Source organism: Streptopelia decaocto, assembly GCF_964273445.1.
Source record: "Streptopelia decaocto genome assembly, chromosome: 14".
NCBI lineage: Eukaryota > Metazoa > Chordata > Aves > Columbiformes > Columbidae > Streptopelia > Streptopelia decaocto.
Genome location: NC_138669.1, coordinates 13,387,190 through 13,645,079, shown reverse-complemented (window position 1 = coordinate 13,645,079; position 257,890 = coordinate 13,387,190). Strand labels below are relative to the sequence as shown.

The following is a 257,890-nucleotide window of genomic DNA, read 5'->3' as shown; positions in this document are numbered from 1 at the left end:
GGCGGTGCGGCCACTGCGGGCGGTGCAGCCATTGCGGGCGGTGCAGCCACTGCGGGCGGTGCAGCCACTGCGGGCGGTGCAGCCATTGCCCGTCACCAGCGCTGGGGGTGGCTCTGCAGCTCCAGTTTGTGTCTTGTTGTCCTCTCTTGACTGTTACGGCTCTCTAGATAATCATCTCCAGTACAGTGAAGGCCTAAATATAATTGAGGTGGATTCAGCTCCATGTGTTTTAATATAGGTGAAGCAACCTTAGAAATCTGGGCAAAACTAAAAATATTCAGAACTGGGGGTAGCGTCTTGTGAATAACTTATTGCAAGAAAGGATTTCGGGGATGAGCTCTGAAAACCTGCTTTACACGAAGCAGCTGGGGGAGTTCTAGCTTATTGATCAGAAGATGAAGGGAGAGGTTAATTTAAAGCTATATATTCCTGTCAAATTAGACAAATATAGAGATGAAATCAAATCTCAGCTAGACAGGTTCAATCCATAAATGTGATGCCCTCCATATACAAGCGGTGCTGCTGGGTGAGTGGATCACTTCACGCTGTCTCGACTTTTCATTTCATCCTGAACTTAAGTGCTGCTCTGCAAGAGCTCAGAGCCTCTGCGGGCGTCTGAGCACCATGTCACTCTGTCTCCAAAGGGACTCGCTGTCAGAGCCACAGCAAGCAGCTGGATGGCTCCAACCATGCGCTGTGGCGTCCTCTGACAGATGAAGCAGGTGATCTGAGCTTTCCCCAAGAAGGAGCTGCTGCTGCTGCTGCTGCTGCAGCACCAGGTAGGACTTACCTTGCCAGAGCTGAGCAGCAGTGCTGCATCCAAATGACAAACATCTACAGGTAGCAACATGATCCTCAGGTGTGCGCTTCAGGAAGCACATCAGGTGTTAGTGTGGGCTGTGCCCAAGCATTAAAGAATATCGACAGAAGCCGGCATCCTGGGAGGGCCCCATGCACCGTGGCTCCGGGGTCTGACTCATCACATGGAAATATGGTGACCTGGGCAGGACCTCAAGGGGTTAGCAACTTTTTCAACACTGCGAAAGGTTCCTTTGGCTCCCCAGAGTCACGGAATCCCAGAATGTCAGAGGTTGGAAGGGCCCTGGAAAGCTCATCCAGTGCAATCCCCCCATGGAGCAGGAACACCCAGGTGAGGTTACACAGGAAGGTGTCCAGGCGGGTTGGAATGTCTGCACAGAAGGAGACTCCACAACCCCCCTGGGCAGCCTGGGCCAGGCTCTGCCACCCTCACCGGGAAGAAGTTTCTTCTCAAATTTAAGTGGAACCTCCTGTGTTCCAGTTTGCACCCATTGCCCCTTGTCCTGTCACTGGTTGTCACCAGAAGAGCCTGGCTCCATCCTCCTGACACTCCCCCTTTCCATATTGATCCCCAGGAATGAGTCCCCCCTCAGTCTCCTCTTGTCCAGCTCCAGAGCCCCAGCTCCCTCAGCCTTTCCTCACACGGGAGATGCTCCACTCCCTTCAGCATCTTGGTGGCTGCGCTGGACTCTCTCCAGCAGTTCCCTGGATGTCCAGAGGGACTCACCGAAATTGTCTGCTTGAGAAGGTGGCACAGCTCATGTAGACATAAAGTTAGGCTCTGGAGAACAGAAGACAATGCACTTTCACAGAGCAGGGACCCAGTTAGTCCTCCCTTTGCGAATCCCCACGCACACTGTGTAAGGAGCTGCCTGTGCAGAATGGGCCAAGAAGGACGAGTGGGCTGTGGTACCAGCCTCTCCGCTGGTACACGTAAGCTTGGCCAGTGGTGAGAAAAGGCCTTGACCATCTCTTCTGCTCTGTCCTACTTAGATGTAAAGCCTGCACCAGACTGGGGGTTTCCATGTGCATATTGAAGATACCAGTTGAGTTCGAGCTCAGCCAGCTGGAATAACTGCACATTCATGTAGGGCCACAACAGGACACCCTCATCCGTGGGGCTTATTCAGGGTCAAAATTGCTCTCTGGGGCCATGAGGCTCAGAGCGCCCTGCACAGCGACCGCGCTCCCGTGGTTCCTACATGGAGAGTCCCTCAGGAAGCCTCTTTTAAAGAGACAATAGTGCACACAGCTCTCTTTGCTTGGCTTTGGTCTTTTTTTTTTCTGTCTTGGCCTGTCCAGCCCACTAAGATGTATTAATCTCAGACATGTAGTGTTTGAACACACAATTGTTTGTGCTTGTAATCTGATTTACTAAGAGACAAGGCCCATGTAATCACATTGTCTTACCTCCTGCTCTTTCATGTCCATCTCTCAAACAATTTGTAAATCTGTTTGCAAATCTCAGCCAAGTCTGATAGAGCAATAGAACTCTTAAAGATATTAAGTTCTTACAAGTGCTGTGAAAACTGGAAGCTGGACAGATTAGAAGTGGGAACTCAACATTTAACTGGTTTTTTTTTTGGCCCACTGGCAAGCTAGTCAATGGCTCATAACACAGAAGCAGACGCGGCACGCCATGTCCTGCCCAGCAGGAAGGTGGCCAGTGTGGGAAGGATAAAAGGACGGTGTGGTTGGGAAGGACAGAAGGACGGTGAGGTTGGGAAGGACAGAAGGACGGTGAGGTTGGGAAGGACAGAAGGATGGTGAGGTTGGGAAGGACAGAAGGACGGTGAGGTTGGGAAGGATAGAAGGACGGTGAGGTTGGGAAGGATAGAAGGACGGTGAGGTTGGGAAGGACAGAAGGACGGTGAGGTTGGGAAGGACAGAAGGATGGTGAGGTTGGGAAGGACAGAAGGACGGTGAGGTTGGGAAGGACAGAAGGACGGTGAGGTTGGGAAGGATAGAAGGACGGTGAGGTTGGGAAGGATAGAAGGACGGTGAGGTTGGGAAGGACAGAAGGACGGTGAGGTTGGGAAGGACAGAAGGATGGTGAGGTTGGGAAGGACAGAAGGACGGTGAGGTTGGGAAGGACAGAAGGACGGTGAGGTTGGGAAGGATAGAAGGACGGTGAGGTTGGGAAGGCCATGGGCACGGCAGCGACTGACTGCAGGGGAATGGTTTTGTCAGAAGAAACTCGGTGAAAAGCTGCTTTAGTTTTATGAGGAATATCAAAGCTACAACTGATATCAGATGAAGGGCCATTAGGTCAAAGTCAGGAGGGTGGGTTTTTGCATCCACCTTGTTTGTGACGTCTGTGAAATCACTGAACTCTTCTGTTCCTCCATCAAAACAAGGTATAGAATACAGGGCTCCTCATCTAGAAAGGTTGTTATTTATGAAAGTGGTTTGGTGTTTCTGATATTAATACTAGTCAGGGTGGAAAATGTTACAGCATGCACAAATCAGGCTAAAAAGTGGTGTATCTTTTCCCTTTCTTCTTCCCCCAGAAATGAAAACAATGAGGAAGGCAGGCTGGGTTTAGCGTCAGTGCAAGATGAGAGAAGGGTCCCATTAATCCCCGTTGAATCCAGCCCAGTGCCTCATTTCCCGAAGGCTCCTTTAGAACAACAACAGTTCCGTTTTTGCAGCTTGCGAAGGCCACGCTTGCTCCACACTCTCCTTTGTGTGGCTGAGAGCAGCAGGGTAGCCCTGACGCGTGAGTAACGCTGCCTTCTAACCACCAGCCTTCTTGCAGCAGTGGGGTAGGCGGCTCTTGAGAGTTTTGCGTCTGGTTTTAAGGGAAAGGCCGGCGTTGCGGGTTTTGGGGCGCAGGCTGCCTGCAGGGTGCAGTGCTGCCCCGCGCTCCGGGCACCCCGCGGGGCTGCCGCGCCACTATTGCTGCAAAGCACAGCAATAAATACACCCAAGCACACCGACCGCGGGCACGGCCGCGCTGCTTTGTGAAAAATCAAACTTCACCTCTGTTAAGCGTCTGCGCTACCAGCTTAGCCCTTCAGTCACCCAGGGACAAAGTGAAGCCGCTGTCACAGTCCTCTGGAAAAAGCGCTAAAGAATTATACTGAGTTATTTTAATGTATGTGCCCAGCGGACTGTGTGACAGGTCTCAGTTGTTGATGTTGCAGTTTGTCTCGCTCAGCCGTGCCGTTTGTCGAAGGCTGAGGTAGAGGTCGTATTGCCACTTGAAAAGGCATCCTCTGGAGTTTTGAGCCCGTGGAGCTGTTTCACATGAGGCAGAGTATGACTCATGCTAATGAAAAGGGTAAAGAAGATTTTTTTAAAGAAATATATCGCAGTTAAATTAGTTTAGACAGCATGACATCAGAGAGTAATTAAATAGGTTTGTTGGAATTCCGTTTCCAATTCCTGAGTTCAGGTTTGTAAAAGATTTCTGAGCACCTGCAGGTCTCTGTGTGTGAAATATTTTCACTGGAAAGGATTCAAAACTTTAAAAAAACCTTTTAACACAGAGGCAGCATTACGCCATTCTTCCTTCTTGGAAAAAAAAAAGCCCTTGGATTTAAACAGGACTCCTTCAAGTTTTCAGTCAGTTTTACAGAAGAAAACGAGGTGGTAAACTTTCTCTTTTCAAGAACAAGTTCTTTATAGCTGCTGACTGAAGCCAGGGGAGACCGTATCTGAGTACATGAGCGTTTCCACTATGGGACTGGATACAAGTATTGAACAACAAGATTTGAAATGGTTTAATCTCCAACGAAAAGCATTTTTGCTGACTTTGGTTTTTAATTTCTTTCATGTTTTCTTCTGCCAAACTGGAGGAACCTTTTCTGATTTTTTCTTTAGTGGCATTCAGAGGAAGACCAGAGGATGAAAATCCTGCATTTTCTCACTTTACTGCTTTGGCATTTGACTTGGCTGCCTCTGGATCTAGTTCCTGGAGCGCTGAGTAATCCTGAAGCAGGCCAGAGTAACCCAGGATCTAAACTGGGTTTTTTGAAAGCAGAAGGAAAGGAGAGGAGTCCCTCAGCACGGGCAGGTACACTGAGGACTGCAAGCCATGGATATAGTACTGGGACCTCAAAGGCCAGGACTAAAAGCAGTTCTGTGCAGGCTGGAGCTCTGCTGGCCAAGAGCGATGAATCAAAGAAGGTTCTCCCGAGAACAGCAGCCGCGGAGGGCAAGGTAGGACAGCCCAGCAGAGCTTCTGCGGTGAGGACAGTGACTCCAAAGCTTCAGAATCTTAGCAGCAAGGTGGCTTTGAAAAAAACTGGCACAAGCGGCACTGACGCTGATTCTTTCAAAACCAAAAAGACTAAAGAGCCTGTAACGCAGAGGGAAACTAAGGAAACTTTCCGACACCCCCCTATAACGCCACATGAATACATGCTCTCTTTGTACAGGACGCTCTCAGATGCAGAAAGAAAAGGTGTTAATGGAAGTGTAAAACTGGAGGCTGGACTTGCCAATACAATAACCAGCTTTATAGACAAAGGACAAGGTAAGAAAGGAGCTCATGGTGGAGTGTGTGTGGACAGAGAGAGATGTCTGAGTGTGTTTGTACATGTAGAGACTCTTAGAAAATAATCCTACTTCATTAAAGTCAAATAGATCATTTTAATGTAAATGAAATCTTACAACTTTGCTGCAGATTTTGTCCTCCTGCCTTATCTTGGAAAAATCCTTCAGAGGCAGAATGAGATGGTTGTGTGGCAGCCAAACAAAACATTTAGAAAATATTTTAGATGCATATTGTTGAAAATGAATCAGTCTTTGCATGCTTAGGTGTTTAAAAACCTCTTCAATTCTTGCATTGTTTCCTTTCCATAACGAGCTCCTGGAAACAGCTAACATTAGATTTTGTTGTCAAGTATGTCTAAAAATGCATGAGATGCTAAGAACAGGACTATTCCATTAAACACCCACCAGTTTCAGTATCAAAGGGTCAGCCTGATGTGCTCAAGGCAGAGCTGTGAGGAGCTACAGTGTGCACCCAGGAGTCATTGTAGCGTAGGGCGGGTGTATCGGTACCAGGTCCGAGCTCTCGCTTTCAGGTACCACCAACCTTCTATCCACAGAAGCCACAGCTAAGCGCAGACTAACCAGAGCAAATAACTTCTGGGACTCCAGAACTGGCAGTTTCACCATTCTGCTTCCAAACCTTTTTGGAAATTTGAACCAGTGTCTGCTTTCACACAAGAACTAGCCAGGCTCCCAAAGAATGGTGTTCACGTTACTGCTCTGGCGGGGGAGCCCCGTGTTGCTTCCAGTGACGTTAGTATAAGTTTTGCCCTGTGCTCAAGGAAGCGACACAGGCTACAGCTGATAAAGTGATGGAAGACTCAGGCAGGACTGGGTTTGTTTGTCATTTAATAGTGTGGCTCCTGGGAAGGGCCGGTGCAGTGCTCACAAGTGCTGTGTTCAGGTCCTCAGCTCGCCAATGGAAGGTGTTGTTGATGTAACGAACCTTGGCTCAGCCATATTCCTTCATAGTGCTGCTCATGAGCTTAACCACGCACACGGAACGTCAGGTTAAAGAGAGGTGTGTTTTTCTGCCCAATTTGAAAAAGCTGTGAATCATGCGGAGTTAAGTTAATAAGGCAATTATCCTTGTGTCTGGCAGTTCCTGGGGGATGTGGTTTTAAAGGACTAATTCACTATTGTATCGTCTAAGGGCAGGTTTGCTCATGTTTGGAGCCAGCGTGAGGCCTGGGCACCACTGCCGCTCTGTTTCAGTAATTGAAGTAGGATGTAAGTGGTGAATAGGCCCTGTGAGTGCTCAGCCCTGGAAAAGGACTAGTTCTCAATTGGCTAATTGCTACTTTGAAGCTAGAAAATCCTCACCAGTGAAAGAAATGAGATTTCTACAGGGCAAACTCAGAAACTCATTTCCCCGTTGAGTCACTGAGTTCTTCTGGGTCCCTGAACAGAGCTGATCCCTTTCTGTTTGCTGGGCTAATTAAGGAAACTTCTAGGCTTAAGAGGAACCTTAGGGAAACCATTAAGAACTGAATAACTGATATTGATCTGTGCTTGATACACATTTGAAAACACGTGTGCTTTTTTTTAGATGAGAGAGCCCCAACTGTAAGAAAACAAAAATATATTTTTGACATCAGCGCATTAGAAAAAGACGGTTTGCTGGGAGCAGAGCTTCGAATATTGAGGAAGAAGCCTTCGGATACCTGGAAGTCTCATTCTTCTGGAAAAACGTCCCAAGTGAAATTATTTAGTTGCTCTACAAGCAGACAAGCAGCAACGCTCCTGGACTCTCGTACTGTCACTATCACAGATACACCAAAGTGGGAAGTGTTTGACATCTGGAAGCTTTTCAGGAACTTTAAAAACTTGGTTAACTTGTGCTTTGAACTGGAAACTTTCGACAGGGGGAGAGCTGTGGATCTCAGGAGTGTGGGATTTAACCGAACGGGCAGACAGGTCAATGAAAAGGCTCTCTTCTTGGTATTCGGGAGAACGAAAAAGAGAGACTTATTCTTCAATGAGATCAAAGCTAGGTCTGGCCAAGACGACAAAACTGTTTATGAGTACTTATTCAATCAGAGGCGGAAGAGAAGAGCTCCTCTAGCAACACGGCAAGGGAAGAGGCCCACTAAGAACCTGAAGGCGAGGTGTAGCAGAAAAGCCCTCCATGTGAATTTTAAGGATATGGGCTGGGATGACTGGATAATAGCCCCTCTGGAGTACGAAGCGTATCACTGCGAAGGGCTTTGTGAATTCCCGCTTCGATCCCACCTGGAGCCCACCAATCACGCAGTTATCCAGACTTTAATGAACTCGATGGACCCAGAATCGACACCCCCGACTTGCTGTGTCCCAACCAGGCTGAGTCCGATCAGCATTCTTTTCATTGACTCTGCAAACAACGTGGTCTACAAGCAGTACGAGGACATGGTGGTGGAGTCGTGTGGTTGTAGGTAGCAGAACACTTGCCCACATGAATATGTTATGAAAGGTAATATGACACATTGAGCATGAGCTCTCCTCAAACCAGCTTAACCAGATTTCTTACCTGTAGGGTGCACATGTTTACAAGGATGCAGCGATAAATCCCGTGCTTCTGGTTGTCTCTCCACCATGGGCGTATTTCCGTAGTGTTTGGATGCTGTCATGCAGTCTGATACAAGGCCCTGCGTGGGCGACACGAGACTGCCTCTGACTAAAGTTCATGACGGAGAAGGTCACACTTCCATACCTCTGTTTTTAGCCTCAAGGCAGCGGGTAAAGATGGGATCAGTGAGCCGTGAACATGACCCATCTCATCCTTTGAATGATATTCTTGAGACCGAACTTATGTCAGAGTCCCATGTGCTGTGTTCATTGAGAAATGTAAGAAAAGACTCCTGATGTCCACGAGAGAAGGTTGTGTTCTGGTGTGCTCCCACCTGGGTGTAAATAGTTACACTGTCATATGATTTCTTTCTGATTAGCTCTTGAAACTATGCATATATATATATATATATATATATAAAGAGTCATGAAATATAATATGTTGATTTAGTTTTAAGTTTTATGTGGAGATAGGTGATGCAGGAGGTATTTGCTTCCATGTATGTTTTCCTCCAAGCTACATATCTTTCTTAAGTACCCACCTTTCCATTATTATGTAGCAAGATATATTACTCTGTATAAGGTCCAAGTTGTTCTCAAATGCTCATAGTAAAAGTGTTCAATTAAGGCATAAGATGTAATAAATTATTGACACAGTGCTACATTGTGTCTAGCTCTGCATAATTATAATGCTATTAAGAAATTGTTTTAGTGTTTTTGTACAATAAATACAAGTGAAAGGGACTTTTCAGTGCAGCAGAATACCGGTAGTATGCAAAACATGTCCCCATATTTTGCTTGCTTCTAACTCTGCTGCCAGAGAAACTGGGAACATTGGAAGAAAGCTCTGAAGTATGATGTGTTTTGGGCTGGTGGGGAATGCCACTGTCACTTGATGTGTCTGGTGTCAAAATGAGTTATGCAGATGATCACAAAAGAGCTCGTATTTTGCCCTCCGAGGGCTGTGTGTTTGCATATCCCCTTTACCTGTTCTAGGCACGGATTATACATTTATTGTGGCATTACTCTGTGTATGTTCCCACCTGCAAAACTAGGTACCAGATGTTCAACCGTAGATGGATAGAAATGCCATAAGGACCATCAGAAATTATTGAGGTAGCTATCAATAGTATAGAATATAAATGCTAAGGTTTGATATTGTTTCATCACAGTTCAAGCCATCAGGTCGTGTGGTTTCCTGGGTCTGAGCTCTGCTCTGCACCGCGTCACTGGCGGGGCAGCGGCAGGGACCCGAGGTCCTCCCAGCCGGTACCCCACGCTGGACCTGCTCTAGTTCACACCGGCCACAAGACACCCAAAATTCTTGGTCGATCGCCATAAACAGTGACAAAAAGCTCTGTCCTCCCTCCCGCAGTGTACACGGCTGAGCTTTAACCAGCCTAAAATACACGGCTAAGCAGCCTTGCGGCCAGACATGCAGGCTTGCCCTGTGCAGGCAGAGCCGTCCTGTGCCGTAACCTACAGCATGGTGACATAGAGAATGCGCCGCAGGGACCTTCCATTCGTGTGATGTCTTTGTAAAAGCTCGGCACCGTGATTCCTACCTGCTGGAATTTACATTGCTTGGTGCAGGCCATGCGCTGACACAGAACGATGTGGGTCAGAATGCTGGACTTGGCAGGAGGGTGAATCACTAATTAGCAGGTTAACAAGCATGTAGAATGGATGGCGAGCACTTGAAGCTGTTTCATAATGTGCATGAGAAATTCTGGCATGTTCTGGACCTATGTTGCGGGTCAGGGCTGTCCCAGGGCTCCTCCGCCTCCCTCTGCACCCCTGGTGTGCGCTGCCCAGGTCCTGCTCCTCCTCATCCTCATGGAGCTGCAGCCCAGGACCAACAGATACTGTCCCATCACCAGCCACTCTCATATGACTTTCAAACCTATACGAAGTTTATAATTCTAAGCTTTACTACAAGTTTATTTAGACATGATTTACTGTTGCTACAGGCCAGAAAACATCCTCCTGCCAAGCCCACAGCCAAGAAGGCATCTCAGACTTTTTTTTCCCCATTCTATTCAAGCACTTATTTTCTTGCTCACAGCTGTTTTCTCAGTCGTTGGGCTGCAGCTTTGAAGGATCCTTTCTCTAGCACCGAGCACAGCTCTGGTACCTTCTGGAGAGGCTGCGTGACCATGAGAAAGCGCTGTCTCCTTTCTTCCTCGCGGCGACAGTGCTGCTCCCCACGCACCTTCCTGCTGAAACCCCCATTCTCATGCAGGACATACCCAGCTAGGCCACCCCGTCTGTTAACCACGCAGGCACATTCCTCAGGGGGACGAGTTTAAAACAGCAAGTGCTGCCTATTTAAACTCGATTTGAAGTTGTCTGGACAGACAAGTTACCTCCTGGGCTCACAACTGCCTGCAAAGGGTGGTTTGCTGCAGTTCCAGCTGCATTCGGGAGATGCTGCGACAGCTTTGGAGGAAGGTAGAGCTGGTGTTCCACACAATGCGTGGGAGCTGGGAACCTGAGGAGCAACAGGGGAGGCTGTGCTCGTACCGCCCAGCTGCCCATCGGCCCCAGGGCCTGGTGAGGCTGGTGCAGAGAAAAGGTTTTAAAGCCTCGTAGGTATCTCTCTGAGGTTCTTGTTTCCAGCCCTTGTATGAATTTCTCAATACATCAATAAAACAAGACAAAATTTCAGGTAAATAGTGATTGAATGGAGTATGTGTAATCATCTAAATGGGGAAAAACAAAATGGGAAAGAAAAAAAAAGCTAAGATTTTGCAATTATCCGAAGTGACCAGTATGAACTGAGGACAACAGAGAAGAAATACTGCAGTACTAAAGTCTTCAAACACACTCTTTGGTAATGGTTCAAACCCCAAAATTCTGATAGGTGGTAGTTATACCTTGAAGGGAAAAAACCAAAACCAAACCCCCAAGCAAACAAACAAAAACCCAAACCACTAGTAGGTCTTGAATATAAGTTTAAGCAAATTTGAAACTACAGGCACTAAAATGCTAGAATTATAATGGATTATTACCACATCAGAAATGCCAGATATTTGGTTTGGCCTAAACAGAAGCAGTTTCAGCCCAAGTGTCCAGGTTAAGAGATAACGTGACGTTCCTGTGTGTAGCTGGTGGCTCAAACGTGGTGCCACCCAGACAGGACGGTCCTCGCACCGCTCGGGCTGGTCCGGCTAAAGTGGGGAGTTTATCACGGTGGGCACAGTAGATGGCAGGATTAGGGTAGGTTTTTCGCTTTAAACTCTCAAATTTCATATCCTTGGGTTATAACACTGGTCACAAACCAGTGCTGGGATGTCCAGAGTGTTCTTTTGCATTTCTGTTCCTGAATTTGTTTGATAACTCTGAGAATTCCAGTTCAATGCTATTTTATTCTGGAGTGGCCTACCGACTTTCCCCATGGAGTGCAGGTATAGACACTATATGTGCCTATAGATGCTATAGGTGTGTTGCTTGAGCCTCTGGGAGCAGCTGACACAGACTTCTTTCTTTGTAATTAATGGTAAGATGCTTACTGCATGTTTACAATCACTGCAATCTGCGGCGCTGGAGTGACCTCTTCCACTGCTCTTCTCAAAGCAGTTTCTGTTATTCACCTAAAATCTCAATAGCAACAAAAAGACGCTGCCACGGTGAGCCGTCATTCTTTATTTCTGAATTCCACATAACCATTCAATTTCTACTCACAAACCGTTGCAAATCTCGTCAAGACTTCACGTGGAAATGCACAGCGTGAGAAGAGAAACACGTATCAAAACTTATATGCGAGCGGTGGCCTTTACGATGATAAGAACAACCCAGGGGGACTCGACTCACCCCTCGTTCCTCTCCTAAAGCAGGTTTACGGACAGGGCACAGCGAAGGAGCTGGAAAGGAGCAGAGGAGCTTGAAACTGCAGAGGTTTGGCAGGACTTGCCTTGGCCTGGTCATTGTATAACGTGCAAAGATAGACACCCTCAATTATTGCTCCGGCTTTCTTCCCATGGGTGACTTGGTGTTAGCGACTGGATGGTAGAATTGCACAGAAACCTGAGCTGTAAAGCACCACGGGTTAAAAGTTCAGCTTTCCACCTTTATGATGGCAGGTTTCGCTCTCTCACTGAGAATGCCTCATTTGTATTTACTTTCTAGGGTCGTTATCTGTCCCACGAGAGTCTTTGTGAAGGTCCAAATTTCAAATAAACAGTATACTATAAGACAGGTATGTGTGGATAATTTTTGTTGTATTTGGCTAAAATATGGGTACTAAGCTCAAGAGGTAAACATAAAAGTATGCCATTTAAAACAATGCATTCCCATTAGTGTTTGAATATGTGCCTAAACTCCATGTACACTTTTACATGGTTATGTCATTTCCTGTGTAAAATGTGCTTGTTTATACAGCAGCCATATGAAAGATGCAGTAACCCGCTATGTGGGCTATTTGAAGCTTTCTTTAAGAAACATAAAAACCCCTTGACCCTTGTATAATAAAAGGTGTTAAAAGACACTGCTTTTATAACATCTTAGCCAAGACTAATAAGAATGTACAAAGCAAACAATTTTTTTTGCTCCATAGTCCTGGTCAATCACGTGTTATTTTATGAGTTTACTGTTGCTGTTGGGTAGTAAAACGATATTTTAAAATAAAATTGCATGAGGTTTCATTGCTTCTCAACAAATTTAATAAATAAGGAAATCTTAACGTTTTTTGAAAAACAGTAAATACAGGGCAGTAAATACACTCAGAATAACCCGTTGATTCTGTCATTCCGAGTTCACCGATGTCCCTGTTTTGCTGGGGTTTTTTTCAGGACTAGTTTCGTCTTTCTGCAATGATTTGGCTCGAATGGATTCGGTTTTCCCCAATGTCATTTTGAAGGGCATAGTTGTGAAGAAAAGAATTGCTCCATTAGTAATAATAGTGATGAATTGGCTGAGCCTCTGCAGGGGGACAGAAAACGCTCTTTTCACTGGTGTTTTCTCTAGGAGTCTCTTGAGTTTGTCACCCTGTGCCAGGCTGTGCCAGCCAGGAGCCCGGGCCGAGCAGACTCTGCCCATTGGGCTGCCAGAGAAATGCCATGAAAATGAAGGTATTGCTTCTGCACGCTTGGTTTTGTACAAGATGCCATTGATCATGGCATTAAGTCAGAAATAAGCCTTTTAGTGATAAAAGCAGGCACGTCTCATTTTGCTCATGCAAATGGCTTCAAAATACATTAATCTTTCTCCAGAAATGTTGAAAGAGAAAGACCCTTCGGGTGCTCCATGGCTGTATGTCTGCACGGCAGCGCTCTGTTCTGCAAAGGTGCAATAAGACTCTTTAGATGGCAAAGAAGTCATTAACTCATACGGTTAGTGATCAGATTACAGGAACCCAGCTAGAAAGGCTCATGGTAGGATGGGGAGAAGCAGACGGCGTGGGAGCAGGAGCTCTATAGAAACCCGGAGGGAATGTGGCTGGGGAGAAGGTATCGACACAGGCTGGGGCTGCAGGGATGGAGAACAGCCCTGAGGAGAAGGACTTGGGCACACTGGGGGATGAAATGCTGGACGTGACCCGTCATTGTGCATTTGCAGCCCACAAAGCCAACCGTATCCTGAGCAGCATCCCCAGTCCCGTGGGCAGCAGGTTTGGGGGGATCCTGCCCCTCTGCCCCGCTCTGGTGAGACCCCCCTGCAGTGCTGGTCCAGCTCTGGTCCTCAGCACAGGACACACATGGACCTGCTGGAGAGGGGCCAGAGGAGCCACAGGAATGATCCGAGGCTGGAACAGCTCTGCTGGGGACAGGCTGGGAGAGTTGGGCTGTTCAGCTGGAGAAGAGAAGCTCCGGGGAGACCTTATTGAGGCCTTTTGGTACTTAAAAGGACCCTGTAAGAAAGATGGGGACAGGCTTTTGAGCAGGGCCTGTTTTGATAGGACAAGGGGTGATGGTTTTAATCTAAAGGAGGGAGATTCAGGCCAGACATGAGGAAGAAATTGTTGCCCCTGAGGGTGGTGAGAGCCTGGCCCAGGTACCCAGAGAGGTGGTGGCTGAACCATCCCTGGAGACATCCCAGGCCAGGCTGGACGGGGCTCTGAGCACCCTGAGCTGGTGAAGATGTCCCTGTCATGGCAGGGGGGGCATTGGGGAGCTGGGAAGGTCCCTTCAACACAAACCATTCTGTGATTCTATGATAAGGGATTCGGCGAGAAGTGGCTGTCAGGGGGTGGCAGTCGGGACAGCAGGAGTTGAGGTCTGGGCGAAGGACTGAATAAGACGGACTGAACGCAGGAGCCACTGCAGAGTGAATGTAAACCCAGGTGGAACAAGAGATGGGTTGGGTGGCAGTGCTGCTGGTCCGAATAGACGTGTCCACGTGCCTATCATGAAAAGAACGGTGTAAGCAATTCTTTCTTTCCACTTGCCTGTCCTTCTCATGCCAGTGGCTTTCAGGCTTTATTCAGACCTTTGGCCCAGAAGCTGCTGAAGGCTCAGAGCAAGAGCCGGCTGCTGAAGCCCAGCAAAGGCAATAACTTGTGCCAGCGGCAGCTGTAGCACGATGCTGAGTGCGGCCGTGTGTGCTGTCGTGGGAGGTCCAAGGCAACAGAGCCGAGAAACCCGAGCCTGGATGATGAGGCACTTTCATTTATGAGATTTTCAGATGGATCACGAGTTTCACTGCTGGGCCACAGGCAGATAAGCTGTCTGCCCTCCCCAAGGCATCTGTAGCCTGAGGCTGAAAAGGCCAATCCTGCAGCTCTGAGAGCCAGGTCCTGGAGGGCGAACTGAAGCATCTGGGAGCTGAGCTGGGAGCTGATGGGCAACAAGGGCCCCAAAGGAGTCTGGGGACAGGTACCTGTGGGTTGGGTCCCTCTGTCCTTTGGGGATTCAGCTGCAGGCATGAGAGGGATTCACTGTCTAGGGAAAAAAAAACAGTGCAGAGGCTCCTTTAAACATCCTATTCCCTGCCTTTTTTGTGTGTTTTGTTTGTTTGTTTGGGGTTTTGTCTGTTTGTTGTTTTGTTTTGTTGTGGGGTTTTTTTACTTGCCCAGGGTGTGGAGGGCTGGGGCCTGGTTCCTTCTCCCTGCTGCACTGCTACCGGGCTGGAGGCACCAGGAGGGCAGGACTCTCGTGTCTCCCACAAAGTCACAGAATCCCAGAATGTCAGGGGTTGGAAGGGCCCTGGAAAGCTCATCCAGTGCAATCCCCCCATGGAGCAGGAACACCCAGATGAGGTTACACAGGAAGGTGTCCAGGCGGGTTGGAATGTCTGCACAGAAGGAGACTCCACAACCTCCCTGGGCAGCCTGGGCCAGGCTCTGCCACCCTCACCGGGAAGAAGTTGCTTCTCAAATTTAAGCGGAACCTCTTGTATTCCAGTTTGCACCCATTGCCCCTTGTCCTGTCACTGGTTGTCACCAGAAGAGCCTGGCTCCATCCTCCTGACACTCCCCCTTTCCATATTGATCCCCAGGAATGAGTCCCCCCTCAGTCTCCTCTTGTCCAGCTCCAGAGCCCCAGCTCCCTCAGCCTTTCCTCACACGGGAGATGCTCCACTCCCTTCAGCATCTTGGTGGCTGCGCTGGACTCTCTCCAGCAGTTCCCTGTCCTGCTGGAACTGAGGGGCCACAACTGGACACAATATTCCAGGTGTGGTCTCTCCAGGGCAGAGCAGAGGGGCAGGAGAACCTCTCTGACCTACTGACCACCCCCTTCTCATCCACCCCAGGTACCATTGGCTTCCTGGCCACAAGGGCCCAGTGCTGGCTCATGGTCACCCTGCTGTCCCCAGGACCCCCAGGTCCCTTTCCCCTACACTGCTCTCTAATAGGTCATTCCCCAACTTATACTGCTTATACTTATACTCCCACTGCACAGCTGGATTCCAGCTGCTCCACAGGGCCATTGCGGTGCTGCCTGCACCCTGCGGTGTGGGGCTGGCACAGGACACCCACCCCGCACCCCTGCAGGAACTGGGGATCCAACCTGCATTTCCGATATAAATCACACAGAGGAAGGACTTGTACTAAATGCTTCCACGTTCAACTGATCCCTTTTACTGCTGGGTCCTTAAATAAACAGCTGTGTTACAGACAGCCTGATATTTGAGGGATATTGTGAGAACAGCTGCTGGATGAGTCCTGCAGGCAAGAAATACCGAGTGTGAGGAGGGAGAGAGGAGAGAAGGACTTGAGCGATTGGCAGCAGCACAGCTGATCCTGGGCTCTGCGCCTGCACCCAAACAGGGACTCGAGCACACGAACACGGTTGCAAGAAGGTGTCAGTGACACCCGTGGTGACACATGTCACCGCATTTATACAGATCCCTGAGCTATAGCCTGGTGCCCAGGCTGAGATGTTTAAACATCGAGCGCCTGCAGCCCACACATCTTCACTTCATAGCATCTATAATGGAATTTAAACCCACCTGGCATGGGTTGGTGACGGAAGACGAATCTCAGATGTATGAAGAAATATTACAGGCATGGAACAAGTGTATTGATTACTTCTTCTTTTTTTTTTTTTTTTCCTGTGGAATAATGTTGTGTGAATAATATTCGATCAATAAGCTCCAGAAAATGTAAGCTGGAATCTTTCTGAGGCATGGAAACTTTCGAAACAGATTGATTCTTTGGAGTTCTGAGCAAAATGACCTGCCGTTTGTCTCAAAACGTAAAGACGGTGTAGCTATTTGTCTCCCAAAACATTATAATGTTTTTGGTAAGAGAAAAAGCCATAAGAAATAATTCACTTCTTGCAACAGTAATGAAATATCCCCCATGCCAGTAAGATAAGAAAGTGATGAGGAGCATGTGCTGGCGTTGTCAGGGTTTTAAAACATTTAACCTGCACCAATAAGCCTACTGATTTTTAATAAATCTTGGAATTCTGGGGAAATTCCAGAGGTTTGGGAGACTCAGGAGAAAAGGAATTTAATTCAGTACTATAAAGGGTCACTGTGCTGACCTGGCAATTATAAGCAAATTATGGGACTGACTGAATCTTATAATGTGATTGAAGAATGATAGTTTAATTCATAGGCAATGAGGGCAGGAAGAACAATTAGGATCATTTAGGCTGGTGAGCCCTGTGTACCTCCAAGTCCCTGAAATGTCAGCTCCGTTTTTACAGCAATTGAGGCAGCAAATGCAACTTTAGGAATGACTGGAAGAGAAATAGAGAACAAATGAGAAAACAATACGCGGGGGCTGCAGGGGTTCCCAGGGCCGGTGAACACTGTGGGGCAGCACAGCTGGAGAGGGGCAGTAAGAACCACTGGAAGCATGAAACAGCTTCTGGGACAGTAGTAATTGGGCAGACGGGAGCGTCTGGGGGAGACGGAAAGCTGGTGTGGGCCAGGAATGTGAACTGGGGGCAAGTTTTCTCCCAAACAAGAACCACAAGGTACCCAGTTAAACTGGTTCAGGACAAGTTTGAAACCAGCACAAAGATACAGATTCCTATAGTGCAGCCCAGCTGCAGAGCTCCTGACCGCACCCTGGTTTGGATGCTAAAAGTCTACATATGTTTAAAAAACCTGAATAAGTTCATGGAAGAAAAACCCGTGAAAAGCTGCTGGATGTGAGTCCATGGGACTTTCTGAGCCCCTGGGAGCTGAGAAGCTGTGCCAGGGAAACCTCACTGCACATTTGTCCTCTCCTTATTTTCTTTTCAGGTTCTGTTGCCTGCAGGAAATGGACTTGATGGATCCACAGGCCGACTTGGCAAAACCGCTCTGTTCTGTATGTTCTGTAGGGCTTGCAGTGAGCGGGTACAGTGATTTAACAGGGCTTTGACCACTGTCCTGTTAGAGAAATATGGTATTCTGATGTGGTCTCTGTTTTCCCACCATTTATTTTTTTAAAGGAAGCCTATTTTTAAAGTTCCTTGGCATTAAATGACACTACATAATAGCCGGGTAATATGTATTTGGAAAGAGAGATCCAGGATTGATTTAAAGACCGAAAGTTTTAAAAAGCTCACCACATTCAGCTTGAAGCTAATTCTGTGAATATTAGCACTTCATTTTTTCATAAGCAGCTATTTCTACCTACTGTCCAGTTTCCACTTTGAATCAGTGAATTGACTTCTTTGTCTGCTACATTAAAAGCTGGCTCCCATGGGCATTGTTCTGCCTATGCAGACTGTGATGAATTTTTTCCTTTATTTTCTATGAAAGGGGTAGATCAGCTTGGTTTTGCTTTTGCTGTGCACCTTCCTTACCAGATTTTTCTTCTTTTTCTTGTGTATTTTCTTTAGACTCACTTCTCCAAATACTTTTTGCAGTGTGAACACCAAAACTCATGTAGTGTTGCAGTAACAACCTCATCAATGACACAGAGACACTACTAACTCCCTGCTTTGAGTGGATTTTGTCTTTCACTATAGTCCAGTGTTCAGCTTTCCCTCTCAGCTACAGCATCACATTGGGAGATCAAACTCAACCTTCTATTACAGCCAACACCGCTTCGGCATAATCACTGCTTTAGAAGGAAAAACTTTCTGTTTTGTAAGTTCTTGCCTCACAGCTGAGTTAAAAAGCAGCTTAGTCCCACTAAGAAGTTCCTGCTTGACAAGATTTATATAATTCCTTCTACTCTTTATGAAGTAAAAGTTACTTTGCTTTTTAGGGTGAGGCATTGAGACAATTAGGAGACTGAGGGGTGACTCATGGGGATCAATATGGAAAGGGGGAGTGTCAGGAGGATGGAGCCAGGCTCTTCTGGGTGACAACCAGTGACAGGACAAGGGGCAATGGGTTCAAACTGGAACACAGGAGGTTCCACTTAAATATGAGAAGTGAATTCTTCTCAGTGAGGGTGGCAGAGCCTGGCCCAGGCTGCCCAGGGGGGTTGTGGAGTCTCCTTCTGTGCAGACATTCCAACCCACCTGGACACCTTCCTGTGTAACCTCATCTGGGTGTTCCTGCTCCATGGGGGGATTGCACTGGATGAGCTTTCCAGGGCCCTTCCAGTCCTTGACATTCTGGGATTCTGTGAAGTGAAGGTGCAGCCTCAGGAGCCCTCTCAGCAGAGCCCCATGTCCCAGGCTGGAGCCATCACCAGCTCCCTGTGCCTCGGGAGCAGTGAGCTCTTTGGGAAGGAGCAGGGGGGGGATGCCTGCAGTGATCTGCGCTTCTGGAATGTCGAAGTGCTGGGCTTCAAGAACCAGGCAGAGCGCTGACAGAGCCCCCGCTGCTCACACTTCTTCACTAAAACCCTCGCTCTCAGGACATTCTGCAGACATCCCGAGAATGTGAAGATTGAGCTGTGCTCTCTTTGGCACAGATTTAAAGGTTACCTGAATGCTGCTCTGGAGCAGAGGACTGTTTCATACAGATCTTGTTCTGCTCTCAGCCCCGATTGCTGCGGGAGGTTTGAAAATCTTGCTGCGAGTCCACGGGGCATCTCTGAACCCTCTTGTAACCACCGGTTCCTGGCAGGCGAAGCTCTCACCAGTGTCCTGCTCTCCCTGCGCGGTGCCGCTGCCTCGGGGAGGTTTTACCTCCGGCCATCGGGCTGTTTTTCCCCAGTGGTCTCCAGCGCAGCCTGTACCGAGCTCCCAGCCGTGCTGGCCGGGTGAGCTCAGCGAGGGCTGCGGGGCTGCTCCTGCTCCCGGCCTCCCCGCAGCGTGGGACGTCCCTGCCGGACACAGCCCCGCCAAGGCCGGGCCTTCCGCTCGGCTTTTCGGGATATGAGCCAGACCATTGCTCAGTCCCTCAGGGACTCGTGGCAGCAGCAGGAGCCTCTTGCAGTGACTGGGGAGGGTGTCCTGGTTTTGTTAAACCTTGATGCTTCTGCTGTCCCCACAGCACGGGGCCAACTCCTGCAGGCCGTGTCTGGAGCCGCATGGAGGGAGGGAAGAGGGAGTGACTGCTGGAAGGTGGTGGGGACATTTCTGAGTGAAAATTGCTCAGACTTCGCTGGGAGGGACTGACAGCATGAGGCTGACAGATTATCCTGGATAGCCAAACCTTGCCCCATATTATATGGTTTTGATCACAAACATAAATGTACTTGGTATAAAACAGAAGGTCAGGAGGGTTTAAGACACGGTATATGAGAAAACATTTTCCAGATTTCAGCTTCCTCCGAGGTAATATGCAAGTGTAATTAAAACAGAACCTGGAAATATAGAGTACAGTACCCTATTGAAAGTGTGTTGTATGAGCTGAACTCCCTTCATTGATAGCTTTCCAAAACACACAGCTGCAATAATCTCTATCCAGGAGAAGGGAATAAATTAAGTCTGAACACCTCTGCTTATAGTACAGTACAGTGTATAGCCCTGCACCCCATATAACCTCTGAGCGGTAATGGAAAGCTGAAGGAGGCGCAAGTGGAAAACCTCTCTGACCAGCAAACACTTTCTTCTCCAGAAAGCACACAGATGGGAAGAAAAGCTCCTGAAGCAGAGGTGGCTTAAGCACTGGGATGGCTTGTTTCTGCAGCGGTCTGCTCAAGTCGTCGAGCCTCGGCAGTGGCCGGGTGCCAAAGCACACTCCGGGCTTGACAGGTGGGGAGGGAAACGTCCTGGGCTTGCCCCAGCAAACAGTGAGCACTGACGGCAGCGAACACACAGGAGTTTATCACAGCGAACAGTAGCAGCAGCCACGAGGATATAGAAGCTCGGAAAAAGTAATCAGGTCTTATTGCTACTTCCCCTGAACAGTTCAGCCATGGAGCTGAGGATTTGCTTGCGAGGCTTCCCCAAAGGCAGGCGGAGCGGCACCGAGGAGCCTGTTCCGCTCCACATCCGCTGCTCCTGCAGCGCTGGGGCGGGAGAGGAAACCTCCTGCAGACCAGAGCAAGGACCACTTTGCACCCCCGGCCAAAGAATTCCAGGTTAGGGAGCTGATCTCCACACTTGCCAAACTTTTCAAGGTCCATAATGCATTGTGAGGATTGTACTTTTATTGAAATATTTTTTTATTTTCATATTTTTAAATTGCATTTTTCCTGGAAAACAGCAGTAGCAAATGTGTGCACAATTACACTCTTAACTGAGTACTCAGTCTTACGGAGAGGACTAAGCATCTTTAAGTTGCTAAAAATATAATTGGTTTCCATTAAAACTCAGTTTCTAATGTCATCCTAAGGGTGGACTTGGTCTTAAAGTGTCCAGATTTACTCTCTGTGCAAAGGAGAACGTTTTTGTGAAAGCGAAGTATGACAAATTCATTATAAACTACCAGTTCAACCTTAGAAATGCCATTTTCCCTCAGCGCACAGCCGGAGCTAGAAACTCAGCAGACCGTGCGTTTCCCCAGATGGCCCCTTGCTGCATTTCTGTTACTGGGAGCTCTGCTCAGGGTGGTGCAGACACCCAGGGAAGCTCTGTGAGAACTCACACCACACTCCCAGGGCTCCAGGGGCTGTTATCACTGATCAGCGCTTCACGTCCTAAAGGCTCCATCGGCCAGGCCACGGTGCCAGAGCTGCCCGGGCTTCCCTGCTTCGTATGAGGCCCCTTCAGCCCCCGGAGCACCAGGAAGGTGCAAAGACTCTCGAGGTGCAAAGACACTCGAGGTGCTGCCAGGCCAGCTGGCAACCCCACAAATGCACCAACCCAGGGTTACTGAGACCTGCTGGGTCTGAGCAGAGGTTTTGCAATGGAGTTTCTCTTTATCATCATCTGCAGAGTGTCCTGGAACACCCACTGTCGCGGTTTAACCCCAGCAGTATAACCATGAGAGCCACTCGCTCGCTGCCCCCGCAAACAAGGGAGAGAATCGAAAGGGGAGGGAGGAACTTGGATTGTGATAAACACAGGTTAATAAATATCAAAATACTAATACACTACTAGTAAATATATATATATATTTATTTTAAAATAGAATATAAAAGAAAAGATACTCAATGCAATTCCTCACGACTCTGTCCGCGCCGAGCAGCCAGTCCCAGGCAGCAGCACCTGGTCCTGAACAGCTGATCCCAAAGAGAGAAAGAAGGAAAAAGGCAGAAAGGCCCTGAGGCCTTTGCAAAACGGCACGATGGTGAAAGGCTGAACTAAAGAAAGACCTGACCAGAACTCCCCAAACAGGTCTCCATCCTGGCTCCAACCAAAAGAGACAGTGCGAGAGTAAGAGAAAGAGAAAACCAGAAGATCCTGACCCTCCTTAAATACAAAGCCTGACGTCAACGGGCTGGAACACTCTGATTGCTCAGTGTGGGTGTCAGTCCAGCTCTGTCCATCCATCCATCCATCCATCCCCTTCCTCGCTGCCTCACACCTGTGGGCAGAGCTCAGAGTGCCCTTGGCTCTCGGACCAGAGCAATTAAAAACATTAACTCTGTTCTGGGTGCTATCTCTTGTTCTCAAACTAAATTCACACAACGACTGTGCTCGCTACAAAACAAAAGAGAGGTTTCTAATGCATGAAGAAAATTTGCTCATTTTCAGTCAAAGCAGCACACCCTGATGTTTTCTGGAGTGTCCCAGCCCTGCCTGCCCCAGGTAACAGGGGGAGACCCTGTTTCCCCATGTGATTGTGAGATTTTCTTTGATTCTTTTCTTATGCAGGAGCAGGTGGTTAAGAAGGAAAATTAATACCATTTAAAATCTGAACTTAGTTGGGAATTCAGACTGAGCAGAGCAAAGACAGAAGGTGGAAGATCTGTACTTCTGCCCTGCTCTGAAGTACGTTTGTTTTCCAGAAGGAGGGAGGGCTAACAATTGCCTTACCAAGTTCTTTATGTGACTGAGAAAAATAAAGAAGTAGTTATGGGACCTTATATATTTAGAATATTTCAAAATGGTTGATTAACCTGCGTAGTTACATTTTAAAATAGAAAACTGCAGGCTTACGTAAAAATGATCGGTCTGCTTTTCCATGCGAAAACAGAAAAAGGATGTTCTATGATAACATTTGAAATGAAATTATATATTTTAAAATGCCTTTGTTTAAAAGTTAGTTATCATTCCTTGTTAATTAAGTCAAAAAAATAAATAGAATTGTAGTAATGACCACTGAACCAGCTTGGGAGAGGTTACACGTACAGGTAACCTCAGGAGCACAACAGCGCAAGGGCCACTGTGCAGTGTGTGGAGAGTCTTTCAAAAGTGGACAGAAATACAGAGTAAAAAACCACGCAGAAAAATCTGTTTTGTGATGAGTTAAACCCAGAAAGTCTGACTGCAGAGTGGTCTGCATAGAACATCGTCACTGCTGGAGAGGAGACGTGGCAAAGCAGCCCCAACACAGTGTCTGTTCTTGCACAGCTCCAGGAAAGTGTTGGTCGTTCTCCATGTCTGGGCTAGAATCTTCACAAAGGGGCTGGGAGGGCACCCTGGGCTGCCTGATCCTGCTCTGAAATGCCAGCGCAGGATCTCGTTGGGAGCAGTTCAGGTGTCTTCATGTCTCAGAATGGCCACCTGGGGGAAAAGGTTTTTCCCTGTGCTTGCCTGTTTGGGGACAGGGCTTCAGGGTGATTGTCACTAGTTCTCCCCTTTCCCCCTTCTGTTCCCTGCAGGACAGGAATCCCCTTAGAGTTCAAACTGAAACCCAGATCTGATGTTAAGAATGGTATTTAATAATGCTTTGAGTCTAACACACGGAGGACAGGTAAGCAAATAGAAAGGATCAGAGGTAGCTTTAACCTTCCTTGCTAGAATTGGCCACAGACACATGAATGAAATGAAGCGTAGCATATTCCTGACAGAGATCTCCAGTTCCCTGCGTGTTCAACATCCAGCTCCAAGTCAGACCCACTCATTCACTAGACGCGTTGTCAGATGCAGTTAACCCATTTCAGCAATAGCGGTGGTGTCAGAACATCTCGAAGAGGCCGACTGCAGGCCCAGGGATCCAGGACGCCTCTGGAAGTCCAAGCAGGTGATTCCATTGGCCCCCTGAGGCCCGACATTTAAGAACATATGAAAATTTCTAAGGACTACTGTGGAGTTTCAGGGCTATTAAAGCAGCTGCTACTGCCCTCTTGAGAAGCTGACATCCCAGTAAATATGCTGAGAAAGAGGGGAGTAGAATATTATAGCTCCCCAAGCCCTTTGAGCCAGCACTGCTGCTGACAGAGCAGCCTCGCTCTCTTCCCCAGCTGCTCTTGCTCACATCTGCACCAGCACTAACATTTGTGAGGTGATGTGGATGTGATCCAGATTAAGACCAGCCTGGCAAAACAAGGCAGCTCATTCCAACCCGTGGGGTTGCTGCTCAGGTTTACTCTGTGGCCTCATGAAAGCCGGTGCCGGCAGCAGGAGCGGGGCGGGTGGATGGCCCTGTGCTGGCTGCAGGGACACCAGGGGCTGTGCCGTGTCCGGTGCCTCCGCCGACACCCGTGCTGGCCCCGGACAGGGTCACACAGACATGGACAGCCACAACGGCCACATCTACCTCAGCCAGGGGAAACTCGCTGCCCCTGTGCTGCTCTTAATAGAGACAAGTTCTCCTGCCCCTCTACTCTGCCCTGGTGAGACCACACCTGGAATATTGTGTCCAGTTGTGGCCCCTCAGTTCCAGCAGGACAGGGAACTGCTGGAGAGAGTCCAGCGCAGCCACCAAGATGCTGGAGGGAGTGGAGCATCTCCCGTGTGAGGAAAGGCTGAGGGAGCTGGGGCTCTGGAGCTGGACAAGAGGACACTGAGGGGGGACTCATTCATGGGGATCAAGATGGAAAGGGGGAGTGTCAGGAGGATGGAGCCAGGCTCTTCTGGTGACAACCAGTGATAGGACAAGGGGCAATGGGTGCAAACTGGAACACAGGAGGTTCCACTTGAATATGAGAAGAAACTTGTTCCTGGTGAGGGTGTCAGAGCCTGGCCCAGGCTGCCCAGGGGGGTTGTGGAGTCTCCTTCTGTGCAGACATTCCAACCCGCCTGGACACCTTCCTGTGTAACCTCATCTGGGTGTTCCTGCTCCATGGGGGGATTGCACTGGATGAGCTTTCCAGGTCCCTTCAACCCCTGACATGCTGGGATTTCTCTCAGCTGCCGAGCAGCAGCGCCAGTGCAGCCCCGCGGCCCCGGGGGTCGGCCCTTGAGCAGAGAGCCCCGCAGTGCCGGGCAGGCCCAGCTCTGCCGCCTCCTCCCCTTCCCAGCCAGACCCCAACCCAGGCCTGGGGCTCCCTCCTTTTGACACCTCCCGCCTCACCACCCCGCTCTTCCCAGCCTGTCAGCCGCTCCCCAGCCGCGCAGCGCGGGCAGCACAAGCGGAACATCCCCCCATCATGGCCACGCGCGAGGGGTGAGCGTTGTTGCTGACATTATTGGTAGTGTTGGAGGTTGTGTGGGGACTGTCTCGGGGGGCAATTCGGGCAGCGTGTGTCGGGGCGGGGGTGTCAGAAGACAGTTTAATGTAGAATACCAGCTTTGGGAGCTGGAGGTGAGGGTTTAATTCCCTCTTTTCTGATGATGAGAGAGTGTGGGGGAACTCTCAGAAGGGGTATAACCTTCATTCTTCGGTTTACAAGACTGATGTTTTTATAAACTAGTATTACAGTGTTTTAGTAATTGAGTATTTTATTTTCTAGGACTCCGACAAGAGGAAGAGCATGAGGAGGATGCTGAAGCGGGCGAAAGAGGCTGGTTGGCCGGTGATAATGAGCCTGTTGCTCTGATTGACTCATGCCCATGCCAGCACACGGCGTTTGGCGACCGGGACTCAGCGCCCGTGCCTCGGCCCCGCCCGCTCCGAGCCCGCGCACGCGCGGTGGCGGCCGGAAGGGGCGGGGCCGAGCCCGCCGCGCCGCCGGAAGCCGTGCGGAGGAGCCATGGCGGCGCTGGCGCGGGCCGCGGTGAGTGTCCGCCCGGGGCGAGCGGCGGTGCGGCAGCGCAGCCCCGTGCGGCCGGGCCTGCCCGCGGGCTGTGTCCGGCGGGGCCTCTCAGCAGACAGCGTGCGTGAGGCACAGCCCGGCCCGCGGGGCTGCGGGGGGAGCGGCGCCCAGCGCCTCCTCCTGCCCCCCTGCCCCCCTGCCCATGGCCCCTTCCCCATGGCCCCCAGCGCCTCCCCAAGGCCCCGCGGCCCCTGCCCGGCTGTGCCTCCGCTGGGCGAGCGGCGTTTCCTTCATAGCTTGTCTTTACATAAGATCTAGGCCAGGCTTTAGCATTCCTGCTTGGGCTTGAGAAACTTTTTCTTTTTTTTTTCTTTTTTTCATTCTGGTGCCTCTGCCGTCGCTTTGGGCCCCGTGGGGTGGGGATTGCTACTGTGGGAGATTCCCTTCTCGCTTCAGAGGTGCTTGATTGAAAGGATAATGTGAAGATTCCGCTTTCTCTGTTACAGGGAAGAGATCAGGTTCTTATGAATGAGAGTGGATTACTAGTCACACAACTGCCTTCTCATGCATTAGTGGTGTTTTGTTTTGAATGAGCTTTCAAAGTCTTTGCAGCAGAATGCTGCTTTTAGCATAAACTTTAGAGAAGGGAACTCTGCCTGGGTCTGGTATTCAGTCACAACACAAATACAGGGATGGCCGGTGCTCTAAGCTGGAGGCAGATTCTCATCAGGAAGATGAACGGCCTTTAGTCTGAGGGCAACACCAACTTACAAGAAATAAATTGTTGGCCCTGAGGGTGGTGAGAGCCTGGCCCGGGTACCCAGAGAGGTGGTGATGAACCATCCCTGCAGACATCCCAGGCCAGGCTGGACGGGGTTCTGAGCAACCTGAGCTGGTGAAGATGTCCCTGCTCATGGCAGGGGGGGCACTGGGGAGCTGGGAAGGTCCCTTCAACACAAACTGTTCTGTGGTTCTGTGAAGTTAATCCACTATATTCCTGGAACTGGTGTCTCAGGTGTGGTTTTTACAGGTGTGGCCAGCCCTGCCCTTTTGGCTCTCAAGCTGAAAGCAACCGGGAGCAAGCCTGCCCTTCAGCAACTGCAATGAGCTGGAGTTCCTGCTGCCTCTTCCTATTCCTGCTCATTCTTGCTCATGTCTTTGCACTGCTGGCCTACCATCGCCTCCTCCTGCAGTTTTTTGTGCCCCTGAGCTGTAAATGCTGGAGCAGCAGGACTGTGGTAACAGAAAAATAGTATTCTGCAGTTTTAGTATGTTAAGCAATCATAGCAAAAAGGGAGGGGGAAGCCAGGCAGGAGGGGAGCAGGGAGGGTGGTAGAGAGTCACCAGATGGGTCCAGCTCTGTGGAGCTGTACCCCCAGGGGTTGGTGTGCAATGAAAACCTTGCAGAAGGTAAAGGACTTGTCTCCTGGGCTTACCTGTCCATGGACAACTCATTTCCTGGCTGTTTCTGGCATTTATATGCAAAGTAAGCTGATTCAACTTTTCAGCCTAGTCACGAAAAATTCTCTTTGGATGGGAGGAGATGTAGTTGTTGGCTGTTTTTGTGATCTGAAGTGCCTTACTTTGTGATCAGAGAAGCACCTGAGCTGTAGAAAGTGGAGGGAATATGCAGTTGGGTAATGGGACATCTGAGAGCAGCAGCGTGCTTCAGCTCGAGCTTTGCTGATTCTTGGCATTTCCAAGCATCTGCTTTTGTATTAGAATTTAACAGCTGCCTAATCATATGAAAATAAATCTTCAGACTTCCAGCGTCTCTTCTTCCGACTGGAAATAAGGACGGATTTTCTTTTCTTCTGTCTTCAAGCCTTCTCAGGATCTCACAGCGTATGGTACAGTCCTGATTATCGTCCAGACATTTTGGCCCTACCAGTTAGTAGTGCTGTTAATAAAACTGTTCTTTACCTCAGAAGAGATCTTGCTGATTAGTTTGTCTGCTATGTGAGTCTTTCCTAATGGTTTCCAGGAGGATTTAGAAGACCACAGTGATATTCCTTCGTCTTGACAAAGCAGCTGTCGGCAGGAGGTGCTTGCGCTGTCTGCAGACTATTCCCGAGTAATCCTGTGCACTTTGTGCTTGGTACATTTTCTTGCAGCCAAATGGAGATGTAAAAGTAGCACTTGTGATTTGAAAGGAGAGTTGTGTTCTGCGAGCGGTGGTGCTGGCTTTGGGAAGATTCCTTGGCTCATTGCGTTCACTTTCGGCTTCTCTGCTGCTTTCTGCTTTTGCTGTTTTCTTTATTAGTTGATTATTTATCACATCTCACCTTTGAAATGTGGGTATGCTCATTGTTTGTTTTTGTATGTCTCTGTCTGGTTGTGTTGCAGCAGTGCTTTTCCACAGCTATAAACCCCAGTATATTCCAGCTCTAAGACATATTGCAGCCTAGGCGTGCTTTCCTTTTTGCCTCAGAGATAAAGCCTCAGAAGAATTCTGTCAGTGCTTTGGAATCTTGTAGTAATTAGTTATAAAAAAAGGTGATTTTTCTCTCTCACGTCGCTGTTTGTTAAACTATTTATCTCAGAGCACTGGAAGTACATTGTGGTACTCAGCTGAAATGTCTTTTTGGATAGAAATCTATCATTTTCATAATTGTACTTGCTGGACAGTGATGTTAAGGAGAAAGAGCTGGAACTATGTAGCCTTGCTGCAGTAGCGAAGACTGATCCCATTTGTTGTGGCAGTGCGTCTGTCCCCTCGCAGCTTTTAAAAACCCAGATGCATTCCCTAACGGATCAGAAGTGCAGCTGTGTGAGGAGCCGAGGGGGCACAGCAGGGACCGCAGGGACAGGAGCTCCAGCCGGTTTGTCTCTGCTCCCCCAGCCCTGGGCAGACGTGCGGGTCTCCCGCTGTCCTGTCACTGGGCTGCCCACCCCATCGGGGATTTATACAAACCATTAACATTCCCCTGGAGCCTTCTCAAATCTAAATGTCTCCTTATATATTGGATGCTTCAATCTCTTAGTCATCCTTGTAGCCAATTGAAAACGAAGCCATTTTTATTATTCTGACGATATGTACATTATTTACAGTATTAATGTAGAACATGTATGGAGGTGGCAAATATTGTACTAACTTGAATATTGCAGCAAATGAAAGGTGCAAAGGAAGGGCAGGCAAAGAGAACTCTGCCTTTTTTCCATGTTACCTGGCATTTTCATTACAGAAAATAATTATTTTCACTTAAATTTATTGGGACAATACACGTTTTTGAAATACTGAAATTCTGAGCTGCGCCTGAGTAGAGTTAAGAGAAAGATGTGTAAAAGCTGAGAGTTGGATGTGGGCTTTTTAGAGCTCGCTTGCTCAATCGCGGAATGCTTCTTAAGCATTTGAATTTATTGTATAGATATAAACATTGTGGTATAGTTTTACGATGTAGACAGCCGGCCATTTCCTTTGCCCGGTCTGTTTCTGCCATCACACCTGGGTTGCACGCTTGTACTGGAAGGCAAGACTTTTTTAAAATCAAAATTTATACTTCTGTCAAGCACAAGTTGGGAGTTTAATCTGAGGATTGTTGTATAAATGAATAAAACTCGTGGCAGCAGGAGGACAGTTAAACCGTTTCTGAGCATTAGGGTCCTTTTCTTCATTGCTGCTCTCTCTGTTCCAGAGCTGCCAGACTGGAGTCGCTCACTGGATCGCAGCCTGCGGTGGATTGTTACACACAACCGCAACCCCAGGCCAGCGCAGACGGACGCTCTGTGCTGTTTCCCAGGTAGATATCAGTATATTAAAGTGTGTAAAAAGTTTAAATTGGGATGAAAAAGTCATGCTTATTAAATAGCGGTTTCCAAAAGTGATATCTGCGCTGTCTGTGTGTTCCTGAAATATCAAGGCAACTGGAAAGCCTTCTGCTGCTAAAAGAGTGAGCTCAGTTGTCTTCATTCCAGCTGGGTAGTCTTTTAATGGATCCAAATGATCCCGTTGCAAGTAGATGAAATGCAGAAGTCCAAATGGAGGTGTCATTTTTTCCAAAGCTAATAATGATTGCATGTAATTTCCAGCACTTTATTTCATAGAAAGTCTCCACTGTACAATAACCTTGGACTTTCTAGTACTCTGGGTATGTTACCTAGCAGGGCAGAACATGAAGTCGTGTCGTTTCAGTGGCAAATGCAGCTTTGCAGTTGTGCTTTCAGTTCTGCAACAGCATGCACAGTGTCAGATTGTGTCTATCCGTAGTAAATTAACTAGAATATCGTGTAATAGCAGTTGATGATAAAGAGGTGAAAAATGTGTAGAAAATGGCAATAGGTGCAGGCTGTCTGGACAGAATTAGAGTATATCTCTTGGTGTTTCCTTGTTGCATAAAATGAGAGGACATGAAGGCTCTTCTTTGTCTTCCTGTATCTTAAAACTCATATCAAGAGCCATGACTTACAGAATTAACTTACCTGTAGATTCTTTGGCTTGAATGTCTTTTCTCAGATAAGACCTTCCAGTCCTGGGAAAATTGTCTGTACTTTTGTTGCACAACCATACTGTTAAAACATCATCCATATGGAGTAGGATACCATGTAGGGACCTGGACAAGCTTGAGAAGTGGGCCCATGTGAGCCTCATGAGGTTCAACAAGGCCAACTGCAAGGTCCTGCAACCACCAGTATCAGTCCAGGCTGGGGCTGCAGGGATGGAGAGCAGCCCTGAGGAGAAGGACTTGGGCACACTGGGGGATGAAATGTTAGACGTGACCCGTCATTGTGCATTTGCAGCCCAGAAAGCCAACCGTATCCTGAGCAGCATCCCCAGCCCCATGGGCAGCAGGTTTGGGGGGATCCTGCCCCTCTGCCCCGCTCTGGTGAGACCCCCCTGCAGTGCTGGTCCAGCTCTGGTCCTCAGCACAGGACACACATGGAGCTGCTGGAGAGGGGCCAGAGGAGCCACAGGAATGATCCGAGGCTGGAACAGCTCTGCTGGGGGACAGGCTGGGAGCATTGGGCTGTTCAGCTGGAGAAGAGAAGCTCTGGGGAGACCTTATTGTGGCCTTTTGGTACTTAAAAGGAGACTGTAAGAAAGATGGGGACAGGCTTTTGAGCAGGGCCTGTTGGGACAGGACAAGGGGTGATGGTTTTAAACTAAAGGAGGGAGATTCAGGCCGGACATGAGGAAGAAATTATAGCCCCTGAGGGTGGTGAGAGCCTGGCCCAGGTTGGCCAGAGAGGTGGTGGCTGAACCATCCCTGGAGACATCCCAGGCCAGGCTGGACGGGGCTCTGAGCACCCTGAGCTGGTGAAGATGTCCCTGTCATGGCAGGGGGGGCACTGGGGAGCTGGGAAGGTCCTTTCAACCCAAACTGTTCTGTGATTGTATAATGTTTGGAGTAGAGAGGGATATGAGCGGTTGTGAAGGTGATTGATAGAGCTGATCTTACTCCGAGCCGCCAGTAGATTCACGAAATACTGGGGGTGACTGCTCTTAAAAAAGCAGTATATTTCCTATGTCTGAATTTATGAATAAATAAGGCACTGGTGATGTGGGTGTGCTGGGAGGCTATGGGAGGTGCTCTAGTCAGTGTGCAGCTTCTTCCCTGGAGATCCCACTCACTCCTACTCAATAGTTTTCTTTATTTTGCGGTAGCTCTGTGATCCGGATCATGTGCTGTGAAACTATTGCAGTTACAGTGGTGGTTTTTACCTTGTTATTTGTTTTGCTCAAGTCTTGGCACAAAGGCAATTGAATGAACTATAAAGTCGTAGATAAGAGTAGCATAAACTGTTTCTCTGCAAGGACAGGAAAAAGAATTATTCTTCATTAAGAGCAAAACCCATAATGAGAAGTACTGGCTGAGAAAATGAAAGTGGATAGCCCATGGTTTTTGAGAGTGAAGTGTTCTGCCAGTCTATTCCAACAGTACACATGCAGAGCACTAGAAAACGTGTGGAGTGCAGCATGAACCATGGCCAACCACTTCGTGTTATTATCATAACTTTGTGCTGTTTGTGATATGAAGTTTTTCAGGATTAGACAGAACCGTAATTGATGTGGAAGCAAACTAAGGGTAGTTGGTGTGAAGCTAAGTGTTTACTTGTTAATGTTTCTTTCATTTTTTACTTTTCTTTTATAATTTTTACTAGAGACGCCAGGCTGACCAGTTCCGACTGTCGAAATCCTGTGGTGGATTGATTCCAGCCAACGGAGCCATTACACAGCCAAACAGATCATTTTACAACACAAATAAGGTTAGAAGAGTTTGATGGTTTTATCGTCGGGGGGCACATTGTGCCAGGGATTATACAGATAGAGGTAACAAAGCTCATTTCAAAACACGTAAGACATGATTGATCCTTTATATAAAATGTTTAAATATAGCATGAACAATGGGTATGATAATTTGAGAAGTGTGTCCTGTTTCTTTCCAGCAAATGAAGCACTGGCATGGGAAATGCAGTTGCTGTCGGGTTATCTGGGGTGTAGGTTCCAAGGAGAAGCCTGGGGGCTTCTTTCCAGTGAGGAAAGAAACTAAGTGAAGGAGAATAATTATTGAGGTGGGGGGCAGATGTTCCTTTATTACCATTAAAAAGGGTAACACAGAAGTTGTCCGTACATGTTAGAAGCGACATGTACCTTGGGAATAATGTGTAACGACAGCTTTGCTGTTTGCTAAACACTGAAAATTGTCATGCAGTCTACTAATAATGACTAATTTTTGTGTAATTATTTACTGTTCATCTGTACTATTTTGTTAATTTGTGGTCTCTGTTACCTTTATCGTCTTTTGTCTTGCGATGGAAGTTTTCTGGAGCATGAATCATCTCCGTAAGATTAGTTTAGCCCTTAATCCAAGGGCGTCAGCATCTCTCAACTTAAACATTTCCTGATCCTGCTCTTGTTAACTCAGTGTGAAGAAAATGCAAAATGGAATGTGTGTATGAGAAATGAGAGGACAGAAGGAAGAAGACAGTTAGGGATTCGTGGGTGAAACTTGCAATCCCAGTTTGCTGTCAATCTCGTCTATTTTACTCGTGCAGGTGAATAATAGATGTATTTTAAATCAGCTATTTTGACGTGGATAGACAAAACAAAGGAAAACGAGGAGATGTGTGGAAGGAAAAAAAACCCAGCTGCTGTTTGCATCTACTTCTTAACCAAAGGTTTTCCTCTTTTTAGTCCATTTTTTGGTGTTTTTCAGCTGGTGAGGTAAACCAAACATTTTGCAGGCAAGGAGACTGAAGTGTACAAAGTGGCTTGTACAGTTTACCATGGCCAGAGCCAAGAACAGTACCCAGGCTCTCAAAGGTGGCGTGTACCCCTTGTTCCTACGCCTGCCTGCACCCCCCTCTTGTACCTGCGCAAGGATCACTGGGAGAGCAACGGGTGACAAGCCAGGGGGTGGCGGGACGATCCGCAAGGCAGGGGTCAGACTTGCTTTTGCTGCATTAGAAGGGGCCTGGCGGGGGGCTGCAAAGCTTGAAGGATGAATTTGTAAACTTCCTTCTTAAAAAAACCGTGGTGTAAGTAGCCAGGCAGGATTTACGACCAGAGAGGAAGCAGTTTACAGCAGCGTAGGTAAGGTTTGAGGTAGGTTTTTGGACTGCAACCTCGTTATTTCAAGTAGGAAAATACTTACTTGTCTTTGAAATACGAACTTGACTATGCACTCCTGATAGGAAAATGGTTTAGAATTAATGGTGAGCTCCAGTTGTTTCATTTTTGTATTTGGTGTCAAAATTAAGAGTATTGTTCAGCTTGAGCGCTACATTTCAGGTATTGAGCAGGAAAGTCAGCCTGAGGTGGCTTTAGGTCCCTTTCAGTGTCCCGATGAGCTTGTTTTGAGTGCGTTATAAAACACATTTTTGAAGTTTTTTTCTGGATCTTGTCTAGATGTAATTTTCTACACACTTGTAGGACTGTTTAGTTGATTTGGCTGCAGTCCTGGCGCTGGCGGGATGAACTGCATACCTGTGCCCATAGGCTGAACCACACACTCGCTGCTTCAGTCCCCCCTCCATCTCCTGAGCCAGTCCAGGCAGACTTGCAGAAGAATGAAGAATCACGGCATTTCTTACCAAAAGTCTGTTTTACACTCAGTCATTTTTGGTGATGAGCTAACAACAGTTGAATCAATGCAATTTTGGTTTGCAACTTCTGCGTAATGAAAAATCTGTACTGAGAGAGACTTCATAATGCATTTGTAGATAACAGACATTTAGTAAAATTAAGCTGCCTAGATTCACTGTGGTTTAGGATGATTTTAATTCCTATGGAGAATATGAGTGGTTATTGGGGCATGAGTTCTGCATTGAGCAAATCCTGTCCCTGCCTGGCTGGAGCGGGGCTGTGGAGTTACCGTGAGGTGTCATTGTTAGTCCAGAGTATTGCATGGGATAATCTTGAAGAGAAAATACCAAAAATTGGTTTAAATATTCAAATACATGTTGGTAGACTCACTGGGTCCATTGCTTGTGACAGAGGGAGGAAAGGTGCCTGTGCAGATGCTCCCGTTCTGGATGAGAACAGGGGACTTGGCAAACAGTGTCAATGGCCAGTGTTCCAATCTGAGGATTAAAGAAGGTCCTGGACAGCGTCACAGCGTCTCATGAGGTGACTGGTAGATAGTGAAATGGCACTGGGCATGTTCGTTCCTGTTTACCTGGGCACGATGGGATTCCAGACAGCAACAGCTGTCTCTGGATAGTACCCAAGTGCAAAGGATTTTCACTCATATGCATGGATATACATAGGGATTGATTATGTCTCAAAGCTACAGTTTTTATCATGTTTACAGTTAGTTTCTAATTAATGATAGCAACTTGTGCAGGATGTATATCTGTATTTTAATGTGTATTTATTTATCATTCATGCCATTTCAAAAATGACTATATTATGCGAGGAAAGCAGCAGAGAAAACAGCCAGAATGCTCAGAAATGTGAAAAGGTGTCAGTATGAGAAGAAGCTATTTTAGAACCCTTCTAAACTAAGAAGAGATAACTGATGGGAATATATATGATACTGGCCTAGAAAAGTCATACGAATACTGAAAACGGGAAGAGGAAATGGTTGGTTGTGGCTTCTTACAGGACAACGGGGAGCATCCAGTGACCTGACAAGGTTGGATTTAAAACGGGCACGTAACTGTGAAACTCAGGTACCACGACTCTGCATTATGGAGGTTAAATAATTTCAAACACGTGGCTGCTGAAGGTGCATCCAGTTGTAGCTGCCAAAAGGGAGTGTGTGGACCCCTGTGGTGGTGCAGGCCGGGCTGTGAGCAGCCGGGCAGGTCACCCCAGGCTGTGCCCCCATTGCTCCTGGGCATGGCTGGAGATGGTGTCCTGGGATGAGTGTTTGTTCTGGCTATGTGCAGCACTCCTTACATCATGAAATTGCTTCTCTACTAAGAAAATTATTTTTTTAGTATTCGCATGTCTTAGGAGGAAGTGTTTAGGGTAAAATTCCAGCAGCTTAAAGAAATTTAACATTTCTTTGGTCAGGGAACTTTGTCAGATCAAAGAATCATTTTGGTTGGAAGAGACCCTTAAGATCATAGAGTCCAACCACTACCCCATGTCCCTGAGAACCTCATCTCCGTGTCTGTCCAACCCTCCAGGGCTGGTGACTCCAGCACTGCCCTGGGCAGCCTGTTCCAATGCCCCACAGCCCTTTGGGGAAGAAATTGTTCCCCAGATCCAACCTCAACCTCCCCCGGTGCAACTTGAGGCCGTTTCCTCTGCTCCTGGTGCTTGTTCCTGGGGAGCAGAGCCCGACCCCCCTGGCTCCAAGCTCCTTTCAGGCAGTTCAGAGATCAGAAGGTCTCCCCTCAGCTCCTGTTCTCCAGCTGAACCCCCCAGGTCCCTCAGCCGCTCCATCACACTTGTGCTCCAGCCCCTCACCAGCTCCGTTCCCTTCTCCCAACTCACTCCAGCACCTCAAGGCCTTTCTTGGTGTGAGGGGCCCAGAACGACCTTCCTATAGGGAGTGCCCATTGTAACGCCTCTCAGCTGTGTTCCTCCATATATGTAGGAAATTCACATGCATTAGATTTTGCTTAGATGGGTTAAAAGTACAGTAATTTGTTGATAACAAAATGTTTACACTGCGTACTTAATTCATTAGCAATGATTTGCTGGAGTAGGAGTGGTAAGTACTGTGGGCTGATTGCTGCTGCCAGAAAGGCAGAACGCCACAGGGGTTCAGCCAGTCCCGTGGGGTTGAAGGTGTGCAGTTAATCTGGAAGAGAACGTTTCTCTTCATATTTGCAGACACTGCAAATCATTAAGGGCTAAATACTTTCCTGATCTAGATTTTCTGCAGGTACCATTTAGATTAACTGTGAGGGGAATAACAATCTGGGGGAGGTTTTCAGTAAGAACAATGGGTTCATGGAGCTTCATGAGTTTTAAGACGGAGCTGATTGGTTTCTATAATTACTCTAGAATATGACGTGCCTGTGAGAGCAAGAGAGGGAACATGAAATGTTAGCTTTATTTGCTCCGTTTCTGTGATTTGTTTGCTCGTTTTATCTGTAAAAGATTTAAGCCCAAGTAAAGACATACATTTAGAAAGAATATTGGAATCTAGACTGGTGGCTGTATTTTGCAAAGGAGGTTTCTGTACAGACTGTTTGAGTCTCAGCTTGCAGTGGGATGCTTTCGGCAAAACGGTTATGCAGTGTTTGATTCATAAACAGGATAATGTCACATAGGAAAAACAGTGTCATATTTTGCAGAGAGGACCTAAATATGTATTTGTTTTGTCGAACAACGAAATTAAACAAAACCCCTCAAATTGTCTGTTAAATGTGTAGCTTTTCTAACTGAAATGATTTGTCGGATTTTATTGCTCAGACTGAAGTGTGTGATATTTCAATCTTACAGCATCTTTCTGCAAAAGATTCCTTGCAGCCATCTGAAGAGAAAGTGGGTCCTTTCACAAGGTTGATAGAAGCACTGGGTTTCACGGGACCGCTGAAGTACAGCAGATGGGTAAGGCATTCATTTCATAGTTCTTTTGCTTCTTTGATACTTTCAGAGTTCTAAAAAGCAAACAAAAGCCCCTCACTTTTTATCCGATGATAGGAGGAGTACTTGATGGAAAAGTTCTAATTATTACCTATGTAAATTCCTGGCTAGTGATGTGAGGAATAATAATCCATAGCTTAAACCTCCCTTGATCTATGTGTTGCCATCATTGACATAAGTAGGAAAATCAGTTTGTAGAGTCTTAACCTTCTGGTGTCTTATTTTTCACTTACTTTGTGCACCGAGGATGCAATAACAGCCTTACTATCCAAGTGGAACACCCACATTGACCATCGTCTTGTCTCTAACAATGACCGATTGCAGTTATCTTAAGATAATTTAATTACAGGAAAGCACAATATGGAACTTGTCTTGTGTGCTCCTCCAGCTACAACAGTTGTCTGTTCCAGGACTTCCTGCATGACATTGGGCATTTTTTCTTTAATATCTAGTGATGGATTGTTTTCTATAACTTTGTCCAGTTGCACTTTAAGTTAATAGGATCCATCACATCCATAGCATTCAGTGTCAGGAGTTCCATAGCTTCAGTACCCACCGGGGGAAGAAGTGTTGTTGTTTTCAATTGGTGCCTTTTGATTTTGTACTTAAATAAATGGTGATTATTCTTTTCTTGGAGTGTATGTTCACATTCTCCCTTTCACTGATTTTATAGACTCATATATTCCACAGTAACTGTGTCTTTCTCTGAACCGAGGAGACTTGTTGCTGTCATTAAGGCTCTTTCGTGTTTTGATTCTCTGCACCTCTTTGTGTTCGATATTTCTGTGACAGGAGGGTCTCCCAAGCAGCGAGATATGATCCAATTGCTGTTTGAGTTGCTGTTCAGTAATAGCTGGCTAGGGCAAGGTGTGCTTTTGTGGTTTTTAAGTAGTTCTTTCGTAAAGCCGTTGTTAACATTGACTAAGTGAGAGCAGTTCTGTCAGAGACACCTTCAGTTCCTTATGCAGAAGGAAAAAGAGACGGAATTCAGAATTTCTTTGCTCTGAACTAGGACACGGTATTAAGGAGTGGGGGGGAAAAGGCAGCTTGAAGCACGGAATTAAAACCCACAAGGTGTTTCTGGATATCTGCAAGGCAGAGTGGGCCTCGAGACTGATCTGCAACTGCTGCTGATTGCATCTCAGTCCTCAGGAAGAAAATACCCAGAAAAGATAACTGACACTTAAGGGAGTTTGGTATTTTGGGTAATATCAGTTGTGTTTAATCAGGTGATGCTAAACCTCATGAGGGAGTAGTTTCTCTCCCATGTGTACATATTGTTGTAATAAAGCTTTTCATTAGCGCTAAGTGTTGACTCAGAGTTCTTACCTGCTCCTCTTCACTGCCTGCTCGTGGCTGGGGAGCTGGGTTTGGAGAGGTTATTTTGTGGGCAGGGCGCAAGAGAGCCGAGTTTTGTCCTTGCCAGTGCTCTCTATGAGGTCTTAGCGAAGTTTCTTAATATTTCTTTGCTTTTTTCCATTTTCTTCTCCCTTCCCCACACCTATTTTTACACCCTAAAACTTCCATGTTTAAATGTCACGGGTTTCTCCTGCGTTACCTGCCTTATTTCAGGGCTGGACTGCAGGGGCTGTTCTTTACATGTTTGTAATGTCTGGTAAGGCCTGGCCTGGGGCAATGTCTTTCACCAGGGACATCTCTATTCCCAGGCCAGGCAGCATTTCCTTTAAAAAGGAAGCCTTAGAACTCCAATAATTATTTTACTGCAAGAAGTTTAGATGTATATTGATTTTTGACAGAAGCCTGAGATTATCAAATAAGAAAAAAACAATGTCTCCTGTGTTTCCACAGCGGATCAGTTGCAACTTCCTTACTTTCCTTTTGGTTAGAGGAGACACGAATCCTTACTTTGGTGACCGCAGGTGCTGTTGGACAGGCAGAGTGCTCATGTCTGTACTGTAGCGAGCGCTGAGATGCTACCTGGTGTATGTCACTAAAATGAAAAACAGAACCAAGCCAAACAACCAAAAAAACAGCAACAAAAACCACAGCAGAACACACACAAAAAAAGCAAACCAACAAACAAAAAATCCCTGCAAACAAGAAATCTCCATGAACAAGCAAAACCCAACAACCAAGCCAAAACCAAACCCCCAAGCCCGGTGCTGCTTCCACGCTTAGTTGGGGAGTAGACTCTGGAGTTGTCATATGTTTTTAATTTTTCTCCCCTTGACATTAATGAGCAGGAGTGACTGATGGCTCTTTAAAATGTTTGTTGTCAGTTATTGTGCTGTTTGAAGCTTCAATAGGTGTCTCTTTGTTACAGATGCAAACAACATGTGTCTGGTGCAATGACAGAACAAAACCACAAGTGCCAAAGCACCTGAATGTACCTCATGTCACTCATTGTTTGGGATTCCTTCCTCACTTGAGAAGCTTAGTTGGTCAATTTGCATTTTTTTAGGAAAAAAATATGTTTTTAGGACATGTCTCGTATGTCAACTTCTTTAATATTTAAAACTTAACTTTTACAGACCACTTTGAGTGATATGCATCAAAGTTATTGGAGGAAACCAGGATCTATGGATTGGGATATTTGGAGTCCCTGGAAGGAAAGCCATTTCATTTCTTTTTCTGTGATGACAGGATTATATTAAGCTAGATTTGGAAGAGTATTCAAGAAGCCATGTATACTCGTGTAATTCCTGGGAGATATAATAGTTTAATGTGCTCCTGAAAATCTCAAGTGATTGTGACTCCCAAAAGGAGTCTTCTCAGAAAGTGGTAGTGTATGCATTTAACAAGCAGTGGTGTTCACTGGCTCTCATGAACAATGCTTTAAGTATTGTCTTTTCTTTTTCTTTAGAAAGTTAAAGTAGCAGCTTTGCGCATGTACACGTGCTGCGTGGAGAAAACTGACTACGAGGAATTTTTTAACAGTAAGTAATGGACTTGATGATATTTGAAGGGGGGTGATCAGTAGGTCAGAGAGGTTCTCCTGCCCCTCTGCTCTGCCCTGGGGAGACCACACCTGGAATCTTGTGTCCAGTTGTGGCCCCTCAGTTCCAGCAGGACAGGGAACTGCTGGAGAGAGTCCAGCGCAGCCACCAAGATGCTGCAGGGAGTGGAGCATCTCCCGTGTGAGGAAAGGCTGAGGGAGCTGGGGCTCTGGAGCTGGAGAAGAGGACACTGAGGGGTGACTCATTCCTGGGGATCAATATGGAAAGGGTGAGTGTCAGGAGGATGGAGCCAGGCTCTTCTCGGTGACAACCAGTGACAGGACAAGGGGCAACGGGTTCAAACTGGAACACAGGAGGTTCCACTTAAAGATGAGAAGAAACTTCTTCCTGGTGAGGGTGGCAGAGCCTGGCCCAGGCTGCCCAGGGGGGTTGTGGAGTCTCCTTCTGTGCAGACATTCCAACCCGCCTGGACACCTTCCTGTGTAACCTCATCTGGGTGTTCCTGCTCCATGGGGGGATTGCACTGGATGAGCTTTCCAGGGCCCTCCAACCCCTGACATTCTGGGATTCTGTGATATTTGGACTACTGCCCGGGTGAGAGAACTTTGAATGAAAATTCATTAGATATATTTATGGCAATAACTATGACAGCAAGAAGACTTGTCAGCGCCGAGCAGTGTGGTCGGCTGGGAGCTGCGGGTGCTGCCATGTTCCCTTCAGCTTTGAAGGGGCTCAAGGGCAGACCCGGAGTCTGGGGCTGTGACGTTTTGCCCACTGCAGTGGCGAACAAGGTGGGACAGGTAAAACCCCAAATATCCTGCACTTGGCAGAATGTTGCCTTTTTATTAACAGGGCTGGGATAAAATAAGATTCCAGATCTCTCTCCCCTTTTTACTGTGGTGAGATGGTCTCTGTGTCCTACGCTGTCCCATGAGCAATTGTGAGAAGGTCCAGGATAACTGGGATGCAGGTATGAGACCCATCCCTGTGCAGTGATGCACAGCTGTGTTTATGATACAGGATCAGTCAGATCACAGGGTCCTACCTGGCTCTCTTCCTCATGGCTGGGGCACGTTTGGCCAGAACTTAGAGACTTTCTACATTTTTACTGACCATGACAGCGTTAAAGCAGGACACATCTCTTGACTGGATAGAGACTGTGGCTAGAACAGAGACACAAATCCCTCCTCTAAGTACATGGGAATAATATTGGCTCGAATTGGGATGGCTTTTCCATGTTGCACACAGGTTTTTAGATATTAGCTTGAAAGTCTTTTCCTGCTTTTATTAGTATTAAATCTGGCTGTTGAGTGGACAAGACGTGGTTTCGAGACTTACTTAAGCTCCAATAATATTTTATTCTGCTGTGAATTATTTCCTGTGTCAGTGTGATTTAGCTGGTAGTAAACCCGTTGCCTGGATCTGGCCTGTCAGATGAATTCCTGAGCTACCAAACGCTTTCTTACGGCTTCACGACGCACCGCACAGGTTGGGGCTGCCGCTGCCGCCTCTTGAGAGACCAGCTGAAGGGACATCTTTGTGTGTTCATCCAGTGCTGAGCTTAGCGAGGGTGGGTTGGTACGTGGTGTTTGCTGCTGCAAGATTTTCCAATGGTTTTCAGAAGGTTTTCCAAAACTGTGATGTGGTTTCAGCGGTTGCAGGAGTGCGAGGACGCTCTGAGCGGCAGGATTCATCGTTAGTGATCAAAAAATTAGAACCTCATTTTTCCTGCGTGCACACCTCTCCCCAGCTGCCTGCCCGCTCAGATAAGTTCTCTTCTGTTTGTCATATTTGCCTCTCAAATAGAGGTTTTGCTGGTTTTAACTGGTGTTTCACTATCTCTGCTTAACAGGTTAGTTCTACAAAGATGGATAAATATTACCCTAGATTAAAATGTAAAGGAATTTCAGGACACGTCTGTGAAAAAGATACCAGCACAGATTTTTAGGTTCAATATAGAGTAAAATTACATCAGTTTTATTCTTGCTATTGTCTTACTATTTTAAGCAGTTTAAACGTATCAGGAACAGCCCGCAGCCTTGCCTTCAAGTGTCACCGTGTTCTCCACAATGTCCTGTTGTTCCCTTTTCGCTCTGTAGTACACGTTGCAGCCAGTCCACCTCCGAACTTACACCAGGGAAACCTGGGTTTGCATTGACTCAAAACTTCCCTAAGGAACAAGGTAGCTTGTTTTGCCAAGATTGCCGGAGTGCGGGATGTACCTGGTGGTGTTATAAGAACAGCTGTGGTGTTGGGGTCTATGCTTGTGGTTCCAAAGAAATCATTGCTTTATATAAAGAGATGTGAGAAGTGTCTGTTACTTCTGTCTGCTTACAGCTGCAGCAGTTTGGGGGATTGGCTCTGAAATTTAACAGGTGTGTGATCCATGCTTAAAAAGTAGCTCCCCTAAAACAGATTGTGTGGGGTGGGCAGGAACCTTTTAATTGATTTTGCCAATGAAGCAGCTTTGGGCTGTGGCTCCATGGGCAACTGTGTCCAAGCAGTGGCCAGAGGGACAGGCTCAATTCTGCATCTCCCGCCTGTGGCCTGGACAGTTACCATGTCCTCTGGCGAGCTGTTCAGGTCACTGAAAGAAAAGGGGCCAGTTTTTTACTGATTTACTGTTTTAGTGAACTAAAGTGGCACATGGAAGGGTCTGATGGGCAGCAGCTGTGGCGTAACATAGGTGGTGAGCAGTACCCTGTGAGAGGGGAACATGGCATGAAGCAAGACATCCAACTTTTCAGTTCAATTCTTCATCAAAGGAGGTCAGGAGCTGTTTGTTTCTGTTCGGAATTGCTCCTTTTTCCACTAAAGATGGGCAGCCCTTAAGCCAGGACTGCAGCTCAGTCCCAGAGGAGCAGCTTGGGGGACGAGCAGGAACCAGCAGCCACTGACTCTTGGCCCTGTCCCATGGAGCTGCAGCGAGTGCACGTGTGTGCGGGCTGCACTGCTGCGGGTGCTGCACACCCACCGATCCGCTGTGCCCTGGAGGAACCCCAGGAGAGGTCCTGGTGCCGCATGGGACCCAGCCCACGTCGGCCTGAGCCAGAGCTGGCTGTATGTAGACCTGGGGTGTATTTATTTATCCTGTGCTTTACTTGCATGGGGGTGAGATATCCCGGTGAACTGCATCGCCTCAGCTCTGCTCTCTGGAGAGCTTATTAGCTTTTTCTCTGCCATTTGTAAGAGTTGTGAACCTACTGAGCTTGCCTCGGAAACCGTTCACCCACACGTGCATAAAACCATTTGTGGTCTCATTAACCCTGTGTGATCGGAACCGGTTCTTACAGAGCCTCCTTCGGTGTTTCTGGAGGCGTTCTAGTGACGCGGTCACGTTGTGACCAACAACTGCGATGTGACCTTGTGGAACTTGGATTGGTATGTGCATTTTGTCAGGTAATTCTCTGACAGAGGTGACATAGAGTGTAAAGACTGGATAGTGTGGTGCTGGGGACTAGGACAGCAATAGCATTTCATGTCTTACTGGCTGTCTTGCCATCCCGGTGTGTTGCTGCTGATACCTGGTGAAATTACCGGGACTTTGTGTTACGCAGCGTGAGCCCTGGGATCTGCCTTTCTCTGTGCTGTGCCACAGAACAGCAGTTCCCAAAATACAAACTGTGGATATGCAAGTCATGAGCCTGCTGTAGAATATAAAGGAGGTGTTTTAATTGAGACTCTCTTGTATTATACTGCAGATAATTTTGTTATACCTGCCATTCTGTTCTCTCTGTTTTGTGATCAGCCATGGGCAAAACCTGGGGGACTCTGCCTCAGAGCCTACATCCCAAGTGTCTGTATTTTGCTGCTGATGTGGGAAGTGGAGCTGGTTTAGATCTTCAGCCGTTTCTCATTTAAAGGTGAACAGACAAGTAGCAGGGGTAAGGGCCAGATTGCAGTGCCGGGCTTTCTGTGCACAGCGCCTGCTGAGCAAAGTGCAGGAGGGAGCTGCCTCTGAGGAGGGTGTTTCATGCGTAACCTTGCAAAAGAGCTTTTAGGATCAGGGAGGTGATCCTGAGAGCCGAGCTGAAGTTTGGGTGATGAACACGGAGTGTACGGTTAGCTTGAATTCGTCATGAACTGTTAGTGCTGGTGTTAGTCCACTGTCATGCAGCTGCAGCAGTAAAGAGCTGGTCTCACCAGAACAGCCTTTCAGGTGGCTCCTGGTGGGGCTACAAAGCAGCTAGAAAGGGCTGGAGTTTCCTGACAGGACTCGGGATTCTTCTATCTCCCTTAGCCCATGAGGAAGCCCTTGCTGTGCCTTTCGTGCTCAGGGAACACTGATGTGGTGCCCCTGTTTTTTACAGGCTGGGGGGATTATTAGCCCATTGCCTCCTTCCTAAAATTGGGGTAGTGGTAAAGATGAGCTGTCATGAAAGCAAGTCCACGTTCAAGTTTTGCATCCCATACCCGATGAGTGCAAAATATGACAGGAGGAAGAGGTTATGTCCTCACAGTCCTGAGCATTCATGTCTCTCATTGTGCACGGACATGTGAACGGGATGTGTTCTACGGGCAGAATAGATTTATTCCACAGCTGATAATGATCACAGTAATTTCATAGGTAGCTTTACCATCAGACATTTTTTCTGTATCTAACTGTATTCTGAAGGGAATCATTTTCTGTTTAATAATATGATGGATTTTTCTCCCCAGTTAGTTTCCCAGAATAAGATGTTCCAAACCTCCAAATTTTAGAATTGCATTGTTTTTAAAAAGCTGATATCTGAGGACGAGCCTATTGCTTTAAATGAGCCATCTCTCCTTTAAATTCACAATATAGACAGTCCTAACATAGAACTTAAAAAAATTATAAAAATAGAAGTGCAACACTTGGAAAGTTAGTGAAGAAATTCTTCCCTCCTGGGTACTGAATAGGCCTTTAAAAACTTTCCGTATTTCCAATAGAAGAGGTGTGAGCTTTGCTTTCCACTGCAGAGTGATTTCTGTCGTGGGAGACTGATGCGTGGTAACTTCTGCTTCAGAAACCTGCAACATCCGCTGAACCAAGTGTTTTACTCTACATCTTGCCTGTGGAACCTTCATTTAATGACACGGTTTGATTAGCGCAAGCGTTGCGTACTGTTGCCCTGGCTGGAGATGCTTGGGCATGTCAGAGTAGTCATTTCCAGGCACGTGAACTATTTTAATATGAGCGAGAGAGCCAAAGGGGTGAGAAGGTGGGGGAAACTTGTGTTCCATCTCCAAACATAGACTGTTAGTGTCTTTATACTGCTTTAGAGGTGGCACAGGTGATATACAGGCAGTGATGCTGAAGCTCCCGGGCACTGGTGGAGGGAGGAATATTGGTGATTGCCTTGGTTCTTGTGGTGGTTGCCCGACCAAAGTTGGCATGTAAAAAGAAAGAGGCTGTGAAAAGTGTTGCTTCATGATCCAGGTGAATCTCCTTGATAGCACTTGAGAACCAAGAAGTGTAGGAGTTGGGAAGGAATAAATTCAGCACAGAAGAGATGAGGTTGACTTCCTTGGGACACACAGACTGGAGAGTCCATTTCTGAATAATCCCTGGCCTTCTTGCAGTGGGTTTGAACGGCCTGAAGGACAAGGCCAAGGTGATGGTGTCAGATCCTTCTCATAAGGTCCCCTCTTAAAAACTCCCCCAGGAAACAGATGGAGAGGTGACTTTCTAGGAGGAAGGTTTGAGAGGAACTGGAGGACTTGGTGTGCACATAACCTACAGGTCCCTGCTTTTGAAGCAAATCTCTAGCCTCACATCCGAATGGCACATGCAGGTCCATAGTGTGAGCTTGGATACAGACAAACCATCTCTGGGAAGCCCAGGGGCTGTCAGGTGCATTAGGGCTGGAGGTGTGGAACGCCGAGGATGCTGCAGGTTGTCTGGCTGGGGAAGAAACCAGAGCCCAGAGCAGCAGAGTTTTCTGTCCTGGCAGGAGGCACCAGAACCTTGAGGGCAGAGTGTAGGGTGAGTGTAGAGTCTTACAAATGGACAGGAACAACCCCAGGTTCCAGTATAAGTTGGGGAATGACATGTTGGAGAGCAGTGTAGGGGAAAGGGACCTGGGGGTCCTGGGGACAGCAGGGTGACCATGAGCCAGCACTGGGCCCTTGTGGCCAGGAAGCCAATGGTACCTGGGGTGGATTAGAAGGGGTGGTCAGTAGGTCAGAGAGGTTCTCCTGCCCCTCTGCTCTGCCCTGGGGAGACCACACCTGGAATCTTTTGTCCAGTTGTGGCCCCTCAGTTCCAGCAGGACAGGGAACTGCTGGAGAGAGTCCAGCGCAGCCACCAAGATGCTGAAGGGAGTGGAGCATCTCCCGTGTGAGGAAAGGCTGAGGGAGCTGGGGCTCTGGAGCTGGACAAGAGGAGACTGAGGGGGGACTCATTCATGGGGATCAAGATGGAAAGGGGGAGTGTCAGGAGGATGGAGCCAGGCTCTTCTGGGTGACAACCAGTGACAGGACAAGGGGCAATGGGTTCAAACTGGAACACAGGAGGTTCCACTTAAATATGAGAAGTGAATTCTTCTCAGTGAGGGTGGCAGAGCCTGGCCCAGGCTGCCCAGGGGGGTTGTGGAGTCTCCTTCTGTGCAGACATTCCAACCCGCCTGGACACCTTCCTGTGTAACCTCACCTGGGTGTTCCTGCTCCATCGGGGGATTGCACTGGATGAGCTTTCCAGGGCCCTTCAACCCCTGACATTCTGGGATTCCGTGTGTGCGAAGGGAGCAAAGCGTCTGTTGATGCTTCCCTGGTATTCTCTGCTGCTTTGGGACTTCTGAGCTAGAAGCCACATGCTTCTCTAATTCTCCGCTTTGTAAATGTTTCAGAATCTACAGCGTCCTGTGACTGCATGTTCTAGAGCTTAAACACGGGTGTGACAGTAAATGCTCTTTGCTTCTGATGTGTGTTCTGTTTAGGGCCAGAAATTGAGTTATTAAAATGTAGATGTTGGCGTAGTGCATTTCTGCTAGGCGCAAAATGTGATGAAATCCATATTAATATTTAGTTTTGTTTTTGTGTTTTTCCCCTTCCCATCAAGGGTGTCAAATGCCTGATACTTTGAATTCGTGGTTTCTAGTAGCCCAGCTTCACGTCTGGTAAGTGAAAAGTTAAATAGTTCAATAACTGTTTTCAGGAAACAGTGCTATGTGTCTCAATGTGAGAAAAAGTAGGCTCCATGCTTATTGATAATAGTGCTTATACTGATTTTACTGATTTCTGCATTTTAACAGTTTTCTACTAAGGAACAAAAAGCCCCTTAGAGAAGCCAATGTCTTCTACATCTCTGAATTCCTCAGTAGCGGAATGATGTTTCCCATGGGTTTTCTAAAAGCCTCGCTCAGCCTATGTGGAAAAATCTTACCTGGGTGTTTTAGGAAAAGTTGAAATTTATGTAGAAGTGGTTTAAATTGGGAGAATTTGTGGTGACTGAAGTCGCTGCTCGTCAGAAGCATTTAACAAATTATAGCATTGGCATTTATTCTTGCACCTCTAAAAGGTACGTGCAGGTCGGTGAATGCCAGCTTGGCTACATGTAAAAATATTTAACACCTTACGCATTAAGTTTTCCCTTTTTCTTTTTCATTTGTGAAAATAGTAGCCAAAAAAATCAGTTTTTCATCTGGCATGACATACTTGTAAAGGTCAGGGGGATCAGAAGGGAGTACAGGCGTTTTTGTGGAGTGCCAGATCTTTCAGGAAACCGAAGCCCATGGACGTACGCTCAGGTATCCAGAGCCTGAAAGGAAGTTTGTACCGAAATAGCTGCACTTAAGCATAGGCCCCTTATTTCCTTGCCTCCTTTTTTTCCCCTTCCCTCCTTTTAATTTCCTGTCTCGTCAGTGCATTGAAAGATGGGGCAGCTCGTTTCACAAAAGAATGAATAAATTAGCAGAACCATTGAAATTATAATCACTTAATGAAATCAGTGGAATCAAGTAGGGAAGACCCTGGAGATTTGCAGTTTATTTATGTCTTACTGTTCCCTGTGGGAAAAAAGGCTTTAAAAAGTCAGTTGATAAGCTAATAATTCATATTGGTATTTGGAAAAGTACTGCAAGAAATGTTGCAAAAAGAAGTGTAAATATCTAGGGAAAAACAAAGAGGAGTAATATAAGTCTGCAAAAAACACAGCTTTTGTCACATCATCTTGGCTTGTGTACCCTGTGATATACAGCATCAAATTCAAGATGCATAATCTTTCATGACAGGCATAAAATTAAACAAGGGGACTGTGATAGAGATGAAACTACTATGGGATAGACACAAAAATCCTAAGATCAAAGCTCCGTTGGAGAAGGCCAAGAGTTGCCACACTTTGAGCTGGGGATGTTAAGGAGACATTTAATGAGGGAAATTGAAGGAGTCTCATGCTTAGGATATGAGGGACAGTTGACAGGGATGTCCCACGCAAGCGGGAAGGAACCAAATCCCTCTGCTTCATACGACAGCAATGAAAATCCGAGTGCGGAGGTTAATTCTGCGGGGTGTCTGTGCCTGGCCGCTCCGCGTTCCGGCACGCTGCCCTCAGGAACGCCGGTGTTCTGGCCCACAGGTGAGAGGTGCAGGTGGATGTTCCGGGAGGCAGAGGAGCCGCTGCCAGGGCCGGGCGGTGCTGCAGGCTTCGCTTGGGATCCGCTCGGTGACCAGGGGAGTGCACAAACGCAGGCACGTCGCAGGAAGAGCCAGAGGCCACGAATGCATTGCAAAGAGCAAGTTTATTTTAGCTACCTCTCTACCGGGGGATCTCCGAAGTCGCCCCTGAGCTCCCAGGCAGAGGTGACACCAGCGGGGACGCAGGCGCTGGTCAGTTCAGCCCTGGTAGGAGAGCGCTGGGCCTGCTGAGCTCGCCTGTATTTCAAGGCTTCAGGCAGGCGCAGCCTCTCGCTCTTTCTCACAACAAAGCAGGGATCTCAGACACAGTGATAAGTTGTCTGGAGTTCCTCACAGGCCTATGTTATCTAACACAGAGGTTCTGCTCATCAAGCACACAAGGTCAGTAAAACAATTAGTGTGATGTATGTGCTTTTTCTACAGACAGCTGCAAGTCACTTGGGTGTATTTACATTTAACCAACCTCCTCGCCAATCTTCCGCTATACTCCCATACACCAGGATTTTGCCATGGCATCATTTTGCTTTCCCAGTCAGCTTTATTTCTGTGTTCTCTGGTTCTCTTTCTTTAATCAGTTTGACCTCAGTGACGCGGGAGCAGAACATGGTTGGCTCTGGCGAGGCCAAGGACACCCTGCCACGCTCTGAAGGCTCCGGTACCTCTGTCTTTCCTGCTGGACCTTTTACCTCAGAGGCTGGAAACCTTCCTGAGCTGGTGGCCAACGACCTGACCATGTAGATTCTGATCACCAGCTGTTAAACCGTTCCTGTTTCCGCTTGCAGTGTGGTCTAGATCACAATCTGCTTTACCTCCTTCTCCCCAATTCTACAGAGTTTTAGATTCAGCTCATGTAGAGTGTCTTCTGGAGCTGAAAAAGATGAGAATTTTTCCTAGTTTGGTTAAGCCCACCTTCTTTCTTGCTGTTGCCATTGCCCACTCTGTTCTAGTCAGCTGTGTTTCTGGGCTTTTTGTATCCCACTTTTTATAGACTTCAGGTGCTTGTGAAAGCCTGTGTTCTGTTACAGATTCTGGTGGGTCCTCTGAATCTCTGGCTCTTATTTCTTCTTGTCTATGAATAGAGTTTTCCTACTTACCTTCAGTGAGAAAGGAGGGACATTCAGGGTCTCATGTTTAGCCTCTGCTTTTGCCCATTTCTTTCAAGACAATGTTCCTTTTGAGACACTCCAGTGCTAAAGTTATACTTTAGAAAATCAACCCATTCTTTCCTGAACGTCTTGTCTTTATAGGCCATTTTTGTTACTTCACACCTTTGATGTCAGGAGGACTGTTTCTTTACGTTTAGAAGTCCAGACCTTTTAGAAAATCTCAAGCAGTTCACCTCCACTGCTGGGTTTGCTGTTTCCCATCCGGTGACAATCTCCGTGGGGTATTGACCATGGCCAGAGCTGTTACCAACCTGCCGAAGAGATGACTTTGGTGACAGTGATGACACGCTAAGAAGTGTCTCGGTGCAGGATGTATCACGTAGATACCTAGAGCTTCCTTCATATTTCCATCACACCAAATGTGGTGACATCTCTAAGGAATTTAGGATCAAAACAGAGTGGTGCTATGATTCTTGTTCTGAAAGACTCAAAGACCTGTTGCAAGACTTCACCTGAGCATTGTTTTTCATAAGGAAATCTGCACCTGAGAAAGTGTTGATCAGTCTGATAGAGTTCAAGAGCCACCAAGTACGTAGAAAACAGTTCCTGCAGGGAAAGGTGTCTCGGATTTGCATGGAGGAGACTGAGGATACCATATCAGTTGGAAATGTGCTGCCTCAGAAGAAAGGGAATAAACTATTTCAAGGTAGAGAGGACAGGGAGAAAGGGATTTCAGTTACATCAGAGAGTCTTGCCTGAGAGAGGTTTTAAGAACAAGTTTATCTGGAGTGTCTTAGGCATTTAGCTGATCCTGGCTTAACATTTGGGGAACAGCCACGCTCGCTTTGGTGAGGTCTGCCCAGCAAAGACCTGGACACAGCTGTAAGCACAATAGCTGGTGAACTTGCTAGGCTGGGCCACAGGATAATGTGTGATCGTAACTAGGAAGAGTTCAGAATTCTGATTGTTGCCATTATTCATAGAAGTGTGTGGCACAACATACAGCTGAAGGCAAAGTTGATTCAGGAGCTTCCTCCTCCTGCCCCCCGGGTTGCTGGTCATTTGTGAATGGGTTAAACGGAATAAAACCTTCCAAAATTGCTGTTGGTACTTGTGTTGTTAAGGCAGAGTAATTTCTCTGAACAAGTATAACATTGCCCCAGAAACAGTTGCCCTGGAGCAACCAAGGAAGCAGGAGTGAGTGTCCAGGAGCCCAACGGGGAGCTCAGGGGGGGCTTTGGATGTGTAAAGCAGCGTGACACCAGGTGGCACTGGGGCCACCACACAGCTGGACAGGCCGATGGCCACTGCTGCCCCTGGGCTTGGCACTACGGGAGTTACTGACACAGCAGTTGCAGTGGAGGGTGTTGTGGGGAACTGCGACATCTCGCCTAACACGGTTGAGTTACAGGTGCTCCTGCATTTCAGGCATCCTTTCATATAATTTTCTTTTAATATAATCTCCTTGCATAACTTAAATACAGCACAAATTATCCAACCCAGCCAGCTTTCTAAAGATAGTCTGGAATAATTTTGCTTTCATGGTTTGATGAAGATGAGTCAGTATTTGACTAAACTACAGAAAAGATTCTGTAGGGAGCTCTAAAATGTTTCACACTGTGTTGATCTGCTTAGAAGGTTTATAGTCTTTAAAGAGCCTGTGTCTTTCAAACCTCAGATGGCAGGTGTAGTAACAAACTACCAAATTCTCAAATAAACTGCCAAATTCCATGATCTCAGCCGTGGTGCAGCCGAGCAGCCCCGTGACAGCGCCGGGCGGCCCAACAGAGCTGCCTTTGGGCTTCGCGGGCAGCAGGTTGGACTCGGGACACCCTCAGGTCCTGCTGCTCAGTGCCGCGTTGTTTCTGCTGCTCCCGTTCCCCGCCCCAGCCTGGATGGGACCCAGGAGTGATGCTCAGGACGAGATTTTCATGCCAAGCCACTTTTTTTTTTAGCCCCACCGAGCTTGCGTATTCATCAAGAGAAGTATAAAAATGCTTTTCTTAGGCACAATTAGCCTTTTAAACTGAGTCTTTTTCTTTTTGACTTGTTAAGAGTGGATAAAAATTTGGGATACAGTAACTCTTCCTGATTAACTTTTTCATACCGCTCAATTATGTAAATGCGCAAGAGGAACAAAGGTTTTGAAAGCGGTGCAAGCAAGACACAGAAGTTTTAGGTTCTTTATGCGTTTGTTCTGTGGAAGAATCTCTCTCTGGGTTCTAGACCACTGTTTTAGCAGAAAGCTTTGTCATCCTTCTGTGAGCAAGATGAGGATTCACTTGTTAATGCTCTCTTAATTGCATTTGTTTGCTGGGACAGCAGTGCTGTGGGACAGATACCGAGCTGTCACTGCCACAATGTGACCCTTGGGAATCCTTGCACAGCTGTTTCCTGAGACAGAAGTTGTCACGATCATCCCAATGTTCCCATCACTGGCTCCTGCCCTCGCCCTTCTCCACACACCTTCCTTTGCAGGTTGGAAAATGTTTCCTTTGGCGATCAGTAGACAGGATAGAATCCATCATAAAGATTGGCAGCTGTCCTTCTACAGCTCAGCTCAAGTGTTTATGATTTGTAGATTACCAAATATTTTTAATACCTATAGGGAGGCACAGATCTCATGTCCACTGAAGAAATGAGCAGCCAAAAAAGCCACAAAATCATCATTTTACTCTTGTTGCACATTCACTTTTGTTGTTAGCATGTGAGTGCTTCCAAGTGGCCTCCAGCGGCTCCGCTCTGTTGCTTTTCCATCAGCTGTGAGAAGAGTTTGCAGTGAGCAGTTTCCCACCTGGAATGTGTCTCTTGTGCAAAGCGGTTCTGAGCATCACCCCGTCCGCAGGAGCCGGGCCAGTCCCGCTCAGGCACTGTGAGCGTAACACAGGGCAGGGAAGCGGGGACGGTGACAGGGCTGGTCGCTCAGTGAGGAACTAGCCTGTATTTCAGTCTTGTAAAAGAGGCAAAATACATTTTTCAATGATTTATTTTTTAGACAGAACAGCAGCAATGAAGTTTGAGGGGCTTTAATGCTAAAAAAAAAAGTAAACCAACTCAACCTGGTATTCTCATTAAGATCCCACAATGCACCTATGAACTTGGAAATTCTTCTAGCATGTACTGCTTGTGGGGGTTTTGCCAAGTGGTTGGACACGTATCCGAAGACCCCCATGGTTGAAATAATTTAGGATGTTGCTAATGTGAATTTGGGAGAAGTCTGTAACTTGCTTAAGCTCTCAGAGCTTGGCTGGTCTGGACTCTCACAGCACTCCAGCGTTGCAGCTGAATCCCAGCTGGCTCTGGCTGGGGTTGGACAGGGCATGGGCTCCAGAGGGTGGGACCTTCTTAACGCTGAGGAGTTCAGGTGTTGAAGTGGATTACAGTGCTGTCAGCCAGAATGAGTCCACTGTCACTCTTCTGTAGCTGGATTGGCCCAAATCCAGCAGATGCAGTTCTTCAGTGCAGAAGTTTATTTAAAAGTGAGAGTTTATTTAAAATTAAAAAAAAAATCTTTGTATGTGATGTTTTCCCTGATCACAAAAGCACATACTGAAAGGAGAATCGTGAGCCGAAATGTCTTTACTTCTTACGTTTGAAGAGAAACTAGAAGCTATGAATTTGGTGTTTATGTTCTTGCAGGATGTGTCTGGTTCGAATGAAGCAGGAGGGTCGCACAGGGAAATACATGTGTCGCTATATCGTTCACTGCATGTGGGAGGATGTCGAGCAGCGCGGGAAGGTGATGGGGGTAAGTCACCTGTGGTGTTGGTCACCTTGATGATTCACATCTGTAAAGTGATAAAAGCACTGATGTGTTAGGAGAATGCACAAAAATCAGCTTGCAGCTGCACGTTTCTTTCTGTATTAGCTGAAGCTGATGTACGTAGCCCTCACTCCTGACCCCTCATTCCTGAGCCTGTTGTATTCAGCCACTGACCTTGGTTGTGAAACTGCACCATGGCCTGGATGAAGACATTGATTTGTCTGACAGTAATTAATTTTCTCTCTGGTGTGCCATGTGATTGCAGCAGTGGATGCTGCTCGTGGACAGGAATAAGCAGCTGGGGTAGGGAGAAGCGTGACTGGTGCTAAATGTATAACCGTGACTTAGGTAATTCCTACAGAGCTTTGAGTTTTCTCTGTATCTAGGATGGTGGGTAAAAGGAAAGGGACAAGGTTTTTATGTTAAGTACCTGTACATGGCTATAACTAGTCATTAGTTTATTTTTAATTTTGGTTTCTTAGTACGCCTCGTCCCTATCACAAAAGAAACATGGTAAGGAGAGAGTAGCTCCAAGGAAGGTTCATTCGCAAGGTTGAAGGAAGAACAAGGTTGGATCTTTCTGACCTGTGCTGAGGAGGTTATGCTGGTTCACTGTAATGGGCATTTCTCTCCTCAAAGCCTCTGAGTGCGTTTGTCCAGCCCTGCGTTTGATGGGCTCCAGGGAAGGCCGTGCAGAGCAGTGGAGCAGGAGATGAATTTCATAACCCCAGTGTCACAGTGGTGACAGGAGACCTGACACAGGTGAGGGTGTCCACGTTCAGGGCATTTCTAGTGGGAGAACAGGGCTGGGAACGGCCTCCTGTGCTGCGGAGAAAGAAAAGAATTGCGCCATGATTAAACAGACGTTTGTCTGTGATTAAAATAAATTAGACTGATAAAGAAGTGACAGCTTTTGTACAGCGATAATGTCATAGTGTCAGGTCTTCATTGTCAGCCACATCCCCAAGGGAGAGGCTGCTGGGCTATTGCTGTTGGTGACAGACGGGAGTGAACCAGCGCGGTAGGGTTTGCTATGTGGTCACATTAGGAGTTCAAGAAGTTTCTCTCTGATCTTTTATTTTTATGTGGTTTTGGAAAATGTTGATTCTGCTGCAACTAAAGTTTTTCTGTCAGCAATGGCTTTTTTTTTTCCTTAGTTATTAGGAATTATGTAGCTTCACTCCGTTCTAGCTTGCTTTTAAAGACAAGTCATCCTCTTCATCTTCTTTTGGATTAAATCTAAATTCAGGCATCATAGGATTTCTTGCTACAATAAAAGGCTTACATGAATTCCAGTATGGGAATCTCCACGACCCTGGTTAGATGCCACAGGCAGCGTGAACGAGCCTGGGCAAATCAGCTGATAGTACCAAAGACTAAATGAAGTAGCTTATGCGTTTTTGTCCTGCGATCAGCGCAGGGAAGCACCGCGGGCTGTTTGCTCCCCGTACGAGCAGGTAGAGCTGAGAAGTGAAGCACGGTCTAAGTTAGACCTGTATTGAGATTTTTCTCAGTAGATGTGAAGGCTAAACGAAGCCAGTGCTTACAGGCAGTTCAGGGAAGCACAGGGTTTCCATTTCTGCAAATTAAACTATCCCGTTGCACCTCAAAGTTCCCCAAAGTCTAGAAAAACACACTAGTGTCCTCGTTCTCATCTGATCTGGGTCCTCCAGTGTTAATTCTTGCATGTTATAATGGTGTGGTTGCCGTGTGGTGCAACTGTGAGGACATCTTAAGTTGTTTGAATGCCATTAATTCTCTGCCTTGGCAAGTTAGGCATCTTTTCAGTTTATCCTTGACTTTAGATTTTGCAATCTTTGTTGGTAATAACAATCATGCAATGTAATAATGAGCATGCTTAGTTTGCAATAATATAATTCCTATAATATCCTTTTGACTGTAACCTAGTGTTAGTGTAGCTTTTATGTGGCAATAGCTGATGCTTAAATGAAGTATGTACACATTGAAGGGCTTGATCTCCAAACCAGTTACATCTGTGTGGGTATTTAATGCAGTTTAGCTGCACTGAGACCCCCTGATTTTAATGAGACTCTTGTGGGAGGACGTGAACTGGAGGTAACAGCTCAGCAGAGGCGCAGGGGCTGCGGAAGGAAGCGCACGGAGCTCCCCTGCATTGTAAACCTGGGCATCAGGACTGTTCTTTTCCCCCTGAGGTGTTTGGAAGGTGTAGGGCTTTCCTAGTATTTTACTGATTTTTATTTTCTCTTTCATCTTTTAGTTATTCCTAATATTCCAGTCATTATTTTGTCAAGGTGAAAGAATTTTTTAGTCTCTTCTGGTAGTATTTATCGTGCATTAGATGAAAATAATGTATGCCTTGCTGTTTGAAGAGGTTAGCTGTTCCATTGCTCCTTACTGCTGCTTTCTTGTCCTTCCCCTTCGCTGGTTATCCCGGTGTAACCAGCGCTCCGCCGTGCTCCTGTTCCTCCCGCGCTTCTTCCCGTGCTTTCCTGCCCCTCGCGCGGGGAGCCCGGCTGCACCCCTCACCTCTCAGCTTTAGCAATCGCCTGCAGTTTAAGTGATGGGTAAAGGGCGGTTAGCACAGCTGTTAGGTTCTGCTTATTAATCTTGATGTATTTATCCCCAATGGTTCTTTTAAAATGAAGCTGAGGTAACGACAGAGGGTTTGTGAGCTCATTGACGAATAACGTGTGACAGCTATTTATTTTCAAGTAATTTAGTCCTGCGATCAGTATATATTCTACCTCCAAAGGAAGGTAGTTAAGTATATCAAGATAAGAATAGTGGTTAAAAAGAAGATGACATTAATGTTCCTCCGTTGATGTCTTCAAATTTCAGAATCTGAGCCTTTCTCAGAATGAAAAGAAACTTTACTGAATACATTTACGGCACTAAGTTATCATCTGCATAGCTCCTGGAGGGCAGGAAATGCCATTCCCTGCTTTTTCTGTCATGCAGGGTATCAAAGGTCGGTATTTCATTCCGATGGGTACATTCCTGGATTGTGGTATACGTGACAGAGCACCTGTATGAAATTGGATGCAATTAGTTTAACTTGTTGACAGACAAAGCTGCAATTCTTCATCTCGTTTCCATATCTAGCAGCAATTCCAACACTTGATGCAGAAGATGGATACTATACTCCTGAATCGATATTGATGGTTTATTAAAATATGCCATCTGCTCTCAAATACACAAGTTCATTGGAGCCGAAAGTGATAGAATGTAAGGCATTTTAACTGCTAATTTACATCAGCTCCAGCTCCAAATGGAGTTTGTATTATTTCAAAACCTGGTTGTTAAAATTGCTGAAATCTAAATCTCAGCTACAAAGTTGTGGGACCTGTTAGCCTGAGCTCCTTCAGCACTCCTGGACGGCGGCGAGAGTCAGAAACCCAAACTTGACACAGCTGTGAAAACACAGGGAGAGCCTGTGGCCTCAGCAAATTCTACTGGTGCAGGCATATTTCAGATATAAATTTTACTCCGCTGTCCCTAGGACTAATGAACTCCGTTTCTTTTGGTGGGTTTGCAGCCAGGTGTGTCCAGCTCTGTGGCTAACCAGTGCTCTTTACTTAATTTTTCCACTAGTGACATTTCTATCAAACTTTAAAAACAAACAGAAAAATTGGCTTGATGCAATGACTCCAAGTGTTAATAGTAACATTAGGCCGGGTAAAAGGCTTCCTTTGGCTCCTGCTTTGCCAGAGATCTCCACCTCGCGGCTGCAGGGAACACGTTTATACGATGCAAACTGGCAGCCGCCTCATCGGGTCGTAAGGGGAGTTGAGCCAGGATCAGAAATTGCTGCTATTTGTCTTCTTAACAGAGTTCTGTAGTGCCCTGAGCATTAACCTTTCTGGCCTGAGCATTGTGCGTTAGTCACTGTGCGTGTAGCAAAGCAGTTATAAGGTTATGTGTGTTTGAATACCTGTAGGTGTAGAGTTGATCAGAAAGACTTAGAGATGCTGGAGTTCCCTGGAATGGGGTTTCAGCTCATAATCAGGCAGGAGATCCGAGGTCAGAAAAAAGAACCTAAACCCCAAAAAACCAACACCCCTTCCCACCCCTTCCTCCCAGAACCCAACACTAACGCTTCTGGGTGCAAATCACAGCCTGTCCTAGAAAGGTCCATGAGGCTTTATCCAAATACTTGTAAATTGTCATAGGTGCTTTTGAGCAGTGTTAGTCTTGAGTGTTGAGCTGTCATTCTGCTTCTGAAGTTAGTAAGGTTTTTTGGGTGCAAAATAACAATTTTATAACCACACGTGTTCTAAAAGCTGCAAAAGAGATAAGAGTAGGAGGGGCTGTCAAGCCCAGCATGCCAAACCTGGTTTAATTTATCTTAATCTCACTTTCCTGTTTTCCCACCAGACCACTTAGACCCCTGCCCCCTTTTTTTCCAGGAACACATCTACGTGTCTTTTGAATTGGTTTATTGGCTCTGCTGTGCACAGCACAATACAGCCTTTGTTATACGTTCAGCTAGAGCCGTTCCTGCCCAGTGACCCATAATTTGCTCTCGGTTACACTCGTGTACATCTGAGGCGGCGCCATCAGAACCAATAACGGGGTGCACGTCAGTGGGACGTGCTCTGTGAACTTGAACACCACTTTCACTCTTTTCACAATTAGATGACTTCAGATGATTAAAAATGCTGGTTTACCTTATACAAAACTTCCTAAACATGGTACAATTCAGTTTGTTATTCTTACTGTGGAGAACAAAAAGTCTGATGCTTATTAGGACTCAGAAATCGTGGTCAGAGTGAGATGAGTGAGATTCTGGAATGGCTTTAGAAGGGTGTAAAAATGATAGAATTTTGAAACGGAGCCTGATCGTTGTAGGAATCGCGCTGTCGCCGTTGATTCCCCTGCTGGCTGGAATATCAGGGGTGGTTTCCAGCCTGTCCCCAAAATCTGACGGGAGGTCCCGGGGTCACGTTGGGATGCGCAGAACAAACCAAGCGCATTATCCCAGAGAAGGGGCAGAGCCCGGGGGGCGTCCGGAGCCAAACAGTGCGGAGAAGGGAGGGAATGGACTGGGATATGAGGTAGAGGATAGTGCTTAGTAGAGTTGAAAAAGACTTCTAAAAACCTATAAAACTAAAGAGGAGAAGTTTTACTTTCAAACAGTCTATGTATATTTTGAAATGTGTAACTTTACTTGGACGTTTTAAGGAGAAAAATGAAAAATGTTATGAATTTTTAATGACTATTTAGAAAACATAAGATATAAAATCTTACCAGTTTCTGTTGTTCCCTTTAATAAAAACCTAACCCCAAAACAACAAAAAAACAAACATCAAAAAAAACCCACAACAAACCAAAAAAACCCCAAACCAAAGCAAACAACACAAACCAAGAACAAATGAAACCACTTGCCAAATCAGTGAGATATAAAAGTGCTGTGTGTGGTTTTTGTGCTTTCTTTGCTTAATAGGCCACTAGGAGTTGTATGATATGTTTTAGCTGAACTTAGCGTCGTGAAAGAAATAGTTCATCAATCCTTGATTGTTTCTCAAAGAGCTCAAAAGTTTACGACAATATTCCAGTGTTTTGTCATTTTGTAAAAGAATAATAGTGTCAGGTACCACTTCCCAAGTAAGTTCACTAAATTTGATTCTGGGGATCTTATTAACCTAAATATGCAGGAAAATGCATGTGTATGGAATGGTACCTTGCTGAGGTCTGGCACAAACAGGATGCACAGCAAGGCAAATGTAGCTTTACCAGCCTATGGAGTTTTGAAATAAGTGTCTCTTTCTCACGTTGTTTTTAGTGTAGTGGTTGTAGAACCAACGCCTGTGGAACTAACACAACGGGCTGTCTGAAACACAGGCACGTTGGAGGCACACCGAGGAGCCCTGGTGTTGAAATCAAGGTATAATATATGCTTGGGTTCTTTTCTGGCCTGCCCCAATTTTTCTGGCGCAAAAGAAAAATCAATTTAAACTTCCCAGATGCGTTGGATCCTGTTACTGTAAGGTAGTGTCCTTGGCCTGCAAGAAGCAAAGCTGGAAGCACCTTTTCCAGAAATACCTTTCTCGTTATTCCCCACGTTCTGCACCGGTGGGACCCGCATGGCACGTGCCAGAATGGGTTTCCCCATGCCGTGCTTGTGGGTGGTAAGTGCTGCCCCGTGTTCCTCGGACTCTCCAGAACACAGTGGAGTTGCCAAAATTCAAACGTTGCACAATGAAGTGATTGCTCACCGCAGCTGCGCCACTTTGACTTGGGCAGCGTGGCGACGAGGTGGAAGCAGAGTGGGAATCCCGACGGATCCTGCCCCGGCTCCAGGCCGAGCACAACAGCGGCACTGCCCGGCTCCTGCCGGGGCTCCGTGTGTGCGCACAAACCAGGCACGTCACAACAAGAGCCAGAGGCCACGAATGCATTGCAAAGAGCAAGTTTATTTTAGTCACCTCTCTACCGGGGGATCTCCGAAGTCGCCCCTGAGCTCCCAGGCAGAGGTGACACCAGCGGGGACGCAGGCGCTGGTCAGTTCAGCCCTGGTAGGAGAGCGCTGGGCCTGCTGAGCTCGCCTGTATTTCAAGGCTTCAGGCAGGCGCAGCCTCTCGCTCTTTCTCACAGCAAAGCAGGGATCTCAGACACAGTGATAAGTTGTCTGGGGTTCCTCACAGGCCTATGTTATCTAACACAGAGGTTCTGCTCATCAAGCACACAAGGTCAGCAAAACAATTAGTGTGATGTATGTGCTTTTTCTACAGACAGCTGCAAGTCACTTGGGTGTATTTACATTTAACCAACCTCCTCGCCAATCTTCCACTGTATTCCCATACAGTGTGTCACTCACCATCTCGTTTATGATTTGCCTGTGGTCAGTGCAGGGTTAAGTAACATGTTACACCACGTGTTTTGGACATGTACATTATCAGCTTGCTATGCTTTTGAACTTTTCTCCATAATTCCTCAGCTGAGATCAGCAGGTCTGCTTGGCTGAACCTTTGGGACTCTTGAGACCAAGGTGACTCGTGTTGTGGTTGTCATTATTTTTTAACAACTCTACGTTGCTGCAGTGAAGATGTGAATGCACTTTAAAGCTCCTTCATAAATACAGAAAAATACCGGGACCAATGTCTTTTCGAAATCTGAGTAGTCAAACAAATCACTGAGAGGATCTCTATTGTTCCCCATACATTTTAAACATATTGCTGCTTGTGCTTTTTGCTGCTGGTAGAATGTCACTGATATCTTCTGCTTCCCCTTCAGGAATGAATAACTTAATTTTTCCTTATGTTTTTGGTGCCGGCCTGTCTTGAAAGACGGTACCATGAGCAGCAGTGTGGGTTCTGGTGTGGCGCAGGGTTCAGAGGATGCTCCTGCCCGTCCCTCACACAGCGTCTCTGGGTGTCCTGGGCTTTGGCTGAAGCAGCGTGTCCCTGGCTTGGGTCTCTTCTGGGTGCCACAGGATAACAGGAGATAAAGCTACTGGAGAGTGCCCAGAAGAGGCCGTGAAGTTGGTGAAAGTTTGGAGTGAAGCCGTGTGAGGAGCGGCTGGAGTCCCTGGGTTTGTTCAGCTGGAGCAGAGCAGACTGAGGGCAGAGCTCATGGGCTGCAGGTTCCTCAGCAGGAGCAGGAGGGGCAGGGTGAGCTCTGCTCTGTGACAGTGACAGAACCCAGGGAATGGCAGAAGATGAGCCAGGGAGGGTCAGTGGGACATGAGGAAAAGGTTCTTCCCCCAGAGGTGCTGGACACTGAACAGGCTCCCAGGGAGGAGTCACGGCCCCAACCTGACAGTGCTCAAGAAGAGACTGGACAACGTCCTGAGACACACGGGGTGACCTGTGGGGTGTCCTGTGCAGGGACAGGAGTTGGACTCCGTGAGCCTTGTGGATCCCTTCCAACTCGGGACATTCTGTGATTCCCGGGTCACAGCTGCCACCTCTGTGGTGTGTCTGGCTGTTCCTCCTGTGTCAGGAGGCTCTGAGTGCAGGTACCGGATGGTGTTTGGTACCTACTCCTGCCAGGAGCTTGGTTGGGTTTGTGTCCTCATCCATCTGCCACTGAACGCTCCTGCGTGCTCCTGGTGCCTCAGCCGAGGGGTGGCTGAAGTGCCGTGTTCTGCACAGATCTGGACTTGTCTCCGCAGGGCACAGAGGTCTGTTTGGTACTTGGGATCTCTTCTGGAGATAAAGGTTAGAACCTTTATTTTGGGGAAGGATTAGTATCTGTTTCATTGCTTTGTTTCTGAGAGCAAATCGCAAGCGCAGCTTTATGGACTACAGCGATGGTTTCCAGGAGACAAAGAGGCTCAGTGTGCAAGAGAAATCCGTCTCCGATTTCTCTGTGACACCCAGTGCATTCAGGCTGACATGATCTTCATCAAGGTTATATCTGTACAACTGTGGTAATCACTCTTGTTCTGTCCTTGCTCTTGTCCTGCTGTCCTGTTCTCGGGGTTGCCTTCCTTACCTGACTTCGACTTTTCAGGTGCAAAAAGGTTGATTCCACGTTGGTTGCTTTGCTCTGTGGTACTGCTGTGTTATTGCTTTCAGGTCTGCCTAATTTTGGCATTTACTTGCAGTACATAAGCAATTACTTAAGGTCTTAATTCATCACACCCATTCTAAATGTTTTTTTCCCCTCCTTGTCCTTGGGCATTGTTGTGTTACCCTAACGCCTGAATTTGCTGGAGCTTGTATCTGATGGCACCTGCTTTCACATTTCTCCTCTGTCAGCGTGTCACATACTTCTCCCTTTCTACATGAGATACTGGTTTATCTCTTTACCTTTTCTTACGTCTCTTGTTAATTCTCTTTGTTTCCTTGCAGGACCCCTGCACACTGTCACACTGGATGTCACACTGGATGTCACACTGGCCCCACCACCACTCTCTCTTCCCTCGTGTTTCCTCTTGTTCAGCTAATCCTTTCAGAACCGTCGTGCCCGCTGTGCCTCTCGCCATCCCTGGCGTGTTTCATCGTTCCCAGTGGTCACGTCCTGCCTCTATTCAACGTGCTCGTCCCACAGCCTCCTGGTGCAAGGGGAGCTCAGAACCCGTCCTCTGGTCTGCTGGCTTCAAACCCACCCTTGCACGTTGAATCATCTTCGTGAATTTGCTTCTTTCAAGTCCACATCTTTCTTTGCTTCTTCAATGCCTTTATTTCTTTATCCGCACACTTTCCCATCCTAAATCCCGGTTGCGTATTTGCCATTGTCAGTGCCTTCCTCCGCTGTTAGGATCCTCGTGCCTCACCTTTTTCTCTCTCTGACGTAGGCATCACTCGTCTGTCTTCCGAAAGCTGCCGCAAGGACCATCTCTCTGGCTGGTTGCTCGCTGCGGCGTTGCAGCTCCTGTCTCCACTCGTGGCTGTTTTGCCCCGGGATGTGCGGGATGTCCTGGGCTGTGCTGCCCGCAGCTCTTGTGCCACTGTCATTGTCACACTCCCCCCAGCCCGCTGGGTTCTGCTGCAGACACAGCGATCACAAGCGCAGCGCCTTGCAGCCCAGCCAGGTCAATGGGTTGCAAATGGTTGTGTTTTCCTGTTAGAACTCAGTTTGTTTTGTTACTTCATTTCCTGACTTCTCTGGCCCATTTTTTCCATTTATAAAGCCTGCAGCTCTATGAAGCCCTTATTTGTGACTGTTTTTGCAAACAGCTCCCAGAGTAGAATAAATCATAATGATCGGGAAGTGCAAATCCAATCCATTCAATAATTCCAATGCTCGCTTCCGCGCTTGCTTGCTTCTCTGATTTCTGTTGCTACTTTGGTACGAGCAATGGTGTATGATGCTTTTGTGCACGTCTGGGCAAACCGATGGGTTTTTCCGTTTTCCATTCTGGTTTGGGAATCTCAATAGATACTTTCTGTTCCCTTCTCTTCCTCTTCTGTTTCTGGTCAGACCCAGCACTTGCTGAATCTCTGTTGACGTTAACTAGTTAATTGTCATTAACTTCTGTAAAAACTTCAGTGCTGTTTTTTCCATATTCAGAGAGCAGGAAATAAAGCAAAAGGTCAAAAGATTTGCCCAAAATACCAGCATATCTGATCTTGGAGAGCTCTTATTTGTTTCTAGCAAAGCACACATGATGTTGCTGTTCGGGTGTCCCAAGGAGCTCGAAAATCATGTATCTCGCTGAGAGCATCTGACATGTGCCCTTTTGTGTTTCCTGGTTTGTCCTGTACTTGCGAGAGGGATGATGGCCCATATGTAGGTTTAATCTGTGTTGTTCAGCGCATAAGGAAATGTTTGGCTTCTCAAAATCCTCGCCCATGCTTTTAGGATCTTCTGGAAGTTTATTTATTCACAGCAGCATCAAGTCAGAGTGAAATACAGAAGATGGAAAACTCACAGCATCTCACCGTGCAGCTTTTTCATGGTTCGCTTTCCTCCTTTGCCTTTTACTTGAGGGCAGGACTAGGGTAGAGAAATAATTTCTGTTCGCTTCTGAAAGGTTACAGTAATAAAGAAACTCTTGTTAACATCAGCGTATATGGCAGGCAGGAGTTTTCACAGTCTGGCATTGTTTATTTTACCAGCAATTTGGAACCTTCTGCACTCTTAAAATATTGGCAAGAAAATATTTAACTGTTAACTATTCTGTGGCATGCGTGTGTTTGAAGCCCTGGGGAGGAGGAGTGCTTGGGGAAATCAGGTTTTTCTCAGCTTATGATTGAAACCAGAAGGTGCAGAATATTGGTAGAAGGTGAAGGCAATGTGACTTCAAATGAGAATTTTACTCAAATGTGGAACTGATGGGAGAATGTCAAACAGGTCACGTATGAACAGGGCTGTGCTAGGAAACAGTGGGAAGCCTGATGGGGCAAACACAAATTAGCCAGAAATGAATTGGAAAGGGAGATAGTGAGAAAAAGCATTTGCGTTTGTCCTGTTCTCAGCCACGGGGTGAAGGCTGCACTGGTGCTGGTTGTTAGCATCAGGGATTAGATCTGTTAATTGCTCACTAATTGTGTGGACTGTAGCAATCACCACTCCAGACTGAGGGGTGACCTCATTGATGTTTACAGATATATAAAGGGTAAGTGTCAAGAGGATGGAGCCAGGCTCTTCTCGGTGACAACCAGTGACAGGACAAGGGGCAATGGGTGCAAACTGGAACACAGGAGGTTCCGCTTGAATATGAGAAGAAACTTGTTCCTGGTGAGGGTGGCAGAGCCTGGCCCAGGCTGCCCAGGGGGGTTGTGGAGTCTCCTTCTGTGCAGACATTCCAACCCGCCTGGACACCTTCCTGTGTAACCTCATCTGGGTGTTCCTGCTCCGTGGGGGGATTGCACTGGATGAGCTTTCCAGGGCCCTTCCGACCCCTGGCATGCTGGGATTCTGAGATTTTGAAATCCACTTTTTTTCATGGAGAGTTTTTGAGGAGAGATGTGACTTGCTTTTTTGGAGAGGAGACAGGTGACTTGCCGTTCTTACCCAATAGAATCTTGTTCTGATCCCAAATTGTTGGAGGAAGAATGTGGTTTTTTTCATTAGTTTTTCCCCTAGGGAAGGATAATCCGTTTGGTCTGAGTAGAATCATTCTTGCTCTTACCCCTACATAAAAAGCAGCCTCTACCCACGAGGTTACTAAAAGCTATAGGGAAGGTAACAAGTTTTTTAATTGCCCCGGGGTATTTCAGGTGAAATCCATCCCGGGTCAGCAGGGTGAGTGCGGCCGGTGTCCGGGGTCACGGCACACGCAGCGGAGACGCCGCTGAGGCACCCACCACAGATACCTGGGGAAAGGTATAAGAAGTGGAACTGTGTACCAGGATTTCTCACGGCGTGTGCGCTGGGTGTTCACTAACACTAATACAGAGCTGCGTGGGGACCGTTGTATTGAGTGTCTACTCACACAAATCCTCCAGGAACGTTCAGCGCCTTTTTTATCTCTTTGGTATTTGTTACTCGTTAATGTCCTGTGGCAGTGACTTCTACCACTTGATTGTGTTGCGTGAGGAAGTACTTTTATGTTCTCTTAAAGTGTTATTTGGTTGTTTTGTCAGCTTTTTTTACATATTTTTAATGAGAAACAGTGAACAGTAGTCCCTTGTTTACCTGCTCAGTGATTTCACCTCTCCATCATCATCTTCCTCATTTCTTCCTGAACATAACTACTGTTTTCTCATATGTCTAATCACCTTGGTCTTTTCACTGTGGTTTCTATTTCTTTTAGATCTGTTCTGAGACGAAAAGGTAATTAATATATGCAGCATTTTATATGTGGACACATTATGGGTTTATGGCAGAATAGGGTTCCTCATAATAGCTCCTAAAATTTATCTTTTTCTTCATTGAACTGAAGTTTTTTTAGATTTCTCCACAAAATATCTTCACGATCCATTTCCAGAATTGTAGGTGCTAAATATGTGCACATTGTTGGATACATTTTATTATTTATTTCTTTTTACACCTACTACTAGCACCTTTATCAGTACTGAATATTACTGGTCACAATTATCTGTGATTGTTATTTTAATTAATTATTGCATTTTCTACTAATTTGTACTTACCTGCTTCTGCTGAAATACTTCAGCAAATACAGATGCCACCTTTCATGGCTCTGCAGCCCTACTAAATGTTATCTAATATGTTTCGTTTGGTTGAGTACTTTATGACCCCAGGGACTGTGTTGCTCTTGACTTTTATTCACAGAATCATAGAATGTCCCGAGTTGGAAGGGACCCACAAGGCTCATGGAGTCCAACTCCTGTCCCTGCACAGGACACCCCACAGGTCACCCCGTGTGTCTGAGGACATTGTCCAGTCTCTTCTTGAGCACTTTCAGGTTGGGGCCGTGACACCTCCCTGGGGAGCCTGTTCAGTGTCCAGCACCTCTGGGTGAGGAACCTTTTCCTCATGTCCCACTGACCCTCCCTGGCTCATCTTCTGCCATTCCCTGGATTCTGTCTCTGTCACAGAGCAGAGCTCACCCTGCCCCTCCTGCTCCTGCTGAGGAACCTGCAGCCCATGAGCTCTGCCCTCAGTCTGCTCTGCTCCAGCTGAACAAACCCAGGGACTCCAGCCGCTCCTCACACGGCTTCACTCCAAACCCTTCACTAACTTCGTGGCCTCTTGTGAACACTCTCGAGTAGCTTTATCTCCTTTCCTCCCATGTCCCCCGCCCTGCACACAGTGAATGCTCCAGGTGAGGCCGCCCCAGCCCAGAGCAGAGCGGGACAATCCCCCCTGCCCGGCTGGCCGTGCTGTGCTGGGTGCACCAGGACACGGGGCCCTCCTGGCTCCAGGGACACTGGTGGCTCATGCTCAACTTTCCGTTGAACAGAACCCCCAGATCCCTCTCTGTGGAGCTGCTCTCCAGCGTCTGGTCCCCCAGTCTGTCTGTACAGCCAGGGTTGCTGTGTCCCAGGTGCAAAATCCGGCACTTGCCTTTGTTGAACTTCATGTGGTTGGTGATTGCCCAGTTCTCCAGTTTGTGCAGATCCCTCTGCAGGGCCTCTCTGCCCTCCAGAGTGTTAGGGCTTACTAAACCCTAACCCTTGAGAGTGTATTAAGTTATCTTAAGGCTTTTTCTGTGGGCGGATCATATCACATGGGATACGATGGCCTTGCAGAATCCTGAGTGCCACGAGAAGGTGATGGAGCGATGTTAGGCACCTGGTGCCAAAAGGGGGGCAGCAGATGAACCAGGAGCTGGTTCCAGCGGCAGCGTGTGGTGGTTCTCAGGGGCAGCAGAGCAGGGCACCCCTTGCTGAAGCATGCGGTGGATGCAGAAGGTTTACTGCATGCAGACACCTTTTGAAGGCTACTATATAGACAAATATCAAGAGCTGAGGATTGTCCCGAGCTGAAATTGTTTGGGAGAATACACGGAGGAAAGGATATATCAGCTTGTAGTCTTGGTGCTGGTTTCAGTGGATCTGGGCACTGCGCAGGGCGAGATACCATGTTAGGTGCAGACTTGGTCTGATCTGGAACATATCTGTGACAGTTACTACGGTTTGTCTCCATAAAGAGATGGAGTTTTATGGGAGCTCTGTAAGTGCTCATGGGGAATATCTTCCTTAATAATTTATTTACCTTTGCTACTGTCTTCTCCAATTGCCTCTTTTAAACTTGGCTATGTAAATTCCTTTCAGTTTATCAGACTGGATTCTTGATTCTGGTGCGTTCAGAAACACGTTCACGATCAGTTTTAGGCTTTTAGCAAGTAGTTTTTTAAAAGAGGCATTACAGGAAAACCCCTCTACAACTGCTCGCCCTTACAGGGTGAACACAACCGAGCGCAGCGATGTCACCTCTTGTCCCTGCTCTGTCCTTGAGAGGTTGTCAATGAGCTCTGCCGGCCACGTGCTACAGAGAAAAGGAATTCGGAATAACCCCCTGTATACTGAGAACAGCTCGGATTGTACTGCGATCGTCTTTCACTGTTACCGTGGTAGTTTCCAAATTAATAGACTGGAAGACAGAAACATTCCTCATTTTCCTGATAGCGGCCAGCTGGGGTGACCACCTGCTTTTGCTGGAACCTGGAGGTGATGTTGTATTCACCCATTTTTCTCTGTCTGCTTGAAAGGAACATGCTCTGAGAAGCATTCCTGATGATTATACACTTGTTGCGAAGGGAGCAGAGCATGCAAATGCCTTTTCCCATTGACATACTGTTGTTATGGATTGAAGATTTTGGCAGGAGCTGGTTGTGATGCAGTCTGACTTTTAGCTTTTGTCTACATTAATATTGGGATATAGGACTAGGTTGTCACTGAACGTTGAAGGAGGCTTTAAAGCCTATTCTCTGAAGTTACTTACCTGCTGAGGTGCATTGCAAAATTTTATTTAGAAAATCCGAGGATTTATCAGAAAAGTTAATATTTAAAAGTATGTGGGGACTCGCAGCTGTAGCTAATTACAGCCCAGCAAGCTTGTTTGCAGACAAAATAACAGGGTGGTTAATAAAAGACACAAAAAATGAAGATTGGAAAAATAATTTCTGCAATATCTTTGTCATTTCACAACTATGTGAGATTGCCTGAAGGAACTGGCCTTTTTGGCCCCTTGCTACACAGATATTTTTAATCGCTTTTATTAATTTAATTTTTCTGATCCTAGCGACAGTCTCAGCCATTTTCAAAATTACTGTCCTACAAGTAATAGTTATGTTATTGGAGGAAATAAAAGGGTCGTATGCAACTTTTCCCATTTAATGTCACGTGCCTTTATTAAAAGGGCAGCAAACACTTAAAAAGCCCATATATAACTATATGTGGTCATATATTATTTATAACTGATGTAAACTATATATTATAAGTCATTCTTTCCAAATGCAACTTGAGAGAAAGTCCATTAAAAAGCCTCAGTGTTTGAGGAGTGACATTTTTTATCACATAGGGTTTGTCCTGTGTCTCCTCTGCTGGTCCCGACTGCAGCGGGAGCCGAGGACATTTGGTGGACGTTTGGTGGGTGTTCGGTGGACGTTTGGTGGGTGTTCGGTGGACGTTTGGTGGGTGTTCGGTGGACGTTTGGTGGGTGTTCGGTGGACGTTTGGTGGGTGTTCGGTGGACGTTTGGTGGGTGTTCGGTGGACGTTTGGTGGGTGTTCGGTGGACGTTTGGTGGGTGTTTGGTGGGTGTTCAGTGGACGTTTGGTGGGTGTTCGGTGGACGTTCGATGGGTGTTCGATGGACGTTTGATGGACGTTCGGACGTTCGACGGGTGTTCGGTGGACGTTCAATGGGTGTCCAGAGGATGTTCGGTGGACATTCAGTGGACGTTCAGTGGACATTCGATGGACGTTTGATGGACGTTCGGACGTTCAACAGGTGTTCGTTGGATGTTCGATGGACGTTTGATGGACGTTCGGACGTTCAGCAGGTGTTCGTTGGATGTTTGATGGATGTTCGATGGACGTTCGGTGGACGTTTGTGCCATGGCTCACGAGAGTCCCCAAGTAGACTCAGTCCTAAGGACAAACACGTGCTCGTACCTGCCTGACTTGTTTTGCACAAGAGATGGATTAATTCTTACTGTATCAGCATAAACTACTACTTTGCTATTACAGCTTTAATCACTCCGGGAGCACATTGATGATGGAGTGTATCAGCCTAAATGTTACCTTTAAAGGGCCTAATCTTTGTTTGAAAAGACGACTGTGCCGACACATCTGTGTACAGGTACAGGAGCAAATACATTGTACAGAAGAGGCTTTTTATTTGAGCAGGAACGGTATAATGAGAATGAGGGGGTGGAAACCGAAGCCAGAAAATTCAAATATGAAATGAGATACACATGTTCAGCTGTGAGGGTGATATGCTTTAGCCAAACACAACTTACTGAGCTTAGTACAGAGGGAGCTCGGTGAAATGTAATGGTCTGTGATATGCAGAGGGTCAGGTTCTATGATCTAATCATTTCTTCTGGCTGAAATCTCTCCATAAAAAAATCTAGTTCAACCATAACTTACGGCCTAAAGAGAGGAATTGCTGTATGAAATTCAATGACTAGTCCCTCTACAAGGTGCAGGTAGAAGTGTCCCTTCTGGCTTTATAGTCTATAGATGGATTCATGTGTTAAAGTAGCTTAAGGGTGCAACACACACTGGTGAAACCACAACAGAAAAACTCCTGTTATTGTGCTTTCGGACAGTGGAGCCCGTGGACAGCCCAGCTGTGTCTGCAGTGGTCTGACGGGAGCAGTTGCGGAGCGGAGCGTCCATGGCCCCGTGTCCCCGCACACGGGGTGACCGGCACCGTGCGGCTGGGCCCCGGGGCCGGGCGAGCACATCATGTTCCCAGTTCGCACACACCCGGAGCTCTGCGGTGTAAACCACAGCGTGGGAATGGCGGTGAGGAGGAGAGGGATTACAAAGGAACACTCCCCATCCATCCAAAACACTAATAGGGACTAATACTATAGCAGCTTTCATTTTAAAGACTGTGCCCATACGTGAGGTATTTTCATTCATGTCCAGCATACACAATAAAGCAGCATGCTCTTACTGTCCTAGAGAGTTTGTTAGGATACAAAACCTTAACCGAGCGTTGATAAGGTGAATTGTCTGATAGAGCAGTAAGCCTCACCGGTTGGCTGTCGAATGACGCGTATTGAGGCTGCAGGTGAGGTTTCTCATTGCAATATAACAAAGAAAATGCAGTAGCGTTACGTTGGAGTCGTCTTGCAGGCAGAATGTGGGATCGTGGCATCTTTCAGTAAAAAGTTCTGACCTGATACGTTAGCCGTACATTTCTTTTTTTTTTATAAAGGACTTGTAAATGTGAGAGATGTACCGAGAATGTATTCCCTGTTTTGAACTAAGATAGTTCTTTGTGTCAGTTGAGGCGATGGTAGATGGATTTATTGTGGTGACAGCCCTGCCGTGGCTTGTTCCAAAGGAGGCAAAGGGGCTGAGTCCCTAGAAGAGCTCCAGATGTTCCTGATTTTTTTCTTGTTATTAGCAATTACTCACTTGGAAGGGTCCAGCAGCTTTTCTTCTCAATAACAAACTGTGGAAGAGTCAGCAGAATCATGACCAACCAGCTCATGAAAGTTGCCAGTGGGAAGAACATGTACAAACTGAGAAAGAGGAAGCGTGTCCAACAGATGCTGATTTGGATTTACTCAGCTTTCTTGTTTTATGAAGCAGGATTTCTTTCTTACCATGTTACTATTTAACCAGTGCCAGCTGGATTCTTCAGAAACTGCAATATTCCTTTAAATGTCATTTTATTGCCCAAGATACGGTGCCATCCCCAAAGTCGTATTTTATATTTTAAACTGTTTGCCTTTTAAGATGTATTTATTGCCATGTTTGTTTAATGTGGTTATCTCCTTTGTCAATCTATTCCTTGCTAACTTAAAGCTGCTGCTCTTTGGTTTTCGTACTGAAAGCTGCTTCCCTGGGGATGTATAGTCCAGGACTTGTCTCTGTAATGGGACTATTTGTTTTCTTTGCCCCTTGCAGTTGCCTGCTGTAACATTTGTAGTATGTGTTAAGTAATCCTTGAGGTAACATTTTTATTATGTCATAAAAAGTGCGTGGCAAATATATAATAACTCACGGAATTTGTTTGTTTAAAATGGAAGGATAATTTATTGAGTGTGTTACATGAGACCTGCTCCCCCTTATTAGAGCTGTAGAAGTGCAGCTTATTTAGAAGTACGTTCTATTGAGAAAAACCACGGTCTCTGACATGCATAGAAAGTTTGAGCATGGTTGGGTAGAAATGACATCATAGTTTATGTACTCAATAAAAATTTAATTAAGTCATTACAGAAGTTGCAGTCATCATTTAACCCTCTGATTTCTTATGTTTAGTTCTTTTTTTAAACATTCAGTAATAACCAGTCTCCAAATCTTGAGAGCCTATAAAATATCTGCATGAATTTTAATAGTTTCTACTAATGGAAAAATATGAGTAACTGACATAAAAGGCATTTTCCTTGTGTTTGCGCTATATGCATTTCTATAAAAATCAACAGATGAAAAAGATAGTGGTTTAATGGAAGAATATTTGGAGGTTTGCTAGCATGGCAAAAACTAATTCATATTTTGATAGAAAAGCTATTGCATAATTACCAAGGTCGGGATACTAAGAAGGTATTTGGGACGTGTGGTTCCCAGTGTCCTAAGTGTGAAGATTGCAGATCTGCGAGTGTTCCCAGGTGTTGTGCACATCGCAGCCAGCTCTGCCCGGCCCTCGGCACATCTGCTGTCCTGCCCGCGCCCCCGTGGCAGTTCGCGTGTCACACCTGTCCCCGCACGCAGCCTCACACGCACGTGTTCTGCTGTGCGAAGGGAACGACCCTGGGGATTTACACTCACGCTGCATGCGACATCTATAGAAAAGAAGTTAGATCTCTCCTGAGAGTCAATACAAAGCAGCAGCTTTTCCAATGGACGTGCAGCTTCGCCCTCAGGAGAGGAACTGTTGGTTAAATGATTTAGTTGACGGATGCCATAAGTACAGGCAGGAGGAACGGCCGGGGTGTGTGAGGGATGTGCCGTGAGGTGTTTCAGCAGCTCTTCTCTGTTGGTTCCATCTTAAGCTCACATGGGGTCAGTGGGTGGCTTAGGCCAAACCAGCAAATATTTAAGCAACTGCTAAATTTAGTTAAAAGTCAGTGTGGGACTTGGCCTGAGTCACACTTGCAGTATAGGGGGAGGTAGCTGGATAATCACAAACTCTGAAAGAAATTTAGTCATAGTCAAAAAAAGGTTGTGTCAAAAGAGGGGTTGTTGAACCTGGAGAAGAGAAGCTCCGGGGAGACCTTATTGCAGCCTTTCAGTGCTTAAAGGCGGCTTATAAGAAAGATGGGGGCAGAGTTTTTAGCAGGGCCTGTTGGGACAGGACAAGGGGTGGTGGTTTTAATCTAAAGGAGGGAGATTCAGGCTGGACATGAGGAAGGAATTGTTGCCCCTGAGGGTGGTGAGAGCCTGGCCCAGGTTGGCCAGAGAGGTGGTGGATGAACCATCCCTGCAGACATCCCAGGCCAGGCTGGACGGGGCTCTGAGCACCCTGAGCTGGTGCAGATGTCCCTGTCATGGCAGGGGGGGCACTGGGGAGCTTTAACAGTCCCTTCAACTCAAACTGTTCTGTGGTTCTATGAAAAACTAGTAAGTGTGTGCTTCTAGTGAGATGCCGGAGAAACAGAATTCGTGATTCCTGAATGAGAAGGTTGGTATTGACGAGTACGGAGCTGTGGTGGGGATGGTGCCTCTTCAGTGTTACAGAACTTTTACTGTAATGACATGTCCAGCTCTAAAGAAAAAAAGCTGAAAATCCTCCGAGTTTCTAAAAGACCTGTGTGATTGAAACAAGAAAACCTGCTTAATAGTTAAAACACAGAGCACCCTTCGTTATGCGGGTGTGCGCTGCCCCGAAACGACGGCCTGGCCTGCGCTCCTGCCGCGCTGCGCTGTTCTCCGCCCGTGTCGCTGCGTGTCAGCGTGTTGGCCGGCGAGTTCTCTGCCATTCATGTATTCTGAGTGACACTGCCCTTCATTTGTGTACAGAATTACAGGGGCTGTGTTGTGTGCTGTTCTCAAGGGTTTGCCGGCACCACCATGGCTGCCGGCGGCAGATCCCGGCCTGTGGGCCCAGGCGCTGTTTCTTCTTTGCCTGCTCAGAGTGAACCTGATAATGTTTTCTCGTCACCTCCTCTTTTTGGTTTATTTTTCAGATTAACTCTGTTGTTCTAAAGGAAGATATGAGAAGTATGGTGGAAAATTTCTACGCGGCTCTATTTGGATATGATGAGGTAAGAACGATGTTTTCAGAGGACGTGCAAGAACAAGCAGACCTTCGAATTAATGAACAGAGGGTCCTCCACATGGGTAAAACATTTGCCCTACATATCTTTGGAGAAATGTTATGTTATGGAAGCAGACTATTTAGCTTTTTGGGTCATGTCATGCATTAAATTAAAGTGCTTTTAAGAAAAAAGCAAGCACACAGCATATTGATTAAAAACCAGGGATGTGGAAGGAGGGATGTTCTTTGTCACCGCTTGACCACCAATAAATCATTTCCTCCCTCTGAATCCCATAGTACTCAACTATACTTTGAAACCGAAGAGAGTATTTATATGGAGTGTGTGTGAGAGGGTATTTATAAGAGGTGCAAGTGTCTGCAGGCCTTTCGAGAAGAAAACACGGTTACATCATCTCTTTTAGTAGTTATTTTTTTGCTCCAGTGGGTGTTGCTTTTCAGGTGCTCCTATTGACACAGTGATGCTATTTTTTGCATGGTGATTTGCTTTATTAATATCTTGCAAATGCGAACATGTTAGAGTTGTGGACAGTGTCAGGCATGCAGGTTTTTAATCTAGTTTTAAGTATAGCCAGGACACGTCTGCCCGTGTCTGTCTGTCTTTTTTTCTTTTCTCTTTTTGTTGACACTCTTTTTGGAAACAAAATGTCTGTTTAAATTAAAAACAAATGTTGACCTTTTATTATTTTTAACTGAAGGTTTTAAAATCCTCTCTTGCCTTTGGCGAATGTGTCGGCAGAAGACAGGAGTTATGAGACCATGGTGGTAACAGCACATAATCTAAAAAGACAATAAAAGTGGGAGAGAATTTAGACAAGAAGTGCTCATTGTTGTGATTCTTGCATAAGCCAAATTTAATATTAGATTTAACTGGAAAGATCTAGATAGTTCTTGACGATTCTGAGCTCGCTCTCATTTGGAATGAAAAATAGAGAAGCAAAGCAAAATAGCGAAGTCCTAACAGCATTTCTGCAACGTTGTATGTAATATCCTTTGATTTTTCTTTTCCAAGTGTCATGGGCTTTACCCCATTCTGTGGGGTGGTGCTGTCTTCTCTGTAAGGCCAGAATTTTTATGGTAAAGATTTCATAGCATAGAAATGCAGTTATTTGCTCCTGCATTAGGAATACACTGATGCGGGGTTTTTTTGCCAAATTAACTTGCCAGAATACTTGTTGCAGGCTGCTCTGTAAAGTGATTTAAGGCCATTTGTATTCTGGGGAAGAGACGTTGATGCCTTTCCATACGTATAGTCCGTGGCAGCCGTGGGCTTTGAGACAGGCAATACTGGCAGCCGCCAAGTGAAGAATCGTGTTCAGGCCCTTTTCACCTGCACTGTTTAATTCCCCTCTGTATTTCCTTTAGGGAATCTTGTCTGATGATCATGTTCTGGCAGCAGCTCTTTGGAGAAACCTTTTCAACAGGAACTGTGAGGACCCTCGGCATCTGGAGTTACTCGTAGAATATGTGCGCAAACAGGTACCCTACAGCTCATAGCGCAGCTTCCTTCTCTTCTTTAGAATATTCAATATGTGTTTTTATTGTGTGCATACTGTGTAGCTCAGTTCCCCTCATAAATAGAACTGATACTTTTATTCAGTGATTATTTTTAAGGAGAAAAAGGTAAAAAAAATATAAAAAACGGCTGATATTTATTGCAGTTTGATGAAGAACGACTGCAGAGAAATTCACAGAATATTGAAAGCAATCCTGCTCCTCTTGTTCTGCACCTGTGCTGTGGAGGGGCTTGTCAAAATGTGTCATGAATGGGCTGCAACTGGTTGTAGAATTACAATTGATGTTGCGGATTTGAGATTCCCTTCATAATGAAATAGCGCACAGAGCTTGCAAGTCTCCTGACGATCTTTGTGGAAAAGAAGTAAAAGGATTTGTTTTCCAGAATTACTTGTTTCTTTCAGTTATTACCTGGAAGAAACAATATTATGTAGTGTTAGTCCTCTCAACCCTTGGGAGGTTTGTGAACCAGGTTTCTGGGAAATGTTGGTAGGATATAGTCCAGGTGGGCACCGAAAACAGAAAAGGGGTGAGAGAGGTTCTGGAGTTGGATGGGGAACTGAAGACCAGAACCTCCACAACATCGTTCTCTAGAATGTTTCCAATACTATATTCAGGAGCAGATAGAGATTTGGAGAGACAGAATTTCAGCATGTGCCTGAGAAAACGGTGCAGGAAGCAAAGGGCTGAACTTTGTAAGAGACTGAGGGCACTTCTGCAATGCTTGAGGGCTTCTCAGGAGGGACAGGCTTGCTGATCCTTAACATCAGGGAGGCTGTAGGAAAGTTTAAAACTGAAGACTGGCAGGGAGCGAACACATATAAAAAGTATGGAATTCGGGACAATTTGCTGCCAAGTGGGGAATTTGTTGTACATCTGTATATCCAAGTGAAGGATGGGACAGGAGCCATCAGCAGTTGAATAGGAAATAGTGATCACACAGATCCACGTGGCACGTTGAGGAAGAATCAGCAGCTCGTGTAGAGACATGTCACCCTGCAGACACCTCTCAAGCGTCCCGGCTTTACATACGTCTGGGTGAGCCCTAAACTGCCTGTGCCGCACAGGAAGGACTCCTTGACACTGCAATTGGATTATCAAAATCTCAGCTCAGCACTCAGTAGGGTTTAAAAAAGGCAAAACAAATGCTCACAATTACTAAGGAATAGAGAATAAAATAGTGTTGTCATGCCACTTTGAAAATCTATGGTCACCTTGTGATCGGGAATAATGTGTATGGTTTGGGTTCTGACCATCGAGAAAGATTAAAGCCCAACTTGAAAAAGGCTCAGAGAAGAGGGTAAGGATGGCATGGAACAGCTCCTTTATTAGCAACGAGTAGGATCCCCTGCCTGAAAAACAGCTGAGAAGGAAATGAGACAGCTCTGTGAAATCTCGAAGGTGTATAAAGGTGGGCAAGGAAAGGCTGTTCACAAGAACGTGGGACGTAACGTTGCCACGGGTTGTGTGGGATGTGACAATCGCAAAGCTGCTGGCAAGGTTTATGGAAGAGAAGTCTGTCCAAGGCTATTAAATCCACAACATCCACTTCATGCTCAAAATACCCAAACTAACACATTTTGAGAGGGAGGGAAAATAAACAAGGAAAATAACATTGTATGTATGTGTTGTGCTGAACTCCTCCTGGGGAATTGGCCGTGGGTGACTGTCAGAAACAGGAGGTGGTGCTTGGCTGGCTTGTGGGTCTGACCCTCTGTGGCCACTGCTGTATTTTTTCCTCTGTTGAGAAACTTCTTGTCAAGTTATCTTTTGGTTCCAGTACGCACTGCTATGAGGTCTTTCCCACCGTTTCTTGCTGATCCTGTCTCTAACAGTGGCTATTAGTGGATTCCAGAGAAGAGCACAGTAACCGGGCAGGCATGTGTGCTATTTCCCTGCTCCTCTCTCCCAGCAACCTGCCTCACAGGCTTCCTGAGCCAGGGGTGGTTTTCCTTGTCCCCTTCCCCTCCCCCATGTTTACAGAGTCCCGTGGCAGCAAGTTAACCCTATGTTGTGTCACAAAAGGGTTGGGTATTGTAAATCTCAGGTGTTCTGTGCTGGTCAGGCTTTTTTTCTATAGTGATAAACCTTGTTCTGTGTGAAACCACTTTTATGAGACCGCTCCATTTAGGTGATGGCACCACAGTGTGTGTCACCTGAATTAACTGCTGGGAAGATGAAGTGACTCATGTTAGCTTTGCGTGGCTCTTCTTTGTCCTGCTGCCAGACTCTGCGAAGAAGCATTAGCTCAGGTGTCGGTAGAAGACCTTACGCAGTTAAGTCCGGTGGATCTGCAGATACTTATCTCCTGGTCTTTCCCTGACGCTTCAGCAGTCGTAAATTATCTTTTTAGCTCCTGCCTCATTTTGCAAATGGCAGAGGGTGCTAAAAGCTCCCTGTTCTGCTCTCTGTCGGGAAAGCCCCGTGTTTGCGTGGCCCTGGAGGAGCCCAAAGCGCGGCGGAGATGGGTTGTGTTGCACTAACGTCCTGTCCTTGCAGGTGCAGCACCTGGACGCGCTGAGCGGGGACGACCTGCTGCTGACGGGCGAGGTGAGCTGGCGCCCGCTCGTGGAGAGCAACGCCCGCAGCATCCTCAAGCCCCTTGGCCCCGTTTACAATGACGAAGGACTCTGAGACGCCGGCGCCTGACGTTTCTATCAGCGCGTCAGATCGGCCGGGGCCGCGGGCCTGACGTGGAGCTGGGCTGAGGCTGTGGGCTCAGGAAGGAAAATCTGCTGTTGGAGAGAAAAGATTTAATTAGTTGTCCTTTCCGTGGTGACTCAGCAGCACATGGGACAGGCAGACTCTTCCGAATACGCACCTGCAAATAAATGCTAGTTGGTCTGAGAACCTCTGTCCTTGTCACGGTGCTGAGTGGCCCTTGCTGACAAAGGGAAAGACCTGCCTTCTGTCTTTAGGAAACCAGATCTTTTACCATGACTTAGAGTTGTCTCATGAAGACATTTCTGTCCTTTGCCTTGTTTAGAACTGCTACATAGACCCAGTGGTGTTCCTCTGCTCGCTGAATGGTTGTGAATGCAAATCCGAGCTTTGCATATTAGATGTTAATATATTTTAAAAGCCTGATATCAAGATGGAATGGCCCATTTTTTGCTTTAGTGGAGTTAAGAATTGCTTTAACAGACTCTGAAGGGTTTTCTGTGAAAATCCTCTTTAGGAACTCTCTGCTCTGTTGCACAGGGATAGGAGGATGCAGAGAATAAAGCACAGCCCCAGTAATCCTGTGTGACTGTCAGGGAGCTGAGCGGCTCCAACAGCGACTCTGGCCATCTTAATGAGCATGAAGTCCGAAACATGACAGGGCCGTCGCTAAAAGCTGCCTCAGAGTACTTGATATTTCAGTCTGCCTTGATGATATTTCCGTATTGTTTTTAGAGTTGTGGTCTAAGAATGTCTTTGTGAACAGAACGTCCCTTTAGCTGTGCGGGGCTCACAGCGCTGTGCTGGCTCCATCCCCAAACTGTGCTCCAGGGCTTCTAACACGACCCATCCAGCCCAGGGAAAACTTCATATGGCTGCGCAGGCAAATTATGCCAACGTAGTAATTACGGGAGCAAGAGCTCCACTGATGGGACAAGCAGAGGTCGGGATGGTTCACCGGGCTGTTTCCAGGTCAGTGGCAAGAACGGTTTAACTTCTCTCCTGTCTAAAATCCTACTCAATAATAAAAGTGTGTCTGGATAAAATCGATGTGTATGTGTTTTCTGTGCTGTGTGTACTTTTGATAAGAATAAGACCTGTAATATCAGGACTTGTTCCTAATAAAACTATTTTTAAAAAGTCGAAGGTTAATTTGCGAAATTAATCCTTAATTTGTGAATCCTTAATCTGGTGCAAGTGTGACTGTACCTGGCTGTGACTGTTCTTTCTGAAGTTGCTTTCTTCATATTGTGTGTTTTGGGGGATGTTTGCGATCCCTTCTCTGTGTAAAGAGCAGTGGGATGCAGAATATAGGCTCCCAAACACTTCTTCTCTTAGGGAGCCTTCTGTGTATAAAAAAGGCATTTTGTTCTTTTTTTTCCAAGGCGAACTTCCTCAGTTTAACTTGTTATAAAATGAGTCATGTAAAGAAACCCTCTATGTGTGAGGTGTATCCCTTCTCTGTGAAAACATTACAGACCAAACAACTTGCTTGCAGTTTATTTAAGATGCTTTTGTTGAAAGCTGAGCTAAGCAGAGAAACCTCTTATGTGTGAAGTATTATACAGTGTGTGTGAGATAATAACACCTTGTAATTCATTACAGCTGGGTTGTATTTACATAAAAGAAGGCTGAGCTGTGTAGGAATTTGCTGATTAATTTATTTTTAATGAGAGTGAAGTATACCAAGTACCAAAATAAACTTTACTTTGTGTATCTTACTGCTCCTGAAATAGGTGGAAAAATTAATGGTAGATATTTTGGCTCAAAGCTACATACATTAATTCATATACAAAACAGTCATTTAAACTTTAACCCCTTTCCTGCTCTGTAATTCAAGCCTGGGCTCACGTCAGCCGTGCGGCGGGAGCGCGGGGCGGAGATCGCGCCGTGGCTGTGGGGCCGATGCCCCGAAGCCCCTGAGCTGCCCCCGTTGGTGGGAGCTGCTCTGGAGGTGCCGGTGCCTTTTGTACTCCGAGCGTGGGGCAGCCGGGGGTCAGAACCGAAGCCTTTCCTGTGTTGATGGGCAGCAGGTTCCAGAAGTCACGGTGCCGGACTGTGGTCATTGGCATCTGCCTTTGCACCTTTGAGTCATGTGAAAATAAAGACCTATAATCGTGGCTCTTTGTATGTTCCATAAAGCCCCTTGAGCCGCGCCGCTGTCCCAACAGGCAGCCTGTGTTTTGGTGGGTTGGGAGAGTAAGGCAGAAGCTGAGAATTAACAGGCTAATCTGTTAGAGGGTGAAAATACACTGGAGGCTACAGAGGACAAGAGAAGACTTTGCATCCCAGCCGTTAGTTACCTGGAGACGGGATCTGGATTCAGAATATGACCCCTCTTAACTCGAGAGGCGTATGCCAACAGGCTAGAAATGTGCCATTGCCGGTGTCTTATATAAAAGACATCTTTCCTACCAGAGTTTAGAGGCCTTGAGAGAGAATACATTTCCAAGTAGCACAATGTGCACCTTGCAGGCGTTACCACAGCAATGACTGGACAAGGTGATTCCGGTGCAGCAGATCGCAGCAGGGTTTTAACCAAATGTTGTAACCTCATATTTTCCCTTTTTTGAGGTTTTGCAGAGGGAATGATTAAGGTATTTTTCTTAAGGACAGTTTTTTATGCTGCTGAGTTTTTTTAAGGTGGTTTCAGAGCATTGGCTTGGGGACGCTTACTGTATTTTAAGTGAATATATGCAAACGTGTCTCTTCTGGAAGGAGCCGCGTTGAGCACTTTATCATCCAGCCTGATCTCCTATCTCCTGTACAGAACTTGGATGTTATTCCAAAGGACTTATTCCCCCACCTTTCCCAGGAGAGCGGAGCCCCTAGGAAGCGCTCACCAGTCCAGCCGGGTCTTGTCTTGTTTCTGGGAGCAGAGAAGGGCCCCGTGCTCAGTGTCGTCCCTCCCTCTGGCCCGTTCTGCACCAGTGCCAGGGTAGGTGCGTGTTTTGCCCACAGGGTCCAACTTGGGAAGCCTCTTGCTTCAAACCAATATTCTGAGACATTTTGGAGCCCGGGGGAGTCATCTGATACCATTTGATGCCTACTCTGTATTTTAGGTGAAGTGTTTGTCATCTTGACTGCTGTGTTCACACCGCCTTTTGGTTTTTATACCTAACGGGTTTCTCCTGCTTCTTCAAACAGCTGAAGTGCTGAGAGCATCAGCGTCCTTGGTGATCTCCACATTGCCTGTAGTGTCCCGAGCCCTGTTAAAATGCAGTTACCGCTTCCCAGCTCTCTGACTTCCACAAAGTGACGTTTTCAGTTGTGCTTCTGCCACAGCAAACCCTCCGGTGAGAGCCGCTGCTCCGGACACAGCCGCTGGACTGAGCACCGACCGGTCTCGCTTGTCCTGCCTTCGGCTTGGCAAACAAGGTGAGCAGAAACTGGAGGCTGAGTAGGAGTGAATTTTTCCACCAGAGCTTTAAATTAGATGAATGTAGAGCAGATGAAGAACAGCGAAGCCGTGGGAGAGTAATCGTCAGCTGGAGGGGGCGGCAGCTGGTTCTGCCGGCATGGTCGCTGTGGGCTCTGCTGTCAGGTCAGTGCTTTAGGGTCCTGCTTGCCCCAGAGCAGCGTTTAGATCACTTAAAGTGCAACTTAACAGAGTTCGATGGCGAGGGTCACTCTGTTACTTGCTGCATGGGGGAAATACATCAAGCAGAATGGGGTGAGAGTTGTTTCAGAGCGATTTCTGTGGGGACAAGAGATGTGAAAGGGCAGAGCGAGGCTCTCCTGTTGAGTCTGGAGGTTCGGAAGCGACCTCTTGCTCTCTAAGCTCCTTTTCAGAGAGGAGTCTGGGTGTGGCTGGGTCCAAACTTACCCCAGACTTGGTCAATGGGTTGTGTCTAAGAGACACAGAGGGTAAGGGAAAACAGGTAAGGGGACTGTATGTATTCATGGCCCAAGGAATATATGTAGACACCTGATTCTTTATATTGCTTGGCTGGGATTTCAGAATTTCGTCATTCTGCATCTCACCCTGCTCACCTCCCCTCCAGGGGATGGTGCCAGCTTGCTTCGAAGTCTGGATCCCAGGTCTCTCGAAGCAAACTCTGGGGCATTGAAGTTCATAGGAATAAATAATTTAATGGAGTAGTACACCAGCAGGGTCGGCTCGAGCTGGTGCCTCTGCAGAAGTCCAGCCCAGCATAGAGATCCCTGGGTTTTATACCCTTACAGATCATTAACCTGCCCCTCACACCATGGTTCAGTCTGACAGCAATATTTGACTCTGGGGTCTTCTTGCTTCTTTTTGTTTCCTCTCCGTGACCTCGGGCCTTTGTTTTGTTCAGCTGCAGACATGGCTGATAGTTCACAGCCGCTTGGTGCCAGCCTTGAAAGTGATATCCTGTCCGAATGGATCCTGTTTGTTCAACAGAGTGCAAAACAGGCCTTATCGTGCAGGTGCTGTTGATGGTTTGTACCTGCTTCTTTTTCTCATTTAGATACAAGTTTGGGGAATATGAGCAGAACTTTACAACACACAGTCTAAGATGTCAGCAAATTTAGCTTAGTAAGTAATGTGAAGCAGATAGTATATTAAAAAGCACACACCTTATAATTCTAAGTGATTCGTTCTATTTGAAACACACTTAATGATCAATATAAAACGTAAGTTGGGCTCATCCAGTGATCTGTGGGTAGTAAGCGATCATGACCATATAGCCAGCTTGTCTAGCAGAGCGTGCTCACTGTAGCTCTCCCAGCCTGTCATATTTATGGAATAGTGTGGTTGGCTCGTGGTCAGATTGCCCACAGTGGGAAAGGTCTGCACGAGGCTCCTGCACCCACACCTTACGGGGATTCAGTTGTTCTGCTTCCCTGGGGGTTTCCTAAAGGAACGTTCTTGGCCCAGCTGCAGCTCAGGCCTTTCCCTCCTTTGGATCCTGGACCAAACTGGGGCTGGTTTGGCTGGGGGAGGCTGGGGGCATCTGTCTTGTGTAATCAATCAAGACTTTTTGCTCTTTTTTTGTGCTAAAGCTGTGCCCCGTTCTCTCTGCTGAACAGTGCTGCGTCGGGCTTGACTGGGCCTTTGGTGTCCTAAGGCTGGATTAGCATCTCTTCGGGCAGCCTGGGTGCTGAAACTTGTACTGCTCTGTGGCCTTAGGGAGCAATATCTCCATCTTTTGGGCATATTGTGTCTTCACAGCTGGGTCCCCAGCGCTGTTTGTCTTATCCTGGAGGTCAAGAAGAGAGCAGAAGCTTACACAGGAGCCTGGGGAAGTTGGTTGGCAAGGACAGAGGGACAGCCCTGCGGCCCAGCAGGAGTGAGCGGCAGGTTCTGCTGCCTGGGCAGCTGTGCTGTGCTTGTGAAGAACCCACCTCTGCCTGCAAGGGGCTGTCGCCACCGTGCTGTGCGCTGCTGACCCCTGTGCTATGAGGGGGCAGTTGCATATTAGTAGTTGCAGGATCCTCCCCAGACTCCTCTGGTGAGCTTATTTTACCACTGCTCCTTTGTCAGGTGTTTAGGCCTGTCCTATGCATCCTGCATACTCTGGTTTCTCTTCAGATGGTATAAATCTTTCACCTCTTACTAAAATTTCTGTGAAGAGGAACAGTCATAAGTGTCAATGAATTTTTTGAAGCTTCTTTTTTTTATTTAGGGCTATGAAGTTAGTGAAGGGTTTGGAGTGAAGCCGTGTGAGGAGCGGCTGGAGTCCCTGGGTTTGTTCAGCTGGAGCAGAGCAGACTGAGGGCAGAGCTCATGGGCTGCAGGTTCCTCAGCAGGAGCAGGAGGGGCAGGGTGAGCTCTGCTCTGTGACAGTGACAGAGCCCAGGGAACGGCAGAAGATGAGCCAGGAGGGTCAGTGGGACATGAGGAAAAGGTTCTTCACCCAGAGGTGCTGGACACTGAACAGGCTCCCAGGGAGGTGTCACGGCCCCAGCCTGACAGTGTTCAAGAAGAGACTGGACAACGTCCTCAGACACACGGGGTGACCTGTGGGGTGTCCTGTGCAGGGACAGGAGCTGGACTCCATGAGCCTTGGGGGTCCCTTCCAACTCGGGACATTCTGTGATTCTGTGATTCTACATGTGCTCTTCCTGAAGCTGCTGAACATGTTGAGGGAGTACTTGTTTTGCTTGCAGTCATTCAACCTGCTTAGCAGCTTGCCCTGCTCGTTTGTAGGACAGAAGAGATGTTTGGGCCTTGTCCTTGCACAGAGCTCACCCGAGCACAATTCCACCTGCTGCTGTTGGGTTTCGGTGGCTGCTCCAGATGTGATGTGCTGGGAGCAGCCAGGGAGTTTAGGGCAAGTGACAATAGATCTGCTGCAGGGACCTGGGGCAGAGTTGTGTAAACGATTTCCTGCGTGCAAGTGCAGGAACCAGAAATATCCGCTGTCCTGTTCTTACTGTCTTGTGCAGGTATGTTCATGTAGGAGGACCCTGCAACGTGTGGCTGAGGCTGGATCCTGTTGGTGTGCTGCTGCAGCTCTCCCAGGAGGTGAGAGCTCCTTCGTGCTTGTTTAGGAAACAAGGAGCCTTGCCCATGAAAGCCTTCATTACCGGTTACGTCACTGACTAAAGGAGTGAGCTGGGCTCGTTCATTCCTCATCTCCCCTGCGCCTCCCGGGCTGCTCCACATCCTGTCCCAGCCAGGCATCTCGTGAGGATTTGCTCATTGTCCCACATCCTTCCCTTCGTACCCTCTTCCTGCTGCTCTCTGGTCCTGTTGACATTACAATGCCCAGTTCTCTTGCTGTGCGTTTCCTTTGGAAGGAGAGAGGGAAGGGGTGTCTGAAAGTGCGTTTTCACGTGCACAGCCCAGGGCAGCAGCCTGGGGAAGAGGAACCCTGTGGTCCTTCTCAGGATGGCTGTGAATCGGCACCCTGAGCAGCTCAGGGCTGGACCTCGAAGGGCCACCGGAGTGACTCCGTGGCCACACGTTGGCTTCTCTTTGTGGCACGTGGGTGGTGGGGACCTCAGAGCAGCAATTGGAAAGCACCTGTGCGCTGGGCTCCCCCTGTGCGGGGACCCATTGGAGGCTGGGTTCTCTGCCTTCCCTGCCACCACCACCAGTTGGATCGTTTGGCCTGGAGCTGGCAACTGGTGCCCAGCGCTCTCCTTCAGCTGAGTGGGTGCAAAGCCGTCTGTCCTCTGACTTGACTTGAAAGAGGCTTGACATGAGAATGAAATAAATGAAATGAGGAATTTATGTACTGCTGCTGTGCTTAGAAGAATGATTCTGTAATGCCGCGGTCAGGAAGCTGGGACAAAAAACTCAGAGACTTGACTCTGCACTGTTCTCTCTGTGAGTTCACACGGATCTCAGCACAGTAACTCAAATTTGGACTTTTCTCATCTAGTTGTGCTTGCTGATTACGTCTGGCCAGTGAATTCTGCACCATGGAACTTCGCTATGCAGATGGCTGCCAGAAATGCCTATAGATAGATGGATGTGTTTGAACACCATGATGCTTTGTGGTAGAAGATGCGGATTTCAGTCTGACATGAAGAGGAGGGATAAAATGCAATCTGGCTCTGGGCAGCTGCTCTGCAGGAGCTGTGCTATCAGGAACAAGCAGGCGGGCTCTCTTCCATTTGTGCTTGAAGAGGAAGCAGCACGTATTGTGTGGCAAGCCCAGGCAAGGTGGTTGTGTTCGGTGAGCTCCAAGAGCATCTGTGGTGGGACACGAGAACGAAGCGTTGCCTGATGCCTGGATCCTGCCTGAGCTCGACTATCACCCAGAGACATGGACTTGGAACTGGGACTTGGTGTGTGTGTGTTCAGCCAGAAGGAATTTTCCCCTTGTCTTTTACGGTTGATTGCAGAAGGTGTGTAGACAACACTTCCAAATAATTTCCTTGCTTTCAGCTGGCAAAAACTGGCTGATGAAATTCCCGCATCCTGTGTTGGCCAATCAGTCTGTAGAGTCCCAGTTATGCACATTTATCTCTTTGCCACCCAGCAGGGACAGGACACCTCTCATCATTTGAGATGTGCGCATGGTAAAGCTCTGTCAGTGCCTTCGGCAGCCTGAGCTCTCTTGCTCCGTGAATAGAGAGAAGCGGTTTCATGGCACGTTCCAGCTGCCCTGTCTCGGATGTTGGCTACAGGGGAAGGGAACTGACTCCCTAGAAATCTCTGCCTCTCCCACCAACACTGAAGAGCCCAACCAGACCAGCTCAGCTGGGGACGTTTGCATCGATTGTGCTTTCATGTGCTGAGGTCCAGGAGAAATCCCTGGAGGGGGTGTAGGTTGTGGAGACAGCGGAAATCCCTTTACAGAATCAGCAGCAGTTGTTTTTCTGGCAGAAGACACACATTTGATGAGTTTTAAAAAGATCACACTCTTTTCAGCTCTTCAGGAAGCCAAAAGTAGGTTGATGTTACCCTTTGATGTTATCACCAAGGTGATGCTGTCACCCTGGCAAGGCAGCTCTAGAAAAAGGCCCGTCACATTATAGCCTTTGTTTTTCCCCAGACTTCCTGACATTGTGTTCAGCTGTTCACCTTATGTTTTCAGTTAATGTTTAAGCTGCTCTAACACTTATTTACATCTTTAACACTTGTATGCCGACAGCTTTATAATGATTTTGTCCCGTATCTATTATCCACAGCTGCAAACCCCGCGCCTACTTGCTGTGCTGCAGCACAGCTCTGGCAGGCAACTCACATTATTTTAATAAATGTACCTGTTCTTGCAGTTCGCACAGTCCTGGTAAGAGTTCGTTCTGACTCGAGTGATCTAAAGACGAGACAGCTAATTTAAACTAATCATCCCACTCCGTCCATGGAGAGTGATAGTCCCTTGGGGACATGACTCATCCCAGCTGACTTAGAACCTGCTGTCTGAATGTGCTGGTTCACACTTAGGCATGGCTGTCTCTCTCCCGTTGACTATAGCACAGCGATCGCTAGAGAGCAGACATTTAGCTTTTAGATGACTTATTTAGCCTGGATGAATTTAATTTACAGGGGGTTTGTAACTTGTAGATAAAAGGGCAGCTGATTAGCCCAGTAATCCAGTGGTTCTCTGGTTAGCCTCTGTGGAGTTCAGTAGCTCCGGGGTAGGTGGTGGGGAGGTCCATCCGCAGTCTGGGGACTCCTGTGTGCCTCCTGTGCACAGTTTCTCATGTACTGCCTTGTGTTCTAGGTGATGCGTTCCTAACGCAGCGTCTTGAATCACATATTAATGCCTGCCTGTATTGTTTTTCCAACAATAGCTCCATCCTGCTTTGGGGAAGCTGGAGTTAACTAATCCCAAAATACGCAGCATGTCGACAGTTTGGTCATTCACGTAGCACCAGACTCCTGAGACTGCATGTCCTTTCCTTGAAGGATTTCCAAGGAGAGGCTAAAAGACCACACAAGCTATTGCTCCTGTCACCCGTGGTATCTAACGACATGAGCTGTGCTAAGATTCCTGCTGTGCTTCGAACAACTACTGAGAGCCCATGATACCAAAAAACATGATGTTTGGGCTTCTCTGCTGAGTGCCAGTCTTTGCAGATCCCGGGCTCCCAAGAAATGCCAAGAGGAGCGTTAACTATGGTTCAGGGATGAATAAGTTTCTTGGCTGGGTCTGATTAGCCACTTGTGATATTTGTATGTCATTATAACTGACACGGAGAAGCATGTTTGATTTGGAACTAATTTCAAGCAGGAACAAGTTTCAGCATCTGCATTTCCACTGAGAGCACAATGAGGGACAGAACAGGTCGGAGCCTGCTTGGCCGAGGGTGGGGACCGCTCGGTAGGGAAGGGGAGGGCAGCAGGGATGAATCAGTTACAGGGAAAGGGAAGGAGCAGCCTGAAGAGCTGCTCGTCCTCCCCTTGCAAAAGGGACACTAAGCGCCAGGTACCAGTTGCGTGTCTGAGGAAGCCGAGGGCGGGAGCTGGGGAAGGCAGCTCCTCCCCCAGCGTGGAGGCCGCACCTGGTGATTAACTCCCCATGAGGAGCGGAGCTCATGCTGAGTCCTGAGGGAACCTGTTGGGAGGAGCTCAGGAGTCCAAGAGGGCCAGGAGACCTGGACTCGCTCAGAGGACTAATGCAGCTGGACAGGCACTTCTTAGCCCCAGCCGCTCCGGTCATGTTCAACTACCTGTCAGGAGAGGCGAGGCCGCAGTTCCAGCGCAGCTATGGGGGCCAGCAAGCGCTGTCCGGGCCGCTGAAGAGCCGCCTGGAGCAGCTGAAGAAGCCGTGTTGGTGGGAGCCCACCCCGCTGGTGCTCCAGCACAGCGAGACAGCCAGGCTTGCCATAGACGCCTTCCTTGAGCAGGGGGAGCGGGGATACCTGAGCGCCATCGCGGAGGAGCGGGAGCTGCCCCTTCTTTCCAGCCTGGATATGGAATATATAAGCCATCAGAGAAACCAAAGCTTTCCAGATCCCAGTGCGACGAAAGACCAAGAGGCTGACCCTGGCAATGGGGACAGTGGAGACAGGTCTTCCCTCAACTCTGAACTAACATCTGGCACCTACTTTCCACTCATGTCGGACGTGCACCCTCCAGAGCTGGAGCTGGGGTGGCCAGTGGCGCCGCTCCGCACGGTGTCTGGGCAGACTCAAGCCACTGTGATTTTCCAGAGAAACAAAGTGAACAGCATTAAGGATTTGCTCCGGTCTCTGATCAGCCGGGCACGGACGGTACGTATAGAGCTGCGTCCCTTGAGCCGGGTCTCGTGCCACCGCGCCCGAGCCCTGGTGGCTGGTCCCACGTCCGTGCACCACACGCTCCAAGCTGGTGCTGCTCTCTGGATGCCTGGTGTGATGTGATTGCTTTTTCTCTAGCAGATCTCTAACTGTTCCTGCTCCTTTCCTTCCTGTAATTTCTTTCTGCCCGGGATTTTGTGTCATGCAGGCAGTGCCCTTTCAGGCACGCTGGGTCTGTATTTGGGGGCGTGCAGAGCACGGTACCCAAAGGAGCAGCAGGATGTGCAGGATTAGCGCTGTCCTGAGCCGCAGGGCGCACCCGCCAGCCCCTCCGCCCGGGGTCTGCACGGCCAGGGCTTTCCTGGAGCCCCGGACGTGGTGTTAAGCAGGACAAGAGGATATCGCTGTGAGTTGCTGTGGGAGAACATAAGATCTGAGTAAACGTGGGAGACTGAAAATCCCCACCTGTGGATTGAACTGAGTTAGAGTACATCATCGTACCTTCTAGACTTGACATCTGTGCCTCTCTGAAGATGAGTCATATCAGCCCGTTTTGCCCCGTTGCAGTTTCTGCTGGGTAGAAATTGCCAGCCCTCGGATGTAGTAAAAACTGGATAAGTGTAATGCTTGCCTACCAAGCACAAACCCAGCGTGAATTTACTCACTAAATTGTGTTCCTTCTTGTTTCTTTTTACTCTGTCACTATACTGTGCTCTAAAGGAGCAGCTCAGACAATTGTACCTCGGGCACGTTTTCAGCTTTTATTGTCTTCGTCCTCTTTATGGTTCTTTTCATCTGTTCCATGTATTTCATTTCAACAGCTGGGTGATATTGAGTAAACTTTTAGTGCGAAGTTCACTTTTAACCAGCTGGCTTCGAGGCAATTTCTCTTATCACTCCAGTTGTTTCTTGTTTAACTTTACAGTCACTCCTTAAATTCATTACTGCCTAGTGCAGAGAGCAGAAGATAAAGAATTGTTAAGCCTGGACTTAGCTGTGTCAAGCAAATGAGCTGGTTCCAGGCAGACTGAGCTAAAGCGTTGTCTTCAGTCATTGTCTGCAAAGTTGAGCAAACCAAGTTATGTTGTCCCAGCAGATGAAACTGGGCCATGCGCAGCATCAGAGCTTCACCAAAGAACCACGTATCACTGCCATTTGGGCATGATACGAGGTAAATGGAGATGTTGTTTCTTTTGTCCAAAAGAAGACTCTTTTCTCACATAAGCTACCGCTCAGTTGTAACAGCCGTTGCTTAATGCCTGAACGCCTACTGCACCTTTGTAGGCAAATATGGGAAGTTCTGTCCAGGAAGTAAGTGACAAAAAGCTTTGTTTGTCCTTGCAGGAAGCTGATTTATCGTATCTTAAATGATCTGAAAAGTCCTGTGACACTTACTGCATCTTTTTGAGCAGTTGGGTCACAGACACAGTCACAGCAGAGTGCACAAAGTAAATGACTACCAAGAAATGTCCCCTTGTCGCTTAGCACGTGTCCCGGATCTCTGACGGTATTATGATCCTCCAAACCACAGGAAAAACACCTTGTTGTTTTCTCAGTTCACAGGAACTTCTCTACTGCTCCAGGGGAGTTGCCCAGGCAGTAGGTGCTTTATTGTACTGCTTGGCTTCAAAAAGCACTGACGATCTTCAGCCCTTTATGTTCAAGCTGGGGATTTTCATGCAGTGGTTTTGACTGTTGCATGAAACGTGAGAACGAGTTTTAAACCATCTTATTGTTTTATTACTGATGTTTTACTGGCTTCTAGGTCAGCAGCTCTGACTAGGTTAGCAGCTCTGTCCAGCGCTTCCCAGGATTAACTCGTGATTTACAGCACTTCCAGATCACTCACAACCCCAGTTACACATCTTTGAGTATTTACTGAGTCATTTTGCTCATCAAACCAACCCAAAGGATATTACCTGTATGTCTTTTAATGACAAAAGAGCAACCGGAGGTAAAAACGTCTTTTACTTGATGTGCCAGTAGCAACTGTGCAGAGAACCGCTTCCTTTTTTGCTTTTCAGCTGCTGGTTTGGCATTTCAAGTATTTCCTCCACTAGACTTTAAGCTCTCATCATATATCCCTCCTCCAGAGTGTCTCTGCTGCTGTGTGCTTACAGCTGACGTAGGAGGGGATCCAGTGAGAACCCCGAATGCTTTTCCTGGGCCGTGTAGACAGGCAGGCGTGTGTCTTGAAAGGTTGTTTGCTGTTTTCTCCTGTACAGTCATACAGATCAACATCGGCTGACTTATTTTGCAACAGTACTGACAAATCAGCAAAAAGGCCGTTGGTTCTACTGGTACCTTCTGCTGGCGCAGTTTGTCTTTCTCCTTTGCTGCATTTAACCAGCTGTCTTTGAAGATGTATTTTCAGATTTGAGCTTTTCTCTTTGCAGACATAAGAAGATGCAGCACAGCCACACCTTAGCCTTCATTTGATAATACTATTACTATTTTACTTTTGTTGAATGAGCTCCGATCTATTTTGAACTGTCCATGCTGCTTCTTTCACCCCTCCTGTACAACTCTGGCACTGACGGTGTGTCTGCATTTGCCTGCGATGGTAGAAGGGTCCCTGATGGTCCCCTAGAGAAGCAATGTCTTGCTTCAAGTGGCAACACTACGGTAATGACCAAAGCCACACTGCTATTGGCAAATACCAGTAAAACCAGCTGTGCTGGTTAGAAACCAGACAGATGGCAACCCCAGTGGGGTGCTGCTAAGTGCTGTAGTTCCCAAAGTGATGACAGAAGTAATTGCTGAATTGTGAATTTCCAGAGGTGGATGTAGAAATGTTGTGATTTAACCCTACAATGGCAAGGTGTGAATTGTCTGGAGCCTGCGGGGCAGCTGTGTCTGCAGTGTCCTGATCCACCACGGCTGACCCGTGGGCTTCAAGGCTGTGATCAGCGTGGTCAGGAGCAGCGATGCTTGGAGGCAGCTCCAGCCTTGCAGCCTCCACCGCTGAAACCGAGGGCCTGGAGGCACTGGACACACATTGCTTGGGTTTGTAGGGCCAGATTGACTTAAATGCCCAAGGCTTTCAATGTGAGACATGAGTTGGCGGGAGTCTGAATTGGAGATGATACTTAGGCACCTAAATTCCACTGTTTTGTAGTGCTGTTGGAAATTATCTTCGAGGCTTTAGACCTCACTTCTGTGACAGTAAGTTCTTAGGAGGCTTCCAGAGGAAGACTTCCAGGCTCTTCTTTCCCCAAAACTTCTTGGCTTTGGGGGTTGAGCTGGTGTAATTATAAGAGCTGCCTGCTTTGTTTACCGAGGGGATATGGTGATCTGAGCGGTCCTTACAGTTGTCGTGTGGCACCCAAGCTTAGAATGAGCAGCCCCGCCACGGGCACCTGCATCTCCACCATGTGAGGCTGTGCCGGGGCACAACCTCCCCTCTCTCTGCACCGCCGTGCTCCTGCAAACAGCCCTCCTGCCTGACATGGGCGCTGCCAGCACCCCCCCAGCAACTCTGCCCAAACCCCTCCTGTGAGAGGATCACATGTGAGGATGCCAAGTGAAGACCCACTTTGGAAAACATGAGTCTGACTATCACAGGGCTCCACCCAGCTTGCACAAGCTGGTGTCCCGCTGCCTGGGGCGTCTGCTGCCACACCGACGCCAGAAACCTGCCGGGAGGCTGCCAGGAGATGCGGGTCTACCTGGCATCCAGCTGTATCCAGCCCAGGACACGGGTGCCCCGCGGTGGCTCTGGGCCGTGTGCTGCCGTGCACAGCCCCGCTGCTGCCCGCTCAGCCCCGCGGGCCGGCAGTGCTGGCTTTGGGCAAGAAACAGCCCTGAACGCTGCCAAAGCCTGTGAGCACTGGTAGAGAAAAGCAAGATGATGTGGACCTTCTGTGCACACCAGGCAGCAGCACTGCCTCTGAGCATGTGGGGTCTGGGGACAAAGGAGCATTGGTCTCTCTTGACTCCAACATATTGACTTCCCAAGCCAAGTTTAGACTGTCTCCAGGGCCAAACCTGCCTCCGGCCTATGTTTGAGATGAGCTGGAATATTGTGAGGCAAGTTTAGCAGAGAGGGACTTGCCCGAGGCCTCACACAAAGTTTGGACTATACTTTTTCTTGGTGCTTCATCCTTAGAGGATGGGTGGCCCATCAAAGTAATGTGGCTGAATTGTCTTTGGTCTTTACCTGAAGGCCAGTGTAGTCAAGTCCTGGTTTTTCTGTGTGGATTTCTGCAGTACCTAATGCTGATAGCCCAGCAGCAACCTTGATTTGGGAAGCTGAAGATGCTTCTTACCATTTTCATAGCTCTTCCAGTGCTGACTCTGCTATCCGTGCCAGATGGGCACATTTTGGGGAGGAAGCAGAGTCTGCCAGAGCCTCATGAGGCTTCTGGGAAGACAACAACACTGATGAGGGCTACAGAAGAGGTGCCCTTTGGAGCCAGGCTCTGAACCTGTATCTCCCAGGGTGAGATGGTGGAGATGTGTTTGTGGCTTGGACAGTAGCAATGATTTTTAGCTCTTGATAACAGCTGCTCTATGTCCAACATGGATGGCTGGGATCACACCAGCCTCCAGGAAGGTTCTTCCCTAGATCCTTCTGGGCTGGGCCTGGAGTCTTCTGCAAGATGTTGAGGACCAATGCCTATGTTGAAGACATCATCACTGGGGACAAATCAGATAGAGCCAAGAGATCTTGTCCATGTGAAAAAGGGAGCAGGAAGCAACCTTTTGGCATTGCTGCCCTTCTCTGCCATGGCTCTGGGGCAGAGGTCTCTCCATGGTGTGTGCAGCAGAGCGGGGCTGAGAGGAGCCAGCTTGCCAAGCAGAAGCCTGGGCAGGAGAGCATGGGGAAGCCATGGAGCCCTGCTCTGCCCATGGCCGCTGCCTCCACTCAGCACAGAGGCTGTGAGTGTGGACCTGGAAAGAGTCAGTTTGTTAATGAAAACAGAGCAGAAGAGCTACACTGGGCAGTGGGCAATCTGGGGCGTGACGGTCTGGAGCAGAGACGTGAGCCTGTCCCCACATCCAAGGGCAGCGACACTTGGAGGTCCTCTGCTCCCTTCTGAAGCTATTCCAGGTCAGACCTGTGAACGTGATTCAGCCTGTTCTTATTTGAAGCTTGAACCGCTACAGAAGTCAACCTCACTGCTGTCCTCTGCATTAACTCTTTGTTTGAAGAGGAGCAGCCAAGCAGAGGTGGCAGAGGAAACCTCACCCTACATGGTCTGCTCCATCGGGTGATTTGCACTATGGAGAATTGCATTTATGGCCGTGCTCTGACATAGGCAGGGGAGGTGTTTGAAAACAGGATTCCTCCATCCTCATGGGGTACGTGATGAGCAGCAGAACAAACTCAGGCATTTTGTGTGCAAGGTGCAGTGCAGGGCAGGATATTGAGTAGCAGGGTAGAGTAGGCCACTGGAGCTTCGCTTCTTTTTAAAACTCAGTGCTTTTTGGGTCATCTTTATTTGGGCATGCTCTACTAGCTGCAGAAACTCCAAATCAGAGTTATGCATATAATTTACAAGTACCAAACAGTTACGTTATTTACTGCTAAGATATGCTAAAGACTGGCACTAAAGTACTTGGTCAGTAGTTCCATTATTTTTTTCAGCTTTTGAAATGACGCTGGCCTGTCAGAAAAGCTTTCACCACCTCACCTTTTTCAGTCCTGCAGTGTATTGCCACCTTCCGTGAGTTCTCAGTGTTAATGGTTCAAGGTCTAAGTCACCGGGTTGCTCTGCACGCAGCCTCGGGTGAAGTGTGTCAGGCCTGACAAAGCGTCCAGCTCAGCAAATGCTCTCCTGCCTGGTCCTTCCCTCTCCAGGATGTGTCCCCCTGATTCCTGCCACTAGTGGTGATGGCCAACAGGTGGATCCCAGCGAGTCTTTTCCTGATCCAAACAACAGCTGCCTTGATGTTGTCTGCTGGCAGCCTCACTCCGTGAGGAACATTGCAACAGCTTCTCCAGCCATATCTTAATGTATTTATGGTTGATTTCCCTTGATCCATGGTTCTGGTTGCAGTCATACTGTACTTCGAATTTTCTAGTTCTGGATCAGCCCATAGTAGGTACTTGTCATGACCTAGTTTTCATTTTCTGTATTTTCCTTCCAGTTTTTGGAGAATTCATTTAGCCGAGATGGTCTGCTGCCCCCCATCCCATCTCCACAGTGGGAGATGGGTTGCATCTTCCTGGCCCTGGCTGGCGGTTGGCATGGCCTTCTTCAATCTCATTTTTTAAAGAACTGGCAGTTCTCTTTAAAATGATTTTGCTTTTTAAAACCCCTTCCTTGGAGACCTTATATTACAAGTCTTGAGTTTACTACAACAAAGCTGTCAGGTTTCACAACCATCGCCTGCACCCTGGGCTGCGTTTCAGGAGTGCTGCCAGCAGGGAAGGGATCCTTCCCACACACATTATTCTACAATTTTGTCTGGTCACCCCTAGGATGTAATATTGGAACAAAGGCATGTACATACTTGGTCAAAATACCTTCTCCCTTACCTGGCAGTGTGTCCTTCCTGAAGAAAATAATATGTCTTTGTATTAATATGCTAGTTATTTGTGGAGTCACTCATGTTGATTGAATAATGATTTTGGTCAGTCTTAGCTCTTCTGTTCATATGCTATATTCCTGGCATAGTTGCTTAAGGCAACACATATTTGATGCATTAAGGATAAGCAGAGTTTGTGCACATGCATTACCCTCTCAGCTATTTCTTTCTGTGAATGACAGATGAGACAGGAGGTAGCTGGATGGGGAGCGTCTTCATAGATTTTTAGTGATTTTGGCTGCCGTGGTGGGGTAAGGGCTTTTAAACACAAAGGTCCAGGAGCAATGTCCACTCACAGATGCTCACCAACTCAGGAGGTCTGAACGCTTAATTCACAGTTTAAAGCGCAGTTCTCTTGGGTGTGAGATTTTAACAGTCCCTTGGTGTTCCACCCACCCCTCTTTTCTCCTGGCTAGGTGATAGCAATTGTGATGGATCTGTTTACAGACATGGAAATACTGTGTGACCTGCTGGAGGCCTCAAGCAGACGGCACGTCCCCGTTTACCTGATCCTGGATGAAGAGTACTTGAAGCATTTTGTGGAAATGTGCAATAAAATGGCTCTTACTCAGGACAACTTCCCAGTAAGTTTTCAGTCACACACTGGATATGATAAACATGTCGTGGCGTTGATAAAAACCTTGTACCCTTTGTTGTGGTCTCTAGGACCTATCCCTTGTCCCACTGTCCCAGGCTAAGAGACCACGGCTGTTTGGTCTAGGAAACAGAGATCTGTCCAGAAGCTCAGGAGAAGGAGGGGAGGAGCTGTTCTAGTCCCATGTCTCCGTGTTTTGTGGCCCTCGTTTCAGTTTGACATGCAAGAAGTGTGAAGCCAAGGCCAATGAGATGCAATAGAGTACTGAATGCTTTGCTGAGCTGGTGCAGATGGGCAGACAGGGGCAGACCAGAAAACATGTGTTCATATGGACCTGTATCATCTCCTTTCCTTGCCCCCTCTCAGGACACAGAATTGCAAGACTTAAATTGCTCATGGGTCAGATCCCTCAGCTCAGTTCAGATTCTGACCAGAGCTGCTGGAGTGCGGTAAGTAGGTGGGGAAGGGAAGCAATGAGTCCCTTCAGATGTCCTGATGCAAAACCTCCCATTTCCTCCTCAGCCTGCCGCACCGCCTTGCTGTAAAACCACGTGTTAAAAATCTCATGTTAAGATCTGGTTTTAGGCTTTGTGATTCAGTTGTGGGTTCCTGAGGGATTTGTTCCCCCCTCAGTGGGGAGCCCAGCGGCAATGGTGTGTGGTGCCCAGACCAGGCAAACAATAAAAACATCAGTGTATCAGTGTGGCAAGCTCTCTTGGGAACTCACAGACTCAGAAATGCAACCCAGTGTCTTCCTGCTCCCCATGTCACCTTTCTGGCTACCGCCTATCAATGGAAGTCTTTTTTTGTTGTCATTTGTTAGCCCTGCGAGGCCAGCAGTCCCGGCTGTGCTCCTTCAGGGGCTGGGGGCTCCTTCTCTTCCAGCCACCGCATTCATAGTTCTTCCCTTCGTTTTGGCGGGGGACACTTGAGAGTCATCCAGTTACCTCAGAACAATGTTTAACTAAAAAAGAGGCCATGGAAAATGCAAAAATCATGTTTTACAGCATTCAAAATAGATGCAGTTACAAAGGTCTTAATTTCCCCTCATTTTTAACCTGTCTACACAAAGATTCATTTAGAGAGGCACCCTATGCTGGTGATGCCCTGTCTTTTCTTGCCTCTCACAAGGCAGACCCGTTTCATCCTGCCTCTTGAGATGGCAGCTGTTGGGGAGAACCGCTTCGTGCTGGAGCATGTTTTCTTCCATGAACAACTGCATCATCGAAGTCACCTGGTAGATCCAGATGAATTCCATCTCTCCAAAATTTATTTTATTTGCTTCTTATCCAAGAGCCGAGCCATTGTTTTTAATTAAAATTAGAATGAGTTTAAATCCATGGGGATGTCTGTCTCTTTGTTAGGCCTGATGTCACGTCTTGTGCTTGAATGGCTAATTAGCACTTCCCTCCCCCATGCAGTGACTCACCCGCAGGTCTCAATGTGCAGTGACTGATGCATCTCAAGCAGTACATTAATATACGTGCTTGATAGTCACATCTAAGTGGAATGAGTGTACATATCTTATTCCTGGCTCTGAGTTGAGGCAGGATGTGATGGTAAATCTCCATTTGGAATAATTGGTGGCAGTTTGGGTTAAATGGGGAATTTGGGGCAATTGCCCCTCCAGCACCTTCTGAGAACATTGTGTGAGACCACTGGTGTCAAATCCCGGTGCTGAACATCACCAGATCCCACACTGGCACATTGAGCATTGGCAGCGGTCACAGCAGAAGAATTAACCATTGGATTTTTTCAAATGGCCATCTGCCGAACCTAAAACTACTGTCTAAATCAGGCTCCTAGCAGCCTGGCTTTCCTGCAAGACTGCAGGATTCTTGTCTTGTTTGGACAATTCAGGGCCTGGATTGCCAAGAGGAAGAAGATGATGGAAAAAATGAGGCAGATATCAGAAACTCATCCAGCCTTGGAAAGGATAGAGGGAGTGAAGAAATACTGTGGTGACAAATCTATGGGATATCCCTTGCTTGAAGTGGTTTTAGCTTCTCTGGGGATGAGAGGAAGCTCCTCCCAGTAAGAACTAGTATTACCAAAACCTCAGCGCTGGAAAAAAAAATGCCTGTGTTGATTTGCAACAGGATTAGGTGAACATCTCCCCAAGCATCCAGCATATCTTGCTCTATATCAGCAACTTGTGGTGGCATTTCAGGGTATCACAGGTTAATCCAAGTTGGCAGGGACTTCAGGAAGTCACTGAGTCCAACCTCCTGCTCAAAGCAGCATCTCCTGTGAGGTCAGACTTTGTTGCTCAGGACCTCACCTGGTCTAGTCTTGAAAATCTCCAAGCATGGAGACTGCACAGCCTCTCTGGGTAACTTGTTCCAATGCATAGCTGTCCTTATGGGGAAAAAGTTTCTCCCTTCTCACAGGTGACAGATGAGGACATGTTCTGGGTCACAAGAAGGCAAACAGTGGGAGCTGCAGTGCAATGACTGTGAAGCTTCAGCTTTGTCCCTGCTAAAAGTTTCCATGAACTCAAGAGAAGACTGGACAAGCACTTGGAAAAGAGATCTGGGGGGGGTCCCACTAAGACAAACCACCAGAGGCTCAGGAAATGCCCTGAGCAGAAAACAGAGTCAGCAGCAATGTGAGGGGGCAGAACCATAAACGATGCTTCTGCACGTCTCCAGCTGCCATTGCCCCCTGCGAGAGATGGACTGTTGGGTCAGATGGGCCCCGATCCTGAGGAGATTTGCAGCTGTTTTGAAGCCCTGAAGGCCATGGTGCTCCTTGGGCGGGCAGGGACTTCCTCAGCGTGAGGTGAGAGCCAAAGCTTCCCCACCCTGCTGTGGTGAGAGGACGTTTTGGGAAGCCCAGCTCCGAGCCAGGGACTGTGACAGAAGAGGAGAGTGTCAGGAGTGGAGTCACCTGCCACAGGGTGGCCGCCTCCGCTCCTCAGCCCCAAGGCACAACTTCTGCGTCATGAGCCCCACGTGAGCCCAGAGACTGGGCGAGCCGGTCCCGGGCTGTGCGGGCGGCCTGGGGGGCCCATGGGGGCTGAGGACGGGGAGAAGGGGCTGCAGCTGTGCCCACAGCACGGAGGGGCGGCAGGGACGTGGGTCTGTGCCCTGCAGAGAACATCTGTAGGTAAATCACAGCTCTTCGTGCTTGTCCTGTGCCTGCGGTACCGGCTGTTACAAACTGCTGTGTCGGCCAGCCCGACACGGGCTGTGAGGGGAGGCTGCCCCGGCCCCTGGAGCAGCTGCCGGCCATGGGCAGCACCCACCTCTGCCCAGAGCAAGAATGACCCCGGTGGCGCCTGCAGCCCCTTCCAACCCCTGCCCTGGGCCTTTGTGTTCTGCAGGGCCGGTGCCACAGAGGGACCTGCTGGCCCAAACGCAGGTGGGGACAGTTGTGACAGCTCCCGGTGCCCAAGGCACGGCAGGGAGCTGGACCGGCCTGGCGGGCAGCCCAGCTGCAGCCTCAGGGACGTTCCTTCACACACGAGATGTTGTGTTCGGCACTACCTCAGACAGACCAGACCACTGACCCTTTTCAGTGACTCTTCTCCGCTTCTGCCTTCCCCAGCTGAGGTGCAAATAACTTCTTTTATGGGCACAAATGTCACATTGGACAAAAGGCTCCTGATGGATACTGAGAGATTTATTTCCCTTTTTATACTGGCCAGTCAGTTTTACAGGCCAATGTTGTATCAGAGAAGTTCTTTGCAGTCTTTAAAACCAATGAGGATCAGGTCTGTTACACTTGAGTAGAGCAGCTCAAAAACTTAATGTAATTTTTAGATATACTGATAAAAGGCGATTCATAAAATGTAGACGTACCTTTCTGTAATTTATTTTTATTGAGTGATATTTTGGTTTTAAGAAGCCTGTCACTGTGTAAAATCAGAACAGCACATTCAATTTATTAGAAACTATCTAGTTGTTATGGGTTGAAATTCAGTTTAAATGCAGAGCCATCAGCTAGTGGGGTTAGTTGAATATTATCAATGATGTGGAAGAAATCGTATAGTCTTACATCAGAAATTATCTGTAAGGTCATAGGATTCTTCATTTTTTTTTCAAGCCAACATTTGTACCTAAGCACAACTTGTTAATATGTATTGGTATTTTTATCTTATAGAAACAGACAGTGTGACAAAATATGTATGTAGAAGCCAAGAAATACTTAAGTATTATCATACTTAAGTATGATGGAGTCCATCAGTGATGCACTGGGAACATTTCAGTTCAGTTCAACCTACCAACTCTGCTTGCTTTGTTTCCAGAACATGCGCATAAGATGTCTGAGTGGAGACACCTACTACAGCAAAGCAGGCAAGAAGTTTACAGGCCAGGTTCTGGAGAAGTTTATCCTGATTGATTGTGACCAAGTTCTTGCTGGTACATACAGGTAAGAAAAAGCAGCGACTACTGTGTCTCTTCTCATGTGGCAGGTCCTGCATCCCTTAGTCATTTTAACCACACCATCGCTAACCTCACTATGTCCTTCTTGAGATACAGAGATCAGAACTGCACGCAGCCCCCAAGATATGGCTGCACTGACGTGCTATAGAGGGTCAAAATGATGCTCTCTGCTTCATTATTGTCATTGCTATTACCCTTGCTGGCAGTGGCTGACATTAATTGAATTTTTTAGCTGCCATTGCACACTGAGCTGATGATTTCAGAGAACTGCTGATGGTAATTCTGAGCTCCATCGTGAGTTGTTCCAGGTTCAGCACCATGCAGACCTGGTACAGATCATTTTTTCCTATGGATACACCACATTCTCCTACACTGAAGCTCATCTGCCACATATTTGTCCACTTGCTCAGTTCTTTGAGGTCCTTCTGGATTCCCTCGCTTCCAATGGGACATTCAGGAGTTGAGGATCCTCTGCAAACCCAGGGATTTCACTGCACCCCCTGTGCCCGAGGTCACCGATCAGATGAATCCAGTCCCAGCACAAGTTTGCGGGGCCTCGCTGCCGACTATTACCTGAACAACGACCACTAAACCCGACCCTTTGCATCCCGTGCTTCCGCCAGCTCTTGGTCCAGAACAAGACCTTGCCTTCATGCCCATGGTGACTTAGTTTCTTAAAAGCCTTTGGTGGAGAACCTTGCCAAAGATTGTTTGAAAACCCAAAAATATGTAGTTGACTGGTGCTGACTGGCTCCCGCCCCGAACCGCAGCAGGACTGTGAGGCAGGGCTTGCCTCTACAGGAGCCCTGTTGACCTTTTTCCAAGAGGCTGAGCTTCCCCGTGCCATCAGGAATCTTGTTCTTCCCACCCACTCTGCCGTGTCCCAGGGGGAGCTCAGCTCAGTGTGTGGGTCTCGAGATCACATCCAGAGCCCTCTCTGCACATGGGATCATACGGGAAGCCTCCCAGTCCTCGGCAAAGCAGCCTTTGCAGTGGCTCAGTACACAGGAGTGAGACACATCTCAGTGTCACCAGCATTAGCGATGGGTGCAAAAAATTCATTGGGGTTCTCTGCTGTGGTCCTGCCGTCACTGAATCCCCGTTTGACCCATAGGTCTCAGACGAGCCCACTGATTTCTTAACCACCAGTACCACGTTTCTGAACAACCTACAAGCTGTAGTCATCCCGGGTTTTTTGGACTGCTCCTTTTCAGCTGGTTTTGACTAATTGCTGCAGTTTTACATAGTTACCTTTATTGAAATTGGATATCCACTTGCTGAATTTATTCAGATTGCCCTCTCCCGCTACAAAGTTAAAATTGTGTTGTAGGCATTACTATAAATGGGCTCTATCCAGTTCTGCCTCTGGAACAGAGTCTTATGCATCATTCCAGACCACATCCTGAACAGCATCTCTTCTTGTGGGTCAAACAATTTAGACCAGTTAATTCTGGGAAGTAATCAATTATTGCTTCCACAAAGTTTTTCTCCACAGCTCATCCCAGTGAAGCATTAACCTACTATGTATATGAGTGGCTGAAATCTCCCAATGTTACTACCTGTCCTAATTTTGCAGTGTCTGTAACCACAGTTAGCATTGTCTGATCACCATCACTGTTCTGATCAGAGGGTTGGGACTACAGTTCTTGTACTATATTTTCATTACTAGACCCAGAGTTTTCCACCCACAGATCTTTCCCACAGTATTTTTGTGCTGTTGCACACCACATTATCCTTCACAAAGAGTGCAGAGAACAGACTATTGTGATATTTCTGTGAACTGGGTGCCCTGGCAATATTTCATTCTCCCTCCACCAGGTCTCCTTGTACACTGCTCTCCCTCCCCGTTTCTCTCTCCTTTCCACCTCCCACCGAGCACCTGCTGGACCCTCAGTCTACCAGTGTCCTCACCAGTGCTGTAGCTCCAAGCTGCACCTTCTCCTCTGCTCTTGGCTTCATCACCTCTGAGTGTGGAGGTCTCTTCTTATCAAGCACTGGCAGTGAAAATTGGAAGTACCTGGCTCTTTATATACAATATAGTCTCTATATAAACAATATGTAGAGCAGCGTCTGGTGGCATTTTGTCCATCCTAAGATGTGTATCTGTGCTGGTTTGACTGAAAATGGGTTAATTTTCTTCATGCAGTTAGAAACCTTTCTTTTCCATAGCTCATTATTTGCGCTTAGTTTGAGAACAAGAGATAACACCCAGCACAGAGTTATTGTTTTTAATTGCCCTGGTCCAAAAACCAAGGACACTCTGAGCTCTGCCCACAGGTGTGAGGCAGCGAGGGAGGGGATGGATGGATGGATGGACAGAGCTGGACTGACACCCACACGGAGCAATCAGAGTGTTCCAGCCCATTAGTGTCAGGCTTTGTATTTAAGAAGTCAGGGCCTTCTGGCTGGCCCTTCTGCTGCTATCTTTCTCAGGGCTGCAGCCAGGGGGGTTCAGTCGGGACATTCAGCCCGGCCTTTTGACATTTTGCAGAGACCTCTGGGCTTTTCTGCCTTTTTCCTCTCTTTTCTCCCTCTGGGATCGGCCTTAGGACCAGGCGTGGTTTGCTGGGAATGGCTGCTCAGTCATGGACAGCTCGTGAGGAATTGCCTTGAGTATCTTTAATTTCTCTTTCATATATACATATATTTATTTACTAGTAGTGTATTAGTTATTTTATTAAACTGTTTATCTCAGTCCAAGTTTCTCCCTTCCCTTTTGGTTCTCTCCCCTGTTGGGGGGTGTTGGGAAGGGGTGAGTGAGCAGCTACCATGGTTGTATTGCCAACCCAGGTTAAACCACGACAGTATCTGAGAGCAATGCAGTGAATCACTGTCTGGAAACATCTGTCCATACCCACTGAGTGCAGGGGGTGGGGATTAGATAACTGAGAACACTCATTCTTCAATGGCTAAAACAGCGCCTGTGTCAGCTGGACTGAACCCTATGGCTGCAGGAACACCTTGTTTCCCTGGGGCCCAGAGTCCGCGTGTTGCTCAAAATGCGGATTCAGTTCTCGGGGTGGGTTCCTCCCTCTGCTGCTCTGGGGCTGGGATTTGGGTCTGTGATGTACATCTCTGTATAGCTGCAACTTCCTGAGCTCTGGAAGATAATTATTCAGTTGCGTAGGGTCTTATATCTGATTCTCTGCTGTCCCAGGAAGCACACGATGTTCTAGACTAAAAGAAACAGTCTCTCTCTATGGACTTTGTTTAACAGTGGTCAGAAAAACTGTCACAGGAGAAACTCTGGAAGCCTGCTCCTGGCTATACTGCAGCCTGGTACTAAACGTAGCACAGCAGATATTTAGATTACTCTCCCTGCAGATGGAAAAGCCATCAGACATCTGAAAGGGTGAGAATAGTTACTGAGTGAAACCAAAGATCCAGGTGGATCCAGGGCGGGCTCAGGATGCCACAGGAAAGCGGGTAAGAATGTTCTTACCCACTGGCAGGTTTTACAGTTCAACAGTCTTGTGTGCAAGGATCGGAGGTTTCAGAACCTCCAGGGTTGCAAGTTGTTCAGCTTCTTTATGTTTGATTTGTCACAGGAGGCTTCTTCCCACCATGGCTGGCCTCACGATATTCTCCGGCTCATGCAGTTTAATTTATGTTTGGTGTGAATAAGTGATCCGTTGTTTCTACATTAGGCCTACTGCTGGGTAATTATATTTGATGCCCCCAAATTCCCATAACCTGGGCACAGTCAATCACTCTTCCCTATTGACTTTCTTGACTGCATCCATGACTTCATCCTCCTTCGTTATAATGCCTCATGTGAATTATCTCGTCTCCAGCTGAAGTATCGTCAGCTGTTCAGTTGTTTCTCATGCAGAACTTCCAGGCCTTTAATCACAAAGTCTGTCTGCTGTGAGATGAACTGACAACGGCATGAAGAGGTCAGGATATCCCCACCCACTCCAGTTTAGCACCACAGTGTAATGGTGACTTCTGTCTTTTCCCCTGTCCCCGTTCTGGCGGTTCCTGGTCTGCTGTTTCCCTTTTGGACTAATGCTAAACATTGTAGTGATCATTTTTTGAACCATCCATAGGCAACTAGATCTCTTTCCTAAGTGTTAATATCTGAGAGCTCATCAATATACAGATATTGTCAGGGTTTTTGCGACTGCTTGAATTTATTGACATTGAATTTTGCCTGTCATTTTGTCACTTATTCACCTTATTCTTGCAGCTTCTGATTATCCAGTTTTCTTTTGACCACCCATGACAATTTTGCCATGAGCTCTGACGCAGACTCTTTCAACCACTTTTCAGGACTTTTCTGAGCATGTTGAACAGCACTGATCCCATCACAAAACTTGAGTGATCCTGTGGGTAATTTAAAATTATTACTAGCATTTACATCCCATCTTTAATCAACTGTTAGTCCTTGGGAAGACCTTCTTTGTACTCCATGATCACTCAGTTTTCCTAAGAGTCCTTGCTGAATGACCGTGTCAAAATCTCTTTGAAAATTCAAGTATCCAACAGCAAGCAGATCAAATGCATCTGTGTGCTTGCTGCCTCCTTCAAAGACCGGCGAGAGGCTTTTGAGGCATGGCTTCCTTCCACGAAAACATGCTGAGTCTTCAGCGTTATGATTATAGTTATTTATGTGTCTAATCATTTTACTCTCTATTTGCTTCTACCAGTTTGTTCAGTATGGAAATAAGACTGGCTCGTTTGGAGTTTTCCAGGAGCCCTTTAAAAGGTTCACATTTACTACTTTCCATTCCTCTGCTACTATGTTCAATTTTAAATGATAGGTTATTTGCCGGTTAATAATTGGAAAATTGCTGACTTCCAGTTTTTTGAGGCTGTTTAATATTTTCCTTTAATGCTCCTTTTAACTATGGTGACTCTTTGGATGTTTTAAAATGTCTTTATTTTGATAGGTACATTTTCTCTGAGACTCTAATATAGCATCTTTAAACAATCTTCACGCTGCCTCAAGCATTTAACCTTTTTGGTTACTCTTTTAAATTTCTTTTTAAGAGCATTCCTCACTTTCTCTTTTAAGTTAAGTATTACTGTTGTGGATAATTTTGGTCCTGAAAGAATATTTGATATGGGCACGTCATGGGTTTTTTTTGCTGAGTGGCCTTTCCAAAGACACTTTCTGAACTGGTAATGTTATTTCTCCTTTTGCTGGTTTTCTGGTTAGTTTCTCAAAAAAGCAGTCATTGACAGTGTCTAAAATGCAGTTGCTGCAGCTCTCCTAGTAATGGCCCCTGTTCAACACGGCTATAATTGAATCTCCCTTTATTCCTCTGCTTTCTGCTGTCTTTGTCTCCCAGCACTTCCTTAGCCTGCACAACATTCCACAACATCTATCTGCTTTGTTAACTCATAAAATGTATGTGTGCATGTAAACATTTGTATCTGATCTGGTTGTTCACCACTATGTGCTTTTCTAAACCCAGTTTTATTTGTTCAGGTGTTCTTCATTGATTCTAATTTCTTACCTAAGTGTCATTGATTTCGATCCTGCGCTTATATTAGAATGCAGTTCTCTTTTATTCCAAAGGTCAAGTGCGCAATCTCAAACTGCGTGGCCTCCTACACCTCGCAGCTCTGCTCCAGATTCTGGTTTCAAGCCTCCCTAGATCGTGTGTGTTCCATTGTGCAGCAGCCAGGTTTCGTTTAAGTTAAGATGGAATCCAGCTTTCTTTATAGGGTCACTATGTTCCTACAGTTTTCCATTTCCCTATGATTCTACCATCCTTTCCCTAACATAATTTCCATAACCATGTCCTGAAATGCTCTTTTACTTCTCTGTCCCATTCTAATAATGGAAGAGGGAGCATTTTATAAGGCTACCGATAAAATTGTGAACTTTTTAGCTCCCTAGTTAGATGCTTCATTTTAATCCCAAGACTCATCCTGTCTTTTCATGTTAGTGAGACCTATTCAGACATTGACCAGTGGCTTCTCTGTAGTGCTCCATAACTTAGATCCAAATGTCTCTACTGTCCTTCATCCCAGTGAGCAACTCCCTCTTCATTCTCTGCTGTGACCCCCCTGAGCACTGAGTCACGGGGGATTATTATACATCCATGTGCTCTCTGTCTCCTACAAACACCAACACAATCTAGTACCTTCCATATAGCTGGTTTGTACAGCCTGGGGACGGTGACCGTGCTGACCGTCCGTTGTCTCCTTTTCAGACCCAACACCTCCTGTTCCTCAAAGGATTCAAGTTGAGAGAAGGGATTACACGTCTTGTAGGCGGCAATGCAGTTCGTGCACCCCCAGGATGTTTGGTTGTTTCCCAACGCTGTGACACTACAGACATGTTTTCCTTAGGACATACTCCAGTCCCTGCTTGTTCTCCAGCCTGTGTTCGTGCACCTGATCACGACTGCCTGGAATGCATTTTCCTTTAATATTTTCCTGTAGAACTGCATGACTTTTTTTCAGAACTTTTTTCCAACTCGTATCTGTGCAGTCCCTCTGCATCGTATATGATTTGTGAACTTAATGAGCGCACACTCTTCCGTCATTCAGGCTGCCTGTGAAGATATTGGATAACACCAGAGCCAAGATGCCAGACCCCTCTAGAGTTCCAATACATCTTTCTATGTTGACAGTGAATCCAGATGTCTAATCGCTCTGCACCTTCCCTTGCAGAGGGGTATTTTCCTACTCCATCCTTGACTGTTCAGGTATTCAGTGTCTTTTAATACTTCAGCTGTAAGAAGAGACACTTTTCTCCTCAAATGCATGCGCAAATCATGCCTGAAATCCATTTCCAGTCTCTAGTTACCTCTCCAGCCATCAGATTCTCTCCTCTATGAGCCCCATATGCAGTGTTACATGCATGTGGCAAGAGCAGTGCACATATTGATGTTTTCATGTTGAACCTGCTATGTTGACACTGTTGTTCTCTATGCTGACATTTTCCTTGACAGTTTTGTAAAAGCCCTTCTTACTTTCCAAAGTACTCTTGGCAAGCTGAACTCATTCTGGTATATTAGTGCCTATTGTATCAATCAGACACCTTTTTGGAAAGCTTTCTAAATACGGGAACCAAGCTCACTGCTGTTATCTTAAACAGCTGTAGGCAAATTAGCTTGGACCCCCCAGCTCTTACAAGTTTATTGATTAAAAATTTCCCTGTGTTTTCTGTCTTTAACATTTTATTTCCTTTAAATGAAGACAAGGTAAAAACAGGGTTCATTTAGATATCTAGGAAAAGCGATAATCTAAAATCCTGAATATTGTGTATCTACTTATTTAGTGTCATTCTGGGCACCAGAAGAAAAAATGTGTTTCTTTGAGCACTTATTTAACATAACAGAGTGAAGGAGATGAAGACATTTCCTAATGCAGCAGATGGGAGGAACCTAAAGGCAAATGGGGCTAGAGCTAAACAGGATCTTGAACAGGAAAACTAGAGTAACCATCTGCCAGGTTAGGACTGAAGAGATGGAACCAGCCTGAACCGGAGTTGTGTGGCTGTGTGAGCTGCCTTAGAGGAGATTAAATTTCTCAGCTCCAAGTGGAAGGTGGTCAAAGTATCGGTCCATGTCCTGCCGTCGGCACAGGGAGAATGGAGCTCATTGTTTGCTATATTGGAGTGAAAGAAACTCAAGATTTGGGGTTGAAGCTGACAGGACAGCTGAAATTGGAAAACGAGAGGAGAACGTTGGGAGGATCACAAAAGCTCTGCACCGGGCTGCAGTATGGAGGAAGGAAAACAACGTACGTGTTTGGCACGGACAGGTACGGCTCCATGGGTTTGAACCTGGAGGAGACTTGGAATTTCTTCACAAGGAAGATGCTCCTGCTCTCAGGTGTCCATGTCCCAAGCAAGAGCAAAGAGCTGTTAAGAGCAAGTTCTAGATCTAACTTGGTGATCTAACTCCAGAAAGAAATTGTAGTTCAGCAGAAAGTGAGTGCATGAGGAACGAAAAGTGTATCAGCGCAGAAACCCCAGGCTGATACGCACAGCAATAAAGTGACACTGCCAGAAGATAAGTGCTATATAACCTTGTGGAGCACAGCAAAGCAAAGAGGATTATAAAGAAAAAGTGAATCCAGAAGAAAGAGCCAAGGCATGCTGCTGTAAGGGTGAATGAGAGAGAAGGATAACTGAGATGGGGTGGCCAAATTAAATTAATACATTGCATTGTTTTTAATCAAAATTAAGATGAAATATGAGGAGTGGAAAATATATCAAGTGCATTGGAAGCAATCTTAAAGAGCTTACTACAATAATATCAGATTATTGTCATCTTATCAAAGAAAATGTCACGTGAAATGAAATGTCTAGTAATGAGTTTTATGTAGTATCTACATTTAGCAAGGAACAAAAATTATACACAGGAGTTTGTGTTGGCATACAGAAAGAAAATAACCCTTTTGACAGCTAAAGTGGCAGAAAAGCAATAATGATAAGAGAAACTACTGAAAGCAAAAAACCTGCTGCTGCAGACTGGCATCTCATCGGTCGGAAAGAGCTGAAGCAGAGCAGGCAAGTGTGGGACTGAGGCTGAAACCCGCCGGGGCTCTGGGCACTGCCTGGGCAGAGCTGGGGACAGGGACAGGGACAGGGACAGGGACAGGGACAGGGACAGGGACAGGGACAGGGACAGGGACAGGACAGGAGGGCGCTGCCACCCTGCGGGTGATGCTGCAGCTCCATCTCCTGGCCAGAGCCCGAGCTGCAGGGACTCCTGGCGGGGTCCTGCTCCGGGGGGCTCTGGAAGCAAAGCAGGGATGGGATCCCGTCCTACAGCCCCCCATCTTGCAGCCCTCCCCTGTCCGGCAGCCTCCCTGGCCTACAGCCCCCTGTGCTACAGCCCCCTGTGCTACAGCCATCCTGTCCTACAGCCATCCCGTCCTACAGCCATCCCATCCTACAGCCATCCCATCCTACAGCCATCCTGTCCTACAGCCATCCCGTCCTACAGCCATCCCATCCCACAGCCATCCTGTCCTACAGCCATCCCGTCCTACAGCCATCCCATCCCACAGCCATCCTGTCCTACAGCCATCCCGTCCTACAGCCATCCTATCCTACAGCCATCCTGTCCTACAGCCGTCCTGTACAGCCACCCTGTCCTGCAGCCATGCTGTCCTAAAGCCATCCTGTCCTACAGTCGTCCCATCCTACAGCCCCCTGTCCTGCAGCCCCCCTGAGTCGTACAGCCCCCTGTCCTGCAGCCGTCCTCTCCCAGACTTTGTGCCCCAGGGGGATTCACAGCTGGACACGGGATCTCTGTATGCAGTAGTTTGATAGGAAAAGGTAACAAAAGGAAATCCCAGCCACTTTTAGAGATGCACATGAAGTCTAAGCATCCCCACTGGCCTGCAGCGAGGAGATCCACAGCTTGTCTGTGTGTTTTGTTGTGTGAGGAAGTGCCTCCTCTTCTCTGCATTGAACTCGGAACCTGTCAGCTTCGTTCGATGCCTCATGTTTATGCCAGAATAGATCAAGAATGATCATTCCCTGCTATTTCTTCCATGCCATTCATGGAGGAAAAGACCTTTTTCAGTTTGTAGTGATGGGAATAGCCATGGCTGGCAAAGCCACATTGTTCTGTCATGGAAACCTGCACTATGGCAAAAGGGCTGTGCCACTGAGGGGACTTGGGTGATTCCTTCCAGGTCCTCTTGCGACACAGAGTGGGCAGACCCCAGTGGATCAGCGTGGGAAACTGGGACACAGTGATGCCTGAAAGTGCTGTAAGAGGCATCAGTGGCAGGAACAGTCGTAAGGCCAGGGGACCGTACCGCTGGATGTGAGGCTGCTCCCCTGGCAGGGGCAAGGACCATTCCTGTGGATGAGAGGAGATCGCCGGGTGTCCCCATCTCCTGTGTTTCTGTAGGGAGGCAGCTATTGGGTCAGAGTGTGCGGGAAGAAGGCAGAAGGTGGAAGTCACTTCATCTTTGGGGAAGGAAAACCCAAGCAAGACCTGTTGTCTACATCCTGCTGTGGTGTGGCCAGAGGCTGTTGTGGTGTTGTGATGTTTCTGGTAAACCGTCTGAGACATGAGACCTCCCAGCCAGGAGGAGGAGGGCAAGCGTGACCACTTGCACAGTCCTGTTTCCAGCTCTGCTGGCCACAGGGGAGCCAGGCTGGGGGACGGGCTGGCACTGTTCTCCCCCCTTGGGAGGTTGTTCCTCCTCCTCTGCTCTGCTCTGCTCTGGTGACGCCACATCTGCAGCACTGTGTCCAGTTCTGGGCTCCCCCGTTTAAAAAGGACAAGAAATTACTAAAGAGAGTTCAGCGGGGGGCTATAAAGATGATGAGGGCTCTGGAGCATCTTTCTGATGAGGAGAGACAGAGAGAACTGGGGCTGTTCAGCTGGAGAAGAGACACTGAGAGGGGTCTTACCAATGCTTACAAGTATCTGAAGGGTGGGTGTCAAGAAGATGGACCAGACTCTTTTCAGTGATGTCCAACGATAGGATGAGGGGCAATGGGCACAGGCTGAAGCACAGGAGGTTCCATCTGAATGTGAGGAGAAACCTTTGAGGTTTCTTTGAGGTGCCAGAGCCTGGCCCAGGCTGCCCAGAGCGGGTGTGGAGTCTCCTTCTCTGAGACATTCAAACCCACCTGGATGTGACCCTGTGTGATCTGCTCTGTGACCCTGCATGAGTAGGGGTTGGACTGGATCATCTCCAGAGGTCCCTTCAGCCCCAACCAGCCTGGGATTCTGTGGTTCTGTGACTCTGTCCTGCCCTGGCTGACCAGGGTCTTCCCACTGACAGGACAATCCGCACCGTGCCAGGGGTGCAGACCTGCCCCTCCAGAGGAGAGGGTGCTCAGCCCTCTGAGCGCATCGGTGGTTTTGAGGACTTCAAGTGAACACAAGTGAATGTGTGAGCTGGGACACGTCTAGAAGGGAAACAGCTGTCAGGAACGTGGACGGGAAGAGCAGCACCCTGGGAGCCAGGCCGTGACCCGGCCAGACGCCTGTCACAGTGTTGGTGCGAGGTCTCCTGTCTGGACTCTGATTTCTTCAAAGAACTCTCACAGCTTTGTGAGAGATAACTTTCCTTTCTTATTATATCGCATTTGCCTATATGGCCATTAATTGTATTCTTTAGAAGAGTTTCTACTAATTTGTGCTGTGCAGTTTATGACACTTAATGGTCTGGAACATTAAAAAAATTACATCACATTAGCAACCTTCCACTCTTCTGATACCCAAGGCGTTTTCAAGGGACAGATAACACGTGCTGGGTAGAGGCTGAGCTATTTCATCCTTGCATTCCTTTGGTGCTCTTGATTTAATGTTACCTGGTCCTGCCAATTTGTTACTATCTGCTTTGTTGATATGTTTTCTAATCTCTTCTGCAAAGATTTCAGCTTGCGACTGGTCCTCCCCTGTGTTCTGTGTAAAGGTGCATTCAGGACAGGGATCATCCTGAGCTCCCGTATGATGAACACCGACGCGGAGGGATTATCTGAGCGCTCCTCCTACACACGGACCATGTGCTGGCCCCACAGAGCTGAGGGGTATTTCTCGTGCCTTTGGCAATGTATGACCCAGCCTTTTTGAAAGATGGGTTCTCCGGTCTTAATAGCTTCTCTTCTCTTATTTAGCCATCCCAGCTATTTTCTGGGTTTGTTTTGTTTTCCCTCGTGTCTCTGTGAAGCTGTATGCATTTGCTTTGAGCTTCCAATACGGTATTTCTGAATACTCTTTGTGGCACTTGCAAAGGTTTTTCACTCCTTTACTACTTCTTCATTCTTAAGTAATTTAACTGGTTTGATATTAAGCAGAAGAGTTTTGATCTCTCCATTTCATGTTGCTCTTTGGGAGGTGTGTATGCTGAGTGCAGTACACTACTTTCTTCAAAACAACATGATGAACCATAACATCCTTCTCAGGAAGAAGCCAAGAGCTGGTTTTCCTACTAAAAGTTCCCAAATAGCTGTCCTGTGAGGTAAACATTGATGAGGTCCCAAAACATAGTGTCAGTATCTTGTCCTGAAATGACATTTACCTGAGAATAATTGGAATCTCCCATTGCAATTGCTCTCCTGCAGTTTCAGTGATTTCATCCTGCTCTTGTCAGTCAGTATCTTGCTTCAGCAGCTGATAACGCAGCCCTAAGCTGGTTCTTCTGTCAAGGGTCTGGTTTATTTCACACAATTAGTCTGCTAATCTGGTTTGACTCTAGTAAGAATAAAAGAAGCAGCTGATGACTGGGGTGACCAGGAGCCTACTCTGTAACAGGAGCTTCCCTGTTTAACCCAGGAAAATGAAGACTGGGAGAAGAGATGTGGTTACTATGTGTAGATAAGTGAGGGGAGAGCTAACTAAGTTACAGTTTTGGCACAAACAACAGGTGAGTTTAAACACATAAGGAAAATATGCAGAGTGGCAATTAGTGGAAGTTTTTCTCCAACTGGGGCAAAACCTAATTCATTTTAACATAACAGTCTCGCAGAAAATATCCCAGGACATTGTACTATGAGAGCAGGGACTGGACTTGCTGAGCAAAGGACTCGTGAACTTCTAACACTGTTCATCTCTTAACTGCACGGCAAGGAAAAGTCCGGGGAGTTTCACAAGCAATACTTATGGAAAACATCACCAGCCTTCCTGTCCTGAGGAATTCCTGAGGGGCTCTGGAGACCTCTGCTCCTCAAGGCATCTCCCATTCCACACCCTCCCACCTGCCAGAGTGGCTCCTTTCAAGTCCATCATGTGTCACGGATGGTAAGGACATGAGAACGTGTCTCCTGCCTCCTTGCCAGCTCGATACACATCACACACCCCGCAGAACCCGCCTGCACGGGCTGACAAACCTGCCCACAAAGGGTTCGCCAGGACTGACGGGATGGGGAATGGGAAACGATGGCTCTTGCTGGCACGAGGAAGCTGGAGAAGAAAAGGCCTGGATTGTGCTGCTGTGCTTTTTAGGCAGGGACCAGCTGCTGCTCTACATCCCTCATCAGGCTGAGGAAAACCAGCTGATATCACTGAGATGAAAGTAAATGACCATTTTGGGGTTGTGTTTTCGTAATTGTGTAATGAGTACACTCTACAAGTTTACTTACTCTACAAGTAACCTCAGACTTGCATTCTTCAGAGAAAGTTTTAAACACATGTTGAAATCTTTGTAGAAGAGATTAGAAAACATACCAGTAAAGCAGATAATAACAAATTGGCAGGACCAGGTAACATTAAATCAAGAGCACCAAAGGAATGCAAGGATGAAATAGCTCAACTACTACCCAGCATGTGTTATCCATCACTTGAAAATGCCTTGGGTATCAGAAGGGCGGAAAGTTGCAATACATCACTCCAATGTTAAAATCAATCCTAAGCATCTTAGCACTCTGTGAACTGAAGTTACATGTGTTTTTTTTTCCTTTTTTTCACAGTTTCACCTGGCTTTGCAGCCAAGTCCACACCTGCCTGGTGACCCATTTCCGTGGCCAAATTGTTGCAGAGTTTGACAAGGAATTCCAGTACTTGTATGCGGAGTCCAGAGCAGTGACCAGCTTCTGTCTGCCGGATCCCGCAACCTGCCTCTCTTCTCAGGACTCTTCAAAAGCTGCCAACTCCCTTTTAAAACCCGCACAGGCGAATGATGCTGGAACCTCAACCCCCTCCAGCAGCCTGTCCAATGTGAGCATCAGAAGCATCAAAATGTCTCCCTTTCTGAAAAGCTCCAGCTGCAATGCGCACCAGGAAAAGCAAGATTCAAGCTCTAATTCTGGTAATAAGAAGGAAGACACATCTCTGAAGGCCACTTGCCCTAAGCAGCAAGGAGAACCACCAGACTCACCGAACAATCCTCCAAACAAATCCAATCTCACCGCAGCAAGGACATTCTTGCAGCCAGAGCCTTCCCCTGCCCTGAGCTCCAATAAACCGAGTTACGAAGGGGACAGTAAAGCTACCAGCAGCCACTGCTCCCCACTAGGACAGGAGGAGGCATTGCAGTCCCTTTCGGAGGGTGCCACTAGCAACGGGACGAGTGTGAAGCAGAAAGGGCCGTCTGCTGCCCCCAGGGAACCGACACCCGAAAATGACGCTTTTTGTGGGATGGAAAAAAGACAGAGTCCCAGACAAGGGAAACTGGACCTGTTGTCCCCATACAACCAGCCGAAACGAGATAAAAAGCCTGTAGTTCCTTGCTATGATAAACTCACTGAGGACATGCTGGTGGAAAAGAACAGTGCGTATGGGGCTGAGAAAAGACTGACTCTCGGGCACAGTAAGCTGGATCTGATCACCAAGTACAACAAGTTGAAATCTAAACATATACACAGTCGGTTTGAACTCTGACCTGGGCCGCAAGATGTCCTCTGGTCTTATTTTCAAGTGGCTGCTTTTCCCCACCAATCATCATACCTGGGGCTTGAAATCAAAACACGGGTGGCAAATTGCTCTTGTTCCTATTAAAAGGTGTCTGTTCTGTTTCTAATATATGCAAATGACTGATTCAGATTAAATTAGCAAGTACAGTTCAGTTTTTCAATTACAGGAGAGAGAAAATGATATAAACATAATCCATACTTCCTTGTTCTTTTTGCCCTTTTTGCCCAAAACTTAGAGCAAAACTCTTGCTACAGCTGCAAGTGGCTCGGCCAATGCGGTCAGCAGCGATTCCTCTCCCTGTAGCCATGTGCTGAAAATGAAATGGTCAAATGCAGGCTAACACTGCTCAAAATAAAGTAGCTGTTCTGCTGGAAAGAGCTGTGTTGGGTCCCTCATGGGGGTGAGCACCTTACGCTCGGCTGGGGCCCCCGTGCTGAGCTGCGCCGTGCCGGGGTATGGGTGGCACGCCTGGGGACAGCGTCAGCATCTGCACAGGATGACGCTGGCACGTAAGTCATGTCTGCACATGAGGGTAGGAAACCTCTAGAGTGGGATCTGGACCGGCTGGATCGATGGGCTGAGGCCAATTGTCTGAGGTTCAACAAGGCCAAGTGCTGGGTCCTGCACTTGGGTCACAACAACCCCATGAACGCTGCAGCTGGGGAGGAGCGGCTGGAAAAGGACCTGGGGGTGTTGGTGACAGCGGCTGAACATGAGCCAGCGTGTGCCCAGGTGGCCAAAAAGGCCACCAGCATCCTGGCTTGTATGAGGAAGTGTGGCCAGCAGGACCAGAGAAGTGATTGTGCCACTGTCCTGGGCACTGGGGAGGCCAAACCTTGAATCCTGGGGTCGGTTTTGGGCCCCTCATCATAAGGAGAACATTGAAATACTAGAGAGAGTGCAGAGAAGGGAACGGAGCTGGGGAGGGGCTGGAGCACAAGTGTGATGGGAGCGGCTGAGGGACCTGGGGGGTTCAGCTGGAGAACAGGAGCTGAGGGGAGACCTTCTGAGCTCTGAACTGCCTGAAAGGAGCTTGGAGCCAGGGGGGTCGGGCTCTGCTCCCCAGGAACAAGCGCCAGGAGCAGAGGAAACGGCCTCAAGTTGCGCCAGGGGAGGTTGAGGTTGGATGTGGGGAACAATTTCTTCCCCAAAGGGCTGTGGGGCATTGAACAGGCTGCCCAGGGCAGTGCTGGAGTCACTGGAGGGCTGGACAGACACGGAGATGAGGTTCTCAGGACATGGGGCAGTGCCAGATTTAGGTTATGGTTGGACTCGATCTTAAGGGTCTCTTCCAACCAAAATGATTCTGTCATTCTATGGATGGTGTGCACACAGGTGGCAGCTGACACAGGTCACACCTGGACACGGGTGTCCCCTGTATATGACTGACATGCTGAGGCACTCGGGTAGCATCTGGATAGTGGATGACACATCTGCACAAAGGTGACAGATGACACATCTGCACACAGGTGACATGTTTGCACACAGGTGGCACGTCTGCCCCTGGGTGCTGTTGTGCACAGAGGTGGTGCTGGGACACAGCCCTGCGGTGACAGGGATGCTGTGGCTGCTCAGGGGTGGCAGCTGGACAGGGGCTGTGCCCGCGGGGCCATGTGCAGGGACAGCCAGGGGACACCTGCGCCTGTGGTGGCCTCAGCCTGTGTGCTGTGTCTGGGCACACGGGGGCCATGCGGTCCCTCTGTCCCCCTGTTCCATTGTCCCTCTATCCCATCGTCCCGCTGTCCCATTGTCCCTCTGTCCCGCTGTCCCATTGTCCCTCTATGTCCCGCTGTCCCTTTGTCCTGCTGTCCCTCTGTCCCATTGTCCCTCTGTCCCATTGTCCCTCTGTCCCACTGTCCCATTGTCCCTCTATGTCTCGCTGTCCCTTTGTCCTGCTGTCCCTCTGTCCCACTGTCCCTCTGTCCCATTGTCCCATTGTCCCTCTGTCCCGCTGTCCCATTGTCCCTCTATGTCTCGCTGTCCCTTTGTCCTGCTGTCCCTCTGTCCCACTGTCCCTCTGTCCCATTGTCCCATTGTCCCTCTGTCCCGCTGTCCCATTGTCCCTCTATGTCCCGCTGTCCCTTTGTCCTGCTGTCCCTCTGTCCCATTGTCCCACTGTCCCATTGTCGCTCCGTGTCCCGCTGTCCCTTTGTCCTGCTGTCCCTCTGTCCCGCTGCCCCTCTGTCCCTCTGTCCCATTGTCCCTCTGTCCCGCTGTCCCCACTGTCCCTCTGTCCCATTGTCCCTCTGTCCCTGTCCCACTGTCCCTCTGTCCCATTGTCCCTCTGTCCCGCTGTCCCCACTGTCCCGCTGTCCCATTGTCCCTCTGTCCCTCTGTCCCTGTCCCACTGTCCCTCTGTCCCATTGTCCCTCTGTCCCGCTGTCCCTCCGTCCCCGCGCTCCTCGTGGCGGCTGCAGCCGGTGTGACCGCACCTCCCGGCCGGTGGGGGCGCTGTTCCCGCCAGGCGCGGCCGGGGCCGCTCTGCCCCGCGCTCTCCTCCGCCGGAAGCGGAAGCGGTGCCACCGCGTGCGTCCGGCAGCGGCCAGGCCTACCCGTCCGGTCCGGTCCGTTCCCGCCCGGTCCCGCCATGGCGGTGCGCGCCAGCTTCGAGAACAACAACGAGCTGGGCTGCTTCGCCAAGCTCACCAACGCCTACTGCCTCGTGGCCATCGGCGGCTCCGAGAACTTCTACAGGTGAGGGAGCCCCGAGCCCCGGCCCGGCGCGGCCGTTCCCCGGCGGCACTAACGGCGCTTTGTCCTTGCAGCGTGTTCGAGGGGGAGCTGTTCGGCACCATCCCGGTGGTCCACGCGTCCATCGCCGGCTGCCGCATCATCGGCAGGATGTGTGTGGGTAGGTCTGGGGGGGCAGAGCGGGGTCTGACCGGGGTCCCCCGCTGTCGGGGTCTGGCGGGGCGGGGGCAGCGCCCGCGTCCCCAGCGTTGGTTCCAACGCTTGTGTGGGCAGGGGGAGTCAGACCCGCCGGCAGAGCCGGAGCAGCGGGGTGCGCCCCTCAGGGCTGCGCTGGGGACTCGGCTCAGGCTGCTTTGGGTGATTGAGAAGTTTAATTGGTGTTAATAATAACGGTTCAGTGCCCGAGACCGGGAGGCGTCAACAGCTGTGGAAGCCACAGGCGTGTCTGTCCCCTGTCTGTGGTTATGAGACCCTGCTCCGCCAGACAAACTGCTTGCTTTTGTTCCTGTGAAAAGAACGTGTTTGTCCACCCTGTGTTACAGTAAAATAATACAAACAAGCAGCATCTGCATGTTTGGGGCAACTGGCAACTAGAGGGGAAATTCCTGGTCAGGGTGTTTCATTGAGAACCTCGGGCCGCATTTGGTTCTGTTGGAAAAGAGAAGTGATGAAAGATGGTGCCGTTCACCCACTTCTCCTCTGAGATAAGTCTGTGCTTCATCCTGGCTATTCCTTACCTGTGGTGCTGCTGGTTTTAAATGGCGATGTTATTTCTCCTGGGCTGAATTCTGGGCTTGGGAGCGGCAGACAGGGCAAGGGCCATTGTGGCCCATTCAAGCCATTGTGTGGACATCAGAGAAGTAGGAGGCCCTGTGGAAACATTTTTTACTTTCTCTCTCTCTCTCTTTTATTTTTTAATTATTTTTTCTGGTCATTTTAGGAAACAGACATGGACTGTTGGTCCCAAGCAGTACGACAGACCAAGAGCTTCAGCATATCCGCAATAGTCTTCCAGATTCTGTACGAATTCAGCGAGTAGAAGAGCGTCTCTCGGCGCTGGGCAACGTCACTACCTGCAATGACTACGTAGCCCTCGTTCACCCGGATCTGGACAGGGTCCGTGGCTCGGTGGCGCTTTGCGGTTCGCGGTGGTTGCCCAGCGGCCGTTTGGGTGTGCGGTTGTTTGGGTTGCTGTTCGTAGCACGGGGATCGGAAGACCTGTGGTAACAGCTCAGCTAAAGCCACGCAGGTGGCTGCGCTGCCTCCCAGCTCCTTTCTTAAGAGAGAAGTCTGGAAAGTGGATTCTGGACGCCTGACTTGGTTTCAGTTGATCTGCCTCCTGTCCTACGTGTGTCTTTGTGGCTGTGGGCGCTGCCCCACGTGCGCCCTCGTGTTCCGTGGGCTGCCCTGACTGCACTTTGTGGGATACAGAAGTGTGTTGTTGCGTGTGATTTGCTTTGTGTACGTAAAATGGAATGAATAAAAGAGGGTGTGTGTGTAGTGCAGAGAGCGTGAAGGGGAGCTCAGTCAGGACTACGGCGGTGGTTACGAGCTGCTGCTGAGCTGACTGAAACTTGTGGTAGTTGTGAGAGTCCGTGGATGTTTACAAAGGAGTGAAAGGCAAATAGAAGGGCCTTGGGTGAACGTTTAAAATAAGGGCAGAGGACACAAAGTTGCTGCTACTTTGTGTTTGAGAACTGATATCACAACGGCATCAGAGAGAGGTGTGTGCGGCTGCAGGTAGCGAGGGTCTCACAGCGCTGGCGTCACCTTGTGCTAAAGGTGATGAGGCAGGACATGGTGTTAGGAGTGCAAAGGCAAAAAACAAGGGAGCTCCAGGAAAGGTAGCACTCTTTGCAGCATATTATGTTTTAAATAAGCGTAAAAAGTAAGGCAAGGTGGCCAGAGAGGGCAAAATCAAAACAAATCACAGTGAAAACCTGGAGGGGGTGGGAAGTTCTTAGGGTTATATGGAGGAGAAGACAATTTTGCTTCAGTGGGACAGAAGAGGGTTGGTTCCCAGGGACTGCCCGAGAGCTGGTGCAGCTGCCAGGCCCGGCAGAGAGTGGGACACGCGCGTTCCTCGGTGAAGACTCGGTGCTGTGTTTGGTGACAGCGGCTCAGCTGGGTGTGCACGGGGAGCTGGGAACACAGGGGTTGAGTGACATTTGGTAATAGTTGGGCTGCGATGGGTTGTGCAAGTGCGGGCGGGTCTCAGAGGGAGGATCCCTCTGGTGTTGCGTGCAGGAGCAGATTCACTTCAAATTCCTGGATACTGTTTTGCTGAGGACTTTATTCTCCTTCTCTTTGCAGGAGACAGAAGAGATCTTGGCAGATGTACTGAAGGTTGAGGTTTTCAGACAAACGGTTGCAGATCAGGTGCTGGTAGGAAGTTACTGTGTTTTTAGTAACCAAGGAGGAATTGTGCACCCCAAAACTTCAATTGATGATCAAGATGAACTGTCTTCGTTGCTCCAGGTCCCCCTCGTGGTAAGGCATTTGGGCGTTTGTGCTTTCCCTTGCCGCTCCCTTCCAACCCAGTTCTAGTTTTAATGTTTCTCCATCTCCTGGGCTCCTAGACACTGTTTTCTCTGCAGAGCTGTTCCAAGCAGGAGATGAGGAGAACACTTGAATGCGCCAATTCCTCTGACACATTTTCCCTGTCTTTTCTGAGCCTGAATAAGCTGCTTAACACCTTCAGTTTGCTTCTGAAACGTTACTCTGCTGGGATTATGCAAGTTGTGGTGATGGATTCATACAGAATGCGAGACTGGCCATGTTTTGGCCAAAAGTAGCGTTTAAAAAACAATTGCTCAATTGGGTTTGTGAGTTTCAGGATTGCTGTGCCTTTGTGCATCTTATTTGTTAGATCTTATTTCACTGAACGCACAGTTTTCTCTCCAGAGATTAAAGGTCGTTCATTTATCTTTTTGACTGAAATCTTTATAGCTTTGTTCACGGCAGAAGCTTTTCAGGAGGGTGAGTTGAGTCCCTCCACTAAAGACTCAAAACAAGGACACACAATGAACCGCGTTGCCCTCAGCGTAGCCTGTACCTCTCTCCGCTTTGTTGTTGCCAGGCCGGGACGGTGAACCGCGGCAGCGAGGTCATCGCGGCAGGAATGGTTGTCAACGACTGGTGCGCGTTCTGCGGGCTGGACACCACCAGCACCGAGCTCTCCGTCATCGAGAGCATCTTCCGGCTCAACGAAGCTCAGCCGAGTACAATTGCTACCAACATGAGAGATTCCTTGATTGACAGGTGAGGAGGATCAGGGTCTGTGTATTATCCTGATCAAAACAGGCACCATTTTCCTTTAAAACTTGCTGTTTTCACAATTGATTTATTTTATATTTTACTTCCTCTTCTGTTGGGTTACTGACAACAATAACCTCATTGCAGGAGGGTTTGTTTCCTTGTAGCCAATGAGCCTGTTCAGTCCTGTTTGGAAAGTGTCAGGGTTTTTATAATACTTTTTGTGAGAAACAGTAATCATTTCAACACTGAGATACTTTTTCTAGGTGTTCAGTGCTTATCTATGGCATTAATGGATTTTTTTAAACAAACCTTGTTTTAAAAGTGAAAATGCCATTGACTTTGTTTGGTATCTTGGCTTTTGATTGTAACCCATAAGATTATTATTTCAAGTACCTGCTACAACCATTTCTCCAGCCAAAAAAGACTTTGGAGTTTTGCTGCTGGCTTAAATATTTCTAATTTAAGGCTGCTACCTTAAAATTTGTTAAGCCTTTTTGTCAAAGGCTTTGTCTATGTTACCTTCTAATGGGAGGCAGTTTCTCTTGTTTCTGCCTGGACTGGTAGCAGTGAGGGACCTTCCCCAGTCGGTCATGAGTGCAAGTTTGTTTTGTGAGGTTTAGGCATACGTGTAGGTGTCTGTCCTGTGCAAACTTCACTTGGGCGGTCATTTGATGACAACTCTTGGGATCGTTGCTGTGGTTCTTGAGCCACCTCAGCCATTGTAACGTAGTGGCCGAGTTCTCAGTCATCGTAAGAACGGCTGGGAGTGGTTTATGGCATCAGGAGAGAGTAAATGGATTCTTCTCGAATGAAGAACCCTTTGGAAGAGCTCTGCTGCCCCTCGCAGTTCCTGTAGCAAGGCTTGATGTCTCTGAGCAAAACAGAGCCGTGATTAAACTTGCTCTGAGGTTTTGATAACGACCCGGGCCAGGCTGAGCGTACGTTTTGCAGGACGCATCTGTCCTTGGTGCGGCTGGCCCTGCTGCCCTCTGTTCGCAGACCCTCGTGTTCCGGGAAGGGACATTTCTGCTGGGCCTGTGTGACTGGAGGGTGAGAACCGACGGTGCTGCTGTTTTGAAACGCCTTGTGCGCTCTCTGGCACTCACCTGCTAAATCTCCTTTCTCTCTTGTGTTTTTAGCTTGACATGAGCAGTGTTGGTGCCTGCTTTCCAGAAAGCTCCTGAGGAGCGAAGTGTCGAGCTGCACTTTGGATCGCAGACACCTGGACCTTCTGAAGTTGTTTCTGCAGGCCTAGCCAAGGAAGAGGCTACAAACCCAACTTTTTGTAGTTTTGTAAATTAAGTATTACTACAAAACCTGGCAAATAACATGCATAAGTTACAAATAAGGAATAGTCTTTGCTGACATTTTCCAGTTCTTCAGCTGTGCTTTCTTGTTCTGTGATGCTGAGTGAGGCCCTTGAATCAGCCCACAATATTTACTCTTGCGGCTCTTGGTTGTTGATCACTAGGGATTGTTTTGCGTTAAATAATGCATCAGTGTTGTGCACAGCAATCTGTTCAGCACGTACACGGCACTGCCCTCTCCTTCCACGCTTTCGCTGAAGAGTGGTGTTTCTGCTGTAGATAGACCTAAGAGCCCCTTGTATCTCCAGCACCAAAAATGCAGTAGTTTACTTGCCACCAATTGATTTGGACGCCATCGCCCACTCTCCTGCCCTGACTTGCAGCTGTTCCCACAGGACTGGTGGTTCTGCAGGGATCAGCTCTGGTTAAAACTGGAGTTTCTCAGAGTCAGCGCGGGGTTTCTGTCACCACAAGGTGTGACTGCCCCGGGGCAGCCCTGTTTCATGTGTCCGTGTGTGCCTGGTGGCACCTCTGCTGCTCCTGGGGCATCCGCGAGAGTGAGCCCAGCAAAGCAGGTTAATCCCAGCAGGCTTAAGCATCTTCTGCTGGAGTTACCCAGCAAATCAAAAAAGATTGAAACCACCTCGAGTTACCTTGGAGACAAAGGTTAAGTAACACGGTTGTAACCGGGTACTCCAGTTGGATGTTACAGGTTTGGGAGGTTGCTAATGAAGAGCTCTGCCCTCATCAGGGAGCAGTGATGACAGAAAGGAGCTGTACATCTGGCTTTCAGGTAGAAGATGGTAATATACCTCTAAACTGAGCTGTTGCTCACTGATCTCTCGGTGCGGTTGCTTCTTGCCCATTGAAGGCAGAGAAACGCCTCCTGTTCCCACGCTGCGGGCGTGTGGAAGCTCCTCGCTGCTGCCGCGCGGCCGCCGTGCCCTCAGTGCTGTCCTGAAGCGCACACAGCTCTTCTTTGGCCCTGGTGCTTCAGGCTTTGTAGAAAATCAAGCAAACTTCCATTTCTTACTCTCTGCATGTTAAGGGGAGGATTTGTAAGTCTGGGTTGATTAAAGGTTGCTCCTTTTAAGTAAAGATTGTCACAGGATCTTCTGTGCTCGCAGCGGCCCTGCCGCCTGGGCTGTCTAGAACAGGGGCGCCACTCCAGACAGCTCCGCGTCCTCCTGCCCGCGGGAAGCGCGTGAGCAGCTCATGGATCCTGCAGCCAACGCCTGTTGGTGGTGATGGCCCCTCCGAGGTGCCGAACGGCCTCCCTGGGCGCTGACTCTGGGTCTCCATGTAGCGCAGCGTTCAGAGCGAGAAGCCGCGTTCCTTTGGCCACGTCACAGGGCTCTGAGTCCCACCACTGCTATCGGTGTTAGTGTGTTATCATCCAGTGCAAAATTAAGGCTGAAACTCTTTTTATTCCAGTTGATAGGCAGGAATTGTGGTTTATATTGGTGACCTTGGGGTGTGTGCCGTGTTAAAAATTGCTTAAAGGTGAACAAGCAAAATAATCCAGACTTTTTGTAATCCAGATCCTTACACGGGAGCTTGGGAACTGGAAGGTGGTACCTGTTGTAAACAAGGGGCTGTGGGAATGCTGAACTAGTAAGGTGGACCTGTGTACAAGGGGAACAGAAACTAATAAAGAACAGGAATACATGATATCATGAGAGTGCAAACTTGGTGTTTTAGTGGCAAATCTTGTCATAAAGACCTGTGTAGTTCTTCAAAGGAGTCCACAGGGATATGGAGAAGGTTTGCTGTGATGTTATTTGTATTCCCAAGAGGCATTTGGCAGGTTTTTGTGCTGAAGGCTTTTAAGGACCCTGGGTGAGTGATCCCATAGAATGAGACGGAAGCCCCTTTACGTGCTTGAGCAGAGGAGAAACGGCCACAGTAAAGGCTGAGATTTTCCAGCAGTTTCACAGGGGGTTCTGCTGGAAGCCACAACGTTCAATGTTACCATGTCCTGTTCAGCAAAGGCAGCGCGTTAACGGGGGGAAGTTTGCGGGGACTGACTTCGACAAGCGAGGATGAGGACTGACTGCTGGGTTGATGGGAAGGTGAATTCGGTGCAGCTCTTCCCGGTGAGGGTGGCAGAGCCTGGCCCAGGCTGCCCAGAGGGGTTGTGGAGTCTCCTTCTCTGCAGACATTCCAACCCGCCTGGACACCTTCCTGTGTAACCTCATCTGGGTGTTCCTGCTCCATGGGGGGATTGCACTGGGTGAGCTTTCCAGGGCCCTTCAACCCCTGACATGCTGGGATTCTGTGATTCTGTGAACATGAAGTGAAGCATGTTGTGGTTAAGAATCCAGATTTCACACTGGGAGTGATGAACTCTGAGCAACAGGAGCAGATTCTTCACCCAAAGGTGTGTGTTTGAACAAAGACGTGTGCTCAGTCTTCAGTAACAGTCAAAAAAGGCAAAAATAAAAGTTTGGAGTTAATTAGGAAGAGAAAACCCAAACAAAGCATCACTTTCTGTAAATCTACAATGCATCTTGATCTTGAGTCCTCTCTATAGTGTTGCACAGTGGTTACGAAGCTTTCCAGCAAATACGGGTTTTTGGGTAGTGCTTGTCGGCTTCATTGCTCACTACATTTGGGTTCTTCTGCAAACTGAAAACTCCAAGAGCAGCCAGGGGACAGGATGGGGCTCTCACACTGTTGCCAGTCGCTCCTGGTGAGGACCCGGCTGGTGGTGCCAGAGCTGCAGGGCTGGAGGACCAGACCCTGAGAACAAGGATGTGAAATGGGGCGGGACAAACAGCAGCTCGGGCCAGGGCGGTGACAGTGACAGTGACAATGACACGGCACAGCCCGGGCGTTACGCTGCCTGAGGCACTGCAAGCCCTGACCGACCCGCTTTCTGTGCCGTATGTCACAGGCCGCAACCTCCAGTGACGATGCCAAAAAGTGTTAGGAAATAGTCAATAAAATCAAGTCGTACGTCCCCAGTGCTGGAAAATGCTACTGTGGGTTCTCAGGATTAAAAATGCTGAGCTGTGGGGCTGTGGGTCACACCCCACGGCCTCAAGCCGCCTTTGCTGCGGGGCGGTGAAAGGCGAGACGGGACTGCAGGTGCTGCAAAGGGCTGCAGGAATGGTCTGAAGAACTACAGCTGAGTCCAGCTGTGCTGGACAGAGAGATGGCAGCGAACAGCTGAGTCCAGCTGTGCTGGACAGAGAGATGGCAGCGAACAGCTGAGTCCAGCTGTGCTGGACAGAGATGGCAGCGAACAGCTGAGTCCAGCTGTGCTGGACAGAGATGGCAGCGAACAGCTGAGTCCAGCTGTGCTCGAAAGGTGAGTCTGAAACCAGGTTTGGAATCAAGCCCTGGGATGTAGGTGACAGGATGGAGAAGAGTTATCCAGAGGTTTTGAGGGAGGGACGAAAGTCTCACAACTCGGGGTTCAGGGCGGTGGTCACCGGGTGTGTAGCTTTGGCTGCCGTAGTGTGTTTCAATGCCCCAAATGGTCTGTCAGGATCCTTCACAGAGCTTTTTAAAAACTTGAGTCCTCGTGGTGTGAGATGGGAGATCTCCTGGAGGTTTAATGACTGTCAGTTAGAACAACCGCTCACAGAGGGCACCTCTGTTCTGACTGCGGTGATTGCGCATCCCAGCACATTTCTAACTTACCGGGGAAAACGAGCTGTGTTACTGGGGATGAAACCATCACAGCAAAGGCCCTGAACACCCACAAACCCCTGCAGAGCTGCAACAGCTGCACCAGGAGCAGTCAGAAAAGGCGCCCAACTGTTTGTGCGGCTGTTTGGAGCGGCGGTTCTTTGGGGCAGCCCCAGTTCGGCTGATGTTCCTGCAGCGGCAACGCAGCTGCCGGGGAATCGGCTCCACCTGCGCTGGTGCTTCACAACAGGGCAGGAGGAAACGATACGAAACACAAACAAAACCAGACATTTCTCCAGGTTGTAATTTCTCTTTTGTTTTAATGATGGCTGTTGGAAGTTGCTCAAAGGTTTGGGCTGTCGCAGTCCCAGAGAGATGGCAGCGTACAGATGAGTCCGTGTGGCTGTGGCGTTCGTGTGCGTTCTACCACACACAGAGTACACGTAGCAGCGTACGGAGTAGCACGTGTGGGGGGGTCTAATTAGTAGCTCCAATTTCATTTGGTCCTTTGCACTCCTTCACCCATCATGAGACGTTATCACATTATTTTCACTAAAATGCAAAGTTTTGCATCTACTAGCTTCTCACTTACTTTGTAATATGTTTTTGTAATATTTTTTTTAATGTTTAAACACAATAAACAGCTTGGCCATGGAAATCAAGTATGAAGGACAAAATACAGTTTGAGACCATGTGTTGCGCAGTCCTGGTGGGCTTCACTACAAGGATCTACTTGTCTATCCTGCTTCACCACAGCAATATTTGAGCACTAGTTAATTCAGAATGCTAACAGTCTTTCTGCTTCTTCATTCCTCATCACTGTAATTAGGATATTTTTAGCATGTTTGCCATCCTCCGATGTTTTTTTTTCCTGTATCTGACATTATAAAGCTGTATTTCCTCTATACTAACTGGACATTCTGTGCATTGCACGTGCATTGCACTGAATAGAATTCAGTTATAGGCAGAGGGCTTACGCAATCACCCGTTCCTCATAGTGAGTGTGCAAAGCAGTTCATGCGCTGCCACAAATGGCACTTGTGTACCGGGCCGGGCTTCACCGTCACGTTGCATTGCAAGAAACTCCTTCTTCCACTCCTATTTAACATGATAGAAATATCAGCATCGACAACAAAATGGACTAAGTTTGTGGTTAGGACACAACATCCTGACCCGTTCACAACTGTAAGAGGGATAAACAGAAGCCACTGTTGCAGGAAGAGACTTGTGAAAAGTTACTAGCCAAAAGTTTGGATATTTATCTCACCTTTACCTGATTTTTATGTCTGTCAAGTGTGGCTGGTGAGTCGCTCATTCTGCTGTGTGCCGTGCTTGCTTTGGTTCTTGCCAAATATTTGCCTGTGAAGAAGTGAGCAAAACCAAAAAACAAATTTGGAAGGCATACAATGTTCATAACACCTACAGGGACTGGAGTGAGTTACAAACAGGCCTAATTCTTACTGTACCTTGACTATCTCAGCAAAACATAACGACGACCTCACTCCAAACAGACATTCCCATTCTCCTGAAACCCGACATACAAACTCCACAATCTAGTTACACATGCCACAGAACAACGATTCACCTTTTCCCAGCATCTTAACCGAGTGCAGTCTACATCTATACATATTTTCCAGTATATCGGTAACCATTTGTTCATCGTTTCTTGCAGATGGGAGCTTAAAACAACATGTATTCCCATGATTTTTTTTTAGACCTAATTACTTTCTCTTCAGATTGTCCCAATCTGGGGCTTGATGTTGGCAGGTAATGTGGTGGTGTCTGGTTTGGTGCTTCTTGAGCTCTGCACTCGTTCACCTCTCTGAGTGCTCAGTGGTTCCTCATGCACGGTGCTGAGTGGCAGCGTCGCTTAGTTATGAATGTACAAAACATCTGACCAGCAGGTATTGGAAAATCGTATCCAGGTAACTCCCTGGATTTCATAATAAACTAAGAAGATCTTTTAGAATGGTTCAGCATCAGAATGTCTTCTGCTTACAATACTGAATTGTTTGTGTTTATCGATTTAATGATCTTAATTCATCTATGAGACAGCTGTTAAAAAAATGGTTCTGTTCAGAGGTGGTTCAGCTACACTGGAGAATGCTGGGTTTAACGGAGCACTGGTGCAGGAACGGAAGGGCAGGTGGAACCCGTCTGAAGACTCCGACGTGGGCAGCGGGCACACGAGATGGACGCGCGGCTGAGGCAGCAAGAGGGAAAGAGGCTCCACACTGCAGGGCTGCCTGTATTTTTGCCAGTTTTCCTGCTTCTTTCAGTCCCAGGCTGTCCAAAACTTGCAGATCGCTGAAGTAGTTTTGTTTGGTAGGCTCTTGAATGCATTTTTTTCCTTCTTTGTTCTTTAATTTTTATTTTTTGTCCATAGTCCTCCTCAGCTCAATGAGTCGCAAAGTGCAGCGGGCTGTGTCATACCCATTCCTGGACAGGTCTTTTATAATACACAACATTCTGCTGCACCTCTTTGTTTTTAAACTGGAAGATTGTGTATACCAAGACGAGGATACACAGAGACAAAATGCAAGGGATCACAACTGCGATTGCATTTACAGTGCTAGGCACATCGTTTATTGTCACCATAATATCCACGTCGTCGTGGGGGAGGCGTCTGTCTTTACTTCGCTCAACATCCTTCTGGTTACAGCCCATCCAGTCTTTGAGGATTGACCTGGGGTAGCCCGGCTCCACGCTCAGCCGCTGGTTATCGAACTTCCAGTACTCCTTCCCTTTGTAGAAGTAGGTGTAAACTAGGAGACAAAAGAGAGAATATTCCTCACCACACCATTTCCAGCTGGGGGAGCTGCCTTGTGTGAGGATGCACAGCCTGGGGGGCCATAAACCACAGCCAGCCAGGGCAGCCCAAATCCACTGCAAAGTGAAGGTGGTTTTGGAGCTGGAATTTAAGGGAGAAGCCGTAACCCTGGCTTGGGGGTGTGATTTGGTTCACAGAGCATCGTTCCCCTTCGCCAAGACAGGCTGTGAAACAAAAAATCACCAACTTTACAGTGAGTGTTCTGCGGTGAGTTATTTTTCACTAAAGCATCTGTAAATCTGTGCTTGTTGTTATCAAACATGAAAATAATCTGCAGCGTGACAGTGTGTGCCTGGGTGTGATGGTGTTTGGAAGAATTCTTAAGGTTTCACTCAGCCCGAGGGAGCAGGTGCTGAATGAGTCCTTTTGGCCACAGAACCGAGAAGGTTTGGCCTTTGTTAAGGAGCAGTCTTGTCCTGCTGTTAATACAAACTGATGGTTTATGCCCCATGTTCTCTGAAGTACCCCCCTCTCCCAGATGACTCGTTTCCTGATCACCCTCGAGTGATTAGAGAATGAAAAGGAGGAGGGCGCTGGTGACAGCGCTGTGTCCTGTGCCTGCGCCCCAGCCTGGCTCGCTGCAGCCTGCAGCCCCGCAGCCTCGGCTCGCACTGCAGACCGTGGTTAAATATGGTCTCAACAGCACAAGCCCCCTCTGTTGGTTCTTTCCCCAGCAAGAAGAGGAAGAAATCTCAAAATCAGAGACAGAAACGTGTTGGAAGGAGGCTCTGGAGGTCCAGGCTGAATTCCAGGTGCATCAGGCAGGTGGGTGCAGTGACTGAGGCAGCTATAGGTAAGAAACCAGGGGGAAAATGTAACGTGCAGTATCCTCACAATCAGCACCCAGGAAAACTCGGGTGGGGACTGTTGTGGCAGCAAAGCCAGAAAAAGTCCTTCCCCACATCACGCTAATGTGGTTTGGCAGCTGAGGAGGTGAGGAGCTGGGATGAGTGTCAGGAAGGATCTCACTGCTGCTGCTCATGGGTGCCGGTGTGACCCCAGAATCACAGAATCCCAGAATGTCAGGGATTGGAAGGGCCCTGGAAAGCTCATCCAGTGCAATCCCCCCATGGAGCAGGAACACCCAGATGAGGTTACACAGGAAGGTGTCCAGGCGGGTTGGAATGTCTGCACAGAAGGAGACTCCACAACCCCCCTGGGCAGCCTGGGCCAGGCTCTGCCACCCTCACCGGGAACAAGTTTCTTCTCATATTGAAGTGGAACCTCCTGTGTTCCGGTTCGCATCCATTGCCCCTTGTCCTACCAGTGGTTGTCACTGAGAAGAGCCTGGCTCCATCCTCCTGACACTGCCCCTTTCCATATTGATCCCCATGAATGAGTCCCCCCTCAGTGTCCTCTTGTCCAGCTCCAGAGCCCCAGCTCCCTCAGCCTTTCCTCACACGGGAGATGCTCCACTCCCTTCAGCATCTTGGTGGCTGCGCTGGACTCTCTCCAGCAGTTCCCTGTCCTGCTGGAACTGAGGGGCCACAACTGGACACAAGATTCCAGGTGTGGTCTCCCCAGGGCAGAGTAGAGGGGCAGGAGAACCTCTCTGACCTACTGACCACCCCCTTCTAATCCACCCCAAAGTTCTGAAACTATTCCTATCTCAGGAAATATTCAAAACACCCCACTGCCAACAACCCAACTCCCAAGACAGACAAGCTGTTGGTGATCTAACACGTGTGATGACTGCAGATACGTACAGCCTTCTTTGCTGATAAAAGCTCCCTGGGGAGCCTGAGGGATTCCTCTCCACACGGTGATGGGCTTCGGGTATCCCGGGTCCGTTGCCCTCTTGTCCTCATTGTACCTCCAGTACCTGTCACCTTTGAAGAAGTAGGTTTTGCCGACGGGCTCCCAGCGCAGAGCCGTGTCGATGCCCTCCCGGGGCAGACAGTTCCCCAGCTCCACCAGGCTGTGCGGATAGCCCGGCTCTGCCGTCACTTCTTTAAAAACCCAGTATTTGTCTCCTAGGGATGAATGGGGACACAAACAACAAACAGATTTGCCTAACTGGTAGTTGAATAGATATAAATGTAAAACAGCTGCAATGAACCACAGCATGTCAAGCACTTAGAGCCTTAACTGTATCACAGAATCACAGAATCGACTGGGTTGGAAAAGACCTCAGAGATCATCCAGTCCAACCCTTGGTCCAACTCCAGTCCATTGACTAGATCATGGCACTAAGTGCCATGGCCAATCTCAGTTTAAAAACCTCCAGGGCCGGTGAGTCCAGCACCTCCCTGGGCAGCCATTCCAATGCCTGACCACTCTCTCTGCACAGAATTGCTTTCTAATCTCCAGCCTCAATTTCCCCTGGCAGAGTTGAAGCCCACGGCCCCTTGTCCTATTGCTGATGCCTGGGAGAAGAGACCAACCCCCACCTGGCTAGAACTGCCCTTCAGGTAGTTCTAGAGAGTGCTGAGCTCAGCTCTAAGCCTCCTCTTCTCCAGACTAAACAACCCCAGCTCCCTCAGCCTCTCCCCATAGGGCTTGTGCTCAAGTCCCTTCCCCAGTCTTGTTGCTCTTCTCTGGACCCGCTCCAGCACTTCAATCTCTTTCCTGAGCTGAGGGGCCCAGAACTGAACACAATACTCCAGGTGTGGCCTCCCCAGTGCAGAGCACAGGGGAAGGGTCACTGCCCTTGGCCTGCTGACCACGCTGGTTTGGATACAGGACAGGACACCATTGGCCTTCTTGGCCACCTGGGCACACTGTTGGCTCATGTTGAGCTTCCTGTCCATTAGTACCCCCAGGTCCCTTTCTGCCTGACATTACATGAAAAAGCTGCTCCTCCTCTTCATTTTGAACCTGAAACCTGATTTCATTTGCTGCTCCTCAACTTGTTTTAGAAGAGACGCTATACAACCTTTTCCATTTACCGCCTCTAGGCCAGTCATGATTCCGAAGACCTGTTCATGCCCTTTGTCATCCCTCATCCGGACTGAGGAGTTTCTGCAGGTCAGCCCATACTCTTTGATCATTTCTGTTGCTTTTCTCTGAGCCTTCTCAAGTGGTAACACACTTTACTGAGCTGAGGGCCTGAGGCTGCGCACATCAGTGCAGAAGTGTTTGTGTACGGGGGCAGGCCAATGCCTTCCAGCCACGGTTCCGTGCTTGCGCCTTGCTCTGTTACAGGATCCTGTGCAGACACTGTCACGGGGCAAGGAGCTCATGTGGGGCCCAGCATAAGGTTGGACACTTTGTCTCTTTAGGAGACAATTGTCCAGAAATGTGTTTGGGAGTGCCCTACACCTGGAGAGGCCCCAATGCCCTGCGAAACGTGTTGTAGGAGACAGGTGGGAGACTGACGGTCCTTGGGAAACAGGAGCTATTTCTTGCTATCACATGGAAGCCAACTTCCAGTCATCGCTATTATATTTATACAGAGATTGTCCTGGCAAGGCCAGCCCACACTAAACTATATTTTGAGGAGTTTTAGCTGCTTGAAGTGTCCCCTTGTAAAAGGACGAGCATACCTGTTTTCACCATCGTTATGCCATAAAGGACTGTGACGTGAGGTGGGTGCAGTAGGCTGTCACAGATATGTACCGTACCTTTAAAGAAAACGAATTTCCCATCAGACCGCTCATAGGCTGCATCGATCTTTGCGGGGAGGCCTTTCCAGAACTGCTCGATTTGCATGGGATATCCCTCCTGCACTCGGTTGTTGCGCAGGCGCCAGAACCAGCGATCCTGAGAAAAACAGAAGTGTCTTCAGACTATTTTTATCTTGCAGTCAAACCAGGCTGGGTGTCCAGCATTACTAAGCCCTGCCTAGGCCCCGTAAGCATTACAGACAAGTCCGGTTCAGTGACAGCTCCAACCAAGACCAACACTGCAGTGAGGGAAGCGCTTTGTGGGGAAGATGGCAGCCAAAAGGGTGAGAAGTTGATCACTGGTGCTGTGAAAAAGGTAGAAAGGAGAGGGAAAAGGAGCTATGGACTTGCTTCAGGTCCATAGTTATCAGTGTTATGAACCCATTTGTGAGTGACCTCTCCACGTGTCTTGTCACTGAGGTGTCACACTTGTCCTGGCACAACTGGTGCTCAACTATCACAGACCCCTACACAGCCTTAATGTTACCCAGGGACTGTGTGAAGCACAAAGAGGCACAAAGGAGTTAACAAATATGCCTTTAGATATAAGATCATTAAATCCATAAACGGATTAAGAAGCCATAACTGATGCTCAGGGCTGGCTGAGGGCAGCACAGAGCTTGTGACACTTCTCCCGGGTACCACTCCAGCCTTCAGCTGTTTTCAGTTCAGGCATTTTCTTCAACTGACGTGGTTGGTCCATTTAATGACCTTCACTACAGCCCTCTCCACATTCACACCAACTGGGCAGAGGGAAAGCTACAGGTATTTTGGGAATGGGACCATGTATTTCCATATTCAAGGCATTCTGGCGGGGTAACCGAGCAAAGCCTCTCCTTCCTCCCTGGCTGTAGCTGCCAGGCGAGATCGACTCAAGCTCCCGAGAGCTCCGGTGGGCCGGGGGCTCCGCGGGCCCGGGGTCCGGCGTGTGCACATGGAGGCTGCGGGGTGGCCCTGCTGAGGTCCCGCACAGCGTTCCGGCCGCACAGGGGGCTCTGCTCTCAGCTTGTGGTGTCTGAATCCTCCGACAGCTCACGTTTTGATGCCTGGGCATCCTGCGAATGGCATCAGGCGCTGTTTCCAAATACTACAGAGCAAATCTGCTTACACTTCCTTCTAATGTTGCTCATTCATCAGCCCCGGAGAAACAGAGCTATTTTCAGACATTTCAAATCTTGCTACCTTATGCTTCTATTAATCTTTCCCAGCAATGAAACTAAAGAAAGACACATGGGTAAGCAGGAATTCTTAGTACCTTGAAAACAAACATTTCTCCTCTGAAGAGAGCCACGGTGTTAAAGTTGCCGTCGCAGATGTTGGGTTTTGCGCCAGGAGGAGACGGCCGATCCCCCAGAGGAGGACTGGGAGGCCTCGGCTGCCTCTCGTGTTTTCTTTCTGAAGTTGAATGAATTCTGCGAACGGGAAGAGTCGGTAAAGGTCTGGTCGGCTCCAGGGGCTCTATAGGAGGACCTAGCAGTGAAAAGAAACATGTTCAGCGAAGTGGACAAGTTTGGATCTTCTGCGCTTCCCTTGAAGGTTTTAAAAGGCAACAGTCTGGATGAATGACGAAGAATTTACAAACTCCTTACGCTGAGCTCATTCCCTAGAAATGGGGAGCAGAACACGATGCGTCCACATGTCAAAGATGTCCCAAAACAGATGAGCGGTAAGAACTGAACAAGAGCTGGTATGTTTTATTGTAGGTCCTCCCAAGGAGGCTGGAGCTAAAAGGAAGGAGGAGCCGCACCAACCACGTTCCCAGCTGAAATGCGAGGTGAGAACCCTTGAATAGAAATGTTTAGTAGACTATGGAAAAACAAAACAAACCAAAAGACAACAAAACAAAATAAAAGCCAAAGCAAAACCAGAAAGAAGTTAGGGTGTGAAAACCAGTGCTGTGATAGCAGGGGAACCACAGGGGAATTTAGAAATTTGAAAGCAATTACTTTATTAGTACCAGTCTTTGCTTTCAGCACACGATGGGAACTCTGGCGAACAGCCGAGGGAAGGGACCATGCGCTGGTTCAGACGATGCTCCCACAAGCACAGCTCCCCCTCCAACCCTCCCCAGCCCAGCTCTGGGATCTGACAAGAGTTTTAAAGATTTATAAATATACAAGTGACTTGGGCTTGGAGGAGGGGTGGTCTCTTAAACCAACTCTGCCATAAGACAATCCTATTAACAGTGATAAAATCAGGACCAAATCAAGTTAAGAGAATCACAGATTTATTGTTGCTTCTCAGAGAAGGCCACAGGTTAGTAGGGCAATAAGCAGAAGGCTACTAGACGCAAGAGATTTTGGCAAGTTTGATGCAATCCAACAGGATTTGATTGTTTATTTGCATGGATTATGGTGTCGGTCTGTCTCTGAACAGTGCTTTTGAAGGGCCATGTAGAGAGACTGCCGGACAAAGCTCCTGCAGTGGGCAGAGCGGGGCTGATGTGGCTGTGGGTCAGCCCCCGTGTCGGGGGCTCGGCAGCCGCTCCGAGGTGCTTCCCACCCCCGGTGTCCCCGAACACGTGTGTGGGACACGGCTCATCCTCCCGGGCTGGCAGGGCCTCGGTGACGCTGTTGTGGTGATTGCCGTGCCCGGACCCGGAGGAGGAATTTATGGGTGAGGATTCAGGTGCCCGAGGAGGCTGCGCGTCTCTGGGATTAGAAGAGAACTTCTGCGCGTAAACATTTTGAATTGCGCTGCCTAAAACGATGGTTCGGTGCCCGAGTCCCCATGCCAACTTAGCTCTTAAATGTTCCATTTCCAAAGGGTTCCCATAATGAATGAGTGCTGGAAGGGTGGTGGGGTTAGTGACAATCATCACAAAGACATCCTCTGAGAAATCCATCATATTGAATTGTTATCAGGTTATAACTGTAAGAAACTTCTGTGTCGGTTTCACAGATACTATGTTCAGAAAGTACCAGTCAGACAATAACAGTCCGAGTTGCTGCAGGACCGGCCAGAAACCTGCACCTGGAGTCCCGTGATGAGCCTCGTGCTCCCGGGGCAGATACCGCACGTTTTCCTGATTTCAAGCCATGGAAAATTCATAGCAAACTGTTCCGGTGATTAGGCCCTGTCATTGCTAAGCCTGTGTCTGACCTGTCTGCGTCTGTGCAGCTTACACTCAGTATTTTTTTCTTATCTTTAGTGTTTCAACATTTAATTATTCACACATCTTGATGATGATGCTTTTAAAATTATCTTTAGTGAGCTAAATAGACCAGTTCCTTCTGTCTGTTGCTGCTTGCTCTGCTGTCTTTTGGTTTTAAGATCTTGAGATTTACTCTTGGAGCTCTTTTCTAAAGCTTTTCAAATGGATCATTATATTTCTTCGAGGTTATTTGTCCTCATAATGTGATATTTTGTGCCATATGCGATTTTTCTTAGCAACTATTTTTATTTACTTTTATTCCAGGACTTTACTAAAAGACATCAAATATTGCGCACAGAAATCTTTTAGATGAGGATTCTCTGTTAATAATTATTCTTGGAAAGCTGTCCACATGGAACAGATAAAAATATTATAGAATCATAGAATAATTTCAGTTGGCAGAGACCATCAGGATCATCGAGTCCAACCAGAACCTAACCTAACTCTACCACTAACCCATGTCCCTGAGAACCTCGTCTAAACGCCTTTTAATATACTTGATACTTGACATTGACTATACTTGATACTGTGTATTTCTCATCTCCCTCTATTCTTAGCTGTTCAGTGCCCAGTATCTTAGCAGACCATAAGTTATTTTAAATAAAATTCCCAAACTGTGCTACTGCTCCTGCTAGTGCTCTGTGAATCTTCCCCAAATGGCACAAGCAAAGCTCTGCAGCCATCGCCTGCCACGGGAGCAGCAGGACTGGACGCCCTTGTCAGCCAAGAAATTTGCTTATCGGCTTTTTGGCCGAAGCTGAGCTGGCGGATGCACTTTTGGGGCGCACCAGGACACTGCAGCTGCAAACGGGCAGCACGGGGCACAGCCAGAGCTAATCCACAACCACCCCCTTCCCGAAACGCAGCCTGAGCGGGTGTCAGGTCCTCAGCGCTCGACTGACTGCACCCCGTCCCCCGTCACTGCGGCACCCACAGGCTGTGACTCGTCCGCTCAGGACCACAAGCGCTCACTTGCACTTGAAGCCCAGGAATGCTCTCCTGCTCTCCTACTCTCCCTCTCCCAGGGTTACTTTAGCCACGATGCAGAAAGAAAAGCACAGAAGAGCCAGCTCTGTGTGCTGAACGCCAGCACTCCCGCCTGCCGAAATGCCGTGTGCCAGACGGTTCTCTTTCAGAGACAGCCCCACAACCTAACAGGCAGTACAGCCCTCTCCTGAGACCAAGCACAGCGCGTTTCCCCAGCAGGAAAGCGCTCTCTCACAAAACCAAAATCCTTCTTGGTGGGGAGTTCTGGACTGGCATTTCTGGGACTACTGGCTGCTCCAAGAATGGCAACTGCACACGCACTGACGGGCAGAATCACAGCGCTTCCCAAAACCCTCGGGTAGCAAAAGCCTGTTTCCCTGTCACTGTCACTCAGGTGAGGTGTTTTTTGCCATTTGCTGACACGGCTGCAGGTAAGTGACCGCGGGTGAAGCCCTGGGCTGTGCAAAGGCGGCTCCTCCACGAGCTGGTTGCACTGCTGGGCCGGGCTGGTTGGATGGGTCGGCACAGGGGGACGGGCTGCACAGGACGGGAATGGGGAATGTCCCAGGCCGATCTCACACAAAGCAAGTTCTGGTTTGTTTGGATGGGATGTGATGAGCACATTGTTCAACCCCTGCTTGGGTGAATTACAGGAGCAGGAAACTGGTAACCTGACTTGGCTGCCAAAAATGGCACTTGGTGCCAATTACAGTACCTGAATAAATTAAGTTTGAAACCCAGTGATTTACATATTTGGTGAAGATAGGAAATGCCTGCATTAAGGAAAGAACAAGCAGTGACTTAGCGCACACTGCGGGTCTCTCATCAAACATGACGCCTGTGCTGCCATCCATGTGGCTTTGAGTGGATGTGTTTTGTAAATAACGTTGAGAAGAACTCTAATGCATGTCCTACGTGATAGGATTCTCCTGCCAACAGACTGATACAACGATCATCTTTCCAAATGAGACTGGAGCACGATGCTACAGAAGCACAAGAGAGGTTTGTTCCCTCCCGTTGGCAAGAGGCTGCTGCACAACGACCAAGTCAAAAATGCATTTCTGTTGCCGCAGATGGATCAGAAAAGCCTCTTTTGTGGTCAGTTTAATTAATACAGTGAAGCAACTTCATCAGATGGCTATTTGGTAGTTTGCAGAAAACCTCCACCAGTTCCAGCACAGGACGGATCCCCGTGTTGTGAGAGGCGGCCAGGAGCAAACTCACAACCTGACTGTAAGGAGGACTCCAAAGAGCTCTGTTGCCCTTAAACACGGCGAGGTGTGCGGCAATCGGCAATGCTGAGAGGGGAAACCGTCTGGGATGGACTCAAGAAGTCACCGTGTGTTACGTATTCAAACTGCTCACAGAGTGTGAAAGGGAGTGACTGCCAAGTGGAGGTGGTTCTGCTTCTCAGACACAGCAAATCGACAGAAATGCTCAAATCAACAGCAGTTCTGGATTTCCAGAAATAACAAACCAAAACCTCCATGCTTTGAGAGAAGAGAGCAGAATTAAGAGTTTTATAGGGATGGCCAAGAGCAGCAAGGTAAGGACATGACATTCATTTTATCCTCTCTCTTTTAAGGGAAAAAAGGGTGAGACAGGAGTAATATCTAAAACAAATTATGATGAATGTGCCTGATGCATCACAAAGACACGACAGCAAGGTACAGAATAGGGACTACGGTATTGTGGTCATATGCTTAACATCTCATGACTTAACATCTCATGCATGATCGGAGTTACGAAAGATTCACTCCCTCTTCACAAGCGAGGAGCACTCGTGGACCAGGTCACAGCAGCCGTGTGCAACTGTCTCATGCTCAACTTAGGTGCCCAAAGTCTGTCTCAGTCTTCTGTAAAGAAGAGCAAAGTTAAAATAGCACCTGCCACCCAGAGGACCAATGCAAAGGTTTTAATTAGCCCTAAGATGCCGCTGAAACAGAATGCAGTAAACTTGCAGCAGCAGTTGTACATGCTGCGGTCAGGATGGTACAAATCAGCAACGAGTCAGGTGAACCAGAGATTTGCATTAACTGAAGCATTTGCTACAGCATCGGAAAGAGATCACAAGTCAGGACCAATGATGGAAGCTGGGCCACCGCATGTCCTCATTGCTCTGAAGGAGGCGCCCAGCACTCACAAGGCTCCCCACACATTTTGCAGGTGGTTCTGCAACTTGCTTGGATACAGACCTGGTCACTTCACTTCAAATATTCCTCTTACTGTCTTTCCCTGACAGCCATGGACATTTCCTTGCTATCTTTCTTGTTTTTATACATGTGGGCCTTCTAATTTGTCCTGATTGAGGTATTGTCTCCTCTTGCAGGTATACAGATTGAATTTTTATCTTTAATCGCTTTGTCACGGAGTGAGGGCGGACTCACAGCTAAAGGTGGAAGGTCCTGCAGCTACGCACATGCAATGAGCAGAGGAGCACACATACATCATGAAAATCCTTGTGTCCAAGCGCTGGGCAGGCAGAATCTGCTCTGCAGCGAGGGGGATGGAAAGCAGAAGCACAGCCTGTCCACTGCTGAAGAAAGATGCTATCTTGTAAGACCTACGCCACTTCAGAGCACGACCTGGCATGAAAGCAGAATGAACAGACTACATACAGTTTGGCACTCATTACTGTTTCCAGAATCTCATCACAGTGACCGCCCTCCAAAGCAGATGGCTAAAGGCAGGATATAACAGGTTTATGAACAGCAGAGATGACCGTGTGAACAAAGAGTGACTTAAGAGCTGCTGGCACCTTGGCATTTAGTACAGGAAATGATTACACCCACCACCGATATCACTAACCAGGCAGCATCGCATGCAAATCACAGCCTCCATCACTGTGTTCCCAAGCAACTTCAGAAAATCGGTCAGAGCAAACCTCAGTGAGAGAAAAATGAAGTGAGAGAGGCTATCGCATGGGTCTGCAATTGGGCCTGAACCCAGTCACTAGTTATTGCACGTGATCCCAGCACCGGAGCCGAACCCCACCTCGCATGAACCTGCAGCCACTTCCACACAGGAAGCAGGTAAGAAACCTCCTGGAGCTGGAAACTCTGAGTTCTGGAGGAAAGCAACTTGCTGGGACTTTACAGACACTGTGTGGAGAAGAAGATTTTCTTCCTCTCTATCACAAGCAAGGCAAAGAATATGTCAGAAAGCTTTTGGGTCACAGCAGATCACCTTCAGAGTGTGACTTCCACCACTGGCACTTAGCCTCCTCCCTTCATGCTTCCTCTGTCGTAGACCATCTGAATACCAAGGTGACCTGTGAAGATAACACAGAGAGAGGAGGCATTTAGGAGCCACTGTGTCGATAGTTGAGGACAAAATATAATTGTACTGTCCTCCTGGCTATTGACAGAGTGTTCCCTCAACTGCACAGCACCTGCCTGGAGGCTCGGCATCCTGCCCGGCTCAGCACCGTCACAGCAGCGCCAGGCGAGCCAGGGGCTCTCCAAGCCTGCAAGGGCACAAGATGCCCTTTCCTTTCAGATCGGGGGAGAAATTGATCCACCTGCAAACAAAGGCCTGTCTTTATCTTCTTAATATTCACTCCAAGACTAGAACGATCAGCCAGACTACAGGCAGGCAGGGGTTTTGACTAACACACAGGGGTTTCTTGGTTGTGCAAAGCTGAGCTGCCTGCATGTTTCTGCAGGGCTGCACCAGCTGTCCAGGCATATGGTTTCAAATCAAAATGCAGGATCCAAATGAGCCAGGGAGAGTGAGAGAAACCCACCTGGCTGCTCTGCAGACTCCAAGGCGGTGGAGAGAGGTTCCTGTTCATGTTAAATGAGGTAGCTGCCAACAAGCTATCTCAGGGACAAGAGACGGTCTATCCACAACAGCTCAGAGCTCAGGAAGGACTCACTTCCCTTGCTTACTCAATAAACCTGTCCACAGAGCACATTGCACCCCAGTGCACTCTGGTCTGCAGAATAAGCCCCAGCACCCCCAGCACCCCCAATGGCTGGGCAGTCGTGGCCCTCGTGATCATCACTGGGTGGCAGGGAAGTTTCTTGAGCCCTTCTCGCATAGATGTTCTCCTCTGGATGACCAGCAGCCACCCAGGTGACAGAGCACTCACCTGGGAGACAACTGTCCATGCCTGCAACCCCTGCTTGAAGCCAAAAGGAATGCTCTCCTCGGCACTCTAACCAGCCAATTCACCTTGCGGTTGGGTTCTCTGCTTTGGGTGCAAGAAAACTGAGTCCAAAATTCCCAGGCTTAGGGAGGCAAATGATGAGAGCTTGGGGCTCTGCAAGATGCTCCAGCTATGGTACTTGCAGCCCAGCTCCCCCCGTGGCAAAGCTTTAGGAAGCCTGACATGCTCCACTGCAAACCAGAACATTTTTTTGTACTCAGAGAGATCTGTAGGATGAGAGAAGCATTTCACCCCCAGCCAGAACATAAAGCAGTGTTTCTCCATCAGCTGAGAAACCTCCCAGGAGAGGTGGGACCCCCAGCTCCCCTTTGTCAGGACGGTCAGCACGATCGGCTCCCTCCCCTCACACCAGGGCTGACGGGGACATGGGTGAGCTCTCCACGGGCAGGTAGGCCACAAGGACAGCACCGGGAACCAGGCAGTTACTCCCTGCCGGTTTTTCGGAGGAATGGGAATGGAGACCTGGCATACAGCAGCTGAGACTCGGTGGATGCACCAGAGGTGAGTCTGGTATTTCCTCCTGGGTTCAGCACAGACAGGAGGACAGGTGCAAATGAGGGGACGTAACATAGAGAGGGAGTGTTGAATCTCTGCAGCATGCCAGGGATGTGGCACCAGGGCAGATCCCTCCAGCTCTCTTATTGCCACACGTTTTCCTTCCCCTGCCCTCGTACAAGTACAGCATCATGGGGTATGGACCCAAAAGTCACAGATCTTGCAGCTTCTATAGATAAGGTCTTGGATGTTACTCTGTTCTCTTCCCAAGTTCAAGAGGACATTATCAGAAAACAGCCCCAGGCCTAACATGTCCAGGTTCTGCACAACAGCAAAGCTTGCTCTGATGGTCCCACTCACAATGCAGTGTCATGACGTGGAACATTTTGCACCAGGTTTTTCTGCTGTTTCCTCATGAGCCATCTCACACATACACATAGGTTACAAGGATCTGGGATTGCTCCATGGGCTGCCATTGGGAAAAGGGGAGGGAGGCTGTGAAACCCGTGTGTACTGAGGCCGGCACAAGGTGCTGTTTGCTCACGGACACTGTGCCCTGCTGATCTGGTTCCTGGATGTCAGAGCTGCTGCTGTCTACTTCCTTGGCCAAGGGCTGGTGTGGTTTCATGACCACCCAGGACCTCAGCCCTCAAGGGCTGGATGCAGCATGTACACTGGGCTGGGAACTCTGCTCCTGAGCTGCAGAAAAGATGTGTGAGGTTGACACATCCTCAATGAGGACCCAGATCCTTGAGGTTCTCTCCACGCTTAATGATTTGGTCTGTCTTTAAGCGATGAGGAGACCTTTCCTTTGTGACCTTAGGCTTTGAAAGGGCCTCAAAGGTAACAGCCTGGCTTACCAGCTCCAGGCATCTGTGTAGACATGAGTGTTTTCCTGCACATCATGTCAACCCCTCTGCTCCCCAGACATCGTGTCAGAAGAGTCACTGCTAACATGAAAGGCTGTTTCATTGTCAACTGCTAAAGGGCAGGACGTGAAGAACAGGAGAACCAGCGCTGATGGATAAGCAGTGCATGCTGTGGGACAAAGCCACAGCTGAGCTTGTCTCCTTTCTCTATCTGCACTGCAGCCCTGACTTCAGCACCAGCAAAATTAAAAGAGGCAGTCAACTCAACAGAATATCCAGGGGACCGACATAATGTTATTATTGCCAGTTTAATTCCTTCCTGGGCATGTCAATTGTGACACGGGTACATAAGTACAATGGGAGATAGCCACCTGAAAAAGAAGTGCAAAGAACAGTATGATACCTCCTCATTTTATCACGGAACACGCATCCAGAAGCACTATCAGAAGACAGAAATAGTGCTGACTTGTCTTACAGTCTGCTCTGGCACACACGGTGAGCTGCTGGCATTTTCATCGTTAGCCCATAAGTGGACATAACATTGACCCCATACTAACCAGCATGAAGCACAAACAAGAGTTCACATCACCTACTGTCTCTTTAGGTGAGTTTTGAAATAAATCCAGCAGAAAATAACTTAATAATTCAACAAATCATTATATGACAGATTTAGACATATTTCTTTTCTAATGGATAAACACAGATACAGCATAAAAGTACATTTGAAACACATCATTCTCAAAAGGAGACAAAATGGACTTAAGCTTTTGTAGAGCCTCTGTTCTTTTTTCTAGCAACTTCAGTGGAATGAAAAATTGGAAGTTTTAATTGAATTTATTTTAAAAAAAAAAAAGATATTATAGGCCAGGCAGTGGCTCTGGCTCTGACTTATTCTGCATAATAGATTCTTAAATAATACATGTTGAGCACATGCTGCACTGTAGATAAAGTCAAAGCAGCAAGAAAGCAGGAGGGTTTGATTTTGGACAGGTGCTCTGGTAGGTTTTGGCATTCCCGAGGCACAACAAAGCAGATTGGCACTGCGGAAATAAAACATGTCAGTTGAACGCTCCTGCTGATGCCACAAGAAGGATATTTCAGCAGTCCTTCCTCAGCCATAAGGATATCAGATGAAAGGATCTGTTTTCATATCTCCAGTTCCAGGGAGAAACACAACTTGCATTTTCCATCTTTTCTTTGTGAACCATAAGAGTAAAACCCAGTTTTAAACCTAACTTGAGTTTTTAGACCATAACTCTGTGCTAAGGACTGAAGTCTCTACCTGGGGAACCAAAGCTCCTGCTGCAGAAGCTGCCGCTTCTCCCGCAGGACTCGTTATCTCCACAACCACCATCGCCGCTCCCAACCCACAGGCCTCAGGGAAGACTCTCGTGTGATTCCACGACAGCCAACAAACTAATTCCTAATTCCTGCCTGCACCGGGCAGTAATTCATTCACGCTGCTTTTTTTTCAAGCTGAGCTGAAATTTTAAGCACATTATATTGCATAACAGAGAATCTTAACACAGTACGTGGCTAAAGTTTAATGTCACTACACGCGACAAACAAGCGGCAGTGCAGCGGTGCTGCTGAGCCCTCTGCTCCGTCACTGCGGTGCACGAGACGCCATCAGTGCTCTCACAAACTGTCAGGGCCCTGAGGACACTAACAGGCCTTAATGTCCCTGACCAGTGTCACCTGCACCCCCACCCACAGGCCCAGGAGCCCCAGCTGAGCTCAGGCCTGGGCCCTGGGCCCAGCCCAGGCCGTGCTGGGGGAGCGCTGGGCCCAGCTCAGACACAGCTGATCCTGGTTTGAACCACTAATGTGAAGCAGCACGGCTGTCAATTCTTTATCTGCTCCCTTTCCAAAGAGGTATCTGAAAACAGAAACCAGTCATTTTTTCTTGATTGCACTTTCACTGTCAGCAATAAATTAAGATTCTTTTTTTTTTTTTCTTTCTGATTAGTTAAAGTTCACAGGAACTAATTCAACATTTCAAAATAGAACCAGTGTAATGTCATTTTAGCAGCTTTCAAAAATGAAAACTTAGGTATATTATTTAATGCAAATTTAATACTAGCACTTTGTTTCAAAACCATCAAGAGTTTGTTATCCTGAGTATTTGAACACATACTATGTTAAAGTATGCCATGTGACATACCATATGACAATGGCCATGCAACTTCATCCTGGTAACGAACAATACAAAGAAATCTTCAGCTGCACGAATGCGAAGAGCCAGTTCCCCCTGGGTGTACCTCAAGCCATCTTATGCTGGACTTCACTTGGATATCTGCCTCACGGTGAGATGAACCAACTGCACTGTACAAATGCCTGTTTTTCCCATTGTCCAGACAGGAGCCAGGGAAACTGGCCCAGAAAGAGATTTCTCTTCTTTAAGAATCTACGTTTGAACACACAAATCTCATTCCAGTCCCCCCCCCAAAAAAAAATAATCAGATTGAAACAATTGACATACATCTTAGACCTCGGAGGTCTTGCTGTGCTGCTTTAGAGTCTTATAGGTCTTGGCACAAATTCTGTTGGCAGTAATTTAAAATTCACTGGCAGACCACTGATGTAAATGTTAACTAGTTTCAGGTGCCACTGATCCAAGCAGCAATCCCTTAGGAACACCAGCTTCCCCACTGAGAACCATTTTATAAGGTTTTTTTCAGGTTTTATTCATCTATTATCTGCTTTACCAGTACCGGGAACTAATAGTTGACTCCAGAGGTCAAGCAGCTTGCATAGCGACATAGCATAGTTGCTCTATGCCACACTTTTTAAGTAACCTCTCTGTCAAACTTTCCTCAAATAATGAAATCAGGGATGTTTGACAAAACCTGTTTTCCATGGGCTGCCACCGACCGTATCCATTAGCATCTTCCAGCTCAGCCTCCCCTTCACTGTGGCTCCTCAAACTTGTGTTTCCCTCTGCTCCCAGAGCCTCCTTCAGCCAATAATTCTCTGAAAACCCCTGTCCTCACACCCTGGCATCCGTGACCCTGTCACACAGTGCCACATCACCTCCAGCCATAATCCCTCCACCTCCTTTGCTCTCTCTTTTCCTTAAGCCCGTATCTTTCTGGCACATGTTGTACAACAACATTCAGCTGAAGAGTAAAAGAAGTCAAGTCTTCCCTAAGAAGATCCAAACTTTTTTTTTTTTTCTGTGCCTTCTATATATGGAGAAAAAAATGAGTGCATAAACACCTTTTACCTTTCCTTGATGTTCCATGTTCTTCACATTCCTCCCCTCTATTTGCCTGTTTTTCCCTTTCTAGTGCTCCTTGATATCAGGGACACAGCGAGGGATGGAGCAGCAGCGAGATCAGAGACCTTTGGTTACCCTGACTTGTGCAAAGCTATTGCCACCGGCACAGTTGTTTGACCCTTGGCTGTGGATCAAGGGCTTTCAACAGTTCATGGTTCAGCTATGCAGGAAATCCCACCAGCTGTGAGCATTTTGGGGGCTACCTGTCTGCAGCTGTGAAATGCTCACTAGACTCGAGCTCAGTGTAAGTAGATGAGTAGACAGTGTTGCTCACCATAGATTTTCTGAATTCCTTGGAGGTCATCCTGGGGCAGTTTGAAGTTGTGTGTTTCCATGTACTGGTAGAAAGGAGCCATGATGGCACTGGGATCATTGGAGTGTTCCAGCCCCAGCGCATGTCCCAGCTCATGGACGGCCACCAGAAAGAGATCGTTCCCTGCGGAAGGAAGGGACAGTGGGTTAGCACACAGCCACAGCCTGACGCAGCCCCCAGCCCCACTTCCTCGTAAAGCAAGAAGCGAACTCTTAGCTGTCCCATTGCACAGCAGGTCACAGTGCCAGGGTCAGCTCCTGAGGTGGTGTTAGTCCTGGAATTCCGTGCAGGTTTTATGGTCATTGTCACAGAATGTGCAGGAGGCTCCTTGCCCATGAGCACCCATCCCCATGAGCACCCTCAGCCAGGGTGCATGGAGCGAAAGGATACAACTGCAGACTCTTTTGTAGATGCTTTATAGAAAATGGCCAACAAAACAGACGGCTCTGATACCATTGCCTCCTTACTGGGAGCTGCCAGGAGAGGTGAGAGCACTGCCAGTGTGGGAAGGGAGCTTTGTCCTCCTTCTGAGTCCTCCGGTGCTGTGCTCTGACCTGAGCTGCGCTACCAAATGCTACAGGAGATCTGTAAGGCACCTGGTAAGACAGGAGGAAGGACAGAGGAGACCAGGGCTGACACCCATGTAGTACCTGGGACAACCCCATCTCCTCTAGCACAGGCTCCTCAACGTGCTTTTACTTTGCTGGACTCCTGGCACTGCTGTGTCTGCGGGAGGGCGTGAGCACCAGCACCACCATCCTGCAGAGCCACACAGGGAAAGGCTGGGTTGGATCCCAATGGGAAGAAGGAGGAGGAGGAAGGAGAGAAGGGACATGCTCCTCACAGGAGGCTGAGGAGCCCTGTCTGGCCCAGAAGCTGGAAAGAGTACGAAGCAGGGGTACCTTCCACTCTGTGTTACAGGCATGTATTCCTCTTCAGTCCCATGGAGCTGGGACCCTCATCTCCCTGACCTACTGTGGTCCCTGGATGTCCCGCTCCATGAGGGCACCTTGACATGGGCCATGCTGTGTGAGGGATGAAGAGACAGCCAACAAGGACAGATGCCAGTCTCCTCACAACAATAAAATGCCTGAGCCCTCAATTCTGCCTGAATCAGGTTTCTCTGCTTTTTTTGGCAAGGCACTTGGCACTTCGGCAGCGGCAGCTCGATGGCTGCTTTGCAGCATCTCCAAGCAGCACATCTCCGCTGCATCTCCAGACTGCACCTGTCTTAGAGGTAACAAAGTCCGGTTTTGTGTAGACAGCTGAGCTCTCCTTAGAACAGGAGTTGCAACAGTGATTCACATAGAACTACCTCCAGTTTTTAAATAGTTACTGCTTCACTGGTACCCATAAAAACATGACACCCTAGGCTGGGGCACCTGCAAGTCTCCACAGCGGGGTGCTTTGCCAGCATCTCAAGATATCTCAAGTCAGTAACCAACAGTGCTCAACTGGTCATACATACCCCAACAAAATGGTTAAATGGTCTAAACATGTGAGCTGGAGGGCGTAAACACCTGAATACACAAGACATGTTAAAATATACGAATATACAAATGCATTTCAAATACGTGTTAAAATGCATATGTTTAAATACATATGTGGGCTAAAATTTAGCCATGTATGTATTTAAAATTCCAGAATTTCTGTATTTGGGAAATCCAAATGTGGACTAGATAATTTTTTCTCATCTGGTGTCAATAAAGTCAATAAAACATGCAACAGCGTAGTATAAAATGCATTAAGTAGTTTCACGGTAAAGTTTGGAGGACTGATCACTCTTCATGGGTTTTTAAAACCACTCAGGCTTAGAAGATGCAGCAATTTGCAAAAGCTACTAAAAGACCCAAAGACCTGCTGAAAAATAAATGGACTTACTCTTCTAATATCACTTGAATGCTCATGAAAGCATAATTTTCATTGCTGCCACAACCGCCCACACATGGAAGTCCATGGTAGAAATGCCTCAGGACAGAGCTGACTTGTATCAGAAGAGCCTCACCGAAGTCGACTTTCACCACAGGCTCACGGGCTGAGCCCACGTGCTTGGAGACCTTTTCCCTCACCAATTTGGTGGCATTTTCCCTCTTGCTGAAGTATCCCAGACAGCATGTCAAGAACTTGTCTCTGTGTAAGTCTGCATACAAATCTATGTAAGTTACTTGCCTCTATGTGTTAAACCTTTATCAGGAATGTAAGATCAGACACTATCTTCATTTAAATTAGTCTTAAATAGCCTTCAGTCACTTGTTTCTGCCCAAAACAAATGCCGGCCCACTTTACAGCTGGAAAACAGAATCACACAGACTCACATAATGGCTGAGGCTGGAAGGCACCACTGGAGCTTGTCTAGTCCGTACTCCCAGCTCAAGCAAGGTCAAGTAGAGCAGGTTGCCCAGGACTGCATTGTCAGGTTTTGAATTTCAAGTTTTTTGTATTGGGAAGCCCATACATTGCACTCCAGATGTGCTGAGCAGAAAGGAAGGATCATCTCCCTCGGCCTGCTGGCAACGCTCTTCCTAACGCAGCCCGGGACGCTCTCGGCCTTCTGTGCTGCAGGGGCACAGTGCTGACACATGGGCAACCTGGTGTCTGCCAGGACCCCCGGGTTCTGCAAAGCTGTTTTCCAGTCTGTCGGCCACCAATAAAGCCCATGGGCAGAGCTCTGCATTTCTCTTTGCCCAACTTCATTGTTTCTGTCAGCCCATTTCTCCAGCCTCTTGAGGTCTCTCTGAATGGCAGCATCACTATTTAGTATATCAACCACTCCTCCAAATTTTGTATCATCTTTGAACTTGCTGAGGGTACATTCAGATGTATCACTGAGGTCATTCATGAAGATATTAAACAGTAGTGACCTCATTATTGTCTGACACATACCCTGAACTCCACCACCTCATGGTTGCTGCTGCCAAGGATGCTACTGATCTTCACACTACCCATCAGTTCTTCCTTTTTAAGCATCAGGTCCAGCAGATCACACAGTTTTGCTGGTTCCTTGATCACCTGTGAGACAACTAGGAAGAGATCTGAGATGATCACTAAGCCCAGAAAGATGATGGCTCATACCTGAGGAAGCACGTCAACAACCACGCCTGGCCAGCTCTCCCACTATGGAACAGAAATGCACCTTTTCCTAGTTGTCCTTAAGAAATACCTGTATCTGGAGATACAGACAACTACGGAAAACAGCTGCTGCTGTCCTGTTTTACAACACCGTTTTGACTGACAGCTCTGTGTGAGGATGTCACAGAGCACTGAAAATTGTGGCTGGGGAGCTCTGCTGCCTTGCATCTAGAGGAAAAGGTCAACAGCCAGCGGACAGGTCAACACTGGAGCGGAAGAGCTTATTTCTGTAAATGGTACAGAACTTCATAGCGTGGAAGGAAAAACGTTGTTAATGTTCTCTTCAAAGGGTGGGCTAGGATTTGCTCTGAAAAGAAAACATCAAGGTGTGAAAGCCTTGCCTGAGTGCGCTTCTCTCCTCGCACAGCCCGAGCTGGGAGCTGCGGTGGCTCTTTGTGCTCTGTGACCCGCTGCTGTTTGAAACCGTCCACTCAGCCGACCGGAGCAGTCCTGACAGGAGCCGGTACCCCCATATTGTTTCTGTTGGTTCTTGAATGTGCAGTAAGGTCTCTGACCTTCATGTTCTCCACAGCTCACGTCCAAACAGCACTTTTAATCATGCCCATCTTCTTGGAGCAAGATTCAGAAAGGAGAACCAAACAGCCCAGCTTGATACTTCGCTACTCATACAGAAACAAGGTCAGGCAACCAGATGAAGCTCCTTAATTTTCTGTTCAACTCCATCCCGCGAGACCAAGTAACATGTAAAACTTGTATTCAGTGTGTAACAGCCACCTGGGTAAGACAGGAGGGTGAAGAAGGATGGACCACCCTTGCTTTATATGTGCAGGGAATGGTCCCAAGAGAAATGCAACAATTTATGCTCCTATGCACCATCTGTACAAAATAACCAGGTCTGGTCAGAGACCGGCCTGAGCTTTCTCCTTCCCGATTCTCAGGAGGCATCCAGGCCACCAACGAGCACCAGAGAGAGGATGAGCCTGGAAAACTGGGGTAGCTTCCTAAGTTGGTTCATTGGGTGAGACAGTTTGACCTGCTATGCTAAAACATAAACAAACACAGTTAATTTAGCTTTAAAGTTGCTGATGTGTTTTCCTTACCAAAAAGTTATCACCAGAGAAAGTTATACCTCAGGACACACTTATAACAATATAAAAGCATCACCTGTTACTACACCAAACTGGCTGAATGCACTGCTTATCTGACATCCAGCTTAAAAGCTCTATACTCCCCACAACCTGAAACATACTTTTTAGTTGAATTTTCTTAATTAAAAATAATCTAAATTTCTGCTCAGAATAAACCTCCTGTTAGGTGACGTATTCCCAGTTGAGCTAAATTGCAATATAATCACACATCAAAACCAGCTCTTGGTTAAGCACTCTCAAATTGTTTACAATATAATACCTTTCCCTGCAGAGGTAAGAAACACACGGGTTGTTGCAACAACACAGAGAACAATGTAGTCACAGATAAACTGATCTATGGATGATCTTCCTTCTCGTCATGAGCTCCATCACTCCTGCTTCTCTGATTTTCATCTTCAGCTGGAAAAACAGCTGTTCAATCAGACAACAGACATCTTGAGACAGGTTTTCATTTGCGAAACTGCTAGCATACGCCTTCTTGTAGTTGCATCCATTTTAATCATGCAAATCCATATCAAAACATTTTATTTGGCTAATAACTCATTGTGTAGTAGGGTATCCAATTGCTGGAGGTCAGAGAAAACACTCATTTAATGCCTCTCAGTTGACAGTAATAGGTCACAGGGATACTATTATGGCAATGTTGTGGTATTACTGCCAGTGTGTATCCCTGAGCATGACAGCTGGATATGAAGCTGCAATGAGAGTAGGTGGGCTCTGTAGAGCACCCAGCACAGTGAAAATTCAGGACAGAGCTTCTAAGACAACACAAGTACAAATAATAGTGTATATCTGATTAATAATAAAAAACCAACTGTACATCTCTGACCTTTGTCATATTAGTTTTATATTTTATGAACATGGCAACACATCTACATACTGCAGTTTACTCAGACATAATTAAAAAAGACATAGGAAGGTTAAATGTTGAAATTTTATTAAAGAATGATACTGAAGGAATCAGATCATTGTTTGTGACAATAGCATGCCTAGGATAATTACAGAAAAGATGGTGTGAACTAAACGTGCTTTAAACACACCAAAACGTTCCCTTCCACTCCAACTGTCATGTAGAAACACCTGCTTTCCAAGCACAACTTAAAGAAGCTTTAGGGCTACTCTAAGCTATGCCTTGGTTCTTGCACCTTCAGGGTGGAAGGTCTGAACGGCTCAGCAGAAGAACGTGTCATTGTTCTGCACTCCTCCATTCACCTCCACGACAGGAGCAGCTCAAGAAAAGCTTTTCAAGCTTCTGAAGACCCTGAAGAAGTGGTGATACTGCTCGTCCATTTGTTTGTGTCAAATGAGATGTGGAAAACAGCTTTCCTACCTAGAAAGGAAGAAAAGTACACGTTAAAAAGAACTAGAGGTTTAGTTTTGTTCATAAACTAGTATCGTTATTAATGTAGCGATTAATATCTTAAGGACTTCATGAAAACGCAAGAGTGTCTTCAAACAGCCTCACTGGAGGAAAAGGGAGTAACATGCAGTCTGAACAGGAACTGTGCTGCAGCCACTTTAACAAACTGATCTCCATGAGACGAGTGACTGCAGGACACAGAACCACCTTGCGTTGTAATCATCACAAAAGACAGGTGGTTTGCCTTACTGTCCCCAAACGGCAGCGAGCAAGCGAACGAGGCCTCTTGGTTGTGTCACACACCTGACACAGGTGCTGGAGTCAGAGCGTTCTGCTCAAAGACGGTCCCTTATCTTTCCAAAGTGTAGGTTGTAATTCAATAAGCAATTCAATACCAAGGCATTACCAATCCTAAAATGAAAATTCCTATTTGCCTATATCATATCATATCATATCATATCATATCATATCATATCATATCATATCATATCATATCATATCATATCATATCATTTGCCTATAGCATATCATTCCCTAGGCTGACAGAAGAGACGGTAAAGAAAAGAAAAATACTCATAAAAGCATGGAAAATGTAGATATGACTTCTATCAGTCTTAAACCAAAACTATGCGGGTGGTTTTATTTTTCTAAAGTATTTAAATATGATTTGGTCTAGAAACAGAACTTAGTACTTGCCCCAGCTGTGGAACAACTGGAAGGTGACTACAAAAAACCAAACCAAACCAAACAGATTTTGCAGCTGGCCCAGCGTGTTCCAAAGAGTTCCTGGCACACACAGCGTGGGTACAAACCAGTTTGCGCTGTTTGGGAACCTTTTTTTGCCAGTCAGGTTGAAATTATATTTAAGTCCTAGTGCTGGCAACAGAGCAGGTGCTGTTCTGGACGCTACGAGAGCAGCTCTTTGCCACAAAGAGGGTGTTTTGTACCTAGGACAGAGATTGTCCTTGTCCTCTCCAGACAAAGAAAGTTCCTGACAGGGCTGCAAAGACTGAGCAGGACTGAGAAGTAAGAGAACGGTGATGTAAAAGACGTTCCCCCTGTTTCAATGAGAACTCATGGTGGATTTGGGTAGAGCAGGCAAGGAGTACTAGTTAACGTGTCCTCAAATCTCGTGTTCCTCTTCAGAAACAGGAGAGAGAAAAAACTAAAAAGTAGTTTAAGCAGGTCCCAAGCCTGTCACTTGGTTGTGATGTCAAGATCTAGAGGACTGGGTGACATTTCAGTGCTGACGCTGCAATGAGCAGCAAACTCTTCGAGGATTAATCACAGAATCACAGACTGGCTGGAGTTGGAAGGGCCCTCTGGAGATCATCCAGTCCAACCCACCTGCTCATCTGTATTTTTATTTATTCTCTTCCTGAACGCCTGTTATTTTACTGCTCTCCCCTTCAGCAAAGGGAATGCAGCAAGTTTATTAGAGATACTGCTGCAGTTTGGCTCGCTTCACATCAACTGTTTCTGCTCTACAAAGGCAGGCAGCACAAAGAACTTGGCTCACCTTGATTCTCATGACCTGCCTTCTTGGCAGTTGGGTTTTTCTTCCTTTTTAAGGGAATGAGACATAATTTTGATCCCTATTGGCTCCTTCCTAAGAATTTCAGAGCATCTCATTCTCTGCGGAAAGAAGTAAAATATTTCACTTTGATTATACAGAAATCAATAGCATTCCAATAGCATACCTACACAACCACATTCATACTGTGTATTAAACAATTACTGACAAACGCACTGGAAAATCATTTTCTTTCTAGAACACTGTGAACATCAGTGAACATTGTTTTGAAAGTGGAATTTGCAGGTGATCCTTATTAAAGAATTTCAGCTGTAATCAATAATTATCACTGTCCATACTGTACTTTCAAATCCAGGCTGCCCTGGCACAGCAGGACTGTAATGTCACTTCTATGTGTGTATAACAACAACATTTACAAGAAAAGAAAGCACTACTTACAGAGATGCTGTCCGGTAGCAAAGAAGAAGGATCTGCAGCCAATCCTCCGCAGGTACAGGCCGGTTTCCTCTTTTCGCTTTCACAAAAGACCTTTCATTTGCAAGGGCTCTATTTACAGCCTTGGGTGTTTGGACTGACATGCCTCAAATTGTTGCCGATTTAAGCCACCTGATTTTATTTCTCTTTACTGTGGCTGGCTGTGGTGAGCCCACGTGTCTATACAGTTGCTCAAATTTGGTTCAATGTTAGCAGGTGATTTTAGAGAACTCTGGTTTATGGGAACAAGTCTCCCTGAGTAGTTACAGGATGGAACCAACGTTAAGTAGGTATGTTCTAGAGACCAAACGCTGGTCTCCTTCAATGAGCAAAAGTACTGACCGACAGCGTGACCCGGTGAAGTATCATTAAAAGACTTGATAGAATAAATTGAAATTTTAATACAATCTGTGCACCACTTCCAACATCTATATGAAAGCCTTTCAGAGAACAGGTCTCCTGAGTCAAAGGACACGTGGGTAACTTCAAAGCAGCTCTGATTTTCGCTCTGAAAAATATTGATGCTCCTTTTCAACAACAGTGCCAGAAGCCTGAAAAATAATGATGGATTCAAAATGCCATTTGTTAGAACAAAAGTCTTTAGATGTGGAGATGTTCCGTACCTGAGAAATCAGAGAAAGAACATTTTAAAAAGCATTTAACAGCCAAATAGCACAAAGATTATAAGCGCACCATGTTGCGAGTACACGTGCTCTCTGTCAAGCTGCTCGTTATACTGATACTTCATAAACTGGCTTTGCTGGCCTCAGCATTTCCATAGAAAACAAGCATGAAAAAAGTGGTAAAAGAAGAAAGGAGACAGAAAGCAAGACAAAACGCAGAGGAAATAAGAATGAATCGAGGATAAAAGACTACCAAGTTCTGGCAATGTGCTGGGTGAAGGTACCGGGTTCAGGCCACGCTTGGGTTTTCAGCCAGCGTGCACTGTGCCCGTACAAGTCAAACAAGCGGGTTGCAAGTTATTATTATTATTATAGAAAGCCAGCCTAGAAAAGTGGATAGACCAAGACAGTGTCGAAAAAAGGAGCAACAACTGGCTGTTCGTTCCTCTTTGTCCCCTCCCTCCACACAAAACATCGTGATTGTCATCAAACAAATCAAATAGGATAAGTGAACGTTTAGTCGGCAATGTTTCCAAAGTGACTGGAAACACTTGGAAGTCTTTGATAATAAAGAACTACCTGACCAGGTAAAAAAAATGCCAAATCTACTTATGCATACACCTCGATACTAGAGAAATCTGGTATATATTGGTGCCTAACACACATTCAGCGTTTAGACGATTCATCTAGTAAGTCCTTACAGAACCTTGTCTATTCTTGCATTTTAAAAAGGTAGCAATAAAAGGAGGTACTTCAAAAATGTCAAAACATCCGGCAAAAAATATTGCCAGCTACCTTTTAACTTCAGCATTAAAAGATCACTGGTTTTAGAAGGGAATTTGGTGATAAAAAAGAGAATTTTATGAGCTGAGTACCTCGTAACAGCTCAGAGCTGCCACGAGTAGTAACTCCAATTTGCTCTTAGGTTCTAGGAATTAAAATTCTGTCTGTTTGGCAATGCTAAAGAATCACAGAAAACCTCGGATTGAAAGGCACATCTGGAGGTCGAGTTTAACTCTCTGCTTCAAACAGGGCTCATCTCAAAACTCCAGCAGGTTGCTCAGGGCATCAACCAGCCCAGCGCTGAATGCGCTGCTGATGAAGAATTACCTTCCTTCCGCCCAGGCGGGGTTTTCCTTGTTGCAGTTTGTGCCCATTGCCCTTCACTCCTTTCTCTGTTCACCCCCAAGCAGAGCGCGGCTCTGTCCTCCCTGTAAATCCCCTCAGTTAGATGCTTCCTCCCCATCCTCCTCCTCCTCGCTAGGCTGAACAAGCCCAGTTCCCCCGGTTCCTCCTTGCTCCAGTCCCTATCACCTCCGTGCTCCTGCACTGGACTCTTCCCAGTTTGCTGACACCTGGAGGCCCCAACCACCACACTCCATTCTTGTTAAAACCAAAACATCACTGGTTTCAGCCATGCACTACAGACCAAAGTGAAGCTGGCTTTGCAAAGAGATCTGGCTAAGAACAGGAAAATCTTGCTGGATGAAAATAGTGAAAAGGAGCAAGAAGAAAAAAAGGCAAAGAGAACAACAGGCAGAAACTAACAGGTTTGAAGAAATAAAGCTCTACCCAGAATGTAGACACACAATAGTGCTGCTGTGGCTTTATGATTCCGATGTGCATCTTGCAGCGGAAAGGGCAGCACCCTTCGTCCTGCCCCCGACACCCACGTCTACCTGCTCTTCCATCTGAGCCCAAGAGCGGGGGCAGCTCTAAGGTAAACCAGATCAGGAGAAAGGAAGAGAAAGACAAATAATATTTGGCTACATCTGTTCCCCATCTGGTTCACACTGTGCCCACTTCAACCTTCCCCTGGTTCAAAGGGGAAGAAACAGAAAAAGGCGCTGGGAGAAAGCTGCCAGCGATGGGGGAGGCGTGGGCACCATCCCTTGTGCTCCACTTAAACTAAGCGGAGACCTAAAGCATCTGAGGCGGACCCCGAGCACTGGTCTGCAAACTGAGTTTCAGAAGCTGAGAATGAAAAGCATGGTATTTGAATATTGTTTCTCATTCAAGGTCAAATTATCTATTCCTCCAAGATCCAGGAATCTGAACCAGGAAAGCCATACTCCTATTCCATAACACAGCCTGTAGAACAAGAACCTGTTCTAGGTAGACACAGTCCATAAAATACAACAACATTGCTCAGTATCTGTGGATTTTTTGAGAAGAAACCTTCCATATTGCATCTCTAATGTCCTTCTAAGGTATTCAAAACAAATAAGTAGATTTAAGTACTCAGACATGACAGCAAAGGCAACGAGTACAGAAGCATAGGACATCCTCCATAAGACACCTGAGATGGACCAAAGGCATACAGGCAGGGTCAGTGATCTAAATGGGACGCACTCCAAGCGGGGGCACCGCTGCAGCAGGAAATCTGGAGGTGCCCTGGCAATTTTAACAACTTTGTAATCATAGCAGGAATAAAAAGAGTTCCAGGACATTCAGGTTCAAGCTCAAATTAATATGATGCACCTGAATTCTTAACAAGAACAGCCCAAGCTGGGACAGGAGTGGCTCTCAAAGCTTGGCTAAACTCCTGTGTTTGTGCAACTGAATTCCAGTGGTGAGAGGATCCTGTCTTCAGGAACAGGAATACAAACAGCAAGAGAATCAAGGTTTGTGATATTAATACTGTCAGGATAGAAAACCATTAATCTCCAGTGAAGACACCACTCTGAACACACTGTCCAGCAGATTAAACATCAGCTCAAAGCTACGTATGTCCCCCACCAACAGGTACAACAGGCCGGCTATCAGGAAGACTATCCTCCAAAATTAGCTACTCTAATCAAAACTTTCTCCTTGAGGACCTTGCTGAGCAATCAGGCAGCTCCAGCAGTATTTGGCTGTCCTGAAAAACCTGCGCAGGTTCCTGAACATATGCGATGGCCAGATGGCAGCTCCAGGAGCGCTGGCTCTGTTAGCCAGGCAGATGCCCCCTGAAACAATGCTGGTCCTTGTGCTGGAACCACAGAGAAAAATCTGCCCCGTTCCTCCCCTCTGTGGCTGACAGAAGCCTTTCCAGAAGGTGGTTCAGGCCCTTTATTCTCCAGAAATTCTTCAGAAGCTCCTGTACTGATCTGGCATTGAAAGCGACCCCCGAGGTGTCACCTCCTGCACCAGCTCTGGCAGTGCCTGCAAACGCTGCTGCTCTTTTTGGTTGGCTTTCCATCAGAAGGCCTGAACAAGCAGCTTTCCAAAGAAGCCTCCAGAGAAACCCACTGGGATCAATGGGGACATGTTTGTTGTAACAATTACAATATTTGTTTACTTGCTGTTAGCCAAGTTCAGCGTTTCTTGCCAATATCTGAGGAGCGGTCACAGTGCTAATCCTGCACTTACACACAGAACTTGATACAGGCGCGAAACTGCAGAGTGCGGGAGAGCACCTGGAACAGGGGATACTGAAAAACGAATCCTGTGAACTGCGAGGTGATGGAACGCGATGTGAAGCCGAGTTACACTAGAGTCACTGCGGGAATAACTCCTCAGCTGGAGTTGTTTCCTGACAAAGCCGAAGCGGCTGCTCCCCCTGAGAATGCCAGACAGGCAGCAATGACAGGGAGGCCCTTGGAGCTCAACCCTCGCCACGATGAAAGAAAAATTCTGGTGATCCCTGGCAGGGCAATGATACCTCAGAATCCATCAGCAAGGTTCTTTAAATCATTCCTGCTCCACTTTAAGCCTTTTACTACTACCATTTCCTGACCAGCACAGTGCCTGGTACACGAAAGCTTTGGAAAGCAATCCGGACTGTGGAGGACACTGACAGACGGTGTCACCGCGGCAGGTGGGACAGCCCAGTGGTGGCAGTTCACAGAATCCCAGAATGTCAGGGGTTGAAGGGCCCTGGAAAGCTCATCCAGTGCAATTCCCCCATGGAGCAGGAACACCCAGATGAGGTTACACAGGAAGGTGTCCAGGCGGGTTGGAATGTCTGCACAGAAGGAGACTCCACAACCTCCCTGGGCAGCCTGGGCCAGGCTCTGACACCCTCACCCCAAACAAGTTGCTTCTCATATTCAAGAGGAACCTCTTGTGTTCCAGTTTGTACCCATTGCCCCTTGTCCTGTCATTGGTTGTCACCAAGAAGAGCCTGGCTCCATCCTCCTGACACTCCCCCTTTCCATATTGATCCCCATGAATGAGTCACCCCTCAGTCTCCTCTTGTCCAGCTCCAGAGCCCCAGCTCCCTCAGCCTTTCCTCACACGGGAGATGCTCCACTCCCTTCAGCATCTTGGTGGCTGCGCTGGACTCTCTCCAGCAGTTCCCTGTCCTGCTGGAACTGAGGGGCCACAACTGGACACAATATTCCAGGTGTGGTCTCCCCAGGGCAGAGCAGAGGGGCAGGAGAACCTCTCTGACCTACTGACCACCCCCTTCTAACCCACCCCAGGTACCATTGGCCTTCCTGGCCACAAGGGCCCAGTGCTGACTCATGGTCATCCTCCTGTCCCCAGGTCCCTTTCCCCTACACTGCTCTCCAACAGGTCGTTCCCCAACTTATACTGGAACCTGGGGTTGTTCCTGCCCAGATTCAAGACTCTACACTTGCCCTTGTTCTATTTCATTAAATTTCTCCCTGCCCAACTCTCCAGCCTGTCCAGGTCTCTGATGGCAGCACAGCTTCCAGTGTCAGCCACTCCTCCCAGCTTGGTGTCAGCAGCAAACTTGCTGACAGTCACTCTATTCCCTCGTCCAAGTTGTTGATGAATATATTGAATAATACAGGCCCCAGCACTGCCCCCTGAGGCACTGCACTAGATCCAGGCCTCAACTGGACTCTGTCCCATTGAACACGACTCTCTGGGTTCTTCCCTTCAGCCAGTTCTTAGTCCACCTCACTACCCGGTCACCCAGAGTCACCAGCCCCGGTAAGACACAGGCACCGGTCCCCGCGGAGGTGACAGAGCACATATTGCCACGACCAACAGAGGAATACAGAGAATAGCTTTATGCAGCTCTATCTATATAAAGCTAATATCTGCAGTGGGTTGGCAGACACCACATGTTTAGTGGTATGGTGTTGACAATGTGCATAACTGCAATGGTCTTCTACTTTAAAAGACCATGAAGAAGATTTGCCTGGGATTGTTATTGATACTGCTCACAGTGTTAAACTGGAGATTAAAATTTACTTCCTGTAATTAACCCGGATTAAATGGTTGAGTTGTCAGAGGGCTGTAAGAGCAGGCATGTGTAATGTGGATAATTAAACTGACAGAACTTACTTCAGTGACTCAAGATTCCTTTTCAACCTGTTGTTGGAGATACACATATATATAATTACTACTTTCATATAAAGGCTAGAAAATATTTGATCTGGCCATTTAGGAATGGATTCCATGCAGCACCTCTGCGCTGGCTCCAAGTGAGGTAAGACACTGAGGCAGCCAAGGAGAGAGATCCCAGCAGGGCCAAGTCTGCTCACCCTCTTTCGGGCACAGGCTTTGCTGCCTACGGTGAGCAACGTCTGTCAGCGGCTGTGAGCCTTGAGACAGGCAGTTCATAGCTCGCTTAGCTGTTCCTACAGCACATTTCAAGTATAAAAGGCCCAAGACTTGGAAAAAGTAGAAAGTCTGTTCCAGGAGTTCAGCTCCCTGCCTGGTTTTGCACATCCTCATCATAATGTTATCTAAATTAACCTTCCACAGCTTGCTTATGGGAATGTCAGAGAAGGCAGTACAATTAAGATGATAAATCAGCAATCACAAATTGAAAGTAGAGTATTACTCAGCTCAAGAAATTGTATGCACGAGTGGAACTGGAACTAATATCCAGGGGAAGCAAACTTTGCACTCACTTTGAAAGCCTGTGCAGGATGATTCTTCACAGCATAAAATAACAGTGCTGGCGCACCTGCCTCTGTTACCATAGTCTCAGAAAGACAATCAGCAGCATCACAGTTATTATACCAATAATTTTAAGGGACATGGCTGTCCACAAGGGGCAAAAGCAGTGTAACAATGGTCGTGCACAATGAAATGAGTGGATCAGTCCCAACTAACCCTCCGCCAGCTGGCGGGTGACAGCTGGACCCAAACACGGACTTACCGAAACTCTGCAGGGGCCACACCACAGTGAGACACATGTAGACCAACAAAAGCAAAGCTGCAGATCACACCGGTTTGTAACAAAATTATATGGACTCTGAGGACCTATGGTGCCGGTTACAGCATCCTGCTCTGTTGACCAGAGATTTATCTTTACAATCACTGCAAGGCTAAGAGAGCTCTGAGGCAGACTGTTCCAATTTTCCCTCAACCAATACATGTTCTTGTCAGGAGTGGAACATTTTACACGGTCATATTTTGTGGGTTGATTTAAGGATACTATTATTACTCCATGGCTATTTTAAGACTTACACAGTCATCAAATGGATGCTGAATGGCCAGAACAGTTTCTTTTTGCATCTGAATAAACGCGAGTTTTGTTATTGATCTACTGGTAGGGTATTTTTATTCTTTCATTCAGACACTTCTTCAGTTCCAGACTGAACAATCCCATTGCCCCAAAACACATGTCATAAGGACAAGCAAGACCATATTTGAAGAAATACCTCCTGTTAAAAAGACAGTATTGCCCTTGCTAACATCTTGCCAATGAAAACCAGTGGTGCAGGAAACTTCTGACCAAGAAGAAACTCTTTAAGACCTGTTAGAGGTGAGAATCTAGATCTAGTGACACAGAAGGAAAATCCATCCTAAAAAGGCCTGGATCACCCAGTGAGGAGACAGGATATCTTCATATTTGCAAACCAAAGCTAAGAACATGGGCAAAACCAAATTCCTCACATTTAACACTCACATGGATAATGCTCTGACTACAGGTTACCCCGTCATCCTCAACACCTGAAATTCCCTTTCGATCATCAGTGCTTCCCTCAGGTGGAGGGGACAAATATGACCCTGCCATTCCCAACATCCTCGTTGGCGACTTTTTTAGAAGAGTTTTCAAGCGAGTGTGCCACCTGGTTCTTTGAAAACAAATACACAAGCGACATTCATCCTCTGGAATGAAAATCTCAACTCTTCTATCAATTTTCATACACATCGGCTCCTCAAATACCAATTACATGCACTTGGAGGACACTACTCATGACACTCAGCACACCAGAGAAACACATTACGTTTTTGAAAGAACCACAAGGAAATTGCTTTTATAAAGTAAGAGATGCTCTATTCATTGTATACACTGCTCTCAAACACCATCCTAAAAACTATTTAAAAAAAAAAAGTGATAATATATGTTAGAACATCCTCGCCAGTGGAGAACTTTCCCCCCTGCCGGTCTTTAAGCTGTCTCCCAATCTTGCTTAAGCTTGTCATCAGAGGAAGCTTTTCGTGAGGAAAAAAAGAGAAGAGGAAAAACCAAATACGTGTTGTCAAACCCTCCCCTTCCACCTTCCCGTAAGGACCTTCTATCCCAGACCCAGCACTTGCAGGTCTCACACCTGGGAAGTCTCATCCTGTGCATGAACGACCCTCACACCCCAGAGATGGGAGGAAATAACTCCCGCGAGCGAACTGAACCCGAACAGAGCGCTAGTGAAGGGCAAACACACCGAACCGCTGCAGAGGCAGCTCTGACAAGGTCGGTGCTCAGTCCGATTGTCAATCCGGATCCTCAGGGAAACCCACGAACTGCCCTCCAGCCACAAACCAAGAAATAAAAATCCGTAACGTTTCCAGACAGCAGCTGTGCTGCTGTGCCACACCATAACCCCACACCCCACGGGCTGTCACCTCTCTCTTTCTCTGCCTACATCTCATCTGAGCATTTAAACATGCCAGGACGCATCACTTCTCTTCCCCTGAGAAGACAAGTATCACATCATTCCTGTTTCCCTACAAATCAGCATTCCCATGCTGAACTTGCCAGCTCCATTTCCTTTCAAATAGGATCTGATGGATACAGACTCAAAACTCCCAGGGATTTTCTCATTTCCATTCCATTCGGAAAGCAAGCTGGCACTTTTAGGTCAGGCCTGAAGGTGGCTTGCGTGCCTGAAAGCTTTTCTACTTTTCAGACTGTGCGGTCTAATGAAAGACATCACCTCTGCATACGTCCTTAGACATCGCGGCCACAACAATGCTCCTATGTCTCTATATACTTTAAAAAATCAAGCCATATCTACATTCCAAATAAGCTTCTAACCCTTATAAAATGTTTCAAAACATGATTTTGAATCCCTAAAAGTTTAAAGACACTTTAGGCTCCCTAAACCACTGAGATTAGAGGAAATTTGAGTGATATCTCACGAGGCCACCTTAAAATTCTAGTTTTCCAATTTAAACTTTTGCAAGTCATCACTATTCTCAATCAAAGATTTGAAAATAGATGAGAAAGTGCTCATTGCCATTAGAGAGCAAGATAAAGCTAGAAAGACACAGAAACTGCTTAATATCACAAAAATGTTAGTCTTCCCTAACAAATCAGCCAGTCCCAGTGTCTGATGGGAGGAATTAGGACCACACAGACTGTGGGAAAACAAATATTGATCAAAACAACTTGACGTTCAAACATCTTCACTCTCTCAACTTTCTGTTCACCATTACAACTAACTCCCTTGGCCCTTGGTAAGTGTTCCAAGAGATCCAGGTCTCACTTCTCAACTCTCTCTTGCTCACCTTTCCCCCCCCAGAGCTGTGGTTTCTGTAGCAACTATGGTGCAAATCTTGAGAAGTAAAAAGCCAGCAGACACACACTTGTGTTCACACCTCAACATTCACACCCGTGCACAGAGGCGTGCGGAGTCACAAACCTACTGATAAAATTACTGACCCATTGAAGATACAATCCATGTTTGAGAAAACATTTGAACCACTGTATGAGAGGTGAAAGCTCCACTAACCAAATATTTTCTAGATGAAAGCCTGTCAATGTGTCTACATTCAACTTATCCTTGTTCTGAAAAATGACCTGCGCTCTTACCATCGTGATTAGAATTTCCCAGGGTCCACGGCTCATCGGAATCAAAGTGAGTATCTCCTCCTATTCCTGGTCCAGGAAAGTAAGCGTGAGCTAGGAATCCACCTTCTCCATCAAACGGAGAACTGTCTCCATGGAAACCAGAAGCAAAAAATATCATAATATCTGCCTCCTTTCTGTCATTTTTAATTTCGTGGTAGGGGACCTCTTCAAAGGTCAGCGGTGTCACCCTCTGCCAAACGTCAAACGCCTGTCGGATGGCTCTCCTCGTATCGACCTCTCCAACCTTGGGGGTATAGTTGTGTACACTGTGCGGATGAGAAAGAAGCGTCCTTTAAATTTGCAGAACACATTCAAGATTTCTTATTATAATTCCAGTACACAGCCACATCTACACAGTTTCCATTTCCAAAGAGTCTTTATTTTTCGCAGCTACTACTTTGTGCACGCAAAGTTTTGCCGTTACAAATAAAGTTACAAACAAAACTACATTTTGCATTTACTAACAAGAATCTTCCCAATGCTTTGGTTAATCTTGCATCACTGCCTAAAAACCTGACAACCTTTCAGTCCTGGTGCAGACAGCTAAATAAGGTAGTTTAAAAACGTAAATCACTTTGGATTTTGTCTGAAATCATCGTGCTAAAATGGAACCCAGCATATGAAAAAAACTGACTACTGGAATTCTTTTTCCAGAAACAAATCTTTCAATAAACTATACGGCCTTACTTATACGAGCAGCTTAATTCTCAGGACTACTCAAAACACTTAAGAGTCCACAGGAGCAATGGACCTGCCAGTTTGGTGCATCCCAGTCCATGACAGCTGATGATCCACAGTTTAAGGGGGTGGGGGGAAAGTTTAACTGCACATAAATTTCCCATAATTGTAAGCTTTAGCTTCAAAAGAGCTGTTCATAGACTGGTTTTTGTGTGTGCATATAACAGACTCGAGACCTATTAAACTTGGCTTGGGAAGTATGAAATATCTATGTCATAGAAGCAACTTCCAGTTTTTAATGAAACTGGCTCAATTTAATATAATGATTGACAGATGAAAGACACTGTAATACATTCAGTGGTAAAACAAGGTGTCTATCACTTGAATGGCAAACTACAAACACCGAAACTGGAAAGTTAAACAACTACTAGTTTGACAATGGCAAAAGAGAAGCCACCTGCCAACCTGCTGCCTGTTATGCATATGCTTAGATATGTTTTATTTATACAATTATATACCAGTTTTGGTATCTATGGTCCAGAAAAGGTTCGGAGCAGGATCTGACTCTCAGATCTTCACATACAGAAGGTGTCTCTTTAAAATTTGAGTGGAAGGAATGATTATTGGCAGGAGCTTCGAACTAGGCCCTGGTACCACCCTCTGCAGTCCCTCACTGAAGAATCCTCCTCTTCCTTTCTCAGAGCTCTCGGCAGAAGGAGCAGAGCCCCCGATTTCTCTTTCCCTTCACACCATCATATCTCTTCCTACACATTCTGACACCTTCCCCATGCTGGTCACTCATATTTCTCTCTCTTCACCACACACTTTCTTTCTGCCTTAGCCTTGCTCACCCCTATCTTCTCCTTAATGTCTACATTGACAATTTTTACTCCTCTGCAACCTCCTTTCCCTCTCTCTCAAAAAAAAGGCTATACTTTCAACTAGAGGGGGTTAATTTTGTTTTGAAGTGACATTCCTATTGTCAGAAACTTCCACTGGCATTACTTGGCAATTGCCTTTCAAGAGGTAAGGGCCTAAATGAATCAAACAAGACACATCTCTGGAAACAACTCACTTGACACCTGTAGCTCACTTAGCACGTGGGCTCCCCAGGCCTAAGTCTGGACAAAAGCAAGAGCTCTACTACATGAGCAAAAGCAAAACCTCTGCAAAAATAAATATTCAGTAAAATGTTACAAATCAGTAGCAGGAGAAATCATCAGGCCTTTAAGCAAGGATGTTCCTTCTGCTTTAATGGTTTGTCAAAGAAGACACGTGGTCTAAGAGCTGAGTCTTATTTTTCTAAAAGAACAGAAAGGGGCTCACTAGGATTTTCCTCCTGAAATGACAACAGCTGATGGTTGGGCATTAGGCATCTTTACTCATCATTCATTTTCTCATTGAGAATAGACTCTTCAGTTACTCCAGTGCTCTGAAAGTGTTTCCCCCCAGCATGTTCTGAGAATCTAAAGGCTCACACAGCCATCGGAGCAAAAATCCAGTTTTCAAAAGTACTTACAACGTTTGCTTACCAGACAAATACAGAACTTTTTTTCCCCACAAAAACAAAGGCGCAGGGAGGGCTCTATACCTGTAGGTTATATGCTTCTGCCTCCACTTCTGTCCAGTTAGTGCATACCGCTTTTTCCTCCGGCTATAGCGTAGGTGGGGATGATCTGGAACTCCACATCGAGGCTTCTTCATCCACCTGGAAGGGAAGGAAAGAAAGAGCAAGCTAACAAAGAGTTTGGAAAAGAGATTCAAAAGAACTCAGGTGTGGATGGATGGCCTCTGAGGGAACCTCTCTTGTTCACCCTCTATGCACAGAGCTGCACACACACCTCTGCTGACAATCCACACCTCAGCACATCACAAATAATTCATTTTTCTTTTTGGAAACACAGACACCAGATCATGTAGCCCTCATGCTTGTCAAGAGCTTAGTGACAATAATGCCACAAGAAAGGCCCAGATCAAAACTGCAAGTGCGTGTGCAGTGGGATCAAACTCTGCCATCACCTGCTCTATCCACTCTCCGTTATTAAAGTGCTCCTGTGCCAGTAAAACAACCTCCAGTTTGTAACTCGCTAGATAAGACCGAAAATGAGCAATCACAACCCTCTCAGATAGCAACAAAGGCTTACACCTGTAATAACCAGGACAGACCACTCCAATCTGTGGGTCACAGTCACCAAGTTCTGTTAGGTCCTCCCCATAAGCCTTGACTCTTTTGATGTCCCTCGTCACGTAGGAAACTCTTGTCTCTATGGCAAGTGACCTGGAAGAGCAAAGGCTGCTATCCCTTGCACAGGACCCAGCTCCGACCATCAGAGAAGACAGGTCTCCTCCCCAAACTCCTTCTTCTCCAGTCTCAACAGATCTTTGCCTATTTCTCGCGCCAGGCTGAAGGTGGTCAAGCACTGGCACAGGCAGAGTCTCCATCCTTGGAGGTATCCCAAACCCAACTGAACGTGGTCCTGGGCAACCTGCTCCAGCTGTCCCTGTTTGAGGAGTAGGTTGCAGTAGATGATCTCAAGAAGTCCCTTTCTGACACAAATTATTATCTGACAAGGAGAAATCAACTATACCCCAGAATACTATCCCACTTGCTGGCACACTCCAGAGAAGTCAGAAGCAGCTTATGGAGGAAGGAATCTGCCCATGTGGCAGCGGGGGAGAGAGGAGACAAGGACAGGAACACAGGAACTGCTCTCCAAAGGTCCCAGCACAGCAGATTTCTGCCCCAGCCACATTCTTTAGGATTTTGCAGTGCAGCCCAGGACAGGAGACCAGCGCCCAGGAATAATGCAAGTGGTCTCTGGCCACAGCCTCCCGAGCACAGTGGCCCTCGGCCCAGCTTGGGCTGCTGCTGGGGACGTGGCCCTGGCATTTGTCAGGGGTTTTACACGCTTGGTCTGAGAGCAAGGGCAAGTGTCCACTGTGACACAAGGCCTTGAGAACACACTGCAGGACACGAGATACAGAACATGCCACTGCCTGGGCACACACAAGAAGAGCATCGTAGCCAATCCCGGCAGATTTCACAGAGTCACAGAATGGTTGGGGTTGGAAGGGACCTCTGGAGATCATCTAGTCCAGCCATAGGAGGAGACTCCACAACCTCTCTGGGCAGCCTGTTCCAGTGCTCTGTCACCCCTCATCTGTCATTGGGCACCACTGAAAGGAGTCTGGTCCATGCTCTTGACACCCACCCTAGAGATATTTATAAACATTCATGAGATCCCCTCTCAGCTTCTCGTCTCCAGGCTGAACAGACACGGCTGTCTCCTCATAAGAAAGGTGCTCTAGGCCCCTAATCATCTCCATAGCCCACCACTTGACTACCCAATTCTCTCCTCAGCAGGGCTTCCCCACATCCCCAGCCACCTGGGGACAACTTTTGGCCTCCCAATGCAGACATTCCCCCATCAGCTGCAGCCAGCCAATGATGAGCAGTCCATATGTGCCCACATGCTTGAGCCTAAGCAATATACATCTCATCTACCAGAAATATTAGCCCCACACCTTCAGGATGGGAGCCTCTTCCCACCCGCAGGAGATGGTTTTCAAGACTTCTTTTCAGAACACCTTTTAAATAAAAACCAGACAGACACGTTGCCTCATCCAGCCTCACAAGGACCTTCTTTCACAGCACACACCGTTCGGGAAGCGGAGCAGCCGACCTTTCCTTAGGCCACTTCCTACACCTAAAACCTACGCGGGCTTACAAAGTGCACTCACCCGTCATCTGCTCCCCACCACGAACGGAGCAAATGAGACTTGCTACACATATAGTACCGAACATGACAAGAACCCGAGCTGGGTACATAAAGCCAGCACACATCTTCCCCTCTTACATCACCTTACAGTTATCGGCACGGTACGTCTTTCAGAAGTGTAAGGAAATGTCTTGCCCACACAACTGCTGCCACCTTCAAAGAGAAGCAGCACATCTGAGGTTTGCTTTCAGAAAAGCCATATTAACTCAACCCCAATACACTGTGTTTTTCCAAGTGTCCTTTATTTGTGTTCTTTCGCATTGCTTCTGCCACTCCGCGAGAGAGATGTTCGGCTTAATGTAGCCTAGATATTTCCTGAGTATTTTTTTAAAAAATTCCAGTCACGTGATATGGCACCGAGTTTTTATAGCATAACATTATACAAACCACAGTGTGAATGAGGTTTTCATCTCCTGAGCTACATGAGAGCTACAGTACTCTGAACATCAGCAGGCCCTGATTACAGTCAGAAAATCACCTTCTGTTCTACCTTTACTGGTTATCATCTAGAAGGCAAAAAGTAAGAGGAGAGTGCTACCAAACCATTGCGGTTGTGTGGGACAGGACAGCAGGACTTTCCCAGGCAGTGCCAGCTCTGCTGAGACACCAGCAACACGCCCTCAAGCCCCTCAGACCCCAGGCCCGCTTGAGGGACGGACACCGTCTGCCCCATGCCGAGCGGGCTGCGGCAGATCAGCCCCACAGGGGCAACCGGAGACAGCCCGAACTGCACAGAGACCCAGCCAAGAGCTCATTCCCTCAAAGACAGCCAAGTTCCCTGCCCATGCCGGCCCCGTCCCATGGCGAAGCTGCAATACCAGCACCCTGGGCTTTAGGGGCTTCTTCAGCCAAAGCTGCCAAGGTATCGGTGTTTGCAGAGCTGCCGACAGATTCATGCTATGCACAGCTGCCTAACTCCTCTTTCAACCCATAACACCTGGGTCTGTCTGAATCCCCACATTCTACCACAGTTTGCTCCAGAGCTCAGCTACACACATTCTGAAACAGACCCAGCAATAAAGCCCAACTACCTGGGTAGAGCCGGTACCTGAGTTGTGCTCCTGAGCTTAAGTCAAGCTGGGAATGTTTTCCTGTATCAGTTCCTTGATTCAACGTACTTCCCAGACATAAGGAACCCAGTCTAACCTCATGGGCCAGCTACAAGACCAGCCATCTCTTATTTTCTCAGCAGGGGAGATCTATGGCAAAACAATCACAAAGCTGTAGCTTGCTGCTGTTGATCTTCAGCTGAGCTTTCGGACAGCCATTCTCTACTGAGCAGTTTGGATAACCCCTTTTGTGCTCCAGGGGATTTATAAAAACACATCACATCAGAAACAACCACAAAAGACAATTACTCAACACACAATTCAGATACTTATGGTTTCCTTCCCCCACCCCGCAGCCTTTTTTTTAATTAGCACACCAATAACACAAGTTTATACTTGGCATTAGCAGAAGGACCATGAGCCAGCACTGGGCCCTTGTGGCCAGGAAGCCAATGGTACCTGGGGTGGGTTAGAAGGGGGTGGTCAGTAGGTCAGAGAGGTTCTCCTGCCCCTCTGCTCTGCCCTGGGGAGACCACACCTGGAATATTGTGTCCAGTTGTGGCCCCTCAGTTCCAGCAGGACAGGGAACTGCTGGAGAGAGTCCAGCGCAGCCACCAAGATGCTGAAGGGAGTGGAGCATCTCCCGTGTGAGGAAAGGCTGAGGGAGCTGGGGCTCTGGAGCTGGAGGAGACTGAGGAGCTTTCGAGGTCCCTTCCAATCCCTCCACAAGACTCTGTTAAATCAGGGAAGGTGTCATTCAGTCACCTACTACTGCGCCGGTGGGAGTGGTATCTTCAAACACTGTCATGCATCCCAAGGTCAGTAACCTGCACTACAGACTAAAAACAAAGCACAAGACGCACAAGACACTCCCAACACCAATAAGACTATTGCTCGGCTCTGTCCAGGGCCACATGATTGATTACAACAAACACAGCAGTCATCACTTTTGCTAGACATCAGTGTCCCTTCTCTCCAGCACGCTCCCAGGACCATCGCCTTGCCCAGCTGCCAAACAAAATTACAACTCCACCCGCCAGCTGCGGGCAGGCACCAAGTTTGCCAAGGCACTGGCAGCTGCAGGACACGAGGAGGCTGCTCTACTTATTCTCCCCTGCTCTCCTTACAAGCCTGTACCTCGGGGCAGCCTCTGCTGAACACATTCCCACCCCACAGGTCCCAGTAAGCAATACCAACGGTGTTGCTCCTTCCCATTCCCCACTCCCACCGGCAGCTCCTGCATGGTGGCTTTCACACTCTCAGGTACCACTCTTGGAGAACACGCTCGGGGATTGGGGACACATGGGGAAGGAGATGAAAAACTTCAGGCTTCTATAATAAGTGTAAACAGAATATGCAGAATTTGTTGCCTAACAAAGAAACCATAGAAAACAGTAACTTCGCACTCTGACTGATTCTATAGTCACTTTACAGGGACAGAGGTTATGACACTGACAGAAGAAACGGAAAAATTCATAACTGCAATCTCAAAACTCGTAACACAGACTGTATTAACAGCTTAGCAAACGCCTGAGTACTCCACTCCCGAGCTCTCAGAGCCTGCCTGCCGTGCCAGCTCTGCTCCTCTTGCTCAGCTTCCACAACCAGGGCTGGGGGATGGCCCAGCACGGCCCAGCCACACGTGCCCCTCAACTCAAAACATAGGCTCGCTGCTAACAGCATTTAGGACCTGCTTTTCCTTTCACAGAATTTCTGGGTAGTTACTCCTGCCTTACAACATAGGGACCTCCTGAATCAGGACAGAGGGAGGTAGAGCACAGCACACCCACGCTGGGTCGCAGCTGAGGTTCCAAGCCTTTGGAGAGTGGAGTTTCCAAAGAGGTACCATTCAGGTCTTTCACCCAGGTCTTTGGGTGTTCCCGCACCAATCAAGCCCTGCCCTTATATAAACTCGGTAAAATGTGGGCAACACCTTCATTTCCACCAGAAAAATCCTTTTACTTACTAAAGCAGGGACTCCCAAATGCAGTTTGCTCCCATCGCCCACAGGGCAGCAGGCCCTAACTTTCAAACTAGCCCCCCAATGCCACGGCCCCTTCTTCCCCCAGCCCCTTCCAACTCACACGCATCCCACCCGCAAGCTTCCGCACACAACTGCGCATACACAACCTTGCTCTCTGGTTCTGCTTCAGCATTCACTTACAAACTGTGCTACTAAGGGCACAGAGATCCCAGATGGAAAATCCCCACCTTTAAAAAACATTTCATTTTCAACTCATTTGGAAAGCAAACAAACAGGATTTTCTCTGTCCCTCAATGGAGAGCAAGGGGCTTGTCCTGTGAGCTAAATGAGTGTGCTCCCAGTCCAGGATGATCCTCTCCTGCCTAATTCACTCATTTCTTCTGTTTCTCCCTCTTCTTGTAGTCTGGAAGGCACACAACCAAACCCCTTTGTCCTGCCCACTACTTGGTTACTTGATGCCCCCTTCTTTAGTGCTACTGTGTCCCTTTTGCCAGCGAGTGCTACAACAGGAGAGACGAACTCGGCAGAGCACACTCTAAAAGGATCTGTTGATGCAATAAGAAAAGGTCAAGGGAAAACTCTCAGGCAGCGCCTAAACAAGTCCTATTATTTGTGCTTTCTTTTGTTGCTCACCACGAGATGCTTCTTTCCCCCAGAATTAGTAAGACCTTATCTGCGTTCTGCTTTAGTCAACGGATGCTGCCCTAGTCCAGACCAGCAGCAGATTCAGTCAATACACAACATCCAGTCAAGCGGATGATGGGGACCAGCAGCAACAAACTGCTCCCACCCCCGACACAACAGGGTTCCCACCCAAACCACAGGCTGAAGAGCAGGCTGAAGGCAACAGCCTTCAAAGAATGAAGCCGCTCCAGCCCAGGCGATTTAGACCGATGCTTCCATGCTGTCAAGACGCTGATCGCAAACAACAAATAACACATGGTCAGCGTACAGCAGAGAACATCTGATGTCCAACAAATGGCAACTACTGACAGCTAACTAGTCTTGGCTATCGCCATCAGACTACAACTCACTTCAAATTGGAACTGTAGATCTCCACAAACAGCACCTATGGAGACCCACGATTCCAGTTAATTACTAAATACACTAGAAGCCATTTCTGAAGCCAGATTTTCACCTAAATCCAGACAGAGATGGAAATAAAGGAAACGCTCAATGTTCTCTGCTTTCAGAAACTCACAGGATTCACACTTTGCTGTGCATGATCAGCAGGGATCTATGTACAAAAAACAACATTTAGCAGGAGCTTCTCCTCACGCTTGCAAACAGTACTATTGGCAAAAAGAAAAGGTGGAGTTGTCCCAATGTTTTTGTTAGGGGTACCTTTCTGTAACCAAGACTTCTCTGGCTGAGTCAGTCAAATATATCCCTTTTGAGGACTTCTTATAGCTGGAATAATAACTCAGGTAATGTGACAATGTGTTAAGAAAGGGAAAGACAAAATTAGCCTACGTTACTCTTACTCAATAGTTGTCTGGTCCAAAACTCCTGTTACTGGGATCCCATAAAACTGCTGCATAGTGGCAACTGCGGACTGCATGGCTTTTCCCGACTGCAAGGCAGACGTCTGGCTGTCAGATGGAACTAAGTAGCCGTAAGTTTTTAACCAAACCTGTAAAACAGAGAAACAGATGGTGAGATGCCACAGTAAGTTTCCAAGTTAACAGATCAAAACATTTCCTCAAAAGAAAAAGTGACTACCTAGCCCCCAAAAAATTAATCTACCTCTCTTTTTTTTTTTTTTAATTATGTTTGGTAATATCATCTGATCCCTAGGGAGGGTTGAAGACCCAGCTTAATATCACCTTGTCCTGACAGGACAAAGCAGACCTGCCAATTCAAAATAGTCATCATCCCTACTGAGTAACTGGGGCAGGCTTAGGTCTCTGGAGCACCAGAGATGCCCAGGGAGCTCTGTCCTTGTTCCAGAGACCCCCTGCGCACCCTGTCACCTGCGCACCCTGTCACCTTGCTGTCACCAGACCCCTCAGCCCCCACAGGTCACATTCCCCAGAACCCACTGCCCACCCACTGCCTGCTGCTGCTCTGAACCATCACCCCAAGCAAACGGCTCAACCCGGGTGGTCTCTGCAAACACAGGTTCAGCTTTATGCTTGCACTGAGCACAGGAGCATTTCTTTAAAAAAATATATTAAAAAAAAGCACCACCAAAAAACACACTCAGAAAGTTTTCAGGGACTCTGGTTAGGCGGATTTTTTTTTTCTCTACTAATAGCAGTTATCTAGCAAATTGTCAGAACAGGAAAAGAGCCAACTCTCCTCAAGGAGCTTTGTCCCTTTTCCCCACCTCCCCCCCAAAATGCAGCCTTAGAAAAAAACACATGTCAAACTTGTCAAAATGCTAAGGACAGCATTTTCAAAAACACACATCAATTCAGGGGTTTTTTTCTTTCCCCCTCTCACTTTGATACCAGAAGAAAAAGGAATATTAATTCACCATCAAGTGCAAACGCCAATAACACTTGAATGAAGGCTTGCTTTCAGAAACTTTCCACCAAATCCTTTCACACACACACACCTCAGTGTTTCTTCTGGCCAGCACCCCAGCCCTCTGATTCAACACTTAGACCAAGGATTACTATGAGATCAACAGATATCCCATAAGCTTTTTCCAGCCACGAGGACAATCCCATCTGACCCACGGGACAGAGTCCTCAGCACACAAGCGCTGCTGGATCACCTGGTTGCTCAGAGGGAGAGGAGATGAACGCCGCCCCTTAACCCAACGGGGCAGCGGGAAAGGGGCTCAGGTCAGGGGAGCACAAGAGGGAGAACAATCCCCATTTCTTCATGGCAACAAGAAGATACCAGAATCCATTGGGAAGAGAGAAAGGTCTTGCTTCCGCAGCAAGAGAACAAAGGCATAAGACAGTATCTGGGCCAGGCATGTTAAAGTTCACACACGGCGCCATTCAACATGGACATCAGCAATGGCTCCAGGCAAAGCCAAGCTGCAAACCTGCCTGGAGACTGGACATTTGTTACCGCTGCCTTGGCACCTCGCGTTGGGCTCTGACAAGCACAGCGCTGGAACACCTGAACCGCCCGTCTGACCAAAGTGTGCTGCCTCTGAGCAGCCAGGGCAGAGCTCAGCAACCAAAACAGCTCTGAGAGGGACTGCCGCCAACCACCCCCTGCTCCTCCCGGCCGGACTCGGACAGGACAGCGGGCAGGGGACGGGGACGCCGGGGCAGGGGACGGGGACGCCGGGGCAGGGGACGGGGACGCCGGGCGACGTCCGCACAGGCACCGCGAGCGGCTCCTCCCGGAGGCCGGTGCTCCCCGCACACGGGGTCCCGCCTGCCCCGGCACAGGCCGGGGAGCTGCCAGCGACATGGCCGCGCACCCTCAGCCCAGCCCGGCAGCGGAAAACGAGCCCGGCCGCTCCGGCAGCGGCTCGAGGCCCTACGGGGGGTGCCCGAGGGCTCCTGGCAGGCAGCAGCGCCCGGGCGCGGAGGAGCCGGGGAGCGCTGCCCTCCCCGCTCCCCAGCCCGCCCCCGGGCCAACGCACCGCGCAGCCCGGCCCCGCGCTTCCCGGGCCCCGGTACCCCCGTCCCAGCTCCGGCAGCAGCGGCCTCCCCACCCCACAGAGCCGCCCGGGCCGGCCCCAGCGCCGCTCGCACACCTACCCGGCCCGGGCTGGTGTCGGCGGCGGCGCGGAGCAGCGCGCAGAGCAGCGGCAGCAGCGAGCCCGCCGCGGCCAGGCCCCGGCGCCGCCTGGGCGCCATGGCAGCGCTGGGGCTCGGGCAGCGCTGGGGCTCCGGCAGCGCTCCGGCCCAGCGGCGCGGGCTGCGGCTGCGCGCGGGAGCCGGAAGGGGAAGAGCCGCCGCGCCGCCTCTTCCTCCGCCGGGCGCCGCTGCTCTGCCGGGGGTCCGGCACCGGGGAGCTGTACCGGGCGGATTCCCCCGCGGGACGGGCTGGCAGCCGGGCCCAGCAGCCCCGGGCCGCGCCCCTCTGCGCTTGTTCCCCTTCCCCGCCTCTGACTGCGGGCAGGGAGAGGCGGCGGGGCCGGCAATGGCCCCGGCCCGCGGCGGCACAGAGCAGGAGGGCCGAGGCCTTTCCCTGCGGCCGCTCCTCTCACCGCGGGCTCGTTTCGTGCTCCAAAGCTCCCGCCAAGGCTGCCCGGCGCGGGCTGGAGCAGCCTGGGGATCATCACACGTGTGTGCGGGAGCCCAGCGACGCTGCTTTGGGCAGCTGGTGGCTCATTGGCACCTTTTGTGCCCCGTGTCCCTCACACCCTGGGCTGGGGGAGCAGAGGGGCGGGACCCCGGTCACACACAGGGTCCTCAGCCAACGAGGTGCCCCACCCCAGAGAAGCTTCTAGACCGTGTCCATAAATGACTGGGGTATAAAACAGGACCCCGCTCCCCCGTGGAGTGACCGTCTGGCTGCCGTGGGGAAGGTCGGATTGCCACCTCGGGCAGGGATGCTGCCTGAGGAGACTTCCCGGCACTGAGAGCCCTCCCCGGTCCTTGGTGAATGGTTGTTTTTCCTCGAGGGAGCCCCTGACAAGCGCTTGTTTGGGGTGCAGGCTCCCTGTGAGTAGGGCTGGGCCTGCCCCTGCTCTGGCCATGTGCTGATGATGGCCCCGATGCTCTGTGGAACCGGCTCTTGCGCAATGTCCCTGGAGTGCTGGTGGGTTTGAGATTCCCTCCCCTCCAGCTTATATTGGATTCTGTCATTTGGTTTCAACAATTTCTTCCCCAAAGGGCTGTGGGGCATTGGAACAGGCTGCCCAGGGCAGTGCTGGAGTCACCATCCCTGGAGGGGTTCAATGAACATGGAGATGTGGCGCTTAGGGACATGGTTTAGTGGTGGACTTGGCAGTGCTGGGTTAGCAGTTGGACTTGAGGATCTTAAACATCTTTTTTCCAGCCTTGATGATTCTATTCTACTCCATTCTATATGGATCAGGTTGCTTCGAGCACCATGAAATCTCACCTTGAATGTCTCCAGGGATGGGGCATCTACCACCTCTCTGGGAAACTGCCAGTATTTTACCACCCTCATTCTAAAACATTCCCTTCCTTGTATCTAGTCTAGATCTCCCCTCTTTGGTTTAAAACCATCACCCTTGCCCTGAGAAAGAAAAGAGGAGAAAAGGAGCTCCCGGGGCAGAGAAACGCAGAGCCCGGCGCCCAGGGCACACGGAGCGCCGTGCTGGGTACCCAGAGGCAGCTCTACAGAAATTCACTTCACTAGAGCTGCGTGTTCGGGAAAAGAGACAGAGGAGTCAAACCAAAAGAAAAACTTTATTCAACTAAAGGGAAGAGTCCACCGGGCATATCCCTGTGGGGTCTCTTCCAAAACGTGGGGGACGCAGCCCCCGTTGACCCCAGTTCCCCAGCCCTCGCTCCCGGCCGCAATGATCCCTCCTCCTTTCCCCATGGGCTGAGGTACTCGGAGGGTACAACCTTTCCGATCCGCCTGCTCCCCATCTCCCCACCCACCCCCCCTCACTGTCTCTCCACCCACCCCCCCCAAGTCCCCCCACTAGCTGGTGGTTAAAATTCACTTCCTTCATCTCCCTTCATCACTTCTTCATCCCCCTGGAGTCCTGCTTCTATTTTGGTGCTTGCACCAGCTGTGTCTCCAGGAGGGCCACCTGAAAGAGGCAAAAGGCCACTGGGATTTGCCATCGTTCCTCCCTATGGCCAGACCCTCCTGCCACCCAGTGCGATTCTGTTCTCACCTGTCTAGAAGCCGGCACCTCCCGCTGGTCAGAGAGAGACAATCCGCACGCATCTGGCAGCGACCGACCACGGCAACATCTCTTCAGCCTCCTCCGTTCACGTTCCACCTGCACGTTGGGGAGGAGAAAGGGTCACAGACTCGGGCCACCAAACAAGGAGCAGAAAGACCCCTGCACATCAGGGCAAGGAGATTTCTGCTCACAGACTGTCACTTGCACCTGAGAACGTTGGGGCAAAAGGCACTCGAAGCAGAATATGGAGGAGAAAGGGCAAGAGAGAGTCCAGTGTGTGTGGATGGGGACACTGGGGCAAGAAGGGGGGTACCCCAGTGAATGTGCATTTGTGAAGGCAACGGGTGCCAGAAGGGAGAGAAAACAGACAGTGAGTGTCCACAGGGGGAGGGGGAGAGGGCAGGACACCAGCAGAGGACTCCAAAGTGCTGTCTGGGAAACGTGTGGTGTTCCAGAGCACCGGGAGGCTTTGCAGAGGCAGGGAAAGCCTGTTTTACCAGCTCCAGGGTCCTCCTGAGCTCAGCGTTGTATTGCTTCAGCTCCGTCTTCTCCAGTTCCAGCCTCGCCACTGCTCCCTGCAGACACTCCAGCCGCTGCGACAGGCGTCTCTTCTCTGAGAGCCAGGAGAGCCGCTCCCCTTCTGCAGCAGCCTGCTGGGGGTTCAGAGAGGAGATGGTGGAGCTGCTGCCACACGCAGGTTACAAGGGCCAGAATGAACAAGCCGGGGAGAGTGAGCGGGCTCAGGACCGGACAGGGCCAAGTCCCTTCTTCTCCCCCTGGGCCACAGCCCAAAACAGCCCCAAACTCTCTTCCCAGGGCCCCCCTCCAGATCACCTGGGAGAAATCCACACTCTTGCCTTCCTGCTTTTGGGGCTGTGGCACAAGTACATCTGGAATGGCAATGAAGCCTTTAACCGGATCATGCAACAGTACCAATTCCATTATTTTTAATACAGCAGAAAAGCTGTTCCTAGAAATCTCCATCTCTGAAAGCATCCTCTAAGCACCATCGGTGTTGCTGCTGTTCAGCCATCGGTATAAATCTGTACCGAGTTCCGTACATTAGTGTGGTCAACCGTGCCCTTTCCTTGCCGTGGCAAATCCTCCCCAGGACACGCTGGCCAAGCTTGGCCAGCCAGGAGAGAACCAATGAAGGGAGGAAGGGAAGAAAGAAAAGAAAGAAAAAACCCAACAGTTCATTTCCCATTTTGGGGGGGTTTGTTCGGCCCTCTACTATGTGGAGTTTTCGTGGCACCATCCTCTAGAACCCCACTGTTTGCCCTTGAAGGAGTAATGGCCAGATCACACTCTGTCATTCTGTGTTTGAAATCAGGACTAGTTTTCCCCTGGCAGGCATGCACTCCACCACTGCCCTGGGCAGCCTGTTCCAGTGCCTCTCAGCCCCTCTCAGCTCACGCCCCGTTGCCAGCGGCCTGTTCCTTCAACACCCCAACCAGGCAGACTCACCTGCCCCTTCTCTCGCTGCTCTGTCATCTGCTGCCTGAGCTGCTCTACCCGCTGGCAGGCGTCTGTGAGCTCTCCCTGAGTCTGGAGGAGCGTCTCCAGTAAAGAATTCTTCTCACGCTCCTTTTCCAGCGCGGCCTGCACAGAAATAAAGAGCAGACGGGTTTAAACTTCCCTCACAAAAGGTCTGTGCCAAGACTCCAAGGCCGACGGGCTCACACGTTCTCCAGGCGCTGTGCTGCTGCTCTCCTGGGTCATTCTCTGCCCACGGGGAGACGCGGCTTCCTAAGGGACATGGGCAGGATAAACAGGGGCCCTCCGGGACTGAATCCACAACAAACTCTTAGTCAGCTCACAGGAAAACATGTGGCTCACTCTGCACACAGGACCTTGGGCAGGACACAAGCGCTGCCAGTAGAGGACGGGGTTGCTCTGGCACAGCAGAGCTGGGCACAAAACAGCTCACCAGCCAGGGACTGAAAACACAGCCCAGAAGACACCTCTGTCCTACTGCTCCAAAATCTTTCACAGGACTCTTTAAAAAGGTTTTTCGTTTGTCAGCAATCCTGCTGCGCCCCTCCCTGTCCCCCCAAACACAAACCCCATCCTCGTGGGGATTCAGTCCTACAAACTGTAACGGACATGAGGCTATGAACACCTACCAGTAAAAATCAAAAGAGGACTGTTAAGAGAGCAGTGAAGTTATTCTGAGGTAACTCTTACAAAACCAGAACCCACGAGCAGCACAACAATCTAAAACCAAAGGTCACATTTCTGTCTGGCTTCCCATGAGAGGTCTCGTCCCCAGTCCCAGCGCTGGCCCTGCACGCCTTTCACCTCCCCAAATTCAGTGCAGGAAACACGTAGGGATGCTCCACACAGCCCCAGCCCCAGCCATCTCCCACAGCTCCAGCCTCGCAAAAACACACCGATTCTCCCTTCAGCCTTTACCTCTCGCTCAGCATTTTCACGTCTGGTTTGTTCCTCTTGTTGTTGAGCTTGCATGGCAGCAACTTTCTGCTCCATGTCCAACAGCTGCTCCTCGTGCTCCCGCTCTGTCTCTGCCTTCTCCTGTTGCCATCGCTCCAGCAGCTCCTGCAGCTCTGACTGGTGCCCTTCCCGCGCGCGTGCCTGAGGACGGGAGGAAAACACTGCAGGATGGAGCCCCAGCCAAGCTCCTCAAAACATGGGAAGCTTCACCCTCCTTTGGGGTTCAGGCCCAAAGAAAACCCCTCTGTCCACCGAGAAAGGGCAGCAAGAAAGGAACAAAGTTCCCATGACTGCAGCTGGCAGGAGGGTCAGGACTCTGCCCCATGGGAGACGGGAGGCTGGTAAGAGCCCCCCTGTGCTGCCACGCTCTGGGTGGGACCCCCAACCTGCCCTTGAACTCATCTCACGCCCACGCTCAATCTGTGGCTGCATTTCCTGTCCCAGCACAGTCCTGTGGGCTCCACGTGCCTTCGAGTACGAGCCATCGGCTCTGCTGCGGGCCTGGCAACGTGTGGCCTGCGACACGCGGTTGCTGCCATTTCACACCTCGGGCTGTTGTGCTAAAGCCAGCCCACCAAGCTTGCTTGAGGAATTAAAACGCCTCTTCTTTCCTACCAGGTCTTGCAGAAGCCTCTGTATTTCTGCTTCGTGATCGCTCTGCCGAAGTCTGAGGGTGTCGTCATGCTGCTGTTCTCTCCGCAAGAGCTGTTGTGCCGCGTTCTCCCGTTCCTGCCTCAGGAGAGATCTCTCTGCTTCCAGCTCACGTTGAAGACACTTCACTTCCCCTGCAAACCCCACAAATGGCAAGAGTCAGAGTCTACCCAGACCCTGGTTCTGGCCTTACTGACCTTCAGCCCTTGGAGTTTCAGTGCTGGAGGGGTCTGTTCCAGCTCCTTCACTCCTCACAAGCACTGCGGACAGAGAGCTGGTTTTATACCATCTTGTCTAGGCAGGGGATCACCAGAAACAAATCACATGGGGCATCACCTTGTATCACCTCCTTGGCCTGCGTGACGGTGTGAAGTCGCATCTCCAGCTGACTCCGGGCGATCTCCAGCTGGGATACGCGCTGCTGAGCCTCGAACAGGCTGCGCTCCAGGGTCTCCTTCACCGGCCTGCAGGTTGTGGACAGGAGAGAAATGAGCTTCTTGCTCCTGACACCCACAGGGAGGGATCCCAGTGACAAGTGGTTCAAGTTCCCTGCCCCTCAGAACGGAAAAGGGGTTGCATGGACACCCGTGTACAGAAAGCATATTTCTACCATTTAAAATAGCAACGCGGGCCCCTCCGAGGGAACGCCCAGGCTTTCCTTAGGACCCAGCGTAACACAGCAAGCCCAGCCGAATTTCATCTCGACAGCCAAATCTGAAATGGCTGCTGCCTGATGGATGGCACACAGGTAGCAGTTTTCCTGACAACGGCTGTGCCAGCCAGCAAAAGCCCAACCTCTGCTCACAGGTGCATCCCATCAGCACTTCCAATTGCTCTGCAGGGGGACACCAGAAGAGGGTTTTTTTCCCCTCAAGATTCTTCCCTGTTCTGTCCCTGGAAGGTGAGAACATCCGCAAAGCACAGAGGACGCAAGAAAGCCCCGTGCAATGCTGACCAGCTCTGTAATTCCCGACAGCGAGTCACGTCCTGCCCAGGGTTCCTCCCCCTTTACCTGGCCTCTGCCAGCTGCTCGGAAAGGCCTTGTCTGTCCCGCTCCACGGCTGCCAGGCGCAGCTCCAGGGCAGCCTTCTCCTGCACCAGCACCTCCTTCTCTGCGGACACCTTGGCCAGTGCGAGCCCTTGGCGAGAGGACTCCTGGCGCAACTGCTCCAGAGCAGTGCTGGCCGACTCTTGCTGCCGGGACACCTGGAACGGGACAAACCGCAGCTGGAGCCCTTTCTGTGCAGCTGTGTGCGGAGCAGCCAGCGCCGCTGGCCAGCGGGCGGGAGGAGCAAGAGCTCCTGTCCCGGGGGCTCCAAGTGTGAGAGCAGCTGCTGGTCCCGCACCCAGAGCCTGGGCTGCCAAAAGGCGCTGGCCCCGCTCACTGGCAAGTGATGTGCAAGGCCAGACTGGGCTGCCTGGGACCAGCTGTGGCCTCCCCAGTGCCCAGTGCAGGGGACGGTCACTGCCCTGCTCCTGCTGGCCACACCAGTGCTGGGACAAGCCAGGCTGCTCTTGGCCTTCTTGGCCACCTGGGCACAGGCCGGCTCATGTTCAGCCGCTGCCGACTGGATTCTGCCTCAGAACAAGGATTCAGAGCTACACAGTTTGTTTCTTTTGCCACAGGTGACAGGAGTCGCCTCGCTCTGATCCACAGACAACACAATCACCTCTTTGCAGCTCAGCAAAAGCCACAGAAAAGGCCAACACAGACCAGAGGATTACAAGAATCCACAGAAGCAGAGGACAGCGCAGAGAACTGCAGAACTGCTCCGCAAGCCATCAACGCGGTGCCAAAAAGAAGGGAACAAACCCCCTGCCCTCCAGGGCTACCGAGTGTCTCCTTGACACAAACCCTGCAGCAGCCAGCAGACACAGCTTCACTCAGCCAAGCAGCCAATCGCCCACCCACAAGCACCAGCTTTTTGGTCTCACCTCACTGAGCTGCTCTTGGGTTTCCTCCTTCTCCTCTGCCAGTCTCCTCAGCTGCACCCGCAGCCCCTCCTGCTGCTCCTCTGCTTCCTGCAGCAGCTGCTCCAGCGCGGCTTTCTCTGCACAGAGCTCTGCCTTGGTTCTTTCACACCAGCTCAGCTGCTCCTGCTCACAGACTCTTGCTCTCTCCAGCTTGGCCACTTTCTCTGACACAACCTCATTCTCTTGCTCCAGCTACAACCACAGAAGCAGAGAGCACATCAAAGACAGGAACATTTCCTAGGAGGGAGCTTTGGCTTGGACAGGACAAGGAACAACATCTGCACAGCCAGCCAGTCCTACTGCTGGAAGGCAAGGAGGCTGAGAAGCAGCAGCAGCTGGAGACAAACAGCTGGCAAGAGCTTTGGCAACTCTGCTCACCTGCAGCACAAGGTTGTTCAGCTGCACTTTCTCCACTGCAAGAGCTTCATTGATACTGCTCATGTTGGCTGCTGCAGCACGGAGATCAGCTATTTCAACACTCAGGCTCTTCTGAGTCCTGGTCAACTCTGCCACCGACTGCTCGGCCTGCAGAGACAAAAGAACAACGTGACAACAAGGGCAGGAACATCCCTGACTCCCAGCAGCAAGTCCCCATCCCCTGGGAGTCTCTGACACGCGCCCAGCTCACGCTCCCAATGAGCACATGGGGACTGAACACCCCAAACAGCCTGTGTGCTCTGATCCCCATTTCCCAAGAAGGACAACAACGGTTTCCCTGTCTTCTCCTGCCAGGAACAGCACCTGTGCTGGCCCTGCTGTCACAGCTCCCTCTCCCACAGGTGCTCCCTAGGAATAAGATGACCGCACCTTCTCCAGGGCTGTTGTCAGCTCGTGTTTCTCTTGCTCCAGCAGATCCCTCTGTAGCTGCGACTCCTCCAGCGTCTCTCTCACCACTACCAGCTCACTCTGCAATAATGAATGTTTTCCTTCGAGTGCAGCAAAGTCCTTCAGCCTGGGAGACGGGGAAAGACAAACAAGTTCTTAATCTAAAAGCACTGTCATCTCCAAACCAAGAGTACCTACTATGTCCAGATATGGCAGTTGGAGGGATTTCCAACAGCTTTCTATTTACACCTAAGGAACGCTGGAATTTCCTGCCTAGAGCCACATCACTCTTTGCCATTGATGTGGGTGAAACATTTGTCACTGAGAAAGTAAAACAAGCTTCCAGAAATCAGAGAACCTTTCCAAGCGGCTCAGGTATTCTCAACAACTTCCTGCCTGTTAGTTCTCTCCCCGCTCCTAGATCCATTGGATATAAGACTTGCCAAAGTTCTTTTTTGGGTAAAAGAGACTTCTGAAGTCCAGATTAATGTTCCCACAATTACTCTTGTCTTCAGCAGTGACACAATGAAAGAGTCTGCAGGCTGTTGAGGAGGAGATGTGTATGAATTTCCAACCCAGCAGTCACAGGGTCACAGGACGGCTCAGGCTGGCAGGGATCCCCGAGCCCTTGGCCCAGTCTCCAGCTCAGAGCAGCTGGTCCAGCTGTGGCATCAGTCCAGGTTGTTCAAGGCTCTGACCAGTTGGGTCTTTCCAAGTTTCCAGGGATGGAATCTGGACAACCGCTCTGAGCAACCTGTTCTGCTGCATGATTGTCCTCACGGTTCAGTTTTCTGTTCTCCTTAAACTCAGCCTGACCCTCTCTTGTTTCAGCTTATGCCTGTCACCAACCTCTCTGCGCAGGCTGGGAATGATTTCTGTGAAGCTCTCGCACAAAGCACACGCGGGCGGCTCTGCTGGGTGGCAGCAGGCAGCCAGCCCTGCCCGCGGGCTCCCTTCACCCTCTGTGCTGCAAATGACGAGCAGGCACAACTCAGCCTTGTGCGCTGGGCTCCTGAGCTCCAGCCATGCCCACCCCTGCCCAGAGAAAGCTCGAACGCTCACAGCAGCTCCTGCTCACGACGCGCTCTCTCCATCGCCTGTTGCTGCTCCACCCTGTCCCCCTGGGCTGAGTCTTCCTTCAGCTGCAGCTCTGTGTTCCTTTGACGCAGACGCGAGGCTTCTTGCTCCGTTACTTCCAGCTGCTGCTGTAGCTCGTCCCTGGTTCTCTCCAGGTTGGCACAGTCACTGCAGAGACAAGGCTCCGTTACAAGAATGAAGAGGCCGGAAGAGTCACAGATCCCATCTTCCTCATCCCAGGATGGAGCTGTGGGGAGCACGTGGAGGAAGAACTTGCTCTTCCCCTCCCAAGGTGACTGAAGAGGGAAGCAGAAAGGCAGGCGGGCTGCTGCCTCCATCCAGCGAGAAGCGGTGCCTGGGAAAGGGCACCCGAAGAGCAGAATGCAGACGCAGCGTGTCGAGGGAGAGGCGCCTTGTACGCCAGCATCGCTCTGAATCGCCCAGCCAGCCTTGGGAGGCACAGCCGAGCAGGAAAAGCAGTGACAGGAGGATGCTGTGGTGCCAAACAGAGGCACGCACGAGGCGGGGCAGGCAAGTTCTCTGCCCAGAACAGCTCTGAGCTCCCGAACTGGAGGCAGATTGCCTCTAGACTGCAGGAGAAGGAGGAAACACTCACCTTCTGAGCGCTTCCACCAGAGACTGGAGGTGCTGCCGCTGGCTGCTGGACGTGGCGCATTCCTCCTGCAGCTGCTCAAGCCTCTGCTGCAGCTTCCTGCACTTCTCCTCCTGCTGCCTGTGCTGCTGCAGCAGGGAATCGATAGAGTCCTGCCTGGCAGAAAGCTCTTCTTGTAGGGCCTGCAAGCAACGGGCAGGGAAAGAGCACAAACAAGCAGTGAGGAGCAGCCAAGGCGGCTCCAGACAGCCAGGAGAAGCAGCGAGCAGAGAGACGGTTCTGCTGAAGGCAAAAGCTGGGAGGGGGGTGCAGATCAAGGTCCCAGCTCTGCACTCACCTCAGTTATATCTTTTATGAGCTTTTGCAGGGACAGGTTCTCCTCTTTGGCGCTTTTACTCCACAGAACTTCATGTTCTTTCTCTAACCGACCGGCTTCCTGAGAATACAAGACGGAAAGGGTGGGCAGGGCAGAGCTGTTCCCATCCTCAGCGGCACTGCCATGCCCAGAAGCCTCAGCCCTCGGGATTCCAGTACATTCCTTCCCACATCTATTCCACTTCTTCCTCGCTAAAACTAAGAAGAGAAAGACCAACAGCTCGTTTTCATAGACTGCCAGGAAGCTGTCAGTTCAAGGAACTTTGATCCCAAGCACAACAGCCTTGGTGCAGCCCCTGAGGAAGACACCGGAGCTGTCTGCAGCTCCCCTGCCGCTGCTGCGCCTGGACTGACTCCGCCTGTGCCAAACACACAAGGAACATTCTGGCAATGTCGCTGATGTTCCCCTAAAGGTGACATCTCTACCACTCCTCCTGCTGAGGAAACCACACCTGTGTGTGCTACGGCTGGGGAGCAAACACTGGGCTGTCTCCCAGATCAAGGGAAAACGCACCAGAATCTCCACGGTGTTGTCAGGTGTTTCCATGGGCTTCTCCTTCTCCTTGTTCTTCTTCTGGGAGGGTACAAGCAAGGCCGAGAGCTCCATCACCCTGAGAAGAGAAGGTCCCCGTGCCACTCCAAAAGCACAGCACACCATCGCCTGGGAAAGAGCTGAGCAGCTCCCAGAGGCACAGCAGACAAAGTTCAACCCAGAAAATACAGCAAAGGCAGCATCCACCTCTACGGGGTAATGAGCTTGAGGGTGCCAAATGGCACTTCTTGCCACAAAGGAACCGTCAGCACAGAGGAGCTACGCTGCTTATGATGCTCCTGTGCACATTCCTCCCAACTGCTTTAGTGCAGCCCTGGGGAGCAACGGGGCTGTACAGAGACAGAGCTCTCTTTATGCTGCTCTCCATTTCTCACCAAGAATCAGCTAACAGCAAAAACACTGTGCTATGCAATCTCTTTGCCAGTCTGGTCTTACTCAGAAGAGCTTCTGTCAGTCTGACGGTTTTTCTGTCCCTTCTGTTTAAAGCAAGAATTTGACCAGGCACAGAAACAGGGCTGTGCAGAATGGGTGTGTTTAAAACGTGAACACAGCTCATCTACGAATCACAGCAGCAGCCACAAAAGATCATGTTGGTAACAGCAAAGTTTAAAACAGCTTCACCTGTCCTGAAGCTCCTTCTTCTCCAGGTCGCCAGAGGTTGGACGGGAGCAGCTCACAAGCACAGCTCCAGAAAGCCTCATGTGCTCTGCCTTCAGCTCGGACAAATCTCTGAAGAAGAATCAAGAAAGAGACCGTGTTCACAGCACCATCTCTATCAGCTCACTCGCTTCTGAAGCGCATCATTGTGCACCGGTCCCAGCTGGCAGGAAAGGTGACACCTTGGCTGGGACGAGCCGCTCATCTGGCACTTTGGGACCAGGACACAGCAGGACAGTTGAGCGATGAGTCTGTGTGATCGTGGAGGATGAGTCTGTTTTCTCCTCAGAGATGAGAAGAAATGTGTGGGACGGCCAGAAGGCCTCAAGGACCTCCAGTGACTCTGACTGACTGTTGCTGCTGCTCTAGCTTATTAACATACCCTCATTCAGTGAGATGTAAGGCAGATTTCTACCGTTCTATTAAAGGGACTGCTCTACGTGCTGCACGCACAGCTGTGGGGAGTCTCTTCCAGCCTGTCCATGTGCCCCTGTGCCTGAGTTAATGTGCCCAAACGTCACCACAGGCAAGTTCATCTGCTCAGGGCCTCGACATTGCCCACAGCCCGAGCCCCTCAGTCTGGTCTGAAAACCCGCATCAAACCAAATCATTCCAAAGACAGCTAAACAGCTTCATGGCTCTGGCCTTCCCTTGTACCCACCGGTCAGTGGCAGTCTTCATCTCCAGGAACTGGCGGCGGAAGGTCACCACCTGCCACCACAGGCTGAGGAGACGCTGATGTTCACCCCTGACGTAGCTGTCGTGCACCTAAACGTGCCAAGACAAAAAGAAATGCCAGTCCAGCCTTCGCCAACACTGCACGAGTCTTTCAGAGAGGAGACGGCGCAACCCCCAGCACCAGGACTCCTCCATCTCCCAGCCCTGTCTTCTGCCCCTCAGCACCAGCACAGCTCAGCAGAGCCACCGCTGCCACACGGCAAGTCCTCGCGGCCAGAAATCAAATCCATTCTCACGCCGCTCTGGCACCACGGCTGACGAGCCCGTAGCCTTTCCTTACCTCGCGCTCACGGCGCCATTCACTCTCCTTCAAGCGCAGCTCCTCCCGGGCCCTCATCCAATCCGCCGTCAGTTTTCCAACATCTTCTTTGAGGGCTGAATTAACCTCACTGGCTTTATCGAGCTGCTCCCGCAGGAGAGCGTTCACTTCTGCCAGATTCTCACACCTGGGAGAGGGAGAAACAGCAGAGAGGTCGCTCAACAACTGCTGCCCACAAGCAGCAGCCCCGGCATTGCCCAGCTCCCTCAACACTGACTTTGTTGTCAGACTCAGAGGCAGCAAAAGCGCTTCCTGGCATTAACTAAGATCTCTCTGGGATGGCCAACTCAGCTGCTTCTCCTGGCTTTAAGCCTTCCATTGCCATCCACAGGTTCGGTTCTCCCCTCCTCTCAACTCTGATGATGCCCACAGTGAACGTCTTGCCTCCCCGCCGTGCTGTCTGATCACTGCATCATCACCTTTCTCTGCCACTGTCCTGAGCCCTCACCTACTGAACCCTGGGGCACCTGAGGCTGGAAAGGGACCTTTGGAGCTCACCCGGAACAACCCCCTGCTCAGAACAGAGCCATTCTGCACACAACACTGTCACTGCACCACAGAAAACACATCATGGACCTTTCTCCCGTCACAGCGGCTCGTCCAGCCGCTTCCCTTGGGGAGAGCAGGTGGCTCTGGCAGGTTTTCCCCCCCCTCCATGAGCATCCAGGATACCGGCTACGAGGGAACGCTTCTTCCTTGTACCTTTGCTGCTCCTCTTCCAGCTGCAGCAGTGCTTTCTCCAGGCTGTGGTCTTCTGTGGCTTCCCACCTGCCAGGGAGGGATCCCTGAGGCAGAAAGGAAAAGATGAGTCAAATTCTTGTGTTCCCTTCACTACTGTCAGCATCCATCGCTCTCCCCTTCATTTGTTGGTATCTCTGGAGCTCGTGGCTTCTTCCAGGCATAACAGTGTCGTGACAGCAGAGAGGAAGGGGAAGGGTGTCCCTGCAGGTGACAGCTCTGCTCAGTCTCCCACTGTTGCACTCTCGCAGCCCGGGACCCTCCGCTCAGGACCACAAGCGCTCACTGGCACTTGAAGCCCAGGAATGCTCTCCTGCTCTCCTACTCTCCCTCTCCCAGGGTTACTTTAGCCGCGATGCAGAAAGAAAAGCACAGAAGAGCCAGCTCTGTGTGCTGAACGCCAGCACTCCCGCCTGCCGAAATGCCGTGTGCCAGACGGTTCTTTTTCAGAGACAGCCCCACAACCTAACAGGCAGTACAGCCCTCTCCTGAGACCAAGCACAGCGCGTTTCCCCAGCAGGAAAGCGCTCTCTCACAAAACTAAAATCCTTCTTGGTGGGGAGTTCTGGACTGGCATTTCTGGGACTACTGGCTGCTCCAAGAATGGCAACTGCACACGCACTGACGGGCAGAATCACAGCGCTTCCCGAAACCCTCAGGTAGCAAAAGCTTGTTTTCCTGTCACTGTCACCCAGGTGAGGTGTTTTTGCCGGCGTTAACGAATGCCACGCGCACTGTCTGTAGGCAGCAGCCTGCACACTCACCCCTCCTGCCTCCACCTGCTGCTCCAGCTCTCGGCACCGAGTCCGGTACTGCAGGACCTGCGTGGATACAGAGAATGAAGATGTGCGATGCAGCTTCTCCCAGACGCGGCTCCTCCCGCATCCCCTTTTCTCTCAGTCTTTGCAGCCCGAGCACAGAACATTTCACGGCGCTGCTGATACAGCAACGAGAAGTCGTGACCATACAGGGAAGCTTCACCTTGTCTGATCTTCAGGCCAGCCAGCCAGGGTTTCTGTCGCACACAGCACTGTCTGCTCACGCTAAGGCAGCGCTGGCCAGCAGAACCTGCCCCGTGGGCACCCGGACCCAGCTCGAGATTCCCAAGGGGAAAGGTCCCCCGGGCCCTGCAGGGAGGGCAGGGAGGGCGTTTCACGTCGCTTCTCAGGCTCCGCCGAGCAGGTCAGCTCTGCCCCAGCCCCGCTCGGCCGCTGCACAACGCGGGTTCTGTGCAGCTGCACAAGAGCCGCCCGGGCCCGTTCGCCGGCCGGGCAGCGGCAGCGAAGGCGGCCAAGGGCTGCCGGGCGGCTCGGGGCTGCCAGCGGGGGAAGCAGCGCCCAGCGCGCCTGGGCGGGCCGGGCGGAGCGGGGCGGCTCCGGGGCCTCCCCCGAGCTCCGCGCTGGGCACCGTCCCGCCCGGGCAGCCCCGGGGAGGAACCCGCTGGGGCCGCGCGTTCGCCCCCGACACCGCCGCGGCCCAGCGCCCTCTCCGGGCGGCGCCGACAGCCCGGCCCCGACAGCCCGGCCCCGGGCAGCTCCCCCGGGCAGGCGCCCCCGCTCCTCACCTTCGCCTGCAGCTTCCGCACCACCAGCGCTTGCCGGTGCTGCGCCTCCTGCGAGCTCTGCAGCCGGCGCCGCAGGGAGTCCTGGCTCGGCGCCGCCATGGCCCCGCTCCCTGCCGGGCCCGCGGCGGGGGCTGCTCCGGGGCGGGCGGAGCGGCTCCCCCTGCCCGCCGGGCGCGACCGGGAGCCGCGGGGCGGGAGAGCCGGGCTGGCTCGGGGCCGCTCTGGGGCAGCGCTTCGCTCCCAGCTGCTCTTCTCGCGGCTCTCCTCGCTTCTCTCTGCTCTCTCGTCTCTGCTCTCTGCTCTCCGGTCGCTCCTGGCCGGGCCCGCCGGGCTGCGTGGTGCTCTGGGCAGCGCTTTGCTCCAGCGAGTCCCGCGCAGGGACCGGTAACGGCCCCGGAGAACGGTGCGGGCAGCACGCGCTGCCGCGGGAGCCCGGGAGAGAAGGAGCGAGGAAACGGTGCCGAGAGCAGCGTGTGGGGTGTGGGGACACTGGGGCACGGAGGGGGCGGCGCAGGGACAGCACAACAGCTCCGTGGGCCGGGGGAGCCGACTGAGCAGCCGGAGCTTTCTGCTAAAGCTCAGACTCGAGCCCGGGACTGGCCCTGGCACAGGAGTTCCAGGCTGGGGCGCAAACCAAACGCACACGGGTGGCATTTGGGAACCTTGTCCTCCCTGTTTTGCAGCATGAACGGGACAGACTGCAAGCAGGTAGAGAAGAGCCTGGATGGGAGAGAAAACTGACTATTCACAGCACCACGTGCTCTCTGAACTAAACTTCACTGCATCACCTCATGAAGAAATACAAGAACCAAACATGACACACGGGGCTCAGTCCCCTTGGCCAGACTAGTCTGTTGCATGAATTCACTTATTCACCCCTCGGGTCAGGAGCTTTCCTGACTTAGAACCCTCACACCTAATCCGTGCTTCACAAGGGTGGCACCCGCGGGCACACGCAGGGCCATGGGGGTACCCAGAGGCAGCAAAGGGCTCAGGCTGCACACCCAGAGGCACACGCAGGGCTCTGGGTCACACCAAAGGGCAAACGGAGGGCCCCAGGAAGCACAGGAAGAGAAACGGAGGCCCTTGGGAGGCACCGAAGGGCTGTTTGGTGGCCCCTCGGTTGCTCCAAAAAGCCCATCCCTGGGGACATGGAAAGGCAAACAGAGACGGCTTGAGGAGACGAGAGGAGGAGTCCCTGGGGAAGATGAAAACCCGAAGGCCGGTCCCTCAGCGGGACAGCGAAAGGCCCAGCGAGGGCCCTGGGTGGGAACCAAAGGGCCATCTGGAGCCTGGAGGGGCCCGGAGAATAAATGCCCAGAACAAGGCGCAGCCTTCAACAGCACCACCACTTGGGACTGTCCTAGGGCACGAGCACGGCTTTACAGAGCCGGACCTGCCCCTCCAACAGCCTGGCCGCAAAGCTTTCCAAACAAGGCAAAGCCTGGGCTGCTTTTCTCTTCCCCACTTAAGATTCCCTGTAGAACTGGGTCTTAGCCTGAGCAAGGCTGTAGGAGGGAGGAAGACGCAGGAAAACATTGCAGGGAAATGCCCAGACACAGCAGGGCCTGGTGTGAATCGCTGCAGGCACGAGCAAGGCCTTGGGAACGTCTTTATTGTCTGTGTGGGGAAGCTGCCCGGGGGCTCTTTGGCCCTGGAGCCCCACAGCTCCTCAGCACATCGTCCACCAGGCTCCGAGCTACCGCCCAGTCCAACGCCTCGGGCTGCACGGGCTCCGCCTGGACAAGCCTGAGAATCACGGGGCTGCGCCGCGCTGGTGCCTGGGGAGGGGGCCTGGGACCCGCTGGAGACCCGGGCTGGAAGGGAACCTGCGGGCCCGGGGAGGGGAGGCTGCCTGCGGTGCTCCCTGCCCGGGGCAGGCGCAGAGTTTCCCACTCGGGCACCGCAGACCTCGCGGTGGCTCCGGAGCTGCCATCCCGGGGCTTCTGGAGGCCGTCTGCTGGCCGGCGAGCGTCTTGCTCAGCGCCTCGGGGGAGAGGTGGGAGGACAGTCGGTGAGCTCTTCTTGAATTTTCCTGCTTCCTCCAAAGGTGAGACTGCTGGTGGGAGGCGGAGAGGAGGCAAGAGCTTCCTTGGCTGAAGCTTCTCTGATGTTTGCTTAGACTTTGTTTCTTGCTGTAACAACTTCTTCATGGTTTCCAGAACTTCCTGGACAATGGTTCTGGCGTAGTCGGCCAGTTCTGCATCCAGCTGCTGAACTCTGGAGATGGCTTTTTGGATGCTCTCCTCTGGCAAGCATGAGCAGGAGAAGCGCCCAAAGGCTCTGCCCCTCTGGCACTGGCAAACAACTGCCCGGTGAGCTCAGGCGGAGCCCTCCTTAAGACGTGGACGGACTGATCCAGCGCCTTCCCCTGCTCCAGCACTTCCCGAGCATGGTCTCCGCCATCTCTGAGCTCCTGCTCTCCTGCCAGCACAGCCCGCAGCAGCGCAGGCCATCTGCTCTGGGCGCTGCTCCGCTGGCAGCTGCATGGACTGACATGAGCAGTGACTGTGTTCCTTCACCTCCTTTCCTCCTCCTCACAAGACCCTGCCCCAGCAAGTCCCTGCCGGTCCAGATTGGAAACCCCGCTCTGTCCGTAGCCTCGGGCACACGCGGGTCTCTGGTCGCCCGTGGCCAGGACACAAGTGCTGCGGGCCCTGCTCAGAATCAGGCCGGGTGTTGCGGGAGCAGCGGGCGCTGCAGCCTCTGGCCCTCAGCGCCTTCAAAGCAACGTGTGTCCCTCGGTGCCCTCTGCCAGGCGCAGCACGGCCGGGCATCGCAGGAGACATCGACAGACCTGGGCTGGCACCTTCCTGCCCCAGCCCAGGCTGGGAGTGCGGATTGATTTGGGAAGAGTCCACTGGGCATATCCCTCTGGGGTCTCTTCCAAAAGGCGGCAGGACACAGCCCCCATTGACTCCAGTTCCTCAGCCCTAGTTTCCAGCTGCAAGTGATCTCTCCTCCTTTCCCCAGGGCCAGCCCGGCCTGCAGCGTGGCTGTGGTGACCTCTGTGTCTTCAGGAGGATGGAGAAGAGTGTTGGTCCTCACACTGCCTTTCCACTAGTCCAGCTTTTCACCTCTTTGCTGCTGCTCTCTCCTGTCCTGTTCATACTCTGGATGAGTTTTTGTAAATAATTTATTTTTAATGCATGAACTACACTTTACAAACAAATGAATTGCAATAGGTATATGTAATAAACACCAAGAAGTGTAAGCCATGAACACGCTCAATTAAGGGATTGATTGTTGAACATCCAGCACACTGCAATAAAAGTGCCTGCTTTTTAATGCTTGCAAAACACTGACATTTCAGTATCAGGGGATGTCTCTTGTCTTTCTTCCCGGTTGCGGAGGATGCTGCTTCGCTTCACAGCATCACAGGAGAGTGAGGTGAGAAGGGGCCTGTGGAGATGACCCCTCCAAGCCGGGCCAGGAAGGGCGGGGGCCACAGGCCTGTCCAAAGGGGCCTCCAGACGGGCCTCACACGGGGCGCTGGGCAGCAGCAGGGCAGCGTCACGGCAACCAGTGATGTGACAATGCGGCAACGCCGCGATGCCACAATGGCGAGTGCTCTATAAAGCCGCTCGCCGGGAGAGCGGCCGTGGCATCTGCTGCCGGGTGCCTCTGGAGCGACAGGAGCCAGCGCAGGACGCAGCTCTAGGAGAGCTCTTGGAAGGAGCCGTGGAGCAGAGTCTGACTGCTGGAGTCCCAAAGGCAGACGGGTTGCTGAGTGCAGGAGCTGTGCAGCGCAGTCTCACCGCTGCTGTCCCAAAGGCAGACGCGGTGCTGGGTGCAGGAGCTGTGCAGCGCAGTCTCACCGCTGCTGTCCCAAAGGCAGACGCGGTGCTGAGTGCAGGAGCTGTGCAGCGCAGTCTCACCGCTGCTGTCCCAAAGGCAGACGCGGTGCTGAGTGCAGGCGCTGTGCAGCGCAGTCTCACCGCTGCTGTCCCAAAGGCAGACGCGGTGCTCAGGGCACTGTCAAACAGGCAGAGGTGAGCAGCGGGCGATGGAGAGGGCTCAGCCGCGGAGCCTGGGACACGGCGGGGCTGCTCGGGGGCATTGGGACGGGCCCTTTCTTGCAGCCGCTGGGCAGGAGGCTCATTGAGCTGTGCCTGAGGGTCTCTGTCTTCCTAGCTCGGACACAGAAGACAACACCTGGGAGAAGCAGCTACTGGCCCAATGGACCCTGAGCTGCTGGACCTCACCCTCGGTGTCAAGATCCCCGTGACACCCGGCTCCAAGCCTGTGTTCAGCAGGGGAAAGCTGGGGGAAAAGGTAAAGGCAGAAGAAAGGGGGAGGAGGGCTCTCCTCTTTTATGGGGTCCCCGTGATCCAGACAAGCCCTCGTGGCCACCTGCTCTACAGCGGGAGCTGCAGCCCTTCAGTCGGCCGGGGCTGGGGACTCGAGGGAAGCTCCTGGCTCCCCGGTGCCCAGAGCAAGGAGAACGTGCCCAGAGCAGCACCATTCCGCAGCATTTCAGCTCAGCTCCTTGCAGGTGCAGCACTGGGTGCAGCCCTCTGGCCCCGCAGTAAACAGCCCCCTGTGCTCCCACAGCACCAGCAGATCGGCACAGGCAGAGCGCCTGGGCTCAGGCTTTCTTCTGCGCTGGAGAGTCTCTCAAGTAGAGAGATCTTTCCTGTGGTGGGAAGTAAGCCAGGAATTAGTCTGGGCCTCGCAGGTTGGGAAATGCCGGCCTGTGTGCGTGAGGAGCTGGGAGGTGCGTTCGTCCCTGCGGCTCCTTCCTGCCCCGTTCACACTCGGGAACATCTCTCACAGCTTCACCGGCCCTCGGGCTCGTTTGACCTTGGGGATCCCCTGGGCCGCCGCATGAGCAACGAGTACAACAGCCTGCATGACCCGCATCTGCAGGCCTACCACCAACGCAAGGACAACCTGGAGAGGCTGAAGAGACAGGGTTTCATCACCAGCGATGGCAACGTAGGTTTGGATGAGATGGGGCTGATCAAAAGGGTTCCCTCCCGGGGGGTTCCCGAGCGCAGAGGAGGGTGTGCAGAGGAGCAGCTCCCCTCCCGCCGGCCCGGCTGTTTCGGGAAGGCAGTCTGCGCAGCCGGCTTCACCGCGCTTGGGGGATTTCTGCCCCCGGCTCCCCACAGGTGGTTTGCTCGCTGAAGGAGTTCAACCAGTACAGGCAGTACCGGACCGTGCTCAAGCTGGAGGCCGAGAAAGCGTTCATCCGAGAGCAGGTCAGCAAAGCGGGGTGTTCACAGACACGCAGCGTCCCGAGGGAAGCCCTTCCCTTCTGCCCTCGTCGCGGGGCTGGAGCAGAGCCCTGTCCTGGGCCCGCGGGACGCCCCAGCACGCAGGGCCGGGAGCGCTTGTCCAGCCCACAGCCAGACACAACCTGCTGTCACCTTGCAGGAGAAGCTTCAGGAACACCTGCCCAAGTTAGAGCATGCTCCCAAACTGCGGGGGAAGATCAACACTTCTTGTCTGGGACAGCGGCTGCTGCTGCCTCAGAAACCATCTTGTCTGGGACAGCGGCTGCTGCTGCCTCAGAAACCATCGTGCCCACCTCCACCCAAAGGAGAAAACAACTCCATGAAATGGGGGCGACGCTTGAGGGTCGATGCAGCTTTGGGCAAGGGCCAAAGCCCCTCCCAGCCTGAGCTGGGACACGAAGGTGCAGCCGGTGCGCTCACAGCTGCAGAGCCTCCGGAGGACTCGCTTCTACGCCATCGGCAGCAAATTGGACTGGCGGCCAAGCAGCTCAGGGCGGCCGTGTCGGAGAGCTTGGGGAAGCACTTTGCATCCGGCACATCTGAGCCAGGACCTGTTGCCGGAGGAACCACCGAAGCGGGCAAATCCGAGGGAGAGAAATCGGGGCAAGCTGAAACAGCAGCTTCCGACAGAGCAACTTCAAAGGATTTGCTTCACCATCTGACCAGAGAAGCTGTCAACATTGTTTGCAGCACCTTGGAAGCCATTGGAGCCTCTCAGTCTGAAGGAGGCTGTAGCTGCACATGTCCTGGACTGCGGGAGCTTCTCAGGGGAGGTGTCTCCAACAGACGGCCGCAGCCACCCCAGGCGCCTTTCTCAAGCCCAGGTGTGGAGGAAGGACAAGGATTCCCCGGCGCACCTGAAGAGCAGAGCCGGGAAGCCAACAAGGGAGCCAAGTCGCCCGGACCTGGAGACGGAGAGGAGAGCCGTCCCGCTGAGGACACCCGCCCCTCCGCGGGCCCACAGCTCTGCAGACAGCCCGTCCCTCCGGCAGCTCCGAAGGCCCCTGCCCAGAGAGCAGCACGACGCAGAGCAGCGCGCGGCCGGCCGGGGGGAGCCGAGCCCCAGCAGCTGCGTAAGCACCGAAGCTGTTAGCTGGGAGGCTTGCGGGCCATGTCCTGGGCAGGGCTGCGGCAAGAGACGCGTAGAGCCCTGGGCAGCTCCGCCAAGTACAGCCCTGTGCTGCCAATAAAGAGTTAATAACATTGACATGAAACTTTCCAGCTTGGTATGGCCCTCAGACTGCTGGTCTGCCCTTACTGGTCTTCCATACATAACAAACATACACACACAAACAAGTCCAGTTCCCTCAGCTGTTCCTCCTAAGACTTGTGCTCTAAAATGCTGAAGGTGTCCCTGCTCATTTTGGGGGCTTGGAGTAGATGATCTTCAAAGGTTCCAGCCCAAACTATTCTGTGAAGATTCGCCAACACAGGCAGCCCTGGTTTGCCTCTCCCGTAGCTCTGCCTTTTGAAAGCATCCTTTTGCTGGCTGAGGTCACACGCAGCAGAGAGCTACAGTGGTGAAGGCAATCAGCACATCTCCAGTGATTGTGTTCATGGTGCAGACAACAGGACACCTCAGCTCCACCACCACAGCCCATCAGAGGCTCCAGCTCGCTGTGTTTAAGCACATCTGCTGCTCCTTTGCCAGCTCCCCAGGGAGAAGCCCCAGCAGGGCCAGCAGTGCTCCATTGTGCCAGCTGAGATCAGTACAACCCTCACAATACATCCACTATTCATGGTGCACCATTGCCTGGCTTTGCCAGGGCTATAGACTGAAATTCAGGGGCTGCAGTGACCATCTCTCCCATAACAGAGCTTCTGAAAAAGCTCCAAGTAGGACAATACCACGAGGGTTACAATGAAGGACAGAGGAAAATCTTCCCAAGACACCTGGGATGTTGTCTAAATGCACAAGAGCAGGCTGAGGAAGTAGCCAAAATATTCATAATTAAAGCTATATATATATATATGTAAATGCACAGAAATCAATGGTTGTGATTATAAGAATGTCATATCTTATATATAAATGATATATTACTTATGATATATAGTGAACTGATGTAATATATAGATAGTTAATTAACTGAATGTGTGGTCCTGGAGCCTGAGTAGTTTGGGCTGGAGTTTTGGACTGGAAATACGCTCAGTGTGTTGAGGGAGCTGGGCGATGCCGGGGCTGCTGCTTGTGGGCAGCAGCTGCTGAGCGACCTCTCTGCTGTTTCTCCCTTGCCCAGGGGGCAGATTCGCTTCCCCCGCCCCCAAAGCACCAGAAGCTCCCGGCCCAAGAGACCACTATGGTCATGTTCCCGCCTTGGTGGACAGACAGGGCCCCTGACCAATGAAACGCCTCGGCTGAGAGAAGGTTCTGGAGCGCTCCCATAAAAGAGCCCAGCTCGGCTCCTCCTGGGCCCTGTGTGTGTCCTGGGGTGCAGCCCCAGCCTGTGTGTGCCTGTGTGTGCCCAGCAGGGCCCTTTGCTGGGGCAGGAGCGGCTGTCCCGGGTCTTTACAAACAGGGGCTGCGACAGCCCGATGCTGCAATGAGGGCAGTGAGGCTGAACCAGGCAGCTCCCGGGGTGGGTGGGGAGATGGGGAGCAGGCGGATCGGAAAGGTTGTACCCTCCGAGTACCTCAGCCCATGGGGAAAGGAGGAGGGATCATTGCGGCCGGGAGCGAGGGCTGGGGAACTGGGGTCAACGGGGGCTGCGTCCCCTGTGTTTTGGAAGAGACCCCACAGGGATATGCCTGGCAGGCTCTTTGTTACTCAAATGAAGTTTTGGTTTGACTCCTCTGTGTCTTTTTCCGAACACGGAGCTCTAGCGAAGTGAATTTCTGTAGAGCTGCCTCTGGGTACCCAGCACGGCGCTCCGTGTGCCCTGGGCACCGGGCTCTGCGTTTCTCTGCCCCGGGAGCTCCTTTTCTCCTCTTTTCCCCTCAGACCGGCTGGCGTGGCCTCCCGGCCTGTCCTGTGCAGGTGAAAGCCGGGGGAGGCACGGGGGGCACCACTGGTGGTTGGGGTCTGGGGGCCAAGTCAGGGCAATTCCCTGAGCAGAGGCTGCTTTGCTCATGAGAGGGAAACGGTCTAAAAAGAGTCTAGAAATGGTCTCCCAAAGTCCATGGAGCAGCAGCTCCAGCCCAAAGACATTTGCTTGGGCTGGCAGACACAAGGAAAAGGATCGTTTCCTTTCCCCAGGAGCTGTGCTGTGGGGGGCTGGGCTTTGTGTGCAATGGGGACCCTCAAGTCCCTCCTAAGAGCCATAAGGGCTTCACGGATCTGAAAAAGCTCATTTTCAGCCCCACCTGACCAGCAGCTTAGGGGCTGTGGGGCACACGGGGGCCAGACACCTGGGTCCCCTGCAGCAGTGGGGGGCAGGGAGCTGAGAAGTAGCGGGGCAGATACCTGGGTGCTCAGCACTGATGAGGGGCAGGATGTGGGGCGCTAGATGCCTGGGTCCCTGCCCCTCATGGGGGGGCTCTCATGGAGGCACCCCAGAATAACTCCAAACAAATAGTAAGTTTAAATCAGCCTTAATTTGCAACCAAAACCGAGTGACAGAAACCAATGCAAGAAGGGTGGCGGGTGGGCAACCCCAAATCAGAGAGAACGAATAGCTTCTCCACCCTGTTACTGCATGTTCCACTTTTGTCTTTCTTGGTCTGATACCTCTTTTTGTCAGGTCGCTTAAGGCTGATCCCCAGGGTATAAAAGCTGGGGACCTTGGTAAACTTCCTTGCATCTATTAATGACAATGAGAGTATGTTAATAAGCTAGAGCAGCAGCAACAGTCAGTCAGAGTCACTGGAGGTCCTTGAGGCCTTCTGGCCGTCCCACACATTCCTTCTCATCTCTGAGGAGAAAACAGACTCATCCTCCACGATCACACAGACTCATCGCTCAAGTGTCCTGCTGTGTCCTGGTCTCAAAGTGCCAGAGGAGCGGCTCTTCCCAGCCAAGATGTCACCTTTCCTGCCAGCTGGGACCGGTGCACAATGATGCGCTTCAGGAGCGAGTGAGCTGACAGAGATGGTGCTGCGAACACGGTCTCTTTCTTGATTCTTCTTCAGAGATTTGTCCGAGCTGAAGGCAGAGCACATGAGGCTTTCTGGAGCTGTGCTTGTGAGCTGCTCCCGTCCAACCTCTGGCGACCTGGAGAAGAAGGAGCTTCAGGACAGGTGAAGCTGTTTTAAACTTTGCTGTTACCAACATGATCTTTTGTGGCTGCTGCTGTGATTCGTAGATGAGCTGTGTTCACGTTTTAAACACACCCATTCTGCACAGCCCTGTTTCTGTGCCTGGTCAAACTGTTGCTTTAAACAGAAGGGACAGAAAAACCGTCAGACTGACAGAAGCTCTTCTGAGTAAGACCAGACTGGCGAAGAGATTGCATAGCACAGTGTTTTTGCTGTTAGCTGATTCTTGGTGAGAAATGGAGAGCAGCATAAAGAGAGCTCTGTCTCTGTACAGCCTTTTTGCTGTCTTTTTTGGCCTTTTTTTCTGGCCAAGCAGTCAGTAGCGGAGTTGACAGGGTCTCAGAAGAGCCTGGGAGTTGAAATAGCTGATCTCCGTGCTGCAGCAGCCAACATGAGCAGTATCAATGAAGCTCTTGCAGTGGAGAAAGTGCAGCTGAACAACCTTGTGCTGCAGGTGAGCAGAGTTGCCAAAGCTCTTGCCAGCTGTTTGTCTCCAGCTGCTGCTGCTTCTCAGCCTTCTTGCCTTCCAGCAGTAGGACTGGCTGGCTGTGCAAATGTTGTGCCTTGTCCTGTCCAAGCCAAAGCTCCTTCCTAGGAAATGTTCCTGTCTTTGATGTGCTCTCTGCTTCTGTGGTTGTAGCTGGAGCAAGAGAATGAGGTTGTGTCAGAGAAAGTGGCTGAGCTGGAGAGAGCAAGAGTCTGTGAGCAGGAGCAGCTGAGCTGGTGTGAAAGAACCAAGGCAGAGCTGTGTGCAGAGAAAGCCCAGCTGGAGCAGCTGCTGCAGGAAGCAGAGGAGCAGCAGGAGGGGCTGCGGGTGCAGCTGAGGAGACTGGCAGAGGAGAAGGAGGAAACCCAAGAGCAGCTCAGTGAGGTGAGACCAAAAAGCTGGTGCTTGTGGGTGGGCGATTGGCTGCTTGGCTGAGTGAAGCTGTGTCTGCTGGCTGCTGCGGGGTTTGTGTCAAGGAGACACTCGGTAGCCCTGGAGGGCAGGGGGTTTGTTCCCTTCTTTTTGGCACCGTGCTGATGGCTTGCAGAGCAGTTCTGCAGTTCTCTGTGCTGTCCTCTGCTTCTGTGGATTCTTTTAATCCTCTAGTCTGTGTTGGCCTCTTCTGTGGCTTTTGCTGAGCTGCAAAGAGGTGATCGTGTTGTCTGTGGATCAGAGTGGGGCGACTCCTGTCACCTGTGGCAAAAGAAACAAACTGTGTAGCTCCGAATCCTTTTTCTGAGGCAGAATCCAGTCGGCAGTGGCTGAACATGAGCCGGCCTGTGCCCAGGTGGCCAAGAAGGCCAAGAGCAGCCTGGCTTGTCCCAGCACTGGTGTGGCCAGCAGGAGCAGGGCAGTGACCGTCCCCTGCACTGGGCACTGGGGAGGCCACAGCTGGTCCCAGGCAGCCCAGTCTGGCCTTGCACATCACTTGCCAGTGAGCGGGGCCAGCGCCTTTTGGCAGCCCAGGCTCTGGGTGTGGGACCAGCAGCAGCTGCTCTCTCACGTGGAGCCCCCGGGACAGGAGCTCTTTCTCCTCCCGCCCGCTGGCCAGCGGCGCTGGCTGCTCTGCACACAGCTGCATAGAAAGGGCTCCAGCTGCGGTTTGTCCCGTTCCAGGTGTCCCGGCAGCAAGAGTCGGCCAGCACTGCTCTGGAGCAGTTGCGCCAGGAGTCCTCTCGCCAAGGGCTCGCACTGGCCAAGGTGTCTGAAGAGAAGGAGGTGCTGGTGCAGGAGAAGGCTGCCCTGGAGCTGCGCCTGGCAGCCGTGGAGCGGGACAGACAAGGCCTTTCCGAGCAGCTGGCAGAGGCCAGGTAAAGGGGGAGGAACCCTGGGCAGGACATGACTCGCTGTCGGGAATTACAGAGCTGGTCAGCATTGCACGGGGCTTTCTTGCGTCCTCTGTGCTTTGCGGATGTTCTCACCTTCCAGGGACAGAACAGGGAAGAATCTTGAGGGGAAAAAACCTGCTTCTGGTGTCCCCCTGCAGAGCAATTGGAGGTGCTGATGGGATGCACCTGTGAGCAGAGGTTGGGCTTTTGCTGGCTGGCACAGCCGTTGTCAGGAAAACTGCTACCTGTGTGCCATCCATCAGGCAGCAGCCATTTCAGATTTGGCTGTCGAGATGAAATTCGGCTGGGCTTGCTGTGTTACGCTGGGTCCTAAGGAAAGCCTGGGCGTTCCCTCGGAGGGGCCCGCGTTGCTATTTTAAATGGTAGAAATATGTTTTCTGTACACGGGTGTCCATGCAACCCCTCTTCCATTCTCAGGGGCAGGGAACTTGAACCGCTTGTCACTGGGATCCCTCCCTGTGGGTGTCAGGAGCAAGAAGCTCATTTCTCTCCTGTCCACAACCTGCAGGCCGGTGAAGGAGACCCTGGAGCGCAGCCTGTTTGAGGCTCAGCAGCGCGTATCCCAGCTGGAGATCGCCCGGAGTCAGCTGGAGATGCGACTTCACACCGTCACGCAGGCCAAGGAGGTGATACAAGGTGATGCCCCATGTGATTTGTTTCTGGTGATCCCCACCTAGACAAGATGGTATAAAACCAGCTCTCTGTCCGCAGTGCTTGTGAGGAGTGAAGGAGCTGGAACAGACCCCTCCAGCACTGAAACTCCAAGGGCTGAAGGTCAGTAAGGCCAGAACCAGGGTCTGGGTAGACTCTGACTCTTGCCATTTGTGGGGTTTGCAGGGGAAGTGAAGTGTCTTCAATGTGAGCTGGAAGCAGAGAGATCTCTCCTGAGACAGGAATGGGAGAATGCGGCACAACAGCTCTTGCGGAGAGAACAGCAGCATGACGACACCCTCAGACTTCGGCAGAGTGATCACGAAGCAGAAATACAGAGGCTTCTGCAAGACCTGGTAGCAAAGAAGAGGCGTTTTAATTCCTCAAGCAAGCTTGGTGGGCTGGCTTTAGCACAACAGCCCGAGGTGTGAAATGGCAGCAACCGCGTGTCGCAGGCCACACGTTGCCGGGCCCGCAGCAGAGCCGATGGCTCGTACTCGAAGGCGTGTGGAGCCCACAGGACTGTGCTGGGACAGGAAATGCAGCCACAGATTGAGCGTGGGCGTGGGACGAGTTCAAGGGCAGGTTGGGGGTCCCACCCAGAGCGTGGCAGCACAGGGGGGCTCTTACCAGCCTCCCGTCTCCCATGGGGCAGAGTCCTGACCCTCCTGCCAGCTGCAGTCACGGGAACTTTGTTCCTTTCTTGCCGCCCTTTCTCGGTGGACAGAGGGGTTTTCTTTGGGCCTGAACCCCAAAGGAGGGTGAAGCTTCCCATGTTTTGAGGAGCTTGGCTGGAGCTCCATCCTGAAGTGTTTTCCTCCACATTTGGTTTATCTATAAACAGCTTTTCACATGTAACTAGTCACCTCTTCCTCTCCAGGCCATCCCAGAGCCTCCGGGGCTATTGGCCTCTCTATATCATATCTGGACAGGCATCCCTGCTCCTTCCTCTCTCACTGCTTTCCCACTCTCCACATCAGGACGGTTTTCCTTGTCTCAGGCGACGGGAACAGGGAGGTGCGGGCTTGGCTCATTGCCTTCCCACAGGCTCTCGCCTGCTCATGTCGCGCCTTTACCTGTTCAGTATTTCTTTAAGATCCCTCTCTGAGATGGAACTGCTGATCATTTTTCAAACTCTTTACAGGAGAGTTTTCCAGGCTTTAGATCATCACTTTTTTCTGGAACATCTGTAGTTTTTACTACATACGTTACATATGCTAACAGCTTATATGCTTCAAATTCTGCTGCTGGATGGATCCTGCCTGTCCTATTAGTTCATCCCCTCTTTAGTCCCTGTCAGTTAGTTTCAGCTATTAGTTTAGTTTTAGATCCTGTCTTTCTGTAGTCCTTCTGGTTTCAGGTCTGGCGTGATGCTCCATTGTTCTTGCCTTGCTGTTGTCCTAATACCACTGAATATTTCCTTTCTTCTTTCTTCTGCCAGTGCACAACGTATTCCCCTGGCATTATATTGGACAAATACCAAAGTGCATCGTCAAGCACAACATCGACATCTGTTGTTTTCTCTAACATCTCTTGAGTCTTCCTGGTCAATTAACTGTGTCATAGTCAGTCTTCACTTTTGCTTCTTTTTCCTTTAGGACACTGGATCTGACTCTCACCTGTTGTCTCTGTCCTGGTTTCATCTATGTCGGTTCAACCTGCTTCTTACACTGTGGGTGATGTGCTGCGCACCCTTAGCCCTGGCCCTTCAACAGGCAGAAGAGCAAACACGTTTTTTGCATTCTTCTAACACTTTCATTCTTCTTTTTTTCTCTGCCTGAAAGTTTATTTATGTCCACTTTGAGAGTCATTGTGGGCTTAGGGCCTGGAAAATACAGACAGACAGTTAAGAAAATGGTGTTTTCTCTGTAGGATGCAAATCAGTTTGGTTTTGCTTTGCTTTTCACCTTCTCCTTCACCTTTACTGCTTCAGAGACACAGATGGCAGAACGCAAGAAGAACTCTCTAGAAGCTGCCCTGCAGGAAGAGGCTGCTGCTCTAAAGGAGGAGGCTGTGACTCTACATCAAGAGGTGGCATCTTTGGAAAGGAAACTCGAGAGCACGGAGAAGCAAAGAAAGGATGTCCTGGTGAGGCTGGCAGATGCTGTAAAGGGCCATTTCTTACATAGTTTTTGGCCTTCTGTTAATAAGTCTAAGGAGCAGCTTTTTCCAGTGGAGAGCTTATTTTGGGTGGTCGTGTGCAGGTTCTGTCCAAATCTTAGAAGCTACAGAGTACTCAGATGCTGACCAAGTTTCCTCCATTGTCCCCTTCCTTCCACTTATCATTCCTTGTTTCCCAGACTGTTGCTTTCCTGGGCCTGGAGCTGAGATAGCAGGGTCAGCACCTTGGGAAAGAAAACAGTCAGGAAGGAGAGGTCATGAAGATGACCAGCATCACAGACTATGTGGAGACACCACAGACCGTGAAAAGAGCAGAAGAATATAGTTTATACCAGTGCTTGTTTTTTGGTTTCACTTTTCCAGTTGTGTTCTTCTGAATAAGTGGAAAAGATGCCCTAGTCATAAAAACTTAGTTATGATTCAGGGTGTTTATTTTCCTTAGTTCTGAAGATTTCTGCCCTTGATGCTTAAGCCCAAGTAATTTTCAAACTTGTCTCTATTTACATTGCATGGTTTGGGCATTTATTTGTGTCCAAATCCCTAGTTAGATTTCTACATATCTGGATCTGGAAAAATGGGGGAGAAGACAAAGTTTGCTAATAATAGAAAGCTGTTTGACATTGCCCAGCTGAGAGCAGACAGTAAGGAAATAATACAGAAATTTGAAAAACAGAAGTGCGGATCCAGCTAAATATGTATGTCTGCCAGGGGAAAACCAGTCCTGATTTCAAACACAGAATGACAGAGTGTGATCTGGCCATTACTCCTTCAAGAGGGGACAGTGGGGTTCCAGAGGAAGGTGCCATGAAATCTCCGCGCAGTGGAGGGCCAAACAACCCCCCCAAAAATGCACTGAAGTGCATCCTGGCTTCGGCTCAGGTGGCTCCTCCCCAGCAGAACACACTGGAGCTGGAGGAGGGTCAGGGAAGGGCACAGAGGAAGGTGGGACGGGCTGAGCGAGCTGGGAACGCCAGAGCTGGAGGTGCAGGAAAGGTCTGAACGCCCTGAGAGGCAGGAGAGAGCGGGCAGCCCTGGGCTGGCACTGAACAGGCGTGCAAACCCAGTAGGAAAAGCAAACACCCACAGGTGGAATGACTTGATCTTTTTCTTGCTGTTTTGCAGCATGAACGGGACACGCTGGAAGCAGCTAAAGAAAAGCTGGTATGGGAGAGAGAACGTCTCCAGGAGTCAGTCACAGCCTCTGAGAGCCGAGGAAACACAGCAGCAGATATGAACCACTGCCTTGAACAAGAACTTCAAACTACTTTGTCTATCTTAAAAATGAAAAATGAGGAGGTGGAAATGCAGTGGCAGAAAATGCAGATGCTGCAGCAAGAGGCAGCAGAGGGAAAAGCTTTGCAGGAGACTCTCACTCATATGAATGCCATCCTGTCAGAGAGGGAGGGAGAAACACAGTTGTACCGGGAACAGGTGAGAATGCTGGAAAAGCAGAAAGAAATGCAGAGAACTGCTCTTGATCAGGTTATGAAGGACATGGCAGAGAAAAACCAGCAGGTGCAATCCCAGCAAGACCAGATCTGGGAGCTGGAGAAGCAGCAGGAGCTGCAGAGGACGGTTGTAAGTGGGATGAGCAAAGAGCTGGAGGAGAGAGAGCAGGAGATCAGATCCCAGCAAGAACTGATAGCGGAGCTGGAGAAGCAATTAGAATCACAGAGGACTGCTGTCAGTAACATGACCAAACAGCTGGAGGAGAGAGACCAGGAGATCCAATTCCAGTAGGGGAAAATAATGATTCTAGAACAACATGGTGCTTCACAAGTGAAAAATCTGCTTGTGGATCTTGATCATATGAAAGAAAACTTGAAGGTAAAAAATTCAGAGCTTACATCTCTGACTCAGCGGATCCAAGAACTGGAAGCAGAGGGAGAACAGGCAAAATCTCTGCACACAAGCCTTGAACACCTGAGGGCAGTTCTTAAGGACAGAGAGAGCGAGTGTGATTCTCAAAGGGATCAGTTAAGACTCTTGCAGCAGTACAAGGAACAGCAAGAGGAGTGCCTGCAAGAGCTTCATGGTCAAGTAGAAAAGTTGACACTTTTTTTTAGCTAAAAAAGATGAAGAACTTGAGTCACAACAAAAGCAAAGCCAGGAAGCTGAAGAAGTCATGGAAATGCAGTTAAGGACTGTCCATGACCAACTGGAGCAGACCTTAGAAACCTTAAAAGAAAAGGACAGACTCATAGACATCCAAAAGCAACAAAGAAGGAGCTATGAGGAAAAAACAGAAAAACAGATGAATGTCTTACACAGAGACATAGAATACACTAAGGCAATACTGAAAGAAAAGGAGTTCCTGATTGAATCTCAGAAGGAAGTGATTGAGACCCTCCAAAAGCAAGAACAAGACTCTGAACAGCAGAAGGAAATTCTGCAGCATCTTCAAGTGGCACTAAAGGAACAAGAGCAAGAAATTTTATCACTTAGAGAGCAATGTGAGGCATACAAGGAAAAGGAGAAACAGCATGAAGGTGAGCAAAGAAATCTTCAAGCAGCACAACTGACTCTAAAAGAAAGAGAAAGCAAGATAGAGGTTCTGGAGGGGGCTGTCTCTAAGCTTCAGCAGGAAAAGGAGGAGGCAGCAATGCAGACCAAAGCCATAAGGCGAAAACTAGAATGTGCTGAATCTTCTTTAGAAGCTAGAGATCAAGAGATAGTGTCTTTGCAAGAACATGTCCAGGACCTTCAAGAGCAGAAGGAGTTGAAGGGCAAGCAGGCTCAGAGTCTGCAGCAGGATCTAGACAAAATGAGCCAAATAGTGAAGGAGAACTGTTTGGAGTTCCTTCAGCAGACAGAGCAAATTAACATGTTCCAGCTTTGTGAAGAAAACATGAAAATAGCTCTAACATCATGCCAGAAGCAAGTCAATCTGCTTGAGGAAGTGATGAGGAAGAGGGATGAAGACAATGAAGAAGAACTGAAGACCCTGCAGAATCTCCAGGCCAGGCTAAGCCAGAAGACTGAAGAGGTTAGACACCACAGAGAGCAGGAGGCGCTCCTGGCAGAAGTCTGCCCTGAGAGGGGACGAGAGACCGAGGTTCAAGGTGAGCAAAGAGAATTAGAAGAGGAAATAAGAGCTCTTCAGGAAGAACTCCAGCATGTTCAACGGACTCTTCCAAAGAAGGATGAAGAGCTCAAGCACCAGAGAGACAGAGTCAGGTATTTAGAGGAGACTCTGAAAGGGGGGGAACAAGACCTTAGGAGGCAGAGTGACCTCCTGAAACAATTAACATCAGCTCTGTGATGGAAAGATGACGGGGAGACCCTGAAGAAACAAATCCAGAGACTCCAAAAGTGGGAGGAGGAGGAGGCAGAGAAGAGGCAAGTTGTCCAGGAGAGAGACGATCTCTTGAGAAGGCAGAAGGAGCTGACCCAACAGCTGGAAGAGGAGAGGAAAGCAAAGGGGGAAGCACTGGAGCGTGTGGCTGCTCTTTTGAAGCAGACGGAAAGCAGAGAACTGGAATGGCAGGAGAAGGCACAAGCACTGACTCTTGCCCTCACCAAGAGTGAAATGGCCACTGGGACTCTGAGGGGAGAAGTAGCCGTCCTGCAGAACATGGTTTCAGAGAGGGACACGGACTGGTTTCATCATTAGGTGGGCACTTGAGGGACCACCAGCCAACTGAAATGTCTCTCAAGGATTCTATAGATGGTTCCCATAAAGACATGGGAATATATATTCCTGTCAAAACTCAGGCAGAAGAATGATGTTTATGTGATGTGTAAAAAGGGACAGACCACCTGGGAGGAATGTAACGTGGCCATTAGAATAGGCAGGGATCTGGCGAGGAAGGCCAAGCTCCACTTGGAATTAAATCTGGCCAGGGATATCAAAGACAACAGGAAGGGCTTCTTCAAGTACATCAGCAGCAAAAGGAAGGTTAGGGAAAATGTAGGTGAGCTGCTGAATGAGGAGGGTGTCCTGGTGACAGATGACACAGAGAATGCCATCTTTGCTTCCATCTTTAATGCTTTAATGCTAAAAAAGGCCCTCAGGAATCCCAGACCCTAGAGATAGGAGAGAAAGTCTGGTAAAAGGAAGACTTTGGCTTGGTTGAGGAGGATCAGGTTAGAGATAGTTTAGACAATCTGGACATCCACAAATCCATGGGCCCCGATGGGATGCACCCACGAGTGCTGAGTTGGCAGATGTTATTGCAAAGCCGCTCTCCATCATTGAAGGGTCTTGGAGAACAGGAGAGGTACTGGAGGAAAGCCAGTGACACTCCAGCCTTCAAAAAGGGAAAGAAGGATGACCCAGGAAACTACAGGCCAGTCAGTCTCACCTCCAACTCTGGAAAGGTGATGGAACAACTTACTCTGGATGTCATTTCCAAGCATATGGAGGAAACCAAGGTTATCAGGAGTAGTCAGCATGGGTTCACCAAAGGGAAATCATGCTTGACCAACCTGATAGCCTTTTATGATGGCATGACTGGCTGGGTAGATGAGGGAAGAGCAGTGGACATTGTCTACCTTGACTTCAGTAAGGCTTTTGGCACTGTCTCTCACAACATCTTCATAGACAAGCTCAGGAAGTATGGGCTGGACAAATGCATGGTGAGGTGGATCAGGAACTGGTTGCATGGCAGAGCTCAGAGGGTTGTGATCAATGGTGCAGAGTCTGGTTGGAGGCCTATAATTACTGGGGTTCCCCAGGGGTCAGTGTTTGGTCCAGTCCTGTTTCACCTGTTCATCAGTGACCTGGATGAAGAGACTGAGGGCACCCTCAGCAAGTTTGCTGATGACACCAAACTGGGAGGAGTGGCTGACACACCAGAGGCTGTGCTGGCATCCAGAGACCTGGCCAGGCTGGACTGGGCAGAGAAGAACCTGATGGAATTCAACAAGGGCAAGTGTAGGGTCCTGCACCTGGGGAGGAACAACCCCAGCCACCAATACAGGTTGGGGTGGACCTGCTGGAAAGCAGCTCTGCAGAGAAGGTCTTGGGAGTTCTGGTCGATGACAGGGTGACCATAAGTCAACAATGTGCCCTTGTGGCCAAGAGGCCAATGGTACCTGGGGTGCATGAGGAGGAAGGTTGTTCCTTCCCCTCCACTCTGCCCTGGGGAGGCCACATCTGGAGTTACTGTGTCCAGCTCTGGGCTCCCCAGTTGAAGAATTGTCCTTGTCCGGAATTACTGGAGGGAGTCCAGTGAAGGGCTATGAAGATGATATGGGGTCTGGAGCATCTTTCTGATGAAGAGAGACTGAGAGAGCTGGGGCTGTTCAGCTGGAGAGGAGAAGCTGAGAGGGATCTTGTTTATGTTGATAAATATCTGAAGGGTGGGTGTCAAGAGGATGGACCAGACGCTTTTCAGTGATGTCCAATGATAGGATTAGGGGGCAATGGGCACAGACTGAAGCACAGGAGGTTCTGTCTAAACATGAAGAGAAACTTCTTTTCTGTGAGGTGCCAGAGCCTGGAACAGGTTGACCAGAGCAGGTGCGGAGTCTCCCACCTGGATGTAATCCTGTGTGACCTGCTCTGGTGAATCTGCATGAGCAGGTGGGTTGGACTGGATGATCTCCAGAGGTCCCTTCAACCCCAACCAGTCTGTGATTCTGTGATAACTCCACGACCTGCTTGGCCAAAGCCCCGTGAGCGCAGCCAGCGGGCTGGCCTGTCTGTGCAGGGCCGCCCAGCGACCGTTCACCTGCTGGAACGTTTCCTGCCCAGCCCAGAACTGCTGACAGAACGACGGAGCTCGACGTTAAAATGAACTGCAGTCCCACGGCTGGGGCTGGGTCGTTGGTTCTCTCCTGTCTGGCCAAGCTTGGCCAGCGTGTCCTGGGGAGGATTTGGCACGGCAAGGAAAGGGCACGGTTGACCACACTAATGTACGGAACTCGGTACAGTTTTATACCGATGGCTGAACAGCAGCAACACCGATGGTGCTTAGAGGATGCTTTCAGAGATGGAGATTTCTAGGAACAGCTTTTCTGCTGTATTAAAATAATGGAATTGGTACTGTTGCGTGATCTGGTTAAAGGCTTCATTGCCATTCCAGATGTACTTGTGCCACAGCCCCAAAAGCAGGAAGGGAAATGAGTGTGGATTTGACCCAGGTGATCTGGCTCAGGTGCTGCCAATGGAGCTGCTGCAACAGCCTGGGCTGCAAACTTGCCTGGGACTCTGCCAACGCTTTTAGCATTATGTTAGTATACAGACATACGAAGATGCTACTGATAAAGTACTGTATTTATGCATTATACATTTACACATTCCTCGAGAAATATCACTACCAACCTCATCACGATGATGACAGGTATTGTGATCTGTTGATGGGAAGCAGTGGAGTGACAAGGGCAGGAAAGACGAAAACAATGGGAGACTTCAGTTGCATCCCTATATTAATACTAATACTAATGGATCAGGTACACAACAGCATAAGATCAGGTAATGAGATCAGTACAGTGCCAATAGCAAGACCACATTTAGGGGTGTCAGAAGTTGCTTCAAGGAGCAGATCCTCAAGAAACCCACGAGAGGCAGGTGGCTCTTGAGTAGGTTCAGATCGGTGCCCAGGCCTTGGTTGATAATGTCATTCTTTTCAAAGAGCAGTTCTGTATTGATGATGTTACAGGAAAAGGAACAGAGAACAAAACCTCAGTATTTAATCACTGCAGCAACACATGGTTCACCCACATCTTGCATATTGTTTGGTTGTGCCAGGACAGGGAGTAGAGCTATAGATAGGAGAATATACAGTGAGGGTCAGAGAGGATGAACAAGATGTTAAATAGCTTCCCTAACAGGAACAGTATATGTGGAAGCCTTCATGGTAGAAAAGAGATGGCTGAGAGGGAGCTGGAAATACCCTGGACCTTTGGAATAGCCAATTAATGTTTCCAGTCTCTCTCAAAACCAAAATGGGGGACACCGAACCAAACTAGCAGGAAGCATGTCCAGAACAAACAATTCCGTTTCTCCCAGGTGATCTGGAGGGGGCTCTTGTGAAGAGAGATTGGGGCTGTTTTGGGCTGTGGCCCAGGGGGAGAAGGGACTTGGCCCTGTCCGGTCCTGAGCCCGCTCACTCTCCCCGGCTTGTTCATTCTGGCCCTTGTAACCTGCGTGTGGCAGCAGCTCCACCATCTCCTCTCTGAACCCCCAGCAGGCTGCTGCAGAAGGGGAGCGGCTCTCCTGGCTCTCAGAGAAGAGACGCCTGTCGCAGCGGCTGGAGCGTCTGCAGGGAGCAGTTGCGAGGCTGGAACTGGAGAAGACGGAGCTGAAGCAATACAACGCTGAGCTCAGGAGGACCCTGGAGCTGGTAAAACAGGCTTTCCCTGCCTCTGCAAAGCCTCCCGGTGCTCTGGAACACCACACGTTTCCCAGACAGCACTTTGGAGTCCTCTGCTGGTGTCCTGCCCTCTCCCCCTCCCCCTGTGGACACTCACTGTCTGTTTTCTCTCCCTTCTGGCACCCGTTGCCTTCACAAATGCACATTCACTGGGGTACCCCCCTTCTTGCCCCAGTGTCCCCATCCACACACACTGGACTCTCTCTTGCCCTTTCTCCTCCATATTCTGCTTCGAGTGCCTTTTGCCCCAAGGTTCTCAGGTGCAAGTGACAGTCCGTGAGCAGAAGTCTCCTTGCCCTGATGTGCAGGCGTCTTTCTGCTCCTCGTTTGGTGGCCCGAGTCTGTGACCCTTTCTCCTTCCCAACGTGCAGGTGGAACGTGAACGGAGGAGGCTGAAGAGATGTTGCCGTGGTCGGTCGCTGCCAGATGCGTGCGGGTTGTCTCTCTCTGACCAGCGGGAGGTGCCGGCTTCTAGACAGGTGAGAACAGAATCGCACTGGGTGGCAGGAGGGTCTGGCCATAGGGAGGAACGATGGCAAATCCCAGTGGCCTTTTGCCTCTTTCAGGTGGCCCTCCTGGAGACACAGCTGGTGCAAGCACCAAAATAGAAGCAGGACTCCAGGGGGCAGTCACACCCTTGGAGATGAAGGAAGTGAATTTTAACCACCAGCTACTCGGGGGACTTGGGGGGGTGGGTGGGGAGACACTGGGGGGGGTGGGTGGGGAGATGGGGAGCAGGCGGATCGGAAAGGTTGTACCCTCCGAGTACCTCAGCCCATGGGGAAAGGAGGAGGGATCATTGCGGCCGGGAGCGAGGGCTGGGGAACTGGGGTCAACGGGGGCTGCGTCCCCCGCGTTTTGGAAGAGACCCGACAGGGATATGCCCGGTGGACTCTTCCCTTTAGTTGAATACAGTTTTTCTTTTGGTTTGACTCCTCTGTGTCTGCTCACCTGCAGCACAAGATTGTTCAGCTGCACTTTCTCCACTGACTGTTGCTGCTGCTCTAGCTTATTAACATACTCTCATTGTCATTAATAGATGCAAGGAAGTTTACCAAGGTCCCCAGCTTTTATACCCTGGGGATCAGCCTTAAGCGACCTGACAAAAAGAGGTATCAGACCAAGAAAGACAAAATTGGAACATGCAGTAACAGGGTGGAGAAGCTATTAGTTCTCTCTGATTTGGGGTTGCCCACCCGCCACCCCTCTTGCATTGGTTTCTGTCACTTGGTTTTGGTTGCAAATTAAGGCTGATTTAAACTTACTATTTGTTTGGAGTTATTCTGGGGTGCCTCCATGAGAGCCCCCCCATGAGGGGCAGGGACCCAGGCATCTAGCGCCCCACATCCTGCCCCACAGCAGTGCTGAGCACCCAGGTATCTGCCCCGCTACTTCTCAGCTCCCTGCCCCCCAGTGCTGCAGGGGACCCAGGTGTCCGGCCCCCGTGTGCCCCACAGCCCCCTAAGCTGCTGGTCAGGTGGGGCTGAAAATGAGCTTTTTCAGATCCATGAAGCCCTTATGGCTCTTAGGAGGGACTTGAGGGGTCCCCATTTCACACAAAGCCCAGCCCCCCACAGCACAGGTTCTGGGGAAAGGAAATGGTCCTTTTTGTGTCTGCCAGCCCAAGCAAATGTCTTTGGGCTGGAGCTGCTGCTCCATGGGCTTTGGGAGACGATTTCTAGACCCTTTTTAGGCCGTTTCCCTGTCACGGGCAAAGCAGCCTCTGCTCAAGGAATTGGCCTGACTTGGCCCCCAGACCCCAACCACCAGTGGTGCCCTCCGTGTTCCCCCTGTCTGTCCACCGAGGGTGGGAACATGACCATAGTGGTCTCTTGGGCCGGGAGCTTCTGGTGCTTTGGGGGCGGGGGAAGCGAATCTGCCCCCTGGGCAAGGGAGAAACAGCAGAGGGGTCGCTCAGCAGCTGCTGCCCACAAGCAGCAGCCCCGGCATCGCCCAGCTCCCTCAACACACTGAGCGTATTTCCAGTCCAAAACTCCAGCCCAAACTACTCAGGCTCCAGGACCACACATTCAGTTAATTAACTATCTATATATTACATCAGTTCACTATATATCATAAGTAATATATCATTTATATATAATATATGACATTCTTATAATCACAACCATTGATTTCTGTGCATTTACATATATATATAGCTTTAATTATGGATATTTTGGCTACTTCCTCAGCCTGCTCTTGTGCATTTAGACAACATCCCAGGTGTCTTGGGAAGATTTTCCTCTGTCCTTCATTGTAACCCTCGTGGTATTGTCCTACTTGGAGCTTTTTCAGAAGCTCTGTTATGGGAGAGATGGTCACTGCAGCCCCTGAATTTCAGTCTATAGCCCTGGCAAAGCCAGGCAATGGTGCACCATGAATAGTGGATGTATTGTGAGGGTTGTACTGATCTCAGCTGGCACAATGGAGCACTGCTGGCCCTGCTGGGGCTTCTCCCTGGGGGAGCTGGCAAAGGAGCAGCAGATGTGCTTAAACACAGCGAGCTGGAGCCTCTGATGGTGGTGGAGCTGAGGTGTCCTGTTGTCTGCACCATGAACGCGATCACTGGAGATGTGCTGATTGCCTTCACCACTGTAGCTCTCTGCTGCGTGTGACCTCAGCCAGCAAAAGGATGCTTTCAAAAGGCAGAGCTATGAGAGAGGCAAACCAGGGCTGCCCGTGTTGGCGAATCTTCACAGAATAGTTTGGGCTGGAACCTTTGAAGATCATCTACTCCAAGCCCCCGAAATGAGCAGGGACACCTTCAGCATTTTAGAGCACAAGTCTTAGGAGGAACAGCTGAGGGAACTGGACTTGTTTGTGTGTGTATGTTTGTTATGTATGGAAGACCAGTAAGGGCAGACCAGCAGTCTGAGGGCCATACCAAGCTCAGAAGTTTCATGGCAATGTCCTCAACCCTGGCCCCAGGGAGGCAGCAGACCTCTCTACGGGGAAGGTCTGCCTGGCATTTTGGACCTTCTGTTCCTGACAGAAGTGAGTCTACAACTGAAACCCAGTTTTTTCTTCCTCGTGTAGCTGGTCTTGATACAGCAGGTATGCTTCGTGACCCTGTCAACACCTCTGGTGTGGATGGGCCTTCATCCTCACGATCCATTGACTGGTCTTCCACATCCAGAGCCTCATACCTGTTGTACAGAGGCAGCTGGGAGGGCGAGCTGGGCAAGGAGGGGTTTCACCTGCTGCCCCAAGTGTGGACTTGCTTCCATTCACTCCTTTCCCTTGAGCTACTGCCTCCAGCCTGGCAGGGTGAGGGTAAAGGAGCCACTTGATCTTGGTGGGTTTTGTTGGTTTTTTTTGGTGGCTCTTCCTGTCCCAGGGAAGCCAGAGCATAGTCCCACCAGTCTCCTCAGACTCCCTGATGCTTCTTAGCCTTTCTGCTTCCTCTCTTAGCTCTGCCACCAGGCTGAGCAGATGGACACCTGGTCACCCCTCACACAGCTCTGATCTCTACTGCCATCCCACCCCAGGAAAGGCTCTGGCACTGCCAGCAGCCCCAGACCTGCAGGGCTGCATGCTTCCCTGGCAGCTCTGCCTCGGTTGCTGCAGGACCTTCCTGGCAAGTGCAGAGGACACAACTTTCTGCTGGGTGGATACCATGGCCAAGCTCCTCCTAGGAGGGTGACAACCACCAGCTGAGCTCGGCTCCTGAGCCGGTGAGGTGATGGCGCCCTCCCCGCACGCACGGGCCGTGCCACACGCTGCGGGCTGGCGCTGCTGCTGACAGGTGGGGGAGAGCGGCGGTCAGCGTGGCTCCGGCCAGGCCCAGGTCTCCTCGGCGCCTCTGGCCAGAGCTGCCGGCTCCGGGCGGCCTCTCTCGGCATTTCCCGCCTCAGGAAACCCCTCAGCATGGCAAGGTCTGCCGCTCCGCCGACCATGGGGTGCAGGAGCAGCTCCCTCAGCGAAGAAGGCAGTCACAAGGCAGCACTTGGCAACAAACTCTTTATTGGAAGCACAGGGCTCTACGCGTCTCTTGCCGCAGCCCTGCCCAGGACATGGCCCGCAAGCCTCCCAGCTAACGGCCTCGCTGCTGACGCGGCTGCTGGGGCTCGGCTCCCACCAGCCGGCCGCAGGCTGGAGAACTGCGGGCCCGTGCAGGGCAGCGCATCCTCAGCAGGACAGCTCTCCTCTCCATCTCGTTGGGTGGGCGGCCTGCCTTGTTTCCCGGGCTCCAGGCTCTGCTCTTCAGCTGCCCCGGGGAATCCTTGGCCTTCATCCATGACTGTCCTTCGGCAGGACTCCTGCGATGGCTGCGGCTGTTCTTGTAGAGCTCTTCCCTGAGAAGCTCCAGGATTATAGAATACTGGCAGAGGTCGCCTCGTTCACACTGACAAGTCACAAAGGCTTCCAAGGTGCAGCAAACGCAGTCGATGACGTCTCTGGCCAGAAGGTCAAGCGAAGCCCGTGAAGGTGCTTTGTCAGAAGCTGCTGTTTCAGCTTGCCCAGGTGGAAAGTGCTTCTCCCAGCTCTCCAGCACAGGCGCTATGAGCTCTTCGGCCACTTGTTCAATTTGCTGCCCATGGCGTAGAAGCGAGTCCTCCGGAGGCTCTGCAGCTGTGAGCGCACCGGCTGCACCTTCGTGTCCCAGCTCAGGCTGGGAGGGGCTTTGGCCCTTGCCCAAAGCTGCATCGACTCTTAAGCGTCGCCCCCATTTCATGGAATTGTTTTCTCCTTTGGGTGGAGGTGGACAGGATGGTTTCTGAGGCTGCAGCAGCCACTGTCCCAGACAAGAAGTGTTGATCTCTCCTGTCAGTTTGGGAGCATCCTCTAATTTGGGCAGGTGTCGCGGAGGCCTTTTCTGCAAGGTGACAGCAGGTTGTGTCTGGCTGTGGGCTGGACAAGCGCTCCCGGCCCTGCGTGCTGGGGCGTCCCGTGGGCCCAGGACAGGGCTCTGCTCCAGCCCCGCGACGAGGGCAGAAGGGAAGGGCTTCCCTCGGGACGCTGCGTGTCTGTGAACACCCCGCTTTGCTGACCTGCTCTCGGATGAACGCTTTCTCGGCCTCCAGCTTGAGCACGGTCTGGTACTGCCTGTACTGGTTGAACTCCTTCAGCGAGCAAACCACCTGTGGGGAGCCGGGGGCAGAAATCCCCCAAGCGCGGTGAAGCCGGCTGCGCAGACTGCCTTCCCGAAACAGCTGGGCCGGCGGGAGGGGAGCTGCTCCTCTGCACACCCTCCTCTGCGCTCGGGAACCCCCCCGGGAGGGAACCCTTTTGATCAGCCCCATCGCATCCAAACCTACGTTGCCATCGCTGGTGATGAAACCCTGTCTCTTCAGCCTCTCCAGGTTGTCCTTGCGTTGGTGGTAGGCCTGCAGATGCGGGTCATGCAGGCTGTTGTACTCGTTGCTCATGCGGCGGCCCAGGGGATCCCCAAGGTCAAACGAGCCCGAGGGCCGGTGAAGCTGTGAGAGATGTTCCCGAGTGTGAACGGGGCAGGAAGGAGCCGCAGGGACGAACGCACCTCCCAGCTCCTCACGCACACAGGCCGGCATTTCCAAACCTGCGAGGCCCAGACTAATTCCTGGCTTACTTGCCACCACAGGAAAGATCTCTCTACTTGAGAGACTCTCCAGCGCAGAAGAAAGCCTGAGCCCAGGCGCTCTGCCTGTGCCGATCTGCTGGTGCTGTGGGAGCACAGGGGGCTGTTTACTGCGGGGCCAGAGGGCTGCACCCAGTGCTGCACCTGCAAGGAGCTGAGCTGAAATGCTGCGGAATGCCGCTGCTCTGGGCACGTTCTCCTTGCTCTGAGCACCGGGGAGCCAGGAGCTTCCCTCGAGTCCCCAGCCCCGGCCGACTGAAGGGCTGCAGCTCCCGCTGTAGAGCAGGTGGCCACGAGGGCTTGTCTGGATCACGGGGACCCCATAAAAGAGGAGAGCCCTCCTACCCCTTTGTTCTGCCTTTACCTTTTCCCCCAGCTTTCCCCTGCTGAACACAGGCTTGGAGCCGGGTGTCACAGGGATCTTGACACCGAGGGTGAGGTCCAGCAGCTCAGGGTCCATTGGGCCAGTAGCTGCTTCTCCCAGCTGTCTCTGCACAGCTCCTGCACTCAGCAACTCGTCTGCCTTTGGGACTCCAGCAGTCAGACTCTGCTCCACGGCTCCTTCCAAGAGCTCTCCTAGAGCTGCGTCCTGCGCTGGCTCCTGTCGCTCCAGAGGCACCCGGCAGCAGATGCCACGGCCGCTCTCCCGGCGAGCGGCTTTATAGAGCACTCGCCATTGTGGCATCGCGGCGTTGCCGCATTGTCACATCACTGGTTGCCGTGACGCTGCCCTGCTGCTGCCCAGCGCCCCGTGTGAGGCCCGTCTGGAGGCCCGTTTGGACAGGCCTGTGGCCCCCGCCCTTCCTGGCCCGGCTTGGAGGGGTCATCTCCACAGGCCCCTTCTCACCTCACTCTCCTGTGATGCTGTGAAGCAAAGCAGCATCCTCCGCAACTGGGAAGAAAGACAAGAGACATCCCCTGATACTGAAATGTCAGTGTTTTGCAAGCATTAAAAAGCAGGCACTTTTATTGCAGTGTGCTGGATGTTCAACAATCAATCCCTTAATTGAGCATGTTCATGGCTTACACTTCTTGGTGTTTATTACATATACCTGTAATAAACAATTCTAAGAGTTAGAGATGTTTGTTCATTAAAGCTTCTTAAAAGGAAACGCTCAGGGGTTATTGTGCAACACGGGAAGCCCCTGCCCTTTGTTATGCAATTGCCTTAAATGTTCGATATTGTAAAGGTGGGGGGGCAGGGGTAGGTGAGGAGATAGGAGATGAACTGCCTGTCAACAGAGGACACATTCGCAGAAAGAACGAGGGACATGGCACCCTGAGCAACGAACCGGGACTGTCGGCCCTATAAAAAGTTCGGAAGAAGGTTTCCTGCGCTCCCACTGGAGGAGCTGAGACTCCCCGGCCGCCCAGCGCTGTTTCTGCTTATTGCGTTGAAATCCATCGGGAATAAATTTCTGTTATTCAAGTTAATTTCGAGTCAAAATTTATTACAATTTGGTGCCGTGACTCGGATGAAGGATATTCAGTGGCAACCTCTCTCAGGGAGGCGCCCTGCTTCTTTTTTTTTAAGCGGCCCTTGTGGGACTCTTGTCACCGGATCCTTCACCGACGAACATTCTAAATTGCAATAAGGAAAATAAATGCCGGCAGCCCCTTAAACTTTGTGCATGAAGACCCAAGTGAAGAAAGCGAATATGCATTATTATGGATAAGATCAGAGACTAGGGTTAATCTATACCCGTTAAAAGAAAAGGGGGGTGATAAACATGGCCGCCAGAGAAATAACCGGCATGAGGAAGAGATCCCGATGACATCCCCACCTTATGTACCACCACCGCCACCCCGGTACCAGTTCGTAGCCCAGTCCCTGGTCCACCCCTTTGGCACCGAACCCAGAGGGTTTGGATAATAACCAGTCCACGGGGCCTGTCACGCGTAGCAAGACTGGGCAACAGCAACAGCAAACACCAGGGCAACTATACCCGCTGCGAGAGATCGCAATGGGAGGGCCTCCGGCGGGAATGGGATATGTGGCGGTACCTCTTAATTCCGGGGGCGTTAGAGATTTTAAAAAGGAAATGGGGAGTTTGCTAGAAGACCCATTGGGAGTAGCAGAGCGGGTTGACCAATTTTTAGCGCCCAGTGTATACACGTGGGATGAGTTGCAATGGATAATAGGAATATTGTTCACTGCAGAAGAGAGGGGAATGATCCGTAGGGCCGGTATGCGGATTTGGCATGAACAGCATCAGCAAGGTCCTGCAGCCGACACAAAACGGCCGCTGCAAAGACCTGACTGGGACAATCAGGATCCGTTACATAGGGGTCATATGCAAGACCTACGGACTATATTAGTCCAAGGCATTAGAGAGTCTGTTCCAAGGGGTCAGAACATTGGCAAGGTATTTAGTGAACACCAAAAGAAAGATGAAACACCTACAGAGTGGTTGGAACGGCTCAGGAAAAACTTATCAGCTGCATTACTAGTAGAAGAAGCACAGAAAATAACATTTGGAGGAGAATTGCATGTTTTGACACCACATAATATATGAGGGGTTTTGCCACAAAAATCTGATAAATGGATAACAGATTCTAGGTTGTTAAAATACGAAAGTATTTTAATTGAATCCCCTAAATTAACCCTAGAAATTACTTCCTTGCAGAACCCCGCACAGTTCTTATATGGGGAACCTAGCGAACAATTAACACATGATTGTTTGCAAACAATTGAAGAGCAAACAAAATAAGACCTGACTGAGAAGAAAAGGAATTGTCAGAGGAGAAAAATTGTTTGTAGATGGCTCCTCTCGAGTCATTGAAGGGAAACATAAATCAGGATATGCAATCATAAACGGAAAAACTAATAAGGTCTTAAAATTAGGGCCGTTAAATCCTGGGTGGTCGGCACAAGCCTGTGAGTTGTATGCCGTTTTAAGAGCCTTACAATGGATCGGCATGGGTAGTGGAACTATATATACGGATTCGAAGTATGCATTTGGAGTAGTACATACCTTTGGTAAAATCTGGGAAGAACGAGGGCTGATTTAAACTTACTATTTGCTTGGAGTTATTCTGGGGTGCCTCCATGACAGCCCCCCCATGAGGGCCAGGGACCCAGGCATCTAGCGCCCCACATCCTGCCCCACAGCAGTGCTGAGCACCCAGGTATCTGCCCCGCTACTTCTCAGCTCCCTGCCCCCCAGTGCTGCAGGGGACCCAGGTGTCCGGCCCCCGTGTGCCCCACAGCCCCCTAAGCTGCTGGTCAGGTGGGGCTGAAAATGAGCTTTTTCAGATCCGTGAAGCCCTTATGGCTCTTAGGAGGGACTTGAGGGTCCCCACTGCACACTAAGCCCAGCCCCCCACAGCAGAGCTCCTGGGGAAAGGAAATGATCCTTTTTCTTGTGTCTGCCAGCCCAAGCAAATGTCTTTGGGCTGGAGCTGCTGCTCCATGGGCTTTGGGAGACCATTTCTAGACCCTTTTTAGACCGTTTCCCTCTCATGAGCAAAGCAGCCTCTGCTCAGGGAATTGCCCTGACTTGGCCCCCAGACCCCAACCACCAGTGGTGCCCCCCGTGCCTCCCCCAGCTTTCACCTGCACAGGACAGGCCGGGAGGCCACGCCAGCCGGTCTGAGGGGAAAAGAGGAGAAAAGGAGCTCCCGGGGCAGAGAAACGCAGAGCCCGGCGCCCAGGGCACACGGAGCGCCGTGCTGGGTACCCAGAGGCAGCTCTACAGAAATTCACTTCGCTAGAGCTCCGTGTTCGGAAAAAGACACAGAGGAGTCAAACCAAAACTTCATTGGAATAACCAGGAGCCTGCCAGGCATATCCCTGTGGGGTCTTTTCCAAAACACAGGAGACGCAGCCCCCGTTGACCCCAGTTCCCCAGCCCTCGCTCCCGGCCGCAATGATCCCTCCTCCTTTCCCCATGGGCTGAGGTACTCGGAGGGTACAACCTTTCCGATCCGCCTGCTCCCCATCTCCCCACCCACCCCGGGAGCTGCCTGGTTCAGCCTCACTGCCCTCATTGCAGCATCGGGCTGTCGCAGCCCCTGTTTGTAAAGACCCGGGACAGCCGCTCCTGCCCCAGCAAAGGGCCCTGCTGGGCACACGCAGGCTGGGGCTGCACCCCAGGACACACGCAGGGCCCAGGAGGAGCCGAGCTGGGCTCTTTTATGGGAGCGCTCCAGAACCTTCTCTCAGCCGAGGCGTTTCATTGGTCAGGGGCCCTGTCTGTCCACCGAGGCGGGAACATGACCATAGTGGTCTCTTGGGCCGGGAGCTTCTGGTGCTTTGGGGGCGGGGGAAGCGAATCTGCCCCCTGGGCAAGGGAGAAACAGCAGAGAGGTCGCTCAGCAGCTGCTGCCCACAAGCAGCAGCCCCGGCATCGCCCAGCTCCCTCAACACACTGAGCGTATTTCCAGTCCAAAACTCCAGCCCAAACTACTCAGGCTCCAGGACCACACATTCAGTTAATTAACTATCTATATATTACATCAGTTCACTATATATCATAAGTAATATATCATTTATATATAATATATGACATTCTTATAATCACAACCATTGATTTCTGTGCATTTACATGTATATATATATAGCTTTAATTATGGATATTTTGGCTACTTCCTCAGCCTGCTCTTGTGCATTTAGACAACATCCCAGGTGTCTTGGGAAGATTTTCCTCTGTCCTTCATTGTAACCCTCGTGGTATTGTCCTACTTGGAGCTTTTTCAGAAGCTCTGTTATGGGAGAGATGGTCACTGCAGCCCCTGAATTTCAGTCTATAGCCCTGGCAAAGCCAGGCAATGGGTCACCATGAATAGTGGATGTATTGTGAGGGTTGTACTGATCTCAGCTGGCACAATGGAGCACTGCTGGCCCTGCTGGGGCTTCTCCCTGGGGGAGCTGGCAAAGGAGCAGCAGATGTGGTTAAACACAGCGAGCTGGAGCCTCTGATGGGCTGTGGTGGTGGAGCTGAGGTGTCCTGTTGTCTGCACCATGAACACAATCACTGGAGATGTGCTGATTGCCTTCACCACTGTAGCTCTCTGCTGCGTGTGACCTCAGCCAGCAAAAGGATGCTTTCAAAAGGCAGAGCTACGGGAGAGGCAAACCAGGGCTGCCCGTGTTGGCGAATCTTCACAGAATAGTTTGGGCTGGAACCTTTGAAGATCATCTACTCCAAGCCCCCAAAATGAGCAGGGACACCTTCAGCATTTTAGAGCACAAGTCTTAGGAGGAACAGCTGAGGGAACTGGACTTGTTTGTGTGTGTATGTTTGTTATGTATGGAAGACCACTAAGGGCAGACCAGCAGTCTGAGGGCCATACCAAGCTGGAAAGTTTCATGTCAATGTTATTAACTCTTTATTGGCAGCACAGGGCTGTACTTGGCGGAGCTGCCCAGGGCTCTACGCGTCTCTTGCCGCAGCCCTGCCCAGGACATGGCCCGCAAGCCTCCCAGCTAACAGCTTCGGTGCTTACGCAGCTGCTGGGGCTCGGCTCCCCCCGGCCGGCCGCGCGCTGCTCTGCGTCGTGCTGCTCTCTGGGCAGGGCCCTTCGGAGCTGCCGGAGGGACGGGCTGTCTGCAGAGCTGTGGGCCCGCGGAGGGGCGGGTGTCCTCAGCGGGACGGCTCTCCTCTCCGTCTCCAGGTCCGGGCGACTTGGCTCCCTTGCCGCCTTCCCGGCTCTGCTCTTCAGGTGCGCCGGGGAATCCTTGTCCTTCCTCCACGCCTGGGCTTGAGAAAGGCGCCTGGGGTGGCTGCGGCCGTCTGTTGGAGACACCTCCCCTGAGAAGCTCCCGCAGTCCAGGACATGTGCAGCTACAGCCTCCTTCAGACTGAGAGGCTCCAATGGCTTCCAAGGTGCTGCAAACAATGTTGACAGCTTCTCTGGTCAGATGGTGAAGCAAATCCTTTGAAGTTGCTCTGTCGGAAGCTGCTGTTTCAGCTTGCCCCGATTTCTCTCCCTCGGATTTGCCCGCTTCGGTGGTTCCTCCAGCAACAGGCCCAGGCTCAGATGTGCCGGATGCAAAGTGCTTCCCCAAGCTCTCCGACACGGCCGCCCTGAGCTGCTTGGCCGCCAGTCCAATTTGCTGCCGACGGCGTAGAAGCGAGTCCTCCGGAGGGTCTGCAGCTGTGAGCGCACCGGCTGCACCTTCGTGTCCCAGCTCAGGCTGGGAGGGGCTTTGGCCCTTGCCCAAAGCTGCATCGACTCTCAAGCGTCGCCCCCACTTCAGGGAGTTGTTTTCTCCTTTGGGTGGAGGTGGGCACGATGGTTTCTGAGGCAGCAGCAGCCGCTGTCCCAGACAAGATGGTTTCTGAGGCAGCAGCAGCCGCTGTCCCAGGCAAGAAGTGTTGATCTTCCCCCGCAGTTTGGGAGCATGCTCTAACTTGGGCAGGTGTTCCTGAAGCTTCTCCTGCAAGGTGACAGCAGGTTGTGTCTGGCTGTGGGCTGGACAAGCGCTCCCGGCCCTGCGTGCTGGGGCGTCCCGCGGGCCCAGGACAGGGCTCTGCTCCAGCCCCGCGACGAGGACAGAAGGGAAGGGCTTCCCTCGGGACGCTGCGTGTCTGTGAACACCCCGCTTTGCTGACCTGCTCTCGGATGAACGCTTTCTCGGCCTCCAGCTTGAGCACGGTCCGGTACTGCCTGTACTGGTTGAACTCCTTCAGCGAGCAAACCACCTGTGGGGAGCCGGGGGCAGAAATCCCCCAAGCGCGGTGAAGCCGGCTGCGCAGACTGCCTTCCCGAAACAGCCGGGCCGGCGGGAGGGGAGCTGCTCCTCTGCACACCCTCCTCTGCGCTCGGGAACCCCCCCGGGAGGGAACCCTTTTGATCAGCCCCATTGCATCCAAACCTACGTTGCCATCGCTGGTGATGAAACCCTGTCTCTTCAGCCTCTCCAGGTTGTCCTTGCGTTGGTGGTAGGCCTGCAGATGCGGGTCATGCAGGCTGTTGTACTCGTTGCTCATGCGGCGGCCCAGGGGATCCCCAAGGTCAAACGAGCCCGAGGGCCGGTGAAGCTGTGAGAGATGTTCCCGAGTGTGAACGGGGCAGGAAGGAGCTGCAGGGACGAACGCACCTCCCAGCTCCTCACGCACACAGGCCGGCATTTCCAAACCTGCGAGGCCCAGACTAATTCCTGGCTTACTTCCCACCACAGGAAAGATCTCTCTACTTGAGAGACTCTCCAGCGCAGAAGAAAGCCTGAGCCCAGGCGCTCTGCCTGTGCCGATCTGCTGGTGCTGTGGGAGCACAGGGGGCTGTTTACTGCGGGGCCAGAGGGCTGCACCCAGTGCTGCACCTGCAAGGAGCTGAGCTGAAATGCTGCGGAATGCCGCTGCTCTGGGCACGTTCTCCTTGCTCCGGGCACCGGGGAGCCAGGAGCTTCCCTCGAGTCCCCAGCCCCGGCCGACTGAAGGGCCGCAGCTCCCGCTGTAGAGCAGGTGGCCACGAGGGCTTGTCTGGATCACGGGGAGCCCATAAAAGAGGAGAGCCCTCCTACCCCTTTCTTCTGCCTTTACCTTTTCCCCCAGCTTTCCCCTGCTGAACACAGGCTTGGAGCCGGGTGTCACGGGGATCTTGACACCGAGGGTGAGGTCCAGCAGCTCAGGGTCCATTGGGCCAGTAGCTGCTTCTCCCAGGTGTTGTCTTCTGTGTCCGAGCTAGGAAGACAGAGACCCTCAGGCACAGCTCAATGAGCCTCCTGCCCAGCGGCTGCAAGAAAGGGCCCGTCCCAATGCCCCCGAGCAGCCCCGCCGTGTCCCAGGCTCCGCGGCTGAGCCCTCTCCATCGCCCGCTGCTCACCTCTGCCTGTTTGACAGTGCCCTGAGCACCGCGTCTGCCTTTGGGACAGCAGCGGTGAGACTGCGCTGCACAGCGCCTGCACTCAGCACCGCGTCTGCCTTTGGGACAGCAGCGGTGAGACTGCGCTGCACAGCTCCTGCACTCAGCACCGCGTCTGCCTTTGGGACAGCAGCGGTGAGACTGCGCTGCACAGCTCCTGCACTCAGCACCGCGTCTGCCTTTGGGACAGCAGCGGTGAGACTGCGCTGCACAGCTCCTGCACTCAGCAACTCGTCTGCCTTTGGGACTCCAGCAGTCAGACTCTGCTCCACGGCTCCTTCCAAGAGCTCTCCTAGAGCTGCGTCCTGCGCTGGCTCCTGTCGCTCCAGAGGCACCCGGCAGCAGATGCCACGGCCGCTCTCCCGGCGAGCGGCTTTATAGAGCACTCGCCATTGTGGCATCACGGCGCTGCCGCATTGTCACATCACTGGTTGCCGTGACGCTGCCCTGCTGCTGCCCAGCGCCCCGTGTGAGGCCCGTCTGGAGGCCCCTTTGGACAGGCCTGTGGCCCCCGCCCTTCCTGGCCCGGCTTGGAGGGGTCATCTCCACAGGCCCCTTCTCATCTCACTCTCCTGTGATGCTGTGAAGCGAAGCAGCATCCTCCGCAACCGGGAAGAAAGACAAGAGACATCCCCTGATACTGAAATGTCAGTGTTTTGCAAGCATTAAAAAACAGGCACTTTTATTGCAGTGTGCTGCATGTTCAACTATCAATCCCTTAATTGAGCGTGTTCATGGCTTACACTTCTTGGTGTTTATTACATATACGTATTGCAATTCATTTGTTTGTAAAGTGTAGTTCATGCATTAAAAATAAATTATTTACAAAAACTCATCCAGAGTATGAACAGGACAGGAGAGAGCAGCAGCAAAGAGGTGAAAAGCTGGACTAGTGGAAAGGCAGTGTGAGGACCAACACTCTTCTCCATCCTGCTGAAGACACAGAGGTCACCACAGCCACACTGCAGGCCGGGCTGGCCCTGGGGAAAGGAGGAGAGATCACTTGCAGCTGGAAACTAGGGCTGAGGAACTGGAGTCAATGGGGGCTGTGTCCTGCCGCCTTTTGGAAGAGACCCCAGAGGGATATGCCCAGTGGACTCTTCCCAAATCAATCTGCACTCCCAGCCTGGGCTGGGGCAGGAAGGTGCCAGCCCAGGTCTGTCGATGTCTCCTGCGATGCCCGGCCGTGCTGCGCCTGGCAGAGGGCACCGAGGGACACACGTTGCTTTGAAGGCACTGAGGGCCAGAGGCTGCAGCGCCCGCTGCTCCCGCAACACCCGGCCTGATTCTGAGCAGGGCCCGCAGCACTTGTGTCCTGGCCACGGGCGACCAGAGACCCGCGTGTGCCCGGGGCTACGGACAGAGCGGGGTTTCCAATCTGGACCGGCAGGGACTTGCTGGGGCAGGGTCTTGTGAGGAGGAAGAGGAAAGGAGGTGAAGGAACACAGTCACTGCTCATGTCAGTCCCTGCAGCTGCCAGCGGAGCAGCGCCCAGAGCAGATGGCTGCGCTGCTGCGGGCTGTGCTGGCAGGAGAGCAGGAGCTCAGAGATGGCGGAGACCATGCTCGGGAAGTGCTGGAGTAGGGGAAGGCGCTGGATCAGTCCGTCCACGTCTTAAGGAGGGCTCTGCCTGAGCTCATCAGGCAGTTGTTTGCCAGTGCCAGAGGGGCAGAGCCTTTGGGCGCTTCTCCTGCTCATGCTTGCCAGAGGAGAGCATCCAAAAAGCCATCTCTAGAGTTCAGCAGCTGGATGCAGAACTGGCCGACTACGCCAGAACCATTGTCCAGGAAGTTCTGGAAACCATGAAGAAGAAGTTACAGCAAGAAACAAAGTCCAAGCAAACATCAGAGAAGCTTCAGCCAAGGAAGCTCTTGCCTCCTCTCCGCCTCCCACCACCAGTCTCACCTTCAGAGGAAGCAGGAAAATTCAAGAAGAGCTCACCGACTGTCCTCCCACCTCTCCCCCGAGGCGCTGAGCAAGACGCTCGCCGGCCAGCAGACGGCCTCCAGAAGCCCCGGGATGGCAGCTCCGGAGCCACAGCGAGGTCTGCGGTGCCCGAGTGGGAAACTCTGCGCGTGCCCCGGGCAGGGAGCACCGCAGGCAGCCTCCCCTCCCCGGGCCCGCAGGTTCCCTTCCAGCCCGGGTCTGCAGCGGGTCCCAGGCCCCCTCCCCAGGCACCAGCGCGGCGCAGCCCCGTGATTCTCAGGCTTGTCCAGGCGGAGCCCGTGCAGCCCGAGGCGTTGGACAGGGCGGTAGCTCAGAGCCTTGTGGACGATGTGCTGAGGAGCTGTGGGGCTCCAGGGCCAAAGAGCCCCCCGGCAGCTCCCCCACGCAGACAATAAAGACGTTCCCAAGGCCTTGCTCGTGCCTGCAGCGATTCACGCCAGGCCCTGCTGTGTCTGGGCATTTCCCTGCAATGTTTTCCTGCGTCTTCCTCCCTCCTACAGCCTCGCTCAGGCTAAGACCCAGTTCTACAGGGAATCTTAAGTGGGGAAGAGAAAAGCAGCCCAGGCTTTGCCTTGTTTGGAAAGCTTTGCGGCCAGGCTGTTGGAGGGGCAGGTCCGGCTCTGTAAAGCCGTGCTCGTGCCCTAGGACAGTCCCAAGTGGTGGTGCTGTTGAAGGCTGCGCCTTGTTCTGGGCATTTATTCTCCGGGCCCCTCAAGGCTCCAGATGGCCCTTTGGTTCCCACCCAGGGCCCTCGCTGGGCCTTTCGCTGTCCCGCCGAGGGACCGGCCTTCGGGTTTTCATCTTCCCCAGGGACTCCTCCTCTCGTCTCCTCAAGCCGTCTCTGTTTGCCTTTCCATGTCCCCAGGGATGGGCTTTTTGGAGCAACCGAGGGGCCACCAAACAGCCCTTCGGTGCCTCCCAAGGGCCTCCGTTTCTCTTCCTGTGCTTCCTGGGGCCCTCCGTTTGCCCTTTGGTGTGACCCAGAGCCCTGCGTGTGCCTCTGGGTGTGCAGCCTGAGCCCTTTGCTGCCTCTGGGTACCCCCATGGCCCTGCGTGTGCCCGCGGGTGCCACCCTTGTGAAGCACGGATTAGGTGTGAGGGTTCTAAGTCAGGAAAGCTCCTGACCCGAGGGGTGAATAAGTGAATTCATGCAACAGACTAGTCTGGCCAAGGGGACTGAGCCCCGTGTGTCATGTTTGGTTCTTGTATTTCTTCATGAGGTGATGCAGTGAAGTTTAGTTCAGAGAGCACGTGGTGCTGTGAATAGTCAGTTTTCTCTCCCATCCAGGCTCTTCTCTACCTGCTTGCAGTCTGTCCCGTTCATGCTGCAAAACAGGGAGGACAAGGTTCCCAAATGCCACCCGTGTGCGTTTGGTTTGCGCCCCAGCCTGGAACTCCTGCGCCAGGGCCAGTCCCGGGCTCGAGTCTGAGCTTTAGCAGAAAGCTCCGGCTGCTCAGTCGGCTCCCCCGGCCCACGGAGCTGTTGTGCTGTCCCTGCGCCGCCCCCTCCGTGCCCCAGTGTCCCCACACCCCACACGCTGCTCTCGGCACCGTTTCCTCGCTCCTTCTCTCCCGGGCTCCCGCGGCAGCGCGTGCTGCCCGCACCGTTCTCCGGGGCCGTTACCGGTCCCTGCGCGGGACTCGCTGGAGCAAAGCGCTGCCCAGAGCACCACGCAGCCCGGCGGGCCCGGCCAGGAGCGACCGGAGAGCAGAGAGCAGAGACGAGAGAGCAGAGAGAAGCGAGGAGAGCCGCGAGAAGAGCAGCGGGGAGCGAAGCGCTGCCCCAGAGCGGCCCCGAGCCAGCCCGGCTCTCCCGCCCCGCGGCCTCTTGGCCATCCCTGTGCTTTCCAGCGGCAAAGGAGCTGCACCCAGGGCCTCCCACTTCCCCTGCAGGGACCGCACCCATGAGTCCATGCAGCTCCCTCAGCACTTCCCGGGGGTGCGAATGTCTGTGAACGCGCTGCGAGGGTCATCGCTGCTGGGGCTGAGCAGGAGAGGGACGCTGGGGCGCAGCTGACGCTGCTGCTCCATCGCAGAGCAGGAGAGCAGCCGCTGGCGCACGGCAAGGGACGGTTTGGAAGGAGAGGAACGTCAACCCTGGGCTGTGCTCTGCTGCTTCCCATGAGACCCACGGTCACCGTCTGCATGTGCAATGATCACTCGCCCTGTGTAACGAGCCAGCCTGGCAGGACCTCTTCAGCTCAAAAGCTGCCAGGATGGCTGGAGGAGGCCAGGGAATGCCCGGCAGACCCCAAACTGCGCCGTGCACTCGTTCTGCTCCATGGTCGGGCTGCCATTCGGCAGGACCTACACCAGCTGGGGAACAGGCTGTTGGAGACCTCACCAAATCCAGCCAAAAAGTGCTGGGACGTGAGGGCAGAAGTGAGGGCAGGGGAGACTGGGAAGGGGCAGAGAGGTGTCTGGGCTGAAGGGGACCCTGAGGAAGGGAAGGAGAGGGGTGTCCCTCAGCCCCAGTGTGTCCTCTGTGTTTCATGAGATGTGAACCCAGAATCAGATGTTGACAGCGATAGGCCAAAAATCCAATTCAGTGCAATTCCCCAAGCTGAGGCTGCTTTGCCCATGGCAGCGAAGAGCTCTGAACAGGAAAAGGGGGCAAACTCGAGCCGAGACTCAGTGTCTTTGGTGTGGCGGTTCCTTGTGTTTCTTCCCGGTTGCGGAGGATGCTGCTTTGCTTCACAGCATCACAGGAGAGTGAGGTGAGAAGGGGCCTGTGGAGATGACCCCTCCAAGCCGGGCCAGGAAGGGCGGGGGCCACAGGCCTGTCCAAAGGGGCCTCCAGACGGGCCTCACACGGGGCGCTGGGCAGCAGCAGGGCAGCGTCACGGCAACCAGTGATGTGACAATGCGGCAACGCCGCGATGCCACAATGGCGAGTGCTCTATAAAGCCGCTCGCCGGGAGAGCGGCCGTGGCATCTGCTGCCGGGTGCCTCTGGAGCGACAGGAGCCAGCGCAGGACGCAGCTCTAGGAGAGCTCTTGGAAGGAGCCGTGGAGCAGAGTCTGACTGCTGGAGTCCCAAAGGCAGACGAGTTGCTGAGTGCAGGAGCTGTGCAGCGCAGTCTCACCGCTGCTGTCCCAAAGGCAGACGCGGTGCTGAGTGCAGGCGCTGTGCAGCGCAGTCTCACCGCTGCTGTCCCAAAGGCAGACGCGGTGCTGAGTGCAGGAGCTGTGCAGCGCAGTCTCACCGCTGCTGTCCCAAAGGCAGACGCGGTGCTGAGTGCAGGAGCTGTGCAGAGACAGCTGGGAGAAGCAGCTACTGGCCCAATGGACCCTGAGCTGCTGGACCTCACCCTCGGTGTCAAGATCCCCGTGACACCCGGCTCCAAGCCTGTGTTCAGCAGGGGAAAGCTGGGGGAAAAGGTAAAGGCAGAAGAAAGGGGTAGGAGGGCTCTCCTCTTTTATGGGCTCCCCGTGATCCAGACAAGTCCTCGTGGCCACCTGCTCTACAGCGGGAGCTGCAGCCCTTCAGTCGGCCGGGGCTGGGGACTCGAGGGAAGCTCCTGGCTCCCCGGTGCCCAGAGCAAGGAGAACGTGCCCAGAGCAGCGGCATTCCGCAGCATTTCAGCTCAGCTCCTTGCAGGTGCAGCACTGGGTGCAGCCCTCTGGCCCCGCAGTAAACAGCCCCCTGTGCTCCCACAGCACCAGCAGATCGGCACAGGCAGAGCGCCTGGGCTCAGGCTTTCTTCTGCGCTGGAGAGTCTCTCAAGTAGAGAGATCTTTCCTGTGGTGGGAAGTAAGCCAGGAATTAGTCTGGGCCTCGCAGGTTTGGAAATGCCGGCCTGTGTGCGTGAGGAGCTGGGAGGTGCGTTCGTCCCTGCGGCTCCTTCCTGCCCCGTTCACACTCGGGAACATCTCTCACAGCTTCACCAGCCCTCGGGCTCGTTTGACCTTGGGGATCCCCTGGGCCGCCGCATGAGCAACGAGTACAACAGCCTGCATGACCCGCATCTGCAGGCCTACCACCAACGCAAGGACAACCTGGAGAGGCTGAAGAGACAGGGTTTAGTCACCAGCGATGGCAACGTAGGTTTGGATGAGATGGGGCTGATCAAAAGGGTTCCCTCCCGGGGGGGTTCCCGAGCGCAGAGGAGGGTGTGCAGAGGAGCAGCTCCCCTCCCGCCGGCCCGGCTGTTTCGGGAAGGCAGTCTGCGCAGCCGGCTTCACCGCGCTTGGGGGATTTCTGCCCCCGGCTCCCCACAGGTGGTTTGCTCGCTGAAGGAGTTCAACCAGTACAGGCAGTACCGGACCGTGCTCAAGCTGGAGGCCGAGAAATCGTTCATCCGAGAGCAGGTCAGCAAAGCGGGGTGTTCACAGACACGCAGCGTCCCGAGGGAAGCCCTTCCCTTCTGCCCTCGTCGCGGGGCTGGAGCAGAGCCCTGTCCTGGGCCCGCGGGACGCCCCAGCACGCAGGGCCGGGAGCGCTTGTCCAGCCCACAGCCAGACACAACCTGCTGTCACCTTGCAGGAGAAGCTTCAGGAACACCTGCCCAAGTTAGAGCATGCTCCCAAACTGCGGGGGAAGATCAACACTTCTTGTCTGGGACAGCGGCTGCTGCTGCCTCAGAAACCATCGTGCCCACCTCCACCCAAAGGAGAAAACAACTCCCTGAAATGGGGGCGACGCTTGAGAGTCGATGCAGCTTTGGGCAAGGGCCAAAGCCCCTCCCAGCCTGAGCTGGGACACGAAGGTGCAGCCGGTGCGCTCACAGCTGCAGAGCCTCCGGAGGACTCGCTTCTACGCCGTCGGCAGCAAATTGGACTGGCGGCCAAGCAGCTCAGAGCGGCCGTGTCGGAGAGCTTGGGGAAGCACTTTGCATCCGGCACATCTGAGCCTGGGCCTGTTGCTGGAGGAACCACCGAAGCGGGCAAATCCGAGGGAGAGAAATCGGGGCAAGCTGAAACAGCAGCTTCCGACAGAGCAACTTCAAAGGATTTGCTTCACCATCTGACCAGAGAAGCTGTCAACATTGTTTGCAGCACCTTGGAAGCCATTGGAGCCTCTCAGTCTGAAGGAGGCTGTAGCTGCACATGTCCTGGACTGCGGGAGCTTCTCAGGGGAGGTGTCTCCAACAGACGGCCGCAGCCGCCCCAGGCGCCTTTCTCAAGCCCAGGCGTGGAGGAAGGACAAGGATTCCCCGGCGCACCTGAAGAGCAGAGCCGGGAAGGCGGCAAGGGAGCCAAGTCGCCCGGACCTGGAGACGGAGAGGAGAGCCGTCCCGCTGAGGACACCCGCCCCTCCGCGGGCCCACAGCTCTGCAGACAGCCCGTCCCTCCGGCAGCTCCGAAGGGCCCTGCCCAGAGAGCAGCACGACGCAGAGCAGCGCGCGGCCGGCCGGGGGGAGCCGAGCCCCAGCAGCTGCGTAAGCACCGAAGCTGTTAGCTGGGAGGCTTGCGGGCCATGTCCTGGGCAGGGCTGCGGCAAGAGACGCGTAGAGCCCTGGGCAGCTCCGCCAAGTACAGCCCTGTGCTGCCAATAAAGAGTTAATAACATTGACATGAAACTTTCCAGCTTGGTATGGCCCTCAGACTGCTGGTCTGCCCTTAGTGGTCTTCCATACATAACAAACATACACACACAAAGTCCAGTTCCCTCAGCTGTTCCTCATAAGACTTGTGCTCTAAAATGCTGAAGGTGTCCCTGCTCATTTTGGGGGTTTGGAGTAGATGATCTTCAAAGGTTCCAGCCCAAACTATTCTGTGAAGATTCGCCAACACAGGCAGCCCTGGTTTGCCTCTCCCGTAGCTCTGCCTTTTGAAAGCATCCTTTTGCTGGCCGAGGTCACACGGAGCAGAGAGCTACAGTGGTGAAGGCAATCAGCACATCTCCAGTGATTGTGTTCATGGTGCAGACAACAGGACACCTCAGCTCCACCACCACAGCCCATCAGAGGCTCCAGCTCGCTGTGTTTAAGCACATCTGCTGCTCCTTTGCCAGCTCCCCCAGGGAGAAGCCCCGGCAGGGCTGACACTGCTGTGGGGTCAGTGCAGTAGGCACAGGCCCATCACCCATGCTGCAAGGAGGTGGTTCAGAGAGGTCCTGAGCTCAGGGACCAGAGTTTAAATACCGTGAGGCTGGTGCTTAACAAGGGTCAACCCGCATTGCTGCTCCAGATGCCAGGACCAGTGAGGCAACTGTTCTCACCTACACACTGCTGCATGCTGAGCTTCCAGCTGGCTTCCCCCCATCTTTCTTCAGCATTTACCCACCCGTGTGCGCTCTGCTGGACCTGTCCCTTACACCACCAGCTCCTGTCCTGGAGAGAAGATTCAGCTGGACAGGGTGCTGGGCCACCTTTCTAGACTGTGCTTTGCCAAGAAAGGTTGGACCAGATGATCCTCATGGTCCCTTCCAACCTGGTGTTCTATGATTCCATGAGTCCCTGCAGGTGCAGGACATAAACACAACAGTCAGCTGCAACTCAGGCAAACAGTATCTAACCACCGCTCTGCTGGGCAGTGCAAAGGGCCTGAGCCGAGGGGCAGCAAAACACACTGAGATGCTAAATGGCCATCGGCCCCTGCCTTTGGTTGGAAAACAGTTTTGACTGAGCGCTCAGGGAGGTTTCCTGCACTGCTCGAAGTTTCCTTTAAGAGCAGAGACTTTGCAAATGCCCCCCACTGCAGGGTTTGGCTTTTTTCCCAGGTGAGGCAACTTGGTCATGGGACAAGAGACTTACCTGTGTCATGGGTAGGGCAATGATAACCACGTTTCCCACATCACTATCCAACGATCTGTCCTCTAAACTGAGCTTCCACCTTTGCCGCAGCCCCTCAACCCCAGCCAGTCGCCTTTGCCACAGCTGGGACTAACCAGCTCCAAATCTTGGGTGGGCGTAAAATGCACCAGCGAAGACAGGGAACACGCAGCACTCTGACTTGGTACAAGGGACATGAACGGAGACAGTGAGATGGGAACAGAACATTCCTACAAGACACGACTTGAATTTATGTTTATTTTATATATATATTTATATATATATACCTTTGTATAGATTAAACTGGGTGGGATTTTATCATATACATTGTTTTGGTATAATACATGAGAAACAGGAAAGGGAACATAGCAAGTATAAATCAGTACATTCCTTGAGCGAACTCTTTGCCACACTGAGACTGTAAAGTTGCATGCAATGGGGAGACAGAAAGGAAACCAATTTTACTAAAAAAACCCCCAAAAATAAGACAATCTAGGTACAACTGTCAACAGAGGAGCAGCACTTTATACGGCGACCTGTATAAATTAAGTTCCACTCTGACATCTACTATGCTTTAAAGTGCAATGAAGCCTGATTTATTTACCTACAGATACAGGAAAGATTACCCCCTCTCCCCATTCCAATCTATCCCTAAAAAAAACAACCCAAACAAACAAACAAAACCCAATAAAATAAATCTAAAGGATATACATTATCCACAGTCCTATAGAGACGCCTACATCTACTCAGTAGCACCAAGAATCTGATATGGGTGTAATTAAAATCAATTAAAAGTCGGGAGCAATGGTAACATCTGTTTGCTGCTTTTGCAGACCTCCTGCCCGTTGTTAGTGTGTCGGAGGAGAGGCGGCTCTCCCTGTGCTGCCAGCGAAGGCGACAGTGTCCTGTCCCCTCTCCATCACCTGTCTTGGCAGTGGGTTACAAAGCCACGGAGCACAGCGAGAGCAGCTGGGGTGACATGGAGGGGACGGGACAGGGAGCTGAGGCCCCACGTGCACGCTTGGGTGTCTGCACGTGGGTGCGTGTGTGTGGAGGGAGCGGGACTAATGTACACAGAGCTGAAGGGTTGTGCTAGTCCACCACACGCCACGAGCCTCTTCGGTGATGGGAAGGGGAGGGAGGGAAGGGGGGTCAGCACAACCCCCCTCTCGTGAGCCTCTGGTTGTGTCGTCTTCCAAGGCCGGGGCCCGTGTGCCACAGTTCATCTGTCTCCACATGCCACCTCTCAGCAGGCCTCAGTAGCCAAAGGTCTCCTGGGACGCATAGACCATGTAGAGGAAGCCATCCTCGTCCTTCTCCTGCTCGTAGATCTCCGAGATGGGGGTGGACACGCTCACCATGCTGTGCTGGTTCACCAGCAGGAAGAACGCCTGGGTGGGATTCAGCTGCAGGCGACGCCTGTGGGGACAAGGGCAGGAGGGCTGGGGTCAGTTCTGCCTCCCCCAGCAACACTGTTCACATGGGACCAGGCCTGCACAGCCAGAACATGGTGTCTATGAGCCCAGCTGAGCTGCTCGGGGTTCTGTGGCCTCCTGAACTGGGATTCTGCAAAGCCCCTTTCTCCAAGCACTGGTGGCAAAGGGCAAAGCCAAGGAGCCTCTTCCATCTGAGCTGACGGACGAGAGAAGGGCACTGGGGTCGCCCCAACAGCTCATGGAATGTCCCTGGCAGGGAGAGGTCACAGTCCTTCACCAGATGTGAAGAACCTGCCCCCTCCAGCCCCTGGTACCACAACACAAGGATGCTGTGGTTGTCATGTCCCCATCCCCACCCTCAGCAGCTGCCTCTGCCTCACCCTCGCCCACCACTCTGTGCCCAGGTTCTCGGCATGCCAGCTGGGGCCACCCCACTCACCGGATTATTTTGACCAATTCACTCATGTTGACATGGTCTGGGACAAGGAACTTGGTCTTGTCCAGCACTGGGAGCTGTTTCTCCCCTTTATAGCGTTCGATGATGACCTGGGGAGAAAGTCAACGGTAGGGTTAGCCAGAGTTTACCGTGTCCCAGGCATTGGCCTCAAGGTCAAACCCAAATCAAACTAGTACAAGTTAAAAAGTTGAGGTAAGGCCCCACTTGGCTTCACCCTCACAGGAAAACAAAAGAAAGGACATGAGCAGTGACCACCTGGTTGGCTGCAGACAGCTCTTCGGCAAAGAGTCAGCAAAGAGTCATCTGTCTGCCTGAGCCACATGGTGGAGAGCACCTAAGACAAGTGAACCAAGGCATCCATTGCTCTGGCTGGCTGGGACGCAGTAGGTGTTAGGGCACTGATTTAGTTGCACCTCCCAATGAGCAGGAGACCCACAAGAGGAGTGAGGTGCATTGTACCATCACTTTCAGACTGACCAAAACCACAGGTTTTGCTGGCTTGAGCTAAGGGCTGAACTCACGGGGCACAGCAAGAGACGTTTGCCTTCCCTTCTGTGGCACAGCTCTGTGCTGCTGCCGTTCGGCATCACCCTGTTTGCTCAGGAAGAGCTGCAGATATTCCCAAACCAGCAGTTCTTACAAATCGCTGCGAAGCCACCCAAAGCATCCCTTCAGAAAGGGGGAGGCTGGATTTCGCCAGTCACACCCCTCGTGCTAACGCTCAGACGCGCTGACTCCAAAACGGATCAGAAACCCACGGCCACTTCTCCCGTGTGCCACAACGGTGGCACCATGGGGACAGCCCAGCCTGTCCTCCCCTGCAAGAGGTCCTGCTTGGGAAAGCTCCTACCAAACATACATTCTGAAATGGCAAAACATGGATTTCTGTTCAGTTTTCCTGCTATTATAATTAATTAATTTCTTCCATTAAGGAGTGTCTGCCAACAGCTACAACTGCTATTCTAAAACAGCTGGGAAATGTACTATTTGTATTCTAAGAAACAAGTTGGTAAGCAGTTAAAATAAGTAATGATATGATTTATAAAGCTCAATATGTTCCCATGACAGTGATACTCTGACTCTCTCCAGTACCCAGTTGTTTTCTCTACAGAAAGACACTTCTATACTAATCAGTTCATCATCCTCTCTGAGTTGAGACTGAACATTATGTTTCACTATAAGGCAATGAGTTCCCATAAATCATTTTCCTGGGTCTTTTCCAAAAATATACGGGAGACTGCACATGCCCTGGGACGGTGGAGGGATGGAGCAGCGTGCAGAGATCAGGATCCCCAGAAGATGGCTCTCTGGAGCTGAAAGGATCAGTCAAACCTCTGGGAACACAGATTTGCCTTTCCTTTAATCGTTTGGTGACACACCGTTCTCTATCAGCAGCAACGCGACTCCTGCTGCCCATCTGCACCAAAGGCACATCAGACGCTCCGGCTGGGATGTGGTATCACCAGTGAGCTGGGAACGTTCCGCGGGTTCTCCAGACCACACGGATGGTCTCAAGGTCCCCCGGGATGGACCGAGCTCCGCTGCAGGCAGCTCCCGGCTGAGGGTACGGGCTGCGCAGTGAGAGCTCTGCACCTAAACGCGCTCTGAGGAACCCACCCTGGACAAAGCCCCCGCAAGGGAAACCCAAGAGTCTGAGCGCTGGACAAGCAGCGAATGAAGGACCCCATGAGTCCACCAAAGCTTTCTCACACTGGCCACGTCTCCTCTTGATACCGAGCGAGAGTGCCAGAGGGAAACAAACAAACAAACAACAGCGAAAGCCACATACTGCTCCTTCAGCCTCTTTTGCAAGATGGGGACCTGATGAAACAATACTTTTCTGTAAGAGACTAAATCATGCATCAGGATGCCCCTACCAACCTCCTAGCGTCCCTTGCTCCCTCCAGGGGTGGGCAGAGAAAGGACAAAGACAAGCAGAACCAGCCTACTGTAAGCCTTACTTGGACAAGGAGTATTTTGGCTGTAGGGAGGTGAACAGTCTCAGGGGCTGGACACTCACAACAGCTCCGGCCACTGGGGAACACAGAGACAACAGCCGGACCTCGAGGTCTTAACACTCATTTGCACAAAGGGGCGGCTGTGCAGCAGCTGTGCACACACCTTTGCACGCACAGAGGGCCTGTGCACCTGGGCTACGCCTCATTTCTCTCTGGTATCTAGCAGGAAGGAAGCAGATGTCTCCAATTACCAGCCAGTTCCATCCCACAAAGAAAAGCCCCTCAATTAGTCCAAGAACGGGCTGAAAGGGATGTCATGGCTGTTAAAGCAGCAGCTGCCTTGCGCCCTGAGCAGGCAAACAGCTCCAAGAGCTTCTGTTTCCAGATGAGCTGCTATTTGGGTAACCCAGCTATGGGAACAGGTGGCCAATGGACAAAAAGTTCTTGTCTAGCTTTGGAGGGAAAAGCATGACCAAATGCTAATATTACATCCCTGTGGCCACAGGGCCTGTACACAAAGCCACCTCCCATCCCGTATCCTCTTCCAAGCTGCTGCGTCAGGCCAGGGGGCTCCTCAGGGCGGGACACCTGCTCTTGCACTGGGAACCCACCACAGAAATAACACAAGCTGGGCACAGCTGGAAAGGGCAGAGCCTGGGGTCCCGGTCCCACTGCAGAGGGGGCTTGGGCAGCATTTGTAACCTCAACCCTTGTTCCAAGGCCAGTCTGAAGGGGTGGAAAGGGATTATGATGGGGAATGGGGCCAGATCTGGCAGTCCTCAGCCCAAACGGTGCTCGGGTGTTGATCCATCTCGAGCCGTGTCAGCCCTGGACACTGGGTCTGCAGCTCCCTGCAACAGCCCTTGCAGGCGCCCACAGAAGGTTGTGCCTTCCTCCAAGTCTGTAATTTGGGTTTCCATGCACCACTGTGCCAGGGCAGGGCATTATTTGGGCTCCCTCACCCGTCATTGCCTCTCTGTGCTCCTCTGAAGGTGTGCAGATGAGCTTTTGATCATGTAATTTAATAGAGATGCGATCAGCCTCCCCATTAGCATGAGAGGTGGCTCTGCCCTAACACACCCTCTGAGCAGTACAGTCTCACCAGGCCTCACTGAATTTGTTATTACAGTGCTGGAATATGTTTTGCTCCTGTTGCTGCCCAGCACAAGCTGCTCCCCAGTGATTTTAGACTCCCCAAAGCTCACCAGAGCTGGCTTGGAGCTTGCAGCTCGTCCTCAACAGGCTCCAGGAGGGCACTGGGGCTGCCGGCAGGCGAGGGCGATGGGCAGGCATAAGCTTGGTCTATCATCTAACAGTGCAGAAGGCCATTACTGAAGCACCTGCTGAGGCTGCGGACGGAGGTCCCAGCAAGAAGGCAGGAATCTCTCTGCTTGCTCTGACCGCCCAAGGAGGAGCCAGCCCGCAGCTGGAGGAGGAGCCCCCAGGTCCTGCCTTCCTCCTTAGTACATGGGCCAGTGAGGCGTCCTGGGATGCTGGAGAGGGGCCAGGGGAGCCCCAGGAATGATCCGAGGCTGGAACAGCTCTGCTGGGGGACAGGCTGAAAGAGCTGGAGTGTTCAGCTGGAGAAGAGAAGCTCCAGGGAGACCTTATTGCGGTCTTTCTGTACTTAGAAGGGGCCAATAAGAAAGATGTGGACAGGCTTTTGAGCAGGGCCTGTTGTGATAGGACAAGGGGTGATGGTTTTAAATTACAGGAGGGAGATTCAGGCCGGATATGAGGAAGAAATTGTTGGCCCCGAGGGTGGTGAGAGCCTGGCCCAGGGTGCCCAGAGAGGTGGTGGCTGAACCATCCCTGGAGACATCCCAGGCCAGGCTGGACGGGGCTCTGAGCAACCTGAGCTGGTGAAGATGTCCCTGCTCATGGCAGGGGGGGCACTGGGGAGCTGGGAAGGTCCTACAACACAAACCATTCTGTGATTTCCCTTCAAACACAAGCAGAGAACTCCACACCTCAGGCAGGGTCCAGGTTATCTACTGCTTTGTGTCCGGTGGGCTCAGGCAGACACCCGCTCTGTCCCCACACCGCCCCCCCAGGTGTGTGTGGCACAGCCCCCTCCCCAGCCTGCCCTGGAAGCACCTCCATGGAAACAGCAGAGAAATGCCCGTCCCTGGGCACAAAGCCAGGCCAGGCACTCTGCAAATCCTCCTGGCCTTCTGTCAAAGCAAAAACGGACTCACCCAAGGGCTCTGAGGGGAAACTGGAGATGCAAGAAGAAGGGCAGCAGCTGCAGCACTGCTTGCTGTGATTTCTGCCAACAACAAGGGGGTGACCCGGGCCATTCTCCCTGACTGTTCCTGGGCCGCCAGGTCAAACCCCAAACCCCTCAGCTAATTCCAAGTGCCTCTCCACAAAGCCAGGCTCTTGGCAAACACAGTTCCTGCCTTTCACAGAAGACCAAGACCTCCCTACAGCCCACTTGCCTGCGCTGCGCAGACCCACCGCCATCCCCCACACTGTGCTCCGTTCTGCACTACGAGGATTTGCTCACAGCCCGAGCACTGAAAACGGCATACAGGGACTTGCAGGAGCTTTGCTATGTAAAAGAGAAGAGACAGCAGCAAACTTGGTGTCAGGAGCCAATGGGGACCAGGCCTTTAGAGCCACCAAGGACACCAACAGAGCTGGGCCTCCCATGGCCTTCAACACCCTTCTCTCCTCCCTGTTCTATTTATGCTCCAGCAGAACTTGCAGCCAAACTTATCCTGCTGTCACATCGGTCAGCCCAGGGAAGCAAAGCTGAGGGTCCGGCTGAGTCCCTCCTCCTCTCACAGGGCTGGCAGTCGGGACGCTCCCGAGGACCAGGCACTGAACCAAGAGGTCAGTGGAGCAGGCGTGGGAGGGCTCCGGTCTCTGCAATGGCTGAACCTCCCCAGCCCACCACACCTGGGCCAGGCCCTTCTCTGGGACACCTGCTGTTGGACCCCAACGCAAAGAGCACTCCAGCTGTGGAAGCCCTCCCAGCACGTTTCAGTAACACTGGTGAAATTCTGCATGTGGATGCAGCGCCCTGGCTCCTTCTGCTCATTTCCCAGGCAACACACATCTGTGTACAGGCACTTGATACGTGTGTGCGTATCATGGAATCACAGAATGTCCTTAGTTGGGAGGGACCCACAAGGATCATCGAGTCCAACTCCTGTCCCTGCATATGACAACTCCACAGTTCACACCTTACACCATTCTATTACTCTGCATCCATATTAAGTTACTAATTGTGACCAGAACAGTAAATTACCTATAGTGGCATATTTGGAACCAATTAGAGGTTAGTTTTCAAGACAAAAGGACTGATTGTCTTGAACCTTCCATTTTTCCCTACAAGAGGTGTAACTGTTCATTGGTCAGGCAGGGGTATCCTGGGTTTTGGCAAAGGATTTTCTCATTGTGAAAAAAAAAATACCATAGCAACAAAATGTGGTGTGGTTTTTAGTTGGTTTTTTGTTTGTTTGTGTGTTTCAAATTAATGTCATTCAAACTTCTACCACAGCTGAGAACTTGAGCTTTGTCAGGCCCTGGGCCCACCTTCAATTCCTTCCCAGCCTGATGCATCTGATAGCAACAGCCCAAGCACAGCGGCCAGTGAAGCCCAGCGAGCACCCAGATGCCCAAATCTCCCACATCCATGATTTCCCATCAGCTGCAGGCATGGGACAGCCCTGCACTGGGGACTGTGACCTCCCCATAGCACGTATATTCTATGTACAACTTATTTCTAGCCTGTCCTTACTGCTAGAGCCTTAAGGCATTATAATTAGCTCAGCCACAGCTCTGGAGAAATGCAGAGCCAGCCTAATGCGATGAAAACCACGTTAAAAGCAGTGGTTAAATGTGCAGATGATGCAGCACACTGGTATGGACACCACACTGCTGGTGGAAGAGAAGAAGAGAAAGAATTCTTTTTGCTAGTAGATGCTGTGCTAAAATGAAAAGAAGAGTGAGGCAGGAATGGACAAGTGTGTGCAAAGAGCAGTGTGAGATGTTAAGCCTTGAAGGCTAAACACGGAGGAACTGTACGCATTTTAAAGACAAGACTGACGTTCATCCAATGTGGAGAGCAAGCTGAACTAGCAACACTTCCCATTTTTTGGTTATATGTGCTATGGTATTGCAACTACTAACAAGCAAGCCCTGAGTATGTCACCTCTCCATCTTCCCAGGAAGAGAGGCCACTACTCAGCTGGGGTATTTAAAGCACACTCACAGCCAAAGAGCAGGGCAGCATATTAGGCCTGAAGAACTGGAAGGAAGAACTGGAGACAATTCAGAGTCTCACCTACATGTACAACCGTTTGGCTGTGGTATGAATTACCCTAACAGAGTCTCTTTGCTTTCAACAGAACAAAGATCATCTCACACTTCTTTCCCTGGGCAGATGCAGAGAAATCCTTAGCATATTATCCAGGAAAAATCAGGTAGCTACTGCAGCAACAACAACAAAGGCCACTGCAGAGTTTTCTCCTGCTTGCAAGTAAGTTTGAGATCAAATTGGTTCCTTGCCTCTGGGGCAGGCATGAAGCTTAACACAAAGATTCTATTTTGCACTGCTGACAATGTCGTCTGCTCTCGAGCACCAGCATGCACAGGGCGCTGGAGGCTTGTGGAGAGCGTCCGGTGTTGATCCTGGGGAGCAGAGCTTTGTAAGCTCCATGGCTGGTTATCCAGCAGCACAGAGGGCTCAGCAGCACAAAGTCTGATGCAGAACAGTGAGAAAGATAACTTACCGGGATTTTGTTTGGATGCTGCTCTCGGATCTGCTGTACTTCTTTACAACGATCCGCTGGAAAGCAAGAAGTACAGAAATGAGGTTAGAAACACATGGCTGCGCTAGGTCTGGCAAAAACGAGGTAACGACCCTGCAAGCCGTGAAAAGACTCTGACAGACATTGCAAAAGAAATACAAATGCTGTCCAGGCCTTTTCTGAACGTTTCGCAGCAGTGAGATGGTCAGTGAGGTGTCAGCTTCACCTTCATGGCTTCCTACGAACACAACCATCCCCCAAGCCATAAATGCAGGCAGCACACACACATACCGAATGACTTCAATGAGCCCATAAGGATTACAAAACCGTATTCCTAAATCCACCTTGAGCAAATACAGCCCCCGATCATCAGTGCCGAGCAGCAGCACAGATTGAGGGTCCCAGCCCTGGAAGTCCTTTGTGTCTCCTGGCCACCTCCCAGAGATGATGCTCCAGCTGGCGCTGGGCTCCAGCCGTTTCCTTCTGCCCGTCGTGCGCTTCCAAGCACCACCTGGCACAGCGCCTCAGTCCAAAACCGACCCACCTTGCCAAGGAGGACTCGTTCACTGTCACAGATCTGCAGAGCGGATACAACAGCTGCTGGCCTGACATACTGCTAGAGAAATCTCCTGTGTGAGGAAAGGCTGAGGGAGCTGGGGCTCTGGAGCTGGACAAGAGGACACTGAGGGGGGACTCATTCATGGGGATCAATATGGAAAGGGGGAGTGTCAGGAGGATGGAGCCAGGCTCTTCTGGTGACAACCAGTGACAGGACAAGGGGCAGTGGGTGCAAACTGGAACACAGGAGGTTCCACTTAAATTTGAGAAGAAACTTGTTCCTGGTGAGGGTGGCAGAGCCTGGCCCAGGCTGCCCAGGGGGTTGTGGAGTCTCCTCCTCTGCAGACATTCCAACCCGCCTGGACACCTTCCTGTGTAACCTCATCTGGGTGCTCCTGCTCCATGGGGGGATTGCACTGGATGAGCTTTCCAGGGCCCTTCCAACCCCTGACATTCTGGGATTCTGTGAAAACTTCAGCAAGATTAGCCACAGACTAAAAGATTTTTTGATGCAGTTGTTCTCACACTTTGTAACCTATTTTCCTCCAGAGTTCACATTTACTGACACATATAAAAGCCTGTATGCTCTTGGAGCTTGCAGGAGAATTCAGTGCCCTCCCAGTGCTGCACCAGCGAGCCAGCCCTCCGCTCTCCACAGCTCACCGCGGCACAAAGCTGGGAAGCAGCCGTCCCAGGGCCAGGAGCGGCTCTGTGCCACAAACCATCGCTCCCCTCACATCACCACTACCCGGGAAGGGTTCAGAGCCTACAATGGCCCCTCTGCAGCACCCACGAGAGGCAGTTTCATGGATCACAGTAAGTAAAACTGGGGGTGAAGGCCAACGTGTAAGCAGAAATGCAAGATCTGGGGATCACAGGGTCTGTCCTGGATCATCCCACCACTCACATTCACTGGGCAGCACCCGCTTCAAACCTGGCTCCATACAGCCCAGCTCTCATCACCCACTGGGATCAAGTACAGCGGGATAAATGCACGTGTTCCAGTGTGTTTTCTCCCCACAAACATTGTCCAGTTCCCCTCTAATCACTCAGTAAAACCTTAATGCTTATAAATTGAATTTGGCTAGATATTACTTTGGGAAGAGACTGGAGTTTCTTTAGAGGACACAAGACTACAAAATCACCACATCACAGAAGATTTAAGCACCATTTCTGTCTCCTCTGAGAGGAAAATATCCCTCTGCTCGGAATTGCCAGACCTTTTTTCTGTAGGACTCCATGGCTATCAGGACAGAGCAAGATTATTTGGACTTAATGGAAAATTTGGGCATATTTGTTTTGGGTTTTACGAGTGAAAATGTAGCTCCTCATGTTTCCTTTTCACCCTATCCAATGCTTCAGGACACCCAGCGTCATCCTTGCGATACAGACAACTTTCCCCTGAGGTCCCAATCAGCCAGGAGAAATCAGCACTACACGTGATGCTGGGACAGCAAAGGCTCCGCAGGAACGCTGAAGGACATGGGGACAACGAGCACCCAGCACACGAGCACCCAAGGAGCAGCACCCAGCCTGGGGAGCCAGCCAGGACTGTGAGCCCCCTTCTGCAGGGCTCCCACGGGTTCACTGCCGCCGAGCTTCAGCGGGACAGAGCGTCTGAAAGGCTGGAGATTGGAGCTGGAGCGGACAACACTTGTCCAGGTACGTACTGCAGGCAGCTTGGACCTGCCGGGCATAGCAGAGCCTGCAGAGCTGTGAGCCCTCACTGCTGCCTCGTTTGTCCAGTTTCAGCAACCACACTGTCCTGTCTCTGCACACTATCAGATGGCCACGTGGATGAACTTCCTACACATCATGCATTTCCCTGTAGGGTCACAGGACTGTTCACAAAAGAAGCCCCAACAATTCCAGGTAATTATGTCTGCAGAAGGCAAATGTGCAGCCTTTGCATGTTATCATGGCTAGTCATGTCAATAACCCCAGGGAAAGGCTGAGGGAGCTGGGGCTCTGGAGCTGGACAAGAGGAGACTGAGGGGGGACTCGTTCATGGGGATCAATATGGAAAGGGGGAGTGTCAGGAGGATGGAGCCAGGCTCTTCTGGGTGACAACCAGTGACAGGACAAGGGGCAATGGGTGCAAACTGGAACACAGGAGGTTCCACTTAAAGATGAGAAGAAACTTGTTCCTGGTGAGGGTGGCAGAGCCTGGCCCAGGCTGCCCAGGGGGTTGTGGAGTCTCCTCCTCTGCAGACATTCCAACCCGCCTGGACACCTTCCTGTGTAACCTCATCTGGGTGCTCCTGCTCCATGGGGGGATTGCACTGGATGAGCTTTCCAGGGCCCTTCCAACCCCTGACATTCTGGGATTCTGTGTCCAACTGCCAAAGGGCAGCCACATGCCTGACACCCTCTCTTGCTCCCTGGCAGCGTCACCAACTCCAGCACAAGGTTGGCAGGCATCAATCACCACCTCCGCTTCCACGAAGGAGCCCGAGGTGCCCCCTGCCCATCACACTGAAAAAGATACCACACAAAGAATGAAACAGTCCATCATCTATCCAGCTACACACCAGGGGCTCAGGATCCCACCTCAGAAAGCAGAGTCCTTTGTCCCCCACAGGGTGCAGACTGCAGGTGCCTCAGACACAGGCTGCAGCTCCAGCACATTTTTTACAGGTCTTGCAGACTCTATGCTCAGCAGGAGCCAAGGGCAACGAGCCACCAGTGATAACACCCTCATTACCCTCAAGTGTGATGGACCACAGAGGCAGCTCCCACTCTTTAAGACCTGCCACGTGCCCAGGACCTGGTTGCTCTGGTCAGATGGGCCAGGGCTTTCACAGCCGTTCCTAACCTCAGCAGACCCTGCAGGAAGGGGCTGATTTGCAGGTTACCACAATGCAATGGCAGGAGGTGCTGATCCGCTCCAGCAAATCCCTTCAGCTGCTGAGTGTGACCGCAGCCACAAGCACCTAAAGCCCTGCACTGCTGCTTCTGCCCGGTTCAGACACTTCATTCAGGAAGGCAGTCGGGAGCAACCCCACCTAAGCTGCTCAGGAGCCTGAAGATTCAGAAAGAAATTTCCAGGACATCTGGCACTCTGATAAGGAGCACACTCGATCCCATCCTAGATCTGGAGAAACAGGCTTAGGAATCAGGAGAAGCTGTCCTGCATCAAACCCTGCACAAGAGTCACTTCTGTGCACACAGCAGCTCAGGCACTGCAGATCTCCTGCAAGAAACAGGGAATGGTCACCCATACCCTGCTCAGCCTGCAGTGAGAGCTGGGGGTTGATCCTGTGTCTCATGAAAGCACCTTCAACATCACACAGCAAGGAATTTATATACCACCTTTAATTTAATGTATACGTAGTCTAACCTAAGCCAGAGGAATAAAGAGAAACCATTAAAGGGCACTTCAGAGATGCTTTCAGAGGTGCCAGCCTAGCGCCCAAGCGCAGACAGGTAACACTCCCTTCACCCTTTGCCAGCAGTGGCTGCACACTCATGTTTCCTACATGACACATCTGATTTTACAAGCCTTGCTCTCCTGCAGCTCCCCCAAATTACAGCTGTGCTAAGTGAGGTCGAGACTTCCCTCTTTCTGCAGCACCTGCCTGTAGTTAATCCTTAGCCTATATGTAAAGTGAACCAGAACTGTTTACACAACCCCGTCCATACCTACATTTTTTTTCTCTGGCCCCTCCTCGCTGCAAGGAGAAGCAAAACCCCACAGCTTATTTCAGCATCTCAGGGACTCCGACAGGAGGGGATGCAGGGGCTGCAGCCAGCGGCTGGTTTGAGGGAGCTGAGCAAGGATCAGCAAAGCACACGCAGAGGGAGCAGCATCGCCCCTGCTCCCGCTGCGGGCACCGCACACCGGCCACGGGGCACCGGCTTCTCCCCAGTGCCATGGTGGGAGAGCTCACTTCTTATTGGTTATTCCCTGCAAAATTTCACTGCTTGGGCCTACTGAAAGACAGGGGTATTTTCGTAGCATTGCATATGCCAGGAAAATTGCCTATTTGTCCTCCAACTGCTGTTTCAACTGTTAAGTACCAAAAGCAAAGCTTACAAATTGCCCCAAACACCAGAATCTCAGCTGTTTTCTTGACTGAGGTCCCTCCCAAAGATATGGGCACACAATGTATCCCAAGGCAATGCAGGATGAAATCGTTGCCATAGTCAAGGAGAAGAGTAGAAAATTTTAAGCCAGATTTCCCAAGCATTAACCTTTTTTTATCAGCAGTGCCCAGGAAGCCTGGCCACAGGAGCAAGGTCTCTGCTGTGATGCACACCACGCAGATACAGGATGAGAAGAGAGGTCTGCATGCAAAAGAGCTTAATCAGACAAAACATACAGATGGTGGAACAGAAGGAAAACACATGGTAAATTCTCCAACAGCACAGTTGCGTAAGGGACAGCATTTTTCAGGAGACGATAGACAAACACTGGTCAGGCACCAGTGCTGCCCTGGGGGAGCACATGGACCCTACGACCAGTCCTGCAGCCTGCGACCAACAGGAACGCTGTCAAGAAAACACAATGAAGAAAAAACACCACCTGGAAATGTCATCAATGTGCTACCAGGTCAACAGCTCCTGAGCTGAGGAAGAGCTGTGTGTGGAAAGCAAAGCGGAGAGCAGAAATTCAGCCAGGAGCTGCTGCCGCTCCCTGTAGTCCCTGTCCCAGGGCTCTGGGTGCAGATGCCCATGGCACCGAGGGTGCCACAGCCCAATGACAGAACCCTGGGAACGGCAGAAGATGAGCCAGGGAGGGTCAGTGGGACATGAGGAAAAGGTTCTTCACCCAGAGGTGCTGGACACTGAACAGGCTCCCCAGGGAGGTGTCACGGCCCCAACCTGACAGTGTTCAAGAAGAGACTGGACAACGTCCTGAGACACACGGGGTGACCTGCGGGGGTGTCACTGCAGGGACAGGAGCTGGACTCCATGATCCGCGTGGATCACTTCCAGCTCAGGACATTCTATGATTCTCTGGTCAGTCCCAGGGAAGAGAGTCACTAGGACGCTGTCCTCTCTCCAAGAGGTTTTCTGCAAGGAGGGGAGGAATTGGATGGTTTGAAATCAGGATATGTCTGGGATGAGCTGGCAACAGCTGAAAACACAGGCAAGTTATGCAGGTCATTCCAGATGAACATCAATAAATATTTTTGTAATATCACACCACCCTGAGGCCAGACACCTGTAACCATCAGGAAACACAGCCCTGTGGATGTGTCACGGCTCACACAACAGCTGACCTGTCCCAGCCCAGGGCCGGAGAGCTTGATCTCGGGGCAGTGACACTGCGGGAGCAGCAAGGACAGACTCCCACAGCAGGACAGACTCCCACAGCAGGACAGACTCCCACAGCAGGACAGACTCGCCCAAGAAAAACCATCCTCACTGTCGATAAAGGGTTCTTGTCCCAGGTTACAGCAGTGTCACAGGAACTTGACAGCGATTCTGATCGCTAGTCATATTTTACTTCTGTCTGCAAAACTGGGGGTCCAGACAGGATGAATGACTCAGGTCCAAAACTACACTGTTTTGAACTTATTGCCTGATAGAAACCGTGTCTCTATAACATGAGTACATAGAGCTTGATGCTCCACTGTCACAGGCAGGTGTTACCAACGTGAACGCGGAGCACCTGATGACGTGTCTGCATGACTGTCCATGTCATTGTCACTGCTTCACTGCAAGATGTGCAGTGTCTGGAAGGATTTCAGAACACCCGGCTCCTGGAGCCCCGTGACTGCAGAGGGATCTCAGCACTCTTCATTTGCATCAGTTCCCAATTTTCTCGGCTCCAGAGTACAGCTTGAAAACAGATTTTAAAAGACAAACACAAACCACCTTCATTGTTGCTTTTTTTAATCAGTTTCAAAATTGAGCTGAGTACGATGTAAAGCCTGGCTCCAGGAATGAGCAGTTGTAGCTGGCAAACCCAGGATAAGTGCTCAGCTCGTGACTAAGCAGAGCCACACGACAACTGTGAAGTCTAAATCCATGTCAAGACACTTGTTCTCTGGCTGCACGTACCATGTCAGCCCCACCGTGGGCCAGGCAGGATGAGCACTGGACCCCCATCATTCAAAGAGATTAAAACATGCCTTCCAGCTCCCTCCACCTCCCGAGCACAGTGGGCAAACAGGCAATACCTTCTGTGCCACGTCTGGGTGGCACACAGAGTATTTACATCAGCAGTCCAGATAAGGACCTGTTTTTTTGCTCAATGTTTAATCGCAGTTTCACCAGCCTTGGAGAAAGAACAGCAAGTTCCCTGCGTATGAGACTGTCCTGGGCCAGGGCTTCCCTCTGGCCGCTGTTTGACCTTTTCTTCCGTTTCGACAACCTTCACATTTATGAGCGTCCAGTACAGCAGGAACACGCTCAGATTTCTCAGAACTACTCGGGACACTTGGAATTGCTCAAACCAAGAACTGGCGCCCCTGACAGAACTGTATTTCCATGCAGACCAGCACACATGTGAGTCCTTGCACAGCCCGGGTCATTGCTATTTGTGCACAAACACGCCGGGACATGCACAGATTTGCGGGGCCTGTGTGGGGAGACGTGCCAGACACAGGAGTCTTGAATTTATTCCTTCATTCTCGCTCACAGCCTCTTTCCAAACCTGCTTCTGAAGACAAACGGCAGCAAACAACTGCATGAGCACAGTGTCGGGGTGCTCACACGGCACAGAATGTCACACGAGCTGGGTGACACCCCAGAAATCCTCCTGAGTGACTCTCCTAACCACGATCCCCCCAGGACTGACCACAGAAGCCAGAGCCAGGGGAGGTGACCGGGCTGTCACTCAATGACTGAGGATCAGGATTCCCAAATTCAGCCGCCTCCACCCTTCTGGCTCAGGGGGATATCTCGAGTTTTTGTAGTGGAGAAAGTATTAAGTACCAAACAAAGGACACAGAGGTTTTATTATTCCTGGCTGCCAGAGAGAAGCTTTTGTTCTATAAAAGAATAACAACAAAAAATTCAATATCTGTGGTCTACATGTCTAGCTGGCATTTGTTCTGGATGTTTGTTTAGTTCTTCTTGTACCAATGTTTTCTTCAATGCTGATAATTAACCCCATATCAAATCATGTCACAGAATGTCCTCAGTAATTAATACAACCAGACACGGGCAGCTAAGCATCAATTTACAGCCACAGCCTCATTTCAAGGAATCGCAGTTCTTAAAGCACGACTGCTGGAGCACAAATACCCCGAGCACAGAGTATGAGGACAAGCTGGCGCATTAACCAACCTCAGATCAAGACCAAGATGCTTTTCCAAGCCACCAATAAACAAAACCGTTATGACAAGCACAGGGTTACGTGCGAGACTGACAATTCATCCCCCTGTTGATCTTCCAGTGGGTACGAGCATGGCCGCCTTACACCAGATGAGTCCCCAGAGAAGGCAACGCTCCCCTTTCCCCAGAGCCAGGAGAGGGAATCCGGCTCCACACAAAGCCTGGCGCCTCTTGGCAGCCACGCGAGTTCAAAACAACCACTTCAACAACAGAGGGAGGCGCGAGCGCTGCCCAACGCTCCGGAGGACTCGTGCTCTTTACGGGAAGCACATCGGTGTCGTCAGGCTGTGCGACAGCCAGGACAGCCTGTTCCTTTGACAGCGAGCACAGCTTTGTTCTGGGAATTGCTTTGGACCCCCGCAATGATCTGATCTGCAGAAGGAAGCCGCCTCTGTCCGCAGTTGGGTTCAGCACGTGGAAGCAGAGGGTTCTGCACCCAGACCGAAGATGCTCAGCTGCAGATGTGCCAAGGATGGAGCGGGTCACAGAGTGTCCCCTCTCACCACTAGTGGCACAGCAGATGACAGAAGTCAGCACGGGTGCCCTCAGCACACCTTGGCTCAAAGCCCTGCCGTTTCCCAGCCAGTCCCTTTTGCAAGCCCTGAACAACGATGAATAGAAGTCCAGAATTTTATTCAGGACAAGCCCAAGACAAGGCAGATGAAGAAGCAGAAGAAATTAATGGAAAAACAAACCTCAAAAACACAAGCAGGGGGAAAACACACATGAAGGAAAGCAGAACGTCCAGCAAGGGGTGGCAGACCAGACCTAACCAAGCCACTTGCCGTGAAACTGGAGCCTGGGTGTCTTTAGTAAAGTGTCATGTTCCTGACTCTGCCTTTTCTGTTTTTTTGGAACCGTTCCACTCCTATAAAGTTTTGAAGCCTTATAAACTAATCCATTCTGAGGGTACAGTGTCACTGGCGATGTTTTCCATCAGCCCTCTCTAACTGCATTGTAAACAATCGCTTCCTGCTCCTGTTGTGTAATGATTTGAAGACAAAAACAAGCTGTATTTACTTTCTCCAATTGAGCGATTCCAGCCCTGACCCAAAGCAAGCGTGTGGGCTGCCAGGCCTCCTCCTCCTCCTCCTCCTCCCTCCGCCGAGCTCTGCGGGCCAGTCAGCTGAGAGAGCGAAAGGGCAGAGGAAAGTACACAGAAACAGGAGCCCAAACCCCTCACCCCCCTTCCCTCCTGGGCTATTTTAATCCTGCTTTCTCTCAGCTACTCCGAGCCGCGGATTTTGTTTTCCTTCTGGCTCATAAAGAGCCTGAGCAACGTTCAAAGGCAAATGACTCCTCCTGACCATAATAAGCTGATTCTCACCAGTTCAGCAGTAGGTAGTTACTAAGGGTTTAATTTGGGACTTTACTGCTTTTAACATGTAGCTTAAGAGAGCACAGTGGGGTCACGAGCAAGTACTGCAGGGCACTCAGACTCCGTTTTATTCCTGTTTGTGCGAGTTCGCTCGGCTCGGTCGCTGTGGCACGAGCGGGCTGGGTAAGCATTCAAGGCCGGAAGGGTTGTGCCAATAAATTACCAAATATTTACAGTTTCCAAGAGAGCAGCGAGGGGTGGGATCGGCAGTTCAGTAGGAAAACGCTCCAATTTTAAAACTCACATAGGAAACACGCCCTCACCTGCATTTGGACAGTATCTGACACAAAACGAGCCTTTGTTTGGCATGAATATACTGATTTCAGCATTATTCAGGCAGTAAGGCTCAACCAGTATCTTCTTTGGGGTGCAACCTGCCAGAAACATGCACCTTTCCCAGCGCCAGCTGGCAAAGGTCAAGAGAAACAGCAGCCGACGTTTTGTCTGATCTCACTATCAGCTCTGGCAATCAAATCTGGTACCTCCTCTGGTGACATCCTTTGTCATCGGAGTTTTCCCACCACATGTACATTAAACAAAGGGATGGCATGATGTGATCGTTAACTCTTCTAGGCCTCAAGAACAATTAAGAGAGGGTGTATCAAATTCTTGGAACAACAACTACTCTAATGCTAACGAGATGAGAAGCACAGGAGGTAATTTTTGAAGAGCTCATTGTGCTCTGACAGTCAAAGTGTAAAGACTGGAGCCAGGGCAAGAGTGAAACAAGAATATTGACCCCCTCAGCCTGTAGATTGCAGACCCCCCCGCAGCCAGCACCCACCGCAGTCACCGCAGTCACCCGGGGGGACCCACCGGCCGTGTGCGGCACCGCCGCCGCCCCGGCCCGCTCACCCCACACAGCTGTCATTATGGCTTTACAGAACACGGAGGCGCGCTGCGGAGCGGCGTCCCCCGCCCGGGGACCTCTGCCCGGGACACCGGCGGCAGCCGATGCCCAGCGCAGCCATCAATATTCCGGCAAACGCGCGACCCGCGGCTGGGAGCTGCGGGATCGTGTGCCGGGGACACAAAGCGGCCGCGGGGCCGCCGCACACGGCGGGGGAGGCGCCAACGCCCCCGGGCACGGCCTGTTCTGCGGCCCCCGCTCCCCCCGGGGCCGCTGTCCCGGGGTGACATCACCGCAGCCCGCCGCCCCCGAGCCCCCTCCCGCGGCCCGGCGGACACCGACAGCGGCCGAGGCTCCGCCCGCCCGGCGGCGGGTGGCCCCGGAAGGCAGAGGGACGCGGGAGCCCGGCTCACCGAAGGTGCGGCGCTGCTTGAAGGGCCGGTCCGAGGGCATGGCGGCCGGGCCGGGCGCGGCTGCCGGCGGCGGCTCCGGGTGGCGGCGGCCTGAGCTGCGGCTGCGGCGGAGCGCGCGGTGACGTCACCGAGGCACGCCCGGAGGGGAGGGGCTTGGGGCTGCCCCGCCCAGAGCCGTGTGCGCCCCCTGCCGGGGCCGGGGAGCAGCGGCGGGGACGGAGTGGAACGAAGGAATAAACTGAACAGAGTCAATTGTACTGTTAATCACACACAGAATCCCAGAATGTCAGGGGTTGAAGGGCCCTGGAAAGCTCATCCAGTGCAATCCCCCCATGGAGCAGGAACACCCAGATGAGGTTACACAGGAAGGTGTCCAGGCGGGTTGGAATGTCTGCACAGAAGGAGACTCCACAACCCCCTGGGCAGCCTGGGCCAGGCTCTGCCACCCTCACCCCGAACAAGTTTCTTCTCAAATTTAAGTGGAACCTCCTGTGTTCCAGTTTGCACCCACTGCCCCTTGTCCTGTCACTGGTTGTCACCAGAAGAGCCTGGCTCCATCCTCCTGACACTCACCCTTTCCATATTGATCCCCAGGAATGAGTCCCCCCTCAGTGTCCTCTTGTCCAGCTCCAGAGCCCCAGCTCCCTCAGCCTTTCCTCACACGGGAGATGCTCCACTCCCTGCAGCATCTTGGTGGCTGCGCTGGACTCTCTGCAGCAGTTCCCTGTCCTGCTGGAACTGAGGGGCCAGACATTCAGTACTTCACAGAAATACCCATTCTGGTAATATAAAGTGTCCATTTTGATCAGCAGACTATAACCCTCAACAGAATAGGAATTTAGAAATACATTCTGTCATAAATATATATATAAAAAAATCAAAGTCTGTAAACAAATACAGAAAAGAGATTATATGATATCCTAAATAATTAAAGTTAGTACTTACAATGTTAACTGTAGAATTTCACTGGAGAGGGACTTTTTACAAGGGCGTGCAATGACAGGACAAGGGCTTTAAACAGAAAGAGGGGAGATTTAGGTAAGACATGAGGAAGGAATTGTCACCCCTGAGGGTGGTGAGAGCCTGGCCCAGGTTGGCCAGAGAGGTGGTGGCTGAACCATCCCTGGAGACATCCCAGGCCAGGCTGGACGGGGCTCTGAGCAACCTGAGCTGGTGAAGATGTCCCTGTCATGGCAGGGGGGGCACCGGGGAGCTGGGAAGGTCCTTCAACCCAAACCATTCTGTGACTCTGTGATCTCCAAGTGCACCCGCGGGCTCCCGTCAGCAGTCGCTGACACTGTGGGTGTCGGGGGGACAATCCCCACAGGGGCGACTGCCGAGACCGGTCAGACCATGGGGGCATCCGTCAGCTTTCACCATCAAGAAACCGGGTCATAAACCAACCTCACCCAGATAATCAGGTATTTGCAATTCCCACAGCCACCTCCATCATTTCCCAACTAACGAGGCTGTTGTTTTCCCCGCTGCATCCAGAGCCACATCTGCACTGAATATTTTAGAGACCGCAGCACAACTACAAATAGGGCAGGCTATTTCTGGAGCTACCGTAAATGAACCAAAACATAACTGCAAACAGGACGTCAGCGCCTCGCAAAGAGCCACGTTTAATATTCCTCCTCGATGCTCGCCACAAGAAAAGCCGTGTTCTGCCAAGCAATGGCTCATTGTTCACACCGAGTGGGCATAACACACAAATGAACACAAAGTGTTACGGGATTCAGCACAACCTTGGTAAAAAAAGACATGAAAGACGCATCTACTAAAAAATTCTCCAATTATTGAAAGTGTCACCAATCAAAAGAAAAATATATTTAACTACAACTGAACATTTTTTTCCTTATAGAATTTATCCAAGAAAGGAAACAATGACTTTCATGGCTAATATCATGGATTTTCCTTGAGCAAGTGTAGCAGCAGTTCATTAAACACATACTGGTAAGGAAGTGTAAACTGTTCAGATCACTTTTATAATTAAGATACAGGTAGACACATTCATCTGTGATATAGGTCCTTTTAATCAGAAAATACATAAGGGAAAGCAGTAGTGTTGGATTAGATACAGCAAGCAGATCAGCTTTAACGAATGCATCCTCAGGCAAAGGATTTTGTATTACTATTGTTACAAAGCATTAACCCCTTTTTGATGAGAAGGGCAAGGAACTCTTTCCACTTTAGTGATCTGATCCCTGGTTTTATCCATCATTGCAGAACTGGGGCTGTGACCCATAAAAGGTGATTCATACACCCGGAGTGGGAGAAAAGACACTGGTTCATGGAAGCTCTGGAGCTCCTCAGCATGTTAATGTGCTTAAAAAATGGGACATGGATCAAGGAAGTTTTACTTCTAACACAGCAGAGAATGATTTATACACTTTCAGCTCTCCTGAAAAATGGTGCATGCACTAAAACCTCTTGCCTGTTTGTATTGATGTCATTGGCAAAGCGCCTTATTTAAAGAGATCCACTTCAGACCCAAAAGACCCCGGATCAAAGGTTTAATGAAGATAGAAGGAACCATCTGTATCAACCCAGCAGCAGCAAGCGCTGCCAGCATCACCTGGGATCAACACCAGGCTTTCCACATGCCAGCGTTCCCGGGGTAAACACCCCGATAATGAGCACCCTGGCTGCTTGTGAAAGCGCGTTAGCGGAGGGGAATCCCCCCGAAGGAATCCTGTCCTGCTGGTAAAGAAGCGTATTTTTGCCAGCAGATGTGCTGATGCTCAGCGCTGACACGGGTTTGTTGGAGCTCACTGCCCTGGCTGCTCCTGCACATCACGCTGGCTCCAGGAGCCATGTGCTGGTTTGACTGAAAATGGGTTCATTTTCTTCCTGCAGTTAGAAACCTTTCTTTTCCATAGCTCATTATTTGCACTCAGTTTGAGAACAAGCAGATAACACCCAGCACAGAGTTAATGTTTTTACTTGCTCTGCTCTGAGACCAAGGACACGCTAAGCTCTGCCCACAGAGATGGGGCAGAGCTTAACTGACATCCAGATTGATCAGTAAGAGTATTCCATCCCATTAGCATCATGTTTCCTATATAAAGAGTCCGGCTGTTGGGGGCTCTTCTGTTTTCTTGCCTGCTTGCTCTTGCTGTAGAGCCGGGGGGTTGGGTCGGGACATTCAGCCCGGCCTTTGCCACCCTGCAGAGCCTCGGGGCTTTTCTGCCTTTTTCCTCTCGTTTCTCTCTCCGGGATCGGCTTTAGGACCAGGTGTGGTTTGCTGGGAATGGCTGCTCAGTTGTGGATGGAGTTCATCTGGAATTGCCTTGAGTATCTTTTATTTTATATTCTATTTTACATATATATATATATATATATATTTTTTACTAGAACTGTATTAGTATTTAGTTATTTATTAAACTGTGTTCATCTCAATCCAAGTTTCTCCCTTTTCTTTTGATTCTCTCCCGTTGGGGGGGTGAGCGAGCGGCTGTTGTGGTTGTATTGCTGCCTGGGGTTAAACCACGACACTCTGACAGTGTAAGACCAGCCCGTATGGGTGTAACTAGAGACTTTCACCTCCTACAGATGTAGCTACACATAACAGAAGCGTTCAGATAAGCTCAAACATAAATATCTCGTACGCAATGACGAGCGCTGCACAAGGCAGCTCAGCCATTGCCGGCAGAGTGTTGGGAGGGCGCTGGAACAAACACAAGCTGGAGCAGTTTAAAAGAGCTGCTGCGAGGGGCACGGAAAACGCGTGTCCAAGCCTGGCTTCCGCAGTGTCAACACGTTATCACCTCCGTTGCTCTGCCAGGGCCTCATCCTGGCACAGTCAGCACAGGAGCCCCAGGTGGGGCTGGTCGCAGCCGAGCCAACCTCAGGCTGCCCCTCCTTAGCTCCTTAACGCACTGGGGCTGGTTTTCCAAGGCACGGATGGCAGAGCTCGCTGTCCAGACCCTCCTGTCGCACCCGGCTGTGTCTCCTGGCTGCAAAAACGGCCATGATGCTCATTTTTTGATTCTTTCTCACTTTGGCAATAAATTTACCATACGAAATGGCCAGGCCCAAACTCAGCAAACACAGGACAAGAAGCAGAACTGCATCCCATCGCTTCCTTGACCCTCTTTAAGATAATTTAGAAGTTAAATCCTCCCCTAACTTGCATACAGAGGAACGGCTGCTGGTCAGATCACTGCGACTCTCTGATGCTCCTGATCCAAGTCAGACATTGTTTCCTCCATAGTAAATGGAAGTTGTTGATCTTCAGCTTCAAACACCTTTCCCTCTTTTTTCTAAAACAAACAAACAAAATCAAACCAACAAACAAAACCCCCCAAATTAAATTGAATTACCTTTGAATGCTAGTGTAAAGTAGCACTGGCACGTAAGCAAGGCCCTGCCCTGACCAGATGGATTTGAAAAGCTCCTGCATCCTCCAAAACCAACTTCTTCAAGACCCCTTTATTCAAGCTGCTGAGTGTATTTCAAGTCATACTGCAAATAGTCCTTGAGAAACCCCCTTGAAGCAAAACAGACACCAGGAACCAACCTCCTCCAAAACCCCAATCAGTCTGCACATAGCAGGAGCTCACTAATTTCACTGCGAGTTCATGGTCTAAACACAATGCAGAAAAGGGGTATGATCTTTATTTTGCAATAGGGTTACTTAATACAGCTTGTTTAATAGAAAACACCTCAACACTGTCTCAAACTCAGACACCACACAAAGCCACTGGTGGGGCAGCTGTCCTTAAGGAAGCGCCCAACATAAAGCAGGACACTACAGTTCTTTGCTGTTCAGAGTGACGCTGCCACCTGCCAGGGACAACCAAAGTGCAGAAGCAGGTCAGGACCTCCAAGAAACATTTCCCTGCTTATGAACAACAAAAGACAGACAGAGGTACCTGAAGTCACTTTTTTCTTCTGCCTTGCCTCACTATTCAGTTATTACCCGGAGACTTCAGCTTGCTGGAGATCATTTTTTGGAGACAGTATTCAATGACGAGAGATCACACACATCATATAAGCTGCTGTGTGTCAGGACCATTTTAGCCCCTACTCGTGTTGGATGGCATGGCTTAAACCCAGATTCAATAATGAAAATAATCCATGCTCTCAGAGTTATCTGTCAGTTTTCTGCAGGTTGGGAATGGATGTTTGTGTCGGTCCCTTCTTGGCACAGAACATGATCCCACGGCGATGCCAATGTAGTATGGTCAAACACGTCCTGATGGGAGAAACGCTTCATAAACAGAGTAACAGCCGACACCGAGACACGATGACAGCAGAGATACACCCACAATAGTGTAAAGCACCCTCCCCAGGTGCTGTGGGACTGACCACGGGTCGCAAACAGCATTTCGGACCTTCCCATTCATACACACTACCTCAAAAAATTAGACAGTCTATAAATTAATGCCCAAGTCTGAAAAGGCATGGAAAGCAAACGCTGAACATACAGGTGGTCTCAGCTGTTTGAGTCACCTCAGATCCACCTTGTGCGCTGAAACCCAGAAAAGTGTCTGAGTCAACACCCACGTTTTTACTCATTCCAAAGCAGGAAAGCAGCTGCCTGGGACACCCAGGAATTCCTCAGTGTGGACAGCATCACATGCTCCAGCTACGGTTTGTAATTCTGACAAAGCAGGGAGAAGCACGGGCGATGTGTTTCTGCTGACAGAGATACATGAGTCAGGAGCGATCCCTCAGCAACACAATAAACGTCATCCCCTAATAAAACTGCAGTTACTCGGTCAAGGTTGTTCCTCTGATTGTACAGAACGTTTCGTGCCTGGAGGCTGTGGCTCTTTGCTCAGGTGCACTTTGGTACAAATCCCTTTTGGACAGGTGAACACTGATAGACAGTTGAGGAGAAATGTATTGTGTAGACAGCAATGTATTGTGTAACTCGATTGTGGTTAATAATGTATGCAACATGATTGGCTTAACTAACAGAAATAGGGGCTTCAAGAGGAACTTAAAGAAGATCACCTATCCCAGCCTTAACTGCATCCTGGTGTGAAGCAAACTAAGCAACAAAGCATGACAAGGAGTCACGGATCAAATAGTTTCCAGGCCAAAGAGCAAGGGTTTATGAAAGTTCATCAAAAGGAAGACTACTTACTTCAGCCCGAAGACCCCAACAGACAACCACCAGGAAGCCGTGCACACGCGCAACAAGGGGTGGGGATATTAAAATGATTTTGGGGAACTAATTGTAATATGACCGCCCACTCTAAGAAACAGCATGAGTATGTATGAACTAACTGGCATAAACCAGCAAGCTTTGGGCAAAATGCTGTGCAAGCTTTGGGAGCGATCCCCTTGCACATACTTGCTTTGTAACTCATCTTGAGTTGTAGAGTTTATTCCACATGTCAACACTTGTGTCACAATTGGCTCCACCGCCGTGACTCCCCAGCACCGTGGGACGGAGGAGGCTGAAGGAGCCAATGCTCCCATCACACTGCAGCGCTGGCTGCGTCGAGCTGCCCGAGCACACAAACGCAGCGTTAACAACGTACGAATTGCTGAACCTGGGCCAGGACCATCTGCACGTCTGTCCTGGTTTTGTTAAAAACAAGTTTCTCTTTTAGTGAATGTGCCTGTCAGCTAAAGCTTCATATCAGCTGCATTTTCCTGGAGAACCAGACACATGTTTTGGTAAACATAGCAATGGAATGCGAAGTTATTGATAAGCATGGATGGACATCTCGGGAGAGGGGCAACGAGAAACTGGTGACCAAGAAACTGACCAACTGTGTGTAACTTCCCATTCACGTGAATACTTCATATAAAAGTGGGAGATCACGAGGATCTCGTCCCTTTTTCCTAATGGAGACATTAGGAGAGGATCTTGCGAGTCATCCCTGTGAACTGAGGCCAGTGACAGACTGAATCCAGCTCCGGTTGGCTGCACAGTCCAGTCCAGGACTTCAGGTGCCGGCTCTGCAGTTGCTGGGACTTTCAAGATTGGTTTTGTATATTTTGTATTATTTTCTCTATTTTATCGGTAGCATCAGTAAAACATTTTTAATTTTTCCAACTCTTCTCTCTGTCCTTCTTTCCCTCCCGATCGCCTGTGCTGAGTGGGAAGGGGGAGAGGGAGGGGATGAAAGGGGAAGGGGGGAGGAGAGCAGGTTAACAATACATCTGCCAGGGTTTTATTGTCACCCCGCAATCTAAATCCTTGACAATGTCACTAGGACTCTTCGGGACAAGCCAGAGTTGCGTCTGTTGCACACGTGACAAACATCTTCAATGCAGATGTTTTGCAAGAATTCTTGAGCTCTGCGTGCAATTACGAGGCTCTATCAAGGCTACAAAAATAAGCCCTTTATTATTTTGGAGGACCCAGATGACCTTCTGTCCTTAATGGCCATGGTTAAACATTACTAAAGGAAGACACCAGATACAGCTGGATACTGGACTGTGATATTAGGAGAGCTCCAAGGGGCAGTCGATGGCCTTGCCACAGCGTTTCTCTCTAAAACAAAAAGGAGGTGGTAGGAAAATACGCAATTATGCATCTATTGCACACGCACTTAGACTAAAACCTTGTTTAGAGAAAGCAACAGATTAGTAAAAATAGTCCTAAGTAGGTTCTGTTTTCTGAAGAAAAAAACAATCAATCATGAGAATAATTAAAACCTTCAGAAGGAAAACACATAAGGCAAAACCAGTCACTGATGACACTTTTTAATTTGATATGGCCAGACTCTTTCAAAGTAACTTGTAAAACCAACAGAATAAGACACACCTAGAGGACAGACAAGTTTCATATTTACAAAAGTAATAGTGTAAAAGTAATTCAAAAGTAATAGTGTAAAAGCATTTTTCAAATAGTGGTGACAGAAGCACGGAAACATACAAAGCATCATGTGTTTTAGAACATTATTATAGTTTTATTATATTCTTAACTATTAAAAGAATCTGTTGAATTTTACTGCCTGATTCTAATGCAACATCTCGTCCTCAAAACAACTTCCGATACAAACTAAAGAAAGCCACTTTTTCTGCTTGTAAACAACAAAACCACCTGCTTTTGTTTTCCCAGACGTGGCTGAAGTGACACAGCAGAGTTAACACGAGCGCTCTATTCATTACCATTAAATTAAAAAAAACAGTTGAGCAAAGGGAAAAAAACAGACCAAGTCAGTGAATCATTCAGTTG

General features: G+C 50.1%; 8 protein-coding genes and 1 pseudogene across 12 annotated transcripts in view; 5 read left to right on the top strand and 4 right to left on the bottom strand.

The window, feature by feature from the left end:
• Nucleotides 1-4,668: 4,668 nt before the first annotated feature.
• GDF5 (growth differentiation factor 5) lies at nucleotides 4,669-7,737 on the top strand (the record flags this gene model as incomplete). The annotated part of the gene is made up of 2 exons (XM_082065268.1): nucleotides 4,669-5,299; nucleotides 6,869-7,737. 2 exons carry the CDS (start codon nucleotides 4,669-4,671, stop codon nucleotides 7,735-7,737), a joined length of 1,500 nt encoding a protein of 499 aa, XP_081921394.1.
• Nucleotides 7,738-25,518: 17,781 nt separating this feature from the next.
• UQCC1 (ubiquinol-cytochrome c reductase complex assembly factor 1) lies at nucleotides 25,519-78,318 on the top strand. Its single transcript, XM_082065269.1, has 10 exons — nucleotides 25,519-25,576; nucleotides 29,191-29,295; nucleotides 31,655-31,759; nucleotides 36,396-36,503; nucleotides 39,364-39,436; nucleotides 46,479-46,536; nucleotides 52,798-52,906; nucleotides 73,008-73,085; nucleotides 74,462-74,575; nucleotides 77,111-78,318. The coding sequence occupies exons 1-10, from the start codon at nucleotides 25,553-25,555 to the stop codon at nucleotides 77,243-77,245; spliced, it is 909 nt and encodes a 302-aa protein (XP_081921395.1). The 5' UTR covers nucleotides 25,519-25,552; the 3' UTR covers nucleotides 77,246-78,318.
• An 8,872-nt stretch (nucleotides 78,319-87,190) lies between these two features.
• FAM83C (family with sequence similarity 83 member C) lies at nucleotides 87,191-113,898 on the top strand (the record flags this gene model as incomplete). The annotated part of the gene is made up of 4 exons (XM_082065266.1): nucleotides 87,191-87,868; nucleotides 94,825-94,992; nucleotides 99,253-99,377; nucleotides 112,737-113,898. 4 exons carry the CDS (start codon nucleotides 87,191-87,193, stop codon nucleotides 113,644-113,646), a joined length of 1,881 nt encoding a protein of 626 aa, XP_081921392.1. The 3' UTR covers nucleotides 113,647-113,898.
• Nucleotides 113,899-116,225: 2,327 nt separating this feature from the next.
• EIF6 (eukaryotic translation initiation factor 6) lies at nucleotides 116,226-122,611 on the top strand. The gene is made up of 6 exons (XM_082065270.1): nucleotides 116,226-116,373; nucleotides 116,445-116,530; nucleotides 117,311-117,486; nucleotides 118,684-118,860; nucleotides 119,450-119,631; nucleotides 120,768-122,611. Exons 1-6 carry the CDS (start codon nucleotides 116,267-116,269, stop codon nucleotides 120,775-120,777), a joined length of 738 nt encoding a protein of 245 aa, XP_081921396.1. The 5' UTR covers nucleotides 116,226-116,266; the 3' UTR covers nucleotides 120,778-122,611.
• Nucleotides 122,612-126,553: 3,942 nt separating this feature from the next.
• MMP24 (matrix metallopeptidase 24) lies at nucleotides 126,554-172,800 on the bottom strand. The gene is made up of 9 exons (XM_082065267.1): nucleotides 172,649-172,800; nucleotides 170,462-170,610; nucleotides 163,757-163,873; nucleotides 161,449-161,753; nucleotides 144,237-144,398; nucleotides 132,262-132,476; nucleotides 130,965-131,103; nucleotides 129,108-129,374; nucleotides 126,554-127,336 (listed from the first exon to the last, which is right to left on the bottom strand). Exons 1-9 carry the CDS (start codon nucleotides 172,745-172,747, stop codon nucleotides 126,999-127,001), a joined length of 1,791 nt encoding a protein of 596 aa, XP_081921393.1. The 5' UTR covers nucleotides 172,748-172,800; the 3' UTR covers nucleotides 126,554-126,998.
• A 1,705-nt stretch (nucleotides 172,801-174,505) lies between these two features.
• Nucleotides 174,506-187,530, bottom strand: LOC309445947 (centrosome-associated protein CEP250-like). Of its 3 annotated transcripts, none has more exons than XM_082065260.1 (21): nucleotides 187,262-187,530; nucleotides 186,462-186,518; nucleotides 185,662-185,744; nucleotides 184,921-185,086; nucleotides 184,564-184,670; nucleotides 183,867-183,974; nucleotides 183,207-183,303; nucleotides 182,655-182,753; nucleotides 182,321-182,499; nucleotides 181,690-181,872; nucleotides 180,610-180,754; nucleotides 180,181-180,327; nucleotides 179,764-179,994; nucleotides 178,841-179,034; nucleotides 178,165-178,292; nucleotides 177,793-177,962; nucleotides 177,139-177,318; nucleotides 176,191-176,325; nucleotides 175,221-175,376; nucleotides 174,712-174,819; nucleotides 174,506-174,624 (listed from the first exon to the last, which is right to left on the bottom strand). In XM_082065260.1, the coding sequence occupies exons 1-21, from the start codon at nucleotides 187,358-187,360 to the stop codon at nucleotides 174,583-174,585; spliced, it is 2,814 nt and encodes a 937-aa protein (XP_081921386.1). In that variant the 5' UTR covers nucleotides 187,361-187,530; the 3' UTR covers nucleotides 174,506-174,582. The 3 variants fall into 3 exon arrangements, with proteins under 3 accessions (XP_081921386.1, XP_081921387.1, XP_081921388.1); XM_082065261.1 differs by having other exon boundaries at nucleotides 175,221-175,373; XM_082065262.1 differs by lacking the exon at nucleotides 187,262-187,530 and adding an exon at nucleotides 186,679-186,921.
• Nucleotides 187,531-199,665: 12,135 nt separating this feature from the next.
• Nucleotides 199,666-209,302, top strand: LOC309446240 (annotated as a pseudogene). Its single transcript, XR_014186708.1, has 6 exons — nucleotides 199,666-199,764; nucleotides 201,052-201,267; nucleotides 202,423-204,913; nucleotides 208,434-208,589; nucleotides 208,991-209,098; nucleotides 209,186-209,302. The product of XR_014186708.1 is annotated as an uncharacterized misc_RNA (transcript).
• A 21,576-nt stretch (nucleotides 209,303-230,878) lies between these two features.
• Nucleotides 230,879-249,876, bottom strand: MAP1LC3A (microtubule associated protein 1 light chain 3 alpha). 2 transcript variants are annotated; one of them, XM_082065830.1, is made up of 4 exons: nucleotides 249,745-249,876; nucleotides 239,241-239,296; nucleotides 232,523-232,629; nucleotides 230,879-232,066 (listed from the first exon to the last, which is right to left on the bottom strand). In XM_082065830.1, the coding sequence occupies exons 1-4, from the start codon at nucleotides 249,782-249,784 to the stop codon at nucleotides 231,904-231,906; spliced, it is 366 nt and encodes a 121-aa protein (XP_081921956.1). In that variant the 5' UTR covers nucleotides 249,785-249,876; the 3' UTR covers nucleotides 230,879-231,903. The 2 variants fall into 2 exon arrangements, with proteins under 2 accessions (XP_081921956.1, XP_081921957.1); XM_082065831.1 differs by lacking the exon at nucleotides 249,745-249,876 and adding an exon at nucleotides 239,550-239,586.
• A 7,523-nt stretch (nucleotides 249,877-257,399) lies between these two features.
• The window catches only part of DYNLRB1 (dynein light chain roadblock-type 1), an 8,212-nt gene continuing 7,721 nt past the window's right edge, over nucleotides 257,400-257,890 (bottom strand). The window contains exon 4 of the mRNA XM_082065271.1: nucleotides 257,400-257,890. This exon is cut by the window's right edge and continues 33 nt beyond it. Coding sequence (XP_081921397.1) covers nucleotides 257,880-257,890 — 11 coding nt within the window. The 3' untranslated portion in view covers nucleotides 257,400-257,879.

Bases quoted from the DNA above. Each gene is read 5' to 3' on its own strand.
- UQCC1 (XM_082065269.1), top strand. From the start codon at position 25,553: ATGGCGGCGCTGGCGCGGGCCGCG. The intron at 31,760-36,395 runs GTTAGAAGAGTT...TCAATCTTACAG, and splicing joins CATTTTACAACACAAATAAG to CATCTTTCTGCAAAAGATTC. The intron at 36,504-39,363 runs GTAAGGCATTCA...CTTTTTCTTTAG, and splicing joins CGCTGAAGTACAGCAGATGG to AAAGTTAAAGTAGCAGCTTT.
- EIF6 (XM_082065270.1), top strand. From the start codon at position 116,267: ATGGCGGTGCGCGCCAGCTTCGAGAACAACAACGAGCTGGGCTGCTTC. The intron at 116,374-116,444 runs GTGAGGGAGCCC...TTGTCCTTGCAG, and splicing joins GGCTCCGAGAACTTCTACAG to CGTGTTCGAGGGGGAGCTGT. The intron at 117,487-118,683 runs GTCCGTGGCTCG...TTCTCTTTGCAG, and splicing joins TTCACCCGGATCTGGACAGG to GAGACAGAAGAGATCTTGGC.
- MMP24 (XM_082065267.1), bottom strand. From the start codon at position 172,747: ATGGCGCCCAGGCGGCGCCGGGGCCTGGCCGCGGCGGGCTCGCTGCTG. The intron at 131,104-132,261 runs GTACTAAGAATT...TGTTTTTCTCAG, and splicing joins GAGAAATGTTTGTTTTCAAG to GATCGCTGGTTCTGGCGCCT. The intron at 127,337-129,107 runs GTACGTATCTGC...TTTGTCTCCTAG, and splicing joins TTTTATCAGCAAAGAAGGCT to TTTACACCTACTTCTACAAA.
- LOC309445947 (XM_082065260.1), bottom strand. From the start codon at position 187,360: ATGGCGGCGCCGAGCCAGGACTCCCTGCGGCGCCGGCTGCAGAGCTCG. The intron at 180,328-180,609 runs GTGCGGTCATCT...TTGTCTCTGCAG, and splicing joins TGACAACAGCCCTGGAGAAG to GCCGAGCAGTCGGTGGCAGA. The intron at 179,035-179,763 runs GTGAGACCAAAA...GTCCCGTTCCAG, and splicing joins CCCAAGAGCAGCTCAGTGAG to GTGTCCCGGCAGCAAGAGTC.
- MAP1LC3A (XM_082065830.1), bottom strand. From the start codon at position 249,784: ATGCCCTCGGACCGGCCCTTCAAGCAGCGCCGCACCTTCG. The intron at 239,297-249,744 runs GTGAGCCGGGCT...CTTGCTTTCCAG, and splicing joins CAAGCAGCGCCGCACCTTCG to CGGATCGTTGTAAAGAAGTA. The intron at 232,067-232,522 runs GTGAGTGGGGTG...TTGTCCCCACAG, and splicing joins GAATTGGTCAAAATAATCCG to GCGTCGCCTGCAGCTGAATC.